This window comes from Eucyclogobius newberryi, unplaced genomic scaffold (genome assembly GCF_026437365.1).
Source record: "Eucyclogobius newberryi isolate DKJ021-1_F unplaced genomic scaffold, fEucNew1.0.hap1 SCAF_15, whole genome shotgun sequence".
NCBI lineage: Eukaryota > Metazoa > Chordata > Actinopteri > Gobiiformes > Gobiidae > Eucyclogobius > Eucyclogobius newberryi.
In genome coordinates this window covers 22,186,927-22,469,426 of record NW_027315779.1, presented here as the reverse complement: position 1 = coordinate 22,469,426, position 282,500 = coordinate 22,186,927, and the positions used below count along the sequence as shown (strand labels likewise).

Sequence of the window (282,500 nt, the reverse complement as noted above, 5' to 3'; positions counted from 1 at the left end):
GCTAGTTGGATATAATGTTAATAGATGGATCAATTCATGAATGTATTTGAGGTATTTTGGTCTGTCTGTGATAATCATAATCCTGTGATTATGGTAACTAAACGTATAATAAAAAGTACCGGTATATGAAGTGGTCTTAACACTGTAATGTCAGCCTTATCCACAAGATGGCGCACATTCACTGTTTGATGCAAGAGACGTTCTGTTCCATTCTGTTTGAGGATTTCAAACACAGACTGTGATGTGGAACGTTGTTTTGATTACAACACATAATTATTACATTACCGCAGACTTTTTAATCTTGCAAATACATTTCGTAAGCAAACACAAATAGTAGACATTTTCAGAACTCTATTTTTCTTGCAATGATAAATGAAATAAATGTGATTATGTGAATGTTGTATGTCTGGTAAGTCTAGCTCACCTGCCTCAGCGCTTACCACACAATGCTATCTGTGACCTTTCTTACCTAAGGAGACAGTCAAAAGCACATATGACTTGGTGTCAGCTGCTGGCAAACTGTAGCCTGGCTCTTTCTTCCCCCGTCACTGCCAGTTATGACACCCCTCCTGGTTTCCTTTCACATTGGCCTGTGTGCCTCTGATTCAGCTGTGGGCAGGTGTATTGCTGTAACAGGGATAGCCCTTAAGCACCCACTGACCTGACGGGGCAATTAAATCACTTTCATAGACTCTGCCACATGCCCCCAAAGGCAACGCTTGTCATTTGAGCGTTTAGTGTGAGGGGAGTTTGTGTTCTCGGCTGACAGAGGAGCACTGTTCCAGGCTCTGTGGCTGTGAGTGGCTGAAAACAGTGGATTACAGAAGGGTTGTGGCCTTGCTGGTGGGATTTTTGTGAAAATATAGCCGTACCCGCTGGGGATGTTTGGTATAAAATGGAAATAGTGTTTGACGTTACAAGTGCATTCATTAGAACAAGAGAAGAAGTCATTCAAATGGAAACAGAATCAGAATATTTCCTATAGTGTTGTATTTGTACAAACAGCAAATACCTACACAACAAGGGACAGATCAACGAAAAGAAAAGGCACAGGAATACCTTTGTGTAATCAAACTTTTCCAAATTTGCAGCTACGTCTTGGGGCCTTTTACATGTGACGATGTTGAACAATGAGTGAAGAACATAAACTGTCTGGCCAAACTCATTGCTCCGTTCTCTCACTCTGTCGTTGATCTATGGCAGTCAGCTGGGATAGTCACATGTACTTGTTTCCTCCTTGGTTCTACCTATGTCTCTGATTGGATAAAATGAACTTCCCTGGATATTGCTTTCATATTATTCTCGACCAACAAGTGCATTGTAAAATGTAGGTATTCAGTTTAATTGTTTCTATTCACAAATACCTGTTTATACAATACACCGTATAATACACGTTAGACAAACTTTATTGGTCCAAGTACCAGAAGACGTACAACTACAGAAGACGTACAAGTACAGAAGACGTACAAGTACAGAAGACATACGACTACAGAAGACGTACGACTACAGAAGACGTACTAGTACAGAAGACATACGACTACAGAAGACGTACGACTACAGAAGACGTACGACTACAGAAGACGTACAACTACAGAAGACATACGACTACAGAAGACGTACGACTACAGAAGACGTACTAGTACAGAAGACGTACAACTACAGAAGACGTACAACTAAAGAAGACATACGACTACAGAACACGTACAGCTACAGAAGACGTACAAGTACAGAAGACGTACAAGTACAGAAGAAGTACAACTACAGAAGACATACGACTACAGAAGACGTACAAGTACAGAAGACGTACAACTACAGAAGACGTACAACTACAGAAGACGTACGACTACAGAAGACGTACAACTACAGAAGACGTACAACTACAGAAGACGTACAACTACAGAAGAAGTACAACTACAGAAGACATACGACTACAGAAGACATACGACTACAGAAGACGTACAACTACAGAAGACGTACAACTACAGAAGACGTACGACTACAGAAGACGTACAAGTACAGAAGACGTACAAGTACAGAAGACGTACAAGTACAGAAGACGTACAACTACAGAAGACGTACAACTACAGAAGACGTACAACTACAGAAGACGTACAAGTACAGAAGACGTACAACTACAGAAGACGTACAACTACAGAAGACGTACAACTACAGAAGACGTACTAGTGCAGAAGACGTACAACTACAGAAGACGTACTAGTGCAGAAGACGTACAACTACAGAAGACGTACAAGTACAGAAGACGTACAACTACAGAAGACGTACAACTACAGAAGACGTACAACTACAGAAGACGTACTAGTGCAGAAGACGTACAACTACAGAAGACGTACAAGTACAGAAGACGTACAACTACAGAAGACGTACAACTACAGAAGACGTACTAGTGCAGAAGACGTACAACTACAGAAGACGTACAACTACAGAAGACGTACAACTACAGAAGACGTACAAGTACAGAAGACGTACAACTACAGAAGACGTACAACTACAGAAGACGTACAAGTACAGAAGACGTACAACTACAGAAGACGTACAACTACAGAAGACGTACAACTACAGAAGACGTACAAGTACAGAAGACGTACAACTACAGAAGACGTACAACTACAGAAGACGTACAACTACAGAAGACGTACTAGTGCAGAAGACGTACAACTACAGAAGACGTACTAGTGCAGAAGACGTACAACTACAGAAGACGTACAACTACAGAAGACGTACTAGTGCAGAAGACGTACAACTACAGAAGACGTACAACTACAGAAGACGTACTAGTGCAGAAGACGTACAACTACAGTAGATGGCGGTAAATGCACCTTTTCAGTTGGCTGCCAAATCCCATGAAAAGCAACACAACAACAACATAAATATTATATGGATGACACAATATCCATTTTTAGTCTTACGATTATTGTGAGAATTAATATAATAATTTAATGATTATTGACACCATCACCAAACAACAGTGAGATACTAAATATATATATATACATGGATATATGGATATGTGTATATATATATATCCATCTGTCGTCCCTGGCAGGTCAGGACAAGAAACAACATATAGCACATACACAGTGCACACGTTCAATACAAATAACAACATTAGTGTTAAACAATACTTCAGAATCAATCATTACAGTCCTGGTTCCTCTTGAGCCAACGTTTGTCTTTAATGTGTTTAATGTCGGACCGTCTCTGAGAGCGGCTGATGCCTTTGACTGACAGCACTTGTAGACTGAAGGCTGAAGGAACAGCACAATCCCCTCGAGTAGAAGCTCTGGTTTCACTTGTTCCAGATCTGAATTTAATAAACTCATTAAGGATGTGGCACAGAAAGAGTATATACTTTTATAAATTGAGCAAGCAAATTTATTTCTTTTTTTCTTCTTTTTTTTTTAAGTGATCAAAACCTAGTTAGTTTGGCAATGATTGTCACAATTTTAGCCGGGCTTTAGTTGTTTCTCATTGGTCAATCCCCTTCAGTGCCATTCCAACCAATCAGAGAGCAGACTGTGCCACCCTCTCCTGCTCTCCACTAAAAACTCATCACGTTCACCTGGCCTGTCCCACCTCAGTATAAGGACCGGTCCATTTCCCTCTGTTATCTGCCAGATTGTCTTGTGTGTTACCGTAGCAACCTATTATCCTGAGTCTTATCCTGCCTGTTCCTGTTTTGACCTGCCTTTTTGGACTTTGGACCATCTCTTTTGCCTGCCCCATTCTGGATTTGTTACGACCTTGTTTTCTTCTCTGCTGGTAATAAATACCCTAAACTTGAACTGTTTCCTGTGTCGTGCATTTTGGCTCTTGCCTGTCGTTTTGTGACTCCTGACAATGATATGAGTAAGATTGTTAGCTAATATTTTTAAAGCTCTTTTGTTTAGCAATGGTTTGTCACTGACCAATATGATAAGATAAGATATTCCTTTATTGTCCCACATGGGGAAATTTCATTGGTGCTACGCAGGAAGATACAGAGGTAGATACAGAAGAACAGATCACTTATAGGAAGTCTGAAAAACACTTTCAGTAGAAGATCTCCTATAAATAAATAAAAACTCCCATAGACAAATAAATAAATAAATACATAAATACCATTGCATGTGATCACGACAGTAATTGCACATGAATATGTGTCACGACAGCACATAGATTGCACATGAATTTCACAGTAATTGCACATGAATTGCACTTTTGTTCTGTCAGAGTTTGAATACTGCAGGTTTTTCACTGCTACTCTGTCAAACAGACACTGACTGGTTGTTTATATCCATAAACATGTGCATTATTCTAATTAGTTTTCATTTGAGTGGAAGTTTTTATTTCTTTTGTATTTGATGGAAAGACCTGCGAAATCTTTCCTTCACACAGCGAGGGTGGATCAGTCTCTCACTGAAGCTGCATATGAAGCTGAATATGCAATCCAATATTCAATGTGTGAAATATTTTAGCAGCAGTTTCTGGCAATAATGATCTAATATGTTTAAAATTAAGAATATTGAAATGTACGATTTTTTTACAAAGTGTTTTTTGTAGTCTAAAGTCACACCAAGATATTTAAATTAATCTACAATTTGAATCTCCTGTCCTTTTAAAAATACATCTGAGGGTGGCTTTACTGTTGGCCGTTTTGAAAATACCTTATAAACTGTCTTTAGAGTTGAACAGAAGACGTGACTTTCTGAGTCAATACAAGCCACAGCTGCCTCAGTTCAGGAAGTTCAACATGAGACTTTGCCTTTATAAAAAGTACAGCATCGTCTGCATATAGCTGAGTATTCATGTGTGGGCATTTGACAAGTCATTAATATACAAGTACCCTTAGGGTACTCCAACTTGACATCCTAGATATGGAGATTTAATATCGCTGATTGACACACAAAGGGTTCGGTCTGATAAGTCTGTTTTCATCCAAAAGAAAAATTTAATTTAGTTAGCCTACACACCCCAAAAGGGAACAAGCGGTAGAAAATGGATGGATGGATGGATAGCCTACATAATATTCAGTGAGCAACCGTATCAAATTCTTGTTTTAAGTCCAGTAAAACTACACCAACAAGAGGGCAACTATCCAAATGTTTTACTAAAATATATTTATTGCTGAGTGGTGTGGAAACCAAACTACATTGGGTGCAGTTGTACAACCCTTTTTTAAATGGTTTGTCAATTATTTATTGTAACCTAATAATTACAGATTTATTCGAATGGCATCAGGAAGATTTCACCACAAAACCTTCACAGTGCTCAGTCTTCCTCGATCATGGTGCTGGAACAATACAAATCTTATATGACAACACCTATGCTTTGAAAACTGCGGTCATAAAGCCTCTCCTAAAGAAGAGCAGTCTTGATGCCGCAGTACTGAGTCATTACTGGCCCATCTCTAATCTACCATTTTGGGGCAAAGTCCTTGAAAAGGTTGTTTACCAACAGCTCACAGATTTCCTCTTAATAAACAACTCATTTGATGTTTTTCAGTCAGGTTTTAGACCTCATCACAGCACTGAGACTGCTCTTGTCAAGGTGACAAATGACATCCGCCTGAACACTGACACGGGCAAAGCCTCAGTCTTAATTCTGTTAGATCTGAGTGCTGCTTTTGACACTGTCGATCATGGGATCCTCTTACAGAGACTAGAGGACTGGGTGGGCATCACTGGCACTGCCCTAAACTGGTTAAGGTCCTATCTGGAAGACAGGAAGTACTTTGTTGAAATTGGTAGCTGTGTCTCAGACCACATGACCCTGACCTGTGGAGTGCCCCAAGGGTCAGTCCTGGGTCCCCTTCTGTTCAACCTCTACATGCTGCCGTTGGGTCAGTTGATACGCAGTGAAAATGTGTCCTATCACAATTATGCAGACGACACTCAGATCTATGTTTCACTATCGGCAGGTGAATATGGACCAGTAGATTCACTCTGTCACTGCATCCAACAGATCAGTTTGTGGATGCAAAACAACTTTCTCCAGCTGAACTCAGACAAGACTGAAATAATCGTTTTTGGCCCACAGAAACAAAGAGAAAGTGTTAGTGGTCACCTCCAGAGTCTCGCTCTAAAACCTACAAACCAAATTAGAAATCTGGTAATAATGGACTCAGACTTGAACTTTAATAGCCACGTCAAATCAATAACATCAGCAGCTTTTTACCATCTAAAAAACATTGCCAAAATCAAAAATATACTGTCAAAACCAGATTTAGAGAGACTTATCCACGCGTTTGTCTCCAGTAGATTAGACTACTGTAACGGCCTGCTCACTGGCCTCTCCAAACGAGCTGTAAAACAGCTGCAGTACATCCAGAACGCTGCTGCTCGGGTCCTGACCAGAACCAGGAAGTATGAGCACATTAGTCCTGTTCTCAGGTCTCTGCACTGGCTCCTGTGGCTCAGAGAAGATACTTTAAAGCAGCTCTGCTTGTGTACAAGTCTCTCCATGGCCTAGCACCAAAGTACATCTTGGATATGTTAGTGCCATATGAACTATCTCGGACTCTGAGGACCTCAGGGACCGGCCTCCTGCTGGTGCCCAGAGTCAGGACAAAACATGGGGAATCTGCGTTTCAGTTTTATGCAGCTAAAATCTGGAACAGTCTTCCTGAAGATGTGAGACAGGTTCTACTCTGACAATGTTCAAATCTAAGCTAAAAACAGTTTTGTTTAGCTGCGCATATGACTGAAAGGATTTTTTCTTTGCACTCTTCTCTTTTGTTTGTGATTTTATTAGTTTAGAAAATCAGTTGGATTGATAATTTTTAATTTAGTTAATTTTATTGTATTTCTGTAATTTCTTTGTGATTTGAATGCATTTTTCCTGCTGTGTGAAGCACTACAAATAAACTTGCCTTGCCTATGCTGAAGAAAAACATTGTTCTTCAAACAAATTAAAATAAATAACCTAATACCTCTGAAATAAGTAAGGTAATTTATCATGAATATCAACAATATGTTGCCTATGAATATATATATACCTGTTGAACCCTGCTAAAACCAAAAATGCAGTGTTAAGGTGTTTGCAGAGCTTCTGTCCAAATTGTTTCTGGAGCAAAAAGTGCATTAAAATCCTCCGAACATCCCGAGTGGAGCCTGGACCCTGCATTCCTCTGTAATCTGGAGCTCGCACACCCTTAACATTTGTTACACATGTAGTGTTTGGGCTTCAGGCACTGCTATGCTAAAGGTTATGGCGGTGTTATAATAGATGTTCATGCTTGATATTTTGCTAATGTTGCTGACAGAGGAACAAACTAACATAGATGTTCTGCAGGCCCGGCTCGAGCTATGACTTCTAGCTTGTTAGATTGCTAACACCAGTCAAATGTTTAAACGTGGGATTTTAAGAGTATTAAAGAGTATTAAGCCAGGTGTCTGTAAATATTACAATATTACACCACATACCACCCATAGATTGTGTACATCACAGTCTATGGTACCAGCAAGGAAACATTTGGCCTTGCGAGTTCAGATATATCAGATATAACCCAGGTCTATATTAGTACTATTCCAGGTCCAAACTGAAGCTAAGCCTGCTCTAATTATGGACCACATTATTGCCAAGGTGGCTCCAAATAAGCACTAACCAAATAAAGGACAAAAGTGTGAATAATATTTACTCTAAATATAAAATAAACTAGAACAAAAATCCATGTATCAGCAGAAGGAGCTCACGCAAGACTTGTGATACTACATAGTTTGAGAACCACTGCCATTTTAAGCAGAATTCACTGTCTACTTGATATTTTGCTTTATATTTTAAGAACTTAAGGGACATAGTGTCTGATAGTGTTGATAAATAGGCGACAGAAATTGCTGTACCATATAAACTTTTTTATTAATAACACAATAACAAGCTATGGTTCCATGATTAAAGGCTAACGAGTTAGCATTATTCAAACAAACATGGCTGTGAGTGAATGCATTAGCCTCATTGCGTTGATCACACCTGGTTGTGTAATGCACGTGTTACAGGTTGGACAGTGAACTGAAGAGCAGCGTTTGTTTGGACTGAAGCGCTTCCCAACGGAGAGCCTCATATTCCATGCAGAGCGGACATTCCAATATTCCAAACAGCTAATGAGCAGTGAGAGTCGAGATGATGGATTCTACCAAACCAGCACTAACAAGCTTAGGTGTAGAAGTCTTCACCGGCTTATTTATAAGATGGGACAAATATCTCACTTTAACTTGTATCGTAGTAGGTGCTCTCTCTAAATTATCCCTCAGGAGGTACTAGAATCGATGTGTATCCAGAAATGTCATCGTGAAGCTAATTAGGAATATAGAAATCAATGCAAATGTTATATTTCATGCTCACCTTAGTCTGTGGTGACTTGAGAATTACATAATAACTACCGTAGTATGGATAGAAGTGCTACATTTCTATATTTTGATGCGATTATTTCTCCTCGTGTTTACAAAGGCTGGAAAAAGAGGAAGCGATAGACCGGCCTCTGTATTACAGACTGTATCCTGGTGAAGCCATGCCTTGCATTTATGGCCTTCCAAAAATACCCAAAAAGGATGTTCCACTCAGACCCATAGTGTGCAGCACAGATTCCATCACTTACAATGTGGCCAAGCATTTAACAACTATATTGCTCCGCTTGTGGGGAATTCGGTACATCATGTGGAAAACACGCACAACTTTGTGGATAAAGTGAAACAGCTCCAACTGGACCCAGATGACCTCATGGTTTCATATGATGTTGTGTCCCTGTTCACCTGCATCCCGACCTCTGATGCAGTAGCAGCAGTGAGGATCAGACTGCAGGAAGACACCACCCTACAGGAAAGGACCAAACTGACACCTGAACACATATGCAAACTGTTGGACATCTGTCTGAACACCACTTACTTTCAATTCCGGGGACAATTTTACAGACAGATTCATGGCTGTGCCATGGGCTCGCCCGTCTCTCCCATAGTGGCCAACCTGTACATGGAGCACTTTGAGAAGAAGGCACTGTCCTCATTCTCAGGCATAGCCCCAAAACTGTGGCTTCGCTATGTCGATGATACTTTTGTAACAATTAAGAAACAAGAGCTGGAAACCTTCTCTGATCACATCAATGCTGTGGACCCACATATCAGGTTTACAAGAGAAGACGCTAAGGAGAATCGCTTGGCCTTTCTTGATTGTTCCACGATCAGAGGAGAGGACGGGAAACTCCAAATAGAAGTATATAGGAAACCTACACACACGGACCAGTATCTGCTCTTTGGTTCCAACCACCCACTACAGCACAAGCTGGGAGTGATCAGAACCTTACAACACAGAGCTCAAGGTGTGCCCACCAGCTCAGAGGGCAAGAAGAAAGAGGAAAAACATGTCCGAAATGCCCTCTCAGCCTGTGGTTACCCCGCTTGGGCTCTCAACAGAGTGAAGAGAACCAAGAAGCAGGACAAAAGGGAAACTGAACAGAGAAGGAAGGGTGTTTCTATCCCTTATGTGTCTGGCCTGTCTGAAGAACTGCAGAGAATTTTTAGACAACACGAAGTCCCTGTTTATTTTAAACCAGGAAACACTTTAAGACAAAAACTGGTTCACCCAAAGGACAAGTTGCCGACTCAAAAACAGAGCAATGTAGTTTATTCGATCCAATGCAGTGAAGAAAGCTGTAAAGAACGTTACATAGGTGAGACGAAACAGCCTCTACACAAGAGGCTCTATCAGCACAGAAGAAATACAAGTTCAGGACCTCAGAGCGCCGTGCATCTCCATCTTGAAGCCTCTAATCACTCGTTTGAAGACGGTGAGGTGAAGGTTTTAAGCAGGGAGAAAAGATGGTTTGAAAGAGGAGTCAAGGAAGCTATTTTTGTTAAAAAAGAAAGACCTTCTTTAAACAGAAATGGAGGGCTAAGATTCAATCTTCCTGGTATCTATAATGGTTTACTGAACCCCTGGAAAGGTAGAGGACCAGGACCAGGGCATTTAGATGCTAATCAGGTACTCAGGGTGGTTGAGCCAGGGTCTCACAAAGACAAAGAGGATTCTAATAGCCCATTAAAATTCTGAATAGGCTAGCTCGGTAGATACAAGGGGGGAGTTTCTGTTGAAACAAACAACTCTTTCTACTTCAGGAAGGCTCCGCCCAATGGGCGGGTCTTACCACAGAACAGTATTAATATCGGAGTTCTCGATCTAAATTCTTTTATTGACAATGACTCTTGGATGAGAGTCGAAACGTCTATTTTTTCAAACTGAGTCCAGATGACTACAACTGAAGCTTTTTTCTACTGCCCTTGTAGATGTACTTACAGTAAAAAAGAGTAATACAAATTCAAGTACGAGTAATGCTACCCTGTAAATTATATTTTTACTCAAGTAGGAGTAACAATATGATGAAAAGTACTCAGAGAAGTACTTAAAAACGTTAGGACTTAACGACTCCTTCAGCCTGATTCATGTAGAATTGTGGTTTTGAACACAAAGGGAAAATATATTTGTCAAATAAAGACATTATAAGATATGGGAATCTCCAGAATACTGAATTCAACTTGTTCCTCCCAAAACATGCACCCCGTTGACCTTCAAACTGTTTTCCTGACATTTCCTCCTCAGACAAGGCGTGTACCATATCATTCTCCATGCAACTGTCTCGTGCGTTTCCCTCTTCTTTCTTGGTGGTTTATGTGAGCCAGAGATGCAGAGGAGAATCTTCCAGGCTTTAATGAAAAGCATATGTAAGATTGAGGTGGGAGCGAGAGCTTTGACGTGCAGTTCTGAAGATGCTATGATGAAAATTAAATGATATTAATGTCAAAATACACACAGTTGCACTCTTGACCCTATTCATCGTTACCAAAATGACATTAATTTTATGTTCTTTTAACTGTCGCATTAGGTAATATATATACTTCAGTTTTGGAGTATTAATTACAACAGACAGGACGGAGAATGAGAGAGTGACTTTAAGGGCAGAGACCCCCAAACAATTCTAGCCTAATAGTTCACTAATTCAAAAAAATATTTGCAAATCAAGTTCTGTGAGATGATAATAATATACAAATGTTGTTGATCATGACAATAATTGTTACATTCATATTGTAGTATCTCAGTATCTCAATAATGATATGATGTCTTTAAAAAAAATGTTGATGTTTAATCATCAGACAAATATGAACTGAATGAACTAAACGAGATACTCGATATTTAAGAACCGCCTATCTTCAAACGTTCTTGATATTATCCAAATGTTGATATTTTTCCTATGTCTACAATAAATCACATATGATTTATTAAAAATATTCTGGGTTAATGGGTTGAATCCCATAAGCACAGTGTTTTATTTTAATAGAGCCCAGAATTCTTGGCGCCTCCACTGTACTGGCTGTTCATTATATGTTCAGTTAATTATGAACCTCATGAAATTCAATCATCCAGCATCTTAATTATATATATTAAATCAAGTTTGGAAGATCTCCAGGGCAACCCAATCCTGCGGTGGTTCAACTGTACAGAACTGAACATGGCTATTCCTCTTTGTTAGTTTGTCTTCAGTTGTTTTGGGGAATCTTCACGGCTCGTGTCTTGGATCAGTCCATCTTCTAATTCAAAGGCCATTGCCAGTTTTCATTAGACACAGTCACGTCCTATGTTTACTGATGAACTGGAGAAAACGCCCGTCCTTCCTCTCACTTCACATCAGTATCGTGTAGCGATGGTGGAGACACCTCAAAGCCTTATCGGAGCAGATCACCTTGGTGGAGGAGGAGGTGAGCGTGCTTAATAGAATGCGAGGCGGCAGATGTGTTGCAGTTTGAGTCGGTGTTAATTAGCGTTAGCCCTGTGAGCCCTGTGGCCTCGACAGGGCCGTGCAGGGGGGGAGGGTTGGTGAACAGGGGGCCGGGGGCTCTGATACTGAGCCCAAACATGCAATGGCAAAGCATCTGGACCTATGGCACCAGGCCAGTGACACTTTCTCAGATTCTCATGTTTGGAGCTGATTCATGAGCTGCTCCAGCTGTTGGCACCGCACACATCAATATGCATGTTCTATTTCTGGAACATCACGGACACAGAAGTTCATCGGGCACATATCAAAGGTCTTAATACAGGTGTATTTTAACAAATGGAAAGGTATTAATCAACTGTAGACCTTTTTAGGTCTATTTTTTAGGTTTAGATGATTTTAGGGACTATGGGTTGAACAAAGTTACAAAGAGCAGCATTAAACAAACCTCTCAAAAGGCTAATATTAATACTGCATATGATATTGTATTATGTTCAGGTGGCTCAGAGGCCAGAACTGGACCATAGCTTTTTTTTATATATCTTTATATTTACATTTTTTGTCCCATCCCCAGACTATTCTTAATAAAACAAGATTGCAATAGTTACAAAACTTTATGGAAATGAGTGTCACTGCCCACGTGTTTATTTTGTTGTTTTGTTTCTTTTCCGATGATACGGCCATTGCATTTCTTTATTTTAGTAGAATTAATGGAAATCTATAATGTAACTTTTATGCTTAGTAATCAAACGGAACCATTTGCCGTTTGTGAACTGGTGCAGAGTCAGAACCAGTTTTCAGCACCAAGAGTTAACTTTTTGACAAGGAAATAATTGATTAGCCTTGATCCAGACATATTGTTATCCATCCATCCATCCATCCATCTTCTGCCGCTTTATCCGGGGCCGGGTCGCGGAGGCAGCAGTCTGAGCAGGGACTCCCAGACTTCCTCTCCCCAGACACTTCCTCTAACTCCTCCGGGGGGATCCCGAGGCGTTCCCAGGCCAGCCGAGAGACATAGACCCTCCAGCGTGTCCTGGGTCTTCCCCGGGGCCTCTTCCCGGTGGGACATGCCTGAAACACCTCCCGAGGGAGGCGCCCAGGAGGCATCCGGAACAGATGCCCGAGCCACCTCAGCTGGCTCCTCTCGACGTGGAGGAGCAGCGGCTCTACTCCGAGCTCCCCCCCGTGTGGCCGAGCTCCTCACCTTATCTCTAAGGGAGCGCCCAGCCACACGGCGGAGGAAACTCATTTAGACCGCTTGTATCCGCGATCTTGTTCTTTCGGTCACTACCCAAAGCTCATGACCATAGGTGAGGGTAGGAACGTAGACCGACCGGTAAATTGAGAGCTTTGCCTTTCGGCTCAGCTCCCTCTTTACCACAACGGTCCGATGCAGCGACTGCATCACTGCAGCCGCTGCACCGATCCGCCTGTCGATCTCACGCTCCATCCTTCCCTCACTTGTGAACAAGACCCCGAGATATTTGAACTCCTCCACTTGGGGCAAGGACACCCCACCCACCTGGAGAGGGCAAGCCACCTTTTTCCGGTCGAGAACCATGGCCTCGGATTTGGAGGTGCTGATTCTCATCCCAGCCGCTTCACACTCGGCTGCAAACCGTCCCAGTGCATGTTGCAGGTCCGGGTTTGATGGAGCCATCAGGACAACATCGTCTGCAAACAGCAGAGATGGAATCCTGTGGTCCCCAAACCGGACACCCTCTGACCCCCGACTGCGCCTAGAAATTCTGTCCATAAAAATTATGAACAGAACCGGTGACAAAGGGCAGCCCTGGCGGAGTCCAACATGCACTGGGAACAGGTCTGACTTACTGCCGGCGATGCGAACACAGCTCCTGCTCCGGTCATACAGCCCTGAGCAAAGGGCCCCGGACCCCGTACTCCCGGAGCACCCCCCAAAGGACACCCCGAGGGACACGGTCGAAAGCCTTCTCCAGATCCACAAAGCACATGTGGACTGGTTGGGCAAACTCCCATGAACCCTCGAGCACCCGATGGAGGGTATAGAGCTGGTCCAGTGTTCCACGACCGGGACGAAAACCACTCTGCTCCTCCTGAATCCGAGGTTCGACTATCGGTCGGATTCTCCTCTCCAGTACCTTGGAATAGACCTTACCCGGGAGGCTGAGGAGTGTGATCCCTCTGTAGTTGGAACACACCCTCTGGTCCCCCTTCTTGAACAGAGGGACCACCACCCCGGTCTGCCAGTCCAGAGGCACGGTCCCCGAACGCCACGCGATGTTGCAGAGACGTGTCAACCAAGACAGTCCTACAACATCCAGATACTTTAGGTACTCAGGGCGGATCTCATCCACCCCCGGAGCCCTGCCACCGAGGAGTTTGCGAACAACCTCAGTGACTTCAGCTTGGGTGATGGATGAGCCAGCCTCCGAGTCCCCGGTCTCTACTTCCTCTTCGGAAGACGTGACTGAGGGATTAAGGAGATCCTCAAAGTATTCCTTCCACCGTCCGACGACATCCCCAGTCGAGGTCAGCAGGCCTCCACCCGCACCGTAAACGGTGTTGGTGAGACACTGCTTCCCCCTCCTGAGGCGCCGGACGGTTTGCCAGAATTTCTTTGGTGCTGACCGATAGTCCTCCTCCATGGCCTCCTCGAACTCCTCCCAGGCCCGGGTTTTTGCCTCTGCGACAGCACGAGCCGCGGCTCGCTTGGCCTGCCGATACCCGTCGATGACCTTCGGAGACCTACAAGCCAGAGTGGCCTGATAGGCCTCCTTCTTCAGTCTGACAGCATCCCTTACTTCCGGTGTCCACCACTGGGTTCGGGGGTTGCCGCCACGACAGGCACCGGAGACCTTGCGACCACAGCTCTGAGCAGCCGCATCGACAATGGAGGCGGAGAACATGGTCCACTCGGACTCAATGTCCCCAGCCTCCCCCGGGACAGGGGAGAAGCTCTCCCGGAGGTGCGAGTTGAATACCCTACTGACAGAGGGCTCCACTAGACGTTCCCAACAGACCCTCACAAAGCGCTTGGGTCTGCCAAGTCTGTCCGGCTTCCTCCTCCGCCAGCGGATCCAACTCACCACCAGGTGGTGATCGGTTGGCAACTCTGCCCCTCTCTTCACCCGAGTGTCCAAGACACGCGGCCGGAGGTCTGATGACACGACAACAAAGTCGATCATTGACCTCCGGCCTAGGGTGTCCTGGTGCCATGTGCACTGATGAACACCCTTGTGCTTGAACATGGTGTTCGTTGTGAACAATCCGTGGCTAGCACAGAAGTCCAATAACTGAACACCACTCGGGTTCAGATTGGGGAAGCTGTTCTTCCCGATCACCCCTCTCCAGGTGTCACTGTCATTGCCCACGTGGGCGTTGAAGTCCCCCAGTAGAACAACGGAGTCCCCGGTCGGTGCACTGTCCAGTACCCCTCCCAAGGACTCCAAGAAGGCCGGGTACTCTGCACTGCTGTTCGGCCCGTAGGCCGCCACAACAGTGAGAGACCTGTCCCCTACCCGAAGGCGGAGGGACGCGACTCTCTCGTTCACCGGGGTAAACTCCAACACGTGGCGGCTGAGCTGAGGGGCTATAAGCAAGCCCACACCAGCCCGCCGCCTCTCCCCGCGGGCAACACCAGAGAAGTGGAGCGTCCAGCCCCTCTCGAGGAGATGGGTTCCAGAGCCCAAACTCTGCGTGGAGGTGAGGCCGACTATATCTAGTCAGTATCGCTCAACCTCCCGCACAAGCTCAGGCTCTTTCCCCCCCAGCGAGGTGACGTTCCATGTCCCCAGAGTTAGTCTCTGTGTCTGGAGATCTGGTCGCCAAGGCCCCTGCCGTCGACTGCCGCCCAGATCTCTCTGCACCGGCCCCTTATGGATCCTCCTGCGGGTGGTGGGCCCACGGGAGGGCGGCCCCACGTCGCTCTTTCGGACTGTGCCCGGCCGGGCCCCGTGGGGTAAGGCCCGGCCACTAGGCGCTCGCCATGGAGCACCCATCCCAGGCCTGGCTCCAGGATGGGGCCCCGGTGACGCCGATCCGGGCGACGTAAACTGCCTTGTTCTTGTAGTCGTCATAGAGGGCTTCTGAACCGATCTTTGTCTGACCCGTCACCTTGGACCTGTTTGCCTTGGGAGGCCCTACCAGGGGCATGAAGCCCCCGACAACATAGCTCCCGGGATCATTCGGGCACTCAAACCCCTCCACCACGTTAAGGTGTCGGTTCAAGGAGAGGACATATTGTTATATAATTTTATAACAATATGTCCATATGGTATTTACGTTATAAAATTAAGAAATTGAAATTATACAAAAATCTGTACATGTTGTATCTAGTGTTTTAAACATGCATCTTTAGCTATAAGGCCCAGAGTTCAGTCTGAATGTTACAGCACAAGTGTAGCCGTAGTAACCGTACCAGGTTGTTTAAAGGCTCTCGCCTTCTCTTTCTTTCTCGCCTTCTCTCTCTCTTTCTCTCTCTCCCTTTTTTCTTCTCTTTTTTATGGTAACACAACAACAAGGTTGTTTAAAGGCACCACTAATAGTAGGGTGATGAGCAACATGTCTCCCTGTCTGTATCATATGCTGGGTATGCTGGGCTGCATGACAGCTGTGGGCAGTGGGTAGAGACGCCTGGTGTTGGCCTCTGGAGAGAGAGAGAGAGAGAGAGAGAGAGTGAGAGAGAGAGACAGGTGGGGCAGAGCTCATCCGATCACGTGCACGACGGGAGGGAATATATTATCATCCTAATGCACTAAATCAGCTCATGACCCCAGTGAAAGCTGCAACATGAAGCCTGAAAAGAGTGACTACTCAGATACTACTACTAATACTACTACTCTGATAGGTCAGTGACTACTGACCTATCAGAACAGATCACATGACCACTAACGCCACTAATTCCTCAGTGGATTGGTTTCTTCATTATTTAAATGGAAGAGCTGCACCATATGAGCCAAAGAGGTTTAAACAAACAAGAGGAAACATTAGTATTCTAGCTTAGTGGACTGAGTTAAGTTATGTGGCATGGCAAAGAAAAGGGATAATATCAGTATCATTGATATCAGGGGAATAACAAGTTAGCCTACGTGTCTGTGCATCAGATGTGGCTGTTTTTTTTTTATTTGTGAGCCTTGTTATGGATCGGTAAATATCAGTTATCAGCCACAACAGCTGCACAATTATGAGATATTGTTATCGGCTGAAAAAATGAGCACACATTTCATTGATCAAAGCAAAAGTTGCACAACACACTATACAACCCTTACGCTAATTTATTCATGAAGTTGTGGATCTGTATTGTCCAATTAGCTGGAAAAATGCTGTTTTGAATGCGTGTTCTTGATGGATGTGCGTATAATGGCAAATGCTATATTTCTGTTGGTACACAGCCCACTATAATCCACACAAACCAAACTAATTCTTTGTTTCTGATAGACACAGGTCAAATAAGGTCAAAATGCAACAGATGTTCAAAGGCAAAGTTGCTTTACAGATAGTCAGGTTATATCTCTCTATAAATACTAGGGCTGGATGCGAGATTACTAAAAAAATAAGAACAATTTTAAAATAAGAAGAAGAATATGCTCTCCTAAGCTATATAAAATTATGTCAATATTTGAAATGTTTCCTTCCCCGGACAAACATGCCTCCATCCCTAATTATCTGCCCAGACAGTTTACAGAGTTGGAAAGAGTTAAAGTGTCTCTACTGTACTCACTATATGTTACATATACAGGACGCATTGTATTTGACTTGTACTGCACATAATTAAGCCTGACCTTGGGTACAGATTCAAAGTATTTAATGAATCCCTTTGACTAACCCTCTTGGCGCCGTGCTCAGGGAAGAGGCGGAGAAATCCTTACTCTTCAAACATCTTTCCCACACTGTGTTTGACAACTAAATGAGCAGAACATTTGTGCAAAATAAATTAACCCCAAGTGATTTATTAATACATAAACTATTTATTATGGGTTGTTGTTTTCAAGCTTAAACATTTGTGGAACATTTTTGAGGTCCAGTGATTTGTGCTTGCGATGTCTTAAAGATGGAGTATACAATTTATTCAGCATTGGTCCAGCAGCATAGTGCACCTCCGTTATGTTCTTTATTATTGCTAGAACAGCAGTCAGACGGAAAGAGAACCTTTAAAATAACGTCCACTTGAATGTGCAATATTTTCCAGCCTTGGTTTCCTCTGCAGAGGCAATACAATAGTGTTCTTGTGTCTTGCTTTGTTTTTTTGCATTTTCTTTGGCGTATTAGTGGTTATGTCTTTTGACTATTACCATTATTATTGTACCATGTGGTCAATCAGAGCAGGGCTGCTTCTGTTTTTTTATGTGTAGTGGAGACTGTCTCCCATCCAAGTTCTAACCAGGCCCTGTCCTCCTCAGTTTCCGAGAGCTGACGAGATCAGGCTTTGGGAAGCAGGTCTGGCCACAGAATTTAGTCGACCACTTTAAAAATTATTTCCATGTATAAACGATTTAGTCAAAATATTAAGTAAAAAAACAGCATCATGTTATTTTGAATTGTTTTAATTTTGTTTTATATTGCTTAAAATAAACTGAACAAGAACAAGTCAAATCCTTGACAGTTGTTTCTGTCTCTGCCATTTTCATGTTATTGCTTACATTCCACAGGTATCCATCATTATTATCTTTTGGTAGTGTTTTGTGTCCTAGAAACATAGTTTATAGTAGTTAGTAGTTTAAGTTTACTCCTCTGGGTGGAGTCTGCATGTCCTCTCTGTGTTACCGTGGGTTCTCTCTGGGTTCTGTAGCTTCCTCCCATCGTCCAAACAAATGCACGCGTTATATAAATTGGCAAATGTAAATTGGCCCTAGTAAATGAATGTGAGAGTGAAAGATTGTCTGTGTGTCCATGTGAACCCTGTGACGAGCTGGCCCCTGTCCAGGGTGTGCCCCGCCTAAGGCCCAAAGTCACTAATTTAGGCATACAAGCTGTAGTAAATGGATGAGAAAAGGAATGTTTTACGTGTGCCCACATTCAAGAAATAAATATTTACTGTAAACTAATATATTACTGCCATTTTTCCATTTGAGTAATTTATGTTAAATGTATATATTTAAAAAAGATGATCTTGAAACCCAGATAAATTTGTTGGAAAGGTGAACATCATTTGTCAAAGCCTCACTATAGGCCTATATTTCTATTCTTTCTGCTACTACTTGTTGACAACAAAAACACAGAATTGTATTGTATTTTTTCATTTAATAATCCATCCGGTAATCTAGCAGTAATGTCTGATGCAAAACTACGACATGATTCAAAAGTACAGCGCTGGAATCATGTTGAATAAGACTTGGGGATGACAGATGTGCAAAAGCCTGAATAACTTCAATTATGGGCAGATTAACAGAGTTCTTTCAGTCTGTTTGTGCCCAATCAGAGCGGGCAGATTGGGAGAGGGGCTGTGGCTGTGTCAGACGGTCACTCCTTTATCTTTACTACAAATAATAGTGTGGAAGTGTTTTTAAAGCCTGCATATTTCTGGCACATTTGCAAAATATGACGACATCTTTATTTACACTGTTTCAAATGAATGAAACCAATTTACACTTCTAGACATTTTTATCTTAGCTCTTTATGCATGACATTTTTGTTATAGAATGCAACCGAGTGTAGTTTTATTTCTACTTGTACAGTATAAAATGTACATTATCAGATTTAAAGGTGCACTATGTAACTTTTCTGGTGGATGATCTGCAACCCGTTTGTCTTCTCTATGTTGCTGATTTGTCTAGAATGTTCCAGATTATTGAATACTAAACCATTGTAGTATCTCCATGTGAAAAGACAAGGCCACGCACAGTATTTAAAGGTATTTCTTTGCATCAAAACACCTGTAGTAAAGAAATGCAAGATAGATATGTTTAAGACAATCCAGCCAAAGCAACATCTCCATGGAGACAACAATCATGTGTTGGACCCTCCACTAGAAATTTGAGTGCAGATTTAAATTGATTTGACACTAGACATATTGTGTGCAAAAGACAACCATAACATCCTTATGTATTGTTGATATGGTTTTGTATGGATGAAACTGTAGTGCCCCTTCTGTCTTCACACGCTAAATGTGAACTGATATTTGCTTTTCCCTGGTTACTGACCTTTTGGTGTGCTCCATATTCTTTGATACTTTGATCAGACTCCTGTGCAGCCCTCCAAAATAACAAAGCCTTGTGACAGTTGGTTGTACAGAGCAGATTGAATTATTTTGGACAGAAAAAGGCCTCAATCCTTTTTGCCTCCTCATGCCCAAATCCCCTTCTTGTCTTCTCGTCCTCTCATCTTTCTTTTCTCTTGACTGGGCTCACCACTATTAATTTTTGATTGCTGTGTAACCACCTGACCTCACCCACCCGGGACCCCAGGTCAAGGAGCCTTTAAAATGCAGCTTGTAAAGACCTGATCCACGGCTCCTCTCCGCTTCTCTCCACATCCCTGCAGCCTCATGCCTGCTGTCAGGTCCCATTACCTAATTGGAATTGAGATGCATCTGGCTGCATTTCCGTCCGCACTGCACTCCTGGTGGAGTCGCTTCAAATGGCACCATCAAAATCATTGCATTAATGGTTAATAAATCCAGTGTGCTACTTTCATGTCCATATACACCATTTAAATGCATGGAATACTCAACAAGTGGCATAGTCCGACCGCATATTTATCATTATGGGAACTAAAATATAAATGAGAGTTAATTGAATACCATAGTCTGTCTTGTCTAGTCTAGTCTTGTGCTTGGCGCCACAAGAGTCGCTGTTGCAAATGTTCCCAATGTCAATATAATTTATCAGCTTATTTATGCTGCTCATATCAGCATTGTAGTAGTTAACATCTTCAATTGTTCAGTTGAAATATTTATTTATTGAAACCAATACACAAATTATTTATTTAGGCTGTTTTTTTCACTCTTTATTGCAATTTTCTGTGTGTTAGCTGATCTTATTCTAATCCTGCTAAAACTGAAGATCATTCTAAAACTGTTCAGGAAAGGTCGCATTTTGGGCTGTTAATTTGATTATTTTTAGTATCAATACATTTTCAAATGATTAGTTTCGATACTTTTTAGAATCAATTAGAATCTGCTTAGACCATGACCAAACTAGTACTAGAAAAGGATCAAGCCACGTCCACATCAAGAATACACCAGAACATTATAGTACATTTTTTAGGTCCAGAGATGCATTTTCTATAGAAAGTAATGTAATGTAATGTAATGTAATAATACTTTCCGGTGTTTCCGGGAGGTTTAGAAAAATAATGCAAGTAATAGTAAGTCTTGTAAAAATCAGCATACGCAGATATAATACAATAGTAGATGAACATTTTACAGCTTTTTCAACTACTTGAGATTAGGTCAGATGTGTTAATGAGACTGACACTTTCCCTTGACTTGACTGAGTGTGAGTCGACGCTGAACTGATCACAGCCCATCGGAGTTAATAAGGGCACTGATTAATTCATGAAATCTGTCATGCTACAGTGGCTCCTTCTTCTTCTTCTTCTTCTTCTTCTTCTTCTTCTTCTTCTTCTTCTTCTTCTTCTTCTTCTTCTTCTTCTTCTTCTTCTTCTTCTTCTTCTTCTTCTTCTTCTTCTTCTTCTTCTTCTTCTTCTTCTTCTTCTTCTTCTTCTTCTTCTTCTTCTTCTTCTTCTTCTTCTTCTTCTTCTTCTTCAGATCCCTGACCTTAACATGCACAGGTCTGGAGACGTTTCTTTTCTGCACCCATCCAAACAGCACTTATCAACCACATTACAAAGCGTCATTATCGATACTGATTGCCTATTCATCGTAGTGCAAGAAGAATGGCCCCGCTCATGTTCTGGTGGGAAATAGAAAGTAGGCTGTCACATCAAATGGATTATAGCTCATTAATACCTATTAACTTGGCAGAGAATGCGTTTGCAAATGACCCAAATATTAGGCGTTTGAATTCCGCTTTTTGTGTGTGAAATGAGAGCTCCAGAACAAAAGGAAATGTTAATTGTAAGCGATAACTTTGTTCCACTTTTGGCTTCTATTATTTAGTGTTATCTAGTGACCAAGATGCAAATCTTTTCTTTCACCCTAAGGTTACTAAGTTGGTTCCTCTTTGGTGAATCTACTGAAAGGAAAGGTGATGCTCTTGCAGATTTCTTCCCTATCTCTTAGCCAGCTGTTTTAGCCAGTTATCGTAACATAAAGGAGACTAAAATAGCTTGACAATAGACAAGCGTAATTCGAAGGCTTTGGTGAGATTTACAGCCTTGCCTTGAACACTGAAAGGGCCAGGGTTTCTGTGGTGATGGGACGGAGAAACGCAGGCAGGGAGCTGTTATCTGAATTTCATTTTACCGGGGAACAAATGTGTAAGTGGCCACAGATGAAAGTAAAAGTATAAATCATCCAGCTCCTTTCACAGGTTCACACAGAGAGCAGAGGATAGTTGGACATTAATAAGTCCTTGTGAAGCAAAAAGGTGAATACATTTACGTAAGTCTAAATACCACTTGGCATCAGTAGATCGAGATCCAATCATTTAAAAATAATCAATGATGAATGCTTGTGCTTATGAAGGTGGTTTGGAGACTAAATGTCAAAACTTTTTTTTTTTTTTACTGAAAAATAATTATAACTTTTAAAATAATAATGGATCCATATGTGGAATATCATAACCTCTCCCACCCCTTTAAACCCCCCTGTGTTCTTCTTCTTTGTGGCTGTCTTATTGCACTGAAAAGCATAGAAATAACTGTGTCCTAACAGTGTGCAAGCTTGCATCCCCACAAACCTGACTCGTACTTGGGCTGGATGAGCCTCTTGCTGCTTGTTTCCATGGAAATGTTTTTCCTTTGGCTAGAATAGAAGAATTTCACAGTATGGCATGAACCCTACCCTGAACTTTATTTAACCAGGAAAGCCCCGTGAGATTTTGAATCTCATTTCCAGGGAGTTCTGGCCTCAGGAAGGAGCAATTTGTGCATATTTTTATTGGTCGGTGGAAAATGAGCACCAAGAGGAAACCTACACGGGGAGAACATGCAAACCTATCTCTATCTCCATGAATAATGTTCTAAAGCATGGTTTTAACTTTCTATTTCCATGGAATCATGCAGGTGACCTCCACACCTAGTAAGTTACATACTGTTGTACTCCTTTTAACCGTTTATTTATGAAAGTGGGTCTGTCTAATGCAAAGGAAGGCATGTGAGTTAAACTTTGAGCAGCTGGGTTTGACTTGGCCTGGTTATTTTGGGACTCCATTCACCTCTGCTTTCTGTCACTGAAATCCATTTATACTGAGGCCCCGGCCACACTTTCCATTTTCTCACTGGGGCAGGGACAGAGCAGCACATCTTTCTCAACTCCTGCCTAACGTTTCAATATGAGTTTTTACTGTGTGCTACAGTGCATTTGGATTCATAGCGCTTCACTTTTTCCTCATTTTGTTACGTGACAGTCCAAAAAGGATTCAATTAATTGTTTACCTCAAAATTCTACAAACCATATCCCATAATAGAAAAAGCTTCAGTTGTAGTCATCTGGACTCAGTTAGAAAAAATATATTTTTTCTAACTGAGTCCAGATGACTACAACTGAAGCTTTTTCTACTATGGAACACGCCTGGACGAATGAGGGATTACACCGACATATCCCATAATGACAATGTGAAAGAAGGTTGTTAGAATTCTTAGCAAATATATATTATATTTAAAAAGCCCATGTACATAAGTATTCACAGCGTTTGTACTTCTGGTACATCGTTTTTCCACTGATCATCCTTGAGATGCTTCTAAAACTTGATTAGAGTCGACCTGTGGTAAATTCAGTTGATTGGACATGATTTGGAAAAGCACACACCTGTCTATATAAAGTCCCACATTAACAGTGATGTCAGAGCACAAACCAAACCATGAAGTCCAAGGAAATGTCTGTAAATCTCTGAGACAGGATTGTATCAAGGCACAGATCTGGGGAAGAGTACAAAAACATTTCTGCAGCATTGGAGATTCCTATGAGCACATTGCTCATCATCCTCACCTCCTCCTCACCGTGTGGTACGCTGGAGCCACAGCCAGGGACAAACAGAGACTACAGTGCATTGTGTGCTCTGCTGAGAAGGTGATCAGCTGCAGACTTCCATCTCTGCAGGACCTGTACGTCTCCAGGACTCTGGGACGTGCAGGTCGAATCACAGCCGACACTTCTCACCCTGAACATGGACTATCTGAGCCACTCCCCTCAGGCAGGAGGCCACTCCCCTCAGGCAGGAGGCCACTCCCCTCAGGTAGAAGGCCACTCCCCTCAGGCAGGAGGAAGAACAGTTTCTTTCCCTCTGCTGTTGGACTCATGAACACTTAATACCTGCCATTTTAAATTCAAACCAATAACCATTCATATCATTACTAATTTTTTACACTATTCTGACCAACTGTAAAATGTGTATGTATTCAGACAAAGTTTATTTTATTTTACTTGTATATTTTGAATTTTATGCATGCCTTTTTATTTATTTTGATACTATTATTATACATTGTTTTATGTTGCACCTTAATGTCGAAGCAAGTTCCTAGTTTGTGAATTCTGTTCACTGATAATGGCAATAAACCCTTTCTGATTCTGATTCTGATTCTGAAATAGAAAAAGTTTGGAACCACCAAGCCTCTTCCTAGAGCTGGTCGGCCGACCAAGAACCCAGTGGTGATTCTGGCAGATCTCCAGCAGCTTGTCTCTGTGGAGAGAGGAGAACCATCCAGAAGAACAAACATCTCTGCAGCACTCCACCAATCAGGCCTGCTCCCTAGAGTGGACTGATGGAAGTCTCAGTAAAAGCACATGTCAGTCCGTCTGGAGTTTGCAAAGAGGCACCTGAAGGACTCTCAGACCATGAGAAAAGAAATCTCCGGTCTGAATAGTAAGCGTCGTGTCTGGAGGAAACCAAGCCCCTCTTAGCATCAGTACCATCCCTGCAGTGAAGTAAGTACACAGCCAGGATAACAAAGGAGGGGCTAAAGGACAACTGTGCGAATGTCCTTGAGTCGCCCTGAGCCAAGACTTGAATCCAAATGAACATCTCTAGAGAGATCTGAAAATGAAAATTTCTACAAAGAAGTTCTGCAAAGGGTGGAACTGCACATAAAAAGGTGTTGCAAGCTTGTGATGTTATACTCAGACAGACTTGAGGCTGTAATCACGCCGAAAGTGCTTCAACAAAGTTTTGAGCAAAGGCTGTGAAAACATATGTACTTATAATACATCTGGAAAATAATTCCAACACCTCCTTCTTGCCATTATGGGGTGGGGTACAATTATATTAATCAAGTGACACGCGGTGAATACTTTCCAGATGCACTTTACATTTCCGTGATATAGTTAGAAGTGTGAGGCCTGTGAAGCAGAACTGAACATGTATTACAACTAAACCAAGTCACTGGTGATGATAATGGTGAAGAAGTGTTTTCTCTTCCATGTACGTCAAGAACTTTGGGTCATGGCCAAAAGAAAGGCTAATTATATGAGAAGCTCAGTGCAGAGACGCTGCTCCATCACATTGGCATGCACCTGTAACAAGTAATGTATTAATAGGTTAATAGGAATTTGCCCATTTTTCCCTCTTCCATGACGTGATGAACATTGTCCACATGTGTCATATTTGTGGCACCATCAAGTGACTGACATTTCCATTAAGGACTGAACAAAAGGGATTACAGTGTGAAATAACAGACATCAGACCTGACCAGTAACAAACATATGGCTGTATAGAGTCAAATACAGCTTATCCTCTTGCTGGTTCTGCTGTGAAATCCAAAAGTATGTTTTCTTAGTTGGATTCTACAAAACTTTACATATAAAACTGACGAGAATTACAATTTCACCGCTTGTTTTCAGATATAAGATGAAGTAAACCAAATTGAATATGAAACGTTTTCTACGTAACTTTTCTGGTGGTGCGTGTTTCCATTTTTGAGATGTCAAAAATATTAAAAAAATAAAATAAAAATGACAATGGCAAATTAATTCAACATCAACCAAATAGAAGCATACAGTCTGTGATGTGTCAATTTAATATAGTGGTATCAAAAAGCTTTGTAAAGTTGTTTTTTCTAGCTCTGTAATTCCTTGTCACAGTAAACCCGGCTTATAAGAACATGTCATAGTATTCCTCTTACAACTCTTCTTTCCCCGTGTATTATTTAGTGCAACAGTGCAAGCAGATTAACTTTTTTGGCTGACTCGGGGTTGCGCCTATTGCTGACTCACTGGAAGCCCTCTTGGACAATAAAACATGATTTAAACAGCCCGGCTCTCCTCCGAAGGCTCCACTTCCTCCTCCTCCTCTCTTTGAGCTGTAACGACTTGTTTGAGCATGCACGGCTCATCTCACGTAAGCTCACTAAGGGGGCTTGGGCCTCCTCATGCTCGCTGACCACCTCCCAGAGTGCCATCTGCCACCCTGTGTGGGTCTTAGGTCGACCCGGGACGCCTGGATCTGCTGCTTAGCTTAGATAAGTGCACTGGACCAAGCTGCTCTAAACATGTAAACAAGCCAGGGTTGATTTTATCCACTGTAATGTTTCATAATCATTTATTGTCGATGTATTGTAATCGTCATCTCTAAAACTATGAAAATGAATAGAAGAAACAACTGCAGGCAAGCTCCCAATTTAACGTTGATGTTTATACTTTCTGATTCATTTATATATTAAAGAAATATTCTGGATCTATTTTTCCTTTTCAATTACAGAGGCCATATGCAACCGCAATGTCCAAGTAACAATAATGCTACGAGATATTACAATAGTACACGATACTATTTGGCTTTATATACAGTTGTTTACGAGCAGTGAAAAACAGATCTAGTTCATTTAAAAAACGTTTGCAGCTTTTACTATTGAAACAAATTCTCCACAAGATTCTCCACATCTGCTATTGACACATTGGTTGATCCACTTTGACAGATAAAAATACTCATACTTCATTTGTGGACAAGGTGGATTCTGTCAGCATTATGGATACAGATGTGCCTTACTAAATCTTTCTAATGCTTTCTATAAATATTTATCGATGATTATCTTAGATTACCTCTTGATGATGAATTAGGAGCTGTCCCATCTGTGGTTGTATTGTGATAAATATTTGAAGCCTGTATGTGCTTCTCCAGCTTGTATAGGCGCAGCTTCTACTCCATGAAAATAACCTTTACACAATGGAGTCGCACTTGTTTTCTTGGGGTCGTCTGCTTCGCACTCCATTTGCAGGTCTAATTTTAGCTGCGACTTGCTTATTTTTCACTCCTTTGAGGATCAAGGTTTGCCGCGGGGGCCATGCTTCCATAAACACTGATAAATACTGGTAGCGTATATGGAGTTAAGCTACAGCGCACACAGCAAGGCCCCATCACTCTCCACGTCACCATGACAGATTTGCCGAGCATGAGAAATGATTACTCCAGACATATTGTGTCCCCCTGAGAAATAATGTCCCATTTCTTTGATCTGAATATATACTATACTTTCTATTTATTTTCCTGTGACTTGGATGCCATCCCGTAAGCCTTAAGACTGAGGAATTACTGAAACTGGAATGAAAATATGAACTGACAAAAGGGCAAGAGTCCTCCCCGTGCAGTAGATTATGTTTGGGTTTGGAGTTGGGGGGAATGGGGGCAGCCATGGAGGATTTGGTGTGACAGAAGCGTTCAGTTTGCCTGTCTATCACTGGGATAGATGTGAGGAGTGGTGGTTATAAATACCCCGCCCTGATACCCTTGTCTCCACCCCGGTCAGTGTCTCTCTCCCTTGGGTGCCCTGATTGCCTCCCCCAGCCCATCGCCGTGGCTGGGCGTCCGTCTGAGGGCGCCATGTGCTGGGGCCCTTCATCACGCTATATGCACGATAAGGGCCTCAAAAATAGCATACATCCTTTGCAAATTGATGTAATAAGCAGAACTGGTTCAGAGGCAGGTGCACAAAGATGACTTGGACGGGTATTTTTGATACTAGAGCAAGACCAATTCTGGTCTTACATCAGCATGCTTCACTGAAATGTAATTAATGTGCAGAAAAACAAGGTATAAGTAGAGTAATAAGTGCATGTTTGGACAAGATGTGAGTGAATCAGTGCTTTTAAAGTTAGAAAATATCTAGCAAAATTGACCTTAATGGATGTGTCTTTAGGCTAGGTCTTTATGTCTTTTCTTCAGCTTGGCTAGTGACAGGTTTGGCTTGAAGCTGAACTCACTGCTTTGGCGCTTGGCTTCATGTAAACTGGTTAGCACCGTTCATTGTATAAGTCGTGTCTTTTTGTCTACAGCTGTCAGGGGAAATGGAAGGGAATCAAACAATACAATACTGAAACCTTTTTTTAATTAGTAGGTTTAAGATGTTTTATATTAAAGAGGTTTTCTGGTGGGGGGTTTACCACCTGTTTGTCTCCATGGAGATGTGCCAGAAATGTTCCAAATTTGTCATTAAACTAATCAATCTTGTATTTATTCAATGTCAGGTGTTTTTACAACTAAAAAATAAACCCACAAACCTTGAAAAACATGGGCTCAACTTTCCACAGATCTGACCCAAAGCTTGACCTGACAAGTTTAATGCCATATGGTGGAACATTCTTGGCAAAGCAATGAAATGTTCTTGGAGAATAGCAGGTGGGGGCAGTAGTGCAAGCCTTTTATTTTTTTTTCCATATAACTCAATATCTTAAACTCAAATGTGTGGTCCTTTTCCAAACTAGCTCTGACTTTGAGACAAATAAAAAATGGCACACCAAGATTTTGAAATATCAAAAAATGCATTCATAATTTGTCGTAAGAACGTAAACCAGTCCAAGAACTCAAAGCACTACTATTGCATTACATTTCTCACTCTCCATTATGTTGACGGACGTACGCTCAGAGAATATGATGTATGGGAAATATAATCAGCCCGGGGACGCGGCGCTGAATTAGCCTGATGGATGATTGTAGCCATGAGTTTTCCCAGAAAGAGGTGACCTTGCAGTTATTCAGTTTGTCCATGCACCTGTGTGGAGTTTACTGGTCAAACAAATGTCTTGGCTGCACCGATGAGGCGCACACATCAGCGCACTGACCCAAATCTGACACCTGAGGCCACAGCAGACGGACCGCACTCACATGAGGCGAGCGGGTCAAGAGCGCAGGGCATGTTGTGCTTTTCTGTCTCCATGGCACGAGTGCAACGAGTCACAGATGCTTGTAGTGATCGTATTTATTCATTTATTTGTTGAATTGTTGCAAGATGTGTGCAAAAGTAAAGATATTCTTGAATTTTGGTAAAATACAAAAAACACTTATTTTGGTAACACTAAATAGGCTCAATACATAGGCTACATTAGGATTTGGTTTGGTCCTGATTTGAGCCCAGTTTAGAAATGAGTTTGGGTCTGGTTCCACTCCTGGTCTAGTCTGGGTTTAGTTCAAGGTTAGTCCCAGTGTATTCCTAAATTTCCAAAATATTCACCAAATACTTTCCTTGCAGTTGGTGGAACAGCATCAGTTCACAATTCAGTTTAAACATGTTGTTTTTGGAAAATGTTCCCTGTCACTAATGATTATGTTTCAACTAGTCACACAATTGTTTGTATCTTCCAAACTTTTTTAAAATACATTATCAACAAAATAAAGGTTGAAATATGGTGACTGAAGGTTTCTACTCAGATAATATATACAAATAAAGTGTATTATTATGGTAATTAAAATGTTAAATTGTTTATTCTTTTTGACATTTTAATTTAATATTGCCACTGACATTTTTTATGTGTTTTAGAGTCTGTATATTCTAACAATTATGATGAGCAAAATATGATTATTTTTATTGTCAACTAGTCCTGATTAATCGATTAAACAGAGCTCTACAACACGATTTATCAGATTTTTTAAGACTGTGTTTATATCATTAGGTTGTTGTAGAAAGTGAATGTTTTTTAGGCTAAGTATTAAGAACTGTCATACATTGCCTTCATTAAAAAAAATAAAAATAATTACAAATATATCCTAGCACCAGAGACTTCTTGGATGCCTTCTCGGGGACAGTTATCCGTTTCTCTGTTATTGATCGTGCCGCTGTGAGTCCAGTGCAGCGCTAATAAAAGAGCAGCACACACAGGCCGTTTGCTGATCCAGCTCCTCAGCCGCTCCACCTGATTGATACAGATTCAGCCTCTTGGTGATTCACTCACATTTTAACTGTCACTGACAAGCACATTCACACCGCTCCGTCTCAACAAGCCAAATGGCCGACAGTCAGGCTCACTACACTGACTGAAAGCGTGCCGTCATCTTAACAGCCACATATGAATTCTTCACCACTTTTCCTGCTCTTAGCCAGCACATTTTGGTGAAAAATGAAACCCCTCCGTCGCACTCGCGGGATTGAAGTTTGTCAGGTTTCTAGTCGTGTCCTGCCAGCTCTCAATTTCATTTAACGTATTGCTTTGCGTTTGTGGCTCTTTGGGGACTTTGTTGAAAATGTGTTGTGTTCAATTTTTCAACAGTTTTTTTCTTTTTTTTTAACCATTGTGTCATGATGTTTTGGCGTAACTTGATTAAAAGCAGGAGGGAGGGTGAATAGTGTGCCAGAAGGAAGTTAGTCATGATGTTTTGATTCACTTGGTAACATAAAATAGGCTCCGCATGTGAAATGATTGCTCTTCCACAGTTAAAATGCCCAAGTTTTGTTATGCTTCACCTGGGCTGCAGACCGGAGCAGAAATAGAAAAGAGGAGGTGGTAAGAATATGCAAAGAGACCCACTAATTTTTTTTGCAAAGTCCAGAGCCAAGCATTAAAGATCGTGTCTGCATAATTTTTCCATTCCCCGGTGTCAGAACTGTATTGTATACGAGTCCATCATTAGCTGTTTGTTCAGCTAAAACGCTCTCATTTTACACACTGTTGCTGCGGCAATGGAGTGGGAAAGATCCATTAGGGGATCTGGGCGCGACATTATGCACTTTGGTCTTATGAGGAGAGGGAAAGTGTTGAAAAACTCTCTCAAAATGCTAATCCAGCTAGCAAATTCAACAGACGCCGCACTTTTTTCTTGTTTAAAAGCCCCACAAGAGACATTGTGGTTTGGGTCCAGGTCCCTAAGACTTTGTGGTCCCGTTCGAAACAAAGTCCAAATGTTTTTATTGGCTAAAATTAGGTGCACAAGTGCCTACTGCATTTAAAAAAAAGTGCACTAAGTAACTTTTTTGGAGGTGAGTGCGTCAACTGCTGTGTCCATGGAGATGTAGTTGCTTTGGCTGGAATGTTCTACAGTATAGCAATAAACTTAAAGTAATAAGTTAGCAATAAACTGATCTAGCTCCATGGAGACAAGCGGGTGACGTCATCATGTCAAGTTACAGGTCAGATCTGTGGAAAGGCGACCCTTGCACACAGTAAGAGTGCATACAAGCAACAATAACACCTATTATTGGATAAAAAGATTTAATGGTTGCAACCACTCCACCAGAAAAGTTGCATAGTACCTTTAACTATTGTATTAGTTGTTGTAGTATTTTTCCAAAGACAATAATCCCATTATATTTTAGCAATGAATGATTGAGGTTCAAATACAACAAAAAAAGTGAGTGGATTGTAAAATTAATCTTTCGTTTGTTTTATTTGTAATCGGCCTTTTGCAAAAAAAAATTCTAACCTGTTTTTCTGACCCCAGGTTTTGACATCTTGGCATCAACAATGTTTTGAAAAGACATTTTGAAATAGAGAAATAGCAGAATATCATTAGCTGCGAGCACAACATGACACGGATCTTAAGAATAGTCAGTCAGCATTTGGTTTACACTCACCAGTCCGTGATCTTATCTAGTCGGAGTAAAACAAAAATGCATTAAAGCTGCCAAAATGACTGCAGATGAAAGTCAAGGGGATTTACTGGCTCTGGCTGGAGCTCACCTTCTCAACACAAGCTGGACCAGATGCTGCATGGAATTCCTGCTTTCAAATTCTGCCATTAAAACAACACTGCAAAACTCAACTAAAGCTTACTTTCATGAATCAATAATATACAGAGATATTATTCTGAAGCACCCAAGGGTCTGCTGAGGTGAAGGGGGCTTGGTTGGACGTAGCAGAAAGCATTCTAAATTCACCTGTTGGCTATATTACAGAATATAAGATAATTATATATATCTTTTAAAATAGTGTGACTTTTTACTAATAAAAGGAAGTTGCAGTTTCATATTGTTGTTCATTGGGATTGGTGTGTGTGCTGTTTCTAATATGGAGATAAATATCTTAGTAAGTATCAAGATTGACATTATTGACATTGAATTCAATAAAAAATACAATTGGGCAATATTGACAATACATTTATTTTTTGGAGTATCTTGATATAACAGTATAGTCAGACTATACTGTGTCGATCAAACAATGTAATAAAACATGTCTTTGATTGTAATGGTTGAGGTTATCAGACAAATGTGAAATGTCGATCAAATGAATCACAAAAATGCAGGAATATCACATCCACCCTTATTTAAGACTTTACAACAGGACTTACTTTTACTTACCTATTTTCTTTTCTGGAGCATTTCTTACTCAATATACTCGGTGTTCACAATTTGCATCACTTCAAAACAACGTTCACGATATTATTTAAATAATAATTGAAACGACTGCCGCCTCGTCAATTTGCGTGACATCTCCAACCGTCGCTATGGGAGTCGAGCTCGGGATTGTGACGTCACACATCATAGAACTGTCACTTACCCCAAGGTTAAACCAATGGAGACTTTAAGATGCCAAATACTAGACTTAGCGTTCATTCAAAAGTATTCTGACGGTATAAACTTGTAATAAAAAACCTTATTGGGCTGTTACAGGGTTCTTTTGTTCATTTTTTGTTAAATGTTTTGGTTAATGCATGTCTCTGGATGTTTAAAACCTGCAACAAAAAATGGTGGTAACAGTAGTTTTTTTGCCATTCAATCCTGAGCTCTACTGTATATCAAACAGTATAATTATTTAGGTGAATCCATTTTTCTAACACCCCTAACTGGGAATCCAATCAAATGCAAGCTACAGTGAGGCCAGCATACAACCCATATACAATATATTGCGTAATATGGTGCCACAGCAGGAATAGCGATTGTTGTATCCATCTTTTAATTTGAAACGTGCATGTTTTTGTTTTGTGTTAAGAATATTTTTTGTATGTGCTTAAAGCCATTTGTATTCCACATGGATTGGACATACATAAAGTCCATCTCATGCTATACAGAGATTGTTGCAATATTCAGCTGGACTAGACTAAATGTGTTGGAGGTGGAGAGGAGAGCAAAGGTCAACAGTCATGTCATCGAAAATAGACCATGTTATGTGGAGAAGCTGGTGCATTAATAAATCGTGGTCAAGGAATGGCTTTGGATTGGGGTAAAAATGAAGGAGGAATTCATGAGTGTCAGCTGTAGTCATAATGATCAGAAGATAAGGAGACATGGAAGTAATAACCATAAACACAATGATAATAGTGGCAAATAATAAAATAAAATCCCCCCTGCTGACCAGGTAATACAAATATCCATGTACCGTACATGAGTCTCACCATTTTTCATAGTTTTGCCGGGGTGCGACTTATACTCCAGAGCGACTTATATGTGATAAAACCGCAAGAGGGCGCTCTAGGCTCTAAGCAACACAGAAGAAGAATCTGCACTTCCTCTACCTCCAGAGTTGGCGGAGTTATAGAAAGAAGAATTCAATGGATTTAGTGATTTGTGGTAATACTGATGCTTTGGTAAACTTGCATGTTCTTTATGCTATAGTTAACGTACCAGACACTTACGACAGTTCCTTGTCTGTGCGTCATGTAGCTGAAGGTGTTAGCGTTAGCATACGTACACCTATTCACCATGTTCTTTAACCTGTTATTATTTCAAATTGTGGTTCAAGATGAAATGTCGGTTCTTGGTCTTGGATTTTATTAAATCAATTCCCCCAAAAATGCGACTTATACTCCAGTGAGACTTATATATGTTTTTTTCTTCTCTATTATGCATTTCTTTGGCTGGTGCGACTTATACTCCGGTGCATCTTGTGTATAGATACATGCATTTACATTCCCAGCACACATACTGTTTATGCACACACATATGTAGCTACAGTTATTTAGACTGAGCTCATTTCCTCCGTCATTGACATCAATAGAAAAAGCAAAATGTACATGTTATTATGTTGTTTCATACAGTTAATAAAGTTGAATAGAGGACAGTATACATACATCTATTTATAATAAGATAGCGGAAATACAAAAAATAAAAAACCTTTTTGAGTTGAATTGAAATGAATCGAGTTGTGACCAGTAATTTACATTTTCAATCTTTATGAATATGAGCTGCTGAGAGCTGTGATGAGAGCCGCTCCCCCACACTCAGAGGTTGTTCTGATTTCCATCGACACGCTATCATTTTTTTGGCCGCAGTGAGCCCAGCAAATAGTAGACGGCGCTCATTAATCGTTAGGATCATGTCAGAAGTATCATGCTTAATTATAAGTAACCTCGGAGTGTGGGGTACAGCCCGGCCTATGATTCTCGACGGATGTATTGATTGATGTATTCTCGGGGCGTTGCCAAATCATATGGAGAAAGGTTCCAGTGGTATTGACTGCGCAGTGCTCACAATATGGTTTATCCTTAATCTTAATTTTACATAGTCCCCTGGGGTGTAAATAAGACCTGTGAATAAATGTATTATGAATCATTTGGTGATTTGGATTTCTTGATGTTGAGGATATATTTGACCAAATTTTGCTCCGGTCGCACTCAGCGTGGTCCTTAAGATGTGTTTTCCACAGCGGCTCAATGGGCTTATGTGAGGATTCTACTACACATTTATACAGGTCAGAGACAATACCACTGCTTCTGCCTTTGCCCAGGATCGAATGAAGCGGTTGAAGTTAAAAAAATAAAAAAAAGAGCCTTGTAGATCCATCCTGCCCTATGATGTCACTAAAAAACCTTTTGGATTCCCATGGAGTAAAATAAATCTTTTTGTCTATAAGTAGTGAATGATTATAGAGGATTGGTGACTGTGAATAGAATGTTTCCCTTTTTTCATAAATTGATTGATTCTTTTCCAAATAGACATAAGGTGAGTGATGATACGGACATGTTTCTGTTTGGTCGTCTTGAGTGGGATATTAGACTAGATAGAGCTGGACAGAGTTTATGGTTAAAATGAACTCTGTTTCGATGGGATCCATGATACTGCGCTGTCAGATCTGATCCATGAGACAAGCGACCGGAGTGTGACGCACCATGGATACCACTTGGAAGGCTAACGCACCTGATGATACCTGTATATTGTGGAAGCGTTTAATTTGGGCTTCAATAAATAAGAGAGTGGAGTTCATTTTGATAATAGATAGACGAGCATGAAATGAGGTGGGAAGAATACTCCATCTCCTTAAGTCATCAGTTATGGAGTGCATAATTATCATTGATCACAGTGTTTAATTTAGAACGTGTATAGACACTCAGGTATTTCATATTTTGAACAACAGGGATATTGAAAGAGCTCTGTCATTTCATTTAGTGGCATCAAAGCCGATTTCTTTCAGTTTACTTTATAGCCAGATATTGTTCTGAGGTATTAAGAAGAAAAGGGATGGATTTAGTTGGATTGTAAAGAAATCACTGCATTTCTTATCATTGAAAGTGACTTCTGATTCATAATGTTTTGGATTGAATTTTTTAAAACTTGCATTAATGTGTGCGGAGTCAGAGGTTACTATGCCCTCCTCTGTTGTTAGGGCTGGATGCCGGATGTTTTCAGAGCTTGTGAGCGACTTGCACTTGCACTTGTTTGTAGTGTTGTTTTCGGCTGTGGTGGATCTCTCACAGCAGGTGGATAAAACAAGTTTATCTAAATGTTTGTTCCAACTTGTTTGGTGAAATTCTGTGTACTTTTCCTTGCTTTTTTGTTTTGTTTAAAAAAATAAAATTGTATTGCATCTAATAAAGGTGTACTATGTAACTTTTCTGCTGGAGGAATATTCCACAGTATGACATTAAACTGATTTATCTAGAATGTCTTTATTTATCTAGCACATCTAGTAACACAAATAAACATAAAACAACAAAAAACAGAACTGACAGAGAGAACATAAGATAAGTAAAGAATACATTTATAAAATACGGGGTTGACATCCAAAGAAAAGAAGGCTTAAGGCATATTAGTCAGTCCTTAATCGTCGCCGCAGTTCATGTCCTCCATTTTTTTCTAAGTGTCTTCTTCCCAGCTGCCAGGAGTATGTTCCAAAGATATCCATCCCTTGTGTCCACGGTGAGGGTTTTGAGGCCCAAACACATTGTGCTGAAATTGAGTAGGATGAAGGTGTCGATAATAGTCTGCTGTGCCTTGTTAATTTCTGTCCAATATTTTAGTGGAACAGGACCAGACACATGGTAATGGTTTGCCTCCTGGCACCCACAGTTTGTGCAGCATTCAGCCCCTCCCTGTGAATGATGAGCACTCTGACAAAAACGGGTCACATTCTTCCAACAGAATTCCCTGTGAGACTTTGTGGTCCTCCACTGTGAAGTGCACACATTTTCCCACTTCTTGTCTGTCAAAACAAAATTGCCCTCTTTTCCCCAAATATTTGTTAGATTGGCTGTCCAAGTCATTAATGCATTGATGTAGTTTAGATATTATTCCCATTGAAAGTTCTGATTTATACTCCTTAATAAAGATTTCAATCAGAGGGTTATAATTGTCGATTTTAATAACTCCTTGTCTACTAATACCTACAAGATAAGATAAGATAATCCTTTATTGTCCACACATGGGGAAATTTCATTGTTGCAACGCAGGTAGATACAGAGGAAAAGAGCAGATAACTTAAGTTTGAAAAACACTCTCAGTAGAAGAACTCTTATAAACAAAAACTCCTATAGACAAAACCTCCCATTTCCCAACAAGGGATGGAGGGGAAAAATAATAAAGATAAAATAAATAAATGAATACCATTGCATGTGATGTCACGACAGTAATTGCACATGAATATGTGTCACGGCAGTAATTGCACATGAATATGTGTCACGACAGTAATTGCACATGAATATGTCACGACAGTAATTGCACATGAATATGTGTCACGACAGTAATTGCACATGAATATGTGTCACGACAGTAATTGCACATGAATATGTGTCACGACAGTAATTGCACATGAATATGTGTCACGACAGTAATTGCACATGAATATGTGTCACGACAGTAATTGCAAGACTAAACAAGAAACAAGACAAAAGTCTTGTTTCTCCAAGCCAAAGTGTTCTTTTCATTTAATTTTCTTTTACAATCTGGTAAAAAGATCAAGTATGTTTCCCTGGTAACAGGTGAAAAATAGTACATGATAACACTGATTTCATTAAATGATGGCGCAAACATTGACACTGTCATAGCAACAGCATGCAACCTGTCAATCATTTCTGTGCTTCTATTTTTAACATATTATCTCCATGCCATTTGCACTCGGTTTTCTCAATTTGAAGCAGAAATGGTAGCGCACTATTTAAATACTTACGCCAATTAAACTGTGGGTGTATACAGTATGTTGACTCTTGGACGCATCTTTATTGCAATGTTGCCAACGTTTCCATCTGATGCCCACAAACATATCCTAGAACAATATTGTGGCGTGAATGGGCAGTTGGGATGGTGCAGGCTGGAGATGTAGGCTGGTGTGAGCAGTGAAACTAATGGCTTGCCCGGGGTGAGCGTGGCGCGGCAGAAGGCAGAGCTTGTGAGCGGTCTGGTGGGCCACGTGTCCAGCTTTGGCTGCCAACGAGGACACCACACTCACAGTTTGTGCAGTGTTTACGGACGGGTGCACCGCAGGGTCAAACGGGGCGAAACACAAAAACTGAGACTAAAATAAATATAGCGATAGACGGAACATGCTGGCTTCTGAGGGGACGAATATGGGGTGTAGGCGTGGTTATTTAGGTCTTTAAAGGGAAGTTTAAATTAGAGGGATATTTGTGCATGCTATACGGAATGAAAAACATTTTAGCATAGGATAAGTATTGGATAGTTTGTCAAATGGTGAATGATGATTGATCTAAACATTTTACATTTGATGAATTTAATTATTAACTTAAATAACTTCAAGGTGCTGGAGAGTCAAATGCAAACAAAAATATTGAACTACAAGTGATATTTGTCAAATGTCTATGAAAGTTAGAGCGCTCCGTTATTTTCAAGTAACACCCTCATAGATTAGCTGATAGACACAGCACAAAACATTTTAACCCAAAACATATGGGCACAAACGGTAAAACTTATATTAGTTATATTTGACTATTTTCTGCTGTGAGACAAAAACAAAAACAATGTAGCCATCTAAAAACACTGTATACTTGCAGTCATCTTTGGGGACACCATTTCCCCCTGGGAATGCAGACGATAGCTTCAGATGCAGTAACTCACCTTGCCTCACCTGGTGGTGTGTGCCACATCAAGAGGGTGTCCCACTTTCAAGCTCCAGCTTGAACATGTTTGTCACTTCTCATTCTCTCTGCTTTATTTTAAGACTATATTTTTGTTAAAAGTGAAATAGTAGTTCTGTTTCATAGTTTTCTCTACTTGCCATCTCAACATTATCTTAACACTCCCATAATGACATAGTGTCAGAGAAACCTATGTATCCTCTATGCCTGGAGTGATGTATCCTCAGCAGGGGCACAGACGAGTGTTAGCTGCTCATCACTCTCTGCTTATCATAGCAAAACAATATGGCAGCTTTGGCATCTAATTAATTTGATTAGCAATGGCATGTCATTTCCCCTTATTAGAATTCCCTACTGTTTACTGCCCAAACGCTAATGTGAACATTTACCTTTTTAACTTAAGGTATTAAAACAATATACTACCGTATTTACTACTAGAATTTAAGACAAATAGTATATTTGAACTCTTATGTAAAATATGAAATTTAAATGGCAGTTTATTCTGCATAGAATTACAATACATGATCAAATAGAATGTAATTATTGCACACTTAACAAGCCCATCTATTTTTCCTTTCCAGCAGAGCTCTTAAAATCACTTACCAGTCATGCGAGAAGCATCTAAACCACATCCACATTATCTTTGCAGTAAGATAAGGCTAATGGTTACAGTCGCTTAAAAGGTATGTATTGATTTCCAAATGTTTAAATCCTCTTTACCTACTTAGTATACAAGGGCAAAAAACATTCTTGAGCTTCTCTCATGTGGCGTTCATCATGAACACCAAATGTACACAACTCAAGTCTAGAGTTATTTCCACTATGCAAAATTAGTCAATAATAGACACTGCAACTCTTATCGTATCTCATTTTCAATCTGACAGCTACACTATTAATTCAGTTTCGCTCACACCTACTGGATGTCAGAGTTTCTACGAGCATTGAACTGCAGCCTCTCAGCAGCTAGTTTAATCCATACTTGTACCTCAAACAAGACACCTTTTCTCCAATATTAAAATGTTTTCTTTCCATTGCTATTTCTTCTATATTGCAACAAATTAGCATCCAAACATATCATTCAACTGTAAATTTGTGTACATAGTAAGCCTATTGTTATTCTTATTTCTTTTATCTTATAGCCTATTGTTATTTATATCCCATAGCAGATTAAAAAATGTCCTCTTTTTGACTTATATAGGTTGTTTTATCATTGTTCATTGTATTATGTTGCACCGAATCACCAAAACAAGCTCCTATGTCTGTGAATTCTGTTCATTGACAATGGTAATAAACTTTCTCTGATTCTGATCCATCTTCCTAAAATATCTTGACACATTTGCCCTATGTCCATTTACTTCTTGGGAGAGCTTGGAAATGCCAGACGAAGAGAGATTTGCGAGACAATGCGGGCTCAGTGCCAGCAGCAGCAGCAGCAGCAGCAGCAGCAGCATCAGCATCAGCAGCTCGGCTTTGGAGTGAATGGAGAAGAGAACCAGTGTTGTCCTAAGTGCTGGAAGTGAATCTGAGAATTCAATAAGTCTCCAGACACGTGTATAATTCAGGAGATACCAGGAACACAATAAAAACAAAAGAGGCAGTGAGTTGGAAGTGCAGGGGAGTACTATCGGCAGAGGAAAGCTACGCCTTAGCTGTATAATTGAGTAGTGTTGTATCCGTGGGCTACACGTCATTGTTCTATGGAGACAAGTGAACGTTAAGAGGGACGTTGGCACTTGTGTAGAGCACCACCTGTTCAGTAAACTACAAGGATTAAAGTCAAAGTAAAAGGAAGTAGTTCTGGTTGTAGATGTGTAAGTATGGGAGACAATACTGCGGAGTAATGCTATCTGGGTGGTGAGTCTATAGAATGATCTGATGAAAATAGAGCGTTTATTTTACCATTATTATTATTAGTAGTATTATCTTGTCTTACGCTAGCTGTTTTTATTTTATTATTTTATTTTATCTTTATTTTTTCCCTCCATTCCTTATTAGGAAATGAGAAGTTTTGTCTATAGGAGTTTTTGTTTATAAGAGTTTTGTTTATAAGAGTTCTTCTATTAAGAACTTCCTATAAGTTATCTGTCCTTTTCCTCAGTATCTATCTGCGTTGCAACAATGAAATTTCCCCATGTGTGGACAATAAAGGATCTTATCTTATCTTATAGTACTGAAATTGAAAGTGTGAAGCAATTTCTATCAACTTTAGGCACAAAATTCTTGTTGCATCATGAATTGCTTCAGACGCTGAAATTAATTGAGAAATAGTAACCCAGTGATTTCTGTGTCAGTGAATATAAAGGGCCGTTTCCAGCTGTTCCACAGACAAAATACAGAGGCAGTGCTTGATTGTGATATTATATGCGATGTGTGATTATATGTAACTCTAATCTCAAGTTTGATTGTAATCTTTTATTTTCAAGGTTCAATACATTAAAGTATTATTTGCAGCCATACCACCTTGAGAATTCCCAATCTTTTCAGATCTCGGAAGCTAAATATGCTAAACACAGAGACCATGGGTACACCAGGGGCCACAGTGGGACGGCAGTGTTGTCCCTAGAGGAGACACCTCACCCATCTTGTCCAGCCAGTGTCTATGTATGTCTGTGCATGAATAATAGTGTGTGTGAATGTGGACTAACTGATATAAATGAGCCCATGCGTCCTGCAATATGTCATGTTTACAGTATGTATATATATATGTTCATTAAAGTTACCTGGTTTGTCATTTTAGTCTGTGTAGCTCATCCCTATCCCTTTGGCACCCCTTTCAGACGGTGAAGTGAAACTAGGATGGACCTACCCAAGGGCAGCCAATCAGTGCGCTGCTTTTTGCTCTTACTTCCAGGTTGACAAGACATAAAATACTTTATTATTAGTTGCAGACAGCGCACAACAGTCTCAATTTGGTTACAAAGTGCTGCTTTTACAAGATACTTTTTGGTGGAAAACACAAATTTTACACATTTGCAAACAGAAAAGTCAGGCACCCCAGCTTCAAATGATCAAACAAATAATAATAATAAATTGAAAGGACAGCTTGAAATGGGAGGATATTCAGCAAATTATCACAACCAAGAATCAATGCTGAGGTTGCTACAAAACTGGGCATATGTGCTGCAGATTCAACCACTCTTAATGATTCTTTAACTATCATCTACTGTAACTTCATAGGCATCCAATATCTTCCTTATACTGTATATAAAGTTAAAAAAAAACGTTGCTAATTGTGCAGGAAGTTGATCCAATTTACTTGATGAGACCTTCTTTCTGTCCATCTTTTATTAAAACATTTGAATCAACAACAAAAAACTAAAAAAAAACTAAAAACTAAAGCAGTTATTTCAATTGAACTGTAAACTTTGCACAAGAGCCACCTAAATATACAGTCAAGTCATTTTTTTGAACACAAGATCATCTTTAACGAGACATTTGTAGAAACCGGTAGAGCGTGCATCTGCCGTGGGGCCAGCTCTTTCTGCCTCTGGCCATTGTGAACGCAGCCATTGTGAATCGCTTTAGTTTTACTCCTCTTCCATTTCCACAACAATTACCGGAATGAGAATGCACTGTGTTAATAGAAAACCTTTGTCTCACGAGGGTAAACAAACAAACATTTGCATTTGCATGTGCTTGACCTGCACAAACGTATGGGCACTTCTCCGCTCCGAGCTCATGGCGGCGTTTTAATGCATCGAGAATAGTTTTTATTGTTTTTCTGAAGGTACACAGCCATGATTTGTACATAGAGAGGATTAACAGGACATGACAGCAATAAAAGACTGAGGCTGGAGTTTCGGGTCCGCTGGGATGCCATCCGATATTACCATCTGGCTGCTTGATCCATGATGATTTTTTATTTGTGTGTAGAACGCGGGATACAAACTATGGACCGTCCCAGACCTTCTGCCGCTTCTGATCCGGCTGTTAACATCATGAGATAAAGATTATTTGCATTTATGTCTTCCTGTGTGAAATTTTAACACAAATACTAACTTGGTGATTGCATGAATACACAAAGAACAAATTGAAGTGAATTCCATTGAATATACATTAAGATGCAGTATTTTCACAGATATTGGACGGATACTTTGATTTACAGGATATGTTTACTCGTTATGCTTTTTGTGCGGTTTAGTTGACAGCTACACAACATTTGCAACATGGATTCTGGTGTATGCAGTTTTTAACACGTGCAATACTGATTTAACCATGTGCAATACTGTCATATTCATGTGCAATACTGAATTAACCATGTGCAATACCGTCATATTCATGTGCAATACTGAATTAACCATGTGCAATACCGTCATATTCATGTGCAATACTGAATTAACCATGTGCAATACTGTCATATTCATGTGCAATACTGAATTAACCATGTGCAATACCGTCATATTCATGTGCAATACTGATTTAACCATGTGCAATACTGTCATATTCATGTGCAATACTGAATTAACCATGTGCAATACTGTCATATTCATGTGCAATACTGATTTAACCATGTGCAATACCGTCATATTCATGTGCAATTACTGTCGTACTCACAAGCAATTGCTAGCTATTTTTTATTTTATTTTATTTTAATATTCTTATTATTATTAGTATTTTATTATCTTATTTTTATCTTTATCTTTTTTATTTTATTTATCTATTTTATTTTATTTCCCCCCCTCCATTCCCTATTAAGATATCAGAGGAGTTTTGTTAATAAGAGTTTTTTGTTTTGTTCATAAGAGTTCTTCTATTAAGAGTGTTTTTTTTTTAAACTTCCTACAATCTGTCCTTTTCCCCTGTATCTACTGCGTTGTAACAACGAAATGTCCCCATGTGTGGACATTAAAGGATTATCTTATCTTATCTTATTCTCTATGTTCTTGTTTAGAAATAGTTTGTGAGTACTCCAGTAAAGGATCTGCAAGTACATTTAAATTTGTTCCCATGGACTATATTGTGTGACTTTGTTCGCTGCGTGCATCCAATTGTAAAACGTTATATCAATCGCCCTATCCCTCGCTAAAACATGTTTTGGGATGAGAGCACGTTAGAGTTGACGCGAAGTGAAAGGTCAAAAAAGGTTAAAAAAATGACCAAACAACTGTTCACTGTAGAGACTGCCAAATACAACGAATAACACACTATGCAAAAGTAACTAAACGTTAGAAAACATGCCCCTTAGAGATATTAGTCACAGCTCACAGTAATATCCCGATAGCCATGGCAACGTGCCTCTAATTCACTCTTATTGCCAATGCTTTTTGTTGCTTTTGAATGTATTTTTAGCATTTCTAGAAAGACCTCTGTGATAATGTTTAATGTGACAAATGCCAGCTGCGCACTGCTAACAAGATAAATATTCATGAGAAAAAATGTCATTAGTGGCCAATACAGGTAAATGGCACGTTAGCATCATTATGGAAAAGGGCAAACAGCTCAATAGGAGTGAAAGGCTTTTGAATCTGCTTCCTTTTCCCCCCCAACACATTAGAAGACTATAGAACACAATCACGGCTTACACATCCATGCTCATACGAGGTTATTTTTAAGTCCCTTTGCATGCAGCAGCTGTGAGCACGCTACAAAGGACAAGATGTGACAAACATGCGAGTTTACAAGGCACGCAGACAAGGGCTGAGACGTTGGGTGTCAGTATTAAACCCACCTGCTCCCTGACAAACAAAGGCAGCCAGAGGAAGAGCGTAGGACGACAATGGTGAGCGAGCTTTAGATCCGACAGTGACATTTCTCAGTGTGACATGGTTCTGAGACCTGATGCAAGGTTGCAACAGCATCAACTGACGGTGATGTTTTGAGGACCAGAGGAGGTGTAGGCGACTTTTGTGCCACTGTTCAACATGTGTTAGATTGAGGTATTTCAAACAGAAAGAATTGTATTAATAGAAGTAACGTGGCTGTACCAGAGTTTTACTGTGTTAAAAATGTGGGAAAAAGAAACAACACATTTGTCACTTTCCTAAAGTATTCCTTGCATCCTAATTATAAACCACAATGAGTTTCGAGAGACATTTCCACTAGTTTGCTAACACAAAAGTCAGGTTAGTTTCAAAGACAATACATTAGGAGAGGGTTATAGTGACTAGGTAATTACATATTCTAATTTTGTTAGCTTTGAATGTTGTTGGAGTAGTTTGTTAACGGACTTCCAAGTTTGCAATTGAAAAGAACCCTTTATTATTGGATACATACAGCTAACAGCAGGCTGATTTTAACCATGAGAGCTGCTTTTACACTATTTCTGTTTGTTCTGGGGCAAAACAGCCTAATACCACGAAAAAATAATATTGGAATTTGAATACAAAAATGAGATCGCTTCTCCACAACAAGGCCAATAACACACAAACTATTTCTGCGAGAGTTGTGAAGTGTCTTGCTCAAGAACTCAGATACACTTTTAGAGTAAACCAATCCATTTTACTGTATAATCTGCTGACTTTCAGGTGGACAAGTAAATAAAAATATACATTGCTTATGGAGTCATAATCATTTGAACTGTGAATGAAAAGAGTGATCATTGTTATTATAAAAACACTAGACAATATGAGTACACCTATAAATAATCCATATACAGCCACATATTCTACCAGCAGTTTTTCATTCAGAGCCACATAATCATTCCTTTCTAATATTTACCATTAATCCCAGATTTAGCAGTACATATCTGAAGATAAACACACCGGCTCCCACTCTATAGAGCGCAAGTGAATTGAGCTTTTCTATAATTTGCAGCAAAACCCTTTTAATACTGTTGACATAATCTCCTTTTTTCACTATCACAAAGACTTTGAGTGTTAATGCAAATGAGAAGCTTTAGACTGAATTATGGCACAAACCCCTCAAAAGAAGCTCTGGAGCAAAAATAATTACACCTGCTTCAAGTGCGGCTCTCACTTCAATTGCACATGTCGCAACAGTAAGGGTGAATTCCAAATTTAGACATCAATACTACAGGGATTATTGATTTTACATTGACAGCACGTAACAGTAAATCTATTGTTTCATTGAAAGACACTCACATCCAGCCAGGTTGTTAGATTCACCTGTTACAGCACCTGATTTAAACAAATAACAAGAGCAGTGCATTTAGCCAACAAAACAATCGTGTCCAGGAATCAAAATGCGATTTACTTGTATAAAGTATAAATATTGATCTAATAATACTGTTTTTGTTTGTATTTTGGAAGCAAATGCCTCTAATGTTTAACAGAGAATTGATCTGACAAATAAGAATGTCAAGCTGACTCCGAGGAGAATGCTTAGAAAGGTAAGAGACGACGGAATGGCAACACTCACTCTTTTTGCAGTCAGTCATCATCAAATATGCATTTCTGTTTTCTCATTCTTTTTTTTTTTAGATGATCTGCTCAAAGGCTTTTATCTGACAAGACAGATATAGCATGAAATGGGTTGAGAGAGTGAAGAGACATTCACCAAACAGTATGCAACGCCTCAAACAGTCAGAGATAGTGTTATTCCTCAAATGGTGGTACTGATTATCTGAATTTAGATAGCTATTATTATTATTATTATTATTTTACTACACCAAGGCACAAGCAACAAGCACGGGTAATTCTTTATCTGGTTACATTAGCTTGCAAATAAGATAAGATAAGATATTCCTTTATTGTCCGCACATGGGGAAATTTCATTGTTGCAACGCAAGTAGATACAGAGGAAAAAAGAGATGACTTATAGGACGTTTAAAAAACACTCTCAATAGAAGAACTCTTATAAACACAAACTCTTATAAACAAAAACAAGGGATGGAGGGGAAAATAAATAAAGATAAAAATAGAATAAAAATAAAATAAAAAGATAAAAATAAAAATAAAAAACAGCTAGCGTAAGACAAGATAATACTAATAATAATAATGGAAAAATAAACATTCTATTCTCATTTAACTTAAAAATATTTAACTTCAACAAGTGTGACCGCTCAGTGTTTGTTAAAAAACAAAATCAATAAACTTTGTTCTTGTAGCACAGGCACACACAGAGCAGCACCTCTGTAATGTACCAGGAGCGAGGAGGCTGTGTCGGTGACAGTGGAGAGGTGGGAGAGCTCAGGGCTGATGCGCCTCCTCTCCTGTCTCTCCTGTCACTGGCTTTAGAGATATGAGCCCCACCTCCCACGCCGTCCACGACAGCGCTCTGATTTAGACCCCCGGAAAAATGGGAAGTGAATATTTTATTGAAAGCCTGCCGCGCTACGCTGTTGGGTAATGTAGTGACAGGAAGCCGAGCTTAACTTTTAATAAAGCATAGATTTCAATTCAACTTCAAATAGAACTGAGAGGAGGATGACGGAGGAGGTACAAGAGTGTGTTCATATTTGTATCATATGGCCAGGGCTATATTTAAAGTCACCAGTGCAATGTTATTTCAAAGAACAGCAGCAATTAGGGTTACATTTCAATCTGGATTGTATGAAGTCCACTGAAGTTTAGACTTCTTTGAATGCATATTTAAGTGCCAAGGCCCTAAAGTCATTCACATTTACACTTAAATAGATGATGAATCCACCTGTAAATATATGTTTGCCTATATTACGTTCCACAACAATCATTCAGCTATGCAAGTCCATGTATAGTTCAATTAGTATTGGCAAAAATAAACAGTTTTCATTAAAGGACGTTTCTTTCCCCATGTTGTTTGCATTCTTATTGGGACATAAAATGTACTTTAATTTCCTGTACGTTAGTTTAGTTTTTATTTGGGACAATGTAAAGAGACTTTAAGCTTGTAAAAAACAAAGATGTTCCGCACCAGATTGTAGCTGAATATGTTATAGCTGCAGACCCGACCACAGTCACTACTTTTCTAATCTTATCTCAACAACCCTGCACAAGATTAACTTCTTTTAACGCATAGCTGAATTTTAAACCATGTTGTTGATCCAAGATGAAGAAAATACTTCAATGGAACCTGATTTTTTTTTGACTCCATGAAGGAAAAAACTGGGACCAAACCCAAGACTAAATCTGGACTAGAGCTGGACAAGCGTTAACATAATACCTTAATTCAGCAAAGGCTTTTCAAAGACAGACATTCAAATATGGTTTTATGCAACTTGATCCAAAACACATCTACACTGCTTATTTATTTTAATCTGATCTGAATTTATCATTAGTGTTAAAGCCCCTCCATGTAGCTTTTTAGCCAAAAAAATCTACTCAAATTATTTTTGCTTTGTTTTTGATGTTTTTATTGCACTGGAAAATATAGAAAAACGAGCGCCCTCACAAACCTGACTCATCTTCTTCTTCTTCTATGGTGTTGTTGTTGTTGTTGTTTTATGGCGGTTGGCATCCAATTGTTGTTGTTGTTGTTGTTGTTGTTGTTGTTGTTTTATGGCGGTTGGCATCCGAGTGTTGCATTACCGCCAGACTTTATTCCTCAGATGTTTCGTAGTCCTCAGACTCTGTCGTAGTCCGTAAAAGTACACCTTCCATTGCTTTGGCGTACAAAGCCCATGAGGTCATGATGTGTTTTTGTGACTAGAATAGTTGTTGTGTCAGAGGCATCCAATTGTTGCATTACCGCCAGACTTTATTCCTCAGACTTTTCGTAGTCCTCAGACTGTCGTAGTCCGTAAAAGTACTCCTTCCATTGCTTTGGTGTTACAAAGCCCATGAGGTCATGATATGTCTTTGTGACTAGAATAGTTGTTGTTGTTGTTGTTGTTGTTGTTGTTGTTGTTTTATGGCGGTTGGCATCCGAGTGTTGCATTACCGCCAGACTTTATTCCTCAGACGTTTCGTAGTCCTCAGACTCTGTCGTAGTCCGTAAAAGTACTCCTCCCATCGCTTTGGCGTTACAAAGCCCATGAGGTCATGATGTGTTTTTGTGACTAGAATAGTTGTTGTGTCAGAGACCAACCGGCTTTATTCCAGGGAGACTCTTCTTCACCTTCCTCGCCCTCTTTGACGTTCGGTGCTTTGGAAGTACAAAGCCCATGAGATCATGGGACGTCTTTGTTGTTTTACAAAGCCCATGAGGTCATGGGACGTCTTTGTCGTTTTATCCTTTAGAAGTCCTTCTTCCATCACTTTGGCGTTTCTAGGCCCATGAAGTCCAAGCGCGTTAGAACATCCTCTTGCTCCTCATCCTCGGCTCAGTCTCCACCACCCCCCACCTCTATAAACGTTTACCCAGCCCTGTGCTACATAAGTAAGCAACCACAGCCTGACACAAACCCTGTGACTGGATCGCCAGAACGTTCCGCAGATTGAACTCCCGCCCATTATTCCGAAACCACAAGGCCAACCCGGCCCTTTCCCTATCATAAGCCTCACAGCAAATCAGCACATGCTCGACAGTCTCTGGCACCCGACAGTGACCACACAGACCGGTCGGATGTTTGCCTATCCTACTCAGTGACCAATTGAGTCCAGTATGGCCAATCCTCATGCGGGCGAAGGCCCTTTCCTCCCACGCGTTCCTGCCCATAGACCCGCAAGGACCCACACTACCCTGTATGTGATAGAGATGCCGTCCAGTAACACAGTGGCTCCAAAATTCCTGCCAAAGGCCGACCACATGACTCTTGATAACAGGCTTGATTTCAGATTTGCTTAACTCAACCGCCACATCAATTGATGGCCGCCGAAGGGAACGTTTAGCCAGTGCATCAGCCATTTCGTTACCATCCACCCCCACATGCGCAGGGACCCAAATGAAGGAAACCCTCACATCCTTCCTGGACAGGGAGAGCATCAGACAGAAGATGCCATTCAACACATCCTGTCTGCAATCCGATTTCCCAGATTTAATGCTTTGCAATGCAGAAAGGCTGTCAGAGGCCACCACAATGCCGCAACACTGCAAAGCAGATTCCGCCCATTCCAACGCCAACCGTATCGCTATAAGTTCCAACGTGAAAACAGAAAGGCGATCTGTCAACCTCTTCTTGACCGCTAGCCCCAGGTCAGGCACAAAATAAGCGGCGCCAGTACGCCCACTCTCAGGATCCCTAGACCCGTCGGTATAAATAAACACATCACCTGAGTGCTTATCGATGAGCGCTTGAACGGCAAACTGCGGTGCCCTCCCAGCGACTCCTCTAAGCTTGCCATGCAAGCTAACATCAACAGGAGCCGGGACAAACTTCCACGGAGCTATAGCAGACAAAGCCACCGACGGGCTCACACGCAGATCACCAACCCCCGCAAGCCGCGCCTTCGCATTTCCTACCTGGCTGAAAATCATACCGCCAGCCTCACTCTGCCCCCCATCAACCCTGAGAAAGTCCCTCACCGGGTGAGAGCTCGTATGACCTTGCACATTCACCCAGTAAGCCAACAGAAGTTCTAGCCTCCGGAGCCGTAACGGCAATTCCCCCAACTCAACCTGCAGCGCCGAGACAGGGGAGGTCCTAAAAGCCCTACAGCAGATGCGCAAGGCCTGGGCTTGCTCCACATCAAGCTTCTTTAAGTTAGTTTCAGCCGCAGACATGTAGGCTATACAGCCATAATCAATAGCCGCCCTCATGACGGCCCGATAAATACCCAGGAGCGACCTTCTGCTGGCCCCCCAGTCCTGGCCGGATAGACAACGAAGCAAGTTATTCACCCTTTTGCATTTACCACTGACCTCATCAATGTGCCGACGCCAACTAAGCCTCTCGTCAAAGGTGACCCCCAAGAACCTCACCTCCCTGACCTGTTCGAGCACCTGCCCATGCAGTCGAAGGGAGACGTCCCTATGTCCATTGAAGAAACAGATCACTTGAGACTTCCGTACGGACAGTTTAAACCCCCACTTCAGGGTCCACTGCTCCACCTGCTGTATTGCCCTTTGCAGTTTCGCCTCGTAAAACCGGAGATTCCTCCCTCTCACCCATAGAGCGCCATCGTCAGCATAAAGGCTCCTCCCAACAGACCCATCCACGTCGTCAAAGATGTCCTTAATCATAACATTGAACAAGATAGGGCTACACACACTCCCCTGCGGGATCCCATTCTCCACCCCATAGACCCCAGAGTAAGCAGCGCCCACTCTGGTTTGGATACGCCGGCCAGACAGAAAGCTCCGGACCCAGTTAAACAGTTTACCCTTCACACCACACTTCCGCAGCTTAATGAGGAGCCCATCCTTCCAAACCATATCGTACGCCTTCTCCACATCAAAGAGCACCGCAATAACCTTTTCTTTCTGAGCCCTGGCCAGCTGGATATCAGATTCCAAACACAACACGGAATCCATGGTGTTCCTGCCCCTACGGAAACCACTCTGGTGCGCGGGAAGCAAACCCTGACTCTCCAAGAAGTAATCCAACCGCTCGGTAACCATGCGCTCCATCGTTTTCCCGAGCTGCGACGTCAAGGCAATCGGCCTATAACTTGAAGGGTCAGACGCTGGCCTACCCGGCTTCAGAACCGGCACCACCGTAGACTGTTTCCACGCAGATGGAACACAACCTGAATCCCAAACACGGTTGAAAAGACCCAGGACTAGCCCAAGCGTGTCATCAGTCAAATGAGAGAGCATGTCATAGCACACCTCATCTTTACCCGGGGCTGTCTGTTTCGCCTTAGAAAGTGCTCTCCTTAGCTCAAACAAACTAAACGGAAGGTCAAGGTCATCTTGAGTCGAAGGCTGGTGCCCAATCAGCTCAGAATTCTGGGCCAAAGTACTCTCCCTGTAGTGCCTTTCCGCAGGTGAGAGATTGTCAGAGCTGTGCACCGACACAAAGGTGCTGGCCAACAGTTCAGCTTTGTCAACGTCGCTGACTGCTTCAACACCATTCAGTATTAGGACCGGGGTCCCACGACGGCGCTCAACCCCATGCATCCGCTTAATCATCCCCCAAACATCCCCGAGACGCGTTTCTCTCCCAATTTTGGAACAATACCGCCTCCAATAGGCACTCTTGGCCGTTCTCACAGTTTTCCGCACAACAGCGCGGGCCCTCTTGTAGTCAATGAGGGCACCCTCAGTGTGGGCAACCCTTAGCCGGCGAAACGCCGCATTTCTCGCCCTAACAGCATGACCACATGCTTCAGTCCACCACGGCACCCGCTTCCTATGTCCACTACCACCACTCTTAGGAATCGTGCCTACCGCTGACTGCGTGATGAGCGAGACAATTGCACTATTGAGATCATCCACCTGAGTCAATCCTCCTTCCTGCAGAACCCTAGAACCATCATCAGCTTTCCTCAGGAAAGCCCCCCAGTTCGCCCTTGCCAACTGCCACCTCTGGATCCTCGTCCCCCTGACCACACAGCTCCCAAAGCCAATCACGGTGCGGACTAGATAGTGATCGCTACCAAAAGAAAGATTACCAAGAACCTCCCAACTACAAACACCAGCTAACTCCTTGGACACAAGTGTAAGATCTATTGCACTTTCCGCACCGGTCCCCATATCATAGCGGGTCCCACCCCCATCATTCAGACAAACCAACTCCCTTTGATTGATAAAACCCTCTACCACCTGCCCATACCTATCGGTACCACTACCGCCCCACAAAGCGCTATGCGCATTAAAATCCCCACACCACACGGCCTTTCCCCGAACATCCTTACCGATACTATGTAAGGACTCTAACGTTAACTCACCACACGGATTATAAAGGTTAACCACAGTAACAGCTTCACCACCCAGCCAGACCCTCACCGCCAGGGCCTCCGGCGCTTTACTCACACTGACAACAACGTAATTTAGGTCATCTCGGACAAACACAGCCACACCTCCGCCTCTACCCTGCTCCCTATCATTCCTAACACACACATACCCTTGTATCCCAAAACCCCACCTAGGTCGTAACCAAGTCTCCTGCACGCACATAACGTGAGGCTTGTTCAACAAGGTAGAGACAAAATGCTTAAATTCCTGGCCATTAGCACGAAGACTACGCGCATTCCATTGCAAGACAACCACCGCCATTATGAGCCCCCGGAACCTGACGGCGCATCGGGAGCCCCCCCACTCCCACTGCCAGAATGGGGCAGGGCGCCCTCCCGCAGCGCATCCTCTATCTCCGTCCACTCGGGGCCCCCAGCTCCAAAGTACTTCCCTGCAGCCTTAGCGATGATCTTAGTCTTTTCGGATCTCTTCTTGGTTTGCCCAGTACAGTTAATCACTTCCACTATAAAGAGGAAGAAATCTTTCCTCTTCACAACCAGTACATCCTCCGCACCCACAGGGCCTCTGCCCGTGGAAGCCACACTCACGGGCATCCCAGTGGGGACCTCCCCCTGGCTGCGGGCAACGCTGCCCCCTCCCCTGTCGCCTAGGACACCAGCAGCACTGGCAGCCCCCACTGCATCCACCGTCACCTGACTACCAGACACCTTCTTGACCGCATCCGCGTAGGATATGCCTTGAGAGGCTCTAACTTTTTGCACCTCCGCAGCCCTCTTGCTGAACACGCATCCCCCGTAGGCAGAGCTATGCTCTCCCCCACAGTTACAGCACTTGAGTTTTGCTCCGTCGTCACACTTCCCATACTCGTGGTCTCCTGCACATTTACCACACTTCTGCTTCCCTCTACAGACCGCTGCAATATGCCCAAAGCGCTGGCACTTGAAGCAACGCAGGGGCGGCAGAACATATGGGCGTACGCCATAGCGCATGTACCCAACGCACACCACACGAGGCAGGATCCCACCTTCAAATCTAATCATTATCGACAGGCTGTCACACCTTACCCCATCCCGGGTCATCTTCAACCGCCTAGCATCCACCACCTTAGCTCCAGTCAAATTCTCCTTTATGTCATCCACAGATGTCGTCGTAGGGACGCCTACTATAACTCCCCTGACCGTGCCTCTTACAGCATCAGACACAAGAATGTCCTTCCCACCCAGACACTTAGCTTCAATCGCCTTCCTTTGCTGAGCCACGTCCTTGCACACAACCAGCAGCGAGCCATCCCTAAGGACACTCGCATGCTTGACCACTCCCACAGCTACAGTCAGGCTCCTTGTCAACGCCATCGGATCCCACCCCTTAAAGGACGCATTATCCTGCGCGAGCTTTATGAACACCTTACACTCTGAACTCACATCCCCGACATCTGCAACCCCCCCGCCCTGCTCCTCACTGAGAGAGCCCTCCATAGACGAGCAAGAAGACGCCCTACGCTGCACAGGATCAGTGGCTCCAGGGGAGTCCTCCCCGCTGTTCATATCGTCACCGACCAGGTCACGCTTCCTCTTCTTCTTCCCCATCATACGGACCGAGGCGTTCCTCTATGTTGCCGTAATATCCAAACTGTTGTCGTTGTAGTTTTTTATGGCAGTTGGCATCCAAGTGCACGAGGTATTGTTCGTTGTTGTGTCGTAGTCCTCAGACTCTGTTGCATTACCGCCAGACTTTATTCCTCAGATGTGCTTTTCGGTAGCTTTATTAATGCTCACAAGTACACGCACACACAGACTTCATAGACACAGATATAGATCGTTCAGAGACCGACCGGCTTTATTCCAGGGAGACTCTTCTTCATCTTCCTCTCCTTCTTTGACGTTCGGTGCTTCCACCGTACAGCTTTATTCTTCAGGCTTCATTCTATAGGCTTTAATATTTCCACTGATGTCGCTGCTTGGTAGCCGTGCGTCTACGAGACTGGGCGAGGACAGGAGACCACCCCCACCCCCATCTCGTCACTCTGATCACTCTGACTCCCCACAAGCAGACCCCCATCACTCCGACTCCCATTTAGGGCCTTTAGCCTGTTTTCTATATCTGCCCAATCAAGCTCCTTTGTTCCAAGGAATCTCCCTGCAGCTTTAGCAATGATCCTGATCCTTTCAGTTCTGCTTTGAGTCTGAGCAGCACAGTTTACAACATCCACCATAAAGAGTACAAAATCCTCTCTATCCACAACCAGGGTATTCTCATTAATTCTGGAACCTGCACACTTGGGACCTCCACTCTTGAAACCTTCACACTTCTTGGGAGCCACGCTGGCCTTTCTCATTTCGCCCTGGCTGGGAGCAGCGCTGGCTCCTCTCTCTGTATTTACTCTAAACTCGTTACTTGAAACTTTCTTGACTGCATCTGCATAGGATATACCTTGAGAGACCTTTATTTTCTGCACCTCAGCAGCTCTTTTGCTAAACCTGCATCCCCCGTAGGCAGAGCTATGTTCTTCCCCACAGTTACAGCACTTCAGTTTTGCTCCCACGTCACACTTCCCATATCGTGATCTCCTGCACATTTACCACATCTTTGCCTCCCTCTACAGACCGCTGCAATATGCCCAAAGCGCTGGCACTTAAAGCAACGCAGGGGCGGCGGAACATATGGCCTAACGTCATGGCACATGTACCCAATGAACACCTTACTAGGCAGGCACCTCCCTTCAAGTGTTACCATTACCGACAAGCTGTCACATCTTACCCCAAACCGGGTCACCTTCAAACGCCTAGCGTCCACCACCGTAACTCCAGTCAAATTCTCCTTAACTTCCTCCACAGACGTCGCCGTAGGGACGCCTACGATAACTCCTCTGACCATGTTTCTTTCAGCATTAGACACAAGAATGTCCTTTCCACCCAGACGTTTAGTTCCAATCGCCGTCCTTGCACACGACCAGCAGCAAGCCATCTCTAAGGACACTCGCACTCTTGATCACTCCCATAGCTACAGTTAGGCTCTTTGACAATGCCACTGAATTCCACTCCTTAAAGGATGCACTATCCTGTGCAAGCTTTATGATCACCTTACAGTCTCTGCTCTCACCCCGGACATCAATAGCTTCAGCCTCATCCCTGCTGCTCATTCCCAGAACCCTCGGACGAGCTAAGGGACTTTTTACGTTTCCGGGTACGTGCAGGCAGAAAAGGCTGCTCCTCCACGCCGTCCAGAACGTCTTCGACCACCGATCCACTCTCCTCCGCCATCTCCCGTCTCTCCAGACTGGAGACTTTTCGTTCTTCTATGGTGTTGTTGTGGCGGCTGGTATCCATGCGTTACATTACCGCCAGACTTTATTCCTTAGGCTGGTATCCATGCGTTACATTACCGCCAGACTTTATTCTTTAGACTCTATTCTTTAGACTTTATTCTTTAGACTTTATTCTTTAGACTTCATTCTTCAGTTCAAAGCCCAAGAGTTCAAAGCCCATGAATTCCAAGCACATGAGATCCTCTTCTTCTTCCTCCTCCCCATCTTCTTCCTCTTCTTCTTTGGTGTTTTGTCTTCTCCACTTCCTCTTGTCCCTCTTCTTCTTCCTCTTCCTCTTCCTCCTTCCCAGCGCTCCACGGCGGCCAGCATCCAACTTCGCCTGGAACAGCATCCTCCTGCTTGTTTCCATGGAAATGCTCCTTTGGCTTTATATAATATTCCACAGTATGGCACACAACGTATCTATCTCCATAGATAGAACGTTCTGGAGAATGCTTAAATCTGTTTCAGAATCAGGAGTTTTTTCCACCTCAGGAAGAAAGTTTTTTTTTTTTTTTTCTACTAATATTATTAATTTTCATTTCAACAAGACACATAATCTGCTTCACACCACATTTTCTGACATCACCCCCAGACCCCGGGGCAGGTGCTCCCTCTCTGCGCTCGCATGGCCGATACCAGTAGTAAAAATCCTCCCACATCGTGTCAGCCATAAATCCAGCTCTGTGTGAGTGATGCTTTCGGTCTCTATGGAAACCTAATATAATAGACACCCCTCCCTCCTCTTCCCGCTGTGGGCCGCTCTTTCTCCCTCTCTCCCTCTCTCTCTCCCCCCGCTTGGGTCCCTCTGCCCCGCTCCATCCGCGGCTCTTTCCAGCACTACTTTGCGCATGTACGACGGGGCCAGTCACTCACAGCGGGCGTTGCATCGACTCCAAGATGGCGATAACACGGCTGGCTTGCCTCCTGACTCTGCTCTCAACTCACTGTAAGTACAGACGCGCTCCCCGCGACGGCCGGACGAGACCCGCGGCCCGCTCCCGGTGCGAAGAGACGCGGATTGTGCGGAGTTCGGCGCGGGGTTCGGACGCGATCCGCGAGCGCGTTAACGGCGTTAGAAGCGCGTCGAGTAAAAGTAACGGTGAAGTCAAAAGTGGACTACAATCTAATTCCCCGGAGCTTTGAATTGTAGCGAGGAGGATCACGTTGTGGCAAAGTTAGACAACGACGGACATGTGGCACTTTTTTAAGTTTTATTGCAAAAATGGCTCAGCGTTTTTTGTCTAAAGGATACGCGTTCAAGTCAATTTTGTGATTTCGGTTCTCAAATGGAGCTTTTGTGTGGTTGAATGTGATTTTTGAATACAACACGACTAGTTTTGATTTAAAAAAGTGAGCGCGCGTCTTCTTTTTAGCGCACCTCATAACGGTAATTCTGGCCCCGCGTCCCGTTATTCGTCGCGCTCCACTAAAGCCCCCACCTCCTCCTTCATCTCTTAACTTTTCTACTACTTAGTGAGTTCTTGGGTGAATTAAACATGACCCAGACCAGCAGCCTGCTTTGTGGCTCGTACTGTTAACTATTTAGAACGCGATCGAGCGCTGATGCGATGCGGGGAGCGGGAGAAGTGATGCGAGTTAACGGTTCTGCTGCTGCGGAATAACGGGACTGACCGCGGGAGGAGTCAGGCCAGGCGCTGTCCTCTACACCAGCCTATCCCCCCCCTGTCCCCGTCCCTCCCAGCCGTGCCTCACTGTAGGGACTCTTTCAAATGGCACCAGAGCAGAGCTGGTAAACAAAACAGCCGTCAGACAATCGATTCTGTTCGGTCACTAACCCGGTTAAAGCCAAATTATTTCATTTAATCCCATTTAAATGCAGCGAGCGAACACCTGTAAGAACGCTGGGAATCAAGAAATCAAATGGAATCATCAATTTATCAAGGCAAGATGTGTAATTTAGGAAGTTCACAATGTGTACGCTACAAGTTGCTGTATTTTTTCTTTTTTCTAAGAATGATACATGCCACTTGTTGCTGTGCTGCAGAGCTAGTTAAGAATTCCCTGTTCCCCACATGAGCCTCTCTTCTGTGGCTCAACAGTCATAAATTAGAGCCTACAGAGAGCTATAAAACCCGTACAAAACACTCACAGAAAATGAGAAAGCGATTTAATGTAGACATGCTTATATTTGAAAACGCTTTAATTCAGCACAGGCCAAGAAAAAAGAAAAAGAAAAAAAAAACGATAGACCAGTTAATCCCTCATTTTGTAAAGGCTAATTACAGCTTTGAAAGTATCTCTCCGATTAATTTCAGTATAATACCTCTATTCCTTCTATCCTGGAGGACATTCGCAACTTAGTATTCACTCTCTGCTTCTGCATGAATAACCACTGTATTATTAATTCCAGCGTGAGAGCATGGCATAAAAATGTGGCGCATGTTGTTCTCAGCGGACACGAATGAAGCAAGGTGTGAGAGGACAGATTGTGATCAAAGAAACGCACAGACATGAGAAACCCCTGTGATCTATCATGTGTGTGAATGGGCCTTTTCCGCTCGGCTTTAATTAGGAATTGCACCGGGGCTTGTTTGATATCTGCTACTGTATTCTCAACAGTGTGTCTCTTTCTTGACATACCTTGAGGCGGTGTTTTGACTTTTTTTCCCCCTTCTGCTACGTTTCTTTCCTTTAATGATGTTTCCTTTAAGCAAATGTGTGACGGGGCGTGGGAGCAGCACAATTGACATTTTCAGAAGGGCAGCGAAGTGGCAAAGATTTAAAGAAGTTCTTTTGTCTTGGCCGGACAGGGCTTAACCATGTGGCTAAGTGGCTCAGGGCCAGGCCGACGCCGTCTTCGGAAAGCAAGACAAATCTGGCTAGACTGGAGCTGGACACAAGCAGGTTATGAATAGCTAATTGGTGCTTTTAGACACATGCTAATGTATGCAGATTGTAAATAGAGGGTGCGCTGTATTTGGAAATGTTCTTTTTTTTTAATTGGATGTGTCACAAAATGTATAATTCAGAGCGATGACATTGTGGTTTGCCTCTTGTAGGTCACGCTTTGTTATTTTTGTGTCTGTGAGATGTGCTTGTGAGGCTGTTATCATCTTTATGGTGACCCGGTTCCGTATAGCTTTCCAAGTGGCAGCCTACGCCAGCACTGTACGCATTTGTCAGCGGAGCGACACAAAAGAAAAGACATGGCCTATTGTTATTTTAAGTAGATGTGCGTTCCAGCGTTCCAATATGATCTAATGGAATGCTTTGACATTTTCCATTGTTGCCTTTACCTGCGTCTTTCCCTTGAAATATTCCTGAAAGTGGTCTGCACTTGGAGCGGACATCTGCCAGAACACTTCTGCCAAGAGCACAGCCAAGTTATGTGAGATCCTGGAAGATGCTCAACACGGATAAGGGCAGAGCTAATATAAACTTTGAGATCACACTTATGAGAAACACCTGCGGACACACGATTTGCTGCTTCATGAGTGTTCGGAAATAAAAACCTGTCTCAAGTGTCAAAAAGTTACAGCAATAGCTTCATCGTTGCATGCGCCGTTACATTTACTCGAAGGCCAAAATGGATTTCCCTTCATTCCGAGTTGACGTTTTTATGACTTGCCTTTATCAGGATTTTCACTCCTGCCTGCCAACCTAATCCAATTTGACTTTATCTGAATGTATGAGATAAGAGAGAATGCGGTCACTGGATTGTTGTTGAACCGCCCTGAGTGTGATAAGCCTGCCGATAAGCGACGTCACCCAGGCGAGCTTCGAATACATTACAGACGGCTGCTTATTGGGTGACAGCCGACACTTCAAAACATTTGCCAAAACTACAGCCAAATGTCAGTGGTTCTCATATATTATTTGGCATGCGCGCCACTGGGCCTGGCGGCGTCGCCCCCAGATAAGTGCCCAGAGTGGGTCCCAGAGGAGGCGCAGGCTGTCAGATGTTGCGCGACCCACCCAAAGATTGTGAGCAAATGTTTGGTGTGCTCTCTGAATGGCATCTACTATGGTCCCTGTGGGTAACTTACAAACGGACTGACATTTTACGGCTGAGGCAGTAAATGGCAGAGCAAAAAGGGACACAAGACATGACAGACCGAGACCTGGGCTGAACTGCATTTGTTTGAGCCGAGAGATGTGTCCAGAGTGAGGCCTGTCTTGTAACGTGGCTGTTTGGTCAGTTAGATTCTATATACATTCTCCAAACCTAAAATCGTGTTGTTTTTTAATTGTTAATATAAATGTTTGATGAGGTAAAAAAAAAAAAAAAAGAAAATCCATCAAATTTGATTTTCAGTATGAGACTTTTCATTTTCAAAACAAATAAAAAGCTTTAAATATCGCTTTTATGAACATGAACAAGACTTTTAATCACTGTCATTTGACTCAAATACTGTATTTTTTCATTTCTAATGTCTGAATTCTACTCCAAACCCACACATTGTGCTTACAGAGAGTTGACTGTAGATTTGTCGAAGATTATTTGAAATATTGGATCTAGATTAGATTAAAATTGGACAATTCTCCACAAATTTTAAAACATTGCTTGATTTTTGAAAGTGATTGAATGTCTGTGAATGTATTGAAATCTAGACAATGCATTTCAATGTAAGACAAATAAGAGCGACTTAAATGTAACAAGATGTTATTTCTGTTGTTTTGACAACTCTTGCCGACTTAATTAGGATTTCTTGTCTTAATTTAAAAAAAACAAACATTTGATACTAGATAATCTTATGAGTCATTGGTGTGGGAGTAACAGGAAGTGTGACTAAGCTGCGTAAAAACATGTAACTTTTCTTTTCAAACTCTTCTAAATTCCACTTTTGCCAGCCACGTAGATCTCTGTACAAACAGCCTGTCCAGCCGTATAGTTGCACAGGCTCCTCGCTGTGGAATGACCCTAAACAGCTGAGGAGGAGGCGGGTGGAGGTGTTTTCAGTCGCGTCGTAACCCGAAATATCCGTCCCTCCCAAAAACCTGAGCGTGCGTGCGTGTGTGTGTGTGTGCGTGTGTGTTAGCAAATGCAGCATTCCAAACGAAAACCACATGGAGCGCCTCGTAGTATGTGCACTGACTAACAATCACAACCACCTGTTTTCCCTATAGCAGATAAAAGCCGCCCTGTGGAAGAGCGGGCCGGGGTCAGAGCAGAGAGGCGTGGAGAGGAGCGGCAGAGGGCCTGGCACAGTCCAAGGCAAAACAATCTTAAGGGTGTGACGCTACAGCCCCAAGAGACACAGATCCATTTTATCTTGTTTTTTATGTGTCTCTTTTGCAGTAAGCCAGAGCAGATGCTGAGGTTGAAAAGGCAAAAACAGTAACACACTCACGTTCCACAAGAGGCGATGGCATGTGCGCGCTGTAAATGTCAATAAGACCGCCATCGCTCATAAACTAGATCCAGGCTCCTAGCAACACACTGACCGCAACAGCACATAAAAGTGTAAAGATGCGCTCGGCTATGGGGCTGTACTTGAAACTGAGCGTTTAATGAGGGCTTTTCAGCAGTCCATAAAAACAATTGAATCCTATCAACAAAGCCACATTTGTGTTTTAATGTCGGTGGTATATAGAAAACAAATAATAATAAGAGAAACTTGATGGGCGTAAGGATATAAAGGATATAGTTTGTAAGGTTGTAGTCGATTTTTCTTGGTTGACAAAAAATGTGCCCTGATGATCGATTGGTCGACTGAAAGGGGGCGTGGCAAAGCTTTTTAAAATATCTCTGATTTGACTAACTGCACTCACAAGATTACAACTGCACAGAAGTTCATGCAAAACAAGTCAATTCAAACGAAAAATGTACTTGGATATCGTGTATTTATGTGTAAAAACTCAAAATCCTTACAATTTGATTAAAATAATTAGTCGACAAATGACCAAAACTCCATTGACAATAATCGACTAAGAGACGAATCACATTCGTGCAATACTTGAACCTCAATCAAAGCTTTTACATTTCAAAATATGATCTGATCACTAATTGTGATGACTCAAGATAACAAGACATAGTTTTTTTGTCAATATCGTCCACCTCCGTACAAGCAGGTCCATTCGTTAAGCTCATGTTAGGAGGCATTTCTGAAAGTAATTGCTATCCTCTTTAAGGTAATTGGCTTCAGGAACTTCCTCAATAGTGACCCTAAAGTGGTTGTTTGTTTGGACAGGGCACTATTATTCCCTAGATCAACAGGATGATCTGTAAGATGCCTGAGCGCGGGTCGCCCTGTCTTAGAGCAGCATTAGCCTGCTTCCTGTTGGTGGTCACATGGTCCCTGGAGGGTGGAAGAGCTCCCCGTGTGCGCGTGTGCGTGTTTGTGTGTGTGGATACTGACAGCCAGCGTCAATAGGTCAAAAGAGATCGGCATTGATCACACGTCCAAGTACTGTCAGCTCGGTAATAATTAGGCGTTTCATTATTGACACGACGGCAGCGATGAACTATGCTCCAGGCTGCGCTTCTGCTCTGACTCCTAACCTAATAATGATATTGGTTTTATCTTTTGTTTACCACACATAAACAAAAGGACAATTACGTCTAAAAATAGCCGTAAGGCATCAGATGACCTCAGGGTTTTGATCAGAAATGTAGCAGTGAATGTACGGCATGTTAACTCAAATATGTCATTATGATCTGGGAGAAATACTGTGGCTACATGGGAAGAAATAGGGCAAAAGTCATTCTGCAAAATGTCCTGTCAGTCAGACCAGGAAAACATGTGACAAAAGCATTTTATGAAAGCTATTTACACTATGCTAGAACCGAAAAGCCTATGTTTAAACGTTAGTAAAATATTAAAATAAGCTCGTCTGGGCCGAATGGACATTAAGACTGATGTTTCTCCCTATAAGGTTAGATTCAGGCAGCGTTTCAAATATAGTTTATCCAAGCCTGGCTGTTTAGAGTGCCTTGAAGTTGACGGACATACGTTATATAAGTAATAAACCAGGACTGAGATGCCGCGAAATGAAATATATTTCAGGGAAGCCAAGAGTTATGGTCGCAGATATGTGGTATTGGGGAAATATATCAAAGTTATATTCTTCTGTTTGATGAGACATCCTAAAATTATGTGGCTGTGGTTATGTTACTGTGGGAGACAGGAGTGCTACGTAGTGGAACATTTAGACGATTAAAAACAAAAGAAACAATAAACAAAATCTAAATAATTTAAAGGAACTATATATATATGCTGGGTTTTTATTGAGCATTTTGTGCAGGTTTTGATAAATCTTTAGTAAATGTTGTGCAGAGGTCATGGGGGAAGTCAGTCGTGATGTCCTTAACTTAAAAATAAAAAAGCATATTATTGATTACATCCTGGAAGCTGGAAAATAATTAAATTAGAAACAGCCACTTACGCATGTTGTAATTTAAGCTTAATGTGGCATAGAAAAGACATTGCACAGAATATATGGCGCTCATCCAAATGACTTCTTAGTGAGAATTAATCCCTTTAGTTTGTGTATAAATGTCTGTGTGACTATAATGAACATTTATCATTGTTTCTACATTAGCTTTGACAAATTCAATATGCAGTCTTCTCATTTATTGTAGCGCTGCCGCCGGCTACTTACGTTACAACAAATGGCACTCATTACGTTGAGTGTCACAGGATAGTGAATCTCTAGAGAACCACAAGGATCGGTGAGATGTTTTTCTTTGATATTTTTGGACGGGTGCAGGAGAGGATCAGTGGCTGCTGTGGTAACCGACCAGTGGCCTCAGGGATCCAGCACGCATTCAGCTGACTGGACAGATTGCAAGCAAACCATGTGGCTGTAAGGCAAGGGCCAGGCTTTCTGAGCTGCATTGTGGGAAATATGTTCAGATAAAAGCTCATTTATTCACATTTGATTCACAGTTGGATTGGTGTGGAATTCTCAAACTCTGCTGTCCTTGTGACCCGATTGTTCTTGATCTTTCTTTTTTTACCAGCTTTTGACGGAACTTGCTGAAATTGTCTGGACAAAGCAGACTAGTTAAAGCCCAGACACTAGTGCTAAATGAAACGGCTGTATGAGATGTGTAAAAGGTGGAAATAATAGCTATGAACAGTGAAGAAGGTCTCAAATGGAGTTTCCTGGTCCTGTCAGCTCTCCCATGCTCACTGTGAACCATGGGAGTGTGAAAGCGCAGCCGCAGGGCTGTTACCACATGTGTGTGAGGGCATACTTTGGCTAAGTGAGTGCCGAGGATATTTGTCAGGATGCCAGGCATACACAGCGAGTTTATAACATGGTGGCTAGCCCCCGTCTGAGCTCCAATCGAGGGGGACTTTACATGTGCTCTGGTCAGCTGTGGCGTCACAACAGTAAATAAGCAGCAGTGAGAGCAGTTTGGGTGGATTTCAGTGTGACTCAGGGGTTTGTCAGCCATTTGTCATCTTTAGATTGGTGACTCAAAAGGACCTGCAGTGGGCTAAAGCCGATCAGGGTCTTAAGTGTAAAATAAGACTGTAACTTCAACTAGAGTCCAGCCATAGTGAGCAGAGCAGGCACTGTAAAGTCTATTTCAGTAGCCTTTCGATTTGTTTAAAGCACAAATATCCGCACTGAAGAAGAGCTGGTCAACACCCTGTTGGACTTCCTGACTTTCCACTGCTAAAGTTCAGATTGAACTAAATTGTCAGTTTACAAAACTAAAGAGCACATTCACACATTAGACAAGGTCATTTTCAGAATGGCTCAATATTGAGTCATTATGTTAAAATATTGAGTTTGGTTGATATTTATTCAAGTGTCAGTCCTTGTTATCTCCTTTTCCAACAGAGGGCTTAAAATATTTGTTCACCCGTCTTTCCGTTTGAGGCTATACTTTCCATAAGTGACACAATGTTATATTTGAGTAAATCCTTGGAAACTAATACTAAAAGCACATATGTGCGTTTCCTGAAATATTCAACATTCAAAAAGAAAGACTCAACTATGAATTTATTGAGGAAATAAGAAACAGCAGCAGCAGTTGACCTGGAATAAATCTGCTGCTCTTTTTGTTTCTGTTCAACAAGAGTAAAATCACTTCTCAAACAGCCCCCACCCACTGCACCGCACCCAAAAGTCCAACCCGAAGCTGTGCCTCAAACCGGGACTGATCTATTTTCATTTCCAACAATGATCTTATGGGTTTGGAAATGTTGTTTCAGAGATTTCAGTGCCATGACGGTGTCTAAGTGGCCTGTCAGGGCTAAATGTAATAACTCCCCTCCTTTCCTTCTCCTCAATCACTCGACTTTTATCTGCGCTCATCGTCAACAGTCAGGATGATTAGAGCTCTCATCTGTGGGCGGCTTCCTTTGAGCCAATTGTGAATGTGGTAATGATCAGTGAGAAGTTTTTTCTGCACATTGGGATAAAGCATTCACTACAACAATCCTTACAAACAAAAGTGTAGTATTTTTGACCCGGTGCTTCATACTCTCTTCATTCCACTGCGGAGATGGATGCATTTAAGCAGATTGCGACTGGCATTTTGCCAATGAGTGCTAGTCATCGCTTATCAGGGCTGGGCCTGCTCAGCACACTTCAGGCTATGCACGGGAGATGGGGTTGTTATGAAAGGCAGAGATGTCTAATTATTGTCTGGAACAGATTATTTATTGGACACAAAATGGTAGAACTCTGTCTTTTTAATTAATAACCTCAATAATACAATTTTTAACTAACAAAATCCAAGCTATATTATTTATAAGAGCGAAACAAATTCTCTGAATGGAGATTTGTCCGAGCAAAATACCAGCTGTGAGCAGGTTCTGTCACTGTTATTTGTACATAAACAGCAGGTTGTGCTTTTAATCTGCTCACTAAGGCACTCATTTGTCAGCTTTGGACTCGGGAACACTTAATGGAGCTTTTCCCGTTGTTTACATTTGCATTGCTCTCTGCTGATGCTGTGTCACCGACATGATTTGTGGTGTGTAACGGAGCAGATATTGAACATGGCAGCGTGAGTAAGCTTGGGTAAGCCACAGCACACAGGATAACCCAGCGAAATGATGTTTGACGCAAGCACAGACAGCAGGTGACTGGGGTCGCCAGCTGTCCTTCTGACTAAAAAAGCACACTGGAACCTTGCCATTGTTTTCCTGATAGCAGTCTGTTGTGCTGTAACGGTGCACATTCATGCAGGGCTCCATCATGCATAACCTGAAACACAGCTGACCAGTTTCAGTCATGTCAATGTCATGGAAAATAGGACAGAGAGGTAATGATGATGCCTAAATGTTAAAGAATAGTTGGATGCCCTTGTTACAGAGATTCGCTTTGACGTTTGTTTCCTTTACAAACTTTATACAAGCCTTTTGATGTTGCTTTGTTTCTTACATTTCCTTTGATCTTGTTTCCATGTGTTTTTTCCTCTGCAAACTTGTTCCTTTCCACTTTTAATACTATTTATTAGCAAAATAAAATGTAATTATGTCAACTGGACAAAAGTTGTGAAGAGTGAAGACTCATCCAGCTTCTTCAGTTCATCTGACAGAGAAGTGGAGAGTCACAGCCTTATGTCTGTCTGAAAAGAGGAGCTAACTACACGAAAACTAACTTATTAGTCTATTGAAGGTCATTTTTTATTAAGGTATTCAGCATAATTGTTCGTGCTCCTTCGCTTAAAACGTTTGTCCAGTTGACAGAATTCCATCTTCTTTTGCTCTGGAATCAACCTGGGCGACTGAGACACCTATTTCCTACATTTTAACTGTAGCTCTTAAGTCTTCAGAACACAGTGGCCGTTTAGAGCCTGGAAACCACACGATGATGCCTGCGAGTGGTATTTCCCACGGAAGCCCATCACAGATTCCTCCCCGAGCAGGTGATGGTAGTGCGTTCCTTTGGTAGGTGGGGGCCAGTGGCACATGCGGCCCCTCCCCAGCTGCTGTCCCTCGACCCGGACAGCCTATGCTAACTATTTGAGTCCGGAGTGTGCACCAGTTCCCATTTGTTGTCTAGAGGGGCTGCTTGTTGATAAATTCTTCCTGGGGAATTTACACTTTGATGTCTTAATATGTCTTAGTGTGTTTTTAAGACTCGCTTATGAAGAAAACAATATAAATGAAAGCAGATGGTTTATTCGTCCTTTTATGTCTTGCAATAGAAAGTTTGAAGTAAGTATTTGACAGCAGACGTCCCCACCCTCTTAAATTACTTTGATACACTCTGGATTCAACTAAATAAGAGGCAGGCTTTAGTCTCGCTTGCATCGTTCACAATTCAAAATAGTTATCTTTTGTTAAACTTAAAAAATGTTTAAAGATCTATATTTTCATAATTGAAATGGCCAAAAACAGTTAAAATTGTAGCTTTTGTTTTCCAGTCATTTAAGTTCAATACAGTTTGTTAAGAATGTTTCAAAAGATTTATTTTTGATAGAGAAAGAATCTGTAAAATCTCGGACCTGTCGTAGTTGGTTGGATTTATTAGCAGTTAAATGCTGTGTTTTCACAAACGTTGAACTCATATTTAACTTAAAATATACATGATATACATACATACAAGATAAAAAATGGTGTATAGCGTGTTAGATGTAGTTTGTCTATGTACATGTTGTAAGAGACCAACGTTTGTGCGCTTGGATTTATCTATCATTTATTTTGTTGCTAGTGTTTTTAATGTTCAATAATAACTTGGTCTGGTAGTGCTGCCTTCTCATCTCCATGATAGTTACCATACTGTGGAATATTCTTGGCAGCACAATAATATATCCAAGGAAACAAGGATGTGGCATTCCCTATGTAAGAAAAGTTACACAATGCACTTCAGTGAACTTTGTCAAACACTTATTTCACCTGTGACCACTCAACCCCACGCAGCACAGGCTTTTGGTGACCTGTAAACCTGCACGCCTCCACTCGCACTTGCCTTTAGTGCTTATAATGCACAATGGCACAGTCAGAAATGCTTCTCGCAGCACTATACAGCACCCATCTAGTCGAAAAAGGGGCTGATCTAAACGCAATCTTTGTGTAAAAGCCTACATCGTTGTGGGGAAACCAACTGGCATCTTGCGAATGTAATACATCTACCACATAAGCTACTTCAAGCAACAATTATGAAAAAAAAATGTACGTTCACATTGGAAAAGTTAAAACCCATGTCAAAGTGCACATTATTCACAGGAGAGTGTGGTTGTCAAGTGGCTCATCACTATCATGTGTTATGGAACTGGTCAATTCTTCATAAATACTGGACTGACACTATTGAGGCAACACATTTGAACATATTTGACTTTAAAACAGTATTTCGGATATAAAACTCCAACAAAAGAAGCGACTGATGGATACTCGTCGAATGTACTTTTGACTGCAGCAAAAAAAAGTAATAATAACAAGAACATGGATGAAAGGAATGTTACCAACTGTCAAGGACTGGACTGAAATAACTTTACAAAATGGAAAATGTAACTTTACCTTTGAACTTAAACACAGACAAATGTATCAGAAACAGGACAGGATGGGTACATTTGCCTGACATTTTATATTGCATTTCTTTTTAATTTTGTCTTTTCAATCTCTGATCTTGTTCTGTTTATTGTGTTCTTTTTCATGATATTGAATTAAATTAAGTTATTAAGTTACCTCTTCCTTGGTCTAGTCAATAACCACTTAACAGCTAATAAATCTATCATAACTATCGTTACTGAGGAACCTATTGTCCACAGCTTCCTGCACTGGCTGTGAATGTGTAAAGATATAGCCCAGTCTGTCTCCAAACACAACGAATGCTTTTGTTTCCACGCGGAAACAAAGGCCGTGTAATGGACAGAGTTGGAACAAGCCGTGTTGTAAGAGCACACAGTGGACCTAGTAGGATTCACACAAACCCTGCTGTTTCAGGCCTGATAGCATCTTGATGGCTGAGACAAATACTGCTGAAGTGGGGCTATTATGAAGACGTTATAGGATTTTCAACGTCGACTCACTAATAACGCTTCTGAATGCCCAAAATGTACACGCCGACGTTAGTGCTATGGCCAGCAGGGGTGTTTCAAAGGGGCTGAAACACTTGTCAGTTGACTTTTGGCATCATTTATGAAATACCTCCCAGGAAAAGTACTTTGAAAAACGATATTACTTGGGCAAATGAAACATACTGTACATGTTTTCCATAAAAGACTATTTGATGTTCTATTTGGATTACCTCAGTCATTTTTACTTTTATCTAACCACATCCGATCAGTGGCCTGCGGTCAGGGCAATCAAGTTACGCAGTGATTGACTGATACGTTCTGAAATTACAGTGTGTCACTACTATATTTAAATTGTTCCGAAATATATCCAGAACGTAATCTTCTCCAACTATTCATTTCACTATACTTTTAGCATAATAATTGTCTATTTAATTAATACAGTTATATTTTCAGTAAATGTAAAGAGAGTGTATGTAATGCATTCACCTTGCAATGTTAATCTGGGGTTTAAATATTATACAGTGGCCTAGCTTAGTTTTTCACACAACCCCGACATTCTCATTGTCTGTTGTTTCATGGCTTTTACAATGTCCGGAAAATACTCAAAATAGAGTAATAAAATTGCATGAAATCAGTTTGTCCTGTAATGAAAACTATGCCAGAAGTTGTTCTATTTATATGTATTAATTAATATTTGGAGAATATGAATTTCTCTTTGTTCTTTTGGCTTGCTTTGGTGCTTATGTCCATCACTTTGTTGCATTAAACATTCGGGTCTTTTAGAGTGTCGGAAACTGGTTCAGCTCTCCTGACAGTTTTGTTGGGATTTTTGCAACCCAGAAAACATTTCTTTTCTTCAAATCAACTCAAATGAACACTTTACAAAACAATTGTTGTTTTTTGCCGACATCGTCAAATGGAAACAGTAGACACAATACATTTGTTTAAGTCGACATTTGTGTTACGCAGTTATGACGAAGCTGTGATGAAAATATAGAAGGATGCAAACACGTTTAAAATGTATGTGAAAAAGTTCTCTTTGTAGGGCCAGTGGACATCCTTGGAGCGCAGGAAGTGGGGCAGCTTAAACCTTTTGGTGCTGCTAAGTCAACATGTCTGTGGTGCGCAGCGTTGGGTCATTGTTCGCTGAGCTCACCGACCAGCCACTCCACAAAGAGCGCTTATCTGGGCGAGCCATGGCACCGTGCTCAGCTGCCCTCTGTCTCCCTTTCAAAACACCAGCCAAATGGGGCATTATTAGGTAAAAGAACTGCTGGCTGCTCAAAAAAGCTGCCATGTTCATATCCCCACACATCCAGATTAGCCCGATGTCTGCAGTCAGACTCCCAGATTTTTGTACATGTATGGGGAAGAGGAATTATTGGTTAATCCCTCATGACGTTCCCATGGATCATTTCAGGGTGATTGTTTGTATTGAGCATTGAGACAGAAGTGGAGGAGGGGAGGATGTGCTGTGTGTGTCAGGGATTTTATTATTATCTGACCACTGTTGACTTCAGTTAGTGTATGGATTAATATATGGTCGCATCATTATCATAGAGGTCATTTATAAAGCCTGGATTTGAAAATACATCATAGTGGGGCATGTTTTTTCCCCTCCATATTATTTCTAGAATTATGGACACGACTGCTGAATTATTTATTTTCCACTGTTAAAATAATGTATGTGGAACCGGATAGTTAGTTAATTTTAACGTATGTGAATGCACAATCTAAAATATGTATGAAAATTAAAATTATTATGGCTCACATAAAACTAAAAGCAGTGTCTATCCAGGGACTGCGTTTTTGGAATGTTACATAATCAAAGTGATTAAATTGAAGCTGTTTATTTTCACCGTGCTAGGAAAAAGCTTTGGTGAAAATTGCATTCCTAATTAGGATTAAGGAAAGGGTCGGGCACGGCTGGACTAGAATGTGAGGCATTTGCAATGAGCGCCGTCGATGCCATCTGTGCAGAATGCGGTTAGGGGCTAAATCTGGCTCAGAGTGTGGTGTTATTTAACAAAAGTTTGTGTGGTAGCTCCTCTGATTCATACACGGAATCCGACTGATGCCCAAAAATTGGAGTGGCACGCTGAATTAGCCAGTGCTTCATTCCTCTTAGGTCTTCTTTGAGCCCAAGCCACGGAGTCCCCCAATTCATGTGGACTTCCAACATGTGTTTTGTGTCAGATTGTTCGCCTAACAGAAATGCTGCGCCAGAGGAGGCCAGGCTGCTCACCCTTTTGGCCTTATGCTTCGATCTGTTTTGACAGGGACTTCTAAATGTCTCTCCATGGAGCCTGACCTCGGCCAGAGAAATGAACAGCCAATTATTTCATGCTGAAGACCGGTCACAGTGGCCTGCGTCTGCTACGAGGCAGGCTCAGCCACCACTCCTCATGCTTACCTGGGACAGACTCTAATTAGCAGACTGAGGGGGAGTGTGTGCTGCTGACAGGGCACTATAAATAGTGCTGGGCCATTTGAATGCCTACTGTGATCTCACGTCAGTATATGATATTACCTGTGATTTCACATCATTGTGCTCTAATGGCACGTCACAAGAGGTTACGCAACAGACTCTGAAGCCGACAGAGACTCAAAACATTTTAAAGCCTGTTTGTGGCTGACATTACCTTTAACAGTGGATAATAGATCAGCTAAAACATAATCAGAGCATCTGTATAAATCTGTGTTTTATTTATGATTCTATTTGAGTCAACTTGCACTAGTTGATCCATTTCAAATGGTGCATTATATGGTGTAGACTAGAGTCTCAGAGATAGACAGGACATGACTTGTTGTTAGTGATCAGTGCTACAAACCAATTCATCCCATTTGCGGGAGAGACCTCCTCAGCCTCAGCTTTCAGGTTTCATCCTCTTAGAGTTAAGATTATGTGTATTGCCTGTTCTCCTCAACGTGAGCCACGCTCCAGCCTGGTGTCATGACACTTTCTGAATGCAAGTTTTGAAAATGATTAACAGTATATTGACAGTACTGTAAATACTTTTCCCTAAAAAATATTGATACAAAGAAGTTAGCAGTTAAAGTAGAGAAGGGGTGCCATGTTTCAACAGTCAGAGCAATACTTGGATTACCCTTCCTCTCAAATATAACTCTGTGGCATGCAGTTTATGGCATATCCAGTGACCGTCTTTCAATGCCATTCCATGTTAATACATGACATGAGACGTTCTCCTCTGCGTCACAATGCCCATTGACCATTGTTCTGTTTAATTGGGCATCCATTCACTCCTGCAGCCCCAAACTGTGTCACCAAAACAAAGGTCTCCATTGGAATGTGTGTCTGTTAGAAGCATGTGAAGAGGCAGTGTGACACCAAACAACAGCACTATTTTTATACAGCAGCCAGCATCTGATTGTCTCTGAGCCAAGATGCTTCACATGACTTCATGAATGACTAATGTTATCATTTAAGAGCCTTCACTGAATATCATAGCCCATTAAGAGCCTGGTTGCGCAATTTTATGGCAGTCAACATAATTTGAGTCATAAATACCCTAGAAGAATTGTGATAATACAATGTAATGATAGCAGGAGCTGTACAGTTAGTCACAGTGAGGAAGATATGCAATCCCAGCATGAGTGTATTATATACGACTTAAAGCTCAAATCCATGTTTACAAAAGGAATAAAACGGGCGTTAATCCTGGAGTATATTTGTAGTGTAAAGTAACTCACTACTTTCTGCCAAATACAGTACCTATATGTCAAACATAATACTGTACATTTAAATCAGTTTGCAATGAGCAAGTTTTAAATCACTAATATAGTCATTAGTTTAGGCATAAAGCAACCAATTGAAAGAGATTGTCAGTGCCACAGGGTGGAGAATGTTAGCAAAGTGTAATATAATATTTAAAATGTATGTAAAACGAATTACTTTTCTTGAATTCACTTGACCTAATATAGTAGAGATGTAACAATTGGTATGCTAATTTTGAACTTTATTTTAATAAACAACCTTTGATCTGATACCTGCTACATTATTGAAATTAGGGATGTCAATATCATCAGCTTAATCAATAATTGCTCTAAAGTTAAGAACTTTTTTATCTGGTTGTTTATGTGACATCATTATTTTTTTATTCAGAAAGATCGGTTTCATAAATCTTGACTTAGGAAAGCAAATCAATGTTTCTTCTCACAATAATCGTAACTTTCATATCGTGAGATCCTTAAATACTTGTAGAAAACCAGAAAGAGCCAATTGAATTACCTTACAAGCTAATAACCATGACCTCTTCTTTGATCAGAAAACAGAACTATTGTTAGGTCTCTGTCTTGAGTGTTTCCTCCTGAGCCGAAGAACACCTACGAGCACTGATATGTGAGTATTTTTAGACTTGCAGATTCTCTAAAACAGCCTCATAGTGATTGTGTGTTCGATTCCCCTGATCTGAAGTAACGTCCTGCTTTAAGAACTAGAAGAAGAAGAAGTGCGAGAGGGCGTCCTGGCTCATCCTGGCTCATCCTGGCTCATCCTGGCTCATCCTGGCTCATAAGGTGGACCAGGAGTTCTTTCTACCATTTTGAGCTTGCCGCCACGCTTAGCTGCAGGTTAAAGTTAGCATAGGGTGAGATGCAGACGTTTACAGACGTTTACTCATAGTGACAGGTTCCCAGGCATGCAGTGACACCATTGGGCCCTCCCTCGCGCTGCGTCCGGGCCTGTGCTATTTGACCCTGGCAGGATCACAGGGCGCACCGGCAGTAAGGCACGAGATCTGGGTCTGGTCTGAGTCGGGCCCTCAGCAGCCAGCAGCCTCGCATGAGAAAGCAGAATAAATGAATGCTCAAGTGGGCCCGGGGGGAGAAAAGCAGTGGCATGTTGGAGTTCACCTGCAAAAGAGAGAGGATTCCTGCATTTGAATCCAGAATACTGATGCCAACGCTTCAGACAGGATTAGATTGTTTGGAAGATATATGAAAGTAAAGGATGGGCTCTAGGAAATGTACAAAGCAGACGTGTGTTAGAATGTTTGCAACAGGTGTGGAAATGTATTTATGTATTGGTTTAGTTGAGAGGGACATTGTATGACCTGTAAAAATGAAATGAGCTGATGATTTGTCACGGGACTACGAGTGATGAAATGTAATGCTTCACAATTCCGGAAAAAATGTCTGTTCAGTTCAATAAATGTCAGTTCAATTTAAATAAAACAATTGAGATAAATTGATGTATTAGTTGACTGAACTGTGAGACAATTTTTTGCATATCAGGGGCAGTACAAAATGTTTTACTGTCTTAAAAATGTGAAAAACAGAACTAGTTCATTTTAAACTGTATTGCTCACTTACCTAAGCATTTGAGGAGTTTATAAGCACTTTTCATAACACTTTGAGGCCAGAGCAAGTTTTGGCGTCATGGTAAAGCTAACATCAACTAGCATGCTAACCGCGCACTTCTGGCTACTTCGGGGAGAATAAAACGCTCTATAACGAGATGCAAATAGCGCACAATTGACCAATTTTCACCCAAATAGATGCTTTTACAATACACCTGTCCCATGGCAAAACAGATTGTATTTATTAGTTTGGGTCAACCAGCTACCAAAAGAACATGCTTATAGCTTTATTTGAACACTTTAAGACTATACGGCTCTCTTATCCAGTTTGTACTAAAACAGAGCTGTGGAAGAGTTGGTAGTCAATTCAAATTATATAATATAGAGAAAATAATTCAAATCGGCCCCAAAATATAATTCTTAACAACCAGGTTGTGCATTGGCTATGACAAAAAAACAACAACATATCAGTCAAATCTCTGCTCAAAATCAAAGAAAATCGGGCATAATAGAATATCAGTAGCTCAAAGCAACTCAACAGGTCACATCCGATTACCACTGTTGCATTGTCTGTCATTCCGACTTAAATACACTCGTTGGGGTGTATGGAAACTAACTCTGAGGGCAACATCAGCATGCGCCACATGGTAAAACCTTACTTTGGTTCAACCCTTCTGGCCAATAGGTTTAATATAGCTGCATATTTTGAATGCACCCAAAGTTTGTCAGTGATGAGCTGCAGTGGGGCCGGGCCATCCCTGAGATCCCATGTGGTGACATTTTCTCAGCAGCTGAAGGAGCATGTGAGTCATTTATATTGCATGGTCCCTTTTCTCTCAACCTCATCCGCACTTTATAAGACTTGATCGATCTGACACTTTGTAAAGCTTTCTTTATGTTCACTGACAGTCAGGAAATCAGTAAAGTCAAACTTGATGGTCACTACAAACAGCGAGAGAAAAGACCTTTGCATCGCTCAAGCTTAGAGAAAACCTATTATTGACAGCACTGGAGAGAAATGAATAAACTTAGGTGGTTTCCCCCGTCGATCTATGAGGTATTCTTACTGTAAATAGCTGTGGGCACATGCATGGAGGTGACAGTGGATCTTGTGAGCACGGAGGTGAGAAGTTAAATGCAGATACGAGAAAAGGGTGACCACAGCTGCGACAATGCAACCTCGGGTCACTATCCCACCAGCTCAGCTCTAAAAGACTGGTTGTCATCACATTTTCCGTTTTTATTTGCATTTGAGGAAAGGTCGGTTTGGTCACTTTCGCTCCACAAAACAGGTTGAATACTCTCTCGAGGGATTTGCGGTGCGGGGGTGACTGGAGAGCATCAAAAGCAGTAAAGCCAATGCTGTTACCGGTTCTGTGGAAATGATGCCAGTATTGCTATGGGAACAGGAGCAGTGATTTGTCAGGGCTGGAGCAGTAATCGTCTCTCAGAAAGGAGCTTATGATAATATATGATGCTCTTGTGAATTAATTTGTCAGGTTTTGTGTCCCCACTGACATGATAGACTTTTGTCAAATGGAAATGAGCAGTCTCTTCAGGCAAAGACATGTAAGACATGAGAGCGCCGGAACACTCTTCAACTTTTTCCTTGCCTCCAGTCTCTGAATGAATGAATGGGTCATTTCTCGACTAATTCTAATCATACGCACACATTTACAGCCGCGAACAAGTGAGCCATAAATTATGTCGGATTTGACCCTTTGAGATGTTGAGGGTTTTTTTTGTCCTGTGAAAGAAGATTATGTAAACATGATGTATTAGCCAGTTTGATTAAATTGTTTTTACACCATTCTTCTGGTGGATTTCTCGAAGCTTATCCGCTGTTCTCATTGGCTTTAAAACAAGGACTGTTTTTGTCTAAGCAGAGTGATTTGTGTGGTCACACAATTAAAATCTTCCACCTCCAGGTGCTGCACAAGACTGGACCTTCAAATAATGTATTTATTTAATAGTGGCAAAAGAAGACCTCATAGCAAAAAAGACGGAATTGAAAAACATTAAAGATATAGTAATATATCTTATATACAATACAGAGGCACAAGAGTGTTTATCTGAACAGTTATCCTATTGCTTGTATCACCATGATATCTTTTACTTATCTTTTCATCTCAGAGCCGTAACAGCCCAGTCAGTGGCATAGTTTACATTTTGTCTTTGAACACAAACTACCCACTGGGCAGTGGAGCTGTGTTGAGCTGGAGGCTCCTAATGAAATAAGATGCTGTGACCTGAAAGCTAAGCATTAATTGTGCAGTGCCAAAAAGTGTAGCCTAGTTTGTGTGAGAAAACATAAACATTTACAGGCCTTTAGTGCTGGGCCCCACAGGAACTTTTTACAGCGACCCGTGACAGCTCCAGCAGCCTCTTTACACCACACTGTGTGAGACAGCTGGCACCAAAATGGATACGTCTCCATCCTTCTCTTGGGTAGTCATCGCCGTGACTCGAGCTTATTGTAAAATATGACCATCTTTGACAAGTCAGACACTGAGAATGTCGGAGCAGTGTCTGATCACAATGCTGTGATCTGTGTTGTGAAACTCAAAACCATCAGCTATAGACATGTTAGCTGCAATGTATTATAGCGGCTGTACATTTGACTGTAAGCAACAGTATTTACAGTACCCTTGAAATATTAGAAAAAACAAGTATTTTTTTTAAATGTTTTGATCATCTTGGGTATTATGAAGCACAAACCTTTACATGTAATCTAGCCAGGTCCAGTTTAGCCTTGCACTGCAACTGACCTGAGCACAGCATGTGAAATGTCCGTCTATTTTAGAAGCAAGACAAGCCGTTCAAAGCGATACTTGTGCACCCGGGACCCGCTTGATCATTTGATTGCCGTTTCACCTTCTGTATTGTTGTTCCCATCCCTCATTCACCTGCAGTATATTTGAAGTAAGAATGGCAGTTATGTAGGCCGTGCTTTTCATGTAACATTAGCTCTGCCACTTGGGTGCACGGTGGCAAAGGCGGATAGCGCTCTTGCCTCCCAAGAAGGAGGGTTCTCCGGCTTCCCCCCACCATCCAAAGACATGCATTTGTTAGGTAAAATTGGTGACTCTAAATTGGCCCTAGTGAATGAATGTGAGAGTGAACTGTCTGTAATGTCTATGTCTCTGTGTTGGCCCTGCGACAAGTTGGCCACTGTCCAGGGTGTACCCCGCCTAAGGCCCGAAGTCACTGGGATAGGCTCCAGTCACCCGCGACCCCGAAAGGGAACAAGCGGTAGAAAATGGATGGATGGATGGATAGCTCTGCCATCAATAAGCTCTAAGCATGCGTTCATACAGTATGTGTCCACGTGTGTTCGGATGCACATGCTCGTTCGGACCTCCAGCATCGCCTGTGGTGGTCCTCCTCTCTCATACTTACAACTGATAATGAAACTCCCCCTCCCACATGAATTTCTAATGTAGGCTAGTCATTTTAAAGTGTTAAAATATATCCATCATGGGAGGACATGACCTTGCTGATGTCCGTTGATGTAATGGTCACAGGGGATGGTCATTTATGTTGAAGGCCGTGGTGCACCAGGGAGGATCGTTAAGTGAAATTGTGAATAAATACATTGATATTAAAACAGAGCTAAATTGCCGGTGGTGATGGGTACTCAGCGGTGCAGCTACATGAAGCTCAGGCAGTGCATTAAGGAACAGCAACTGGTGGATAAGAAAAAGTAGATTTTTGCACTTTGATGTGGGGGCGTGGGAATATTCTCCACAGGCGGCACGTGAAGGCCCCCCATGGGGAACAGCTCGCGGTTTCCTAATTGAACCTTTCTATTTATGATATCGCCTCACCTCTTTGGATTTGCAGAGGAGGCAGTGCAGGAAACAAGCGGCTTCCCAGGAGGCCCAACAGAAAAGTAGGAGGGATTCATTACACAGCACCAGGCATCAAGAAATTTCCAGCTCCTGTGGGCTTTTTGTATTATTCAGTGCTGTAAAACCTGAGGGGTTTACGAGGGCATTACACCAAGATTACAAAGAGCACCCTGATGCCCAATGTGGGGGCGGAACGAAAGATAAAGGGGAAAAAAAAGGTGCAGATTTGACTTGTTCTTGCGGTTCTGTCCATCCATTGAGAAGAGTACAAGAACAAAGTAGAGGCTAAAAAACATGAACTAGGTCACCGAGCAGCCACTGTTTAATGCTAATTGTTGACATAACGCGTTTGCAATGTTTTCCTCACCTGGGACCAAACAGAACAATAGATGAATATATCTGAGGAGAAAATTGCTACGTTATTGAGAGACCACTGATTATATTTTGCAGCGTTGGAAAACACATGCTTTTGTACTAACCTCTTTATGCCCCCTACCGTGCTGCACTGAAATCAAAATCACAATGCTAATCTTAAATAGAAACTTATTTGAGAGGATAACAATGCAATGCTAAATATTATTTTGTTTGGGGGGAAAAAAACAAAAAAAAACAACAACAGCGTGATCTGGGAAACACCATAGTTTCAACATTACTACAATTATTCACATTCACAAGACGACAATTTGGCAAAATTTTGACTTGGGGAATGTTTTTTACTTATTTTGTACTGGCTATAATAGAGGAATTTCCCATAAATGTTCGGCTGAAAAACAAGAAATGTGACAGGATGAACCTGTATGACCAGGGAAGGATGTGTCAGAGATGGAAACAGCAGTCTCAAAACACCTACTCAGCACTTCCCCCATCATCAGATTTGTTAGCGACCTGTCCAGCGTTATGTCAAATGTTCACACCAAAAAACGATGCAGCGCTTGCAGAGTTGCGAACATTATGTGAATATTTATGAGGCTATTGGATTCCTAATGAAGAGGGGAGTCCCATAAATCCCAGGTCCTACGTGGTGCTCGACTTGAGCTCTTTAAATCCCCATGGAGTTCTTTCCTGTTTGCTGTTTATCGTCTCAGAGTATTACGGAGATGATCGTTTTTGAGTGGGGCCTTCTCAGCCGTTTCCATTTCAGACCTCTCAAGCTTTTTTCCTCGTACGTCAAGCGCACTTAGTCAGATTATCCGTGCTAATAATTTAAGAAAGACCTATATACAGAGAGTTAACGCCATTGACCCTAGCAGACCAGACATGAAACTGAATAATGCATCAAACTCAAATTCACAATGCTATATTAATCACTCCAAATAATTTACCGCCAGACAAAGATTCTATTTCAACACAGGACATCCTGATATTTTGGACCCTTCACATACTTGGCCTGGTTACAGCTGGTATTTGGTAGTTCGGTACATGAGGTTCATTTGAAACATAACTCCCGAAGTTAGCAATGACTTGTCTATCAAACACTAGCTTTGTCGCTACGTTTATAGCTGTACAGACACGCTGCACATAACTGCCATCGTGCAAAGCTTGAATGTAAAATAGATCCACTTTCCATGGCACTTTATCAAAAAACGTCCTACATACAGCTGCAAAGTGAAAGTCAAAACTGTGTTCTTCTCTCAGAAATGTGCACTTTTGTTTGTAGCAGTGGAAGGCGGCAGCAACGGGAAATCGAGAGCAGGATTCAGCTGAATGGGTTTTGTTTTGATTGTCACGTTTCTTAAGAAAGTGCGGTCCCTCTTTTTTCTTGCTCTCTGAAAAAGTTCTTCCTGTGCATCTGTGTTCGAAAAGTAAACCTAGGCTGGTCCTCAAGGGAGAGAAACGAAGCAGGACGGTTTGTTGAAATTGGCTCCAGAAACTTAAACAAGTGAAGTTTTAGTATCCTAATACCACTTTTATTGTAGATTCAACTTCCGTCTGAAGCCAAGGTCATCTCTGGAGTAGCACCATAACACTTGTCTTAATACATGACTTATTTAGTAGGGCTATTGATGCTAAAGGGAGCATACTTAAAGACACATCCGTCATCCAAAGGGCTATCTCACCGAACGTAATCATCAAAATTGCATATGTGGTTTCATGTAATATAGATAGCCGTGAACATGTGGGCGTGCAAGTGTTAACAGCTGATCCCGGATAGTGTTAGAACAGTGCACAAAACGACGTGGGTGTTATTGTCAAGCTAAAGTGCGACCTACTTTTGACCTCTGCGTAGCATAATTACCGACAGGAGTGGCTAAAAACAAGCTGTTGTCTTGTCATGATCTCCAGAAACGGCCGTGGGCTAATCAGCTTAGCCTGTCTGTCTGTGGGAGCAGGTGACCCAAGACGCTGCTCGACAGTTGGCGGAGGTCGGACTGCTAGTCTCCAAAAGAATAAAACTCTACTAATTAGCTCCAAACAACACCTACACATTTTTTTTACACACTACTTTAATCCACGTCGTAATCCTCTGAGTAAAGGCACTTCCTTATTCGGTAGCAGATTTGAAACCCTTCTATATTTGGTTCCGTGCTATTAGTATTAGGCTACAAGTGAATTATTATGTGAAGTATTTTATTGTCAAAAGTAACTCATTAGTAGTACAAGTATCGATGCTAAAAAAAAAGACTGGACAAAAGTTGATCTTTCCTCAACACTTTTAGAATTATTTCAAGCTTTATTAGAACAAGTATAAGGCTACACAAAGAAAGTACAGTTATTTTATGTTGAAAATTATGCTCTATTTTCTATTAACATTTCTGAAAATGGTATCGAGCCTTTTCATTAGTGTCCTTATATCACTAGTATTTAATAAACATTATTATGAGCACTATTATATGGTATGAATTACGTAAAACCGTTTAGACTGAATTAATAACTCCTGTTTGAGATAGAAACAATTCCATCTTGTTTTATATCACTTTACTTCCTTTATAATTGGTCTGTTCTTCCGACTGTAGAAGTGAGCGGCGTCTCGTCAGCATCCAGCTATAGAACAGCAAAGTTTGAGGAAGACGCAACTAAATAACACTTTATTCTGGGATGGCTTTGTATATGTATAGTCACCGCACTAATTTAAGTGTGCACGCTCTAACATTCATGTGGAAATGACTTTGCGTTCTTCACGTTGACCATGGGCTGTAGGGATGATTCAGCAGTGCCCCCTCCCAAGGCTCTATCCCCCTTCTCCCACATACCAACACCCATCTTTCTGGGGTGCTCTTGCAACATTAGTCCCACATGGACTCAAGCACGAGGCCCAGAGACAGAGACAGCCAGGGGAGAGAGAGAGTGCTTGAACTCCTGGCATGGCGAGCTTGCCCTGAAAAGGCCACATGCCTCCCTGCGCAATTATGCACTGTGCATAGAAACAGCTCTCCCCCACCCTTCACACATACACACACAATGCTTTGACCAACTAAAAATGGAAGACGGATGATTGCTGAACAAGGGCAAAGTGCAGCAGATTGCTCACATTATTCGGCTAATGTAGGATGACGTGACACTGGGGCATTTTGACGGAAAAATTCTGTGTTTTCTAATTGACTTTGTGAAATATTGAATTAGTGATGAGTTACGGACATGCCAAAGAACATAAGTGGGTGTCTACTAATAGTGTTGTGTCATAGCATGAGATTTTTATTAAAACATAATATTAAATTTGCATTGCCTTTTCTGTCTGTCTTTGCAGGCTATTTCAACGTGTTAGCGGTAGTTCTAAGAACGAACAACGAATCCCCCTGGACCGACGAATTTGACAGTAAGTGCTAATAACCAAATGGCCTTATATTTTAAATGTCAAATCATACTGCTTCTATGCAGGCTCCTGACCTGATATCAAACACGCCTCTTCACATCCACCCAGAACTAATTTGCTGCTTCTTTGTCCTGCAGAAATCGAATTATCTTGTTTGATTGAGTCCATTTCAACACTAAATCCCAGGATAGAATGGAAGAAGATCAAGAACGAAGGCCCCAGTTACGTGTACTTTGACAAGAAAGTATCAGGTAAAGCAAATTAATGTCAATAAATGTCAATCTTTCACGTTTTGAAGATTCTATCAATGACACATGCTTGTCTTGCAGGGGAATTGGAGAACAGAGCAGTTATTAGAGAACCAGCCACATTAGTGATCACCAATGCAACCAGGTTGGATACGGCAAAATACCGATGTGAAGTGACTGCTCCTGACGACCTGAAGTCCTTTGATGAGATTGTGATTGACCTTACTGTAAGAGGTACGGTTGGCCCTAAAATGATGAAATATCCATTCTATGTAAATATACTTGAGAACATCAAATATACTAGAGGATATCACAGAAAAAGAGACGCAGTAAAAATACGTTGGAATGAATTGACTCACTGTGTTATAATCATATAGGAGTTTTCAGGAGCAGCAAACCATGACATATTGTACTTTTGGTAGCGCAGAACAGAACATTCACATCGAGATAACTGAGCTCTAAATTGATTTTTATGACACTTGTCTAGAAGACTTCCTCTTTTGAAAATGCTGTTTAATCTTTTCACAAATACCCGTTCCCGAGCTGAAACACTTCCTCTGTGAGTCTATGGATGCTGTAAGCTGAAACCACATTGTAGGTCGCTGCCACCCTGTGGCGTACAGTACATGTGAGGATGTGGCTCAGACCTACCCAGCTGCAAAGACGTGTTCAGGGCTATAAGAGGAGCGCTCCGAAACTTGTCTCTGGTATTGCCAATCTAAAGAAAGCCCACTGCGTGTTTTAGTCTTTGGCACGGTCTGAAAACTATGAACCCTTCTAACCAGAACTGTCAGTCCAGTGAAAGAGAAAGGGTCGGACTGACATTGTTACATGAGAGCGTCATTAGCCCAGCAGCGATGACACGCTAATGTTTCCCAATGACTGCATGGACGTCACAGAGATATTCACATATTATTACTAATGTTCTATTTGCTCCTCAGTGAAACCTGTAATGCCCAAATGCAGTGTCCCAAAATCGGTGCCCGTTGGCAAGTCGGCTGAACTGAGCTGTTTGGAAGAAGAAGGTTTCCCCAAGTCTCAGTACCAGTGGTTCAAAAACAGGGAGGAGATCCCAGACGACCCCAAAGCCAGTCTCAAGTTCTTCAACTCCTCGTACACGCTCAATGTCGACTCAGGAACGATGGTCAGTAACATGTGTTGGAGGGCATGCATGATGTGAGGGTGGGGCTGTGGGGATGGTGGTCTGGCGCCCAGGGGTGGGGACAGATATTTTGGGGAGACAGATGATGGTGCGAGATGGCTTAAGCCCACAAGGGGAATCTGCTGCACCCGTCTGCACATTCCTCAATTCCATGAATCCATCCTTCGACTCCTTGAATAGTCTTAAATGTAAAATAGTAAATTCCCTCTGGCCTAAGATGTTACACATCACACACTTGGAAGAGAGAAATCAGGTTTAGAGTTTAAACAGACAATGCAAATATAATAACTCAAAGATGATCTTTCTACTCCACTCTCTACGCCTCACGTTATTTTTAGGCGCTCCACGGAAAACATAGTTATCACTCCTCTTGGTTACTCCCATGAGGGAATATGATGCCAGCCACAGCCCATTGGAATGTGGCAAATTAATTTAAATCGTTGGCCTGATTTTCTTCTTCGTTTTACTACCAAACAACACAAATCTATTCAAGATTATTCGTTACATCAATGACCAGTGCACATAGTGGATACATTCTGCGACATGTTTAGCATTAATAGTATTATTAATTATTTAAAAAAATAAATGTGTTCATATATCATTTCAGAATTTTATTGCAGTCAGAAAAGAAGATGCAGGTGAATACTTTTGCAGAGCAAAGAATGATGCCGGTTATGCAGAGTGTCCAGCTCAAACGATGGAAGTCTGTAAGTACTTTACTAAAACTAGAGTCAAAATACAGAACTTTGTTTAAACTGATATGGTCATGTTAGTAGAATAAAAATAATACTACTAAAATGTGTAGGTATCTGTACTTTACTTTCCAGTACTGTTAAGGGCAGCTGTCCTTACGTTCTACTCTACTACATACAACTGAATTGAGTAGAAAGTAGAAAGTAGAAAGTACACGTTCATGGTGACATTCTGTCTTAAAGTTTTGGGTTGAAGCCCCAACTTTGAGCAAACACAAATAAATGTAAATCCATTTAACTTAAAACGTTATGAAATGGATTCAAATTGCTACTGTTGAACAAAGATCAGCTAAATTATTGACTAAAATCACCAAATTAAAAGCTCGAACACTTCTCAAAAGTGTGTTTTTACCCTTTTTTAAATGGGTAATTCAAAAATGTTTCTTGTATGTGACTATTTCTTGGAACATGTATCAGTACTTTCACTTAAGCAACATCACTGACTACTTCCTCCATCAGTGGTTCACGTCCATGTTTATGTTCCGTCCCGTTTCAGATGACATTGATATTTTGGGCATTATCCTGGGCGTGTTAGTGGTGGTGGTGGTGCTCCTGTGCATAACAGTCGGAATCTGCTGTGCATACAAAAAAGGCTATTTCTCTGGTGAGAAACAGCCTGGAAACAAGTAAGACTTTTTGTTTCATACTTTATTACCAAACTTTTTAACAAACACTTTGAAGTAACTGACTTAACATGTGATTTTTTTATGTATCATTCAGTTACAAAGTCCCATCAAAAGGAGACGGCGTGGACTATGTCAGGACAGACGATGAGGTAAATCTCTCTAAATCTCTCAGTACAATTGTGAAGTTTCTATATGTTAGTTCCATGTCATCTTATTCTGTGATTGCCATTGTTTTCACAGGGCGATTTCCGACACAAGTCCTCGTTTGTGATTTGAAAAGGGAGAAGTGAATCAGGGCAATGTGCCGAGCGAGAGACATGACAAGTGCGAGCGGCGGACGGAGCCGACACACTTCATGCTGCCGGCGCCGCGGAAACACAACCACTCAAGTTTGCCGAAGGTGACCAGATTTCACGGGACAACGACAAAGAAGAAGCTGAACAGGAAAATGGGGACTGTTTTATTTGTTATCATTTTAAGTTAAGTTTTTTTTTTTCTTTGCATGTTTTTCAATGGTTCTACAATAATCTGCCAAGTTTGAAAAAGGACAACTCAACCTATCATTTCTACTTTTGCCGTTTGTGTAACATTTCTTTTCTACTGTTGAAAATTTGTCAGACTATTTTTGATGGAATATATTTTAAAATGCCTATAGATAAAGGTTTACTTTTTTAAATATTTGTAAATTACTAACATGTGTTTTACTTTTTTTCTTTTGGTTGTAGGTAAAATGTGTTACACTTTAACCACTTTGGTGAGGATTTACACTTTTGTCATGGATTTAAAGAAAGGTTCGCCAAATGAAATGGGACTTGTATTAGCATATCAAGACGCGGTTCTTGATGGGCGGTCTTACATATAGTATTACATATAATTTCTGAGCCGGGTGGGAGACGCCCGGTTCCATGGCGCGAGAGACTTCCATGTCAATGTTTGTAGATAGTCTTAGTACGAGGCTTTGATGAGTGCCAGTCAAATGCTGTGAAACACTGTACACAATGAGTGCTGCGTTTTCTTGATTTACGCAAGTGTCCTTCTTTGCTTGCTGTTGATCTTGTATATATTGAAGTTACTGTCCAGAAGAATAGAGTTGTGCTGGTATACATAATGTTCAGTATTACACTCGTGAGATATTAATACAGGGTTTGGAAGTTAACCCTCCAGATCAGAGTATTTCTAGAGTCTGGACTCTTCATTCAAAATGTTTGAATCGTGCGTTTTATTTCAAAGGGCAAAGGTTTCGTAGACGATTTTAAACTCCAGCCTCAAAGGGTCAGCGCAGCAAACGAACACTGTGAGATACACGGTCTCTGTTCCTCAATGGATAGAGCATTTACCCCAGAATTAGTACAGGTCTGGATGCTATTGACACATAGATACAGCTTTAGTCCCAACAAGGGTAAGGATACTGCCAAACTACTGCAGGTGCCCACCGAACTGAACTTATATTTATTTTCTACTTTTAAAAGTTTAAAAGCTGGTTGTTTTGTTGTCTGTTTACATGCATTTGCTTTCACTTGCTTATACTAAATCTAGCGTAGCTTTCTTTTAGTGTTGTGGTTTGACTGAAGCTTCTAATGCCCTCATTCCTCCAGGCAAACCAACAGTTTCCAATAAGCTGGTGTGAATTTAGAAGACAGCTGCATATAGCGGGGTCTGGAGGGTTAACACTTGTACTGATTGTATATAGACTTTCTTTGAAGATTATGTAAACTTGTGAGAAATTGTACAATTTTGTGTTTTGAGGCGAAATGAAACTCTTTCCATTTGACTGAATAGAGGAGGGAACATTTTAGATTTTACAATGGCGGTCACGACAAAAAATCTGTGATGACCTTTCGAAGGCTGGTAAGGTTGAAATGTCGCCCGACGTCAGCGGTGGTAGAGACGATCTGCCCAACATTTGCACATAGGAAGTTTTACACAAAGCAGTTTTACTCAGACAGAACCAAGCGTTGTATTCAAAAGTGCTAAAAATGTGTGTGTGTTTTGGAGAGTAAAAATACAAGTCACGTCGCATTATTTGCCCTTTCAATTGTCCAAATCTCGTTCCTCTTAAGTGCCTTCTGCCTCGGATTTATCATCGACCATATTTTCCTGCGGTTCCCTCCCCATATGTATAAAAGGCTCCTAGTTTGCATTAATCTAAACCACAAGCTCGGCGTTTGAGAGGAATGATGTCACCGCAAGCTTCCACTTCCCTCCTTTACATATCTGCAAACTTGTAAATAATTGTTTTTCATAGATTTGACCATGTAGACATATTTAAGTCGTAGAGGTTTATTAGTGCCTAAACATAGTGGGGGATATTTTTGGTAAAGACACATAGCACTATTAGGCATAAAGGTGTACACGAACACGGCAGGCAAGCCTTAATGTCTGGTTCATAAAAATAAGACAAATGATGATAAATAGTGCAGATTTATGAACCAGAATTGAAGCTTGTTTGTGTTTTTCCTCATTCACTCCAGCAGCGTGTTTGCAATTGAGCGTGATACAGCAGCGGTGGTGATGGAGTGCTTCACAGCCCTAGTTTAAATACAAACAAAAGAAGTGATAAATAGTTTCTGGTGTGGATTGTTGCTCTGCGAGGAGTGCACAGCTGAGATAATACGCCACTGCTTTTTTAACGAGAGATTTTCTGAACCAAACTCACAGTAGAATGTCTGTTTAGGGCCTTTTTTAAAAAAAAATGGTTAATTCTTGAATCATTCTCTTTGTGATTAATAAAGTTCACTTCTAATCTAATCTAATCTTCTTTCTTGTTTTTCCAGGTAGAAAAAACATAAAAGGTATAAATACAGGTCCAACAGTTATTGTAATTAGTTACTCGCTAAGCCCATCTCTGCCAGCACAGCGCCAAATGGCTACACACAACCAGTGGTAGCACTTTTTAAGAAATTACCTTTTACTTGGTTTACTTGCTTATCTGGGGCAAATATCATTGAAAATACACCACCTCAATAGCATACTTATCAAGATGTTCCTCCAGCTTTTATGAGGGCTGCCAGTTCAATTACTTTGCGAGTTCAAATATGTATTGTTTCTTCCCCCCCCCATCTTTTTCTTTGATCTGTTATATCTCACATGATCCTCTCTGTCAAATCTTCCTGGAGTACTAGGGCGTTCCACTAATCTCCAAAATCCTTTTCTCCATTATAGTCCATCAAATTTCCCACTGGCAGCATCTTCGCTCATCTCAAGCCATAATCTATTACAGGAGTTTAAGCCATTTCAAGGCACAAAACAGCTTTCTTGTTGCCTTGTGGTCAGCGTGCCAACTGGCAGCGAGCTCCTGGATAAAGAGCCTTATAATCAGGCAGCGCTGCAGGGAGAATTTATAGTAGTGTGCGGCAGTGCCACCGAACACTTTTATTGAATTATTAGAAAAATCAATTAAAGCATGAGGCTTGATTCCGCCAAACTCGGAGAGCGAAGTGTGTTTTTTTTCTAATTAAGGGGATTGCATATCGGGGAAACGGTCTCAGATTATTATGAGGGAAATGTTTGTAATTTAACACTCATTAAATTTACCGTCACAGCACAAGGTTTAAAGGGCTGACTCATTATAGCTCCTGCGGCTGCCCTTTTAGGCCTGCATTGTGTTACACGTCTGTCAGAAGGCAAATGAAGAAAGTTACTGAAGGGGAATAACTGTACTCTGTAAGTGTTACTTCTAAACAATAATCATTAAGCCAAAGTAAGAGCCTTTATATTGCTGTAGTACACGTTCATTTTGTGTGCAAACATCATAACTTCAATGATCATATAACTGCTAAAGGGTTCTTAGTATAACTGTTTACCGTATACATATTATTATATTAAAATGGTATTAATTGATTAATTTGATTTGATTTCAAAACATACAAGCTTGTAATTACTTCTGTGATTAAGCTCTGCGTTCAGCTTTTCCGTGACAGTCCTGGTCACAAGTATGGTGAAGTTTAATGCCATGCTGTGGGACATTCAAAAAAAGCAATAACATTTCCCCGGAGACAAGAAGGTAGCAGACCCTCCACCAGAAATGTTCTATAGTACACATTTAAGAATCAATCTGGTAGCAGGGATTATGCTTGTACTTGAGTACATTTTAAGCCATGTAACTGTACTTTTACTACACATTTTCAGTACTCTTTCCATCACTGCCAGATACTAACCGATATTAAAACCGATATTTGAACAAATACAGACACTGAAACGAGTTGGTGTAATCCCTCATGTGTGCACAAGAAGTCAAAAATAGTGTAGTAGAAGTAGTGAAGCAAATGGGAGCCAATCTTATCTGACAGACGGATGTAGCCTGTTTAGAAAATATCACAGAACAAAGTGATGAACTGACAGTGTCTCACATGAGCCGGGTACAGCAGCCTGCCATCCTCTCCACAGGTTAGGCCACTTTTGGACAATCCCCCATAACTTGACTGGATGAATAAAATAATAATAATAAACTTTTCTTATCAATCAGCGATGCCCTAGCTCTTTTAGTCATACATTTGCTATCATCTGAAAAAGCTTGGGCATTGTAATACTGTATTTACTTAGTGTGAGCTATTGTAAAATCTTTCATAACGAGATATTAGAAAAATATATCAGGCGATTACAATGAAGAAACAAAAAGAACATTGCTATTAAATTGAATCTATGTCCTGTAGTGGTTACGCAGCTCCCTCTTGTGGTCTAAAACTGAACTCACATTTGACAAGTGAATTATTTTACACGTTTTAGAAATAATATTTGTTTTAATTAAAGGCTCAAAACATCATAAAATCATATTAACGTGATACAATTTGATAAATATGAGTATCTATCTGATCTACCTCTAGATAAGTGGAACCAGGAGGTGGAAATAACTTCCCTTTTTGAGTTGATCAAACATACATACAAGTCACACCCTAAACTGTATAAACCATGAAAGATGTGCGTATTTACGTGCACATTTCAGTTTAAAGAAAGTTGAAACATATTCTGGATTATACTTCCACGCGTCTGATCTGATCCTGCTTTTGATTCACATGACTCCCCCGCGCATGCGCAGTCGCCTGGCTCAGTCTGCTGTGGGAAGCTGTGTGCGCCGCGATCACTGTTTGGGGAAAGATTTGTTCTTACAAACTGTGCATTTCCAAACGGAGAATACTCAAAACCAGCTCTGCCCGAGTCGTCGCGATGAGCTTCTTTGGTTTTGGTCAAAGTGCGGACATTGACATAGTTCTGAACGACGCCGAAACCAGAAAGAAAGCGGAGCACAAGACGGAAGATGGCAGGAAGGACAAATATTTCCTTTTCTACGACGGCGAAACTGTGTCGGGGAAAGTCAACGTCAACCTCAAGTACCCGGGGAAGAGACTGGAGCACAACGGCATCAAGATCGAGTTCGTCGGGCAGATCGGTAAGCTTACACCCGGGGCCTGCGCCTCTCCCGTTTAGCCGCACGCTGTGTGTCTGGCGCCCGCCAAGAGAAACAGCACGCGCCGCCAAAGTCACACGCGCGGCCCGAACCGGAAGCAGTGTTTTCCATGTGTTTGCGCGTTATTACATTCACGGTAACTGCGTGAAAGTCGCGTCTTTAACTTTTGTTTGGGGTGCTAATGGTGAAAGGCTTCGGCGCTAACAAGTGTCAGAGAGAAGTGTCAGGTCCCGTGACAAACAGGGTGCACGCCGGGACATCAGCTGACAGAAGGGCCATTCACACTGTTCCTCACACATGGCCCTGCAGCCTGCACGTCATCTACTCCCCCAAACAACGCTTTACTCTTCTAATTGTGTGGGATTTTATATAACTATGTCTTTTCAGCACAGATGTTTCATTATGGGGACAAATGGTGTTCTCTTCGTGGTAAATACAAGTTAAAAATCAATTAGAGATGTCAAGCATATTCGGTTCATCAACAATCGTGATTATTTAGGTCACTATATTAGAGAATTAAAAAAAAAAAACATTAGTCATGACTATTCTAGAATCAAAATGAGGTTGTTTTGATTAAATCTAAATGGCAAATAAAAGTTAAAAATCAATTAGGGATGTCAAGAATATTTGGTTCATCAATAATCGTGATTATTTAGGTCACTATCTAATAAGAATTAAAAAAAAAAAACGTTAATCATGACTATTCTAGAATCAAAATGAGGTAGTTTTAATTAAATCTAAAGTGAAAATCATTGTCATTCAAGCACACAGTCTCAGTAATAATTGTTATGTTGTGATGTGTTTTTCTCACAATAATCGTTACACTAAAAACAGACCTATGAGTAACCCAAACTTGTATTTCTCCACTGTGAAGAGGAGTGAATGACATTCTAACTCTTCTACTTAACCATTGGAAAGCGCGAAGGCAGTTATTTATTTACAGTGTTTGTTATGAACATATCACAGTTGGCAATGTCAAGATGATTACTGATTACGTTAATCAGTAAATGTGATTATTCAAGTCACAGTATAGTTGGAACAATAAAAAAAAGTAGAAACGTTATTGACATCTCTAACCACAACGCCACATACCAAACCGTATACTTTGTTAAAATTGTTTGCAAATCTAAGAGTAAAAAAAGTGAATGACACAATGACAATCGGCACAATAAAGTAGAACATGTAAAATTTGGTTGAAATATAAAATGTTGAAACCAGCCTCACAGTATGTCAGGTTCTGTGATCCACGTCCTTCACTCCCAATATATAATATATATAGAATATCCAATAATAAAGCTTTTACATCCTGTTGTTGCAGCTGGAAACCCGGCTCTCTGTGGCTCCTAACTCCTTGAATGTGCTTTAATGTGTGTGTTTGTAGAGCTGTACTACGACAGAGGAAACCACCATGAGTTTGTGTCTCTGGTGAAAGACCTGGCCCGTCCCGGAGAGCTCACACAGTCACAATCATTTGACTTTGAGTTCACGCATGTGGAGAAGCCCTACGAATCCTACACGGGACAGAATGTCAAACTACGGTAGCTCCCTCTTTTATGGAGAGAAATTGAGTTTGAAAATCAGTTTGTTTAGAGCTATTGCATCAGCTCATGTTTCTCACACAATACTATCTCCCTAGCTATTTTCTCAGGGCGACAGTGAGCCGAAGACTGAACGACGTCAGCAAAGAACTGGACATTGTCGTGCACACGCTCAGCAGCTATCCTGAACTCAACTCCTCTATCAAGATGGAAGTTGGAATCGAAGACTGCCTACATATAGAGTTTGAGTACAACAAATCAAAGTAGGTCTCATTTCTCACTTCCTCCGAGCTGTATGTTGTATTTGTGAATGCTGATGTATGCGGCGCTTCTCTTGCAGGTATCACTTAAAAGATGTGATAGTAGGGAAGATTTATTTCTTGCTGGTTAGAATTAAGATCAAACACATGGAAATAGACATCATTAAACGGGAAACGACTGGCACTGGGCCAAATGTGTACCACGAGAACGACACCATCGCCAAGTATGAAATTATGGATGGTGCACCGGTCAGGGGTAAGAATTAAAACGCCTTTTAATATCGGGGATGTAAAGGATATCTATCATTGATTAAAGTGGGAAATAAGTTGGATATATATGTTATTCTCACGTAAATGTCCAACAATAATAGTAAATTGCTCTTGCTTGTTGAGTGATGGTTTTCAGACTAAATGAGTGTTATAAATACATAGATGGTTTTTCCCCACTCAAATGTTTTCACGTCCATCTTTCCACAGGAGAGTCCATCCCTATCAGGTTGTTCCTTGCAGGGTATGAGTTGACTCCCACCATGAGGGACATAAACAAGAAGTTCTCTGTGCGCTACTACCTCAACCTGGTCCTTATAGATGAGGAGGAGAGGCGCTACTTCAAACAACAGGTACTTTAAATGCTCAGTTATGGAAGATGTTTGGTGGACGACTTCATCTGGAATGACGTCATTGTTTTTGCAGGAGATAACTCTGTGGAGAAAAGGCGACATTGTCAGGAAGAGTATGTCCCATCAAGCAGCCATCGCCTCTCAGAGATTTGAAGGGTCCTCCAATCCGGTGAAGTCTCCCACACAAGACAGTGAAGAAAACAGCTAAACCACCACTGCATCCATGTGCGAGTATGTTAGCATGTGTGTACGAGTGAATGACTGCCCTACAGATGCTGAATGTGAAGATGTGTGCATGTTGGAAATGCAGCAGTTTGAAACAGGGAACAAAATAGGACTCCTGTGAGTTTGTCAGACTGATCACAGAACAGGCGCAAATTAGAATGACTTTCATATTTCAGACTTTCTTCCACAGGTCATTTACATTGAAACAAACTTTTGTTGAATGCTGTCATAATAGAAATATGTAATAAGGAATTGTTTCTGGTGTATTTTTACTTGCCATTTTGACTCGAGTGTAGCTCAGTGCATTAACTGTATTAGATACAGTTTGCCTATGGGTGAAATGGATCATTAAAATGTGGTAAATCACTGCCATGCCCCCCTGCTAACAAACAGTCTTATTCCACAGCTTTGGCTTTATTAACAAGCAAAAGGACATGGGTAAAGATGGATAAAATATTTTCATACATTCCAAGAACTAGCTTTTAACTGAATCCATTCAAACAGCTGTCGTGCGTTGGATCGTAGGTGATTGAGGATAATGGACTTCTTATCACAGGCTGCTACTGCTGCTAAAACGAAAGTGGCACTTGTGAATGCTGTGGGATTTATGATGGCCTCCAAGCACACTTATTTGCACTATACTCCATTTTAGCCCTTCTCTATTTGTTCTGTGTGTGACTTATGGTAGTAGTGGAAGCCGTGCCACAGTATTACATATACTTTTATGTAACTGAGCCCACACCATTGCTGATGAATGAACTGCTGGCTGCTTGCACTTCCACTGACTGTAGTGGAGGGCAGGTAGCATTGTGCCTAAAAGGTTTTTTGCCAAAATATTCAGTGCTATAAGCAGCAGTTTAGCCTTTACCTTCATCTGAGCTCGGAAGCCTTTTTAAGAAAACCGCTGTTGGAAAAAAAAGAAAAGAATGTACTGTATAATTGAGCACTTGAAATTTGAAGTGGCATCTTCAGTCAACATATAAATGCCACTGTTATTTCTTACTTACTAAATTATAAGTTAGAACACACTATAACTGTCCTACCATTCTGAAGCTTGATTTGTAAACACCCATTGCCTAAGCTTGCAACCTGTTTGTGGATAGGCTTATGCTTTGCTAAAGTAAATCACTGTGTATGACATTAAAGACACATTTTGTATTTTATATATAATTTTGCTAATGTGTCATGTTGACAAGCTGCTGTTTTGGTAACTGCAAGTATAATACACCAGCAGCTCTGTGACAATGTCGTTTACATTCAATTGATCCAGAACAAACAGAGAATTGCATTTAGAAACCTCCCTCCATCATGTCGACAAGTTAATTTGCAAACACATTAACACACGATTGTTTCCTTACTTTGCAACAGTTAATGCACTAATACAAGCCCATTTCTTCATGACGTGACTATGCTGTTCATTTTGTCAATGGTACAAATATAGTAGCTAAACTAATTGACTTTGTATTACAGATCTAACAGAGATTTTATGTGTACAGTAAATGCACAATGTAAATTCAAGCCTTTTGTTTGTGTCCATGTTTATTAGCTCCAAATGTTAAATCATTTTATATTATGTTTTATTTTGAATTAAAAGGGAGTTACAAGTGTATAGCCTACTTTCTTTAGTGGTATCTGCAGAGTAAATATGTTGTCCCTTTAACGTCCACTTGAGGGCGCATATAACCTACATGAAATACACAAGAGAAGGAAGACTGCATAGTTATACTAGCTCCAAGAAATCTTCAAATGCACTTTTCCCCCACACAATAATGTTTGAGTAACATATACACCATTGTCTATACGTGTCTATCCTTGTACTGTACACATCTCTAGCTATATGAAGATGGCACTGACCTCAAAATGTATAAACATGAGCATGGTAATTCCTCCCCATTTGGTGTATGGTGTACCAAGCGTTTTGCATATGCTGTATCTAAACTATAGAGCCAGAATAGTTTTTTCTGCAGGCTATAAAAGAGAACACATGGACTGAAATACAAGTGTGACCTTTATAGCACCAACAGGCCATGAAGCGCAGGAGAGAGCATAAGCGCCCACATCTCAACTGAGCATTAAAGGTCAAAAGGATATGTTATATAGTTGGATTGGTCCTTTTCAGAAAATATTTTTTATTGTGGAAAATATCCCCACTTTGGCCAATAATCCTCACTTTAATTCTACCTATGATCTCTATACTCTTCATGGTCCTGATTGGCAATATTGGTGAAAAGACAAAGCGGATTGTTTATGATGAATTTGTTGTAAGATGTAATATACTCCATATATTATTTCTGTATTTAGACCTCTATATTATGCATCATAAACATATCCATGGGACTAAAGATTGAATCCTTTGAATGGGCAAAAGTGCTCGTATTTCCAACAGGAAACTGAAACCCATGAATGAGCATTATTCATTTAACCCAGTCGTTTCAGCTTCATGTTTATTGCAAGTAAGTGATATTTTGCTAAATCACGAACTAAACAAACAAACAAATAAATAGATGGATAACTTAATAACTATTACTAACCATAATAAATAGTAGTTACTGTTATCCACCGTCTCTTTCTGTTCCGTACTTGTCCCACTTTCCGGACATATTGAGGTTTCCGAGCGGCCGTGAAGGCGTCACAGACAGCGCCGCTCGTGCTCCGCCAGGCTGCACTCCGCGGTGAGCTCGTGCCCCGTCTCACACCGAAGAGCAGCTCCACGCAACTTTACCGCGGGATTACAAACGCGGGACTCCGGGGGGAAAAGGGAACGACTCTTCAACACTTGACTGCGGAAAGTGCGGGACATTTACGTTTCTCCGGCGGGACGGTTTAGTGAGCACTCCCCGGCCGCGCGCGCCTCGTTTTCCCCCGGGGGGAGCTCTCTTTTTGTTGTTTGGGGTTGCGCGACATGTGAACGCGTGTCTGCCGCGGCGGGCGTAGAAAGTGGGCGCAAATACGCGAATTAGTTGGTCATTGACGGGCTGGGGAAAGCGTCCCGGTGTCGGCTGGGATGAGCAGACCGTTTAATCGCGGAGAAGCGCCAGACGGAGACAGCGAAAGCTAGACTTATCCCACCAGCGGCTCCAGTCAGCGGCGGGACACGACCACCACCACCGCCCCGGAGCGAGCCCACGAGGTAAAGTCCGCCAAAGTATCCACGACATAAAGCATCAGTGTATGTCGTAGTTATCTGATGACTCAAATGTGCAGGGAAGAAGCAGCTGCAGGTTTGTGGTCAGATCATGGGTCAGACATAGAAATGTGCCTGTGTGTGAGTAATTGATGGGGATTGGCTTAAAAGGGACTAATGCTCAGTCCTCATTCAGTCATTATAAGGGTTGACATATGGACCAGTCCGTGTCCAGTCCGTGTCCAGTCCGTGTCCAGTCCGTGTCCAGTCCGTGTCCAGTCCGTGTCCAGTCCGTCTCCAGTCTGTCTCCAGTCCGTGCCCAGTCCGTGTCCAGTCTGTCTCCAGTCTGTCTCCAGTCCGTGCCCAGTCCGTGTCCAGTCCGTGTCCAGTCCGTGTCCAGTCCGTGTCCAGTCCGTGTCCAGTCCGTGTCCAGTCCGTGCCCAGTCCGTGCCCAGTCCGTGCCCAGTCCGTGCCCAGTCCGTGCCCAGTCCGTGCCCAGTCCGTGTAAATGCTGTTTCCAAGTGTTAGTTTACAGTTGAAAACAAAGGTGTCTCAAATAGCACTGTAATAACTGCCATGGATCGTGTTTGAATTGCTATTGCTTAACTGTTCACATTTAGAACCTTTACAGGTGGAGATCATGTTTTGTCTCATGTTCATAATGCGAGGCATCTGACTCACAGGCGTTGTCAGTTTGACTTTTTTCACTAAAGCCACATGTGAATAATTGATTGCCTCTTTTGTGCAGATCTATTGTAACATATATGAAACGTAAAAGAGTGAAGGCATGAGATGACACGATGACAGTAAGTGCAGCCAGGAAAGCCACTTGAGAAGTACATTCATTGTCTAAACAGATTTAAAGTCTGTAAGCACATGTTTTGTGTACTTGTATCTAAAACTCTCATCATTTATATTTCAAACATACTTTATTGTACTGTACTTGTCATAGCCTGGCTCGGGTCATGTGGCTTATGTAAGATTACCAGAGAGTAGCCAATGGGACACTGCTCTATGGTAGCATTGGGGTCGACCAAAACCATCCAAAATGTTGAAACATTTAGATTTTTAAATATAAACTTGAATACATCAACATTTTAAAGGGCACCATTAACTTATATACATATATTCTGTTAGATTGAGCCTGAGAAGTTTTTTGGGACGGGGTGGTATGTGAAGGGGTCATATATTTTTAACTAAAATAGCCACAATTTACATGGCCACCGCTCATTTTTATGACATTCAAACAAAAACATCATTAAGTTTGATTAAAGACTATAATTTTTTAGTCCTAAAACCAAAATTGCCCACATCTAATTTCAGACATGGCAAAATATGCAATTTTAATACAAAAATATACAAAAAGTACATTTTATGCTAAGAAGTTCAAATGCAAAGTATGATAAATGATTTAAGAACACTACAAATAAATAACTCTTAAACTTTAAAACCAATATTTTGACCGGTAACTGTTATTAGTTCTGCCTCCATCAAAGTCTGAGGCCTCAAAAGGCAGCGTTTTGCCCTGTGTGGACTCGACAATGTCCTAAAACGTGTAATAATGTAATATGATCAGGGCTGTCATCGTCCCACACGCTGTTATTTGATCCGCAGCTCTAATGGCCGTCTGATGCTTCACTATTGAATTATCATGTGATGTGATATCCGTGCAGGCTGTTACCAGTAATCGGTGTTTAACAAGGCAGTTCAACCAGAAGGGATGAAAAAGCCATGGACATCTCTCAGCAGCGAACTACACCTCCAATGAACCCGTCTTTATTGGACCTGTTTGCCCGTAAACCGTCCTGCGCGTTCTACCGCCCTTTGAGCTACCGTTTTCTCCGGCGAGTTCGTCCCTTCTCAATCTTCTCCCTCGTGAAACATTTCCCGGTCACCATGTCTAATTATCTGAAGCGCACGCCTGGCCCTCCCATGAAAATGCTTCGCGAGGTGGAACAGTTTACAAGTCACGCTTCATTACCTATGTGGACCCGCTGTGGTCACGGATCACTTTGGTTTCAGCCGAGTGAAAAACAAACTGGATTTTGAGCTGCACATGTCACGTTTTTGTGCCTGACCCTGATCTAAGTCACTGAATACAGTCTCTTTTCACCAGTTAATGTCATTGAAAAACATTTGACCACTTCATATTGCCCACCTCTATTTGCAATGAGCGTAACCCACAAGCATATTAAGATCTAATATTGATATTCCGTCCGTGTCATGGTGTATTTCAATATCGCTGCGTATCTTCTGAGATGCTTGGAATTGATTCTTCTGGCAGATTGACTTACAGAAGCGGCTTTTACTGCTATTTATGGTAACGCTGGTGTATCAAATGCCATTGTTATCTGGACTGGAGGGTGTCTTGTCTTTGTACTGTGCCAAATATTTACAAAGCATCATCTACATTTTATTGCAGAAGTTACTTTTAATTTTCTTTAACTAACTTGCTTGTATTAAAACAGCATCATTTGAAACCAAGAGCTTGTGTGTTGCAGTAATTGCTCTTGTAGGTGCCGTGCTCTGAGCTGACAGGTCATTAAAGCTGTGTGATTAATTTTATTGGTCTTGACTTTTCTGCCTCAGTTGAATTTTTGTAGCAGCGAAGGAGGAGACCCTGTGGCTAAATAAATACAAATGCTATTAACTATAAATTACTCATTTAATGACGTGTCACAACTAAACACTGTTATTTGTCTGATACAGAGTACCGTACTTTTCAGACTTTAAGCCCCTACTATTTTCCCACGCTTTGAAACCTGCGGCCCATAAAACGGTGCGGTTAATTTATAGATTTTTACTGGCTAAAGGCCACCAGGGGGCACTCTAGGAAGCGCAAGCATTTGACACACTGTAGAAGAAGAGGTGCGTTTTGAAGCTTAAAATACTGTGACCAAACGTTTTATTACAATCGGACTCATATTCACGGATAAATTACCGTAGTCTAATGAAGAAGTGAATCTAGACGCGGCGAAACACAACGACACACGTGGAGCGGTCTGCGGTTTAGAACCTGCCGCATTGGAATGAAACTTTCTTTGCCAGACCTGAACAAAGCATCACTACCGTGGACCATATTTTTGTGTAAATATCTCATGTTACAACATAACACTCACTCGCCAAGCACAAGCTCAGGAGCAGATTCATTTTCATTCGTTCACTTCATTTATTTATATTGGGAAAACCCAATGAGAAAAGGACTCTTTCATGGGACCCTGTTAAAACACTACACAAAATAAACACAGAATACTAAAACGCAAATAAAACATTCAGTAAAATGAACCAATTTCACAAAAACACACAATACATACAATGACATAAAATTAGTGCTTTTAAATAATTAAAAGGCGTAAAATGATAGACATTTAGTACCGGTAGTCAATAATCGGTTAACCTGTTACTTCAAACCTGTTTTTACTGTTCGAGTCATAATCGGACCACATTGCGTTACAAGAGTAAATGCAAAGCGGCGACAGTGACAGGTCTTTGAACAGTGCACGACACGGCTTAGAAGCTCTCTGTTTTGAATCTCTGTTGTAGTGATTATGAATAAAACACTCTTTAATCAAGAGTCACATTGTAAAGTTGCTAATGTTGGCGGCTTACCTTCGCTTAAAAGATTCAATTTAATGCAAAAGGCCAAAAAAAAAAATCCAGTCCGTTTTCTTTGCTAATTTGAAATCCACGTTAGATAATCCATGTGTGATTAAGATTAGTCCATAAATACTGCAGTGTCAAGCCGGGTTGGTCCCATTTGTTATAGGATTGCATGTGGGCTCCATCTGGTTGTGCAGTGTAATTACAAGTTGAAGACAAAGCAAAAGGAAACACTCTAGTTAACCAGTTAACTTAGTGAGGGTTAATCTGTTAAGCATACACCCCTAGTATCACTACAAAACTACCAAATACTGCCGGGGCTGTTAAGTGCAGGAGCGGCAAGATAGTTTGTTGTCTGTACCTGTGAAAGACCTAGAACAAAAGTGCAAGTTTGAACTTCAATCTGCAGCTGAAACAACACAATACACCCTTTGATGCTACAGATAATCAAACCAGAAGATTCAGGCTTTTGTTTCTGACAAAGGTAGAGTGAGATAAAGCTCATTACCAGATAGCTGAATTCACAATGTTGCTTTTTACTTTGTCATTGCGGTAGCCTTGATGAAAGTTTAGTTTTCATGTGCTCTATTGTGGATAGAAATGCTGGCTTCGTCGAGAGCAACAATTTCCTCACTGTGTTAAGTCTGCTTGTTTGTGCTTTTATGTTTTTATACTACGCCCTCTGCCTAATGCTGCTCATTGCCACAACGCTCATTGTTGGTACACTTGTTTTTAGTCTAGAATGAACACATATAGGGTCCCTGTGGATAGTTGAATTGTTTTAGGATAATTCAGCTAACTTTTGGTGTCATATTATGCAACAGTATTCATTGTTTTGTTTGCTTCTTATGTCCGCGTCACGCTCTCAAAGCGCCCCTTGTTTGTCCCAGCCTTTAGCAGCCACGCACAAAGCCAGACGCGACCTCTGACCCCAGCCCTAGATACTGCCTCGTTGTGTGGGGCCGGGCAGTTATTGTCATGGCTTTCTGCCCATTCATTAATTATGCATAACACACATACGTCCATGGAACTCTTGTTCGTTCCCAGTGACAAAGAGCCTCATGCTCCAAGCTTCTTACACTGCGGCCGAGCTGTGAGGAGAGGATGACACTACATTCCCAAAGGAGATTCCATTCCCCCATAAACGGGCACTGGCATCGACGCAAGTGTTGATTAGCGGGTTGCTAAGATGCTCCTACAATGGCTAACCCTCTGTATATAAAGAGGGCGCTCTGACAAAGATGAGCTCCCATTCATGACAGCACTTGGCAGGAGGTCGTGTCCAAGTACTGTGAAGCATTTAAGTAATGCAAAGCCCAGAAGGTTTGTCTGAGGTACTGTCCTTCAAAAAAAAACCTCAACAAATTGATCTGATCGTGCTGAAAAGGTCCAGGGTTTTCTGTCGGTGTTGGAGTACAGTTCATGGTCACCCATAGCCTCTTGCTGCATATGCACATTTGTTTAGTAAAAAATGAGATTGAATGGAATTGGATGCAACAGATTAAACAATCCTTTTAATTGTCTCAAAATGCTGCATAGAAATACCCCCCACTAGCACACCTCAACTCGCCTTTTAGGCTTTTCCCTCTGGGCTGGCACCTTGGATCCTACCTGATCCCAACCGTGCCAAGCGGGTACTAAAATGTGATGTCAAGACATGACACTTATATTGATTAATGTGTGGTTGTAGATGTAATTTGAGATCTCCTTGTGTTTAAGTAAAATGCTTAAATGATGAACATTATTATTGCAGCATGTTAGCTTCAGAGTTAAACTTAATACAGTCAAACATGTTGTTTGGTGCTTTTTATGTGGTGGGGTCATATCTTATGACGTAGTGACAAGCCTTGACTCTAATTCAGAGGCATTGCAACCACTTAAACCAGGGGTGGGCAAACTACGGCCCGCAGGCCGCCAAGCTTGTTGCTGACAAACTTTTTTTCTTTTTTTTTTGTGTCCTTTTTTGCCCTCAGGCATCTGTCTGCCCGTGTATCCTTAATACCTATGACGTGAAATAAATTAAATAATAGATTCAATAGCCTATATTTGACAGAAAAGTGATATTTTATTTGATATTTAATTGTTTGGATTTTTTTTTTCACACCAATGATGGCGGGCCGGCCCTCCGCCACTTGCCTGGATTCGAATATAAATATTCGCATTTTGAAACTTATTCGGAGTAGAGGGCCACAAACAATCTGAAAATCTTGAATTTGTCGAATGACAAAGTTAATCATTCTAAATTTTGCATTCGACATAGTTTCGATGAGCCTTTTAATAAGAGTTGGAAAATTAATATTAGGTTGGTATAACATCAAAATGCTTTAATTTGTCCCATTTTACAGCAAAATGTACTACTTTTTCTTGTTTGGACCGACTTAACAGGAAGCCAGAGGGCCAACAAAAATTGGTCTGAGGGCCGCATTTGGCCCCCAGGACCTAGTTTGGACATGCCTGACTTAAACACTTACCATACTTCTCGGACTTTAAGCAACCACTTTTTCCCATGCTTTGAACCCTGCGGTCATTATAACGACACGTTGCGTCTAATTTATAGATTTTACTGGCTAATGGCCACCGGGGGACAATCTAGCAGGAAGCGCAGGCGTTTGACACACGTCAAGAAGAAGACGTCAGGAGACGCATTGTGTTTTCTATATTTTAAGCTTCAAAACGCTGTTTTTGTTACAATCAGTCCCATTAAATTAACCTGATGAGGAAGTGAATCCGGACGCGGCAGAATACAAAGACACACGTTTTTCTTACATTTCATGTGCGCTGCTTTTATTCAGGAGTGTTGTATTGCACGAAAAGTACGGTAAATAAAATAGCTAAATGTCACTTGACATTGTGAGTGCAGACCTCAGCCCTGACCTCTTCCCCATTCTGTTGCTGTCTGACTTTTAGGCCGCTCTGAAGCCTGGGGGCATCAGACACCAAAAGCCTACTGAGGCTGATCACAATCTACCCCACAGTGTCTTCTGGGTCACTAGGACCCTCCATTGGACCCTCCATTGGACCCTCCATTGGACCACCCATTCACCCTCGGCCCTTCCCCAGCTGCCATTCAACTAATTAGGTTGATGGGTGTCATGTTGTCTGGGCGCATTATGGTCAAATTCACCTACTGTTTAGTTATAAGATGACTCCCACCTCCTTATTTAGAAAGCAACTACTGTAGGAAAGTAACTCTGTTTGCTAAAGTTTGAGTCTGCTGGAGCATAGTCTGGCTGACAATAATACTTTTTTAATGCAGCTTTTGCTGAATCAAATTTAGTTTTTTGTGGATTTTGAGGGATTTCAGAGGAGCAAAAAAAGCTTGTGTAATAATCTGATCTGAAAGGACTACAGTAGAATAGAATTACGGTACGTTATTAATCCCGAAGCGAATTCAGTATAATACTGCTGTTCTTTGTCTTGTGGGGCAAACTCCCTTCCACACTAGTGATTTACTAATAATCAAAGATCAATGAGTAAAGTGTACCACAAATTTTACCTCATCGACTTTTTGAGATTCATTTTTGTGTCCCACTGTTGTTTGACCTTTGTTGTTCCTAAACAGCTTTGAATGTTACTATCAAACCAGATTTATCTAGCATTATAGGATGAGTAAAATGCAGAGGACAAATGTCATTACGGACTGCTTTCTTGTAAAAATATTCCCTCTGTTATACTTTCAAGCTCGATCAGACACACCACTGCCTGCAGTCCAGCTCATGGGATGTGTTGGCAGTCGGGGCCACCCTTTCTCTCATCTGAGGACAGGCGGCATCAAACCGACCATTAACCATTGATTATTGAAGCGTCTGCCTCAGTAGGAAGTAGTATTTGTGGCCTTTTGAAAGCTTTTCACAATCCAATCACATTTGTGTCACGTTTTTGGGGGCTACATGTGATGATGTATGTTCTTATGGAAAACGTTCATCTTACAAATCCATATGCTTAAGAATCCACGATTGATTGCATGCACACAATGTTTTTAAGATGGTCAAAGTGTCATTTCTTTGCCTCCACTTGTAATCATTTGAAAGCAGTTACGCTTGTCCTGTCTGTCTTGACTGAACTGTGGATTCACCCTGAACTAGAAACCCAAGAGCCTTTTTGATTCATAAAATCCTTTTGTAACCTTTTATGTATTGCATAGAGCTATGAAGCCCTAATACCAAATCCCTGCACTAACTGACTCTACTTTTGCTGAATGGAATAAACTAGGGTAAAAATATTCAACATAGTTAGTTTAATGAACTAAGCTGGTGTCAGTTATGCAAATTGACTTTGATATTACATCCCAATTAATTAATATAATGTATTGTTTGCCACAATCTCCAGCCACGCTTTTTACTCTCGTTCAGCATCATCAGCTGGTCATTTTAATAGCCAGCATCTTCCCTTGTTGCATGCTTACAATCATTGTTGTTGAATGTGTTGGGAGGATTATATTTGCTACAGAAATACAGTTACTGTTACATGTGCGTGGATCTTACCAGATGTCAAGAAACGATGATTCAGAGCAGTTTTATGTCCTTGTCTTCTTTTTTATTTTTTATTTAAGTTAAACATAAACAGAAGTTAAGTTTTGGTTATTGTAAAAAATATGGCCGTGCTTTACATTTAGAGTTTTTTCTTTTTCTTTGTTGATTACAGACCCGTGTGTCATGTCAAACACTGTAAGGAATGACTAAAACACAATCTATGCAAGGCTTATTTAGCATTAAAGGCTGAACCTAATAAAATAAGAGTTGTTCAAGGCTGAATGAGGATTTGCCTTGTGGGAATTGTCCATAAGTGAGACTGACAGATAAACAAGCAGACATAATTCTTCTGTCCATGGCTGTCATTCTGCTAAACAGCTGTAGAAGTGAAAGCGTCCTGCAGCACCTGTCGTGTTTCCATGTCTGAAGTTAAACTTTGACCTCTAACCCTTTTGAAGAGACTTGTCCCACCCTGATTTTAATGAAAATCAGGATCATCTTATATATATGGTATATTTCCCCCCAGTTTCTTATTCACTTATCCCAATAGTGCTATAAATAAAGGTAGCTTACTGTATAAAAAGTTTCAGACCTGGTCTTGGATCGTTGTGGAGTGAACCCTCCTAGATTTTTTTCCTCCTTAGATATCTTTTGCTGAACAAAGTTGTGCTATGTCATTAATAAGGCCAGGGAGGAGACTAATGATGACTCGATATGCAGGGACTGAGCCACCGGCACTATAGGCAGCTCCTGCAAGTCCTGTTGTTGCAAACACCGTCAAAGATAATTGGCAGGCTAGATGTCCCACTCAGACCGAGGATTAGTTTCAACTGAAATTGCAAGTGCTTCCCAGAGATGTGTGTCTTCCTGTCCTTGATAAATGCCTTATTTATTTGTCACAGTGACTCAGCATGGCAGGTTTGAGGCAGGTTTGAGGCAGGTTAGAGGCAGGTTAGAGGCAGGTTAGAGGCAGGTTAGAGGCAGGTTAGAGGCAGGTTAGAGGCAGGTTAGAGGCAGGTTAGAGGCAGGTTAGAGGCAGGTTAGAGGCAGGTTAGAGGCAGGTTAGAGGCAGGTTAGAGGCAGGTTTGAGGCAGGTTAGAGGCAGTTGCTCAGTGGTGCTATGTACGTAGAACTGGGCGGGGTGTATGTGTGCTACACTAAAGGGTCTGCTCAACAGACCCCATAACACAAGTTAAACTACATGGTTCTCATTCATGTCCTTTTTTTCTCAGTCACACAATCCACTAAACATAGCTATTAATACAGTTTGAAACGTTCTTTCCAAAAAAGAAAATATGCAAAATGACTAAAGTAGATCTTCACGCGTCTGCCTCTGCAGAGGCCCTATTATGTGGTCGCTTTATCTACCGGTGCTTGGATTTGAACAGATGCATGATTAGAAGTACAGCAACATTATCATATGATTATTTATGATTTCATTGCAATATGATGCAGATCTATAAGAATGTATTGTGTCGCGGTATTTTGATCATAGCAATATGCATGTAATTTCAGAGGTGGTTTTTGATTATTTTACTAAAATTATTATATACAAAGTATCGCTTTTTACAATCTACGATGTTTTATGATTTACTGTGATAAACAGATTTCATGTGTCAGAGTGGCTATGAAAACGTACTAGCCTGCAACATGTAAAACAATCAGCTCACACTTTATGTCTTGATGTTTTTGTTCAGGTGTCAGTGAGCACAAGTTAAGTTTTTAATAATAATCATAAAAATGAATCCAGAATTCTTTCTTTCCTCTGAAGCCTGTCCTGCTCAATTTTTGATGTGCTTCTTTGGATTCTCTATTTTCTTGTGTGGTAATTATATCCAAACTAATTATCTAAACCAGTTTGATTCTCCAAGTTGGCACTAAGGGCTTCCTCCTCTGTGTTGAGGTCATCCATCTCTTGAATTACTTACAGTCTGTTTATTGCTGTGTTTTGATAGGCTAATCCCCCTATCTTACATTCTTTTATTGTGGATTTTGGGATGCTTCTGTTAATTGCTGCCAAGATTATTTTCTTGGTATTGAGTGTTTTCGTGGGTGGAGGGTTAACTGAGTTATGAAGAACTGTTTAAAGTGGAGTCAGATGATTCACACTGGTAAAATAATGTCTTAGACCATATGACCTTACTTAATCTTTAGCATTTCAGACGTATTGCATGTCAGTCAGAATGCATCCCCAAACAAAAAACTTTGGGGCTGCTGGCAGAAACTGTTCACACTCCGTTTTCTGTTGGCAGCCCCACCGTTCTGCTGCCTGTAAGATTACCATTCATCATTCTAGCCAAAATGTATTCGAGTTTATCCAATCCCCCACTCAATCTCCCGGGACCTAACCACATGGCAGTGCATTAAACAGGCCTTGCTGACTAACCAGGCTTAGCTACTGAACTCACAAGTATGGCACGGCACATGCGACGTACAGGCCTTTCATTTAGTTTAGAATGTGCTTTCACACAGCTGCATAATGTCACTGTGGCACAAAGACGCTATTCTAGGGTTTGCAGGCACGTTTTGTTCACTATTATTGACGCAAACATCTACTATCAAGGGTGGAACTTGGGTCTTGTCACAGGGGGCGGAGCATTCTCAGTCAGCCCTAAATATTTATGTTGTGTTGTTTTTTATTGCAACCGTAATCCATTATATTTTATAATATATTATATTAGCTTATATAGTTCATTTTGATTTCATAATTTTGGATGAATTGATGTTAAATAAGAGCAAGGTTTGATTTAAAAATGCTTAGTGCACAGATAATCTGGTCTGTCCTTATCCTTCTTATTTTTTTTTTATTATGAATGAAGCCTGTTCCCCTAAAGTACAGTGGTGTAGATGAGTCTCACCAGACCAAGCGCAGCTTCACTTTCCCCTGGAACAAGTCGTGCACTACCACACGTGAAGGGCTGACCGTACTGGGACATCGCATAACATGTGACCAGTAGCATATTGTGCACGCACTGAGCAAAAATCTACACTTTTCCAGAGAAAGAACTCGTTTATGGGCACTACACTAATGTGACACTACACACACCAGGTTTGGCTATTTTGCCTATGTGTGCACTTGTATGCGAGAGACCCAGCTTGGGCCAGAACAAATTTACCTTTCTGGGTCACGAGTGGGCCCTGGGGTGGCTGCCCGCATGCCACATATTTTGTTCTGAATGATATAAAAATTTTATTTGAGAGGAAATGTCTTCCGCTTTTGAGAGACACGTGCTACAAATTAGCGGCTGTGGTTGTTTGACATGATTTTTCGGTCTGATTCTAGAGCCTCCTGCATTCAAACAGAAGGTAGTTCACTCTGCAATAGGGTTTTTGAAAGTAACGAAAATCTGAAACTAATCCATAGTAAAACTAGATACTCATTTGAACAGGACAAAATTAGACAATGATGGCTAATCATGAATAAATTTTAATATTGTGGGCTCCGGCATCAGGCAAAAATTCAATCCAACGGAAAGAATCCGCCACGCCCCTTCTGCCGGCACCACCACACTGCATTTCGCGCGGTCTAAGCCCCTCTTTTACTTTGAATGCTACCGAATGGTTAGCGGTTAGAGCTGCAGCTTGTGTAATGTGAGCCTGCCGTTACTTTAGTTCACTCCTCTGGACCGTCTGTGCATCATGACACAGTTGAGTTGATAGTCAGAAGAATCTTTCCAGCTCCACACTCTCCAGATTGGTCCATAATCCCTCTAAATCCACATGTTAAAAAGTGTTTTTGTTTTTTTAGGACCGCATGTTTGAACCAGCAGTAGTTTGACAGGCCACAGAAAGAGATGATTTCAGGTGCCTAACCTTACATGCAGGTTTTCTGCTTTTTGTTGTGGATTAGGTACTTAGAAAATAAGCCATTTTAACAACAAGTTAAAGTCTGAATATCTGCTAAGTGGAGGAGAATATACATCTACGTGTACTATAGGTAAATGTATGACTGCAGTGTTGAATTCAAACTTTGCCCACTCTAGAGGAGGGAATTTAAAGTTAAAATAAAAAAAACACTGGTCATGACAGCGCTAATCCCTGTTGTCCCTCTGAGTTTGCTGAGCTAGGATTTACTACCTCCATGTTTCATGGTTTCAGTGATGGTTTGTTGCATGTACAAATAAACATGAGTAACATTATGACGCACCCGCAGATGAGATCAGCTCTTTTTGCCAAGAAGGGCAATTAACAAGTACCAAAAAATCCCTGAAAGAAAACGTCTTATTCAACATATTTTGACATTATTGATGGTTGGCATTGACAGAGCAGGTGCCGAGTTGAGGACAAAAGTCTTTTCAGTGCAGTGCTTGATTTGATAATTCTCAGCATTCCTTAATCTAAGAAGGACATTTCTTTCCATCCGGCCCAGCACACAGAGGAATTCAAAGGTGCAGAAAATGTTGATGAAACTGCAGCATATGTGGTCGGCCACAAAAAGAGGAATGTTGAGTGTGAGGCTGTGCTAGCTAGCCTTATTTAACAGTGCGACTCACTAAGTAAGAACTCACAAAATGTGTATCAAGGACTAGGCCATCCTGGATGTGTTGTAGATGAAGTGGTAAGACATTCAGCAAACTTGTGTAAATGTTTTAAGTACAAATGATGTGTATTAATAAGTTAAAGCTAATTGCTTCTGTGTTCACTCCTTCTCCCTTTCCTTGGGTGCTTTCTAGCACTCTCAGGCCAACATTATTTATACATGTTATAGGAATTTGTTCTTAAGGTTTTGTCTGGTAAAATTAAAATAGTTTGAGCTTGGAATCAATGTCATGGCACTTAGGTCGGAATAGAGCCCTGCACTATGGCAGAAAATCAGATTTTTAAGTTTAGGTAAAAAAAATGCTGGTTTCTCATTAAGGAAGATGCATGTTTCTTTGCTTTACTTAGACATCAGTAATCTTTCGTATATTTCCCCTTAAAGAGGCCTAACGAGATTCTTTCTCTCATTTAATTATGTAAAATTAGTTTAAACCAGTTCAGATATGTTGTAAAAGCAACTCTTCAGGTCAAAATCAGATTGCTTTATGCTGTCTACATCTTGTCTACTGTCTGCAAACGGAAGTATCCTGGTGGGCTGTTACCATATTTGTTGTTGATGGCATTTGAAAGTTGTAAAGCCTGCTTTTAAACTCATTGCGGTGAATCATTTGGATGCGGGGAATGCATTAACCAAGTGAGGGATACTTTAGGACCGCTGCAAACTGCTTAAATGTTTCTCACTGTAGAAATCGGTCACCAAAACTTTTTTTTACACCAAAAACTTTTGAGTCAAGTTGGCTGAACTAAAAAATACATGCGGCCCAATGTTGGAAGTGAAATGTATTAAACTAAATTCAGAGTAAAGGCTTGGCTGAAACTGTTGCTCTGTTTCTCTGTGAACAGCCAACAAGTGGCTCCTGACGTCAGCTTCTTATTTGCATGTCAATGACTTTGAATGGGACTTGCTTCTAAATGCATGTGTGATCCTACAAAGGATCCTGGGATTAGTTTCCCAGGTCCAGCACATATTTTTTTCTTTAAACTACTTTAAACTAATCTGGCTCTGTAGTATATCAACAGATATTCTACAGCAAATGAGGACAGAAATAAAACAAATGTAGGACCGCTGGAGTGTCATGATGATACAACAATATCACTATTTACTTTTGAAGTAGGTCAGGTAATGTTGACAGCCAGCCTTGCAGTGAAAAGTTGAACTACACTTGGATCAAAAGGAGGCAGTTGCATACATGAAGTTCCTATCTGCACTGCCGTACTCTAAAGATGATGCAAAGGAGTTTTATGCTACAAGAAGACCGACTCTGATTGGCTGTATGAGGAAAAACATGCTATTTGACATTCTTAAAATGTTTGGTATTTGGTTTTGTATCTGTTAAAGGAGTGAGCCCTTTCTCTGGGGATTCCATTATAAACCATGTAAAGGCATTAAGCGAGCTGAGCCCGCTCATGATAACACATCTGTTTGGGTCGAGCGTCTCAGATTACTTTATTTAAAGGTTGAATGGACGATTTTTTTTGGCCCAAATCTAAGTCTTATTTCCTCGTGGCGTGGACGGCCGATTAGTCCTGCCACGTACCAATCATAAAACGCACCTATCGCTCACCTGCAGCCGCATCAGGCTCGTCCCCACGTTTCCGCGCGTCTAAGCGCATTGATCTATCATAATACAGTTCCCTCAGTGTACGGGGCAAAATGAAGACGGAGAAAGACTGTTCGAGCTGACTCAGAGGAGACGGAAATCTGCGGGAGACGAGAGATGTGATGCGATCCGTCGCCCTAATAAACAAACGCACGTGTGTGTTGTATCAGTCCGCACGGGGGAGTGCGCATGCGCACTTCCGCCTGAGTTCGCAAATCGCCGAAAAATCGTCCATTGCGCCTTTAATAAGAGATTTAACCATGAAGTGAGTAATAACCTACATTTATGGGGAAACAAGTGCACATTTAAGAAATGTTATTTTAAATAGCCATTACGCAAAAAGATTGTAAATGTGTTTTATATAAAATGCTCTAGTCGATCACTCCTCGGGCATCAGTTCTGGACGAATGAGGTGTTATGTCAACTATTTTAATATAAAACATGCTGCACGAACTTTGATTTTCCTTTATTGATTTTCCTATGCTTCATTGGGTAAAAGCAATTTATGAAAAAGGCATAACCTATGCTTTGGATTATTAAAACTACTGATGCACTGATATGGAAATGTTTGGCCAATATTGATTGAAAAGTTTGGGCTGATGACTGCTGTTGGGCTGATATTTTTTGGGTTATTTTAAACATCTGTGTATATTAATAAAATGGTATATTGTAGACAAAGAAATATTGCTGTAAATTACAATTCCTTAAAGGCGGAAGTGCGCATGCGCACTCCCCCGTGTGGACCGATACAACACACACGTGCGTTTGTTTATTAGCGCAACGGAGCGCATCGCATCTCTCGTCTCCCGTAGATTTCTGTCCACTTCTTTCTCCGTCTTCATTTTGCCCCGTACACTGAGGGAACTATATTATGATAGATCCATGCGCTTAGGCACGCGGAAACGTGGGGACGAACCGCACACGGCTGCAGGTGAGCGATAGGTGCGTTTTATGATTGATACGTGGCAGGACTAATGATTTATCCACGCCACGAGGAAATATAAAAAAATTGCTGAAAAAAATCGTCCATTCCACCTTTAATGTTAACCAGGGAGGCTGTAAGTAGGCATATCATTATTCAGGTAATCGACAATATACAGTAAGTGTAAGAAAACATGAGTAATTTACAATAATAAGTTTAATTTAAAGTGCTGTTTTATCGTCCTGTTTAGGTCGCATTAGCTTTAGAAGGTTTATTTAATCCAATCACATAATAGACGAATATTTGACGATAAATAAACTAATAAAAGAAAGTTAAGATTTTCACTGTTTGATCTTGGTGTCAATAATTAGTAATATTTGCAAAACCGTTTCTTCCCTCAATAATTGTAATACTAAAATAAAATGTGATATTGTGACATTCCATGCTGTAAGTTTTGTGTAGGAATGTAACAATGTATCTTCTTTCAGTCGTGTCAGAGCTGACGTGTTGTCTTCTCAAGGTCGGCCATTTTATGTTTTTTCTGCTGCATCAGGTATTTGTTGTAAGCGCCAATCCGCCCGCACGCTTGGCTCTTACAAAGTCTTCCAACTAATGGAAAGCTTCATTCCTCTACAATCCAGCAGAGTTAATGAATGTGTTTCTGACAGTGTTCCACTGTCGTGCACGTGGCTCTATGATTACACTAGGAGCAGCAAAAAAAGCCAAAGTTTTCACTTTCACTTTCTGGGCACTACAAACTGCATTGTCGGAAGGTTTGAGTTTCCTAACTGGAGAATCTTATATGGCACATAGCTGAAGATATAGATTTAGTTTGCTACTGTGTAAAAGTGTTTGTGTGAGCGAGTGATGGCTGGTAAATACTGATTTGTATAATGATGCATTTGCCACAGACATTGCTTTACTTTGTGCTAAGGCTCCGTGTTCAGGGCGTCTGCAGCAGCACAGGTCACAACAAGGTGACGCATTAGTGTCTGATTAGTCCAGTGGGAGGCTTTATCATACTCATACTGATGCCTTGGATATTTTTAGAACATTGATCCATAAATCCTGTCAATTTTAAAGACACGAGTCATTATTTTCATTTTCTGCGTAATTTTAATTTCATCCTGAGACGTTGTAAGGGTGATGTAATGCAAATTGAAATTCCAATTTTGGAATAATGGATAGTGCCATTACGATACATATAGACTTTGGGTGGCATCTCAAAACACAAGATTTGTGGATTGAGGGATAAAATATCATCATGTCATGAATGTTTTTTAACTGTAATATTGTGACAGAAATTCTGTGACAAATTCCTTTCATCCTTTCTTCGCAGAATTCATGTTATGTATTTTTGACAAAGTGCACATCAGTAAGCCCTGGAGATGCCAGCCAGCCTCCTCAGATATAGGAGCAGCTGCTTTGACTGTAGCCTCCTCCTACGCTTCTCTAGCCAGCTCCGCTGTCCTACTCTTGGGATTACTGCACACAGCCATTGACTGTTGTCTGAGAGATTTTGCTCTCTTTGTTCCCCCCTACAGGTCATCCTTAATGTCCCACCATCTATTTCAGTCTTCTCATGTTTGGACTTAACATTTAACTTTGCAATCCCAAAGAAGGATCCCTGTAAAATGTACCGTGCATGTGCGAGTAAATTCAATTCTGTCCACTGGACAAAAGTTTTATGGGCTCAATCCACGGGAGGGGACAAACGACAGTAAGCTGCGTCACTCATTGCAGCTTCAGAAGTTGTGCTCGGTTCCAGGGGAGGTCATGATCTCCCACACATTTGATATAAAGGACCCAGCACAGCTATAGATCAGGGGTACCCAAAGTGGGGCCTGCAAGCCAAACCTGGCCCTCCATGGGGTCTAATTTGGCCCGCGAAGAGGTGCTGAGATTTATTCAGAATATCTATTTGAGTACAGTTTGTGCTTTAAATACTGTCAGTAGACCACATCAAGTTTATTCTCCTAAAAACTTAATAAAGGTTAAAAACAAGGTTAATAGATAATCATGATTATTCAGGTCACAATATAATCGTATAATCGTAAAATAAAAAGTATTTTTGTTCAATATATATAGTCCAAAAAATAGACCTAAATGTAAAGACCTTCTTTTATCTGGCTGTTTTTGTCAAATGTATCTTTATTTTGTCTTTCAGAAAGTTAAATTTTATAAAGCCGGTCACAAACTTGATGAACAGTAACATGTTCAACCACAAGAAGTTTTGTCACAGTCTCAATAATCATGAATAATAGTTAAATTGTGATGTTTTTTCACACAATAATGGTAACATTAACATTTGATCTTGTGACGTCCCTACTTGCAAATAAACATTGTAAATTTAACACAAAACTAAGCCCTCGGCATGCTAATGTGTAGTAATTTTGGCCCACTGAGGGAAAACGTTTGAGCACCGCTGCTTAAGATGTATAAAAAAAAATTCTCATCATTTATTTTTTGTCATGCAAGCTGTGAAAGTATGGTCGGTGGCAACTGATATTGGATTGTCTTTGATAATTGTTTACTTGTTTGGCCACACCAGTGGTGTAGAAGATTGTGAGAACTGTACATTTGAACCAGTGTGAGGTAAGAGTTACCCTTTAGCCCGTACGGGGAATAGAGCTGCTGCTGCTGTTGCTGTTTGACTCTTGATTCACAGAAGTGTGAGCCAAAAGCTCCATGTTTCAACATAGAAGTGAAATGCTGCTTTGCAAAACTCCACCAGCATGGCTTATTTGAATTAGAGTACACACATAATTAACAATTTGCCTCTCTCTCCCTCCCCTCCCTCTCCTTCTGCCTTCTCTCTCTCTCTCTTTCTCTCTCTCTCTCTCTTTCTCTCTCTCTTTCTCTCTCTCACTCTCACTCTCACTCTCACTCTCACTCTCACTCTCTCACTTACTTTTGTGTTTTCACTCTCTCCTATCTTTCTCCTCATCATTCTCCTGTTCGGCTCTACATGTGATTTCTTTCATCTCTTTCGCCTTGCTCCCTCCTGATCTACCTCTTCACATCCTCCCCCTCCCTCTCGGCTTCTCTGGCAGGCTGCACATTGCAGTGAGTCAGTATCATGGAGGCAGGCAGCGGGGCTGCCGCAGCGGTGGGGAGTGCAGCACTAGGACTGCTGGGAGCCACTGCTACGTCCAGTCATGACATTTTAGACAGGTAAGAGCCCACACTCACTCAGCCATGGGCTCCCTGCACTGAAAGGACTTTAGCAGGCAGCTAGGAGCACTTGGTGAGCGTATGGAGAAGAACATGATGGACCACACCTAAACTGCTGTTAGTACGCATGCTAGTTTGTTTATAGTCAGAGTAGTGCTGTCAAGTGTGTGTGAATGTGCAACTGTGCAGACTTGCCCGTGTACAGGAAATCACTCTGCATATGTTTCTCCGTCATTACTCTGAGTGCATCAAACCGTCACGTGTGACAAGCAGGGAATGTGGCTGTCTTCTTGTCATACCTCTGTGTGCACGTGTGCGCATGCATGTGCTGATGATGCTTGGGGGTGTTACTTGGCTTCCTCTATGCCTCAAGGAGAAATGACACCGGGGTTTGCGCATGCAGGGGAGGGGGCATCCTCCGTAACTGTGCCGGAGTGCTAGAGCTCTGCCGATAGGATCGCTTTGCATAGTCACCTCCCCACCCCCGTCCAACCCCCTACTTACCCCCCGACGACCATAGCAACCAGGCTCTAGCCATCAGCATTGCTGCTGCCGGAAACCCTCATTCACGTTTCTGCTTCAAGCTCCGCGACCACTGCCTCCAGTAAAAGGCTGAATGAATGTGCTTTGGGCCAGTGACGTCAGTGCTACAGCTGTGTCCGCGCCTGCATGTCCGTGTACCAGCATCATCCAACACTCCTTGCAGTAGCACTGCAGATTTTCCCAAGCACCCATATGAGTCACGAGATGTTTTGGGACAAACGCATCCATCACATCATGAGCAGGTGACGAACAACCAGAGCACACGGGTCGCTCCCACTGTTGGGGTTTCTCTGCGAGCTTCCCCAGGCATGACAGACTTCGTCATGAGCTCCTTCATATTCCTCTTTGCCCATGAGCTCTAACTACTCTCCACACCATATTCAGGGGATCTCCTCTGACACATTGTACAATCAGAAATGGAAATGAAGGCTGACACTCTGACTCACTGTGCTGTCATTCCCTTACTATAGTTAGTCACAGCTTTTTATCAGTGTGGAGGAGATGTTTTTCCATCTTCTCCTGGCCTCTTCCTTCCAATTATCAGGACTCAACTATTAACGATTAGCATCACCTGTTATTAAATAGCCACTTTGGATGTTCGCCTTTTTTTTTGTTAATGTATCATACTTCCTTTGCACTATGCCCATCTCTGTCTAAATCCTGCACCAGGTTACCATGGCAGCAGCAGCTTAGCATACATTAGACTGCGGTCCAACATCACAATTGAAGAAGTGGAAAATAGAATAATCCAATGAGAGAGAAGAGTAAATTGTAAAGCAAATTTACTTTTTTTAAATTTTGCTGGGTAGGTATAGGCTTTTTATATATGTGTGTGTGTATATATGTATATGTATATATATATCTATATCTATCTATCTATATATCATAATCTGCAGTGGCAACTAGAGTAGAGCTAGAGAAACTAGATTGAATATCTATCAATAAGAAAAAAATGACATAGTACAAAGTGGGACCTTTAAAATTACATTCTATTGTATTGAATATAGGATGTGCAATTTATCAGTGTTAATGTTGGTATCAAGCATAGACTGAAGAACAGCTTTGTACTTGAGCTGTTATTGAACTGACCAGAACTTACAGAAATAAATGACTCTTTGCCTGATAAAATGCGCTGTGTGATGAGAGTATGTCTTTTTTATCATGGATGCACAAACTAATTTCATTGTACTTGTACAATGACAATACAGGTGGATTGAATTGTACTACTGATGTTTACTACAGATATTTCTTATTAAAATAGAAGCGCAATGACACTAAAGACGTGGCTGCATTGTTACACAATGGCAAGGCAAGTTTATTTGTAGAGCACAATTCATACACGTGACAATTCAAAGTGCTTGACACAACGGGAAAAGCATTCAAATCACAAAACAATTCAAAATCCTTTCAGTCATTTGCATAGCTAAACAAAATAGTTTTTAGCTTGGATTTGAACATTGTCAGAGTAGAAGCCTGTCTCACATCTTCAGGAAGACGAAGATTTTAGCTGCAGAAAACTGACACACAGATTCCCCATGTTTAGTCCTGACTCTGGCACCAGCAGGAGGCCGGTCCATGTTTAGTCCTGACTCTGGCACCAGCAGGAGGCCGGTCCATGTTTAGTCCTGACTCTGGCACCAGCAGGAGACCGGTCCATGTTTAGTCCTGACTCTGGCACCAGCAGGAGACCGGTCCATGTTTAGTCCTGACTCTGGCACCAGCAGGAGGCCGGCCCATGTTTAGTCCTGACTGGGCACCAGCAGGAGGCCGGTCCATGTTTAGTCCTGACTGGGCACCAGCAGGAGGCCGGTCCATGTTTAGTCCTGACTCTGGGCACACCAGCAGGCGGCCGGTCCATGTTTAGTCCTGACTGGGCACCAGCAAGAGGCCGGTCCATGTTTAGTCCCGACTCTGGCACCAGCAGGAGGCGGTCCATGTTTTGTCCCGACTCTGGCACCAGCAGGAGGCCGGTCCATGTTTAGTCCTGACTCTGGCACCAGCAGGAGGCCGGTCCATGTTTAGTCCTGACTCTGGCACCAGCAGGAGGCCGGTCCATGTTTAGTCCTGACTGGCACCAGCAGGAGACCGGTTCCTGAGGTCCTAAGAATGCGAGATTGTTCATATGGCACTAACATGTCCAAGATGTACTTTGTTGCTAGGCCATGGAGAGACTTGTACACAAGCAGAGCTGCTTTAAAGTCTATTCTCTGAGCCACAGGGGGCAGTGCAGAGACCTGACGATCATCATAAAAATAATTTAATTTGACAAATAAGTTAATTTGTGAACTTGACTAAAACTTGACTTCAAATGGTGGGTTCTGCCATTGAGCTTAAAATATTGATATTGATGCTGGCAGTGCTGCCCTTGGCCAAGTGGTTAAAGCTGTAGCTCATATACCAGACTCTGTGTGGCTGGTCTCAAGATTGATTCCTGCCTCAAACAATTTGTAAATGTCCTCCCTTCTCTCCCCCCCATTTTCCCCTACACTGTCCTGTCTAAAACAGACTATGAACCAAAAAATCTGATTGACATTTAATAAGAAAATAATACTTTAATCACAAATATCTGTTTTAGGGCTGCAATGATTACTCGAGTAAATCGAGTAATTCAATTAGAAAAAAGCTTTGATTATTATTTTATTGCCTTGAGTCATTTAATTTACATATTTAATTAAAAACACATTCACGGAACAACTTGTTTCACACAGTGCTTGTTCCATGTGGTCTTGTCACATTTTGAGCACAACGAGACAGTGGCGTACTTTAAACTGGGAAGAGTTTTGTTGTGAAAGAGCACAGTGTTTTAAGCTGTAACTCGAAAGTCCTTTAGTAGCATTAGCTGCGTGTGCCGTTCACTTTAGCCTCTGTGTCTTCACCCTGTCGTCTGTTTCATACTCACGGTCTGTGCTCTTTCACACAACTAAACTCTGCTTCCCAGTCACACTCATGAGTTTAGAATATGCCACTCTCTCATTTTCTTGTGCTTTGAAACCGCCAATACATCCATGAAACAGCACAGAGGACCACAATTATGAAGCAGAAAGTCTGCGATGACCAGGTGAAGACACTGAGGCTAAAGTGAACGGCACACGGAGCAAATGTTGCAACATGGCAAAATACAAAATGCAGAGTTACAGCTCAAAACACCAGGGATCACTGGTCTCACTCAACAAAGTTTTACAAACAAGTTTCTTATTTCAAGTTATGTGACATTTCATATATTCTTTATACCAGTATACAAACGGAACAGTTTGGACAGGTGAAGTTAAATGTTGCTGTTTTGGGGACATACTTGTGTTATTTTAAGCAGAAACTCTGTATTTTGTTATTTGTTTTTTACTATGAACTATTACATTTGTTTAAAAAACTGTTTAATATGCTTTTTAATGGTTTACGGAATGTACAAAATATTTTACAGATTACTCAATCGAAGAAAAGAATCGATGGATTACTCGATTACTTAAATAATGGATAGGTGTAGCCCTATTCTGTTTTGACCAAACACCCTCTGAGAAAGTTAGGCTGGGGCTGGGAGCCTTCCCTTGCATGAGCTGAGCTGATATTAAGCTGTTTAATCTGCACACTTATCTCAAGTGTATGGGTAATGCGTACATGTTTTTGTAACATGCACATAGCCCTATCAAGACTTTAATTATAGCCAGTGGGGCTTTTAAATATTTTATTTAGATTTGTGAAATAATTAAATTATTTACCTTTTTTAAAGAAAATTTGCAAAAATGCTCCACATTAGTTTAAATAATTGCATAATAATACTCCAATACTCCAATCGATTAATCCAATTTCAAAAGTGTGATTCATCTTTTTTTTGTCTAAACTAGAGGCAGCACTGTAAGTATGTGATTAGTTTGGGCATTAGAAAAGTTGCCCCGATGAATCCTAGAGCTTTGTGGATAAAGAGATCATCTGCCGCGGTGGGTGAGGGCGGATTGGGGACAAAAAGGCGCCGGGAGGTGAAACCGCTGCAGAACAGCGCAGCATTTGTGAGTCTCTAATCCAGAGATGGACGGCAATGCGCTAAGGCCTCCAATTCTCTAACTGAGCAGATCTTACAGCCTCTAATGCATAGCTCCGGCTAGTAAGAGCAGCTTTCCTTTTGCTGCTCAAAAGGCACTTAATATGAGCATTGTATTGTTTTCATAATGCGAATTGAGGTTTCACTTAAAGGTGGTATGGACGATTTTTTTCAGCAATTTTTTATATTTCCTCGTGGCGTGGATAAATCATTAGTCCTGCCACGTATCAATCATAAAACGCACCTATCGCTCACCTGCAGCCGTGTCAGGCTCTTCCCCACGTTTCCGAGTCCCTAAGCGCATGGATCTATCATAATATAGTTCCCTCAGTGTACGGGGCAAAATGAAGACGGAGAAAGACAGTTCGAGCTGACGCAGAAGTGGACAGAAATCTACGGGAGACGAGCGATGCGATGCGCTCCGTTGCGCTAATAAACAAACGCACGTGTGTGTTGTATCGGTCCGCACGGGGGAGTGCGCATGCGCACTTCCGCCTGCGTTCTCAAATCGCCGAAAAATCGTCCATACCGCCTTTAAGGTTAGACTGTTGGGAGTTGAATTGTAACTCTGTTGTTCAGACTCTGGGCTCAATGATTACACTCTCATGATTGTGTGTTTGGCTGAATCTCCCTCTGACATAATTGCGACTAAGGTCAATGATGACATTTGTTCTCATCTCATCTGATGGTTTAGGTGTAAATCCTCTTTGTAAGGCTCTCAATATTATTTTTCATCCCTTTCATCTTTTCTGTTTTACAACTGCTTTTGCCTTTGCCAGTACAGTTGACTGAAAAAGGACTGAAGGATTTAAAATGTTTTGTCAACATTTGAATTACATTTTAGGTAAAGATGTGTATTATATCTTTTGGTCAGAATGGACCAGACAACAGAATGTTTAGACAACATCAAGTCCCGGTTTATTTTAAACCAGGAAACACTTTAAGACAAAAACTGGTTCATCCTAAGGACAAGATGCCGACCCAAAAACAGTGCAATGTAGTTTATTCGATCCAATGCAGTGAAGAAAGTTGTAAAGAACGTTACATAGGTGAGACTAAACAGCCTCTGCACAAGAGGCTCTATCAGCACAGAAGAAATACAAGTTCAGGACCACAGAGCGCCGTGCATCTGCATCTTGAAGCCTCCAATCACTCGTTTGAAGACGGTGAGGTGAAGATTTTAAGCAGGGAGAAAAGATGGTTTGAAAGAGGAGTCAAGGAAGCTGTTTCTGTTAAAAAAAAAAAGAGAGATCTTCTTTAAACAGGAATGGAGGGTTAAGATTCAACCTTCCTGTAGTCTATAATGGAATATTGACACCCTGGAGAGGTAGAGGACCAGGACATTCGGATGCTAATCAGGTCCTCAGGGTGAGTGAGCCAGGGACCCACAAAGACAAAGGTGAGTCTAATAGCCCATTAAAGGACTGTGCGTAAACAAATAGGCTAGATCGTTAAAAACAAAGGGGGTAAGTTTCTGTTGAAACAAACAACTCTTTCCACTTCAGGTAGGCCCGCCCAATGGGCTGGACCACAGAATAGTATATCTGAGTTCCCGGCCTAAATTCGCTTGTTGACAATGACTCTTGGATGAGAGTCGAAATGTCTATTTTTTCTAAACTGAGTCCAGATGACTACAACTGAAGCTTTTTCTACAATGGAACACTCCTGGACAAATGAGGGATTACACAGACTCGTGATGGACTACTTTTCCTTTTGTTGTTGTTGCTGCCCATAGGCTTGGACAGGAGAGGAGTAGTAAAGAAATGGGGGACGAGAGAAGGGTGGACATGCAGTAAATAATCAGAGTCAGGATTCAAACTCATGACACTGCGGTCGACTGCACAGGGCCTCATTTTACAATATAAAGACGGAGCGCTGGTTTTATTTATTTCCCAGTGTTTTTACTAATACCCCTCTATCTATGGCTGTTGTTTTTTGATCCCGATACTGATCAGTCGTGTTTTGGAGACACTGTGGTCTCATTTCCGTGGGGGTGGTACAGGCATGGATGTATTAGGTACAGGGCAGAGCTGTACAGTTTAGTTGTACTTCCATTGTGCAAAGTGACCTGCTCCATTTCAGCAGTCCTGCCTCCCAAAGGGTTCTTTTTGGCTCCAGGTCAGCTTTAGCTAAGGAGGAGCTACACACCACAGCAAGTATTAGAGATGAAAGAGAACACAGACACCTGAGGGGGAAAAAGGAAATGATCATTTCTCACCAAATGCTGACATGATCTTAAATGTTGAGCCGACATGGTTAACAAAACAAAGTGAGTGCACATTAGCAACAGCCTTTTCCTGTTTGTCATTGCACAGCACTCATGAGTGAGGGTGAATCAATGAGTGTTGAATGTGTAAATCTGCACCGATGGATTTATAAAGTACTTAATTTACTTCTACAAATGTAATTGATGGCAGTTTTACTCTGCATACATAATGCAACATTTAAAATGTAATGAACTTCCCATGTTTGAATTTTTTAATCAAATTGCAATTATCCAAAGTGTGCCATTATTGACTATATTGTCCAGCCCTATGCTCCCTGCTGCTTAGAGGTGGGATCTGGCACAGTTTGAGTGTCAGGCTGAAACAAGTCAATTGGTTAATCGTAAATAATCAAATTGTATTGATATGATGAACTAATTTAGTCATTGTTAACTGATCTAGTTTGCACGGACTCCAAATACTTCCAAGTGGTTAAAGAAAAGGTTTTATGACTTTTACAGATCTGTAATTAATAATTATGCCGCCGAAAGCATGGACATTTAGTGTTTTTGTTAAAGAATGCATTTTCTCAGTTAAAAACAATAAAAAAAAAAAAGTACTTCATTCGGATTTCCTCAGGTACCATAACTTTAACTTAATTAACAATTTAAAATCAAGGAAAAATCGAATTAATCGGCGTTTCACTAGCTAAATAATTAATTGAAAGACTAATTGCTAATTAATCTAGTAGAATATTCGATAGTTTCAGATCTATTTGAGTGAATGATCACAGTAAACCACTAAACACAAAGAACACCATTTGAAAGATAGTTGCAAAAAGCTTCAGTTGTAGTCATCTGGACTCAGTTAGAAAAAATATTTTTATATATATTATATATTTTTTATATTTTTTCTAACTGAGTCCAGATGACTACAACTGAAGCTTTTTCTACTATAGAACACTCCTGGACGAATGAGGGATTACACCGACATTTGAAAGATGCTAATTGATTGACTGTAACTGAAGTGGAGGAGGCAAGGATTTGTGTGTTTGTTTGTTTTGATTTTAATGGGCCTTAAATAACCCTTTATTTTCCCTCATTAGTCATGAAATGGTAAGAATACAAAAGTTCAGAGACCTCTTTGAGCTGCCTAGTGTAAAACCCGCCCTCTCTGTCACTGATTGTCTCCAGTGAACCCGACAGCAGTTTTCAATTTCACCATTAAAATGCTGCTGTCATGCTTTCACTTGAAATAAGTTTTTGTGGTTATTCAAATGACATTGGATATCCTGCCCTAGTTTCACTATACCCAAATATGCTGTAATACCTATTTCTCCAACATAAATAGCCTATCAAAAGCTTTTCATTCCTTTTGGTGTAAGGTTGATGTAAGGTTGCAGCATTAACATAAAATGTATATCTATATTTAAAGTCACAGCCTTAGGTTGCTGTATCGAGGCACCTATTCACAATAATGGAAGGTACATTACTATCCCATTTGGGTTGGAGACAAAATAGTGGTTCCCTTCCATCCAGATTGATTTTGAGATCCCTTTTATCTCTATGTATTTCAAAGCAACAGGCGGCTCTCGCTCCATGTGGGAATAAATGACTCAAAGCCTAATACTTTCTAAACCTAAACACAGGAACGGTCCGGTTGAGCAGAGGAGCCTGGGACCACCGCTCATTCACCACCAGTGCAATGATATTCTCCAGACAGTATTATTGGCAGGTCTAAAAGTGGCATGTATCCATATGTGTGTCGGCCCAGGATGAATAACACACAACACACTTAACATTTGCTCTGATAAAAACTGGTCAAACTTCGCCCGTTTACAACGGTAAAGTTCCATTTTCCTACTACTAATTAATATGCACGGGGCGTGCGTGAGTGAAGGAGTGCGTTAGTGAGTGTTTGGAAGTGGGCGAGGGCTTCGCGCTCGATTTCGTGCGCACTACGTGCGCACTTTCGCAGCCGTGCTTCGCACGGCCTTACGAGATTAATAGGCCTCTCGCCAGCTTGTGGCGCTCGGGCCTAAAAAATAAAATAAAATCATTGTAATTTGCAGCGGAGATGGACAATACGCTTATCATTGTGCAAATGTTTTTTTTTGTTGCTTGTTTTAAATGCTTGAATTTGAATGAAATTAATAAGATTATGAGCATTTGGCAGCACAACTTATCTAAGGCAGTAAAAACAAATAAATGAATAAATACATGCTTTCTCATTTCTGAAAACCTTGAGTCTTTGCGGCACTCATCTGACATATTTAATAAGTATAATAAGTTCTTTGTTGTTGTTTTGGTCCTGTTCAAGACGTGTTCTTAACAGACGTGTACGGTAGTTGGACTTTTGATCTGCTCACTTTGGGGCTGCAATATTTTACATTATTTTATTTTTACACATTTATCATATTGTATTTGGAAGTTCAATCATTTCACTTTTATTTCCTTGCAATTGGATTAAACCTGGTTTTCTTCACAATTCTCTGAACCTTATAAAACCTCATGACTCACTCTGGTATAGAAGAACAGTCCTTTTTATTCACTTGTCTTGTTCTGTCTGGGTTTGAAGGGAGGAGAATAGCCAGCTGCAGTGAAAGTGCTGCTTAACACTATTCTAAAGGCAAGTTTTCTGGCTGAGTTGATGGTAAGAGTAAGCTCAGAAGGAGGCTGTCCCTTTCCCCTCTGATGCCTTTTTGTGTTGGAATGCTGGGAATGCCGGGAGTGCACCGCTCTTCAAAACGGGGAAGGTGAAATGTGGTCGATGAGTGAAAGGCGTTGTCATGTCTTGAGGGCTTCACACTGCGTCAGAATGGGCTTCGGGCCTGTTGTGTGGTGCTTTAGGCATGTCATTAGGGTCACTGGCTGAAGGATGTACGTTTGGGAGCGGCCACTGAAAAGTCAGCAAGACATCTGGGACTTTCACCTGCCACAGGTAGGAATGGCCTTTCGTATCCTGTAAGATGATCGATGTCTTCAGTGAGGACAACTGATGGGAACTGGGAAACACTTCTATGGACACGCATTGACCACCAGTGAAGGCAATTTGCTTTTGAGCTTCAGATGATGTGACAAAATTATTTTAAAAGTTCCGCATTTCCGTTGTAATGGTACTTCCGGTCGAGCGTTCATTTAAGTGGAGAAGGAGGGGGAAATCACGCAGCTAAAACGCTATAAAGTAGATTGATTTGTGTAAAATGTCCATTCTTCATGTGACCAACAAGTCAGATGGCAACAAGTCAACAAGTCAGATGGCAGCACTCAGGCCACCCGGAATAGAGTCTTGAGTAGTTACAGGAGACATATTATGCTTTTTCAGGTCACAGACTTGTAATAGAAATGTTCAAAATTGTAAAACCGCATTTCACCGTTCCAAGCAGCTGGTTGTAATTTACATGTTTTTATATTTGAAGTGTCTACGTGACATTTTAGAACCTTACAAGCATCACTCTTCTTCATTTTTGTGATAGGGGGTAGGTGAAAACAGGAATTTTCTGTGCACTAGGATTACTCAAGCATGCATTAATCAATCAAAATACAATTTCACATTCCAAATGCAGCCATTTGTTAAGCTGTAAACCCTCAAAAAGCACATTTTCTCAGCAAAGTAAGACAAATACTTTTACAGGCCCATAACTCTTTTTACATTTAAGGCATGCATGAAATGATTGCTATTTAATGCGTAAATCATCAGCGTGTGCGTACCTGTAAAGAAGTGCGTTCTGTCATAACTTAAAGATCATTTCTCGAGGTAGATGTGATCGATGCATGTAAAGTGTTATTGGTGTATCTGATCGGCCCATTTTGCAGATCACATGATTTTTACCGGTGATTGGAGCACTAATGTGGCGCTAATGTGGAGCTAACAACAACAAAACAAACTTCTGTGAGGAAAACATCTAAACAAGTGCAAACCTGGACAGGTCAGAGTATAATAAAGTAAGAACATGACAGTCTGTGTCCACACTAGACTGAAGAGCTGGACACTGTGAATACAATCAGAATGCACTCATTTGATTCTCTACAAGTTTATTCTCACTGAGCTTAAACTAGAAAAGAGTGAGCTCATGATGAGTTTGAGCAGCAACAGCAAACTGGTCTGTGATGGTAACATCAGAAATCATATTACAAGTCCATGTTCCTGTAGCAGCTGCTAATGCATGAATATGGACTCAAAGTATTTCTCTTCAGATTTGTGCAATAGCCCAAATAACTATTATTAGTTAATTATTGCTTTATAAAGCACTTTATTTGTATGTTTTTATTTGTTTGGGGCCGTAGGCTTTATTAGACAGTACAGCTTAGTGTGAAATGGGGATGAGAGAGAATTGTTTTATGTTATGTTTGGCCCAAAGCCCAAAATGAGTTTCACACCCCTGCTTTTAACATAACATTTCCAGACCTCTCAAAATCAGGAGACATTAAGTGAAGATCATAATTTCAAATAAACTACCTTATTAGTCTCCTTTTTTCACCAGAGCCATTGTTGTTGAGTTGCAAGAGTATTTTTTTATCCAGCAACACACACAGTTGTATTTTCCGTCTGCAGAGTACAAGAATAGCGCTGGAACAGAGCTGCTGTTTCTGAAAGGTGTTCCTGTCACAGCCCTTGTTTCAAACGCTGATGTGATCCTTGTCTAACCTTGTCTATTTTCTGACAATTAGACGACTTTTCAGATCGAGGTGACGTCTTTTGACCTTTTTAGCCGCAAAACTTTGAAGCGGGTACTCTTACGTGAAGTACACAAGTGATCTTTTCTGGGCCTCGCCAGTTTTAATGAGGCCCACTGGGAGGCTACATAACTATAAGTGTCGACCCTTGGAGAATCAGGTATTTTGGGTTGGATGATTTTACATTTTCTTGCCTTTTTTCTAATACCGCTATTTTTGTAAGGCTGACTGTGTTTCTTGTCTGACTTAACAGGGTGATTTGAGTTCACCAAGGATCACTTTAAAAGGTTTGCCCAAAAGAACTGCTCTCTCCAAGGCCCCTGCGTCTTTCAGTGTTTCAAAGTTATTGGCATTGTTTGTTTGCAAGATGTTGTCACCCTCGTGCTGCATACTCTTCATCTTCTCCAAAACAGGCCATGCTTTTACGGCTTCCTTTTCTATAAATTGACTGTGGAACTGAAGCTCAGAAGTCATGTGTTGTGTTGCCTGCCACATGTTTTATGAATGCGTCTCACTTGTGGCTGCTGTTTTTGTGCAGAATGTGTCTGATTCAGAGCAGCCCCAGTTCTCTGCTTCACTCAGACTCTGAAGAAACAAGGCCAGAGCTTTGAAGTGAGGCGACTACGGCGGCTTCACGCTAACATAGATTTTCCTTTTCACAAATTGAACTGGTTCACCCCATTTACTTTATATTTTGCCTCTCTGTTTTGCAGGTGAAACCTTTAATTGCACCATACTCATTCCGTAACCATTCAATAGATTTGGCGCTTATGAATATTAAGCCCATGTTGCAATATTTCTATTATGTTCTTTTTAGATGTTGATCAAGTTTTGGAAGACATAATGCAATAAGCTCTACTACTGTAGCTGCAGACATGGGATTTATGATTATATAGTCTATCTTTGCCTGTCTGTGATAGAAATTAAAATGTTAAAAATAATTGCCTCAACAAATCCCAAAATCAATATTGTCAATATTTTAATGATGTGGTGGTTGGAAACAGCGGCTGGTCACGCTTTAGTCCTACGCTTAGCCATTGCTTTGTTCATTAAGTCCCCAGTGTCATTCTAGTTTAGACCTGTTTATTCCTTGTACAGTCTTTATTCTTTTATTGATTTTAGCCCCAGCTTTGACCAGTGCACGTTATTTCAGAGCCCAGTATTTCCTTGTAAATCAATAGCTTTCTCTCCAGCAGCATTCAAATATTACAGCTCAAGTCTTTACTATGTCATTTGAAAGTGTAATTTTGTGGTGTGGTGTGTCCTAGTCCACCTCTAATTCAGCCCATGCTTTGTGTCCACAGGGGCCTGAGGACTGGCCATCACCTGGACGACGACGATTTTGTGCCTGAGCTGGCTCACATCCATCCCCGAGAACGCCCAGACTGGGAAGAGACAATCAGTGCCATGGTGAGAAGTGCACAGCGCTGGTCTAAATGCTGTCATGCCGCAGGAACAAGGACATTTTATTTCCAACTATACTATTTTGACCAACCATAATTAGTATGCATAATATCTCTCTTTGAGTATTAAGCAGGTTGGTCGAGATTGGTTAACCCTTACTAATGATCTGACGGGGCTAGTCTTATGGCAGGTGTGCAGTGATCACATGATGTTGTGTCCTCTCTTTTGGCTACTGTCTTGCTCTATTGAAACCGTGTCCCTCTTTCCCTGGAACACAATCACACATTCATGACTAATGCAGACGTTTGTTGTCACCCTGATGCGGGCCTCTTCCTCACACTTTGCATAGATATCCATCCGCCTCCAGCTGCAGCTCAACTGTCATCTGTTTACTGTCCACATTGGGTTTCATTCACTCCGATGCGTCATTCCTTATTGCCCCCTTCCTGTCATCTTTGGCCAGAGTCTGGCAACTAGCATCAACAGTACGGTAAAAATGAGGCCGTCTCCATGGTAACATGCCGAGCCACCCATGGTCGACGCGTGGTTGGAGCCTAGTGGCAAGTGCTCACTTCGATCAGGCAACGGAGAGGAAGAGAAACTACAGTCTCACCGGGCTGATGAATATTGATCAGAGGCGGAGTCTAAACGCTGCATGTCTGCCCTTATTTGTTCAATATTTGATTGGAGCTGCACTGGAGGGACTGATGCATTATGGATGTATGTGATGGTTGCTGGAGCTGATGGCTTTTATTGCTCTGAGCAACTTTTGCTGGTCGACGCACGGACACCCTGTTGCTCTTCAGAGGATGAATGACATGGCTTCACATCACACCCTTGGCTTTGGCCTAAAATTGGTCTAAATTCGGGTTTTCCCAAAAAATTAAGCAGCACTATACCTGGTTAAAAAGTGTTTAAATTTTTCATGTGATCATATTCAAGATGACAGGACCTGGAGAGTTTTGACAAAAGTATCAATAGCCAGATGCTAATTCGTACTAAAACTAGTACCAATACTCATTTGAACAATATTATAGAAACCACCTTTAAACATTTTTTTTAATTATTAAGATATAGTCATTGCCTTTTCATTAGTAGCTAAATTGAGTTGACACTTTCCTTTCAAGACAGCCCTACTTTTGGGTTATATGACTATTTAAGTATCCTAAATAATTCTTTGTAAACTTTGTGAATAGAGCTTTGAGGAGTCCGGTGTGTTCAGGGTCCACCTCGTCACTGCCACCAGGCGTGAATCTTCTGAGCCGCCTCATAAAGTCTGACCTCATCTGCATAGCACCTTTCCTGTCACGGAGTACACAGCAAACTCTCACACTTCATATTATTTACACCTCATCTCCCACAGCTCCTAAGTTTACTTTTGTTTTCAGCTCCTTTCATGCCCACCTTTAAATACATTTTTACAGTATAAGATAAGATAATCCTTTATTGTCCCACATGGGGAAATTCCATTGATGCAACGCAGGTAGATAGGATTTACTGCAATAATGCATCTTGTTTTTCATCTATAGTCTCCTGATTATTTGAATGTTTATGGACCACTGCTGCATTCAACTTTCAAAACTATTTAACCTAAATAAAGCTTGTGAGTAATTTCCTTGAGGAATTCACAACCCCTCATTACAGTGAGCAAATGTCTTTTAGTTGCTGTTTGGATTTTAGATGCTGTAAAACTGTAATGGTTTTGGCAAAAATTTAACAAGGAATAGATTTTTCGGCATCTAAAGGTTAATGCTCACTTTATACCCGGATAGTTTTTGGTACTTCTCAGCTGGTTGTAATTTTCCTAAATACTGTAAACTTGAGATATGTGTATGTGTCCTGACTAGTTTCAAGTTCTTTTACAAGGTAATCATTATTGTAGTATGTCATCACTACAAAGGGAAATTGGCTTAGAGTTTAAACAACGAGACCAAGTACGGTTTTAAACCAAATCTGATTTAATTCTAAATGGTATATGGATTATACATGTGGTCACAAGTGCACAGCTCCTGCTCAATCTTCCACATATTCCTCCTCTGATCTGTCCTGTAAACCACGCAACACATTTTACAGGAATAGAAAACAGTCGGGTGCAGCTTTTTCAGGTGTAAACATTACTTTGAGTTTAGCTGGCAGGGGCCAGAGGGCCAGATCATTAGAGTAGAAGTCAGCACTCCTACTGTTGTGCTGGGCTCGTAAAAGAGCCAAGAAGTTAAACATACACTTGTGCCTCGCTGCACCTAGGAAATAATGAAACACCATTGGAGGTTGCCTTCTCATTTGCACTTTACATTGCAGATGTACTACACAAACCACCTCGCATCCCCGCTCTGCTCATGCACCATTTACAAGGCCTTATAATAAGCACTACAACAGAGCCACAAAATTACCAAACATGACCCGTTATAAAATGGACTTAAGTCTAATGGTTTTGCAATGTTGTTTTTACCGACTTTAATTAGAAAAGTGTCACTGTGGAAGATGTGCACTGTAATTGAGAACCTCATTACTTTTGTTTGTTTTTAAGGCGCGGAGTGCAGAGATTCCCGAGCTGCGGTCCGAGCCCCTCATGCGCTCGTGCAGCAGCAGCACGGCCAGCATGAAGGTCAAAAATGTCAAGAAGTGAGTACCCATCTGTTTTATTGCTGTTAACACACAGTTTTACGCCAGAGTCCTGCTTCCGTTCCTCTCATTCTTTCAGTCTATTTCTGTGTCTTCCTCCATCTCTTGCTCCCTCTGCTTACACTGCACTCTGCCTCCTCGCCTAGTCATCCTCACTTGGAGGTGTTATCTTGAGCGGAACATAAGGTGATAACCAAACTGTGTGCCTTGTGTCTTATGTTTCAGGCTCAATTTTACCAAGGGACACTTTCCCAAACTGGCAGAGTGCGCCCACTTCCACTACGAAAATGTGGACTTTGGCACAATCCAGGTAAAGACCTTTTCTCAGCCCATATCTGTTCTTGTCCTTGTAACAAGTGCTTTTTAGACACACTGTTTGGAAAAATGAGAGTGCTTTTATGTCTTGTCATGGTTCTAAGGGCCTTGTACACCAAACCTGAGTTTGGAACACTGTTTGGGCTGGTGTGACAGCAGACCAGTGGTTTAGGTCCAGAAGAAATAAACGTACAAAGTGGCTCTCGTGCTTGCTCTTAAAAAGCTTCCATTCAATTCACAACCGAGATAAACCCAAGAGTGACAATCAAAATGCAAAAAACCAACTGCAATGTATAATGAGGAGGAAATTAATCATCTGTATACCACAGCTTGAGTTTACAGGCTAATCACGGTGTAAGGGCTCATAAAGTAAAAAGCTGAGGGCAATCTTCAAAACATGTACCTGGATATATTCTAGTATAATGGTCTGGCAGCCTGTACAGTCATGACTTAACTTAACTTAACTTAACACATCTCCTGAAGCAAATGTTCTCCTGCTCTGACGCCTATGACCCAATGTGAACTGACTGATCAGGTGGGGGAGTTTCCCTGATCAATAGGTGAACGCGGTTTCCAGTTTGTTGTTTCCCGCACTTGTACTATTTGCAATGCAGTGCCACCTCAGGCAAGGGGGATATTCTATTTTATTTTGGTTCATTTAGTTTGACCTCAAATCTGGTGAACGTGATCCGCACCATATGAACATGGCATCATTTCGTTGACCTTGATGTCTATGATCCAAAGTTCTATAAAAACGTCTCTCTGCAAGTGCGTCACTATTAACATGTTTGCGGTTTTCCCCAGCTTGATTTCCATTACTCTATTCATGGCTGAAATAAATATTCTCAAAGACACAAACATTGACGTCAAACAGGCTCCCTTGCTGATGGAAATGGCTGGTGATTAGCATTTGTTTGATAGTGTGATCCTGGTACTGTGCAGCCTGACCATTCATGCTTTGAATTAAACGAGCTTTGACACAGCCGTCTTTGAAACGACATGATTGCATTACTCCTGTCAGGAACACGCTGTATAAAAGCAATCTAAGTGTTTTAAAATTACACCTCCACTTTGGAATTTGTCATTATGGTAAGAAACCAGCAGGGGTCAGCATGCATCTAGGTTTATCATCATGAGGACCCTGGCCTTTTCTGGCCTTATACCTATCAATTTTTCAATTTTCTATTCAATTAAGTAACTCAGGTTTCACTTACAAACCCCAATACTGTCTCAAATGATTTGCTTCTCTTCATTATGCTCGCTGCACAGTGTTTTTCTCAAGCTTTGCAAATAGCAGTGACTTTTTGTTTTGCTCGGATATCGACTCATGTCTGGCTTTAGCATTCATCATGGATCTTCTCAAATGAACACAGGCCCAAAGCTTAAACTCGCATCTACTTTGTTCTTCGAGGTATTAATTATTCAGTATTTGTTCCTCGTGTCACTCAGTATATTTCACTCTAATCTTCTGTCAACCTGAACATGTTTACTTGTCTAATGAATTGGTTCAGTGTTGGATTTTGATGATGTGTAGTGAGTTGACCAGTTCTATTCAACATACGATCAGTTAGAGATGATGGTATCTGCTCAGAAAAATTTAAGAGTGCCGGTAAGTTAGTTTGGCGCTCGGGTACATCCTGGCACACAGCTTTCCGCTGGAAGCAAAGTAACATATTCTTTCATTTCCACAATAAAAGCCCTGCCAGAGGAGACTGTGAGTCAGCTCAAGGTTTTGTTATGGAAACATTAGTTCCTCATTGTCACAAAATACCATAGAGAAATGTTGAATTGTATTTGCAAGGTAGTTATTTTTCTGTGAAGTGTCCCCCACTAGAAGCTTTTTATTCTTATTGAAAGATTTGTCAAAATGTATCTATGGCATAAGCCCAGCCCTCCATGACTCGGCCTTTGGAAGAGTCTTAAAGTCTATACAGACACAGATAATATGATAAATGGAGTGTTTTTAATGTATTCTAATGAGGGACAAGTAAGCAAATGTAATTCCATGACTAAAAGCTGTTTTTTTTTTTTTTTTTTTTTTTCTTGTGTCATATCTAAAAAACTCTCTGGACCTTTAAAAGTCTGTTCTTAAATCAAGTGGTTATAAACAAATCCATGAGTTTTTCCTAAAGAAAGAAAATTACATCTGGAAGGCCAGAATGGCCCTTGCTCTAGTGAATCGCAATTGCAGAATTAAAAATTGTCCTGTCATGTTGAACAACATACTGGTAATTTATTGAGCTGGAAAGTTTATATTTAGTGATGATTCAGACACTGGCTTTGGTTAGCACTAGTCCTGACGGAAAAAGGGAAAGTCTTGCTTCTATTCAACTGTTTATATCCATGTCAGGTCACTCAACATTTCTGGCTCTTTCATTTGAAAATGCTGTACTGACAATAGCTCTCAGGCCTGTAATTCAAGTTCTCCACCACCGCACATTTGAAAAGAACTATGGAAAGAATAAGGCTTAATGATGAGCTGTGCCATCACACACAATCAGCCTGTCAGTACATTCCTCTGCCTAGAGCCAACAATTTGAATATAAAAGCGTTTGAAATAAATGTATCCGGTGCAGAACATTTTTATCACAACACAATAAAGCAGGTAATTGCACAAACCTATTCTTCTATTCATAACGAGAAATTATTCTTCGTACTGAAAACCTGAAACCCTCTTCATGGAACATCACCTGATTGCTGTTAATCGTGCTATTATTAACACCAGCACGCACTCAAACTGACAAAACATTTCATTTTTTAGTTTTGTGGTAGTTCAACCATCAGTGGATGAGGATATCAGGAATGGGGATTCATCAATCTTCTCTTTGAACTGGAATCCAGAAAATGTTTGGAACACCTGAGAATTCTGACATGGTTGTTGCACTTTCACCGCTTTGTGCAAAAAGATTGATGTTTTGGGGTATAGTTTTTCTTGATTGATGCTGTTCGTGATGGGTGACGTGCTGTAAACATGTTGAACCCATTTGCTTTAAGCCTACAAGCAGTAAAATGTTCTACCCCCTGTGCTACTCTTATCTTACCTTCAGATGTGAAGATTGGTACATGTACATGTTTTAAACTAGTCACCCAGGAATATTTGTTACATTTTTTGAATATGTTCAGTCTCACAGTTTGAAGCCACTCGGCCTTCGGACTCTGCTCTGCGTGGTGCCACTTGAATAGCCTCCATTTTTGCTTATACTAACACTTTCCACAGGCCACTGACTACTTGACAGACCCGCTGGGCTCATGCCACCAAAACAACTTTATTTTGACTTCACTGCTACTGTCCAGCTGATCCTATTAGGCTGCTTTTTGAATGGTTTAACCACTCTCAGCCATTTTGTCTCACTCTCTCATAATACGTTTGAAAGAGGTTTGTTAATGGGAAAGAACAAATCTGTTTAAAATCTGTCACAATCAATCATACTGACAGCAGAATGTGGACTTTTATACCTCAGATTGATTTCGTCTTATAATGGAGAAAAAGAAGTGAAACATACCAAAATATTGAGAGACTGCACTCGGCTCAGAGGCAAGTTCAAACATGAATGTTCCAACTGTATGTCACTTTATCCTTGACCTTGTTTAAAGTGGAGTGTTTCAGCAGGGCATGCACAGCCAAACTAACTGGTTGTACTAAAAATGCATCAGGACGGTGCACCTCTCCACAGACAATAGCCTTTGTGTGTTAACAGCTGTGTTGGAGTGCCACTGCTCTGCATCGCTCGACGGCGGTGCACTTTTAATGGCTGAGATTCTTGAATTGGAGCAGAGTTTTGCATCCATGCATGCGATGAAGAGTGACGGCTCCTCCTTGACCATTCTCCAAGCAACTCACTGTGAGCTTGAGCCTCGGAAGATGGCCAAAGTATGTTGTGTTTGGGCACCTCTCATACACCCACTCTTCCATCGCTTTGTCTTTCTCTCATCACGGCCTTTACCTCCGCCTCGTGAGCTGAGCATCGTGAAACAATATGCTCCGGCGGCCCACTCACCCCTCAGCGCACACAAAGGACCAGGGGAGAAGCAGGGAGATGAATTCCCTCCCCCGGCAGGACCCAATCCATCAAATGCAGCATTACGCCACAGACACATCTAGCCAGACACAAAGCATTTGATATTACACATTTGCTCCCACTAAACAACAACATTGTCCACTGCTGCGAAAATAAGACGTAACATTTTGATGATGCGATTGAGGAACTATTGTCACATGGTCGCTCTGAAAACCTTGTGAGCCAGCAATGATGTAACGGCTTGATTCATTCGCCCTTGTTAAACAAAAACAAAAGACAAGCCAAAGCAAAGGAAAAGAACCCACACTCTGTCCTTTAATTGTGTTAATTTAGACAGCCCGGAAAGATTAGAGGATCTTTGTTACACATTTTACTCAATTTACCTTTGTATGTATGCATTGGGAAATGTGCCGAGATGGGATAGTTAAAATGTGTTTGTGATACTATTACATTAGATACATTCAATACAGAAGCTTTTTTTATTTGCCCTTTAGGCCCAGAGACCATGATTATACTCTTGATTGCTAATGGATTATTCTTAGCATCATCATTTTGACCTTGCATTTGAGGAATATATTGCATCCTTTGTAATATGGTTATTGTTTTTGGTAAAAAACAAAAAGATTTGAGTAGTTCTGAACAATAACGTTTAAAAGTACATGATCAAAGTTTGATCTAAATCAAACAGCCATATGCTCAGTTTCAGTCCGCTTTAAAACCAGGAGAATTTCTGTCTGGACTAGAAATGGTTGTCATTTGTCATGTATTTTTACAACACTGATTTACGTCCTCTCCTGGTCCTCCACACATGATGGACTTTCTCTTCCTCTTCCTGCTCACCTGAGGGTTGTTGGGTAAAAGCATTTCGTGGGAACGTTGTTACTGCAGTGAAGCGCTGAAAGCTGGTTCTAAAAACTTGCCCTTCTGGCCTCTATAAACAGAACTAGGTCATTTTTGTTTGTTTTTTTCCGCCCAGAATTTTTCTTGTTAAAAAAATCCTGGACATTTACTGAATTCTGAAATGAAGTTGTTCAACTCTTGTGAGACTGACCACACACTGATGGTCCACAGTCCCAATAACCAGTTTTGCATTCATTGATAATTCTTTGCCCTTTGTTAGAAATCAATATGAGCTTCTCTCTCCACCCTCAGGCAGTGATGCATTGTCAGGCCACTCCCACCAAAACCACACCACTCGCCAATGCGTGGAGGCACCTCAACCCTACAGGAAGCAAATCTTAGCCTGTAATTGGATTTGTTTTGTGAACCTGCTCCAAGTCATGATCTCACCCCTTTACAACGGTCTGTCTGCGCGCTTAAATCCCATTGCTGCCCTCACTTCCCAGAGATCCATTTTTATAGCTTTAGTAATGATTTTAGAGAACTTCCTCCTTCAGCAGCTCCGGCTCTGCAGCAAAGCCCTGCAGGCATCCGCACACTCCAAGCACCTCTGGCTCGACAGAAAGACCAAAATATCAGCGAGAGCGCCATGTTACGGAAGAGCAACTTAACACACATTATCACCCAAGTGCTTTTCATTTCACTCAAGTGCAGTGTAAGTAGATGCGTGGTATTGATGCTCCTGATACGTTAATGTATCATTCAAATGCCTCGCTGGGAATGGAAATGGAGTCGAAAGTTCATATTGGTTCTGATGGGATCTTTAAATACAGTATAAATTGATTGTGTACTAAAGTTAATGGGCCTTTTTAATACTATCCTGTCGAAGATGAATCTACCAAGCTTCGATGTATAATAATGAGAGGTATTGCAACTCAAGGTAAACAAAATATTAAGTTCAATATTATTATTATTTTTTTAATACAAATCAGATTAATCTTCATGAGATAGAAACAAATTGATAGCAGCTTTGACAATTCTTTGCTATGACAACTGCCCTAAGAATGCTCTCTGGTCTTTAAAGAAGCAGCCATTGCCCAATGTTGGTGTGTGGTTAAGCCTCGGCCCCGCTGTAGAAGTCCTGTATTATGCAGCTCCGGTAAAGTCCAACTTGTTCCCGGAGACTGCTGCCACCGGTGTGACAAGTGTGTGAATGGGAGGAACAAGGCACATTGTGAAGCACTTTCGAGACTTAATAAGCTCAAAAAGCCAGTCCTTTCTCCATTTAGTTGATTTACTACCCTCCTATTGCACCTGAATGGTCTCCAGTGAATTGTAAGCGGTACTAAGCAGAAATCTACTACTATTGTAGATATAGTCAAAGCATTTTCTTTATCATTTCATATAACGGTTTTGTTTTCCACCTCAGCCTTATTCCATTCGATGAAAGGAAAATCTTCATGTGTTTTTTGGATGAAAAATACTATCCATAAATACTAGGGCTTCATGCCGGGTCCCATTTCCTGGACATCTCTTGACCTTCCCAGATGCGGTTTGCGATAAATCGGTCTGACCTGTGGGGGCCATAGCCGAGCGCAGAGCTGAATGAACTGGGTCATCATTAGATTACCATTTCATATTCATAAGCAGACCAGCAGCAGCATATGATTTGATGTCATCTTTTATTCAGTGTGATGATCAGATGTCCCAGCAAACCACAAAAGCCTTAGACATTCTGTAGAAAATACAAATGGTAAAATGTTTTGCTGTTGCATTAAAAGTAAAAATGTGTAAAGTGTCGTTAACCTCCACAGTAACGGGAGGAATTAAGTAACTGCAGCAGGTCACATTGCGGCCTCTCTGCTTCCCTTGGGTCACGCTGGCTGTTTGCTTTACCTTCCAAGCTCATCGCAAGGCTATTTAATACAACTTGTGTGGATGGTTCATGAAGTCATTACAGCTGATGCAACAGTTTAGGGTCTACAGTTTACTTTCCATTCATTTTTTTTTCATTTGAGGTATTTGGCTGCAACCTGAGAGCACTAGCTGTAGAGGAGAGGTTACTTATATTTTGGGGGACTGTATTTCTACTTTGCAAATGTGGTAGACAGGGCCAAATATCACTTCTCATTGAAGCATGTCAGAGTGAATCTTATGACTAATTTTAGGCAAGCATAGGGCTTCATTTGTCCATGTGAGGAAATTAATATTAAAGAGTTGTTTTGATTCTAGTTTTACACCAAACTGAAGAAGTATTCAAAATCTGCAATCATTTCATATTGATTTATCTTTTTTTCCCAAATGCAACGGGACACTGCCGTAAGCTTCAATAGGAGATCACGTGCAGAGTAAGCAAGTACTCAAAATCTCTGTCAGATCACTCTCAATTTTTCATTGTACATCAAATAACTAATTAGAGTTTCCAGGAGTGGACCTAATGCTGATTGATCTAGATTATTTTATAATAATAATTCTATATTCCACACGACCCATACGGCATCTTGTATAAAAAAAAAACATGTAAATTTTATTTTGAAAATGTTACCTTCTATAAAAGCAAAGCTCCAGCTCCTGGTAGAAAAATACATTGTGCTGTTGCCTGTTGATCAATATGAAACAAAAGACCAAAGACCAAAACAAACCACAGCTTTAAGATGTAAAAGTTGACGCACAACAGTGATTGTGAAATACTAACTAAAGTATTTCACAATCACTGTTATGCAGCAGAGCGATGATTCAATATTTAATATAAGTAACTGTCCATTTTAATGGTCATCTGTCATTCTGTCACCGTAGCTAAAGTGCTCATCATCCAACTTAAAGGTCATTCTGTAGTTGTGTCCTTGGACAAGACACTTTGCCTAATATGACTGTGGTGTCTCAGTGGTAAGTGGTGCTTAGAGAGGCCAATGGCATAGATTGGCATACTTTGTCTACCCCAGGGCAGCTGTGGCTACTGAAGTATGGGATGTGGGCATTTTGATCTGTTTAATATGAAATAATATCTGATCTGATTTATTATCAAATCTGATTAATTCATTGTGTAGTAACCAGATTTGTCCTTTGACTTAAGTCTTGCCTGCATATTAGCTCTACTGTCCCATAAACTGCTGCTCTCAGACTATATTGCCGCTTAGGAGCACCGCCCTTTCACATGGAAGCTAAATTAAACCCTCTCCCTCACTTTATTATATGTTTCTGATACCTCCTGCCCTTTCCCTCTGTTCCCTCTCACTCTGTCCATCCCTGCTCTTTGTCCCGAGAACGTACCAAACTGGAGAAATGGGGGGTAGAGGAGGAGAGAGGGGGGAGGGGTGGAACCAGCAGCCTGTCAGACAGTGGAGAGGAAGAAAAAAAGGGGTGAGAGAATAGCATGTGGCGGAAAGCAGACGCTAAGGTCGGTAAAGAAAGTGGTCTACAAGAGGAAAGGTCGTTAAGAGATTATTTGGATTTGTTCTGGATTTTAAAGGTACTTCTAAAAACAAGAAAACTCTGATGCAATTGAGCAAAATGGAGCAACGTGGAAGCTGTCCCATTGAGAAATCCTCCAATCCTGCACTTCTCATCTGCTAATGCTGCTGCTTCTGCTGATTTTGTCGTCCTATCACTTTGCCACTGGGAGGACCGTATGCTGTATACATGAAAAGAAAGTGGAGAGCTGACATTTCCATCCAGAGAGCAGATTGTGTCCCGGGTTGGCGGTTGAAGGAAACTGGACTCTGCGAGATGGGCTGTACGCTTTCACACTCGAGATAGCTCCTAAGGACAGGTGCTGAGGGGGCAAGGAGGGGGCAAAGCTTAGCCTTTTGCAAAGTGTACAAGCTATACCAAGCAGCCAGACTAAACTTTGCTGTAAGTATGAAGCACGTTTCTTTCTTTGTCATTCTGCAAAACGCACATGCACAATGCAGAGATTATCTTCCTGTAAGATTTATTTCATTCAGCAGACATGCAGCTATGGAATTCCCTCTTCAGTACATTGCTTTTTTCAGAGCAACTTAACATCTGTCTACGTCTGACTTCTAAACCACCATGAATGAGCTTTGGGTTTTAGTTTGGGATAGGGTTATCAGTGTAAACAAAATACTCCCAGACCACCCAGTTATATTCATATAATATTGCCAAAACGGACGGATAAGATTTAGTTTAGATGCACCTCTCAGAACATAACATTTAGAATTTTATTTTTCTTTCTTTTGCATTGCCTTCCCATTACCATTGTGTTTCTGCTACACTGCAGCGTTCTCTGTCTCTGCCTTTAGCTGTGTCCAGTGAAGCCGTAGTGGGCACATGATGAGTACTGCATGTTATAGTACACACACTGGGATGGAAAGTATATCTGGTATGCCACTAAGTTGAAGGTTACACAGCATGATTTCTTTATAAGTTGTAATTTGGTAAAACTACAGGCTAAAAACAGAAATGCTTGTGTTTGTCTTTCCATGTGCTGAAATAGTCGTCGGTCATGTATTTACCTTATGCAGCTGCCCGCCATAATAAAAGCATGAGATGTAGCTGCTGTAGCTAGTGTGGCATGGTGTGTGCCTATACTTCCATTGTCCCTTATATAATACTGTCTCTCGCTCCCACTTGCACCAGCTAAACCATTCAGCAGAGGTTTTGACACTCTTAAGTGCTTTTAAATTTTGGCATAAAATATTTCCACAAGGTTTTGAGGTTGGAGAACTGTTAATGAATAATGCAGTAAGGGTGTAATCCATCATTGCTTTGCATTAGATAGTATCTTCAGTGCTTCTGCCGTTTCATAAAAATGTACTGTATTTTCTTCCTCCTTCCCTACTGGCAGCAGCCCGAGCGTGAGCGAGGCATTAGGGAGATAAAGCTGACTTGGAGACATTACTCTGTCTGAAACTGTCACTCAAGTGGGACTTTAATCTTAAGTTTTTTTTAACACAATCTGACTATAAAAAACAACTGAATTGGTTATAACAACAACTTGTGAGCCAATTTGTACAGTTAAACAACACTGTGCACACACACACACACACACACACACTGATGTCCCTGCAAAGTTTCACCTGGATCCTTTAGTGCACTGTAGAGTGACAAAGGGAACTACTTTTACTGTAAACCAGACAAATAGTATGATACGTAGAGAAAAGGATCTACCTACTTTTCCGCTTCATCAAGCCATCTGCATTGCCTTTGTCAATACGTTTTCGGTGGGGAAAAAGTAGTTTGAGGTTTCTTGACATATCATTTGGCTGGTTGGAATTCTCAGATTTCCAAAAGCACCTGCCACCTGTGCCTTTTTCCATCAAGAAGTCAATTCTTCTCAGATCTGTTTAGAAGCAGGTGCGAGTTGTGCCAGTGTTTCCAGCTCCATCCTCGTTTCCTCATCTATATTTCATCCACATGTGGGCGGTCAGCAGTGCTCTTCTTGGAACTCCAATCCTACAATTTTTAAGTTTCTCTTTCTTTACTAATGAGACTAACTTGAAAAGTCAAGTTTTGTAAACCCACACAGTTCACATGTCCTCATGTCTTTGCAATAACACACAGGAAAGGGGTTTTGTATTTCCTTAATAAAGAAATAAGCCGTGCAAGAGGAACTGTTATAATTAGATGTTCTTTTTTTTTCTTCTCGAAAATTAAAACATGTTCTTTTATTATGAATCTAACCCTTGTATTGTTTGTTTTTTGCAGTTGACCCTTGGGGATGAACAGTGCGAAGTGACCCGTAACAGCCATGAATCCAAGGAGCTGGTCTACCTAGTTCATATTTACTGCCAGGTAAAATAGATTTTCTAGCACAAAAGTATATGTGCTAGAAAAATGTACATAAACGTGCATCCAACATCCCACTCATCTCATTGTTTTAACATTCCCAGAAATTCATTCTACTCATCCACTAAGGTAGTTGCTGTGCAAACTGTTTAGATATGCAGTGTTGTGTGCGGACTCAACTTTCAAACACCTTGCTACATTATTACTTATTACAAAAATCCAAGTTATGTGGCTATTTGGGACTGAAGTTAATAGTCATGGATGATTGCCAGGACGGTGTGGTGCTGAATGGAAAAAGAAAAGGAATTAGTTTGAGACTTTATAATTAAGGCTTCCTACAAAATATTTAGTTGAATATTTTTCATACACGTTATGCTCCACTGACGAGAAGTTATTTGTTTCTGTGATTATGTAATGTGATATATTAAAGCTGTTTGGATAAAATGGTGTATATATACTGGATATTTACATGTTGTCCATAGATTTGTCAAGTTTTCCGTAACCTCAGATCGTACATGCACCTCAGCTGGTGAAGCACTGAGTCTAATCTCCCCTAGTGGCATTTTTGATCAGGGTTTCATGCATTCCATTGCACCGATCATGTTTCCTTTGAGTGACTTTGGCAATGCCACAGTCGTCTCCCTCTCCACACTTGGCAGCACCTCTGTCTTGCAACCACTGGAAAATTGCTTAATGCAAACAGTCTCTTTTTAACCAGTCCAAAAAAACTGGCTTCGAGAAGGGAGATTTTGAGTATTAAACACAGAAAGTAGCACAGAAAGATTGAATCATTTCCACAGGCTCGGAGGGCCTAACTTGAGGCATCGTCTTAAAGTGGGACAGGGAGGCAGAGAAAGTTCCCCGTGACCACAGAGACCTCCCAGCGCTGTCTTCAGCCGCCGCGCTGATGGAACACTGCAGTACTACTCCAACACGTAGGCTTGTCACCATTGTACTTTTTTTTTATTTTTTATTATGTTATTGCTGCAGTAAAATATTCCGATCAACGTAAATCCTTTTTTAATGTACAATATTATTTTAAACAATAATAAACTTGAAGTCTGACTAATACATTTCAGAATAAATGCTGGGATATCTGACTTTATTATTGGAAACTAGTAAATGTATTTATCTTCCCTTCGAGCGAATACTGTAGACGCAGCATTTGCTTTTGGTTTTACTAGAGATTTAACATTGTATTATTAGATGTAAACTGGGCACAACGGTCTCATTTTGTCACAGTGCTCTAACTGAACTTTGGCAGCTCACTTATGTATACAGCGTCGGGGTTCACATCCAGGCCTTGACAGTTTGCAGAATGTCTCTACACTCTCCTCTGTTCATGTGGCAGGGGGCATGTGTCCTGTCAATTCAAGCTTTCATTCTTCGGGCCAGAACATCTTTAAAAGAAAACATTTTTTAGGTTTAATTTCTTGTCTTGCTGCACATGGAAAAAAGTTGCATTTGGATTTACCTTTTCATTAGGGGGCACCAGAGAACAATTCAAGCTCTAAATGAATTCAGAGAATTCTGTCTTTTTGGAAATGTGTTCATAGAGAGCCTGTAGTTTGTATTTATGTCATAATAAATCATTCTGTAATGACTGTTGCTTGGAAGGATAACGGTATTAATACTTGTCTGGTGAGACATTTCTTTAGAGGTGCTGTGGATCGGTTCGCCCAAATCCACTAGATGCATGTCGTTCAACTTCTAGTCTGTATTTAGATGTCACATCAATATGACTGAAGCTGGACAAACGTAGCTGGACAAACATTACTGCATGAACTACAGAACAGTCCTACATGTTCTCAGCTCACGTGTACCAACGTACACTTAAATTTCACATTTGTTTTCTTCTTTTATGGGGAAATGCAGCTCAGCTCGAGTTGAGACTTTAGCTTTTAATAAACGTTTATATTATATCATATTATGTTATATATCCATGGCCTATACAATGAACTCACCAGTTGGGATCGATTGCATGTAAACTCAGACAGTACTGGTCTTTTTAAGCGCAGTCCAATTTCTCTGCGTGTAAAGGTGTAGTGTCTTACAAGAATACAACTTCATTGTGAAATTCTAGCTGCACGTGACTGCCGCACGGAACAATCAGAAGCCGTTTCATTCATCCATCCTCTGTCATGTTTGTAGGGTCGAAGCTGGATTGTGAAGCGCAGCTATGAGGATTTCCGAGTCCTGGACAAACACCTGCACCTCTGCATCTACGACCGCCGCTTCTCACAGCTGCCCGAGTTACCACGACTGGAAAGCCTGACAGAGCAGTCAGAAGTAAGCAGTCCATCAAGATCATCATACAAGAGCAATTGTATTATGTAATATTAGATTTAATACAATGAATACACATCTGTTTATTATCACTCTCTGATTACCTCAGATCAATTTACACACTTTCTGTAAATGGCCTTTGTAGAATGCAACACTTGAACTTGTTTTTCAGTGTGTGAGATGAACACTGAAGTGGCCCAAACCTTTGTCCAAATGAGATCAAACAAATGTAGAGGTATAAAGTAAACTGGAAAAACCTGTTTGTCTCTGGGGACAATTGTGTGTGGAGAATAAAGCTTCACCAACTGCTTTAGCTCTAATGTAATCTGAGCTCAAATATGCCTGGCATCACCATTCCCCCTGGTTATTGACAGTTTGGAATAATCTGTCAACAAGACTGCATGAGGAGGATTGTAAAAACTGTGTGCTATACGGCTCATGACTTGGCTGGATGCAAAGACCCTATGTGCTGTCTTCTCTCTAGTCGGTTTCCCAGATGTTGTTGGCGTATCTCTCCCGGCTCTCAGCCATCGCTGACAACAAAATCAACTGTGGGCCAGCGCTCACATGGATGGAGGTGAGGCTTGGATTTAGAATAGTCCTATAGTTCACTAAATGACCTCATTATTATTTTTTTTTATCATTTTTATGTTAGAATAATATGTAATGACAGCAAGATAGTGAAATATGTTTATTGGTCTGTTTCCCAGGTCGACAATAAAGGGAACCACCTATTGGTCCATGAAGAGTCGTCTATCAACGTTCCAGCTATAGCCGCTGCTCACGTCATCAAGAGATACATCGCACAAGCCTCTGACGAGCTGTCTTTTGAGGTCAGAAAGCTCACATCACACAATCACATTGTTTGTTGTTTGTTCTCTTGTGCAAAGTACTAAAGAATTTAAGGGATTGAGGAGCTCAAGGCTCTGATAAGTGAAGATGGAAATGCTGAGATCTGGTTTTCCCATACAAATGTTGACTGTGAACTCAGCAGCCGAATAGGGTTACAGAAGAACTCTATGCAAATCACTTTGACTGCCAATCCTTACTAGAAAATGCTCCAGTTTCTGCAATCGGTGCTCCCAATAGATCATGTAGCATTTGTTAACTTGTGCTCTCTCCTCCCCGTGTTGCACGCTACAGGTGGGTGACATTGTGTCAGTGATTGACATGCCTCCTAAGGAAGACACCACATGGTGGAGGGGAAAACATGGATTTCAGGTGTGCATTTTGAAAAACTTCAATGAAAGAGAATAAACAAGGCTACCTAGTGTGGAAGAAGTTTTATTGTTTCTGATAGCAAAAGAGAAAGTCTTTATTGTAACAGAATTGCTTCTGTCATCTTTGAGGATTCCAATGGGGGCTATATTTATAGCTCATTAGACATTCTCTCTTCTGCCATTAAATGGGATCCTACTCAAATATTAAGACAAATCTTACTAGACAGGCAGACAATTGAGCTGAAATAGTGTGAACCCCATGTGACCTCTGGTGAGTTACAGCCCCAGCAGTTCTGTGTTTGTTTTGGCTTGTTGCCTACGCACAGCATTGCATGCTGGTAGTAACACTGCTCTTTCTGTGCCCGTCTGTTTCACACCAGTAATAGGTGTCCCTTTAAACCTCCTTCATTGAGACATTACATGCAAACACATGATATGTTCTTGATTGTATTAATTGCACTATTGTTTGGAAATCTGCAGTACCACTGCAGTCCAGTTGGGGGTGGTATCTAAGTGTTGGTGTGGACTCTGCAACATCTGGCTGCAGTTACTGTCAGCAGTACACTATCAAGTTTAAGTGTATGTTAAAATGTATAGGGAGCTACAGCGAGTTTCAACAGGAGGCGTGCAATGTTTAGTTGAAATAAATTCTTAATCATGTAGTTAAAAAATACATTAAATACTTTTGTCAAATGTCTGAGCTGTGGTCAATTCATCAAAGCATCCAAAATGTTATTGTGGAAGTCTGATTCCTCCTTCCCCGGTCCCTCCTTGTCTACTGTTGCAGGTCGGCTTCTTTCCCAGCGAGTGTGTGGAGCTCATAAATGACAAAGTGCCACAGTCCATGACCAACTCTGTGCCAAAACCAGGTATGGCGGCTCCTCAATCAGGACCAGGAAGTGTGTTTGACCTGATCGCTGATGGTGGTTGTGGATTTTATCTGTTGTGGTCAAAACATTAGATAAGAGTTTGAAAATGACTCCTGCTTTTATGTAGAGACTTTACAAGTGGTACTAGCTTTGCGTTTCTGTTTATCATCCCTTAATCGGCAGGTATTTACACGTGCAAGTTATGAATACACAAGTGATGTTCAATCCTTAACTGGCCTACAACACAAATGGTAGCAAATGAGTTTACTACGCCAAACCAACCGATGCGTGTATAGTTAAATATTTGTGCAGCTTATATGACTATGAGGTAAGAATGAGGTGTGCTTGAACTTTGAACTGACACTGAACCAGATGAAATTCCACTTCTATAGAAATAACTCGTCAAGTCATATTCTTTCACATACAAAACGTGATTCATACATTCTGACTCACTTTATAATGCGCACTTTTAACCAAAGAAATGTGTTTTGTAGTGGAGAAAATGATGAAAAGAAAGACTGTGACGCCAGATTAATAAGAGTTTGTTGTTGTTTGTTGGATGCCTGTAACTTTGGGTTCCCTCTGTGTGGCTCGCAGCACGTAACTTAACACAACAAAGCACTCTCCTGACCAAGGCCATGTGTCATTGTGCCCCGCTGCTGTCCATACATATGTTTTGCTATTACTGCTTTGTTTTGCCACTTTTTCTTGCATGCTATACAATTATATAGAATGAAAGCTGTTTGAGTATGTCTTAGTGTAATTATATTGTGTTAACTTGAAATGTACTTGCCTAAGTGTTTCAGATGCTCTGTTGCCTTTATCTCTATTACTAACGTTCTCTAGTAAAACTGTATTGTCTACAAAAGTGCACTGGTAAATGAAATGTGGTGCTAGTGTCCAGTGCCTCTGCATGTTTAACACCGCACGCACACAGTTTTCACATGTCTTTGATGGTTGCATCTGACTGTGACTCCTCTGCCTCAGCCAACCCCTGCTCTGGCCTGCAGCCTGCTTCTTGGAGTCTCTTCCCTCCCTGTGCGTGTTGGTATTACACACTTCATCCACCCACCCACTAACACATATACACTTTGCTACCTTGCTTCAACTTTTGAGTTACTGTATTAAGCTTTGAAGACACATCTGGCATAAACAAAATTGTGGTTTTATGAACGTATACATTTTGTGTTTGTAATTTCAAATGTTTTTCTCTTGGTTTTCCATGTGTTCCATCCATCTTCATTCATCCCTCCATCCATGTCCATTTTCCATGGTGCTGCATGCAGACTTGGAGATGGAGAGTGTTACACAGGACAGTACATGGGTGGCCGACCCATTAAACCACTACAGCATAAGTTCAGGTAGAGCAAAATAAACATTGTGGTGTCATATGCGCTAACCAAAACTTACTGTAACTTACTGAGTTTTTGTGACTGAGGCTTCAAACTTACTGAATGCATCGCAGCTCCAGCTCAGGGAGGGGTGGAGCCGCATCATCCAGGTGTGAGGGGGATCACACCGGCAAAGTGTCAGATCTGACAAGCAGCTGTCAACAAAAAGACATTACCATATTTTCCGGACTATAAGTCGCACCAGCCAAAACATGCATAATAGAGAAGAAAAAAACATATATGCGTCGCATTTTTTGGGGGGGGAATTTATTTGATAAAATCCAAGACCAAGAATAGACGTTTCATCTTGAAATGCAATTTAAAATAACAGATTAGAGAACATGGTGAATAGGTTTACGTATGCTAACTCCGGACGTAGAGGAAGTGCTGATTCCTCTTCTGCGTCGCTCGGAGCCTAGAGCGCCCTCTTGTGGTTGTCAGTGTGAAAATAATCAACATGTGAAATTTGAATTTGTTGACAGAGTGAAAATAACAATAATTAAAGGCGGTATGGACGATTTTTCTGCGATTTGAGAACTCAGGCGGAAGTGCGCATGCGCACTCCCCCGTGTGGACTGATACAACACACACGTGCGTTTGTTTATTAGCGCAACGGAGTGCATCGCATCTCTCGTCTCCCGTAGATTTCTGTCCACTTCTGCGTCAGCTCGAAATGCCTTTCTCCGTCTTCATTTTGCCCCGTACACTGAGGGAACTATATTATGATAGATCCATGCGCTTAGGCACACGGAAACGTGGGGACGAGCCTGACGCGGCTGCAGGTGAGCGATAGGTGCGTTTTATGACTGATACGTGGCAGGACAAATGATTTATCCACGCCACAAGGAAATATGATAAAAAATTTGCTGAAAAAAATCGTCCATACCACCTTTAATAATATCGCATACAAGTCGCTCCGGGGTATAAGTCGCCAAACTATGAAAAAAGGTGCAACTTATAGTCCAGAAAATACGGTATGTATTTTGAATTGACACAGAAATCATGCCACTAATAATCCTGAAGCCTCTGTGTGATGCATCCAGTGTTTGAGGTCTAACTTGTAAATACCTAGATATACATATTTATTTATTTATATAACATGTCTTTAGGTAGCAGCACTAATACGCTTTTTACATGTAAATAATGTAGTCAAGTATGTAATTGTTTGTATTTGTTATCCAACGTGTATTGACCAGTAATGTGTACAATATAAGAATGCCAGTCCCAAGTCTTCATTTGAAACTTACCCTAACAGCAAAGTCATCTGAAACTCTAATATGCAGATTAGACTGGCCCTGGAGGCAGAAGGGGAAAGTGGCAATGGGAGAGAAAATACAGAAAACACAAAAAATTTGATTAAGAAGGGGTGGGTCCAGTACTGTAAAGTGCATGGCACATCTGTTCGGCCCCTCCTGAAGGTGTATGCTAATGACTCGGGGTGACTTGGGTTCTTCCAGTGGCTCTCAAAGGAGCTGAATGCGGTGTCTGGTCCAGGGGCCGCTGTGTTTGTATGTGTCTGTTTGGGCCCCGCTCAAAGGCCACTGCAGGGGTGCTAGTGCTAGGTCCCCACTGCCCTTGATTTATTTAATCCTTCTACAATGAGGGGCCTGTAAACCCATCCATTGAGCGTTAAGCTTTGTCCTGCAACAGTAAGAATCTCTGTCTCCCTCTCCATGGCGACTGAAAGAGCACATTCCTGCAGGGAGCCACACAGCATTGGAAAAATCTGCCTTCTCTGCTCAGATCCACTCTTCTTACCACTGACCGCTTCACGGATAACTGATGGAAAGTGTTAGCATGCTGCAGTCAATGTTCCAGTCAAAATTTTAAAGAAGGCCAAGAAGAACCAGGGATAGAGCCTCACTCCGTGGACTAGTTAGCATTGTGTTGATTGCTGGTGCCAGGAGAATCAGGCCTTGTTAACATCAAATTGAAAATATTGTTTTGACATTTGGATTAAGTGTTTGCTCACTGTCCTCTTCAGTTATTGAGCCACCAGATGTATAGAGCCCTCCCCAGTCTCTGAGCGGAGCAGGCCCGCGTCATGTCTGGGGACCAGTCATTTGGGCAGCTGCGCATGTATACGAGCCAAGACAGCTGGTTATGTGTGCGAGAGGAAGGGAAATGGTGAGAGAATGAGACGGTGAAGATTTTACTTTTTTTCCCGACGTTCTCTGATAATATCCTGATGCAGTGAAACTATGCAAGGCCCCTGTGTAATGCTCAAGGGCTTCACTTCAGACTGTTGTTATAGACCACACCTTTGTTTGGGGGACACTGCCATTTGACAACAACGTACTCTCAAGGCTACAAGATTATTCAAGGCATCTCCTCCCCTAAATGTAATTTGGACAGTGAAACATCTGTTAATGTGTATTTGCACTTACATTTACCTAGATTGTGTAGTGATTCAAGTTCATCTGACTGGTGCCTCTTTACTTAAACATATTACAGCTGTGTTATTGTAGCGTCTCAAAACCTGGAGCCTCAAGCAGCTCAAGGTGAAAGTTCAAATGTAAGGTTTTCACACGTAACTTGTTATTTGTAACTTTTTACAACAACCACTACCAGCATTCCTCTTGGATGTTTTTCATAGTTTGTGGACTTGTGAGGTATCAAGGACAAGGACAAGTGTATTCCTCCTTTTATGGTTGTTAACAAAGTAATACAGCACATGTCAGTTGAAGCAGTCACATGCAGTTGAAAAGTCATGACTTTAGTCTTGTGATTCTGGACTTTCAATTAGTTTGACTTTATTTTGAGTCACTGCGTGTACTCGGGGCCAAAGCTTGTTACAGAATTAATGAGATAATGCTTTCAGGGGGCCAAGGGGCCCTTCTGAGAGAGTTAAATGCATTTCGTTCTCGTCCCAGGGCAACGGTACATTTATGCTTGTAAAAGTAATGTGTAGGTATTGGTTATTGTACAACTATACAATGTTATAATGTCATTAATGCAAGTGCTGTCTTGACAAAATAATTTAACCACACGTAGGGTGAGTGGTGTAATGCTGCTCCACCACCAGCTCATCTAATAAGATAAGATAACCTTTGTTTGTCCCACAATGGGGAAATTCCAGTGTTGCAACACAGAGTAGGTACAAAAGTATAATAATAAAAACGGATAACTTAACGGATAAAAAAAACACTTGTAGAAAAACTCTTATACCTCCTATACTCTTAATAATAATAAGAATTGCGCATGATGAGTTTATAGGCAAATTGTGGCAATGCAAACGGAGAGATTAGGTGTTATTAGTATAAAGCGCTCAATTAGCTGCTATCAGCCGTTTCTATTTGCGTTGAGCAAACTTCCCGCTTCGGTTCGCTTTTATTGTGCTAACTCGTGGTGGAGTGACACGTTTCCGGGAGCACCTGAAGGAGGCAGAGGCGAGCGGAGCGGCGAGTGTGGAGCTGAGTCCGAGCAGAGGCAGCGCGCTCCGGCTACACTTTTACTAAACTCTGTCGATATATCATCATTTCTTGTTTCTTGTCTGAAGTCAGATCCGACTTTTTATCGCTAACCTCGCCGCTTGTGCCTCGTGGACTTGAAGTGAGCTGCACTTTGGACTTTTTGGACTTTTTCAAAATCTCATTGAGCCTTGTGTGTGGCGTTATGGACCCGAGGTAAGAGGCATGAGCTGGGGAATTAAGATGCTCATTATTACTTTAAATAGCACTGTTTACATTGTGGATTCAGTTACCTTTTCTGAATTGAACTTTGATCTAAAGAAGTCTGTTCCCTGTCTGTATGACATTATTCCAATGACTAGTTTCTGTCCACATCATGATATATTTGTGAATGTGATGTCAGCTTGATCCATGTCTTATAGTCTATAAATACAGATTGAAATACTTCTGCGGGACAACTGCTATGATTTAGCCTATTATTATTCCAAAAGTTTGATTAGTAATGCTTACATTTTAGTGTGGTTGGTGTGTTGATAGTTTGTGTTGCAGCCTGGTATAACAAAAATATATGTATTTTAATTATTTAAAGTCAGCTCATTTTTTTGCTTCCCCTGTGCTATAGCTGTGGTCAGTAACAGTCAGACGTGGAACAATAAGGCATTTTGTTCCTCTTATCTAAAGACACACGTCGGCTATGAACAGAGGTCACGGTCTCTCATGACTTCTGTTTGTCACACGGGGGTCTGAAGTTTACTTGACAAACAAAAAACATCAAAGGCCGCGCCAGGAGGAGTTGCCTTCATGTCAGTGCAGCTACATGCTATTAATGTTAAGCTTGTACAATATGGCCTTGTTTTTTTCCCCTCCGTCAAAGATTTCCTTAGAGCTAAGAAATATGTGGTTGTGGTAACTGTATCCTGGCCATTTACAGGACAATTTTGTGGTTTCGCTTCAACCCAGGGAAGGGTATTTTATACATCCCGCCCCTTCGCCTTCCCTACTCGGTGAAGGGTCTACTGAGGCTCGGGGGGATGCTGGTTGAGCAGGATGGAGCTGAGGCTATTGTCATGCCCAGATGAGGTTTGGTCTGGTCTGGTCTTCTGAGGATGAACCATTTAAATGATAAACAGCACTTTTATCAAATAGGTATCAGCCAGCAGCCTTTGGGACGCTGGATCACTCACTCACTGCTGATGATGTTTGGAACTCACTTTGGCTTTGGGACCTGTCTCACTAATTGAATAGAAGTGCAGGGCTGGAGCGCGGAGGATAGAGCATGATGTTTCCAATTATGCCTGTAATTGTTCCTTGCTTGTTTGGCCCTGTGTCTCGTCACTACCTGGCTCCATTTCACAGATGGAAAAGCCTTGTCAAGCACTGAATGTCTTGAAAGTTTGCTTATTTAGAGACTATTGTGCCATGGCAACCAAAGTCTATTTCATGTATTTTACTCATCCGTCGTTTTATTTTCCCTTTACAATATCAAAATCCCTGAAATGTGCGGTTCTATTGTGAAACAGAGGTTTCTGTGAATTTATAGGACATGGAAAAAAACATTGCACACGTTGTACTTACTGTGTTACTGGCTGGACATTGTATTGCCAGTTAAGCATACATTGTACTGTACACCAAGATATATTATGTGGCCTTCAATAAGGTGTTTGCAGCCCGACTTCAGGCCCCTATTGTTAAGAATCACAGTTGTTCATGGCTTTGCACTGCAGATGGTTAAAGTATTGCACATCACAATAAATACATAGCTTGGATCTTTATTTGTTTCCATGTCCAGCTGCGTACAAAACCGAACTAATGACACACAATTCTGTCCGTCAAACACGACCACACTCTGCTGCCTAAATGATGGCCGGTCGTGTAGCTTTGAGCACTGCCGCTGTCAGATGGCACAGCCTGATGAAATGGCCTGTCTGCAGCAGGATTACAGTGGCTGGTAGAGAGGCACACTCTTCTGGCTCTGTGTGACGCTGTGCACTGTTAACAGGCCCCGAGCCATCACAGTGACAGTGAGCAGATGGGAGCGTGTGTCCACCCTGCCCACCACCACGCCGCTCTTCCTCACTTCCTCCAGTCAGCCTCGCTTACTAAATAAAAGCAATGTGTCACAGCGGCTAGCACTACTATTGCACAGTCAGCCGCCCCTCCAGCCCTTACACGAGGGCTCCATCTAATGCCTACACAGTGAGTAAACAAAGCTGCCTCAGCACATTTGTCTGTGGGCACAGCAGCACCGAAGGAATTTCTGCCTCAGGGTTGACCGCTATCTGCTTTTACTCTGAAATGCTACGATGGGTCTTGTTTACAGATACTTGTACTTGTGGGTTTCAGGCCGACAGGCTTTACTCGACAGTACAGAGGAGCGTGAAATGGGAGAGGACAGAGAGGGCATTGAGCAAATTGTCAGAGCTGGGAATCAATCTCATGACACTTGAGGCGTATGTGCTGCTGCTTAGAGTAATCGTGGGCAGCATTGACACAAATGTTTATCTCAATAATATTTTGTGTTATCGCTATAAGTATATTCAAACCATATTTTCACAAAGCGGCAGGAATGTGCTAAATTGTGCCTGTAAATGTCTTGGTTGAGATTCAAGTAGAAATAGAAATATCACTTTAAATCCTTGTTTGGAAGAGAACTATTTTACGATATATATGTCCAACCTCTACTAGTGAGCAGCACCACCATTTCAGGGACTAGTTAAAGACCTATCTATCACTACCATTCTAGCATCAAACTGTCTTGTACTAAGATCATTTCAATCCTGCCAAGGATTTGTTTATCTTCAGAGTTTATCATATAAACAAGACTCATTCTTTCCACATGGACTGAGCTCAAATCAGAGCTGCTAAATTCATGCTGCCACTAGAATACAATATTTTCTGGAACATGCATGAAATTTGAATCCTTCTAAGCAGCAGCACTCCGATATGAACATTAAAGAGACTTGCTTATTCGTTGTGTGTCACCCTGGAAGCAACAGAGAGCTTAATAAGTTTCTCACCAGCCCATGCGTTTAGACCCAACCCCCTTGTCCACGTGCAAAAGCCTTATTGCACTGTCGATTAAATCTGCCAATAATTTTCCCCCACGATGTGTTTTTGTAAACTAGGCAGCGGCAGTAATTTGACCTCCACGAAGAAACAATACATTTTCTCCTGATTCACTTTGTTTCCCTTTATTCTGGGTTCTTGAGATAGTTGAAACATTAAAATATAAGAGGAGAAAAACGATATGGTTTCTGGTCAAAAATCGCTTTGCCTGATTTGTGTGAGATGGGCTAAAGTTTTGTGATTGTAAAGTTATCATATTGTCAGTCTTGCAGTTACTAAATTACAGGTGTTTTATCTCTCAACGATATCTTGAAAAACCGTGAGCTGCGTCGTCTCTACACAGATCTGACCTGTAACTCGGCCTGGTGGCGCAACACGTTTGTCTCGCTGATACTTTTATTGTCTTCCAAAACACTTGTCATTTGAATGTGCTAGTTTACTATGCGGCAGCCTACTTTCATTTCTGTTGTGTTAGAAGTAACTTGGCAAAGCAAAACTTCCCCTCTCCAGAATTGTGTCAGTCACTCGAAAATGATTGTCCTAGATTTGAATTGGCGGCTGAATGTTTTGCAGAGCTGAAAATGAATATGATGTCAGTAAATCAGCGAAAGACGTGAACGGGAAGTCTTGGAATCCGAACTGTTTATAATCAGTCAGAAGAATTCGCTTGCAACAGTAGTTTTTTCACTCGAGGGACAACTTGCCGAGGACCCGTTGCTTTGATATAGATAACTGAAGTTGCATGTATTTGTTTAGTTCAAAAGCCTCAAAACAGCTGTATCAGACCACATCAGTGTAGAAAAGCTCACGATATATTATTGTATCATGTTGGTACAATTATTACACGAGTTAAGTGAGATAATTTTCAATGTATTTATCGAGAGCATAGGAGATATTGCATTGTCGTAAATACTGTGACTTCCGTAGTCATTTTGCTGTACTTAATTTAAAGTGAATCCATTTCAAACACAAACGTCAATTCAAAGGGAAACCTGCTACCGTCGTTCAACCGGCAAGTCGAACCAGTTTGATGCCCGGACTGTGTAGATTTTTGTGCAAATGTTTGTTGTCTAGGCCTTCTCAATTGTCCCGTTCCCTGAAAACGCAAGATCCATTAGATAGTCCTAGAAAAACAAGTATAGTAAAGAGCTTATGCGCCTTTCCCAGACCCGCTATCTGATTAAAGTGGTTTGGGTTTTAAGTCACTCTTTTTTTTTTTTGTCTTGTTTTGAAGCGGGGCAAAGGATACTGGTATTGGATGTGGTGGATTCCTTTGTAGTTGCCTGGGAGGTGGTATTTAAGAGGCAGCCTTTCGCTTCAAGGAAACTACACATGCATAAAGGAGAGGGTTTGCATTAGAATAAAGCTGCGATACACAATGGGACAAACCGGTCTGAGGTTACAGAGCAGTGCATGCGTGGTCTGACCGTGTAAGACCGGAGGTAGTGAGTAACCCAACATCTGTGGAAAGTATACCCCAACATGCGACCCACCCGCCCTCTTTCCTTCCTCCCTCAGTGTCTAAGAAGCACGGAAAGCTGATCACCTTCCTGCGCTCCTTCATGAAGTCCAGACCCACCAAGCAGAAGCTGAAGCAGAGGGGCATCCTGAGGGAGCGGGTGTTTGGCTGTGACCTGGGCGAACACCTCCTCAACTCAGGACACGATGGTGAGAGCAAGCACACGCACGCACACACACGCACACACACACGCACACACACACATACACACACAGGAGATGAGATGACAAAGCTGGCTTAAAGGAGACATATTATGCAATATCAACTTGGATAAGCGTTTAAGCTTGTTACAACCGTGTTTCCGCATCACTAATGTACTCAAAGTTCTATATTAATTGATTCGTGGATGTTTTGAGTAATCCTGTAATGTCCCGCAACTGAGACGGCGCCCCCTATCTCCCACATCTATGTACTTGTGATTATTTGGAAAAACGTTCACGTAGGTACTCTTTGCAAATAAAAAAAAACATGGAAATGACAATCCGTTACTTGTTGCTGTGAAATGTCACTATGAAGAGGCGGGGTTTATCAGTTCTGCAGTTTTAAACAGGAAGTCAATGAACCCGTTTCTATTGTTGAGCCGTTTTTAGATCAGTATTGCAGTGTACAAATGAACAAAATGTAAAATGATTATCTGCTTATGTTATAATTCAATACTAACTACAATGGCTTGTTACTATCATGAGTTCTTCAACTGCAAACCACTGCATGTACTAATTTGTTTTACTTGTTGCTCTACATGTATTTATAGTTTACATTTTCTATTTCATAAGTGTGACCTTTTATTACTTGAAACACCCGTCCGTCTGTCCATTCCTTCCGTCTTCTGAATTATGGTCTTCCTCAGAACAAACACTCGAGTGATGAACAAACACCAGTCTTTCTTCTTGTACTTTATTGGGGCCAAAGTCCAAACCTTAATTAAAGCTCAGGAATACTTATTGATTTTTTTTTCCACACCACCTGCAGCCCTGAACTATTACAAGCCAGATAAGGCTGTTTCATTAGAGCGCGACCAGATAAACGATATATTCTCCTTTTGTTAGTCTTCATCGATTAGAGCCCGAATCACAACATCCGCTTTCAAAATACTTTTAGTTTACTCGACCAGCTCATTTGTTGCACCATGTTCCATGAAGGAGCCATTTTATTACCCTTAAATGCCAAAAATGAAATGCTCCAATCTTTACTAAATCCAGAAATGTTTTGAGCCAATGCTGTAGCCAATGCCGTTGAGCAGCAAAACGTTTTCAATCTTTCAAATTCAAAACAAACTATTACGTCGTCTTTATTCCTAGTTCATATTTTATTACCCTTTCTTAACCAAACAGCCAAATATGCTCTTATCAACAGTGTTAGTTGAACCATAATCTCCTCCATTGGCCTTGTCTGTTGTTCAAGTTGACAACTATGACATATTTTGACTAGACTCTGTAAGGACACATTCTTCAACCCCGAAAAAAAAACATGCGTTAGAGATAAGACCATCTCAAAACACAGGCTCCAGTCTGAGGAGCGTTGAGTAGGAGTAGATCGCCTCGGCCACAGAGAGAGGCCCACGACTTTTCTCCAATCTGCCCTTGTTTTGTACATTCAGAATGTGTAGAATCCATCCAAGCAGCTGCTCCGGTGGCCGTCCTGCTCTCCGTCCTGCTCAAAGTGATGTGTGAGAGGCCTGGGAGCCACCACAGACACGTATCTGCCACACACATGCACACTCTGATAAGTTACACCGTCGATGTGATTCATGCTCACCCAAAGAGACCATTTCACTGGGTTTGCTCCCAGCTGTGTTGACAAGTGCTGCAGAAATGATTGACTGCTTAAGCAAACTCACCTACAACTCAATTTGAAGGATTTCTTTTGTATTGCTATGCCAAATATATGCAACAAACTGTCATGGATAGACGTTGAATAAACCATACATTTTATCTTTTATTTAAAGAAAACCAAACAGGTCATTGTTGGGGGTTTTTCTTCACTTGACTTTCTCCATCAGCTCAAAAACACAGTTCTGCCCAAACCTCAAAAGTCTGTAATTTCCATAGAGCCTGGTGTCTCTCTCTCTCAGCCCTTTCTTGATCTCCTTGAACACTCCCTTAAAAAAAAAACACAAGTCCTTTTTCCTGTTCTTGACCTTACTGCTAAAGACAAATGGACATGCACTGACAAAGTGAGTGTTGTATGATGAGACAAACTCTCTCTTCACAGTTCCCCAAGTTCTCAAGAGTTGCACAGAGTTCATTGAGAAACATGGCGTGGTGGATGGAATGTACCGGCTCTCTGGAATCGCTTCAAATATCCAGAAATTGCGGTATGTTAATGCTCACTACAATGTGTGTATTTATAATATAGATTTTGGTACTTTGTGTTCTAGTTTTAAAGCTGTTCATAACCTTCAGGTTCATCCTCTGGCTGTAGCAGACGCTCATAAAACTAATCCAAACATAAACATTTCAAGCAAATAAATAATTTTGTCATTTTGTGTGACATTTAGAGCAAATACACAGGCTAAAACAAAATGTGTTTTCCTCATTCTAAGTGCAACTGAAAACTGTAAAATAAGTTGTAAAATAAATTAAACAAATTGTTAAAAATCAATAGGGGTCCCACAAGATACTCTCACCTCTCAAGTTGAAGTTCTTTGTCATTTTTAAGTAGTAAATTATGAATCTATGTTTGGATTATTTATCAATTTAAAATGTTAGTACTTACGTTTAAATGACAAATGCTATGTTTCGGAGTCTACTTGTCAGTTTGTTTAAAATTGTCCCACAACCATTGTAATTTTCTCCTCAGACATGAGTTTGACTCGGAACAGATCCCCGACTTGACCAAAGACATTTACATCCAGGACATCCACTGTGTGGGTTCTCTGTGTAAGCTCTACTTCAGAGAGCTACCCAACCCCCTCCTCACCTACCAGCTCTATGAGAAATTCTCCGTAAGTCACTCTGCCTCGCACTCTCGTAAAACACTCCACTACTAACACTGGAACCAACAATTTTTGATTTTGCAATTCTCATTTGTCTTCCTTGAACACTACTTTGTCGTCAACAAAAATAGTGGTCATGCAAATTCTCCAAAGTTATCTACTAACTTAAAGCACACAAACGGATAACGTAATAAAGTATAGCTCACCACACCCTGACATTACAATGCAACAAACCACTTTCTCTGTAATATCAAACACAACTGACTGGTCTCTGGTGCAAAGTAAATGTTTGCTGGTTGTTATGGCAGCGGAGAAGGCGGTGGGCTGCGGTTGTGGTCATAGACAGATGTACGCTCCGTGATCCATTAAGCTGCCCGACAAGTGAACTAACTGACCAATGTTTATCTGCTATTTTTTACCAAACCATCTACCAATTTCCTTTCACCCTGAAGGACGCTGTATCAGCAGCAACTGATGAGGAAAGACTCATCAAGATCCATGATGTCATCCAGCAGCTTCCTCCTCCGCATTACAGGTACCAGATGTGCGCCACACTGCCCTCATTTGGTCATTAAAAGAACTGCTGCCATTATGGGTTTTGATGCTGAATTTTTGTGTTGCGTTTGCCAGAATATTCTGCATTTCTCATTAATTAACAAATACAATTGTCAGTGTGCTTAAAACAGACAAACATTGATTTTAAGTGTATGCTCCATGTGTGTTAAGTTGTTAAACAAATGCTTTTGTAATGTTTGATTTCTAGAACCTTGGAGTTCCTGATGAGACACCTTTCTCAACTGGCAACATTCAGCTATATCACTAACATGCACAGCAAAAACTTGGCCATCGTCTGGGCACCAAATCTGCTCAGGTACAATGTTGTGTGTTTTTTTTCTCTCATAGATTGAAAGCTTGAAATCAAACGTAACAAAAATCTTTGCACAAAAAAACAGTTGTCTATTCAGGTATAAATTGTAGCGAAATATATATGCGTTTTCCCAAAGACGAGAAAGACCAAGGCACTCTGTTGATTTACAAAAAAAAAATTAAAAGCCTTTATTGAAGCATGGCTGATATGAGAAACATTTAAAACTGAATATTTTCAATACGTTCTGAATAGTAATTTATGTAAGTACACTTACTTGACAATAATACAATCATGAAAAATACAATGTAATACAGTCTCTCAAATGGGTGTCCCCTACATGTGGGCATCCTCTTACACAGAGAAATTAGTTTGTGTTCATCAGGAGAGGAGTCTGTCATCATTTAGACCTGGAAATTCAGTCGCTTTTAAGTTCACAATCCAAAATGTTTTACGTTGGAGTAAGTGAGAAAGCCCATCTCCTCCTCGCACTGGTTTTGGAACAGATTCAATTATCATGACTCAATTTGTTGCCGTTTGTGAGACCTGCAAATTGGAAGTGAACGGCCTTGGGGTACTGGGGGTCACTTTTCCGTATGGCACGTTTGAATCGCCCCTTCTCTCCAATTGAGCACCTGTTTTAATGTTACTGTTTTTTTGGACATTCACGCAGCGCTCCTTATTTAAAAATCTACATGTGACATTTGTGGTTGTGCTCAGGTCTAAACAAATCGAATCGGCCTGCTTCAGTGGCACTGCTGCTTTCATGGAGGTCCGAATCCAGTCGGTGGTGGTAGAGTTCATTCTTAATCATGTGGATGTTCTCTTCAGCCCCAAACTCAGCTCGCTCATACGAGAAGGCGCAGGTACACACTCTTAGCTCATGGTGGTTCTCTGTGGCGCTCTGTGCCCTTTGCACTGATAATCTTTTGTGCCTTATCAGGTCATAACTCTCTGTCACGCCCAAAGTCCCTGCTGGTCTCTTCACCTTCCACTAAACTGCTGAGCCTGGAGGAGGCGCAGGCACGGACCCAGGCCCAGATCAACTCTCCTGTCACAGAAGACAGCAAGTACATAGAGGTGGGCGAAGGTCCTGCTGCCCTGCAGGGCAAGTTCCACACCGTCATCGAGTTCCCAACTGAAAGGTTTGTACAATCCCTGTTTTTGGAAAGACAAGATTTTACCCTCTTCAACCTTTAATGAATCGCTTAAAGGCGTAATGGACGATTTTTTGGGCCCAAATATGAGTCTTTATTTCCTCGTGGCGTGGGCTGCCGATTAGTCCTGCCATGTATCAATCATAGAACTCACCTACCGCTCACCTGCAGCTGCGTGCGGCTCGTCCCCAGGAGAGCAGCACGTTTCCGCGTGTCTAAGCGCATGGATCTATCATAATATAGTTCCCTCAGTGTAAGGGACAAAATTAGGACGGAGAAAGACAGTTCGAGCTGTCTCTGAAGAGACGGAAATCTACGGGAGACGAGAGATGCGATGCGATCCGCTAATAAACAAACGCACGTGTGTGTTGTATCAGTCCGCACGGGGGAGTGCGCATGCGCACTTACGCCTTAGTTCTCAAATCGCCGAAAAATCGTCCATAACGCCTTTAACTAATCTACTACCATTTCATGCAACAGGAAAAGACCCCCTAACAAGACTAAAAAGTCACCAGTAGGGAGCTGGCGTTCTTTCTTCAACCTGGGCAAATCGTCCTCCATGTCAAAGCGCAAGTTGCATCGCAATCCCAGTGAGCCCAATGAGCTGAAGGCCATGGCACTTGCTGGTAAGACATAAGGCCGAAATGAGACAAAAACGTGAATTTTAAGATGATCATCCTGTACATTTTACATTTTTTTCAGGAGGTAGAGGAGATACAGCCACTTTAAGATCAGCCAAAAGTGAAGAATCTTTGAGTTCTTTGCATAATGTTGAAGGTAATTATTGTCTTTTCCAGTGTTCTGTAAATGTTCCAGAAACATGTATACAAATCTTATTATAAATGTCTGATCTGTGCTTGAAGGAGAGTCCAAGGTGTACCGTCCCAGGCGGCCCCGCTCCAGCAGTGATGCCCTGTCAGGCTCCTTTAATGGAGAACTGCTGGACAGCCGGCAGCACTGCAACTCCTACGACAACCTGGACGGCACAGAGGACAGCGACGGGGACGACGGGCCCATCTGTGTGCCTGCCCTCATCTCACCTCCGCGCTCGGCCGGAGAGGACGTGGACCTCAGCCCTCCGGACATTGGCATGGCCTCTCTGGACTTTGACCCCATGTCTTTCCAGTGCAGCCTGCCTGACACGTCCTATGCGTTTCCTTTAGAGGAGTCACCTATGGGAGCAGAGGCCTCCACACTGAAGAGGAGCAAAACCAATGTCTCTGAAGTGCTATCTGCCTCCTTTTTGGGGAATACGAGCACTCCTGTTGTTGACTACAGGGAAAAGCGTGAAAAGAAGAAAATGACCATTTCCTATTCATACATGGACAAACCAACACAAGCTGTGTCACCTATCAAAAGTGGAAAGAGCACAAGTATGACAGGCATTGTCACTACAGAGATTTTCTCTGCTCAGGCGTCTGACAAAAATGCATCTGGACACTGTGTCTCTGCTCAGCCATTATCCCCTCCGTCACTGCCCAAAGACTCGTCTCCACTTATGGGCAGTATGCTCCTGAAGCCAGTGGAGCCTTTGCTGAGTGAAGCTTTCCAAATGGAGCTGCAGTCCAAACTGGCAGCCTTTGAGAGTGAAGAGCGAGGAGATTTGAAGGGAGAGAGCAGCCCACAGCTGGCAACTCCTGTCTGTACCAAAGAAGGTATGATACTGTCAATTATTTTCTTATCTTCTTGGATTTTTTTTGGCCTGTAGGCTAAAAGAGCAAATTGTCAGAGCCGAGATTCAAACCCACGACACTGCGGCCAGCTGCACGTGGAGCCTGGCATATTTGCTGCCGCCTAAACCACTCGACCAACGGGCAGCGCACTGTGTATTATTTTGTTCATGTATTTATTTAAAAAGTCCTGTGTTGTAAATGATAGGATTATATTGCGTAATCAAATAATCAATAAAAATAATAATCCCTTTACCTTAAACTTCGGTGCTTTCCTGCCTATAGTCACCTATTGTCTTTTGTGTACTAATTGAATTTCTCTTTTTTTTTTGTGCGTTCCTTCCAGGAGTTGTATCGTCGGACTGTTCAAAGGAGCTCCCCCAATGCTCCCTCAGCACTGCAGCCCCTGTGGCTGCCCCACCTCCTCCTCCCAAAAACCCAGCCCGCATGTTGAGCCTGGCTCTATCTGAACCAGTCTCTGTTCAGTCCCACTCAGAGCCTCTAACACCAGTGACGCCAATAACACCAGTAACGCCAATGACCCCTTTGTCACAGGATTGTCCTGCTCTGGTTCAGCCGCCACAACCTGCTTCAGAGAGAAAGCAACAGGATAGCTCTCCACTGATAAACAGTGCTGCTTTGACAACCACAGTCTCATCGTCTCAACCCCGTATGTCTACTCCTGTCAGAGAAAAGTCTGGAGCCAGCAGCACCATCACAGAGGCTTTCAGTAATGCCACATTCTCCACCACACCTCCCCAAATGGACACGAGTCCCCCGGATACACCTGTGTACAAATGTGCTCCTCTGGTGCTTGAAATCTCTCCCCACAAGAAGAGTCCAGAGGGGCTGGAGTCAGCTCAAGTTTCCACATTGTCCAGTACCACTCCAGTCACGACACCCAGTGGCAGCTTTAAGGCGGTGCAACCACAGTCCACTACTGAGGTCAAGGTAACTACTACACTGCAACTTGTTAAACTAATTATTTAAGTAATATTTACTTCTAACCCAGTATTTAATTTTCAGGTTAAACTAGAGCCTGTACCACCACCAACACTTCCAAAGCCAACAGAAGTTCGGCCCTCTCCTGCTCCACTCCTCAAAAAACCACCTGTGTCACTTCCACAACCACACATCTCCACCCCGAGTCAAAGCCAGCATTCAACGCAGCCTCAGACAAAGCCCACCCCTCTAGCACAATCTGAGAAGGCCTCAGCACCTCAAATACTACCAGAGAGTCTGCCCCACCAACCAGGGCCCCAGGCTGTGCCCCAACCTCAGCTTATCTCCAAGACCAGTTTCCGCGTGGCCCCCACGGGCCCCACAGTGCCTGAGCCAGTGGAAAAGCCTTGGGAGGCTATCAAACCAGTTCAGCCCAGCACTGAGTCGCATGCACCTAAACCTCCAGCTCCTCCAGTCCGCACCATGGAGAGCAAATTAGCAACAGCTGCACTTAGCCAAAGCGAAGCCCCATTTCATGTTGTTGGTGAGGGTCACCCAGAGGAACCTGTGCCACACCATCCTCTTTCTCCGCGTAAATCGTCCACGCATCAGCCTCCCTACATGTATCACACTAAAGCAGAACCACTAATGGAGCCGACTGCTTCTGCTTACTACCACCAGAGGCCAGCTCCTATGGGCCCACAGCCCGTGCCTCACCACTACCGACCAGACAACATGTCACCTCACGCCTCTTTTGTATCCAAGTCTGAGCCTCAGATACCATACAGTGCCCGACTAGACAACAGATACAGCACTTTAGGCCCCCGCTCCTACCATCACTCCATAAAGTCCAGAGGGAATCCCAGGAATGTGTACATGGCATCGGGTCATCAGGTTTACAGCCATGACCGCACCCACGGCTACGCCACCATCCGCAGAGTGCACTCCATGCATGTTCCCTCCACAATCCGTTCTGTGCCCATTCAGAGAACCGAAGTCCCTCCAGATGACGAGCTGTTCTTTTGCCAGCGCCCCGTGTATCCATGTAAAGCCTTCCCGCAGCCACAGCAGCAGCCGCCGCAGCAGCAGTCGCAGCAGCAGTCGTCATCCCAATCAGACTACCATGTCACACAGCTGCAGCCGTACTTTGAGAATGGCCGGGTACAGTACCGTTATAGTCCATACTCCGGCTCAGGCCCTGTTGAGGCTCCCTTCTATGACATAGACCCTTATGGCACTATTCGTGTGCGGCACTGTCACTCCTACAGGGAGCCAGGGCCAGGATCCGGGCACCCGAGAGCCAAGACTACTGGCTACCACTACCTCTCCCATCACGCTGGCCCACCTGCCAAAGAGCACAGCTTTGTTAGCAGGGACATTCCGCCAAATCATGGGGCCAAGGAGTCTGCTTATCACACATGGGACGCAGAGGAGTCCGAGCGCTACCGCATGCACTCCATACGGCGAGAGAGCAGGGCACGCCAGAAGATTAAAGGCCCTGTACTCTCACAGTACGATAACGTCGGCCTCTTCACCCCCTCAGACGTATCGGGCTATGAAACCCTCCACCTGCGCAGCAAGTCTGACCCAGGGAAGGCGGTCCTGGTTACAGCTGAGAGCAAAGATGGACATTACCTCCCGAGACACGTCCTGTCAGATCCTGAAGCACTCATGTATATGGAGACTGACAAACAGGTCCAGGGAAGCCATGTTGGGGAAAAGTCAGATGGGCTTGCCAAGTCAAATGGGGCCAAGAAAGGCCAGTCCCCTCATTCACAGTCTGCTACTCTGAGCCACAGTGTTTCATATCAGCAGGAGAGCTCGCGTCACACAGAGAACAAGCTTCAAGCAGAGCGGTCCAAACACTGGCAGCAAGAGTATCCCAACAAACGGAGCTTACAGCCTCGCTTTGACTGCCCTGATCCAGATTACCTGCAGAGCAAAGGTCAAACAGCCAGTGGCTACCACAGCTCAGAAGATCCGCTGCCTCGAGAACCCCGCAAACCTGAGCGCTCACACAGTGTCCGAGAACACTATAGCCAGGGCCAGCCTGACCTGGACCGTGAATATGCGTATCAGAAACTCAGTGCGAAACCTACGCAATCCCATTATGACAACCTGGACGATTATCACCCAGCACCTCAGGCCCCTGCTCCCAAATGTGGGACCCCCGGCCCCTACCCCGGTCCAGGCTTTACAGTGAGCCTCAACAGAGCCTACTCCACAGCACTGGGTCAGGGCGCTTTTATTCAGACTGAGCTGGGCCTGCAGAGGCAAGAGGCTGAGATCAGAACAGAATGAAGTGTTTGAGAGCAGTTTGATGTGTGTGGTGTTTTTCTGTGTAAAAGGACTGTGGGTGATCAGCCTCTGCAGGACAGTGGACTGTTATATCACCATACTTTTTGTCCAGCTGTATTTTTAATAAATTGTACAGAACATTGTAAGGCTTTTTACAGAGTCCTGGGTGTACCTGAATTTATTGTGATTTATTGAGACATGTCATAATTGTATATGAACAATGTATGGTACAGTGAATAGGCACTACAGAAATGTAAAATATAAATATACTATATACTATACATTTGTATATGGCTAGTAAAAGGAGATGGATGGTTTGTTTGAATGGTGTGGAGATGGGGCTGAATATCATCTGGGATTACAGTTTGCATTTTAGAAATGCATGCACTCTTACAGAAAAGTTCTGTGGACTTCACTATCTATTGCATTTTTGCTGGATGTTAGAGCACAACTTATTGAAGGAGCAAACGTACATGAATTATATTTCACCTTGACAGAACGTACACAATGAAGCAGTAAAGTGTGTACTTGTTTCTCTTCAAGTATCCAGGTTTAGAGATTATTTTATCTCGGTTGACTTGTTTTTTTTCTGTGACTGTGCCATTTATGTACCTGTATTTGTGCGATAAAATGATTTGTTTCTTAAGGGATGTTTAGGTGCTTGTCTGTTCTTCTTTAGAAGAGGGACCAAATTATTTGGCTCAGTCTCAGCTCGACTTGCACAGCAGTACAGGAGGGAGTTTGATTATGTGGCACTTTTAAACGTGCAAGATGTCATTTGTTTTTTTTCACTAAACCTATGGTACGTTCGTAGCCTGGACTAAGATGAGAATAAATCTTAAATGTTTATCCTTACACTGTAAGGTAAACGATGATGATGATGATGATGATGATGATGATGATGATGAGTCCATCAAACAACTCGGTGAGCCTTAAATATTTTTCTTGGGAAGTACGTTGACTGCTGTTAACTTTTTGTTCCAATGCACAAACATTAAAATATTTGTGTTGCTTCCTGAATTGGGGGTGTCACGTGGTATACTAACTCACTATTCCATTATAAAGTATGTAGACATAGCTCTTAACTTGTGTTTAGTACTAAAATGTATACTACATTCCTTATGGCGGATCATACTACAACTACAATAGAATATGTAATTATCCAGGTTATGACTGTCCCTGACCTCTTGCCTTATTTCCAGCCTCAAATGGGGCATGGACTTAAAGTTCGATCATGTACTTGAATGTGAAAAATCTGACTCATAGTATCAACGGTCACATTGAAAATAAAGCAATCTGTTCAGAAGCAAAATTGACTTTCAGTCTTTTATGGACTGTTTTTTTACCTCAATGATCTATTAAAAAGTTATTCCTCTCCCACTTTTAAATGGTGTAGTGGTGGAAGTTGCATTAATGGGACAGTATGCAAGATTTAGATTTCAAATTTCATAAAATGTAAGCATAATTTACATGTCCCCACATACAAGGTAGATCTGTTCAAATAATTTTACTGAGAATTTTTTTTTTTAATTATAAAAACATTGGTCATGACATTTATCCAGTCAGATATACTAGATAATCAATATAATGGCCTGTCCATGTACTGAGAATAAAAAATGTGTTTTCTATGCAGGTCAAGGCACTGGAAGCCCAGGTTCTGTAGTGAATGTGTTTGGGTTTTTTACTGAAGAGCCTTGGCTATAAACTTAACCTTTAAACCCATATGTTGCTTTCAGATCAATCACTTCTATAAATGACCAATGCATGATATGGTCATGTGTATGGGGGGAAACATGCACTACCAGGGGGGATATTACAGACTAGAGGTGAACTGAAATCGTTTTGAACATCATACATTTACAAAACATACAAATAATTACTAACACATCAGAGGCTATTATTGACTCTTTAAGAAACAGTAGCACACTTAATACATATAATTTGAGTTTCGATTGTGTCTCTCCTTATGTACATTTATTAATTAAACACGGAAGAGATTTCTCAAGAGTGGGACCAAACCATTAAGTTTGCTAAGTTAGGCCCTTGCATTGTGGAGAAATTAATGAATTACCGGTAAATGATAAATTGCTCGTGAAATTCCAACTAAAATGTCCTTGAGACTTTAAAATAATTACAAAAATAAAATATTCTTCATGTTTCAAAATGTCTGCCGTTCGTAAAAGTCATTTTAATCATGTGAAAAGTTGAACTCTACAATGTTTACAAAAGTTGCATTGTGGGAGACGAGATGATTGACACAGCCGCCATTTTGCTCCAGCGCCGCTCCATTGTGTGAGAGATAGTTAAATATCTGACACTGCCAGACAACCACAACACACCGGGAACGCTTCGACAAAAACACGCAAATCACCCTCGGTAAGTCACATTTTTTGTCATAATAGTTCAGCTCAATTACTCTTGTCGCCGTTTTGTAAAGAAATAGTCGGAATCTGTGCGTTTTTAGTGTTAAAATAGCGTGTTTTCCGACGCCAGAGACAGAAGAAAAGCAGTTGCTTCGATGCACAGGCAGAGAACCGCGGCTCGCCACTTCCACTGCCGAAATATCTGCTCCACTTTCAATGCTCGTCTTTACCGCGCTGGTTCGCTTTCATCTGACGCTTTTCTAAACGGCCGTGAAGCTTAATCGATAGTGGCACTTGTTCGCTATTCGCCGCGACAGTTTTTCGCCTTTAACGAGTTGTAATTTAACAGATAAATATCAAAGTTTACGTCCTGGTCTCAGCCTGTTTTTCGGTAGATTCAATTTGGGTCCGCGGCCATAATCCTTGCGGTAATGGGCGGGAGGAGTGCGTCAGTCCCGCCCACAAATGGTACTAGACGCGCTCTGATTGGTGGACTACTCCGTTCCGTCTTGATCCCGTGAATGTGATTGGTGCTGCTGAGGGCCACAGCGCATTGGCGCGACCTGTTTAGCGCAGCAACTGCCAGACGGAGATAAAAGTTTTCAGAAATGTTTAAGATGTTCAGTTATTACAAAGCCCCAAAATGTCCTTGTTTTCTAATTGAACTCCTCTGTCTATAAACAAGGAATACAAACATGCATTTTGACCGTTTTCACCGCGCAAGATAAACATCCACTCGACGTTATTTTCCTTTATATTATTATGTAGCTGATGGTAACAAAAAGAAAATTACTCTTTGACAATTTTTCTAAACGCAAACATCTGTTTTTGTGATTCACATATTGCCATCCAAGTATTTCGAATAGTTGAACGCATTTATGTGTTTGTTGGTTTTAAACAGCTTACGGTTCTTGAGTTGAAAAAGTTGTGTGATGTTACTTGATGACTGTTTTCTTGATGACTGTTTTCTTGTGGTGCAGTGATCCTCTGTCGACATGGCTCGTACCAAGCAGACCGCTCGTAAGTCCACTGGAGGAAAGGCTCCTCGTAAGCAGCTGGCCACAAAGGCTGCCAGGAAGAGTGCTCCCTCAACTGGTGGTGTGAAGAAGCCTCATCGTTACAGGTAAACCACACACTTAACACTCACAAAATAATCTATTACCATAGGTAACACCACCTCTTATCTTGGTGGAAGAATGAATAGTTGTCTTTGTTAACACGATTTCACTGTTTCAGGCCCGGGACTGTTGCTCTGAGAGAGATCCGTCGGTACCAGAAGTCCACTGAGTTGCTGATTCGCAAGCTGCCCTTCCAGCGCCTGGTCAGGGAGATCGCTCAGGACTTCAAGACTGACCTGCGTTTCCAGAGCGCTGCCATCGGCGCCTTGCAGGTGTGTACATTGTCTTGTGCTGCATTAGAGGAGACATGTTATGCCTTATCCCAGGTACTTTGTATTGAACTATAACATGTAACTCATCTAAAACAGCCTAGTAATAGAAACAGTCCACTGACTTTCTGTTTTGAAAGTCAGGTGGATTGAAAAGGGGATGGATGGAGCAATGCTTATACATTTCCTAACACATCCATTGTCTATAATGTTTATGTTATGTGTGAGCTATATGTGCAGGTTTGAAATAATTATTCTAAAATGGCAGAAATGTTTACATTTCAATGTAAAAAGCAGCGGATTGTCATTGACCTTTGTCACTTACAACAAAGCACAGGGATGTGGGGGGGGTAGGGGGTAGGTGAAACCAAGAATGTTCTGAGCACTCATGCCTCAGTTCCTGGACAACCCAGGTTTGTTCAAACATGCAGGAATGAATCAAACTATAACTTTGAGTAAGTTTGTGATGAGGAAGCACAGTTTTAACAAGGTTAAAAGCTCATAATGTTGATTTAGCATATAATATGTTCCCTTTAAATAATTCTAATGTTTTGTTCTGTGTCGTTCATCTGCAGGAGGCTAGCGAGGCATACCTGGTGGGTCTCTTTGAGGACACCAACTTGTGTGCCATCCATGCCAAGCGCGTCACCATCATGCCCAAAGACATCCAGCTGGCACGCCGCATCCGCGGAGAGCGCGCTTAGACGTCTCTCTGTTTTTCTTGACCTCCCCCTGCCCGTGCTCCTGTGTTCTGCTCCTCACCCCTTCACCCCGTCCCTCTCTCAGACCTCCCCAAACCGCCTAGCTTCTTTGTAGTCATTAGAGTAATCACGATGAAGAGTCTAGTCTCTGCTAGTTTGGTTGTCTTCACCAAATGTTTTAGGTTATCTTCTTTGTGCATGTTAAAGTTTTTTCATCTTAAACTCACATGTGCACGGCAAAATGTGCATCTTAGTGGTTCAAAGAGTCCGACTGTTTGAGGTCGATTATTAAGAGCCGTTTGTGTGAGAAACAGTCCAGACTGAGATGTTGCTGAGGGACTAGTCTGCTTAAGGGGAGCTGCAACTTCCACAGCAGGGTGCTATTAAAACTAGTCCTGAGGCCTCAGACTGGCTGAACCCTCCTCCCACACTCGTCCCACCTCACCCTGACTCCCCTCTCTCACTGCTCACCTCGGACAAGGAGCAGAGGGTTCGCTTTTTCCACTCGTGAACATGTGAGCTTTGATTTGTGTAACTGCTTGTACTCAACAAAAATGAATCTCTTGTTTGCTCGAGACTTGATAATTGTTGTGGATATGGTGATTATTTTATTTACTTTTTACTTCTTACACTTAATGACAAACATTTATTTTCTTCTGAGACAACAACAAGGGCAAAATAATTGGGAACGTGAAGGCTGGCTTGCTTTCTATGTAAGGAAGAGCTTTGCATTTTCTTAAGGCAAATTCCATTCATGGCCACACAGGGGCGCTATATAACTTTATCTTTCAACAAAAATGCTCCATCAATAATCTATTTGCCTACTTCCCAATCTTCTTATACTTCGTCGTACTTCTCCAATAATTCTTGCATTCATATTGAAATAACGGCACATACTTTGCATGTGGGTTTGTTTGTCTCTGGCATTTCTCTGTAGATCTGAGGATATAATATGTCCCATCAAAGTTGTGGTACACAATTTAACCTCATTTTATTTCTTCTATATTTTTACATCCTCCAGAAAATTCAGACATTTAAAAGCTGATCTTTGTATTTTCCAAATTTCTCATATGACAGTGGTAATAAATAAATAGATGTTAAAACAAAGTGTTTTCTTTTCTAAGTATTGTACTGCAGAGTCCAGCCTTAATGAAGAGATACATGGTGAAGCTGATGCTGAACAATCACAAAGGTCATTGGTTGTAATATAGAAAAGGAAATAATGTGAATAGTTTGAAGATTGGAAGAATTCATCTTATTACTGATAACGTAGTTTACTGACTCCCCCTAGTGGTCCTTGTCTATACTACTAGAATGGACACTACTACTATACTATGACTATGATATAGGCCAACTGTTAAAACATCAATGATTCTGTTACTTATCAATCCAATTCAGAACTAAAATTCATCCTAAATGTGTGTACCCTTCAAATCAGAAGTAGACATGTATTACTACTGCAGCACAGAAATACTATCTTTGATCTTGGTGTAAAAAGTTTGAGACCAACCGGCCTAGAATATCTGTAGGCCAGGGGCCTATGATTTGTTGAATTTATAAATAATTGTATTCTAAGTTACACATGCCATAGTCACATGCCATATTGACCATAATAATGTGAATAATTGTTGTTGTTTTTAATCTCATTTTATTAATTTCATTAATTTATTCATACTCTTCCCTCTTCACCACCTGGGCCTGTTCTTGCCACATTCTACAGGTGCTTGTTTTCTGGTTCACCTTCTTCAAGGTCTGCTGGTCCTGTCCATCCCCCATCACATCTGCTGCTGCCTGGGATTACCACCCAAATGTCTGAAACTGTCTGTGCTCGGGGAGATTACACTGCTGTGCTCCCTCCAGGAGAGGTTAACCAATCACCAAACACAGAGACAAGGATTAACCAATCATACTGCAGAGAGGGAGGGTTTCTGAGGGATTAAACACAGCAGGATTAGACCTGTGATGAGTGTGGAAAGCTTTGAAATGTCTACCCTTCCACTATGCACTACATCTTAACATTATGACAGCAAGAGAAAATAGCACTGACGTTTATTATTACTTATCAATATTACATATGAAACACCACCGTGCTCATTTATTTTAAATTAGAGAACATAAATGAGTTTGTGATGCAACGCTGACCTTCTAAACAAACATGACTGGTTCTACAATTAAATCATCTATAATGGCAAACATAAACTATTGAACGTGCCTCATATACGATCCAAAATAGCTCTAGTCTTAATGGTTTCACAACAAATAAAACACATTTTTTCACATTTTCATGCCAAGTTTCTGTTGCAGTAATAGGGTCACATTAGGATTAGAGACTGAGAAACTGTTTGGAGAAGCTGGGTAGATTTATACGGAGGGAGAGAATCAGGGGATATTGATATCTGCAATATTATACAGCAGAGAAGCCTGGTGGATACAACACATTAAGTACACGTCAAATGAAGCAAAAGGCAACCAAAATTATATTAGAAGCAGAAAAAGGTAGAGGTAGGAAAAGAGAATACTGCAATAAATAAATATATAGATGGATAGATAAAGCATAAAAAGAAAACAGTGAAGATATGAGGTCTTGGAAGAAGAGATGGGTGCGAGGCATAGAGACATAGGGAAGAGGGCAATAATCCTAACTAATTTACTTAGTGCATTGCAGAAGTGAGGCTAAGAGGATTGGGACACTCCCAGAATCAGGTAAACTAAAATAACCAAGATGGACCAGTGAGTGTGTTTGTGTGACGGACATGAGGGTCCGGGCGTGACAGGAGCAGGGCCACCTCACAGCCACACGGTGACACGTTTAGACTTACACAGCCATGTTCACACAACTAACTACCCAATGATTACATCAATACACAAGAGTGAAACAAGAGACTATCAACTACACATTTAATTGCATAGAAGGATTAAAGATGTATACTTACTAACTGTTAAAGAAACACAAATCACTTTCGTAATCAATATGACCAAGTGAAAAACAAAGTGAAGTTAACACAAATAATAACACATATCTAATGAAAAAGGAAAAAGAGGAGGCTAATGGAATGTCAGGGCTCCTTCCTGTTAAAGCAGCGCTCCTTAGAGACAAAGAGTTTTAAAAGAATATTATGAAGTACACTGGTATATTATGTCAGAGTCAAAGAAGGGATGTTTCCATAGTCTTTACAAACTGGTTGAAGGCGTTTGTTTCTATAATACAAAGGGTTAGGATTTAGGCAGTCATTGGTCCCTTCCATCTTCAAAACGATTTGAACTGATTGCATTTCTACAGAGGAACAAGTAGAAAAACAAATAAACCTACGACATGAAAATGATAATGCAAGATCACAAGTCTGCTGGCAAAGGGCTCGTTCAGAAAAATGTTGACACTTGATTTTTGGCTCTTTACAGGACTTGGAACTTCCAGGAGTTCTGGTCTTTGTGGTCCAGACAGTCCATGGTGGTGAAGCCCAGTTTCCAGGCCTGCTGGTCTTTGTAGTCCAGGCAGTCGACAGAGGTGAAGCCCAGAGAGGAGGCGGTGCTGTAGCCCTGCGAGGACAGAGAGGCAGGGGACTGGCTCAGAGAGCCCCCCATGGAGGGCACAGTGATGGGACTGAGGGCCCCACCGTTGCCCGACAGCTGCGAGTGCATGGGTGACAGGTAGGCACTGCAGTCCAGGCCTGTGAAGTAGGAGGTGGTGCTGGCATAGCCCTGGCTGTAGGCAGATGGCTGGCCGTAGCTCATGGGGTAAGGAGAGGGCCGCTGCATGCACTGGGCAGAGGAGGCCAGGGGGTCTGGGAGGGGCGAGATGGCTGGGCTCCAAATGGACACTGAATTGTTTACAGTGCTGGAGCTCGGGACCAAGGTGGGCCCCGAATGGACAGATGATGGGCTGTAGGAGCCAATCGGGTTTTGGAGGGGCTCAGGGCCACTAGGCTCCTGAGGCGGAGAGGACTTCTTTTTAGGGGGACGGGGCTTGGACTGTCCCGTGCTCTGCTGCAGCTGCTGACGGCACTTGGCCCGGCGGTTTTTGAACCACACCTGAGATCAGAAAAATATAAATATCAGTCACCAAGAGCAACAGTGAGATTGATAATAACAAGGTTTCAAAGGAATCAAAGGTAATCCAAGAGAGCAAATTACACTGATAAAACAATGGGTGAAATGCTCATGTTTGGCTAAAAGCTCATGGTCACACTAAGAAATAATAATGTGCATCTGTCAGCAAGAGAGCTGTGATTCTAATGTAATATGTGACAGTGCAGTACCTGCACACGTGACTCAGGCAGGTTGATCTTGAGTGCCACCTCCTCCCTCATGAAGATGTCTGGGTAGCGGGTTTTGGAGAAGAGAGCCTCCAGGATGTCCAGCTGAGTTCTGGTGAAGGTGGTGCGCTCCCTCCGCTGCTTCCGTGGAGTCGCTGCACAGCCACAAACAAAAGTGTTTTATGGTTATGCCCTTTAACACTTTTGGGATGACAAAACTGTATAGATCATTAAAGATCTGAGATAAAGATTAACTCTTCACAAACAACACAATATTTGCTTCTCCAAACCATTGTTGAAATTCTGTGGCCTTTATTTTGTTTGTATAAACAATATATATTTAACTTTGAAGGCAGCAATTTGGATAAATGTGTGAAGATGTGGTATGTGCCCCTCATAGTGTAGAATTCACCATTGTATAGTTATAATAAATCTTTACACATACATTCTACTAAATTAAACAAAAGCAAAGTTACATTAATATGCATTATACTAATCATATGAGATACATTTATATTTGATTCATGTAAAAAAATACGTGAATGTGAAACAGCGACTGATGCACGAAAAAGTCATATGTTTTTTTTTTTTTTTTTTTTAGAGGAAAGTTCTACTTTGATTTGAATATAGCCTATGTCTATATTTAGGACAGCGATTGCGCAACCTTTGTTTCAAACAAAATACAGGCAACACATAAATGTTGTACAGCCGTGATAATATAAAGCATGCTGAAGAAAGCTCTTATTTCTCACACGCAAAAGCCTCGTTGTTTACGTCATTACAGTCTCACTCAGGGCATAAACATCTCTAAACATTAACATTGCAAAGTTCGTTTTAACAATATAAAGTGTATTTTCTATTGGTACTTACAGGGATAAGCGACGGTCGTGTGCAGCACATCCATCCCGGGCGCAGGCAAATTTAACCCGTTCATGGTGTAATGTGGTTGCTTTATATAGGACATCATCCTTACAGCGGCTGTTAAGTCCTGTCCCAGACTTGTTCCTGCCGGACGCACCACGCACCAGCCGCGCGCCCCCAAACTGGAGAGGCAACAAGTCCAGCCCTGCACTAACCTCTGGAGTTTGTTCCAAAAGTGCAATTAGAGCTTTTACTGAGGATCAACTCAGCACCAGCATCAGCATCAGCACCAGCACCAATACGCTGTGTGTCTCTCTCTTTTAACTCATGCCACAGGTGAAGGCAGTGGGACGTCTGTGTGGCGCCTGTCTTAAGTCACCTCTGAGTTCCTTCACCGGCACGCTGCTAATTAGAGGAGCAAGTGGCCCCACAAACCCCTCCCACCACGCACACACAGCCTACAGGAGCCTACAGGAGCCTACAGGAGCCTACAGGAGCCTACACCAGCCTACAGCCGCACCAGAGCCAAGAGAGAGAAACAAGCTGCGCAGTGGTCAACTCAATCAACTACAAGTTTATTACTGTCCGAGGTATAAAGGAAAATACTGGGCAAAGGGTTCACAGGTTACTCTAAATGACCTTAAAGCTGCTCTTATTTGCTTGGAGGGAGACTAAAGTCACAATAGTCCCAGTTGGGTTTAGTGGTGTTTTTAATGCTGAAATGCCTTTGTAAAACGTGTTCTCTTTTCAGTAAATGGTCTGTAAATCTTGGTATAAGTCACAACTTTTACTTTCTTTGCCTGGCCCAAAGCCCCTGATGTCATCCTCATAAAGGACAGAGCTGACCAGTTTAGCTCCAAAACAGCTTTGTTCACACAAGCGCACACTCAAACACCCAGATGCACCAAACCGACAAGCTCATTTGATTTATCATAATATGCTTTATCTGAAAAGTAAGTATCTTATCTCCAGATAAAGGGAGGAAAGACTGAGCAATCCGTTCAGTGGTGCATCAGAAGAGGCGGCTGTGGACGTGAGGGCAGGAGACTTCTGCAGCAGGACCAAAGGGGTAAAGGGGATGAAACTAATGATGTTTATGAGAGAAGAGCGGTGTAGATGGAGGACAGCTTCAGCTCCTGGACTCTGCGGGACACTAACCTAAATCACTTAAACTACAAAGCAATGAGGAATATTGGAGACATTTTTTTTGGATTACGGCTGTTTGACCTAAAAGAGGAAAGGTTTATTTGTGTGTTAATGACTTCATCTATACGTGAATGGTTGACAAATGAGATGTTGACTTAAAATAGTGCGACAGCTCGTCCTGCTGCTGCACCAGCAAATGGTGGAAGTAGGCAAGAGGACTGAGCTGGCATAATCCCCTGTCCAGATGCCCTTCCCCCTGTGGACATGATGGGGCAAGTGCTTTTTATTCCAACTTCTCTTGGCTGCAAACTGAATAGCAAATAAAGTGCGTGACACAGCAAAGTATATATATATATGTGTTGGGGAGTAATTGTGTGTTTTCATAATGAGAGGAGGAACAGGTGATGGGGCAGAGTGTGTGTGTGTGTGTGTGTGTGTGTGTGTGTGTGTGTGTGTGTGTGTGTGTGTGTGTGTGCTGTTGATAATCCAGATTAGAATGTCTAAAACAGGTCGACTAAATCTGCAGGACAGCCAGCAATACAGAGGCTGCTGTCAGGCCCAATCACTCAACACACACACACACACACACACACACTCACACACACACTCACACTCACACTCACACTCACACACACACACACTCACACACACACTCACACTCACACTCACACTCACACTCACACACACACACACTCACACACACACTCACACTCACACTCACACTCACACACACACACACACACAGAATAATGAATGCACTGAAAACTAATATATTAATAACTAATATTACATAATTGTTGATTTTACACAGATACATTGATAAATACTAAAAGGGGGCGATTATATTAGACGACTAGTCAAACTATTATTCCTGTCGTATGCTGACACTTTAAATACATTATCAGCCAAATAAAGCGGGAAATATTCTGACCGAAGGCACAGAGAATATTTGTGAATAAAGTGCTTTTTTTTTCTTCCCATTTACATTTCATCATGTCACTGTCTTTGTTATAAATGTTTTTTTTTGGTATGTATTTTAGAGTCTGTACATTCCAGACAAAGAATATGATTATCCAAACTAAACTATGATTAATTATATAAATGAAATAGTTTTTTACACAGAATTCAGCCTGGTTTGCTCAGTTGGTGGAGATATGGAGCAGCTAAAGCTCATCTCTGCATAAAATATAATCAATAAAAACATTTTTAAAAGTTTATATTTTTATTTAAAGTGTGGTCCCACTATCCCACTCATTTTCAGGGACAGTAGTGTTGTGGTAGAAGAAAAAGAAGAACCCAGTGGTCACAGACACAGTAAGAATATGCAAACTCCACATAGAAAAACCCTGTTCCATTCAGGAATCAAATCCAGGATCTTCTTGTTGTGAGACTGAAGTGCTAACTGCAATATTACTGTGTCAGCCAAAGAATCAGCGCATAAGAGTCACTTCAGCAGTTTGTCTGTGCTGCCATTAAGTCACTTTGACCACTACAAATGAACAGTTAGGCAACAGTTAGGGCAACTGCAGTGCATGATGGGGAAAACTGAAGTACCTGGAGGAAGAACCTGCATATTCCACAGCTCAGGAACTTGCTGTGAGGCCATTCATTTGGCTAAAGACAAGGAGCAAGTCAACAAGGCCAATACAAAACACCAACACATATTGAGACAGATCTTCCACCTGGAAACAACTTGCACAGCTTCATATGCGTGTGTGAGTCAGGAGTTTGTGTGAGTCGAGGTAAGGTGTGTCACAGTGAAGGATGAGTGATTACACTGGACACTAATCCTGCAAATGGATTAGCAGGTGGGATTAGGAGAAGTGGGGGTGTACACAAGGCCACCTCTGAACTCTTACAATATGGAGTGGTACAGGACCTCTCACACACTCAAGGGTCAAACTCCTGACACCGGGGTTAGGGTTTGGGCAGGTCATGCATGTTCTCGGTGTGTAATTTAAGGAAACTTTATTTGCCGTGTAGGTTTCACACTTATTACAGGAGGAGGTGCCAACATTAAAACAACAAACAGACTGCTGCTCCACATTAGTATCCGTTTTAGAAGAAAGTCGGAGATGTGAACTTGCAAGTCTCAACTTGGCCTTGAGTCTGTCTCGAGTCACTATTTTGATGACTCAAGAATTTTCTTGATAAAATAGACCAAGACTTGGGACTTGGACTCAAAGGCCAGTGACTCAGGACTTGACTTGGACTTGGGGCCTTGTGACTTGAGAAAACGTCTCTGCTTCTCCTCAATAAAATAAACATGTTTCTCTTCTCTAACAATTGTAAATGTACTTTCAGTCCTTACTGGAACTGGAACATGACTCTTTCACTAATCCATTTGTGAACAGAACTATTAACACAGTTCATATAAATTGCAAAAATTACAACTGTATTCTGTAGTTGTTATAAAGACTTGAATGGACTTGAAGCATAGGACCATAGGATTTGGGACTTGTCTTGACATATGATTGCGTTTGACACCAGTGTGTTTATTTAGCTCTGTTTGTCCTAAACTACAGGTTCTTCTCACCATTACGCCACCACAAGAGAACGTTTTTCCTGACATCTGGTGGATAAATATCTTCATTACAACCAGTGTCCAATCACAATTAGTCCAGCAAGCCATTCATCCCGGATCAGAACTAAAGATTAGGTTTCCGTTTTATCAGTCTAATATTTCCGTGTCAATGTCAATTTATTATCAAAACGAATCTATTTGAATAGATTCATGATGTAAACCTGTTGGATTATTGCAGTTTGATAGTCTGCCAGTGGGTGGCAGACTTGTCCTCGCAGTGCGCTGTAACTGCAGCCAAATGAACACGAAATAGAAATGACCTGGTGCTGCGTTTGGGGGCGTTACTATTTACAGAGCTTACTTCAACTTAATCAATCTACTCCTTTATTTATTTATTTAGAATTGGCTTCAGATGAAAGGTGATACAGTACGATTGTATAAAGAGTTGTTGTATTCAAAATATGTCCGTCTCAATATTTTTGGTCTATTTCACAATGTTCATACTCGGAATGACAGAAATTCCGATTGTACAGTGAACGCAGCACTGCCCAAAGCGGATGTTGTGTTTCTGTTGTGAATGGGGAACACCGACGCTCGCAGTCGCATGGATTTGTTAATGGAAACTTTTCGCTTAAGTTCACAATGAATCAAAAACTCAAACCATGCACTATTTTATAACTGTTAATAAGACGTTTTTAACCCCCGGTTGACATTTCCAGCCACGTGGTCCTGGAGTTGCGGTGAAAAGACGGAGCAGATGCGTTTCTTGCCCTGATCCGGTGTGTTTTCTTCTGCCAGCATGTCCCGAGAACCGTATCCGTTCGTAGAGGACAGCTTCAGCCGGTTCCCGTCGCAGAGTAACATGTACGGGTTGTGTCAGGCCGGGGAGCAGGAACTTTTGGCCGCGACGCTCAAGGGGAAGGTGGTGTGCTTCAGGTACCAGGAGCTGCAGCAGAAAGTGCGCCCAGTGGCCAAAGAAGTGCAGTTCACCTACATCCCAGGTGCGCCACTCCATCATCTCCAGCATCCCCAGAATCCCCATCATCCCCTGCATCCCCATCATCCCCTGCATCCCCAGAATCCCCATCATCCCCATCATCCCCAGCATCCCCATCATCCCCTGCATCCCCTGCATCCCCAGAATCCCCGGCATCCTCATCATCCCCAGAATCCCCATCATCCCCTGCATCCCCAGAATCCCCAGCATCCCCATCATCCCCTGCATCCCCAGAATCCCCATCATCCCCATCATCCCCTGCATCCCCAGCATCCCCAGAATCCCCAGAATCCCCAGCATCCCCAGCATCCCCTGCATCCCCAGCATCCCCAGAATCCCCATCATCCCCATCATCCCCATCATCCCCTGCATCCCCATCATCCCCATCATCCCCTGCATCCCCATCATCCCCATCATCCCCAGCATCCCCAGCATCCCCTGCATCCCCATCATCCCCATCATCCCCAGCATCCCCAGCATCCCCTGCATCCCCATCATCCCCAGAATCCCCAGCATCCCCAGCATCCCCAGCATCCCCAGCATCCCCATCATCCCCTGCATCCCCAGAATCCCCAGCATCCCCATCATCCCCAGAATCCCCAGCATCCCCAGCATCCCCAGCATCCCCATCATCCCCTGCATCCCCAGAATCCCCAGCATCCCCAGCATCCCCATCATCCCCTGCATCCCCAGAATCCCCATCGTTCCCAGAATCCCCATCATCCCCAGCATCCCCATCATCCCCAGCATCCCCAGCACCCCCAGCATCCCCAGCACCCCAGCATCCCCAGCATCCCCAGCATCCCCTGCATCCCCATCATTCCCAGCATCCCCATCATCCCAGCATCCCCTGCATCCCCAGCATCCTCAGCATCAGGCCAGTCATTAGTTCAAAACAGAGACGCATTACAGTTAGTTAGTTAGTTAGTTAGTTTACACATATTTATTATTGCTTACAGTTTCTTCTACATAAACTCACTTTGGGAAAAGATGATTATAAATTAGCAGTTATTGTACTACACATCCTTCTTGACATTCACTCTTGCAATTCATTTTTGTTTCCATAAAATTAACAAAAATATTAAAACAAAAATATTGAAACAACTACATGCACAGACGTAATCTGATTATTTTCAGAGACTAGGAGTTAGATTATTAATCTTCTTATTTATACTTTTCTTATTTTAATATAAAAAAAAAAAACACACAAAAATGTAGAACAAGACCGTAGTAGAGCAATAGACTAAATAAGAAGAACACAAGTAACATAGACCACTTACAGAAACCAAATCACAAAATGTGTTGAATTTGACCAGTTCCAAATTGAGTTACATTTTATTATTTTCCATCTTCTGTATGTCCACTATAATGCCCGTCCAGTCCTTGATTGTAGATGCAGTTTGTGGCATTCATTTTTTTATGAGGGTCCTTTTCCCTGGAGGAGTATGTGCTAAGGATATCCATTAATTGTGTCCATGGCAGGAGTTTCAAGGCCCAAATACATAGTTCTGAAATCAAATGGAATGGCAATGTCAAAAATTTGTTCATTTCAGTATTATATTTCTGAGCAGCAGGACAGTCCCAAAAAACATGGAAATAGTGGCCCTACATTTTAATTTATCTCTGATTATGGTCCCTTTGATTAATCACACTGTACAGTTGGCATGGAAGGCCAGAAATGAGATAATAATTAGATTTAGACATAACAATAAGCCAAAAATCACATTCAACCGTATTCCAAAAGAATAATATTGTACAAATCACAAGATGTTAATGGTAAATAAAGAGAATGAAAAGCTTCAGTAATTAGTTAGTTTAATTTAGTCAAGCTTCTTCATATGACATTTTAATTAACTTTTTAAAGTAGAGAAATAATGCATAATGCAATAAAAAGACACACTGTAATACATATTGAGCCCCAAAGGTATTGCTCCAACAGCTTTCATTTGTTGCAATAAATCAATAGTAATTATAGTGACGGGCCTATCCATTCTTCACGGCCTCCAGACATTTTTTTTCTAAATTAAAAACAAAGACAAGGCCAGAGAGAAACTATGTAATTAGGTAAAATTTAAAATTAAAACGTTTCTTAATCAACTTGCCGCACACATCTATTTATCGATATAATAGTTAACTTGCTTGTAACTTAGTAGTTAACACATTGTTTTAATGATTAACATGCATTACACTAATTATGCCATGAATTAAAAAATACAATTTTACCAAATTTCTTTTTCCAGAACTCATTCTTACCATAAAAATACACAAACATATACGTATACTTTCATACACATCTAAAAAAATTAAACATAGGTAATAAAAACCTGCATGTGAACATAGATTACAAAAAGATGTTGTGATATTATGATATTATTGATTTGTTACGCCTCATAATATTAACAATGTCCCCGTTATCTTGGTTCAGAAAATAAATTGGCTCTAAACTTTTCTAAAAACTTCTCAATGAATAAAAGCAAAAATGATTATATTCTAATTATTCACTAGTCTATGGTGCATTTTGTTTGTTATGTGTGATGACAAAATAACAAGCCAATGATAAAACTAATAGGCTGTAAAAATGGAATGCGTTCTCCCTCTCTTGAACTTTAATTAATGTGTTTGAATAAGCGCTGTGATATCAACTGTGTGAGCGAGGAAATGAAGCGGAGGATTACACACCCACAAACTGCCAGGAGGCGGTATTGTGTGTTCTGTGCGGCCATATGCTGACATACACCGCTATAACATACATTTATTACACCGTGTTAAGGTTTTTATAGACACATTTTTATCATTTATGTCTCCAGAGTAATAACAATAGACTAAGCAGCTGATGCAGATTGGTTTTATGTTGAAATGGTGTTTGCAAGTGCAGGTCACATAACATAATAATCATACTTTCTGTCCTTAGTTGATGCTGAAATCGTATCAATTGATGCCTTCAACAAGTCTCCTCCAAAAAGAGGTCTGGTGGTCGGGATCACATTCATAAAGGTTTGTAGTAGTGTTGTCACGATAGTTACATTTTAAACTTGTTTTTGATATTTTCTCATTATTGTTCTCGATTCATGGCAATTTAAAAAAGGCTCTTTTTGTGGGTCAAGGTTTTAGGCATTTGACTGACATTTTCAACACAAAATAATTAAACCCTGTGGTTTTATACTAGTTCTGAGAATATTCTTCTTCTAAAATTGTTCAGGAAAGTTCACATCTTGTCCTTACAGTACAAGAGTACAATAAGAATACAAAATCCATTAGAAATCATGTTAAATCATATTATTTTACATGTTTTAATCTGATCACAGGACTCCGGCGACAAAGCCACTCCGTTCCTGAACATTTACTGTGACTATGAGCCTGGGTCGGAGTTCAACCTGGAGTCTATAGCACGTGAGTGAGAGGATGCACCCCGAGTGGGGCAGCTGTGTGGGCTCTAACAGATGCTTCTGCTCACGATGCTATGTTTGTGTGAACAGAGAGCTGCCTCAATCTGGAGCTGCAGTTCACACCCTTCCAGCTTTACCACACCGAGTGAGTGAATGAGCCGCTAAAAGCCTGTGTGTGTGAACCAGTCATTAAACATGTCACAGACTCTCATCTAGTGTGACAGAATACACCAGTGTGGCTTTCTGAATACTAAATGTTTCTTGTCTCTCTCAGGGTGCAGTGTGATGACGGAGCCAAAGAGACCGTGTTTCTGCTCAGCGGCCACGACCAGAGGATTCATCTGTACAAAGAGGTTACAGAAAGCTTTTGGGAATTCTGTTAACGTTCGATCAAAACTGAAGCTTATGCCGCGATTTCATTTTACGTTTTCATCTTTCATAATTATTCGCACACATCTTTCCGTTTGGGAGAAAAGCCGTGTGTATTCGGGGCCATTATACTGTAGCAGATGCCTCAAACAAACAGTCCGTATAAAGAAAGGCTTTTTCTTTCATCTGTCCTCCTGTGTATCGACAGAACGCCTCCCTGCACCAGTTTGAGGAGCAGCCAGTCGAGAAGCTTTTCCCTGAACTGGAACAGCTGCCCAGCAAGTCAGTGCAAGCCAAATACACTGATCAAAAGCTTGTTTGCAATTCATTTTTAACTCAATTTCAGAAAATAAAGCAAAATTTCGATTCCAACTTACAAAACGAATACAAATGGGTATCAATCTATTTAGTAATCTTCTGTGAAAACCATAGAAACAACTGTACATTGAGTTTGAGGTTTTATTAAGTATGGCACTACTACTCAACATCCATCCATTTTCTACCGCTTGTTCCCTTTCGGGGTCGCGGGTGACTGGAGCCTATCCCAGTGACTTTGGGCCTTAGGCGGGGTACACCCTGGACAGTGGCCAACTCGTCGCAGGGCCAACACAGAGACATAGACCTCACAGACAATTATTCACTCTCACATTCATTCACTAGGGCCAATTTTAGAGTAAAATTACCTAACACATGCATGTCTTTGGACTACTCAACATAATCACTTTAAATCAATACAACCATTTGATTCTGAAATGTTCCTTCTCAGTGTTTTGTGGCTGGACATGCTGAGTTTAGACCGGGGCTGGCGGCTCTCTGCTTTCGGCTGTCAGAGCGGCTGTGTCGGGCTGGCTCTGGTCAACCAGGCCGGACCAGGTAAGGCTAATCTGTCTTTCTATTGTATTTTGTGTCTTTTTCTCTGCGCATTTTGTTTACTACTTTTCGCACTGCAAAGTAAACTCATCACTAGAAGATGTATTGCATAACGTTGCATTGTGGTTTGTTTGTGCCAGAGATTTTGCAGAGCTGGCGCGTCCAGTTTGACAGTCCAATTTCTACAGTGCTGCTCTTTCCACTCAGCTGTAAAAACGAACCCAGTGAGATAACTGAAGGTTTGGAGCCGGTCTTTTACTGTGTAATACATCAAATTCTGTGAGCTCATTTCTCATATAATATACTCTTGCATCTTGCGTTCATTTTTGTAGGACAGGAAATGGGTGGGTGCAACCTCTTGGTGACCAGTACTATAGAGATGGCAGTTATCTACAGGTATTGCATATTAAGATAAGATAAGATATTCCTTTATTGTTTACACATGGGGAAATTTCATTGTTGCAACGCAGGTAGATACAGAGGAAAAGGACAGATAACTTATAGGAAGTTTCAAAAACACTCTTAATAGAAGAACTCTTATAAACAAAAACTCCTATAGACAAACCCTCTCATTTCTTAATAAGGAATGGAGGGGAAAAATAAAGATAAAATAGAAATAAATAAAAACAGCTAGCGTAAGACAAGATAATACTAATAATAATGGTAAAATAAACACTCTTTTAACACTTTTTTAAGCAGACACATTTATTTTTCTTAAATGATTGTTTAAACTGTCAGAAAAATGTTTCAGTTGCGTTTAAATTGTCCCTACATTTTGGATGGCACCCATGACACAGGCACTCAGCACTACTACTACTTTTATTTTTCAACTTTTCTTCACAAACTGTGACTTGACAGATAAAGACTATGATAAATAAAAAAATTACCAAAGGGACTATCCCACCCAGCTAAAGCTCTATTGAAGTCTGTGTTTTCACTGTATCCAGAGATGTTCAGGAGCACGGCCTGGCCCACTCCATGTGTCTCCATGAGAGCGATCAGTGGGACGCTGTGCTGAGTGCTCTGGTTATTGACCTGGATTTTGATGGCCAAAAAGAAGTGCTTCTGGGAACATATGGACAGGTATTGAATTTCTATACATACTTTTTTATATATTACTTATAATTTAGTGCTCAGTCTATTAGTGTGCCTCTTCCTCACATTAAAGTCATTATTTGTTTTGTTACTGACCCCTTGTGGCTACAATTGGGACACTGTAAAATGGTTTTCCTGTCTACATTTTAATTGGATTTGGGTTGATTTAAAAGCATTTTGCATTTTTGCATTTGTTCGCTCATGTCATATAATCTGACCTGTACTTCTCCCATTGCAGTTCTTTCTGGTGTGTTACAAAAACTGACTATCCCCCTCCTTCTCCGCAGGAACTTCTTTGTTACAAATACCAGGCAGCAGTGAGCGGGGGGGACGGGCAGTTTCAGCTGCAGTGGAGGCGGAGCTTTAAGAGTCCTCTACTGTCCATCATCTACTTAGATCTAACAGGAGACGGGATGAAAGAACTGGCTGTCCTTACGCTCAAGGGCCTGAACGTTTTACAGGTACAAAACAGGAGTGTATTTCATTACAGTCGTGCCAGCGTGTTATTTTCATTTCACTCTTCTGGGTTGAAACATTGGTGCTACTGGACATAACGAAGGACTTGCTCATGAGCTAAAAATGCTTGAATTCAGCCACACATTTAAAGGGGTCATGTAGCTGCTGACCTCTACTGGCTCGAGGCAGAAATGCAAGGCCTGTGTTCACTTTTATTCTTGTGGTTCACGTTGTTTTATGGTTAACCCTATTTTGGCAGTTAAATGGAACTGATGTAATTACACGCATTACTAGAAATTAGCAGACTAAATGGGGGATTTTACAGTAAAATAAAACATTTGGAAACGATTACAAGAGGAAATATCGAGCACAATGGAGAGCAAATAATAACAATGATTGTACTTTACTGTTTTTGTTGCGTTCAGGAACATGGAGAGAAGTTTAAAAGGGAAACCAGACTTTTACAAGCTTTTAACCATCTTATAACTGTGTTCCCTCATCATTAGCGCGCACGCAGTTGTATTTTGAAGGATTTGTGCTTGTTTAAGTAATCCTGTATTGTCCTGTATTTTAGGCTTGGATCCTCAGAAAATGTCTGTTTTCACCTTCTCCCTATCACCGCCCAGTGCTCTGTACCTCTTATTTTGTAAGATTCAGACTCCGTGTCATACATAAAGGGTTTGGTGGTTGCCATGGTGAATTGCCAAAGATTTAGATTGTGGTTTTACAATCAACAAAATGCAAAATCAGCATCTACGTATGTTATAGTTTAATATGAATATACAAAAACAAATCCATCACACATCTTCTTTAGGTAACTTAAAACATACATTTGATGGTTTTAAGTATATAGCTGTGGTTATCTGGCAGTGTTAGTCAGTTGCATGTCCTTTTAGTTGTTTTACTTCTTCTATATGGACCCCTTTTTGTCCGAAATAAGGTTTTGAAATAGCTTGATAAGTTGTTTCTATTATCACTTGCTAACTAAAAAGGCTGTATGCTGTAATTGTCCTCTTCCTACCCTAACTTGAAATGAGCAATGTCCCATGTTGCTCCTTCTAAGAGGACAAAAGGGAAGCTGTCACAAACAAATTGACTGTTTGATACCTTGGCCCTTTCAACTCGTTTCTCAGCTGAGTTGTCCGGATACTGCACGACCGCACATCCGTCCACACCAAGTCAAATGTCACTCCTGCCCCGCGGCCGAGAGACACATCTGACATAACGCTCCCCGCTCCTCTCTCCACAGCACAGTCTCACCTGCACCGCGGCTCTGGTGCTGGAGCGGCTCTCCCAGCGGGTGTCAGAGCGGGCCCAGGCTGGAGTCGCAGAGGAAGAAGAGCACACTGCTGCTGAGGAGGAGGAGGAGGAGGTGGAGGAGGAGGAGGAGGGCGCGCTCCAGACCACTTCCCATTAGGACAAAGTTCATTTGGTTTATCTGTGTGAGTCAGCCAGCACACAGGCCTTATAAAAATGCCCCAATGTGAAGCATTCGATTAGAGCGTCGTTTAATTAAGTGTCGTTACGATAAACACACTGGTTAGAAAATAAAACCACGCCTGCCACATAAAAGACTGAAAGGCCTGATTCGTCGTGGTGGTAAACATAACTCATGAACGCGCTCATTAGGCTAATAAATGCGCTGACAAATGCTGTTATCCTCAGTTAATTTGAAAATTCTTCACCTGTAATGAGCGCTTTGCACACTGGGATTTGTGTAATTATAAAACGGGCAGAGCTGATGTGCTGTAAATAGTGTACGGTGATTTGCAGATAATAAATAACAACTTTGGGTCAAAGTGTCGCCTGTTGCTTCGTGTCGGCTCAAACTGTTTCATTGCCAGTTGAATATTTTGAACAATTTGATATAAGTGTGAAATACTGTTACTATTTTATTACGCCTTCTTGTAGGACAGGGACAACAGAGAATCTCCAAAGAGCATGATGTAGAGGTCAGGAATAAGCAGAAGTAGGCCCACATTGAAATATTGACCCCATATTGATGTATACATTTTAATATGCTTTAATTACACTATTGCTAATTCTTTCAGATTGTCACAACTCCAGGAACAGCTTCAAAAGTCCGTTTTAAGTCCACGTTTGCTTGTGATCTGCTTAGGCATGACGGGAGGCTGGTCTTTTCTCCTGCTGGCCCCGTCTTTTGGCCGGTCAGTGGCACTGTAGTCCTCTGCGCTGCTCCAAACTCTATTTCGCTCCTCTGGAACTACAAAAGGCAACAATAACAACAGCTGCACTTATCAGACTTCCACGGCGCAAAGATGACTTGAGCAAACCTTTCGTCCCCCAGGCTCTCTTCGACCCGGAGCTCATTTGCACTTGTTTCATGGCCAATCGTCTCCCGGATCGTTCCGCTTCGCGCCGCGCGTCAACAATACGGAGCATGCTGCTGGAGCGACGGCGAGCGCGTTAAAGCGGCGCGTTTCACTCAATGGGCTTTTTTATATTTAGCTCTGTGAGGGACGCGGATCAGTAGAAAGAAGAGACCCCGGCGTTGTCTGGCATTTTGATCCCTTGGAGATCGTCTCAAGAGCGAAACAAACCTCGGCAAACTTGGCTCGGCGGCGCGCGCTATCGGGGCTTATGTGGTGCTGAAGGCGGCGTGCGTGTGTGTGCGTGTGTGTGCGTGTATTCGTGTGTGTGTGCGTGTTCAGGCGCGTTGGACGGAGACAAATAGCGCATTTTTATTTCGAGCTTGGCGTAGGGAAAGATGATGATGGCCGGTGGTGGCGGAGCAGCCGTGGACCATAACGGAATATACTCCAACACGAGCCTCCACAGCCTGCAGCCGCCGCACATGGAGGCGGACAACGCGGACTCCCGCAAGCGGCCCCTGGAAACTCCGGCGGAGGAGGCCGGCTGTACCAAGCGCACCAACACTGGAGGTAAGAGGACACAAGTCGCAGGCGCCTCCACTGCAACTCGTTTCACTCTTTCATTGGCAGAGGAGCGCGTAAAAGCGCACCAGAGCCGTAAGTCCTGGACCCCGGGTGTAGAAAAAGACATTTCTGAGATGAAAGCAGGTCCGTGGTTGCGATAATAACACGAGGCTTTGACGTTCTGCACCTGTGCTCTGGGCGCTTCCAAAAAACGGCCGTGGTTTACAAGGCAGTGACTTCATCCTCGGCACATCCAAGTGGGCTTGAGACAGGTCTGCTTCGAGTTGAACCCGGTCACCTTGCTCCACATCTGGAGCGTCTCTTTAACGATATCCCTCATTTGGTGTTTGCGTAGCAACGACAATGCTTGAAATGGTGAAAACATTCATGCCATTAGTGATTAGTCTACCATTTGACACGCTGGGTCAGAGAGGAGGGGTCCATCTCTCTCACATGGAGGCCAGAGATAAATCTACACATTTTCCATCACAGAGGCATATGTGATGGAGATTTCACAGGAGAAATGGGAAACATATGAGAGAAAGTCCCTCACATTGGAAGATGGAGGACTCCTGTTTGGTACCACTCAGCTGGTAGAGGACAAAACCATGAATCACTGGCATTGTGTGTCTGTGAAACATCCACTTGGCTCTACAATACCTCAATGGCCCTAAAATCCCATTGTCTGACTCAGTCGGCCTGGGCTGGTCTGAACTGGAGTTTTCCTGTAGAAAAGCTGCATCCCCTTAATAACAGCCTTAGTGTCTGTGCCATCAGAGTCTTCCACTTGGACATGGACACTGGTTCATGACGAGGGTCACTTGTAAAATCTGAAACTGGTGAAGTGTTGCCAACTAAAGCTATTTGTGTGCAAACGTGGAGGCAAAGCAAACGGGTTGAATATTCGAGCAATTACTCTAAATTAGGACCTTCTGCTGTAAGCTGCATTTATTCTATTAGGCTTTAGAAACCAATGTCGCGCTGTCTAAGAGCACAGGGGGGAAAAGACTAAATATTTTGACATTAAGATTGAATTTATAGAACGATTACTGGTTACTGGCTTCCATGTCTCATCACAACAATTCAGCCCCTTTTCCTTTTAGCAACTTCTTCAAAATTCAGGGGGGCTAAATGGCAGTGGCCTGTCACATAGCGAGAGAGAAGAGTTTGCACACATGCTTATTACTCAAGCGTTCGATGTCAGTGCAGAAGATGACGGCTGAATCACTAGTTGCTGTACATCTTTTTTTTGAGCCCCTGATTGTAATGCACTGCAACTCTCAGGGACCACTTAATAACAACCTAATGTTAATTGCCAATCCACAGAGAGTTGACAGTCTCCGCACCATATGCTGTTGCAGTTTGCTTTGTCTGCCTCCACAGCCACATTCTGCCGTACAGTGATAGCAGCATACATCCATTTTCTAAAAGGGAAGGGTGTGCTGCATCTTTGCCGCACCTCCCAAATGTAGTTTTGGAGGAGCACAAATATACCCCTTTATGCCATCGCTTCAAAGAAGAAGTGCGTATCCCCATTAGCACCCAGATAAAATAGTGAAATGACAAGCCACTATTCCAGGTAATACAAAGGGCTGAGGGATGTGAAAATTACATTTGGAGAATCTTAATGATTAATGTAAGTTTATAATCCTCTGTGAGAATTAACCCACTTTATACCCCACTGTTACTTTTATAATAGCATTACATACAGCTTTTCCACCAGACGTCCTATTAATTTCAAGCATCTCTTCATCATTGCTGCATCCAAACTTCAGTTCAGAGATACCTGTTTAATTGGTTGTTGATGAGAAAAGTACCTTTTTGAAAGCAGCAGTGCCCTGCTCTCAGGAGGCTGCAGAGGGAAGGTCCAGGTGGCTCTTCAAATCCTGACTGCCATACCTGACCTATTCATTATGTATTTAACTGCCCCTAGCTGGGAATTATCTTGTCTTTTTCAGTAAGTAGCGTTACTTAATTGAGAACCTTTATCATTCAAAATGGCAACGGCATAATGCACAACATGCTCTGTAGCACAGCAACCATGTGGACTAACGCCTACATAAGGCAGATGTGTTCCCCACGCACTTTATGCAGTGTGTTGTCTGCTAACTTCACCTCTCGTTTCATATGAACGATGTATAACATGTAACATAGCAGGCTCACAGCATGCCTGGCACTAGTGTTAGACAAGCTGATAATCTTCAGCCCTCCCTGTAATCACCGACCTTCGACTGTGGTTGATATTGATCACATTATTCCCACCAAACTCATCATTAACATGACTGACAGTTACAACAAAGAGAAGAAAGCCTCTGTGCTTTCAAATCTCAGTCCCTTATTCTACATTTATAGCTGCGGACAATTCAGCTGCACTGAACGAGTACAATTACTCTTCTTTTATCAGAATTGCCCTTCTCTCCTCAAAAAGAACATCCTTCATTAATTTATCTTTCTAATTACTCATACTCTGATCCTATGTTGCCAGAAAGCAAGTGCCATCTAAAAGGTTATGTAGCAGAGGGATTAGGTATGATCTCGTAATGTTGCTAATGGAAAGGTTGGCACAGGAATGTGGGCAGTATTTTCCTTTTATTTTTTATTTTTGGTGGGAAGGACACAGGTGCCCTTGCAGAGCGATGTGACGTGAGCGGACTGTGAATTTGCCAGGTGGCAGTGAAAGAGAGACTGAGAGAGGCTGATAGAAATAAGACCGAGCAAAGCGAGAGAAAGGAGAGATAGACCATGAGAGTCTACGGGGAGGCTACGTCTATACCAGCATCTCACAATCAATGTGAATGCTCTGAATTTTCTGGAACCCTTCGCTACGGCACTAAATGGAACACTAGCTTTTGATTTGAGGATGAAAGTAATCAGCGGACCACTAGAATAATGAGTGCTTCTAAAGGTTCCCTGAAAAGAATGATTGATCCAGTTTCGCCGGACTCGACCGGTGTCCATACACGGACACTCTACACAAGCACATTACGCCGGTCCACTCACATAAGATACCTCTCGGTGTTGGATTTATAGACGTAGTGATTGGCTTCATCACCCCCCTCCACCATTCTGCGGCACTGCCATTTGCAATGGTTGATGAGCCCCTCCGCCCTCTCAAACATGGCCGTCTAAGGGATTGGGGGTGGGGGATAGGAGGAGAGGAAGGTGGGTGGCGTAAGGCACGCTGTCTCCGATCACTCCTCCTCCACCTCCTTCATCATCTGCTTATGTTATCCATACACCTCTTCAACCACCGTTGAAGGTCACTTTACCGGCTCCGCGCTCGGCGCCCAAGTCCGCTCTCCCAGCCACTTCACCTTTGTCACTTTCTACTAAAACCCTGACTGAATGGGCTGCCGTATTTTATAGTGCTGCGTCAAAAGAGGCGGGGTAGGAAAGAAAATTCAATTTTTTGGGACCAGTATCGGGGGGTGGGGACATGACGTTCTGCAGGGGGGCGGCCAGCGATTGGCCGAGCGAAGTGTCAGTTCTGCGTGCTACTGCAGACGGACAGGCCACTCGATGAATATGGATGAGAGCAGTGAAAAGGGTGATGCGGCAGGGAAGACCCCCCCCTTCAAACCGATGCAGGCTTGAACAATGCGTGCCGTCTTTCACTGAAAACACTGAGAGCCCGCATTAGCATTTTCTCAGACAATTGAGGCTCTGGCCAGCTGCAGGCATGGCTCGGATGCTGCGGTGAAATCTCTTTTACTGCACTCACTGATGAATTAGACTCGGTGAAAAAGGTCGACTGGCCGCATTCCTCAGCACTACGGTTGCACCTATGCCTTGCCTAATGTTAAGATCCCCTTTAGAGATTGCGCCCCGGCATTGATGGCGATCTGACAGAGGACTTGAGAAGCAGCAGATCTCAGAATGGGTAAGCGGCCAACTCTTTTGTGTGACTTGTTGAGTTTATCTTTAGCGTACATGCCATTTCATTATCCCGCACTTCATTTGACCATTGTTACTCATTTCTGTTGTAGCTTCCTCGCTGGTTGACAGCAGCAGGTTAGTCCATTGAAATGCAGAATCGGTAGTGGGAAGGAGGAGGACGGTCACAAGGCATTTCCTCCTGACCCACCCCCCTTGAGTGACTTAACTAAACACATTTGGCTCAGTGTCCATGTCTCTGCTCCAAGCCATCCTTCCAGTACTGGAAGCCGGGGTTTGAACTGACACCCCACTGGCTCACGTTCCCAGTGTGCCCCACTGCTCCCGTTCCCTGGCGGATTGCAGCAACAGATTGCTATGTTTACTCTACCACATGACGCCATTAAAACCTGTTACTGTGATCTCAGACACTAGGACAGAATTAATTATTGACTAATGACAGCAAACGTGGCTTTGAGGGCGATAGAGAGTCTTGGTTCCTCCCCTGCTGGCTCCACTCAGGTGGAAGATGAGCAGAAAGTTACGCAGTGGATTTGGGCTTGTCTATTAACAACAGGTCTTTTGACATTTCATCAGTTTCATACTCACATTTTATGTCCCCTATGACTTTAAATATTTTGCAATTGCTGCAAGTTTTTAAAAGCTTTATAAAGACTGTCGGTCATGAATGATCTTTATTTTCCCACCAAGGTCATTTTATTGTTATCCGCTGAGAAGAAACGGGGGGATTGCGAGAACAGATAGAAATTCAAGAGTCAGAGGAGCTGTAAAAAGAAACAAAGCTTGTTTTGTAACCCCAACATTACAATTACAAACCCACATCTAGTTTTTACTACGACGCCATTAAAATTACATATCTCATTAAATAATATATCAAGTGGATCTGATTTTTGTTGAAAGTGAAGTCTTGTCATGTCTTTTCTCTGTTTCATTATGAGACTTGGGATGGTCCTGAACAACCATTGTGCATAATTTCTCCTGACGTAATTTGAAATTTGGGTAAAAAACATGTCATTGCATGTACATGTGTCAGCGCCATTGGTTCTGGATGATTTGAACAAACAGCAGCCTGTGTCCGAATGGAACATGAGAGGCATATTAATGCAATAAGCAGAAGATCTAACATGTAGGCTGTGAAATTTCTTAATGTCACACTGTCCATTTCCATCAGAGTCTAATGAATGCATTACTCAGGCAACAGGTTGGCTCCAGTGCCCTGACGATCCGCCTCTATTTGTCCTATTTTGCTGTTTATCATGCTGGACAAGTCACTACGCACTTTGCTCTGTAGGATGCTCTGACATATCGGAACAACGTGCATTTAGTGAATACTGTTGCTAAAGGACATACACGTATTACCAGTGTGGTCAGTGTATTTTCCATCTCTAGAGTGACGTCACCCCAGAGGCTGCTGAAGAGGATTGGACAGTGACGTCATTGCATCGATATCAGTATGCAGAGCAGAGTTTTCTTATCAGTGCATCAGTACAAGCACCTGTACGCAGAGTTTACCCCGACGTGATGCAATATTTGGAATTCACTGGGGAATCACAGCCTATAAATACAGCATCTTCATCTTACTCCTCGCAAGTGCCTTAATGATAATCAGGTCAACAATGTCCAGGCTCCCTATGTGGCTGATTGTTTTATATGCAGATCGAGGCACTTCATTTGATAATGTGTATCCTTGAGTCTGATTAATTCTTGATTAGCTATAACAAAGTTTCTCTGTCACTTTACCTGGAGAAGCACTGCAGATTCTTCTAAACGATGAGCCGTCAATCAGAATAGTAGAAGCCACTGTAAGCCACCAGAGCTCTTCCCAAAATGGAGGAGATTTAGGCTTGGCAGTGAATCCCTTGTACAAATCGGTGGGATTGGTTCCCATATGCTTTCCACACTTCTCAAGATTAAGCATTAAGTGTCTTTCTGCGTTTATGGATTGCACTGGTAATTACTTCAGGTCCTGTCATTTATTTTACAATTAAAAATTCACATGATGCACATGTTATATTGTTTTTCATCTCAAATAGGTGACACCTGGCCCATCTCTGTATTTAGACAGAGGTGGTGAAAACTCCTTGAAAACAGTTAAAATTAGACCACTGCGAGCTGAAAAGGAGGTCATCATTTACTCTACTAAAAACTGGGACAGGACACAGAATATGTCACCAGTCTGTGTTTAAATGTGATTGCTCTGAATGCTACCAACAGGAATCTAAAAAAAAAAAAAGTGTTCCTCCATAAAAAAATCCTAATTATACTATATTTTTGCATTGCGTAAAAATATAAAGAGTTGTATATTCCCTTGGGGGGTATGCGCTTGTTCGGGTCAGGAGAGAGGGGCGGCTAACATGTGGCGTGCATGATGTGCCGAGCTACTATATAAGATGTAACTCTTTCCCACTTTGTGTGTCTGTCCCCCAGAGGAGGGTGAGTACTTCTTGAAGGTGCTGATCCCCAGCTATGCAGCCGGCTCTATAATTGGCAAGGGCGGCCAGACCATCGTACAACTGCAGAAGGAGACGGGTGCCACCATTAAGCTGTCCAAATCCAAAGACTTCTACCCAGGTGAGAGAGCCGTAATTAAAATCGATGAACACATACCAGTATAGATGAGGGGCGTTGTCTGACTGAATCATAGAGAAAGACTTTTCCACTCAATTGATTTCTATGAATAATGTTCACTTTCCATCGCACACCACTAATAATAAACACTCCAAACTTCATTATCCGTGAGTCCTTGAGGAGCATACTTCAATCTCTGCTGGTACGGCTGTCAGTTGCTGCATTCAGCTCTGTAGGTAATGGCAGTGGCTTCATTGTTTGTTTTGTCCTTGCTTACATTCTTTACCACTGCAATCAGTGCTGCATATATTCTTTGAGCTGTTTTAATTGAGTGGGTGCCATTTTATTGCTGGTGGGAGAATACATTGAAATGCACAGACTGAAAGCATATGCAGCAGCAGCAGAGAGGATGCCAGTGCAGTTCAGTGACCCCTATCACATGGAGGTCAAAGCCAGAGCGCCTTATCCCGACAACACAACTGGCCAGAGCGTGGCAGCGGTGTCTGGCTGTTTGTCCTTCATGCCTCAGAGGAGGCGCCGACATGCTGCAAAAAACAGGTGCTCAGCTTCTTGTCCTTTATTACCTCCAGATGTTTTCTGTGATAACTGATTCACCCAATATCCACTACGTCTACTTTGACTTTCTGTTCACCGTCAGCAGTTAGAAGAATACTTGACCTGTGGGTGTGGAAAAGCTGAGAATGTATGTGATCATATCGTCCCGTATCATTCAGCTTGTCTGGAAATATGCATCTGTTCTTTTCACAATGCTCCGCTGCAGAATGATCTGGAATCACATGGCAGAGTCCTTAGACAAATTACAATTCTGACATATTCTTTCACTCTCTATCGATATTAAATATAGTTATAATTTTGATTAATCAGTTATTTCCTTTTTAGGTGGGTGGGATTAATCGGTTAATCAACTAATCACCATTGTGGGCTCAATAGGTTGAAGAAATTAACAAATAAATGTCAAGATGTATGAATGTATCTCAAGCTAAAGTCCCAAGTAGCCCAGTCATAGAAATGTTTGGATAAAGCAAAGAAAACTGTCCAGCTAATTATTTTGTGCTTTTGCTTTAAGTTTGCCTTATTCTTATGAGTTTATATCAATAAAGCTCATCTATAGTTCAGTCAGGCTGCTGAAAATGACTTCAATGAACAATTATCCAAATCCACGTGTCCTTGTTGGGAACATGCAGGAGTCTTTTTGTCCACGAGAGGCACAGTCACATCACACCATGGGCAGATTACGTGGACACGAGTATGAGTATGCTATGTACATACAAACATAACATTAACACATGATCAAATCTGACTTAACATTAGCATTCACTATTGTTCAGGATTTCTCTCTATGTCAGTGGAACCTTCAACTCTGCTAACAACTGCTTATTTTCTTTCTTTCTTTCGCTCTTTTTTTTTTTTTAAATCAATACTACAGTAAAGAATTATCTATTTAAATTGAACAAAATGTATGAAATTGCTTTTAATTTCATTCTGCAAATCCATCATATATACATGTATTGCAATGAACAACTCGCATTTGTTTGCATTAAATGTTGATTATCAGAAAGAAGTTCGTGAAAGCAGAATGAGCCTCGAATCAAGCTTTTTTGAGGCTTTAACCTACATTCCAGTTCAGTACATTAAGACGTAGTTAAACATGGGTCCTGCTCATTGCCAGTTTTCCTCGTGTTGTGCAGGCCTGGTCGTAAATCTGCACAATTAGTTCCAGAGCCTGTTTAATCTGTGTCCAATGGCACTGCTTTTTCCAATGCAACTGCAATCCACAGAGACCAGGCTAATTCTTTGTACAGAATAATTTTAGGCCAGGCTATCTTACTGTTTTGACTCCGCCTGACGTGACCTCTGTCGAATCAGTTCCACAAAGACAAAGTTTCCTTTCGCTTTTTGAGAACATTGCAGCCCTTTTACAAGCGAAATGAATAAGCTCGGCGTGTTCATTTGGGAGTAACGCGTGATATATGGGAGTGAGCGAAACATGCCAAAGAATGACAGAGGGGAGAGGAAACTATTTTCTTCAATTTTACATCCATTGCGTTTCTATTATCCCCCATGACGTGTGCTTTCGGGCTCACTCGATTAGATGTTTTTCCACACAAAAAACCTACTGGGTGCTTTTTTTAAGGCGGTCATTTGTATGCGGCTCACTGACACACGGGAGTATAGCGGTGATTCTTATTTCTCTATTTGGATGGTTGATGCGTTCATAGGCCAGCACCTGCTCAGCCCAGCCCCCTCCTCATTACGGTGATGAGTGAGGAGAGGAGTTCTGGGAGAGGGTTGCTGCTGGCGGAGCGGTGATTGGTGGGCTTGTTTTGGCCCACTCTACAGTTCGAAGAGCAGCGCTGTACGACGGTAGTAGTTTTGGAGAGGTTTCGGAGGAGCACTAAAACTTGTCAGGTGTCTACATTAAATTGGTTGGAAAGGATGAGCTGTAACTAACTGTCTTAAACAAAAACGACAACACAAAAACAGTTGGTGAGTTGTTTTATTAAGAGCAGTTTCGGAGGTGTATTTTCGAGCCGCTGTGTAAAGCTCATTTAAGTGTCTCCAGTCTCTGTAGTCGACCTTTTCTTCAACCCAGTGCTGGCAGATCTGATTGGCTTTCTGTCTTCGATTTCTGCACAGCAAACTGTCTGCCCAAAAGTTAGTTATTGATTTTTCTCTGCAAAATGGTACAATAAAAAATCCTTTTCCATAAACTTGTGTTTGTATTACAAGCAAAGAGACTCAGATGGTACTTTCACAATGTAATGAACAGAAATACATTTCATACAAACAACAAATCAACACAAAACAATTATGAACTAGTTTCTAGTTTCTGTTATCCAAATGAAACAGAGCTGCAAGATCGAATGGTTGCAAATCGCAAGGACTGCAAAAACGTAACAACCAAATATTGTAGTTTAGACCTCTGCAAACGTGTTCAGAAATGCATTGGATTCTTGTATTAGTTTAACAGTCCAGATTTCAGTCTCACTCAAATGTTAACGCTCCTGGAATTTGAACAGAATCCTATCAAAATCTAAATTGTACATCGAATCACAATAGTAGTGTTTGTCAGAAAAAATACAATCAGATATTTTTCGGTCTTACACCTACGTTAGTATTAATAATAGCAGCATTCTAGTTACGTTACTCATGTCATAATATTCAACTTTAAAAGGTTTAAATACTGGTGGTTTATTAAGTTATATGATTTTAATATGTGGTAAATCTTCCTTTAGCATTAGGTATACGACTTCCTTTTAAATAAGGTTATGTTAACTTGTGTCTTGATGAGACATAGTCATTTATTGTATTACTAACAATAGTCAGTGATTTTGCTGCGGTAGTAGTGACTTATGAGTGTCAATTCTTTTAACAATATTTTTGAAAAGCCATGCTGTTACAGAATTGAACACAGTGAGTGAAAATGCATGATATACATACTTTTTCTTTTGAGCTAATTGCATGCTGCAAGTAAGGATGTCAATATTATTCAGTTTATCAATAATCATAATTATTCAGGTAACAATGATAATATTTAAAAGTAAAAAGTAATATTTGTGACTATTTTAGAAACAGAATTGAGTCCTTTTAATTCAGTCGCTACACCTAAATGTATAGTGCTTTTTATGTGACTGTTTATATCACAATATCTTTCATTTTCTGAACGTTTGATTTCATAAAGCTGGTCAGAGTCTATTAGAACAGCAATGTGTATGACGCACACAAACAAAAGGGAAATCCTTCTTTCAATGTGTCAATAAACGTGAATAATTGTCATACCGTGATGTTTCTTCTCACAATAAATCTGATTTCCGATATAGGGACTTCCCTAGCGGCAAGTTTGATAGTGATTCAAGAGCACATTGAACACGGGGCACATCAGGATGGCTTGTACGTGCTTTCACAGCACACACGACAATACAGTTCACCAACACAACCCGGACACAACCCTGATTCAGCCATTTTCTCTGCGCCTTCCACACTGTCACAGCTCAATCTCCCCGGAACCTGCTCCATCATACGAAACTCTGAATTCAGCAATACTGACGGGACGTTTGTGCGCGCGTGTCCCTCCCGCTGCCCCGAGATGGATGAGCGTGGATAGTGAGAGGTGTGTGCGGATGATCCATGATTGTGCGTGATCCACGGGGACATGGGGGCAGGCCCAGAAATAGCCCCGTTTCAATCTTTCCCTCTGTGGACGTGACCCCTCACTCCCAGCTGTACTCAAGCTGCTCCGCCACAAGCCAAGTTTCCTCTGTCTCCCTCCCCAGCCCTGTACTCTTTCTGTCAGATTTGGGAACCAGTGGGAGCGGACCGGCCAGATAAGATGACATCATAGCTCTCCGAAAATGTTGTTTTCACTTCGCAGCAGAGTTTTTGTGATCGGAGTTGCTCAAAATGCTGCATGACTAAACGTCTTTAGCCTCATACTGCGCACTGACCGTACACCTACTGCACACACTTACACGCTCCCGCTGTAAACGCTCCGTGGGAGTTCATGATCCAAGAGCAACTTCCAAGAGTGACTTTTGGTGCAGTTGGCTCGCAGTTCAATGCATGTATTAGGTTACTTATTCAGCATGTTATGATGTCATAGTAACCAGTCTTGTGTTTTTAATTATCCTATTGTTAAAAATGGGAGTCCAGAGTGACATTACGTAACATGGCATTGGAAAACAGCATTACTCCATCAGGGATTTCCTTTAAAACAAAACAGTCTCAAAGCTCTCGAACCCCTCTGTGCCTCTACTAATGTTCTCTTTTCGACTCGTTTTTCTCTCAGTGACATCATGGGTGCGGTCAGCGGACAAAAGAGAAAGGCAAAAAACATTACCAGCAGGAATTGTTAGAGTCGCTTTCAAATTTGCTTCTGAATTTCCTGGCTCGTGGACATTGCTTAATTTATCTCCAAGGTAATATGGCATCTATCAAAACAACATGCTTAAAAAAAAAGAATTGTCAGTTTATTGCCCAACCCCTCACTGCTATAGCTGTATACAGAGAGTGAATAATCCATGCTTTTAAATTTAGCCCAAACAACCACTATGCGTCTTCTGGTGCCAGAGTCTGACTGGTATTGAATTGCGAGATTAAAGCTGTGGTCGTCAGGAAACGCTCGAAGCCTCTCCCCAGTATATTCCAGCCATTGATTGTATTCTCTCAATATTTTCAGTTTACTGAACAAAATGTGAATGATTTCTGACTTTTATTTTTATTTATCAATGTTGCATGCTTAAACTTGTGATAGATGCCTGAATATTAGCCACCATTTATTATTTTGCACTTATTATGTATACATTTTTTCAAGGCCATTTTACAATGAATACAATATTTTGTTGTGTTTTCTATACTAGTCCTACATTGTAAAACTATATGAAAGTCACTGTTGCATACATACAGTATAAGACTGGGCCATATTGACAAAAAAATGGCTGATATTATAAAATATAACGATATTCAAGCGATATTATGTCAAACCAACCGAAATGTGTTAAAACATTTCTATAAAGGTGGTTGAGGTTTAAAAATCAGACAAAGGTGAAATGTTAGTTAATCACGAGCAGAAGAAGAGCATTACCTTATTCCTTTATTTAAAAGTTAACCATGTATCTTTTTTCTTTTTTTTACTCCTTTTTTAAAGGACTTTTTGGCCCGTAGGCTTTACTAAACAGGACAGTATTGTGTGTAAAATGGGGATGAGACTGGGGAAGGACGTGCAGCAAATTGTCGGAGTCTGATCAAAACTCACATGGAGGGTACATGTGCTATCCACTCAGCCACCGAGTAGCATAACATATCTTTTTTCAATTTTATTTTTAATCAACTCTTCCTATATATAAGTGTGAAACAATATTTATTCAATATTTACATTGTTGATACCAATTTTGCTTTAACGTTTCTTTACACAGGCCTGGGACTGGCAGGAATAATGTCCTTTTACCAGGAGTGTAACTCTCAGTAGTCTTAATGGATCTACGTTGCTCTTTTTCACTGACCATGTGCCAAATAGTTGCTAGCACTCTATACAGTTACTGTCAAATATATAGTTTCATGAATGAAAGTGCGTGCCGTTTGCTGCTGTGCTGCAGCACAATGTGCAGAGAAACATGACACAAGCCTAAAGACATGAGCAGCTGCTGAACAGAATACTACAAATGACAAAGGCTTTTTACAAAGTAAGTGGCTGTATTGTCATTATTATACAATGTAAAATGAAGTGTATGAAACCATCAAAAATATTTGAACACTATTTTTAGCGCGTCATCTTATCCCTTGTGGGAGTGAGATGGTAGTATACAGCCAAAGTAAACTTGAAGAAATGATTGCACAGCTTTATGCCCGGGCTCCGTATCGTCAGTGCAATTAGTCAACAGTATCAAGCGCGAGCTCACTTCCCTCAGGCTGTTTGTTTTTTTGGCAGCAATTTAGTGACATTTTATTTACCCAATTCTCTACCACAGTCATGACACAAACATTCTCTTTCAGTTTGAAGCCATGTAGTAAAATCGGTTTTATTTTAATGCATTGCCGATATTGAAATGGCACTTTACACTGGCTCCACATCCTGCAGTTCTCTTTTCTGTTTCTGAGCGCACTGTAAGGAGTACGTCTAGTGTCTTAGTGCAAACAGCTATGTGAGTTTTAATAGTTGTTTGTCTCGGCCTAAACTCCAGGAGCCGTTTTTGATGAATGGTGTTGTGCTGAGTGTGTCGTGTCTGCTCTGGGGTGGTGGCTTTGTGCTCAGACCAGTGATAATAGTAATGTCGACCTACTCCAAATGACTGATTTACTGACGATAAATTACACATTACATTCAAACATAAATGGCACATGGCAACGAGGTGAATTAATGAATATAATCAGTACAGATAATTCCTACAAAAACGAATCAACTATTATCGATTTAGAGTGTTGAGCGGAATTACTGTGAAATATAATGGCACGTATTTAATGAGGGTTGTATATGGGGCAAAGGAACAGCTACTGAACAAGGAAGCGTATAAGTTTCATGCTCTTTGTTGCTAATTTCCCTTAAAATATCTTCCTTAAAATACAGTTTGTATGTCAAATAATATGACTGATACATGTATTCCACTGTAAATAAATAAGGTCAACATGTTTGGATATTGAGTTTTTCCGAATCGAAGGCTATAGACGGTTGTAGTGTGAAATGTGAAGTGGGGAGAGAGAGGTTATAGACATTCAGCAAATGGATGGAGGCTGGAATCGAAACCATGGCACCACACATGTGCAATGCCCTTAACTCCTGCACCACCAACAAGCACTGAATAATACGTTTTTAGAGTTAGAAACACATAAAGATGCATGCATACACCAACACACCGGCAACACACGCACACACACACACATACACACACACACGTGGTATTTGTCCTTGGTCCACTATGTAAGCTCTGTTATTAAGTACTAATGTACTATGCTGTTAACAATTGAAGATTTATTTATATTTATGACCTTATAGTCCTGGTTTAAATTCTGTGTCTAGTTCTGTTCAAGATGTTGTTTAAACCTGATGTGACCTACAATATATTTGGTCTTTGTTCAGGACTAGGTCTTGTTCTAGATCTGCTGCTCTGATCTGCTCCAGTTCAAGGTCTTTGCTTCCTCCTGTTTTTATGTGACAGAGCAACATTGTTTGTTTTTTTCAGTGAAAAAAATAGATTTCTGTTGAATAGTATCATTGCAAGTTGTTTGTGGGAATTTGATATAAATTATGAATATAATTGTAAAAGAATATGATTGAATAGCCCTGGTGTAGAGCAGTGGTTCCAAAAGTAGCGAAGCATGCGCTGGGGGTCGCAAGATGATTTCAAGATATATTTTTAACATAATGACACTGTATTATTATTATTATTATTACTCAAATTAGCATGCTTTTGTGAAATTGTGTCTGATAACACAATAAACCATTAAAATAAATATAAATTAACCTAATTTTAAAACTTGAAATTATTGCAGACATCAATTCAATTTTACTGTGGGGGTCCCGGTTATTTCAGTGGCCTGGCATGAAAAGTGTGGGAACCCCTGGTGTAGAGAATACCATAAAAATTGAAAACGATTTAAACTAAATCATGTAATTTAATGATTGGAATAAACATTCTAAGTCTTGAACTATGTTCCATATATTAAAGTCAATTAAGGGACCCAAAGTGATTAGGAAAGTTACACACTTATTTTGTTGTTATTTGAGTTACATTAAATATAGTTGTTTTTATCATTGTTCATTGTTTTATGTTGCACCAAATCACCAAAGCAACTTCCTACGTTTGTGAATTCTGTTAGTTGACAATGGCAATAAACCTTTTCTGATTCTGAAAGTACAAATGAAATATTTGTAATATATTTTTATAGCTAGTAACCTTGCCAACGTTTGAAGCAGGAAAAGAGTTGGAACAGATTGTCTCCTCCAGAAGAGCGTGTGTAACTAGATGGTGCTGGTAAAACTTTGTTGCTGCAGATCAAGATGGAAGGCACAGCACTAACCTGAGACTTATTGGTCTCTGGGGAAGGAGATGTGCGCTCTCTGCGGCTCTGACACATTTCCTTACCCCTCTGCATCACCAAGACACAAGCTCGCTTCCACTCCCCCAAGCCCCACAGCACTTATTATGAAATGCTTCATCTACAAAGACAGACAGAAAGGCAAAAACTGATGCAAGCGTTTCCAGAAGTGAATAGTTTGGTGAATTAAAATGAAGCATTCAGACTCTTTGAAATGCTTTTTACGAGGAGTTATAGTTTTGCAGTAGTAGCTGTGGCTAGCTAGTAGCTGTTTGACTTTGGATAAAGAACTAAAATGATCTGCGAGCAGCAAAGTCATATGCTCCACAACTCTTCCAACTATATGCAACTAGTAAGGTGGACTAGTGAAAAAGAAAGAGCTTTCCTTGGGTGGTGTGTGCGAATGGATGAGTAAATGTGTGTGTGTGTGTGAGTGTGTGAGTGAGTGTGTGTGAGTGAGTGAATGTGAATGTGTGCCTTGAAGGTAGAACAGAGGTTTATATATTTTGATTTACATGTAAATTCTGTCAATGTCAGGGAATGATTACAAATGTTTTATTGCATTCTGCCAAATGATGAATAATAAATACATGTACTTGTTGTACATCTGTTGAGACCAAGGACACATGTCCTTACATATCTAGCCCTGTCAAATGTTCACTGATTGTAATAAAATATTTACGTTGTTTTAAAGGGCTCAGCTGCGCGATGATGATCTCTTTAGACCCTCTGCTCTCCCTCGTCCCTCAGAGATTGATGTGTGCAGTGATATAGAAGTCCAGAGCAGGTCAACCCAAGCTTCTGTCTGTCACTTTGTCACTCAAAGAATGAGCGGCAGCCAGGGTCCCCTGACAGCACGCAGTGCCAACTGTGTCTCTGTGGGGTCCAAGAAATTACTTTTCCTGCCTGTTTGTTTGTCTTTCACTGGGAATCACCTTCTGATTTATTTTGCCAACTGTCTGTAAAAATACCCAACAGTAAAATGTGCTCTAAATGATAAATCACCCTGATGGCGATGACATTATGAAAATGTAAGGACGAGTGCCTTTTCACTTTTACCACATGCAAATACAGAGACGCCATATCGAATCATTTTCTGTTGACATCAAAACGGTCTAATATTGGGATTGAATTAATGTATATTATGAATTATTATTATTATATAATTATTATTATTTATTTAATTTTTTTTGTTTATGGGTTCACCACAGCAATTCTGGTCACCCAGATTTTTTAAAAATCACAATCGACCTTAATGGGCCTTTTTCTCAATAGCGCCCAGCTGATTCAAGTCACCCATAAAGTGCAGAGTTCACTTCTTGTTCCATTCATTATCTTCCTCAAATAAATGAAAATAAAAATATCTGACAGCAGAGAGCGAGTTACAGATGGATAATGACTGGCAGCAAGTCTTTTACGTACGATGCAAATATGTCATCGGAGGAACCCTATGTGTTTATAAAAGTGTTTTTGTCTCAAAGCTAAAGGCTAACATACATTAAGTTAAATATAAATCAGACAAACTTAATTAAAGTTCATAAAATGCAAAGTCGAGTGTTTTTGTAAAGCGGTTTCTTCAGTTTTGGAGGTTATTTTAACATTATTGATTACATTTATGGTATGTTAGCGTTAGCTTGGCGACAAAACCACTCACTTTTATATGTCCCCGTGTGAAGTGTTTACATTGGACGTAAAGGTCTTAACATGGTGTGATTATCCATCTGTAACTCGCTCTCAGCTTTGTGTTCTATCTATTATTCTCTAGCTATTATTGATTTATTTTAGGGAGACTCGGCTAATCCCCATAAAGATTGAATGGAACAGGAAGTGGAGCTCTGCATTTTTAAGGCAATCGGAACTAGCTGGTCTATAATATAATTTATATGACGAGTCAGCAGCGGCAGCACAAGCTCTCCCTGCTTTTATTTTTTTTCCCCTTTCTTTCTCTCTCTCTTTCTCTCTCTCACTTTCTCGCGCTCCTTTAAAAAAATAATATTTTTTACTGTATAGCGTAGAACACATATTTTGAAGATGTACAACTACAGTAGGTGGTTGTAATTTAACACCTTATGGATACCAACTGCCATAAAAGATCAAAGAACAAGAAAATGTTTTTACACTTTTTTCTTTCAGATGGATTGGACTTTTCATAACATTGCTTTAAAATAGCTTTTTATAGAATATTTTCCTCATCGGAAAATGATGAGTCTTTTTGTCTAAGAAATTAAATGAAGAGTAAAGAAATAGTTGTGCAGCCTAGAATGACTTGGCCCCTTTGCCATGGCAACGGAATGCCGGTATGGTTGACAGAGTTGGTGTGAAAAGGAGCCTCGAGGAGAAACAAATGTGTGTCTAGTCTAATAGCGCTGCGAGGCTGGAGCGCCACAGAACTATAGCACTGAAAGAGTTACATCATTGAGGAGGAATCCTTGTCCCCCCTGTGGCTCGCTACCCAAGCAGAGCTCTTTCTTTCAGCTGTTTCTCTGTTGATTGTGTAAAAAGAGAAGACAAAGAATAGCTTAGTAATTGGGTCGCTTTTTGAAATGCCAAGGAACATTTTTCACTGCAAGGATGTCTTCATGTAAATGTGTGTTTTTGTCACTTTGTCCAAGAACATTAGAGTAACCTAGCCCTTCTTTTCTCCGAACAGGAACAACAGAACGAGTCTGTCTGATCCAGGGTACAGTCGAAGCCCTCAATGGCGTTCACAACTTCATTGCAGAGAAAGTGCGGGAGATGCCCCAGAGTGCCCAGAAACCTGAGCCAGTCAGTATACTCCAGCCCCAAACTACAGTCAACCCCGATCGCGTCAAGCAGGTGAGATTTTATGGTCATCAAAGCAAGCTGAACCAAACGCTAATGAGTTTAAGGAGTAGTTAACCTCGGGTCAGACATGTGGGTGGTCACTGTGCCTACCGGATCAGTGCACTTCCAGCACACCTTGTTTATTAGTTGCCAGTCGCTCTTGTTCTTTAGGCCATGACCCTCAGGCTGGTAGGGTCGGGAAAATGTGAGGGTATGTGGTTATTTATACATGCAGTCTTATAGGGAGACAGAGCGTTGTGGCAGCTGCAGTCTAAACCCTTGGGATTAACAAATCGCTGAGTAAAGGGGGGTTGCTGTACTTCTCTGACTCAGTCAGAGATATGTCTCCTTGTGTCAGCCATTTATACAGTTAAATCTTCCTCTTATTAGCATTTAGTGCCACTTTAATCTCTTTGTTTTTCCACAGGCTAAATTGATAGTGCCCAACAGCACTGCTGGGCTCATCATTGGCAAAGGGGGTGCTACAGTCAAGGCAGTGATGGAGCAGTCTGGAGCCTGGGTGCAGCTCTCTCAGAAGCCCGAGGGTATTAACCTTCAGGAACGAGTGGTGACCATCAGTGGGGAGCCCGAGCAGAACCGTAAAGCTGTGGAAATCATTGTGCAGAAGATCCAAGAAGACCCACAGAGCAGTAGCTGCCTCAACATCAGTTATTCCAATGTGTCCGGTCCCGTGGCCAATTCCAACCCCACAGGTTCCCCTTACGCCAACACGGCCGAGGTTCTGCCCAATGCTGCCGCGGCAGCCGCCACTGCCTCCAGTTTGTTGGGCCAGGCCGGTTTGACCGGAATGGGCGCCTTCCCTGCCACTATGTCCAGTTTCTCTGGTAATGACCTGCTGGCCATCACGTCGGCCCTCAACACCCTGGCCAGCTATGGCTACAACACCAACACCCTGGGTCTCGGCCTCAACCCTGCCGCTGCTTCAGGCGTCCTGGCGGCGGTAGCAGCCAGCGCTAACCCTGCAGCTGCTGCAGCGGCTAATCTGTTAGCTTCCTATGCTAGTGACGCGTCCGGCAGCGCAGGCCACCCAACAGGCCTAGGGGGCTTCTCCCTAGGCTCTCTTGCTGCTGCTACTGGGGCTTCCAACGGGTATCTCAACGCCTCGTCACCACTGATGGCCTCATCCCTGCTGGCCACAGAGAAGCTTGGTGACGGGGCCAAGGACGTGGTAGAGATTGCTGTGCCCGAAAATCTAGTCGGTGCCATTTTAGGAAAAGGAGGGAAAACGCTAGTTGAGTACCAAGAGCTTACAGGAGCTCGCATCCAGATCTCCAAAAAAGGGGAATTCATTCCTGGTACTCGGAACCGTAAAGTTACCATTACAGGGTCACCTGCGGCTACACAAGCAGCGCAGTATCTGATCAGCCAGAGGATCACGTACGAGCAGGGCGTACGCGCTACCAACCCACAGAAGGTGGGCTAAAGATACAGAAGAGGAAAGAAGGAAAGGATGAAGACAGAGACAGAGGGGAAATGAGAGGGTCACAATGAATAGAAAAAGAATCGTCCAATTATCTGTTTAATATTTCAGTATCAAATGAGAGAATCACTAAGGAGGAGGTGGGGGAGACAACCAAGATAAGTGTGTGTGATATGTGAATGTGCTTTTAGGACTGACGTCCTGCTGTTTTTTAAAAGTTTGTGTCGAGTCTTTTTGACGATGGAGATCAGAGTAAGCTGAACTGGTCCACTGCCAAGCTGCAGAATTAAGGGTGAGGCGGCAGCCTCTCACCCCGCTCCAAACCTCATAGCTCTTTGATTTTCTTTGACTTTTATTGGTTTTGTTGACTTGGGTTCTACATTTTGGTTACAAACCTCAGCTCCCGGTGAGTTGAGCTGGTCGAGCTGTTTATCAAACCTGGCTCTCTGTGTACAATGCACTGCATTGGAGACAGGAGAGAGGTTTTTCAACAAGCACCTGAGGTCACCTCAGTCTGTGGGAGCAATCTGAGTTCAATTCTTTACTCCAACCATATGTTTTCAATTCTGGATCATATCATGATTGACTTTTCTAAATTATGCTATTTTATATTTCCATCCATTATTTATTATTGACATGGTCTCATTCAAACACACATAGATTATTTAAACCTGTGAAAGCAGGTTGATCTGAATGTAAAAACAATGTTAGCCTATTGCTATTTTTTATTTACAGGGATCAAATATTGTGTTGCAGTGAAAGAAATGTATAATTCTAACCCAGTCTGAACACCCTAGTTGTAGTTCAGGGGTTTAATAATCAATGTGAGAGGATAGAGGAGACACACAGGAATGTATAAATATACTCTACATAAACATGGATAGCACTCCCACAAACGCACAAACTGTCAAACATGAATGCATTTTCAATCACAGCTATGGAACATAGAACTGTTGTTGTGGAACCCTTATTGGTGCTATAGAATTAGGTTTTATCCCTTTTACCGTCAAATCTTTCTGGACACTTTTCTCTCACCCTCGAGAAGTGCAGTTCAGTCATAAGTAGCTCATTGGATTTGACCCAGCCTCTCACTTGAAGATCAGGATTGATTTCAGCATTTCTGATGAAAAACGATCCACTTTTAGCTTATCCAACACAGCATCCTTGTCTACCTAAAAATATACATAAATTCGATTATATCTTCATTTTATAAACAACAGCTTTGCCTTAAAATCTTGTGTGTGTAACTCCCAAGTTTAACTACCTTTCTCCTAAAGCAATGTCACCAGTTCAGATTGCAAAGAGAATAAAGCATCACAAAGATATTTTGATAAGAAAAGCTGTTTGAACCAATATCTGTGAACAAAGAAACTCTTGCCTTTACATTAAAGGTACCAAATAGTCAGGAGACATACACTAATGAGCGAGAACTTGAATAGAAGGCTTGGACTCAGAGCCATCCTTCCCTATTTGCATCTAAAATGGCAACTCTACTCTGCTGTCCATTCAGCCAGTCCCGAAAACACATCAACGCTCACTAACTTCAGGTGGTAAGAATAAAACATTGCTAAAATGCAGAGGCTTTGTTGTCTTTTTATGGGCAATTGTTTGTTAAATGCAGGGAGGCTAATTGTATAGAGCATTTCCAAGCACTCAAAGATTACCTTGGCTTCCTTTTGTGCTGCTATCCATGGAGTACACTGGGTCTCTAAAGACTGCACTGTGAGACATTAGGACACAAAATGTAAAGTGTCTGTCCCTGCTGGGATGTGAGTATCTATATTTTAATGTGCACATCTATGTCACATAATACACAAGACCTACCAGTACATGGAAGACAGAGCTCTTCTGATGTCTTGTGATGTTTCTGTTTACCAATGCACTGCACTTCAATTAGTGAGCATTTTTCAAATATTCTCCCGCCACATTCATTTACTACGCTGTCCGGATTCCAGTTTTCTAAACAAGACAGTTTTCAATTGTCTTTCATCAACCCAAGCTCTATGATCAGCGTCCTTGGTGCACAGCTGTGAGGGTTGGTGCTGAGTAGTGTCTAAGAAAATGTCCCAAAACTGCTCCTGCGTTTTGGAAATCTGTCATTGTCATCATTCATGTTTATTGGATAACTTTGTGTGTGAGCATTACCTATGGGAAATGCAACAGCGAGCCAAACTGAAATCTTTCCTTTCACTACACGTGCAGTAGGCTTCACAGTCATTCATAATCTGGCCACTTGTAAAACCATCCAACCTTTTACTGCCCAGGACTTTAGCTTCTAATAATAATAATAATAATAATGTTAATAACAATAATAATAATAAGATACAAGCACAAAACAAAGGGATGTTTATCAATGCAACTGGACTGCTTGACTGCAGGGAGCTGTCCTTCTCCACGCTCTCTGATCGATACATTGTGCCAAATCTGCTCTCTCCTGGCCCTCATAGCCTTTCCTCTTTCTCGTAACATGCTAGTGCCCTGCATGTGTCTGTCTGTGCCCTCGGCGTCCCTACACTGTGCTCTCCCCCTCTTTCTCCTTCCTCCTGTCTCGTCTTCTCATGGCCGGTGTGTCAGTGGTGTGCTGCCGGGAGCAGGAGTTATGCACTATAGGTCAAAAGGGTTACCATAATGTTTAACCCGGGGCGTAGAGTTCACCAGGCTAAAATGCACAGAAGGATTTTTTCAAAAATAAAACACCTGCCTCCGATACTGTGACGCGCACATGACCTACCAGCAATGTTTGTTAGTATCAAATTCCCTCCAGAAAAAGGATTTAGAAAGACGTCATGGCATTTTTAGGGAAGTGTAAGCTATTTTCCTAAAGACTGACCGATTGAAAACATAAACAAAGCATAGTACAGACAGGATGCATTCAGAGAGTAAAGTGGAACTTGTTTGTGACCTCAAACTGAAACAATGACATCCTTTATGCATATCCTCTTATCTGAAAATGACTAGACTTCATTTATGTGGAATACAATATGTCACGTCATATGATCTATATGTACTTTATTGTAGCTATTCTAGTTTGTAGTCCAAATGCAGTCCAGCGTTGTCAATACAATGTGAACTATGTTATCTTTGTGTGGATGATGAGAGTGCCAACTAAAGCCTGATTAAGATTAGCTTCGCTAAATTTGTTTGTGCATTATGATGACTCATCATCAGCCAGTGGTGTCCATATTTCTGTCATTGATGATTTAGTTTGACAGTAAGAAAATGTAAAGAATATTGGAAGCAATATAGTAGCATGTCGTCCTGTTTTGTGTTTTATGTCTGTTGTATGAAACCTTTGAAATTACTAAGATTTTGAATGAATAGGTTTACATGTACTTTTTGTAAGTTATGAAAATGCTGCTATTTGATAAGTAAACTATAAAAAATATTTTAGTTGAAAAGATGTCTGGTCTGTTGATTAGAAACATGCTCTTGAGGCTGGAGCATAACATGAGGTGTATAGAATACTATACAGTATTGGTAAGATAGAAAAAGTAATAATAGACTCCATAGTACAACATGTGCCAAACTAGACCTCTGCAGCTTCTGAAATTGTAGATGTGCGATCAAATGTTAGATATCAATAACCTGTTTAGAAGTGCTGATCAAGTGCCAATCAAACACTGTCTTTTAAGTTAAGAAAATATAATCACTTAAAAAACAAAGGACAAAGACCTTCTTGTGCATTGTTTATCTCATAGGTACATACAGTAGAGTAAGAGTTAATGATTGTGATTTTTATGGTTCCATGTTGTTTTACACTCCATGCATCCCTTGTGTGTTCGTTTGACCTGTGGCTTTAGTACTGCTGTTTTCTCACAAATGTCTCTATAGGCCAGCATGGACTAAGCATAACATGTTATAAGCATTCATAACATAGTCATTAACAATCAAAATGTGTTTGTGGAGTTAGGTGTTATCTTTTTGCACGTCTTCTATTGCATGGTATCAACAAGTGAATTATGGAGGAAAAAAAGCAAAAAATATAACAAATAATTTTGCGAGCAATTGTCTCGTGAGAAAAAAAAACAACATTCAAAGACATAACGCTGCATGCAGTCAGATATAAAGCACTTAAGTTTACTCGCCTCATGTTTTTAAAAAAAGTTTTGTTGACGTCGTGAGATGGGAGGGAGCTCATTTATTGTCATGTTGGCCCGAAAAAAGACACACATTTATATAGTATATACTATAAAAATATCTATCAACTTGTCATCATCTCGTCATATCTTGACATGTCATCAGAGAAATATTTAGATATCTAGGTGCAGTGAGGAGTGTTACAAATGTGAAACAAGCAAACGTGAAAATGTTACTCAGTGCATTGGCTCTTTCTGCGGATATTATCAAACATGCTTTTTGTTGAACAGGTTGAACCTCATATAACCTGTCATACTTTTGTTTTCGTCACACAGCTCCAAAAGCCCAGATCTAATACGTATATGAATGTACCCATTTTCTCTTTTGTATGATTTCTGTCGAATGTTGGTATTTAATGTAAATTCAGGGCAGAATGTCAAACTACATGTAGAGTTAATAACTATGTCAATAACAGATTTTCAGATATAGTCAGGTATAGGCCTCTCTCGGCCGCAGTCATGATCCAGATGTTTTATCCACACTACTTCCGATACGCTGTCAACATTATCTTGTTTGTTTGGTGTTGCATAAATGCACTTTACTGATCAGTGGGTCACGTTGGGTGTGAACTGAAGCAAACCGTGTTGGCTTTCAACAGATGTTTTTTGTAATGTTTTGCTATTGTTTTGCTCTGCTGTTGTGTTTTGACTTTTCCCTGATTGTGCCGGTCTCATGAATGACGGAAAGGGCTGGAGTCTCAGACGTCCACTGGAAGAGTAGCACCTGTCCCCCTCGCTTCAACGCTGCTCCTTTACATTCCCTTCAGCCGTGCTTTGTGTTAACGCAATGAGGGAGATTTCTTTGTCCTTATGCATCCTGCTTTTCTTTCTATAACAGTTCAGACAAAGACGTTCTTCTCCAAATTGGACAAAAACATGAACCATTTGAATGTCTCGAAATAAAATGAGACAAAATCGGCACCAGCAAAATAAAATATCTGCCACCTTTTGAGAATAATGAGTGTGTACAAGCCCCTGTTGTTATCCAAATGCCCAAAAAGTTATCGTCATTCCAAGTTTGTTTTCAAAATGGTTTCTGGACATTCACGTGGCCCACATAGCCCTGTCGCGAAGGCTACGACTGGTTTTGAAACTGGCTGAGGCTGCTTGCTCCTTAACCTCAAGTGTCACTTTTTCAGCCTACATGACATCACTGTTTGTTTCCTCAATGCTGTGTTTGCCCTTTAAACGGATGAAGGTATTCCTGAGCCCCTTCGTCTGAAGGAAAAAAGTCAAAATATATATAAAAAAAGGATTCTTGCCAACCAGACATGAGGCCATCTCTGTTCTTTTCTCCTGTCTTTGACTCTCTGAACCTCCCATGAACTTAGTTGACCTTCTCCATCCACAAGAACTCATTTATGTGTTAGATATTTGAATTTTAATGTCAACTTCTGCCAGACTGTTCTTTCTGTTGCTCTGTTTATTGGGACTATTGTGCAGGGTTGTGCACTTGCTTTGGTGTAAACTCAAGAAAGCATGCCTTGCAATCATTGTCATTGTTGTAAACGATATGTTTCAGCTGTTTATTTACACTTTTCAAAATGGACTGACAGCATAAGACAAGTATTCTGATCCAAACTAAAGTGATGATCTGTTGTTTGGGTGTGTTCTCTTTGATATTAACCACAATGGTTGTGTGTCTGAGACAAAGAGAATGTCAAAGTCCAGTGTCAATTACTAAAGGGCTTTCTAGGACAGCATTTATGAGTCGTATGAGAAGATCGAATTTTGAAATCAAACAAATGCCTTTTTTGTGCCATTTTAAACTAAAGTGTGAAAGCTTTTTATGGCAAATACTTGTCAAAGATTGTGCCAAATAAATCCATACTGAGCCAAAAGGCAGCCAGCCTTCATAAGTCAATGTTAGATCACTGGAAGGGTCTGTCCCAGTTCCACTCCTCCTGAAAAACTCTCCCTAATTGTACCACATTCGAGATCACGTGCCATATTGTTATGCTGCCAGTCTGTTTTCAGTCTGCTCTTGTCAGAGGGACTTCTTGAGGCAGTCTATTTTCTAGATGATACACTGTTGATGAGAGACAACAGCTTACATGGTGAGGGGAAGAGAGGGTTTTACAAGTGTCGTTTGTGTTCCTTTTCTTCTGGGTTTCTTTGACCATTCTTCATGATTAGATTTAAGGGTAATGACTATTTAATGTAACTGTAGTACTGTGTTTGTAAAAGAAATTCAGTGAGTTGTGTTTTATGACTCGTGGACAACCAGTGAAGTCAGCATTTCAGTGTTAATAATTGAATTGTTTTTTAAAGATTATTTTTGCGACGGCAACAAAGAGTCATTATAAATGTTCATTTTAACATCACTTGTGTCGTGTGGCTTTTGTTCCCTCTGCTTCCCCTTGACACTGCTTCTGTCTGCGCGAAAGGTCGAGAGCTGAGATAATTGCAATCAGCACTTTTCACAGGCAGATCACTGTCAAGAGCACATTTTAAATGCAAATAATGGGTGTGTTTACATGGACATCGTGTCCCAGCAGGGTGAAATCACATGGTTAAGGTGCAGCAATTAGAAAGTAGCACAAGCCACTGGAGAGCGAGGAGCTGAGCGTGTTTACATGAGCTGAAGAGCAGTGACCGACAAATAAGAGGCAGAGAGTAAAGATGGAAAAATAAATAAAAGGATTAGGGTTTTTAGGGGGCCTCCAAACAGGTGTTCCTTCATTCAGTCTGATTAAACATCTGCTCAGTTCACCTCAGGCCGCAGACCTCAGCCGTGTGTTACTCACAACACAACAAGAAACATCCCATCGACCAGTGGTTCTCAACTGGGGGTCCAGATGAAAGGAGGGGACATAAAAAAAAAAGCTTGACACCCTTCAAATGCAGTGGTAAATTTTGATTATTTGCAGTTGGCTTATCAAAGTAATTATATATCAAAATAAAATCAGACTTAAGTTATGTATTTTTATAATTTGTCATTATTACTATTATAGCGTGTAGCCTAATTTTTATGCGCGTGGGTCGAAAATGCTTACAATTGTTATTTTGGGGGACTGAACAACTGCCATAGACAATATTATTTCACATAATGCCATCGCACCCAACAGACACATGTTTCATTTAGACAAATAATGGGGAAAATGCATATGCTTAATGAATAAGTAAACTGTAGATTCTATATTTTATTTAATGCTAATACGGTATTATCCACCAGTTTTATTATTTTATTTAAGTAATAAACAATTACAGCCGTCACCTAAAGAAACATATATTTGAAGTTATACTCTTAAGGGTTTTTTAAAAAGCAGATCTAATACAAAATTGTAATGTGTTTCGTGTTTATTTTTTAACTGAAGACAAACATGCAAATTGCTTATCCATGGGTTTATGAATTATGAGCAATCAGGACTGTTGCCATAGCAATTTAAATGTATAATTAAAATGGGAAGTCCTCAGAATAGCCGGAAGCTGCCATGAACAGGTTTGCAGATGAATACAAAAAGGGTAAAGCAACATAACTCTTCATTGAGACTTTTTGTTCTTCAACATGACATTAAACATTAAAGTGCAGATGACAGGTTTTCATGTTATACTAATTATGACTTAGTTTAGTGGGATAAAACCTGTGTGATAAATATGCAGTATAGTTTGCATCAGTCAAGTGACAGTTTGTGAAGTAAATTTGAAAAATCAAAGTTGGAAATTACAGGAAGTAGAGTTGACTTCTAAAATGTAATCCCTCTGTGATGTCATCAATAAGCGACATTCCATTAAAAATGCACAAACAATTTAAACACAACTGATGCATCTTTCGGACAGATTAAACAATCATTTAACAAAATCACTAGTCCAATCATAACTATTGTGTAATGTATGTGGATTTTGGACCTTGTTTACAGTATAGTTGCTAGGTAACTGTCCATTTTTGTTTATTTTTTACTAAATATTTGTCCAAAATCAGAGGGTTGGGGGCTTAGGTTAAGGAACAGATCATTTGGTTAATGTTAGGGTTTTGGGACAGGTTTGCGACCCGGGTCTACTACTCAACTTGCCTAAACTGGTTTATGTGAGATAAGGCCGACATGTACTTAAAATGCACACATTTCCCTAACCCAACCCTTTATCTAAACCTTACAAATTACACTAAACTTTCACCAAAATGGTCAAACTTAAAGTGCATATAACAGATTAGACATTTCACTAAAACGTGGTGAACGTGATTATATTTAAAGTTTTACCAAAGATTTATCTTATTTTTCCACAATTGGAAAATGTTGGTGAAGTTTATGATTACTTCTGGTTATTTCACAACTGTTACCAAGCAACCATACTCCAAAATTCATATAAATTATACAATAGTTACGATTTGACAAATAAAAATACACAACATTTTGTTAACTTGTCTCTGCATTGTGTAAATTGTCTCTACATTTTGGGTGGAACATCACTTACTTTCATTTATTGTTTTGTTTTATATTTTACACCATGAACTGGAACTTGACTGAGGTAAAACAATCATGTTCACTACGTTTTTGTGACATTAGTAGTCACTATCTAATTGGTCACATACTCGTATATGTTTTTGTACAAAGCATAGATCCTTGAGTGTTCGATGCTTGTATTACTTCACAGTGACTCATCCATTCTGGGAGTCAGTTCCGAGTTTGGACCAACTCCCAAAATCCAGGAATCTCTGATCGAAAACACCTGTGAGTGACCGAAAGCGATTCCAAAATAAAGCATCATCCTGTGTTATTTTTCCAGTTGTTGGGGCAACATTTAGTTTACAGTCTCCAGCAAACGTCTGCAGCAAAATGAACGGAATTTATGAAGCGAGAAGACTTTCTGGTTTGACTCATTTGCCTCTGTCACACAGCCACACACATTAACCCTGTACGACTTTTGATCAAGTTGAATCAGCTCATTTAATGTCAGGAATTGCAGTGGCCATGATCAGCCTGTACTTCCATTATGTCAGAGGTAAGTAATGCGAAACAAACAATCGTAAACCAAACAGAGTGTGTCTTGAATTATAATCCCCATTGCCAATATTGGGGCTACATACAGTATTGTACGCCACGACTTGAGTCTAATGTCGTCCATGAGGCAGCCGGCACAGCACACTCGTACACGCTGTGACCTTGTTCATTATTCACCTAATAACATCACTAATCTGCAGGGCCCAGAGGAGCTGACATCACAACATGCATCACACACGGCTTTTTAACAACAGCATTCTTAAGCACGCCGTTCCTCCCATGAATAGGTCTTGTTAATGTGTGAAAAATCTGGCTTTGCAGAAGTTTTATTTGGAAAACGTGCACAAAAACAGTCTCTTTGATTTACAACCTGGGCTGTTTGAGACCAGAGTCATGGTTCTTAACAGGAGCCAGATCTTACAGCTCGAAAAAAAGATGCATGCAATATATTATTATGCTAAATGAAACAAGGGCAACTAACAATTATTTTAGTATTCGATTGGTCAATTACTACTATTACTATTACAGGGAGACTTTTAAAGCTATTATCAACCATATAAAGAGTGACATAAGGCTTCTAGATAGAGAATATCTATGAATAAAGTGTATTACTAAGGAAAATCTGATATTGTTCATTATCATTTTTGATTTATATTTGATACTATTTCAAGTCCGTATAGGGACAATAAAGGAATATCTTATCTTATCTTATCTTATAGTCCAGATGACGATTATGATCATCAGAATGTAACTACTCTTCTCTTTTATAGTCGACCAGCCAAGATGAGTCCATTCATCGTTGTAGCTGTCTTTCCAGAGCACATTCTTTTTCGTTTTATATCAAGAAAATGATTGAATATAAAAATTGAATATAAAAATACATCAATAGTGAGACAAATTCTGTGAAAAGTAATGAATGGTTTTGCAGTTACATGGTTACGGGAGCATGGTTACAATGACAAACTTTGGAATGTTGTTTTTGTTTTTTCGAATCCAAAACTAGCAGCAGATGAGAAAAAGAATACATAACTCAAGCAGAGCGAGGCCACCCAAAAGTCTGCTGCAGTATGGTGAATATGAACGCTGGAGCTTAATCATCAAACGTGATACATCGACTGATATAAATGCAGTCAACAATATGTGAAATGTGAACGCTGCTGTTCATTCCTCTTCACATTTTAGTCACATTTTAGGTATCTGTACTTATACTATACTATGGATACGTTTTACTTGTACTACATTTGAGAACATGTATCTGCGCTTTCTGCGACAAAGTAGGAAGAGGGTTTTATTTTTAGCACGTTCGTGGGGACATGCTGCATAAAGGTTTGGAGTTCAAGCCCAAATATACAATAATATACAAGAGAAAAATGAAGAAATTGATTGTAATTGCCACTGCAGTGTTGACCGACGCTCAGCACAAACCTTTACATTGTGACTTGAATAATCACAATTACCTAAATCATTTTGACCTCTGTCGTTGGCATTTTACCCACATTCATTATTCCATATCTTTTACACTATGATAGAACTCTTCTAACATTGAACGAAACATTAAATTAGCAAACAGAAATAACAATATCACTGCTGCAAAGACGGACGGCATGACAGCACAACAGGGGCTGTGGAACAATTAGATATCAGAACAATGATGAGTGAATGGAAACAGTCCCACCAACGTCATGGTGTTGCCACTTTCAATTTAAGAACTAACTTGTGCCATCTCTAGCTCTGCGCTGCACGGACGGAAATAAGATTTGAATCATTTTGCCATCCTGAAACCTCATCACCCTGCTATCACCAGTCTGCGGCACTCGCCTTCAAAAGCACCTCGCTTATTGTTAGTCACAAATCTTTCCCTCAATTTTCTCTGATGGACCTGAAATCCCAAATTTTCTGCACTGCTCATTCTGTGTCATTTTACGCCTTGGATCGAGGCGTAAAAGCCTGCACCGATATACATTTAAGGTGCATTCGATTCCTGCTGTGAGAGTAGGTAGGACTGGGCTTGAATGATAAAATTGCGTTGTCAAGGTAACAGGTTGTTCTGAAGACTGTAGATATGTCGTATTGAGGATGCTCCGATTCTATGTTTTCACCTAAAGAGCGCTATGGCAACTCCAGCCTCTGCACAAACCATGCAACATCACAAAATGAGAAATGTGGCTTTGGTTTTTCAGTGTACAATGAAAAGAGTCAATGCAATTGGAAAGCAAGTCAGAAAAACCTTGAAATGTTACTGTGATGAGAAAGAAAAGGAGTGTGTGGAGAATGGAGATGCGCCGAGGCACCCTTTAACATGGCTTCTGGTGTAACCATGGATACCTGTATTTCATGGGTGAAGTAATTTTAGCTGGAGTGGGATCATATCAGAGTATCTATGCTGCACACGCCTTATCTTATAACCCGCAACTTCCAGTGTACAAGAAGAAGTACGAGCGGATCAAATATAATGATGGCGCACGACTAAATAAAGAGAGTTTTGTTTTTGGACATTGGTGTATTTAGATGACCTTGTGTTTATAAAAGCAAAGTTCAATGCATTTGTCACACTGGCACAGAGAGGTATAACACGGTACTGTGGTCGAATGGCACTGGGAATTAAGATTCTGTGGCTGAAACTTGGCAACAGGGAGATAACAAAAATAGTGCAATTAAATGGCTGAAGAGACAGAATATAAACGAATCCGCTGAATAAAATATGTCTGCTTTGTGGGTGATTTGGTCTTTGTTGCAGTAAGAGTGAATGTGTCTATCAGTCAGGGAGAGAAGGAGAAGTGTCTGCACTGTCAAGGCAACCATAGCACTGGCCACTGGGGATTATGGGAGATGTGGAGATGATAAAAACAGAGCAACTCTCTCCGAAGCAGAGGCAGGATTGACATAGTGTCAAACCACCTACTCTCCAACTCCAGCGTGTCACTTCTGTCACATCTGCCAAAATCTAAATCTGTCATTACATTGGATACATGCACTGCCATTTGATTGACTTAAAAATAGATGACCAACGCAATATTGGGGTCTATCTTTATTTATTATGCAGCAGTGCAGATTAGTCACACATGAGGAAATATCAAAGGGCCCCTGGTCACAAAGGCTGTCGCACTGAGTCAAGTCTAAATTTAAAAGAATGACTTAAGGGTTAAATGTGGGCAAACTACAATTAGCTTTCTATAGAGTGTGGTCTCTATAAGGCGCAGTGTGGCGGTCCGCCTAAGGTCAGGACACTGTTCTCTGGCTCCCTCTGCTGGAGAACTACTGCATGTGCTGCCACAGACACTTTCTCAAGTATAGATAAAAGGTGCACAATGAAACTTTTCTGATGCAGGGTAAGCCACCTGCAGGTATGTTTATGCCTTTGCCTGGAATGTTCCACAGTATTAGCCTAATTGGCCTTTCAGGATTCCATTTAACATTGCACCACAGTCCGACTTGTTTTTTGTGTACAGAACTTGAAGAAACTTATTTTTATTTATTGCATAGAAAACTTTCTGGAGACATGTCACCTCCAGCATCTGGAACTTCAGACTTTGGAGTCGCACTGGGGCCCCAGGCGCTGAGGGGCCCATGCAGCCTCTTGATCCTCCCCACAGGGTTAATGTTCTGTTTATCTTACTATTGCTCACATTGCTACAACTATTTACGCTGTGGAGGACCTCATTGTAAGTATATTGGTCCCACCGTCTAATGTTTAAGTGCTTGTTTGTGTGTGCATGTTGTTGTTGTTGTTGTTGTTGTTGTTGTTTTATGGCGGTTGGCATCCGAGTGTTGCATTACCGCCAGACTTTAGTCCATAAAAGTTCTTGCATGTGAAAAGAGAAAGCTAAAGCCATACTTCGGAACATTCTACATGCCGAAGAATACGTTTCATGCCATACTGTGGAATATCATAGCTAAAGGAACAGCATTTCCATGGAAACAAGCCGGAGAATTCGATCTTGCGTCCGTCTGAATTGAATTTTATACATTTAAAGTGGAATAAAAAAATGTTTTAAATGCTTTGAGTTTCGACAAAAAGTAACAAGTCTGATTCTGGTGGGGGCTTCAATTGTCCGTGCTACCAATTTTTAAATGTATGTATGTATGTATGTATCTATGTATGTATCTATGTATGTATGCATGTATAAGATAAGATAAGATAAGATACAAGATAAGATAAGATATTCCTTTAATGTCCACACATGGGGAAATTTTGGTGTTACAACGCAGGTAGATACAGGGGGAAAGGACAGACAAGTATGTATGTATGTATGTATGTATGTATGCATGTGTGTGTATGTATTATTACTATTCATTTTACAGTAAATTTTACACATAGGCCTAATTATTTGAAATCATAGGGTTAATATTTACGAATTGCCTGCAGCAACTAACAACAGCAAAGTGAAAAACCTACACTTCCTCTCTCCCTCCACCATGCACTCTCCTCTGTCCCGTTTGTTCACAATTTTCACTCCAATCCACAAGATGGCGTTTGTTAGAATAATAAACAGCACCGTACAATACATGCCACTACACCACTATATTTGAAACTAAAAGAAAATAGAATTAAAAACTTTAAAGACAAATTTTATCTCACAAATAAAAGTATGTTGTGCACAATTCTCTTGACGCACTAACGCTCTCTGTACGTCTTTACGTCATTACGTCAGCGCGTCTCTGGGCTCTGGGCTGTGCGCGGGGCGTGTTCACGGACGCATTCCTCTCTGTAGAATTGTTCTTACACAAACTGAAAGGCAACCGATCGATCTGTTCAAAGCGCTAAAGAGCTCGTGCTGTGAGTATGATTCGACCTTTAGAGAGATGTGTTCATGTTGTTTAGTCTTTGCTGTGTTTTCGTGTGTAACTCTTGAACAGCTGGATAATGTCCTCTCGCTGGTTGTTTCTGTCGATGTCCGTCATCTAGCGACCCGCACGCGAGCGCTGTTTACTTCACCATGGAGTCGTGGATTCAACATTTCACAATTCTAAAGCCAAACAACACGTATAACTTTTAATGTTTGTGAATATTTAGCTCTTTGTTTAATCAAATACTATTAGTGCATCGTATGTTTGTGTTGACAGCTTACATATTGTGATGTATTTATAGTCCTAAGCTCACAGTTTATGCTTGTACTTCAGGAAAAAGCTTGTACATCAGAGGAGAACTATATTTACTGAAGGTTTTAGGTTATTTGCATTTGGGCGTGGTTTTGATTTAGTTTTAGATGGCACAGGAAGTGTTTGTGGGAAGGGTGTGCCATATGTTGAAGACCTGATCTGTGCCTGGACTGGAGAGTATTGTTTTTAAAATGTGTTTACAGTGATATAATTAATGAGTGCCAACAGGCACATTGCTGTTTGGGTGTAATTATTGGTGTGGCTAGTTTGTTGTGACTTGTGTGATTGACTTGTGTAACTTTTGCAGGATTCTTTGTATACTATTTACTTTAATTATGACCATACACTGTAAAATGTGCATTGATGACACTCACAGCTCTTACTTATTTGTGCATGTTTGTTCACAGAAATTCAAGATGTTTCTTGCCAAGCAGTTCCTTGGAGGTCTTATAAATGTTGTCAGGTGAGAGTTTGTCAGCATTTGATATTTCTCTTGACTAATCAAAGAATTAATAAATGTCTAGATTCCTAACTCATTTGTTTTATTTCTAGCAACATTGATCCAGCACAGTTCGTGCCCTCTGACCCTGTGAGTGATTTAAATGTTTTGTCTGAATCTAATTTTGGACACAGACTCATTCTTACATTTGTGTGTGTCCTCAAAGCCTCCACCGCGCAGGCCTACGGTCTACGCAGAGCAGAATGAAAGTAATGAAGAGAAGCAGTTTCGCAAGGTTTTCCAACAGCTTGCTGGTGAAGTGAGTGACATGTTCACCGTGTCTTTTTTATTGAGATGGATTGCATCTTCTCATGTTGTTTCATTTAGGACATGGAAGTGAGCCCCAGTGAGTTGATGGACATTCTGAACAGAATTATTTCAAAGCGTGAGTTTTATTTGTTATAAAGCCAAGTTGGTCAACATGGATTATTGATTTATTACTCCGGTATTTTCTGTTTAGATGGGGACTTGAAGACTGATGGCTTTAGCATTGAGAGCTGTAGGAGCATGGTGGCCGTCATGGATGTATCCTTTCTGTCACTTGTAGGCGTGTATGTTGTGGAAACATGGCGACAGTGAGGATAAGGAACTAAGCATTGGCATTAACGAGTTAATGCAGACAATTGCCCCACCAAATCTATCAGTGACAGACACACCGGAAAAGACAAAAATAGGCTCTTCCTTTATTAGGCATCAAATCTGCCTCTGACAAATACTGTGACTGTGGTGTTTGTCTAGGATGGAGTAGCTATAGTTTGTTTTCTTAACCACTATTTCAGAGCGACAGCACTGGGAAACTTGGATTCCATGAATTTAAACACCTGTGGAACAATATTAAAAAATGGCAGGTAGGTGAATTGCAGCTAAACACTTTCTAGGATTGCTAAATTATTGTAGATTGTGTTGTGTGGTTAATTTTGCTTTCTAGGTTGATGCTTCACCCATGGGTTGTAGTACACGCCTTTAACACTTTGATTTTCTTGTTTAGGGAGTGTACAAGTCCTATGACCAAGATGGATCCGGGCTCATTGGAGCGGATGAGCTGCCTGGGGCATTCACTGCGGCTGGTGAGATTACATTGTTTTATTACTTTTTCAAATTAGATACGTTTGTATCCTGAAAATTACCAAATCAGATAACTGGAGCGTTCAGATAAGGGTTTCCTGTATACTGCACTTTTTTGTGGTATTTGTACGTCTGATTGCACGCCAACATCTCCATTGTGCTGTGCTCGGTGACTGCACAATCGAGGGGCTTTGAGGCCCAGCTTTCATCTGTTGGCCTCTTCTAGCTTCACTATGGTTTATATTCTTTAGTAATTATAGTGCTTTCAGTAGGACTGCAAAGATTCACCTAATAGTGACCAGCAAATTGTCAAAAGCGGAGTCAAACTCACAGCTCTGCGCAGCCTGCTCACATGACAATGAGTCTTGTGTATGTGTAAATATTCTCCATCTAGAAGCCTTCAGTTGGTTAAAATGTGTTTTTGTACAGTCAGAAATAATCAAATGACTATTAGACTAATCAAAAAAACATCCCAACTATTAAATAATGGTTACTGACAGCCCTGGCTTTCAGCACAGTGAAGAGAGAAAATGACACAAACCCAAATAGCACCGACCTGAGAGTCAAGGTCTGGATAGCAAAAGCTATAAAGGTTTCCACCTTTTTGTAAAAGAAAATACATTTAAAATCTTTAGAGCATACTCCTGGGAAAGGGGCCCTGACAAAAAATGGAAGGCACACTGCACCTACAATCAAGAACATTATAATGGACGTACAGAAGATGGAAAAATAATCACATTCGGTTTAATTTGGAACAGGTTAAATTTAAGACTTTGGACTCGATTGAACCTCTTTTCTGAGTTTAATGTGTCGTGATTTTGTTTCTGTAGATGTTCTGTGCTACTTGTGTTATTTTTATTTTGTTTATTGCTCTCTGGTCATTTTCTACTTTCTGTGTTAATGTGTTGTTGTTGTTGTTGTTTTTAATATAACAATAAATGACAAAATTACAAACTGGTGCTGAGGTAGATTTGCCAGATCCTCAAAATTGTATTGTACATTGAGAGTTATATTTTGGCCTTAATTATGGTACATTATAAAACAATCCACAATAATGCCCTAAACATGTGTGCAATGTCTAAACTATAAAGAATACAACAAACATTAGAGTCCCACACGCTCTAGAAGGACTATTTATACCTATTAAGAATAAGTTTACAGCAAATATACATGCAGCCGCGCACACACACACACGCACTCTTAGTCTGCGCTGCCCCTGACAACAGCCACCTGTAGCACTGAGCTCAAACATGCTATTTGTTCAACATTGTGTGTCTAACAACATGCATAATATAAATAATGGCTCACATGACACTTACTGCATTCTTAGTTTTCCTGGTCTTGGAGTGTTTCAGTTGCTCCTCTGAGTCAGGGCACCAGCTTGTTCCACAAATACAATCCACAGAACATGTATTTTAACATTTTAACTCTTTCCCAACTTCTACTTCCCCATTTAGATAATTATAAATGATATACACATGGGCTACAGTACATTTCTGTCACATGGGAAATGTGGACTGTTAGTGTGGAGATTCAGCCTGACTCCAGATCAGTCAAATAGCAACTGTTGAGCAATAACCTGCACACCAGTCTCCACATTGTATCCACCTCCCAACTCATTATGTCATATGTTTTCATCTTTTAATTTTGTTTTTCCTAATTAACATATATACACAGTCATATAAACAATCAAATTAAAGTGTATATCGGGCAAAGGCCATAAAATGCTGAATACATGTCATTTAAAAAATCTGAAATATCCAGAATTAGCCAATGTAATGAATAATGTCTTTATTTCCAGGTGTTTATTTCAGTACTCTTAAGTAACAATAAGACTCACAATAAATGCGACATAATAAACATATTTAATTTATTAAACACACATATTAAATCCACAGTACAATTATATAATGTAAACCCTGAATGCTCCTTTGCATTTCTTTCTACAGTGAATGATGTGATCCCTTCTTTCCCCCAGGCTTCCCTCTTGACAAGCAGCTGTTTAACATGATAATACGACGATACTGTGATGAAAATGGAAACATGGATTTTGACAACTACATCGGCTGTCTTGTGAGGCTGGACGCCATGTGCCGTAAGTCAGATTTATCCAATAGACAAGAATTATTATGTTTTTCTAAATGACTGTAAAACTTATCTGTCAAATCAGGTGCCTTTAAGACCCTGGATAAATCTAACAATGGAACCATCAAAGTCAATGTTCAAGAGGTGAGTCTCGTATTTACCATGTTATTGTAGAGAAAAGACAGTTTTCCTAATGTTCTCGTAAATGCACTTGCAGTGGCTCCAGTTGACCATGTACTCTTGAACGCTGCTGAGGCCTCTTCATTTTGTTACAGTGTCACTTTTGTCTACTCGGTTCAGCATGATTATTCTTTCACTTTTACTAAAACATATGTTTTTATGCAGGCCTATATAATGTGTGCAGTTTGACATTTGTATGCTGTAATTATATTGTTTACTTAAAAATGACATATTAACAGATTCTGCACTTACAACAATAATAAGTATAACAATGGAGTATAAATTAAAGAGTATATTACTCCTGTTTTAGGACATGCACAAAGACTAAATTGCCAATATTATTGACAGCATGGCATTTATATTTGCATTTTGGGAGATGTTCAGTAAATCCTCTGATTTTAATAAATCTTAAATTCAGATTATCTGAAACGATAATCAAATTGAATTTATTTGAGGAATTACTTCCTGTTATGTAGCTGCTCTTTTGACCCTCAGATTTGTTTCTGCCAGTGGCGCCTTTATGTTGAGTACTGATATGTTTAATCTCTTTTTTATTTTACTATGTTAGCACCTAACTAGAGAAAGGCAAACTCAGTTCAGATTAAATATTGCATTTATTACACAAAACAGAGTGGATAAAGAAAAGGTGATCTGTGCTGGAGAGGTGGTGAAGGTGATGCCACTAAGGAGAACACAACATATGCACAGTGAGATATGTTAAAGCCTTTCAATTGTGCTTCTGCCTATGGTTGACACATCTGCAGAGTTCCTCTTGTTAAACCTGTTTGTGGGCGGTACTCTTTATGTTATTGTGTGTGGCTTTGCTTCTTGTTCAGTCACAATCAGTTATTACAGCATTCAAAGGAAAGTGTAATTTCATTCTGAGAAGAAGGTATTATTTTAATCACTGTAGAGCCTAAAAATGTGTGTGGTTTGTCTCCAGTCTTGGAAAAAGCCTTCTGAGTGACACGCAGCAGACACCCAGTAGTTCCAAATGTGACTAACCAGTATTACAGCTATTTGGGTGTAGTTTATTTAGAAGAAAAGCCAGAGATATTGGAACTCCAAAAGCTCCCACAGCTACTCTTTGTATATCCACTGACGAGAGCCGTGACCTTATAAAGAAATGTGCATGTTTAAAATGGCCAAAAGCTACATCCAATTAAAGTTAGTTGTTGAAGATACTGTCTAGGTGTTTATAAATTGCCTCCTGGATGAATAAATTGTGCCATATTTGGACTAAAACACTTAATTTTTCATTTTTTATGTGGATAAAGATGTACACTTGTTATATACAATCATGTTTTTACCGGCATAATTTAGTTTCAGAACATGGTATTGAGTTTCTATTAATATTCTATTCTATTAATTTATATATTAAGAGTTTCTATTAATAATTGTATTTTGTGCATTTCTATTATTAAACATCACCTTTGTATTTGGTATTTTTTTAAACGGGTCATTTACTTGGCTACGAGGCTACATTAAGTATAAAATTAGTTAAAGAAGACCAAATTAATATTTTTCAACTAAAATGTACAATTGTTCATACCAATTTATTCCTCAGGTCTGATCATTATCTGATTTTTGGAGTTATAAGATGTAATTATTGATGTAAACAGTTATATATGTGAGTTATCTGATTTCTTTCTGATTGTTCACACACACACGTGCAGGTTTTGACATGGGAAGGGAAACTAATTTGGCTAAAACAAAAAAGAGGTATTTATGCATTTATTTAATTATGCTATGCTCTTTTTAATTGCGCAAGAGGTACTGTAAAATTCCATTGATAAACTGCTGGCCTACATGATGTAATTAGGTGTTTTTCATCATATATATCTTGTGTTCGTGAACCATTGACTATATAGTAAACAACACACCAAAAATCATCTAATTGTTGACTTGCTGATTATCTCATTTCTACTGTCCGTGTAAATATACGTTCCTCGTGCTACTCAAAATATTGTTGATCAACTTGGAACACATAAATATCGTATTCAACTCAAAAGTCAGTTAATGTTACTGTTGATTACAATAGTTACCAATAGGAACGTTCACATTCTTCACAACTACTACTTCCGTGTTTCTGATATTTTGTGTTTTTCAAAATAAAATGTTTCGCGCCCATATTGCGTTTTTCCGCTGTAACCTTTTAAGCAGATAAACAACTAGGCGGATTCATGAAGAAGAAGAAAACATTGTGCTTGTATGTTCTGCCTTTAGTCCGCGGAGGACTTTTGTTTGTGCTAAACGCACTCTTACCCGGATACAATGCTGTGTGTGACAAGTCTACATCTGTTTAGCTTGACGTTGTGTTTCCATGCAGAAAATTTCAAGAAAATTATTCACTCTGGATCTATGTTGCTTTATTTAGCTTTGCAGGTATGTTCAGTGTCCCAATATCTACAATGCACGTGTTCTTAGCTGTGGACATATTTGACCTGCATCTAAAGGTGTAGTGAGATTGAATGCACCGCTACGTGATAGCTTAGCCTGTTAGCTGTCATGCATGTTAGCAATCATGTGAGTAGTATATGCGTAATAGATAAATATTATGAGATGTTTACAGCAGCACTAGCACCTGGCGTTGACCAGTTTGTGTCCTGCCTCTTGAGTCAGTTTGTACATCTTCTATTATTGGCGCTAGTGTGGAGAGAAGCCTGTGCTAAGCTACATAAGCTACAAGCTGTGACTAGCCTCCATTGTCCACCCTTTGCCTGTGTGTTTATGACTGCTACATGCTGCAGGGCTTTGGTGTGTGGACATCAAACTCTTTGCACAACCTAGAGATTTAATATGTGGCTTTACAAGTACAACCAGAGTTAATCTAGGCTTATAACAGGACTGCACAAGGTCTAAACCAACTCTGGACCAGGTTTAAAATATGACTATACCACGACTGATGTAGTTCTGAACCAGAGCTTACCCAAAGAGGATAACCTGGATCAAATTGTCTAGAAATTAAACAAGCACCCACAAAAGACCTCGTGTACCTCGAGAGCCACTGAATTCTTGAACATGTAGCTCTAAATATTAGTAATAATAATGTGGTGTTCCATTTGTAAGGAACTACAATTTGGGCAAGTTCTGTGTGATTTAAGATTCCATTAACAATCCAATCTTTTGTATTTTCTATTTTGATACAACCCTCAATATAGAATATCCACATCTGAACAGCTGAATACAGAGAATCTCCAAGTTGGACTTAAGGATGTCTTCTTCTCCATTGTTCTACAACCACAGCCGTGACCGCTTCAAAAAGAGAAAGGCTCGTTTCTCTTTTAGCGAAGTCCACATATTGTTAGACGAAGTACGGAAAAACCGTAAAATAATTGTGGGTATGTACAACAGCACACACATGTAATATGACAATTCTATGCTCTAATCTAAACACGTTTTTATACTTAAGGTAAATTCAACCGTGGCGTGCCAACAGATGCTAAAAAACGCACATGGGCAGAAATTACAGCTCGTGTGAATGAAATAGGAGAGTGTCAACGAGAGATCATCGAGGTCATTAAGAAATGGTCTGACCTTAAGTGTGACACTAAGCGTAAAATCGCTGCCATGCAGACAGGAACAGTGCCAAGCAGAGGACTAAACTCGCGCATGTCTAAGGACCTCAATCCCACAGAAAAAATTGTGGCTCAAATTCTGGAGATGTCAGATGATGACGATGGCACATTTAATTTTGGTCCATTGGGTGACGATGACGAGGTGGCCGATGAAGAAGAAATGGAGGAGGAGGACATGATGGGATTTCAGAGTTCTCCAAATGGATTAGAGACGCCTATGCCCCCACCACCCCCGTTCTTATCTAGTGGCAGTGCACAACCAGGTATTCAAAACATTCCTGTGTATAAATGATACAATAGTAAACCAATAATAATTCCCTTCTTTTCCCAGCAGATCTGCAGTTTGATCTACCAGAAGGTAAGTTGTGCATTTTGTCTTAATAAGGAAACATTGTGCCAAGGTTAAAAGCATAGAAAAAATAGCTAAATATGTCTCCTTTTAAAAATATGGCCACAGAATACATATTACTTTTTCTTCTCATGTAGAAACTGATTTTTTTTTTTTTGCAGAATCAGAAGATGACCAAAAAGAAGAAGCGCCACTGCCCAGCCTACGCCCCAGACCATCTCAAGATCACCAAGAAAACAATGGCATCAGGAAACCAAGTCCAGCAAGATCTGAACCCTCTACTTCAGCGGCTGAAACCCTCCCTGTCGCTCATCCACCCTCCAAGATATCAAAGGAAAACCTAATGGACAGCGTGTCACAGAGCCTCCGTGAGCAGCATGCCACCAACACGTTGTTAGAAACTGTGTCGCGGTCGCTGGAGCTGTTAGCCGAGTCGGTGCAGCAGCTAGCAGAGACGCAGCAGGAGTTTGTGCGCGAGTCCTTACAGCTGCAAAGGGAGACAGTTCAGGTGCTCAGAGACTTCACAGGTGGAGCTATTGCACTCATCCACGATAAGCTAAACGGACGGCCAGCGTTATAGCGGGCAAGCGTGCGTATTTGTATGTTGAGACACTGACTCTTTAGAGGACTTCTGGCACGCAAAACCTAATGTTCTGGACTTCCACGATGGTTACTGGTCCTTTTTAATAGTACGCTGGCATTTGATCTTGATCTGAAATGAATTGTGGATAGCGTCCGTGTTATCCAGACCAGACAAAAGAAAGTCTCTATAGACATGTTTTGAGCTACTGAAACTGTACAGTATACTTTAATTTAGTGTTCCAGAACTATTATTTCAGTCAAATCGTTGTGTATATAACTAAAAGTAATGATGTTAGGTCTTGTGTGTGTCTGAGGCGTTTTAACATGTCTGTTTTTTTTACATCAACACGTGAATACTATACCAATAATTTAATTTCAGAGTAAATAAATCTCATTTGTGGGTACGAGTCTTGCTTCTCAGTGTCGTGCACCTTTAACAGTAACATGTATTACATTAAAGGGGATGAAGACAAGCTGGAAGCTGCCAATGTAGACATTGAGTGTAAATCTTGTTCACTTCCCACGCTGTCGTTCTATTGTTTGGGTTGTTATAGCAATGAATGCCCAAAAGATGGCGTTGTTGGGTCTATAAAATGTTCTATGCGGAGCGACTGGTTTCCACACTGTCAGTGGTTATTTTTTTTATTATTGCTCTGAAACCTTTTACATCTTCACACAGATTTTCTACTTTTGTGCTATAAAAAGCAAGACACGTCGGAATGAAATGGAAAGATTTGTCCCTGAACTAAATAGATAAGATGGTTTATTTTATGCTATGTTGCAACTGACCAACTTTACAGAGGAATTCCCATTTCACTTCAGTTATATTACTAAATTACAACATTTAGGGTTACAAAGGCAGTCAATGGGAGCAAGCTTTTTAGACTTCTCTACACACTCTTATATACTTCGTCCTTGGCCATGCATTACCCCAACATTATAAATGCCACAATTAGATAAAGAAAAGAAAAAACAATACGTTTGAAAAACCTGGAGGATAAACATGTACTGTTTCTGCATCACTTCTGACAGTATTCTGTATTGTGTTAAACAGCTGCAGTGGTCCTGAGCTGGGGAGGTCAGCTCCATGCAGGGGGCTCACCATTCTGCTGCACCCCAGACCTTAAGCTGCAGTTGGGGGGGTAGCGTTTACTCAGCCCAATACAATAGACAGCCGTATACCTATTGTGAGACAACCATTTACCTTTAGCTGTCTTTACTGGACCCGCAAAGCTGAGACTTAAGCCTTTTTCAATAGCTTTTATTCACTTTTGAGTGTTTATAATAGTGCATTGTACCCCATTCAGCTTCATGGCCTCACTTAAGTTACATACAACTTCCTCTTTTTGCTAATAAGTTGTTTTAAGAACTTTTTCTATGGATGTAGATCAGATTGAGGCCAAAAGTAATTCTGAAATTGTAGAACGTATAGAAGTCACATGACACTGTGGTGGAGTAATAGTTGGCATTTTATGTTTAAATGACATATTATACAGATGCAAATGTACAATGTAGAAAAAGCTTCAGTTGTCATCTGGAGGTTTTAGAAAATCAAGACGTTTCAACTCTCATGCGAGATTGTCCAGATGACTGCAACTGAAACTTTTTCTACAATGGATCACTCGGGGACAAATGAGGGATTACAGCAGTAAGTGACTTATTTAGTGCGACATTTTTATTAAATAAAAGAATTCCAATCTGAATTACATTTGGTTGTAATGTTTCAGAAGGATCGTGTGGGAAACACTGTAACAAAGCACCTGTTTCTGTCTCACTTACATCCAACCGCTGAAGCAGCTGAACTATATTACTGCTGCTTCCTCTCAAGACATCTTTAGTAAGTTGCATCTTAAATACACATTTTTGTTCTTCTGAGGCCTACAACGTATCAAAATCATATTTATATTGTGACCCTTGTATTGAGATATATATCAAATCACGAGAAACCTGTGTGGTTGCCTAGTTTAACGTAACTCAACCAGTTCCTTTGTTTGGAAGAAGTTGGATAAAAATATCACTGTTGCCGCTGATACTTCGGTGTCAACTGTTGAGTTGCTGAACTGTAAGAAATGGCTGTACCTGCCATACAGCCTGAGCAGTGCAGCACTACTACTTCAAACAATGTTTTTAGAATGGTTCCGAACCCTAAAAATCTTTTGGGACTGTAAAAGAATTTATAATCAGAATATAAGAATTATTGCACCGTGAACACTGCTATATTTAATTAAGAAAACAGTATTTTTGATACCTTTTTCACACCTCAATTAGTCATACGTCTGGATAGTATCTGGAGGCAGACAAAAACATTCTTGAAGCTCATTTATCTAAACAAAAAGATTCAATTTTTTTGCGAATTAGCTTGGCAACCCAAAATGACCAGATGGAAACATTTACAATGAACTCTCAATGGTCATCACATGGATGTATTATTGCAGTGAGGAATTGTTTCATAAAATTGGTTTAGGATAGAAAGCAATATGTAGGAATGTGTCACAAAAACACATTTTATTTCTCCAGATGTGAAACAAATATTGTCATGTAAAAAATTGACTTTACTGATAAGATTTGGAAAAGGAACCATGTTTCCTTTGCATATAGACATGCCTCGTCTGTACCTGTCACTTCTTGATGCACTTGTTAAGATTTTATTTTATTTCAATCTGTTTTTAATTGTGTGTTTTAATATTGTTTCACTTTGTTCAACCTTATTGTTTTTATAAGGCAGTTTAAGTACAGTTGCAGCTGATTTATTCACAATTTGAAAAGGACCTGGAAGTTTACATTTTTTGTTTTATTTTTAAAGCTGTTTCATGTGGAATGAAATAACTCCACAAAAATCTGAAGACATTTGCAACAATCTGAGGATGGTTTGTGTAAAAAGAATGTGTAAAAAGTGTACTTCCATCAAAGGTCCCTAAAGTATTGTTCTGCTTGAAACGTCTGTAATGATATAGTTCTTTGTCACTATCTGTACATGTATCTGTGTCGTCCTGTGCTGTGGCCGTTTCTCTCTGGAGCATAATATAGAGTTGGCTGACATCTGCTGTGGGTGACATTGATTTGGGGTGGCCCGTTGAAAGAACACTAAACTTTGTATCGATCGGCCTGTATGCGTCCGTATGTATGACCTCCCCCTTCTGAATACCACAATTGACCCCTGTGGCCTTTGCTTTTTCTTCAGTTTTCACCCCCACCTGTTCTGTCCCCCTCGCTCGCCTTTCATGTCCCATCTGCCACCGGGATGACCCAGCCGCCGAGCAAAGGTACAGGCCCGAGGAAGGCTAGCACGCTCAGCACGCTCAGTTTGGGCCTGGATTAAATCATTATATAGGGGCTCCTTTGTCAAATGACAATGAAGCAATTATACAGCTGCCCACGAGCCAAAGAAATCACTTTGATTTAGCTCATCGGACGTTCTGAAGAAGTGGACAGTAGCTTTCACAGTTTGTTTCTTCCATATGGTGCAACAGTATTAGACAATAAAAGATCATAAGATTGTATTACAAATACTTTTGCAGAGGTTTGAATAGAGGATTAAGTTGACCAAAAGAGAGTTCTTCATAGGCTGGTCCCAGGTGTAGTGCAGAAAGAGCCCTTTGCCAAACTTTATCAGTACATATGGTAATTGTACATTAACGATGAACCATTATGTAGTTATGTACAGTACTATGCAAGTATTTACTGAGAAAAACAAAACAATTTCATGAATAAATTGTGTTATATTTGTTATGTTTCGTTATAAAGTCTTGAATTATATACCCTTCATATCAGACAATTGTGCAAAATTCTTCCTCATCAAAATAGTCAATGTATGCTCTGAGTATTGCAATCAGCTGTACATTTTTATTAAAAGCTGTTTAGTTTGTTTATGTGAGCAATGGCATTCTTCTCATGGACTGAAGTTGTCGCAGTGACCATTGCTCCAGCCAGGTTGCCCTAGCAGCAGTGAAGGATGGATCAAAGGCAGAGGTCAAATATACCTATGGAGAACAAAGTGTATAAACAAAGTACCATCAGAGGACCACATTTGTTTATATCAGCACTGTCTGTTAAAGGTCCTCATTAAAGGACAGTATGATGAGTGAATCCCAGAAGACCCTGAAAATGCTCAGAGAACCTCAACTTCTAAATGGCTTAATTTTGTTTCCTTGTTTGTTAGGAAAGAATCTCAACACAAAATGAACACGATGATGGCCGCAGAGTGGCAAGCACTCTCGCCTCACAACTTCTGAGCGAGGTTTGCATGTTTCTACCCGTGTCTGGGGGCTCCTGTTTCCCTCCTCAACCCAAAACATGCACATCCTCATGGTATACTAGTCCTGACCAAGCCTAGCACAAAGATCTGAATTGGGCCCCAAAGCGCTGCACTGCAGTGACCACAGCTCCTGACGGGTTGTCCCAGCGGCATTGATGATGTCTCAAATGCAGACGACAACCAGGAGATATTGCAGGGGTGCAGGTGATTTTGACCTGTAATTTCTAAATCAGGCTCTGCTACAGAAATCTAGATACATATGCACATGTGCACGAGAGTTTTTGCACAGAATATAAACGTTTGCACAATGCCTTTATGGCAGCTTTAAGGGTAGCTACCCCCTGCCCTTTGCACATAACAATGGCCAAAATGGCCTTAGTGCAATAAGTATTGCTCTATAAACAATAAATCTATGATCTCTGATTCTATGATTGATGATGAGTTGAGCATTTCTTTGGCTATGGCTCTGTAAAATTATCCTCTCAAGCGCCACTGCAATTTTTTAAAATCCCTGGTCTGTAGACATTTGATAAAAGAGTTTCTGTGCAATATCATCCCAAAAACAATATCAATGGAAATGGCTGAATTAGTCAAAGCGAATGATGATAAATAATACATGTTACCACACAGTGCACAACCATAGTTACCACAGTTAATGTAAGTCAGCAATCTAATAATACCCCAGACACTCCAAGCTGCCTTTGATTCTTTGATTCGAGCCATAAATTTGCTTAATGTGGGGGAGGAGGCCCTGTTTGCATTTTTTAGGACCTTTATTGCTTCCTTATTCAGCACGTAATGAGATCAGCCAATCAGCTAAATGACGTGCATAAAAATGAGCCCTGGTATACAACACACATGAACGGAGCAGTGCGACCCACCAGACGCTCATTGTCCCGCGTTCAGACAGCAGGCCCCCTGGAGCTCCCCTGAGGCCTGGCTTGGATCTCGGACTCCCTATCCCCATCCTCCTCCTCCTTCCACACTTCATCCTCCTCCACCACTGGTCCTGAGGGAGAAGCACGGCCAAGCTGTGCACGGAGGCAGATGCTGGCCACTTGCCCTAATAGAGTTGGCCCAGCGGAGGGTGAGGGGTATGACTCCAGTGAGGTTCCCATGGTCTGCGGTCACACCCCTGAGTATTACAGCGGCCAGGGTGCACTGTCCATCTGCTCCTGGGACACAAAGCCACAGCTCCACAGGGAGAAAGGGGCGGAGAGTGAGCAGGTAGAGGAGAGGGACACTCGCATGCATCAATATTCCCGGGCATAGACAATGAGAAATGAGAAATGTATATGTGGAATGCCTCAAACACAACTGTTAGGTGCAAGTGTCAAGTGACTGCAGCACTGTAAAACGTTACAACTTCAGACAAGTCAAATTGCAAGTTGTAGTGTATTTAACTAGAACTGGCAACACTGGCGAATCACTCAACTACCCACAATGTGAACAATATTGAAGTATTAGTTACTTTACTAGAAGTGAAACATTCAAATACAGAAGGTGTGAAAGACGAGCTAAAGCTCAGAAAGTACTTTCATCACATATAGTTGAAGCAATATGCAACAGTTTGTAATATAATTATACAACTACTTACAAAGGCAACTCAAAATGCAAACTATAACTTGTGTGTTTCTGATGTTTAACAGTCATTTAACATAAGATACGATAAGATAAGCCTTTATTTGTCCCACAATGGGGAAATTCCAGTGTTGCAACACAAAGTAGGTACAGAAGTAAACAACAAAGAACAGATAACTTATAAAAAACTTAAAAAAAACACTCTTAATAGAAAAGCTCTTATAAACATGACGAAGGAGAGGGTTCCTGAAGCACCAAAGATGTATATATCACTTGGAACTAAAAGTGGAGGAATAGAACAATATTGGTGTAGCTGACACAATAGCTTTCAAGTTTAGATCATTTATTTTATTTGGGACAAGGATCGGCCCACAATATACATTGTCCTTACCAGGAGAGATGCATTGTTGTAGGGGAGGAGCCTGTTGTACATGCTTTAGTGGTAGGATAAACCGAAATACCCAGGGTAAACCGATATCCGGAAGAGTCGGTGATTTAGGCATCAAATATAGATCTGAGTTGATCGATCTCCACTTTTCTAAATATTGACCTTGTTTAGCTCATCCAAGGAGTTTGTGGAATCTGAAAGCACTGGGGACTCCATAATTTACGTTTGAGATCACTTTCTACACTCTATCAGTGCAAAGGAAAACAACAAGGGGCGGACAATATGGCGGCACAGTATGCGATCACGTGGTTTTGTGACGTCGGTGAATGAGCTCTATACAGACACGGGGAGAACATGCAAACTCCACAAAGAAAGGCCCTGCTCCACCCAGGAATTGACCTTCTTGCTGTGAAGCGAGAGCAGTAAAATGTATAGAAATATTATGCAAAATTAACTTTAACCTTGTATAACAGTTCCTCTTCACAATTAGGTAACTACGGGTTGTTATGTTGATTGATTCTGCATTTTTGAGTAATCCCGTATTGTCCTTAAATGAGGCTCGTGTGATCTGAAAAGTCCAAGCCCCTCTTTCAGTCCCTGTGCTTAGTCTGAATTATTTGGAAAAATGAAGACTCTGAGTGATATATATAGAGTCTGAGGGGAAAGTCATGAAGAGAGGGGATATCAGTTAGAAACAGGACATCGATGGACCTGTTCGTATTACTAGCCCATTTTAGATCAATAATGCGGTTTACAATGAACAAAATGTAAAATGATGATCTACTTGTGATATTATATTAACTGTAACTGCATAGTTCACTTTCTGCACTACATCTGTAAATTCAACTGTAAATGTTGTGTACATAGAAAGCCTGTTTTTTTCATAGCAGATATAAATTGTTTTTCTTTTTGATTTTATATAGGTTGTTTTATCATTGTTTATTGTTTTATGTTGCACCGAATTGCCAAAGCAAGTTCCTATGTTTGTGAATTGTGTTCATTGGCAATGGCGATAAACCTTTTCTGTTTCTGATTCTAATGTGCCAGAGTTGTCCAGGAGACTAGTTTTCATGTGCTGTTCATTGCCTGGTAAACCGAGGGAAAGCTGTAGAAATGCAACAAATTAAACATATATCCATAAAATCAATAAACATATTCATTACATTAAAATCGAAAAGGTATTAAAAGTAGAAATTGGTCATATTATGCTGTACAGTAAAGTAATTGTTTGCATTGTCCCCTAAATGTAAATGAACTTGAACACCGTTCTAAGCCAATTCCAGACTTTAGTCATGTTAAAACAATCATTTGGTTTCTAAATAGTTACGCTATAATAGCATGATCATGTATAAATAATAACTCACTGACAACAGCATAATGCAAAGAAAGAGGAACGTTATAATGGACTTCAGAAAGGAAACAAAGCATTGGTGGTTTAACAAATTGATTAGGGACATTCAAGAAAAGCAATTAAGCAACCAACGTGTTAATGCTGCACGAGGCCTGAAATAATGTCAAATGCACTTTACACTTGAACACCACCTTATCCTTGTGTCTTGTAAATATTTGCAGTTATTGTATTGTGTGTTTACGGTGTGAAATTTCAAACTCTGAGAGATATCTATCTTTACAAATCACACAATGTGTATTTACACTGGACAGTCCGTGTCATCCCTCATTCACCCAGAAAATGTCCATAGAAAGTGTTACAATTCGTACAACATTTTTTGAATAAAAAAGGTTGAGTCATTTTCAATCTATATCATAAAAGCGTTCATTGTGTTTATATGAACCAGAAGTTTCATAAACCCTGGACCCCACATTGAAGACTGAGGGACACAGACAGTCTTCTGAACGGCACAGTCGCATATACTTTTGTCCCAAAAGCTGATCATTATCTGATTTCTGCAGTTATCGGATTATTGACATACAGTAATTAAAAGATTTTAGATCCCCCAGATCATTAACACCTGCTTGCAATGTAGTGAAAAAAAATACAGACACGTTTGAAACATTCAGTGTTAAAAATAATGATAGCCTATTTTGACTGTATGCTAAAGACCACTGTTCCATTCATGAAATCACACATGCCACCAGGTCATTTGGTTTAGCAGATTTTGCTATACATGTAAACACTTGCCATGCCAATAATCAGATCTAATGATTATTGGGTTAACTGCATTGTATTTTAATATATTCCCTCTCCCAGGGTGCCTTCTGTGCATCTATACAAGGACTACAGATGGAAACTAGCCTCTTGGCTATTATACGGTTGCATTGTTGGTCAATAATTACTGCCCTTATAATTAAATAAATAAATCTGATTGCGTGAGGTATCTTATTTTAGTGCCATATAAATGTTGCCCATGATTACAACAGCCAAAAATAAAAGAAATTGGACTACGGGTTCCTGCATAATTCAATTTAAAACTGGAGTAAACAATATTCACAAAATGTACTCACTTGGTCTGGAGGAGCCTCCTGCCGCCTGTTGCTTCTTTATCTATAATATTCCACAATGTGCCATAAAACTTATCTATCTGCATATAGAATGTTCTGAAGTACGGTTTTAACTTGGATTTCTTTATAATTTCTCATTGAATATGCAGGTGACTCTTCACCTCCAGAAAGTTCCATATTGTGCCTTCAACTAAACTTTTACTTTATTGTCTACAATAGTAGAAATGTGTCTTTGTTTCACCGTCACATAACACAACAGTCAGTCCATCAAGATTTACAATCAATAAATAGAGCTGAATCTCTTGGCAGAAAAACAAAATGTCTGGTGCAAGCAGAAGTCAGAATCAGCATTACATTTATACATCCAGTGAATATTCTGGTCCAAAGATATGGATACAGAACTAAACTGGAGTCGTTTATCTTTAATGTTAAGAATAACACATGTTCTGAATGCTCCCACCAGGTTCTTCTGGTTTGGTTTAAAGCCGGAGGACAGATCCCCACATGTCTGTCTTCACACTGGACGCAAGTCCAGCTTAACTATGGTAAAAACATCTGCTTTTTAGTAGTTCATTGTCCTGACCAAAGAAGGTGACATCATTCATTTTTATTGGTGAAACTTAGACTTAGAGCAAAACACCCAGTCAGAGCTTTACACAACAGATTTGACTGAAGTTATTTGCCCCACACTGAAGGGCTGAGCAGTAAAGGGTTAAGAGTTAACATGACTGTAAGTGCAACACAACTTTGCTGCCTGCTGTTCGTGCCACTGTTCACTCTTGACGAGTCTTTTGTTCTTGTTGAGAGAAGTGTGCCAAGATATGCATGGCCACCACTTCAGGCACGCGTCCTGTCCCTCATTTACATATGAATGGATCCTCCCCCCACACCAAGCTTCAGCGGCTGCATGGACCACTTCCACAGCAGGAGACATGTTTGTGCACTGAGACAACCACTCGAGACATGAGTCTGCATCTGTGAGACAACATTCTCTGCTCCACATCTTAAGACTAAAATATGTTTAAGGCTAGTGGACTTTGTTAAACTTAGTTTAACTTTAAGCAGTCAGAAATTAAGTTACGAGATGATAATAAAAATGGCACGGGTAATATTCACTTTTTATAATCACTGGAATCTTTTAACATATCACTTTAAATCTTGCTCTGCTCCATCAGGCCAGTTTTGACTCATCGCCTTAACAACACTTGTGTACTTGGCTTTATCTCCATGCCAGTGACAGGTGTTCCTTCCTAAATCAATACTCGCACTCCAGAGCTTATAGCAGTGTGTGCGTGTGCGCGCGTGGACGCCTCAGGGAGACAATGAAGGGGCTGGGGGCCCCCCCGGGAACCCCCCACACACAGCCGACCATGTGCCGTTGATTACCATACAGCTGTTCGGATAAGGCCATAACAAAGGCAACATGATAGTCCGAACTCTCGAAGACCCCTCCACCCAGGCAGCCCCCACCACACTTACACACACACACTCGTTTGGACCACAACCGCAGAGGGCCAGGCACACGCACAATGGACTGGGACCTGCCCCCGAGCATTCACTCCACACGCGTCAGGGCAATTAGGAGGCTGCACGTAAAGAAAGAAAAGCTCTGTGCTATTCTTTACAGCTTCCTTACATTTGTGAACAATAGCCTACCGGCCTGGGCAAAAATGAAAGAAAAAAAACATACTTTGCGAAACCATAGTTAGAAACGTGTTGTTTGTTTGGTAAAATATGAATTCCACTTATGTTACGTACTTTTCAGGTTCATATAATCTGTTGCGCACGTCATATCAATTCCCGTGAATGGGACAACATATTTAGTTCTAATGTGCATTTTTGAATCCAGAAAAAAACACAACCATTACAACCAGTCACAGTTTTCATTATATTTTCTGGACAGTTGCCAGCGCCGTCACATCCTCCATCAGCACATTTCCAGGGCTGATTAAAATGCATGCGCTGAGGTTAAACATATCTGCCTCGCGCCAGCTTCTAATGCATATTCCAATGTGTCTCTGGTCCAGATGTAGTGTGGGCTGTGCAAACCTCCATGCAGACCCCCATGTGTCAGCAGGCTGCTCCCCTGAGGTGTCCCCCCTGCCCCGCCTCGTGCCAGTGACGCGCGCCTTGGGTATAAAAGCGCTCCGCGTCTTTACGCAGCAGAACACAAACAAGACAAGTGGCGTTAGGATAGGACCACAAAGGAGAAGAAGGACGTAATCAAAGAAGCAATCACAAGGATTTTATACGTTACTGGGATGACGCGTTTTTTTTGAAAGCGTTAAAACATTTTTTTTTTCTACTACAACTTGGGGAACTAACTCTCTTAACGAATGCGGACTACCATCTAGCTTTGAAAAAACACATTTTGAAAAATGGCTCACCTTTATCTGAGATACTTCTTGGCTCTTGTGCTAGTCAACAGTGTAAGTAAAAAAATACCCAAGTTGGAACGTTATCTTATCACATCATTTTACGCACAACTTTACGCACAGTTACGCACGAGACATAGAACACTTCCTCACGCAATCCACTTGTTTATTACCACAGGTTTTGTCCTCTGGAGTCTTCGAGCTCAAGATCCACTCCTTCCACACCGCGAACCGCATCTGCAGAAAGCACCGGGACTGTCACATTTTCTTCCGGATCTGCCTGAAGCACCCAGAGGACGTGATCTCTGCAGAGCCGCCCTGCACCTTTGGGACCGGACACACCAACGTCATCCGCGCTGACCACACGTCCATCTCCAGCAGCGCACCCATTAGAGTGCCTTTTCATTTCAAGTGGCCGGTAAGTCAACTTTAACAACTTTAAGCTTTGGGGAACTTACTGCATAAACAATGTACCACAGTTATACTAACATGTATTCATTTTAAATTTTAGGGAACTTTTTCACTGATCATTGAAGCTTGGAATGCGGAATCTCAGACTGAATACACAGGTATGGTTATCCACAAATGATGATGATATTAGTCCACTCAATATTAAGTTGTTTAGTTGTTTATATATATATATATATATATATATATATATATATATATATATATATATATATATATATATATATATATATATATATATATATATAGCATTAACATATTCTACTATTGTGATATCCAGAAAACCAGAACAACTTGGTGAGCCGCCTTGCCACCAGAAGGAGACTGGCCATTGGAGAGGACTGGTCCCAAGATGTGCACTTTGGGGAGCAGAGCGAGCTGCGTTACTCCTACCACGTGTTCTGCGATGAGTACTACTTTGGAGATGGGTGTGCTGACTACTGCAGGCCCCGGGATGACACACTGGGGCACTACACCTGCGATGAGGAGGGAAACCGCATTTGTCTCGATGGATGGAAGGGAAACTACTGCTCTGAACGTAAGTTGGAAACATCAGAATGAGCGTAAACTAAATAGCACTAACTTATCATTTAAACTTATGGGCAAACAAAAAGGGCTTTAATGCCTTTTTCTAAACTTGTTTAAATTGGCACATTATGACTAATACATAACCAAAATCACAGAACACATTGCAAATCCAAAGGGAAACTAAAGCAGTTTAAACTTAATAAAAAGTACACAAGTACAAAGTTCAGATCACTGGGGCAAAGGCATGCACAAAAACATTTTATCACAGCTCCTGTCCAGCTAATGACAGTGAATTATTTGAAGTGGGCAGATTAGCCAGAAGTCTATTCACATCACATAAAGTATATCCTTTATCTTTGTGACACCCGAAAGAAATGTCTATTAGGATGAGGCAGTGAAGTCTGTGTGTTCCATCTGCCTTTTGTTCTCTGTAACAATGAGAGAAAGAGCGGGACCTCATTAGACACACATATTTCAAGGTGATGTGTTTGTGTACGCTTGTGTGTGTGTGTGTGTGTGTGTGTGTGTGTGCGTGCGATGGGGGAGATAAAAAAGAAAGCGCTTTCCTTGGGCGGTGTGTCTACCAGCTGCTTGGCTTAATGCTTAACCAACAGTGAAGTCTGGGCAGGGGAGGGGTCAGGCCTATACCAGTGTGTGATGTTTGAGAAGGCGTGCCCATTGTAATCACACACTTCCCCTCCCTCTTTTCTTCAGCCATCTGCTCAGCGGACTGCAGTGAGAGGCACGGCTACTGTGAGGCCCCTGGGGGCTGTACATGTCGTATGGGCTGGCAGGGCCCCTCCTGCAATGAGTGTGTCCGCTACCCAGGATGCCTGCATGGGACCTGCAGCCAGCCATGGCAGTGCAACTGCCAGGAGGGATGGGGCGGCCTCTTCTGTGACCAGGACCTCAACTACTGCACAAACCACAAACCCTGTGCAAATGGAGCCACCTGCACTAACACAGGACAGGGCAGCTACACCTGCACCTGCCGCCCTGGCTATGGAGGAACAAACTGTGAGCTGGAGACTAACGAGTGTGACAGCAACCCCTGCAAGAACGGAGGCAGCTGCAATGTAAGCATGATTATGCACTTTGGAGAACAAAAATACAACTCAATAAAATGTATCTTTTACAATCATACACAATCTTAAGTACATGATATTGACATTAATATTGATTTTTATTCTCTGCAGGATTTGGAGAATGATTACTCTTGCACCTGCCCTCAAGGTTTCTATGGTAAAAACTGTGAGATCATTGCAATGACCTGTGCTGATGGCCCCTGCTTTAATGGTGGCACCTGTGTGGAAACTATGACCGGAGGATACACATGCAGCTGCCCTTCCAGCTACACCGGCTCCAACTGTGAGAAGAAGTTAGACCGCTGCAGCAACAAGCCCTGCATGAACGGTAAATGCCTTACTAACCTCTGGTGGCTGATTTTCACTATTACAATTACTGTCAGTTGTCTGTGTTGGTTTGATCCTGAAACAGGCTATTCTTATGTCCTCATTCAGGCGGTGAGTGCTTAGACCTTGGTCAGAGCATATTGTGCCGTTGCCAGGCTGGTTTCACCGGTGCCAACTGTCAGGTGAACATCGACGATTGTGCCTCATACCCGTGCGAAAATGCCGGCACATGCCAGGACGGCGTGAACGACTACACCTGCTCCTGCACCTTGGGCTACACCGGCAAGAATTGCAGTGTCCGCTCTGATGCCTGCGGGGAACGGCCCTGCCAGAACGGAGGCACCTGTTTCACTCACTTCTCTGGACCAGTGTGCCAGTGTCCCAAAGGCTTCATGGGTCCAAGCTGCGAGTTCACGCTGCAACCACCTTTCAAACCAGCACTTCTGCAAACCACCCAGCCCTCTTCTGCCACAGTCACCGTCTCCTGCATCCTGTCCATCCTGGTCCTTGTGCTAGTGGTTGGCATCATCTTCTTGAGAAGACGTCGGAGACTGCAGGGAAGGAAACCACTGAGCGACATTGCAGTTTACAATGACTTTGAGAGCGCCAACAACCAGACGAGTGAGAGAGACGCTTTTTTGGGACCTAATGGTTTGTTTAAGATCAGCAACAGCACAGCCCGTCTCAGCCTCTCCTTATGCCCAGATGGGAGGCCCGGATACAGGCACAGCCCAGCAGAGAGTGGCCTGTCCAGAGGAGAACGGCAAGACTTTGTGTGGAGGGATGAGTCTGCTTTGGGTCATGCACAAGGGCTCAGATGAATGTCTGGGACAACAGGGATATCTGTATAGAAAATGTATTATAGCACTTGTTGCTCCTTGTCTTCATGTGCAGTGAAGAGAGGGACATATTCATGAGCGCCAATGGACTTGTGTTGAAGATAGTATACCAATAAAATGTAAGCAGAATGAGCTAATATTGAACTAAAGATGTTTATGGGCCAGAGCTCTTCCAGTAATATCCAAAGAGATAAATAATACACTTGTTTATGGACCTACAAATTTCAAACCAAACTGCTGAAAGTCACAAACATGCCCAAGACATGTGTTTTTTATTGGATTATTATCTTTGTTACGTTCACTTTGTTTTCTTTTATTTGACACAGTACTTTTGATTTGCTATTCAATCTTTCTTTGTGCGTACCATCATTTTTTAATTCTTATTCTATTATTTATTTATTCTAAAATTTAGTTTATGGCTTCACGATGATTGTCACAGATGTAGAGATTTATTTATATGATACTGAATGCTGACTAACGCTCCATATAATGGGATTTCCATGGCTGAAAAATCCCAAATATTTCAAAGGTAGGGATATGAGGAAATGTGCTTTATCACACTAGTCAGCCATTTTTGTAACATTATATTTATATTTATATACTACTGATGTTGTGCTTGCTTTTGTGCCATTTTGCGTTTATGCCAAAGTTTGTGTTGAGTTGTTGTTTTCATGTTTTGGTTTGTCATGTTGTGGTTGTGGTTGTGGTTGTGACGTGAAATAAAAAGGTTGATTTGAATACAACTCGCTCTTTTCTTGTAAGTTTAAACTTCTCATATAGGCAATCTTTTAGTAGTCTATGTTGTATATATACTATTATTATTTTCATGATCATGATACTATATTTTTGAAGTACTTTCACTGGGCATTTCATTAAGCCACAATCAGAGAATCCTACTCAAATGAGCCAGCCATAAGTAGCAGAGCATTTACCCAATAGCCTTGCACTGCCCCCTAGTGGACAGAAATTGGAAGCAGGAAAAAGTTCTGCACAGTGCATCATTCTGAAAAGAAAACATTCGTAAATAAACTTAGTACGAATCACAAGTCTCATCTCATAATTTAACATCAATTACAGTTAGGTTTGCTCATGTTTACTCAGAGAAAGTGCAGAGTGGTGTGACTCGTATCTCCCGTCCCTCTCTCCTGCAGTGCGCGCGTGGGATCCGGTCAGAGCATGGATCAGCATCAGCCTCAGCCTCAGCCTCAGACTCAGACTCAGACTCAGACTCAGACTCAGGATGGCTGCAGACCGGAGCGGCGGCAGTCCGCTGGACAGCAGCACAGACGACACCCAGGCTCCAGAGTTTGACCCGGAGTTCAACGAGCTGCACGGAGGCAACGCACCCAAGAGACACGCACGAGTCACGGTCAAGTACAACCGAAAAGAGCTGCAGAGGAGACTTGACGTGGAGAAGTGGATCGACGAGTGTCTGGACCAGCTGTACTCCGGACAGGTGAGAGGTCAATGCTGTCATCTAAAGCTACAGAAGGCAGTATTGTACCATATATCTATATCTATATCTATATCTATATCTATATCTATATCTATATCTATTTCTATTTCTATTTCTATTTCTATTTCTATTTCTATTTCTATTTCTATTTCTATATCTATATCTATCTATCTATCTATCTATATTTGTAGTGAACAAGTCATGTTTACTAGGCCTTTACACAGTACCAACACCTACAAATTATTAGTTGGCTTTTAATGTCCTCAAAATGGCCCACATGATGAATGGCATGTTTAGGAGAGGAGACGTGGTGTTGTCTGCCTGTCCTTACAAGGCCACCTCTAATACTCAGAGATGTGTCTGTCCCATCTCACAGCCTTACATGGGCAGTGTTGTTACAGTAGAAAAGAATGAATATGAGAAAAGGGATGGAGTTGTAGGTCCCCAGAGGTAAACAATGCATCAGCTGCATTCACAGGCCATGGCCCAGTATTTCAAACCAAGAAGGAAATGCCAGAAGTGGAGCAGAACATGTCGGGAGAAGCAAGAATGTTGTTTACACTAGATAGCTAGATGAAGTCAGTGTTATCACATCAATAAATTGGTCGGTAAAATATAAAGGAAGTCAAAAGAGTCTCTTGCTTTGGTAATAACTTCCCAGACTACTGTGCACTGAAAACTCTGGTTATTACATTTGGTTGACAATTGTAGTAATAACCATTGCCCTCTCTGGTCCTATGTTTGGCCTGTTTCCAGTCCCGGCAGAATGTGATGTATGGGACGGTACAAAAGCTGTTTGTTCAGACTGAGCAGCCTCTGTTCCACTGTAGAGTGCATGAATATTACTGCTTCCATTGTTCCAGCGTTTAACAGCTTACACATGGGGACAAGATGCCTGGTGTAGGGTTACTCAGAGTAATATTTGTAATTGTTGTTTTTTCCCTTAAATCTTAATATATAATCTCTGTTCTCCAGGAGAGTGACATGCCCGAGGAGGTGAACATTGATGAACTTATTGAGATGCCCAATGATGAGGAAAGGACCAAAAAGTTACAGGTATGTGCTTAACTGTTTTAAATGTCGTAATATGATCACCACTTTTTTAAAAACATTATATTTAAAGTGAAACTGCTTTATTTTTTGACAGGAAGTTTTTAAAAAGTGCCATAACAACACAGAGGTATGTTTGTTGCATTTCCTGCACTGCAGCTTGCACATCTTTCCCAGTGTCACTCCGCTCAACAATGGCTTTCTATCCTCTTCTTTTCTTCCAATTTGATCTGTAAAAACAATGACTCTTTCTGGACGTAGTCACTTGCCCTTTTCAAAGATGCAAATGTAAGCAAATCAGCAGGGAGTGTCTGTACTAGGCTATCCTATCTTACTATTTCAAACATAGAACTACAGTATCAATCTATCAATCTATTTATCAATCTGTATGGCTTTGATTTATTCAGATGACAGTCAGTGACAAAAACGTTTATTTTGTCACTGATGTAAACATAATTTCTATTGATATGGGGAAGTTGTCTTGCATTCTGATCGAGCTCACAAACAGTCAGGAGTCTTTGGGAGGACAAGGGTGTGTCCTAAGACGACTTTGTAAGCAAATCAGCTGTCATGGCCAAGACTGCATTAAGCCTTCTGAGAGTTTAGTAATGGTTATGAATAAGAAAAGTAAACTTAAGGTCGAACAAATCCAGTCAGTAGGAATCAAACAAACAATAATTCAACAAAATGTGGTGACCTATAACTACCTCTATATATAAACATTTAGTCTCTGCTAGTTTGATGTTTATTTGTATGCACCTATTACTCTTAGTAATGGATTGATTCAAAGTTATATGGTAGATTTAGGGCAGGGCAATATAGTGACAATTGTCATCTCATTTCTCTGACAATATGCTATGTTGCTGTCTTTTTTCTATTTTTAATGCAGCTCTACGTTCAAACACGTTTTCTCACAACACAACATCTTTGGGTCAGCTTTAGCAAGAAAGCCAGAGTGAGTGACAGGTAGAATTTACCCATATTAATAAAGCGTAAACCTTCAGAAGAAGAAGAAGGTTACTTTAGTTACCTCTTCAAGGCCATTTAATAGCACTTATTAAGATATTGAGTTTAGGTTCGAAATCATGAATCGAGTATATCGAGTAATTTGATTTTTTTTAAAAGCTTTGATTGTTATTATTATTTGATTGTCTCGATGATTAGTTCAATTTACATATTCAATTAAAACTGCATGAATCTGTGGCGCGCAAAGTGCGTTTCACACAGAGCTTGTTCCGTGCAGACCTGCAGCAGCTACAGCACAAGAAAATGAGAGAGTGGCATATTCTAAACTCATGAGTGGGACTGGGAAGCAGAGTTTAGTTGTGTGAAAGAGCACAGACCGTGAGTATGAAACAGACGACAGGGTGAAGACACAGAGGCTAAAGTGAACGGCACACGCAGCTAATGCTACTAAAGGACTCCAGAGTTACAGATCAACACACACTAACATAACGTTTAACAAACACGGTTCTTATTTAAAGTTATGTGACATAAAATGCAAAGTAATTCATGTAACTCTTTATAAACACTGTGACTCTTTATAAACACTGTGACAAGTTAATTAGTCCTTTGTATATATTCTAACTGAACAATTTGGACTGGTGAAGAGAAATGTTGCTGTTTTGGGGACAATTTGGAGAGAATAAAGAATAAAATGTGTTATTTAAAATTTTTATATATAATGTATAATATCTAAGGTGCACCCATTCACCATTTTAAACCTCCTCCAAACAACCAGAGTTTGGTAACAGTTGTGTTTCAGTGTAGTTAGCGCCTCCCCTCAGACAGATATAAAGCATACGAGTATGATCTGATTTAACATATTTCTTCCAAGTTAATCTGTTTTATTTAACTTTTACAGTTAACATGGCCATTAAATACAGATACATTGTTTACAAAATACAAATTGCGTGTGTCAATTAATCAGTGAATTTTAATCAGTGAGAAAACAAAGTGAAATGGATTTGAAATAACTCTGTCTGTGCCAGTTTAGTAGGGCCTTATTTTGTATACTTTTCCTTTTCAAAACAGGCAAACCTGATCCGAATGAATCAGAGCACTCACATCCGATGTGAGCTGGTAAATTCAGATCTGAGATAATGATCAGATTGTTGGTGTACATGTAAACACTGGGGGTGTAAGCTGCATTGTGACACCTGTGTTTTCCCCTTCAGAGCTTCATCAGCGAGTTAGTGGTGAGGCTGGATGGTCTGCACAAACAGGAGGAGCTGCAGACTATAGGCATCGAGCATCCTGTCATCTCCCACAGCCACTACCGCCACGAGCCGTACCACTTCAACCAAACCCACGACCGACAGCAGCACACACGGGGCCCCAACAAGACCCTTTAGGACTAAAAACATACACTGAGGATGCTACACTGGACTGTGAGCCGATGAAGTCCCACACAGTCTTAACTGAACACCTATTTATTATAGTATAACAGCAAGAACTTAAAGATACACTTGTAAATGAACTATCCCGGCAAATGACAACTGTTTTAGTCTTAAAATATATAACAAATTGTCCACAAATCGATGCTTTGTGCCATTTCCATAATCAAACAAAGCACAAAAATACTGATTTGTGGATAATGTTGTTTTTAAAAATAGTAATAATAAAACGCACATTGTCGATCAGTCATTAACACTGTAGATTCTGCTAACTATACAACATTAATTAATTTGACATAAAAATATGTAACCATAAACACTCTTCCTAATATTCTTTACTTCAATACACAGAATTGTTGATGGATCTAAATCTGCACAAACCCAATCATTAATGCACAGAGACGAAACAGCAAGTTGAATTATCCGGAGAGAAGAATGGATCAGAGGAGAAAGAACCAGTTACAACAGTTCAGCTGCATTCTCAGCTGAGCCACACTCTGGTCCCTCTGATCATTCTTCCCCTATTTATTGAAGGAAACGCCCTATATACATGGTCTGGACCGCCTCTAAGGGGATGGGGTCAAAGGCAGTTCAGACGAGACACAGTAAATAACATGTTCATATGGCTGATGCGGACTGTCATCGGAGGCATTTCTGCTTTTCTCAGGGCCTCTCGCCGTCTCCCTGGAAAGGAGAAGGTGCTTATCCTTTCCAGGGAGATATGATACTTCAACACTCAGCATACTCAGGCTTACACACACATCGCGAAACTTCCCCTTAGCCTCCCTCCTTTTCATTGACAGCAACCTGTCGAGGTTAAGAGCATAACACATTATTACATTAGTTTAAGATGACATTTTTGATAAATCCAACAATTGTTTTATTTAGTAATAGTTCATACACATGCAATTTACCAGCATATTTTAAATTTCAGATTGATAAGCCCTATGTATGTATGTTTTCAAGCCACAAAAGGTCATTAAAGCTTAAACAATGTGTTGTTGTATTTTTGATTTTTTTAAAAATCTAATTTCTACTGAGTTTTTAGGATTAGGCCTGAACTAGTTCCTGTTAGTAACTGACTAGTTGGTTTGGCTCTATTTTGGGATTATATTGCTATTTTGCTCTCCTTAGTGGTATTCAGTCTTATCGATAGACACAAGATTAGTGTGATTAAACTTAGCCCAAATGCTTTCTAGAGACAAAACCAGAAGACTACATTTCTAAAGGCAACATTCACTCAAATAAATGTTTCTTTTGGGTGACATTTCCGGACAGCTGAGGGGGTTCTTGTCCCTGAGCTCAGTAGTAAGTTTAAATAGGCTCCTACTCCGGTATGTTATGTTACTGATTGATATTGGGTAGAAAGAAAGATCATGGTGTATGGTGGTGCCCCTACAACACATAATCAACCTGTGAATACTGAGCTTGAGAGACATTTCCCTTCTAATATGGGCACGTGCATTGTCAGAGATACTATTCAAGGTTGTGGTCAACGGCTTTATTTGCAATGACTAGCAGTAAATGTTAATTGTTCTTACTGAAACATACTGGTTGTATTTTATAGTAATTGTTTTATAACACGTTGCCTCGGTGAACACAAGGGGGCAGAGCAGGACCAACCAAATCCCTTGTGAAGAGGAGCCTCCCCTTAGTTATTCTCCTGGACAGTACATCTCTGAGGCAGGTACATGCACATCCCTCTCATGATGAATCCATTGTGTTGTATGTGTACTTTATGTGACACCAGATTCCTGCCTTGACTACACTGACCTTGACAGCCTGTAATAAAACCAGCTATAGCATCAGCAGCAGCGTTCACAGTCACAGTAGTGTCCACTTAAAGACTTCCGCTGAGGACAGACGCCTCATGAAAGATGAATGGAATTTGGATTCAAGGCCATGGCCACTGAGTCATCTTCAGTGTTTATGTTGCAATTGTAAGTAAAGTAAAAGGTAATATTGAACACTCATGGATGTGTAAGTGAAGCCTCAAACAGTAGACCTACCATATGTCATACAATGTGTTATTTAATGTACAGTTAATGTAGTTCTAGTAATTGGCCAGGTCTCTGGGGGAAAGAGGGGGACAGCAGCATAGGAGGAGGCAGAGAGAACAGGACGGGCCTTTCCTCAGGAAAACATATCACCTTCCACCACAATAGAGCGCATCAGGAAGCCACAGGCAGCCACAGTGCTCTCTGGACTTGCTTTGAGACACTCAGAGTCAGTGGTCAGCAGCACACACCGTCCACAGCCCAGCAGCCCTCACTGACGGCACACTCCAGGATGACCCAGTGCTGAGGAGACACAACATTAACAGGTACGACTTATGCTCTCTCAATTATGTACTGTTTTCTGACTAATGCCAGGGGGTTTTGGTCTAAGTTAAAATTGTTATTTAATTTTTGTGTTTAGAAGTAATATTCGCGTGGATATTTGTAAGTGGTATTTGTACAAGCCTGTTGCATTACAAATCTGGGCTGTATTATTCATGGAAGAATACTATACCACTATCTGCTTTCAAAAGATCACTCTGTGGAATTAACCTATTTATACATCTAACATCATAAAAATATATTAGAGACATCCTTTTACATATGACTACTGTTATTAACATACAACATTATTTACTATACATACATGTGAGCAAACCTTTGAGAGGGGCAAAGAGCCAACCAGTTTGTGGAAGTAATGGGGCAAAATTAATGTTCAGTAATAAATGGTTGGCAATGTGTCTTTTGAATAGAAAAATATCAACATTTTGCATGTTCCTGTTGACAAGAATTGCTTTTCATATTTTCTAATATGCCAATAATATACCGCTGTAAATTTACGTCAGGCAAATCCAACAAACTAAATAATACTAAATAGATGGAATAAGCTGTTTTGTTTTCATTTGACAACTTCAAATAAGAATTAATCCAGCCAATGAGTAATTTATGTGTGCAGTATTAAAATATTAATATTATCTTTATTAACTATCTCATTTGTAATTTGACTCTTTTAGAATATTGTGAGTTTCTGTAAATTACTATTTATTGTTGAAAAAATATCTTGCAAGCTGCTCTGCAATAATTGTGCGCACTTAAACCTCTATTGATTATTCAGTATTCGCAACCAAATTTAAAAACAAAAGTTGGCCCAGACATTTCATAACATTTTAGATTATAGATGTTCATTTTACACTTTGACCTTCCTAATATTATTATTTCTGTAGATGCACTGACTTTTGAATCAGAGGTCAAAATTGTTTATTGTTTCACGGTACAATATTACTGAAAGACTGTAGCTGGGCACGTGTAAATGGGCCAATATTTTGAATAGATGTTTCCTATTTGCTACATGAAGTACGTTATATAAGCACCAAGGGAAAGGATGTTTTGAAGCCGGATAAACACTTACCACTTTTCATATTTCAGTGCCAAGTAGTAAATAAAAATACACAAATTGTAAATGTTTTCGTCTCTCTGTTCCAGATTGTTGAAATAGTACTTGCAAGCATGCCCATTTTGAAAAAGCTCCCAGGGAGGTCCAAGAGCTGCCACGACTTTCCCAGAGTGAACGGAGAGCTGATTCTGCCACGGCTGGACTTGGACTGGAGAGACTTGAACGATCTCAATGAACTCAAAGATTTCAACGACTTAAAAGACATCAACAAGAACTTAAACCCTTTCGAAGACATTGATTTGGATGAAGACGGCAAAAACGCAGACATGGGCCTTATCATGGGAGACCGCCAGTTCAAAAGCAGACGTGATGGAGAGGTGGAGGAGAACGAGGTGAACACAGAGCGGCACGGCGCAGGCAACCCCAAGTCCAGGCCTCTCAAGGGGACGCTGGAGAGGATCTGTGGAGTGTCCCCCCTCAAAACACTTGGGAAATTGGGGAAGGGGCTGCGGATATCAGGGCGCAATGTGTGGAGCAACAACACAGCCCATTACAGCCCGGGTGATTCCAACTCTTTGCCCACAGAGAGGGACAAGAGGAAGGGAGTCCGCAGAGGCTCCGAAGGCAAGATTATGACGCTGTTACGGTGAGGATGGACCTTAAATGTTCAAATGTGTATAAGAAACACAGGGCAAATACAATCAAAAGTTCAAACCAATTTGATTAAACAAAGGAAAAACAAAGAAGCCTAATATTGTCAGCATCTTATAGTTTATATATAAATTGCCATTTCAGAGTAATGTTAAAAGTATTTTTGAATTACACAGTAGCCTCGTACATATAGACCATATAATGTTACACACGTTTCTGCATCAATACCAGTAAATTTAAGTCTATACTTTCCCTTGACACAACAGAATTACATGTTGCATTTAGCGCCTTTATTGTGCTTATTTCCTGTGAACTTATATAATGCACTATAACCACTTGTTTATCTTCTGAACAGCTTTTGCTGCTTGTGGCTTGTTTACTGACTGTGCTAAGTGAATGGGACTATTTATAACCAAGCCAGCCATCATGGTTAGCTGCTGCATTGGTTTAGCAGATGTTTTAATATGCAGCATTCCATACATTCCACTAATCAGTGCACTGTTGTGGATGTTCTTCAATGTATTGTCTGAATGTATTGTGGAGTGTAGTGAGTGGTGTTATTTATTGCTGCCCAGGTTTACAGGGCGGCGTAGAGACGAGCGCAGAGAGAGCCTGCCCTGTGGGGACTTGAGCAGAAACACTGAGGCGGAGGCGTGCAGGCGGCCATCCTTCCTCAGGATAGTCAGTCTGGGCAAGTTGAAGAGAGAATCCATGTCGGACAAGGGCTCTCAGGAGAGCTCTGAGGAAACGGTGGAGGAGGAGCCAGTGGTTAAAACTAGAGAGCCCCTTTCAGGTAATAAACAATATCTTTCCATACCAAGCATCCTACAAAGATCCACATCATTTTTTGCTTTAGGAAACATCCTTGTTTTGCCTAATCAAGGCCTCCTCCTGCTCCTAGACATCTCTAATGAGTAAAAGATTCCCAGATTCCTGAGTCACTGGGTTCAATCACCATCAGGCTGTGAAATCAGGAAATGACTGTACTTCCTCCGCCCCAGGTTCTCTGAGATAGATTTTCAACTGAGCTACTGTTTAGACTCACTACAGGGGGCCCAGATACATATATACAACACAAGTGTGCAACTACAGCAAGAAATAGCTCTTTTTGTCAGCCAGACACATGTCCAACAGTAATAATCATAATAACACACACAGGCTCGCTGTGATCTTCTGCAGCTCATTATGTGCTTCGTCCTTTCCAGTCCTGGAGATATTACACTTGGTGAACCATCGAGACTTGCTCCTCGCTGACACTCACATGCAGGAGCTTGAACGGGAGTGTGAGCTCTTGTCACAGCTTCCAGCCTCAACCAGTCCAACTCTTACACCCACTACATGTCCCAGCACTCCGTCCAGCCTGTTCCCATTATCAGCCCAATCTTTGGAAGAATCACTCAGCTCCAATGCCACTCTGGACTCCAGTCGGCGCAAAGTTAAAGATGTGGAGCTGCTGTATGAAGCTCTCCAGAACGAGATGTGGGATGTGGTTCGAGAGTCCCTCCGTCAGCCAAGCGCTGGTCCCAATCTTGGCCTTGTGGTGCTGGTGATCCAACAAGAAGAGCATGCTGATGCTACCTGGGTCTTCAGAGAGGAGACCAAACCAGAGAGAGAGAAATCCCAGTCACAGCCAAGCTACCGGCCACGACGCTTCAAGATGAAGTGGAAGCATGCTGTGGCAGAGGCGGCAGACTGGAGTCTGCCCCTCCAGGTGGACACCCAGGCCGGGCAGCTGGCTTACTACCTGGAGCGCCTCCGCAGTCGCATGGTGGATGACTTGGATGCAGCCAGGAGGAACGCTGTGGCCATTTATCCCGAGGAGTTTTCTGCCTTCCAAGTTTATGTGGAGAGTTACCACAAAGCAGTTGCCAAACGCCTGCGCACCATCACCAGTGGACCGCTGCAAATCACTGATGTCTACTCGCTGCTGGATTGGTTCTACAACATCTACAACAGGTGCTTCATTTTAAACTGCTAATTGTATGACACTAGACACTAATTCATAATTCACTCTATCTATGTAATATGATAACCATTTAATTTGTTTTGAACAGAGATGTGCTGGGATACATTGGTTCTAAAACACCTATCAACTATTCATCACTGGAAGCCATTCTGGCTCAAGATACAGTAGATCGGCTTGAACAAGACTGCCTCAACATTGTCAAGGTAAGTGAAATATTGTATACAAGTGTTTTTTTTTTTTTTTTACATAATTCAATTAGTCTTAGTCCTTGTGTTTTATGTCATCCCAAGGACAATGTGACTACTGAGCTTATCCACATTTTGGATGAAGAAGAAAGGAGGTGGGCCCAGACTCTGCACATAGAGGAGTATCAGTGCCAGCTGGCACGATCTGTCATACAGGTAATGATGAGTGAGATATATATATACTCATATATATATATACAGTGCTGTTTAACCAACTGCCTCATTATTATTATAGAGGTTAAAGGTGGACCTAGACAGATCAACATCGGTCAACCAGTTTTTGGGCGCTAAAGTTGCTCGCTGTAGTCTGATTGGATTGGCTGACTTTCTCTATAAGTAAGTAAAAGTTTAAATACACTTAAAGGTTGAATGGACGATTTTTTGGCCCAAATCTGAGTCTCATTTCCTCGTGGCGTGCACTGCCGATTAGTCCTGCTTACGTATCAATCATAGAACTCACCTACCGCTCACCTGCAGCCGCGTCGGCTCGTCCGCATGAGCAGCATGTTTCCCCGTGGCTGAGCGCATGGATCTATCATAATATAGTTCCCTCAGTGTACGGGACAAAATTAAGACGGAGAAAGACAGTTCGAGCTGACTCAGAAGAGACGGAAATCTACGGGAGACGAAAGATGCGATGTGATCCGTTGCGCTGATAAACAAACGCACGTGTGTTTTTTATGCATCCGCACGGGGTGAGTGCGACCTTCCGCTTGAGTTCTCAAATCGGCGAAAAATCATCCATTACGTCTTTAAACTATCTTAGTCGAGAGGAAAGATGTATGGTGGAAGGTGGTATCACTTTATTATATTAAATAATCAAATAAATGTTATTAGTTGTTAGAGAACAGATCCAAGACATACCAGACTAAACATTAAATACTAAAACTGTTTCCTTGAATGGCGTAAAAATGGCTCTAAACAGTCATCTGATTCGGTACTTTCCATGAATTATTTCACTTAAAGACCTTCACATGACCAGCAAAATAAGACAAATGTAACATGTAAATTATGACGAAGTCATATATTTAGTTTTCAGAGAAAGGTGGAGATGTTCCATGACACTCAGGCAGAGTTTGGAGACAGAGGAGATGGATACGTTTCCAGGACTATTGCTCTAGTAAACTGCTGCCCTCCTCTTAGGTACTGTTCTTCACTTATCCATGTGTATTTTTCAAAGTAGAATTAGCACATTTTCTACAATGTTTCTGTCTCATTATAGGTCTTTTGTGGAGCGCTGCTGGCAGTGTGACCCACAGGGCAGCGAGGACACAGCCCAGAGAGCTAACTCTTCTATGGACAGGATCATCAACCAGTCAGTGAGAGTTCTGTCTGACAGGCTGTTTGAGAACATCAGGGTATGGCACATATATATAAACAGATTCTGACATACATTGTGGTTAAACTGTGCTCTTGATATCCTTAACACATATGGTCTTGTTACAGCCTTTCTTTGAGAAGCTCATAAAGAGAAAGTGGTTAAACAACACAGAGGCTTTTGAAGCCATTGAGGCCTGCATTAAACAGCACTTCAAGAAGTTCAGAAGGATGGACCCACCACCGTATCAGGTGACATTTGATTATTGAGGCTAATTTGACATTAATGCGTGTTTCCATATGGTTTGATTTGATTGTAAATACATTACATTTTTATGATTTGATTGACAGACTCTGGTGGGTGAGGTGCACCGGCGCGTTATGGTAGAGTATGTCCGTGCTATTATGCGAGGGCGAGTCATCTGCACATCGGCTAAGATGAGGAAGAGAATGGCTTTTCGTCTACAGGATGAGGCCAAACAGCTGAAAGGACTCTTTAAGGACCTGGTGAGTTCAACATAGTGATCACTAAATGTTTATTCTATATATATATAATGTACTGTTTGCTGGTGCTTATCAGTGATGGAAGACTGACCTGCAAACTTCCAAAGTTAGGAATAACAATCTCTATGTTAACAAGGGCTAATCCTTGAAAAATGGCTGCTGTCAGTGAGATGGAGATAGATGAATGGGACTTACGTTGGAGGTTGCCAGAGAGGGGAAGTGGGTTTAGAGAAACGAGGCCTGACAGCATGGCATTTGCCCTCGTTCTGTGCACGAGTTCAAACAAGTGTCCGTCACCTCGGCTGACAACAGGAAGTTGCTGTGTGCAGAAGGAACTTCCTGTTCCTGTCAGCTGGCCAGCTTTGATGTGGCTCTGGGCTGGCCTTGATGTCCTCTTTCACTGGAGGAGCTGCTCAAGTGTCTGTGGAAACTGGCAACTTGGGAACAAGGATATGGTTTAATGGCTCTCTAAAATAAAAATGTTATTTTTAGTGAATGCCAAGCCAAGAATTCAGTTTTTTATTTTCCGGAGTGTAAGGAAAAACAGGTCTAGGAAAAAACACTGGATCGGATGTGGATTTGTAACTTATTAATCATATTATTCCTCCATTTTCAAAGATTTGTCATCATTGACTTTAACACTGTGTACCTCAATAACCACAATTTGATAGGCAATATAAAAAAAAACAATGCATTTTTATTATCGCCAAACAACCTGCATCAACATACAGACCGAGGCGCACACAAACACACACAAAATGAGACAAAATGTTGGTGTCCACTGCAACATCAGATTGTTTCCATTTGTGTCTTTTTGAGCCAATAATTTAGCAAAACCAAGTGCTTTAGAAAGTTTTATGTTTGGAGGGTCTGGTCACGTACTTGTCTGAGAGATTAAAAACATTCCCCTCAAAATGACATGGAACAGGCCCAGATGTGAGTGTCCAATGTCTACTGAATGAATTTTATAGAATTTTGCTATTAACTTTTTTGATCTGACAAATCATGGTCGTAATGTATTACGGAACGTACGTAACTATTTGTCCCACAATTTAAAAAAATAATTATAAATACATTTTGCTTTTTGCCCGTAGGCTATAATAAGGGTTGGAACATTAATTTGAAGTCATTATCATAGTGCAATGTGATGTTATTATGGTTATAGTAGAACTACTTAAAGTACTGTAATTTGGGCCAATTCAGCAGGACGCCTGAGAGCCATCTGAAGTCTGAGGGCCGGACCACTGGTATAGGGTAGGGTGAAGGAGTGAAGAGCAGTGAGGACATTCAGCAAATCATCAGAACTTGAACTCGATGTCACACTGCTCAGAGCCTGGCATTTGTACTGCCCCTTGAACCACACGATTGCCTGGCAGCACTTGTTGCTTTAAAATAAATTGCTAAAACATACTTGACAATTGTTAGAATAGAGTGTGCGTGTCCATCTTTATGTCCATCTTTAGCTTGAAGGGGAAAAAAGAAGATTTAGGTTGGGCAAATGGCTTGTGAACTTCTGTTGTCCTTTTCATTTACATGCCTAATTTTTTCCTTTAGGGGTCGACTGCTTCTTGGTTAGACAGCATCCTCTGTCACCTGGCAGATATCATTCTCTTGGAGGACACTCCGTCCATTCAAGTGGAGGTTGCAGTGTTGGTGAAAGAGTTTCCAGATATACGGTGAGACTTTAACACCGATACACGCATAAGCTGTTTTGCAATATTTCAGTTGTCACAAGGAAGCATCTATAAAAACACACAGTTCTGTGCATAACCAAAGCCCCTATATTCATTTATGCTTAGTGCTACACATTGACTTTGCTATTTTTGGCCCAGAGCCATGCAAGAAATCCATGGATGAGGTTTTCCCTTTTCTGTTGTCACTATGGATCAAAACAAGGAAAAGAAACACGGAAACATATCTACATTAACCTAGCTATTTTTGGAGCATACAGAGGCCCTGTTTTGAGAATAGATGAGGCTGAAGGCCTCAGAGGGAGCTGTTTGTGTGCAGGTTAACACTCAGGTGACAGTTGGTAAACTACCGCCACGACGCAGAACCCTCAACGGAGCAGACAGGAAGCTGCTGCCGAGTACTTCCTGTTCCTGCCACCCGGCTGGAGACAGACTGGTGCCACATTATGGATTTAAAGAGAGAGAGGTGTGGAGGAAAAGAGCAAATGTAGTAGCTGGGCCAAAAACTCCACTCTCTGCTTTTTTTTCACAGTTTGGTATTCCCCGCTGGTATTTTAGGAGCTTAAAGTCTGTTACCTTTGTTGAGTTAGTTTCACTTTTAATTCCATTCCATTCCACTTTAAGTCCATTCATGACAGAAGGACAGCCAAGCTTGATGTCCTGTGTGACCATAAGAATAATTCTTCAGAAAATATATATATTGTATATATTTGGTCCTGGGTAACAGTTAGTATTCACATTTAGAGTATTTATTGCAGACTGTTGCATCACTGGTGGATGTGAAAAACGGACTGTCAATTAAATGTTAGTGGTTAAATTCTATTGTCAATAGTCCACGCACATGCCGCAGGTTTAAGATTTTCATTGTGAACTCTGATGAAGACCAGCGTGTCAAAACATTTTGGCTTGGCCTCTTAAATAAAGGATTTTTATTATACTTCCATTGTGCAGCTCATTCGTTTTGGGAGTGCCTGGATGTGTGTTAAGTTTTATCGTTGTTCAAGAGCACCGTCTACCATTTTCACTGATTGGAACACCTGTAGCAAATAGCCACATTCTTGTTTATTCAACTCAGTGTTATTCTTTGACATTGAGTCTACGTCTTTAACTCTTCCTGTCTGTCTCCTCTCTTCCCACAGGAAGAGGCATGTGTCGACGCTGTTAAATGTTCGTGGCATGATGCGGCAGGCAGAGCGCCAGGGGATTCTCAACATTGTGAAAGACTTTGAGTGCACCAACAGTAGCCTTCTGTCCCGGGACCACGCCTTGTTCTCTGACATCCCCATCACCTCAGAGGTGCACTGCATCAGCCTGGGCCTGCTGCGCCTGGCCATGACTGTCTCTAATTGGTTTTCAGAGCAGCGGATGAGGCGCAGCCACAGGGCAAGTGTCCGTAACACTCCTCCTCAACCCCACGAGGCCCACCACATGGAGGATATGAACAGAGGCCATAGAGATGATTAACAATGGTGACAAATACAGACATTGAAGAACTATGAGAAACAATAAGAAGTACATGCACCTTGACCCAAGAACAGTCTGAACCACATAATGTTACTCACCATTAAAACTTGACCTTAGGTACTCTTGTACTGTACACACTGATGTTATCTACTGTATCTATCACTGGAAACATAATGTGAAGCAGAACACGCATCAATTGAAATGAATTTGAACTCAAATTAAAGTAAATTTAATCAACCAAATAGTTGCACATGCTTGGAAATGTAATGGTTCATTCTATGGTGCCAATGCTGCTGATATTGTACTGTCAGTGGATGTCTAATGTATGTGAGTATATATTGAATGGAAAAAGAAGTGTTGAACAATCACTGTGAATGAAAAGGATCTGTTGCTGGAAACATAATAAAAGCCCATTGACTGGGTCGATAAATCAGTCTGGATTCTGCTGTCATTTAGAAGTAAATGTCTTTGTATGTGTTGTGATTAAATATGCTTTTGTCAAATATGATGTGCTGGGAAGTCCAGTGCTATTTCTAATTTTAGATGTTGGCATTCTTTATCATGGGAGTGTCAGACAGTGCCTCTAACTTAAACAATACATGCCAAAGGACACTTTGAAAAACAGGTCTAAGTTTGAAGGTCTGACGTAGGAGGGATGCTGGCAGGACATATACATCCATACTTTATGCCACGGTTGTTTATCTTTAGGATATGGTAGCTTTGTTCACAAAAGGACCCTTTTGCAAAGTGGTGGTTCCAAAGAGGCGGTGCACTGCTGTCCAACAAGAAGGGTCATGCACCCCGAGGCCAACAACGGGATGTTTTTTGGTAAATAAAGATTTCCTGTTGTCCACTAAGGTGGCAACGGATGCTTTTATTGGAGCCAAGTTTACATTGTGCACAAGGAGGGAACTTCCCTTCTGCTCACCGTGAAGATGCACTGACAGAGCTGCTCCTGGTCCACTTCAAAGGCCACACTGCACATGGGGTCCCCTGCACACGGGGTCCCACACAGACAAGCAGAGATGTGTCACTCAGCTGGTGATTTTCCACTATCACTCACGTCCGGAAGTCTTATTATTAACTGTCCTGGTGCCACACAGTCGACACAGTTTAAAGTCATGAAATAAATATTACAATATATATCACTATGTAAGTCAATAATCCCACCTGGGACCTCCTACTGCTGGCATGACACTGACAAAATAAAGTAAAATCTCTAAATCCTCAATATGTATTCATACTAATATATGGTAATAATATCATGTCATTTCTACTGCTTTAGGCCCTGCATTAGAATGTTCTTCTAGGCCCGGGCCAAGAGTCGTATTAGCAGCTCCTCTATCTACTCCAAACAGGCCAAACATGAGGCTTTGCATGGTCAAATGTTCCAGTTTGGGAACAGCGTCTCTACTCTAAGCACGTTTTGGGTGAGGAGCAGGCTACTCTTACTGTATCTTCAAATGTTGGAAATTGGAAAGCAAAAATGTTCCTCAAGTTCACAAGGGAAGTAGGAAGATGGTGGCAAGTCTGGTGAGGACCCAGTTGGAATGAAATCTCAGATATGATCCTCTAACTGATAAATGTTGAAATGAATCACTAGGAAAAACAAACAGGGGGCCGCGAGTTTGCACGTCTGGAATAAATGTTCTAACTTCCTGTAATATGTCTCTAAACTGTTTACTATTTCCCACAATAGGCTACACATATCAGGGATCTTGACTGGCCCTTTGCTCTTTTATTTTTCAATACAAATTTCCATGAATCCATTACCCAGAACAGGATGAACATAAAGTGAGCAACAGGTGAAGTTGGCACGGTACTTCTCATTCTGAAGCATATCTTGAAGTATGACCAGATATCCTCACAGGCTCCTTTGGCTACTGCTGTGTTTTCCAGATATCCATATGGGGATCACCATTTACACTAAGCAACTCAGTGACAAGGGCCAAACTAAGAGGTTTCCCTCGATCAAACTGCTGTAGGTGAAAGAGTGGACAGTATCACAATGCAATCCCTGAGAAGCACTCCCCTGCTTCCTCTCATTAAAGCAGCGCTGCAATGGAAAACCCATCTGTCTCTATTCACCGTTTGTTTTCGGAAACTTGCCTTGCCCTGTCTTTGTTCACACTGTCATGCACTTTTCATGGCTCCCCAATTTTTATCTGTTTATCTTAAGGCACTTATTTTTTTGTCTTGAAAAACTGAAATTGTGAATTGTTTCATTGGAGCTGTCCAAACTTATTCCACACTTTGTTAAGGCCTTTCTAGTATTCTAATGCTACTCTGTGAGGAATTTGTTTTTTACAAGCAGGCCCTGGCCTACAGGATTGTCAAATAAGTTTAAGGCACATTAAATAACACTGTAACAGTATCGTATTTTTCCCCTTTAAACACGGCTGCACCCTCAGTCCGTTAGTTTGGTCTGGACCTGCCACTGTTCACAAGTTTCAAAGGTTAGCTGTGGTGTTTTGCCAAAACACCATAGCTAATAAAAACTAGCCTGACAGCCCACAAGCATTATACATTTTTTAAATAATTATATGCAGCCAGCACACCTAACCTGCTTTAACAATAAATCCACTGGTGCCAAACTAATTTTACTGCTTCCATGGTGTGGGAACACATTTTATTTTAGTAGGTTTTACACATAAAACTATGACAAACCTAATACACATAGACAGAGCGCCTGCTTGTCTCCATAGAGGTGTTAGCCTATTGCTTTGCCTGGAATGTTCCACAGTGTGACATTAAACATCTATCTTTATTTTTCAATTACAGGTGTTTTATTATAAAACAATAACAATTAAAATGTGCATTCCTATTGTGAGTGGAGTCATCTCTCCACAGATTTGGCCAGATTTTTTTAAAAAACTTTTTTTTTTGCACTTGTAACCTTAATAAAGATGACGTGAAATTGAATAAATAATAGATTCAATATTCTATATTTGACAGAAAAGTGATATTTTATTTGATATTTATTTATTATATTTTTTTTACACCAATGATTGTGGGTCGGCCCTCCGCTACTTGCCTGGATTCGAATATGGCCCTCTGGTATAGAGACTACATTCCTGCTTGAGCATGGCTAAATTGTCAATGTCATGTATAGTGGCCTCTAGCCTACAATAGGTTCCATTTAGTAGCCACTGATATGTGTGCAATATGTTCAAGAGCTTGACTGTAATCATGTTTGAACATTCTTTTAACTCTTTGTTGCTGTGATGTCCATGAATGCAGCACCAAGCCAAATGAAAGGGTTCACGCGTCATCACGCTGGAGCTGGACTTACTTATGGCTCACCGCCAGAAATACTTGGTGTGCTTTCATTTCATCAGGTTCATTACCGTTCAGTGTTACAATCACGTAACCCATTTATTCACTTCATAGAAAGTAACAGAACACTTTCAAAGAATAAACTTTAGACCATTATAGCTAACACATTTAAGGGAGCACATGTTCACAAGCTCAAAGTGGCTGTACAACACCAAGACATCTCAGACTTATTTGTTAAAAAATATAAATAATAATGTTTTTGGATCAGCAGAGCAAAAGTATTATAGATAAGATAAGATATGCCTTTATTTGTCCACACAATGGGTAAATTTCGGTATTGCAACGAAATTAGATACAGAAGAAAAGAACAGATAGAAAGTTTAAAAAACACTCATAATAGAAAAACTCTTATAAACAAAACTCCTATATAGAGAACCTCTAAAGATAAAATTAAATAAAAAAAGACACAATAATGCTAATAATAGTGGTAAAGTAAACACTCTTATTTACAGTAGTTATATGACAGTAATTGCACATGAATATGACAGTATTGCACATGATTATATTTCATTGAATAACCGAGGTTAAACTACTTGAAAAATAAAATAAATAATAATACATTGGTATCAGTCAGGCTATTCTAAGCTATAACCCTAACCCTTGGATGTGGGGTCTATTTTGAAGCACCTTATCAAAAGCAGCAGACTTGTATAGTCTTTAGGGTTTAGGTGTGGCCGATAACTGTCACATTGCATAACTTATAAACAAAGCTTAGCTCTTGTTACATGACACATCGGTCTGGAGCGGTCAGAGGACCTCCTGTCCCCTCCCATGGCCAGCACACACTGTCAGGATGTGTCAGGACGTCTGTCAGGATGGCTGCCCACTTGAACCAAAACAATGGCGCACTTGTGATAGGACATCCTGATATATGTTCTTTTTTCTCACTAGTGTATCTTTATTTAGTAATTAGATGGCACATGCCCCTGCTGCTGGTGCCCACTCAGTCACTTGGATCCGACACGCCGACCTGCATTTAATCATCTTTATTGTTCCTTAACCTCTAGATAAGCAATGGATGGGCTGAGACCTTAAATAAACTCTGTCTATCTTACACCATCCGTCTCGCCTTGTAAAAACATGATTTTTTTACATTTTTAAACGGAAAACATGCTGCTTCACATTACAACTCCACAACTTGGTCAAAATGCTCAAAAGTCATCTTCAGTCATCTTGGGTGGACTCATGGACACATTTAGCTCAGGTCTGCGCTGGCCCGATGCCACTCAGTCTGTAAACATCCCAACCTGCACAGTTATTTGTTTTCCTTTGTTTAAACTATCTTGACGTCCATATAATAGTGAGAAAAAAACAGGAGGAGTTTTTGTTGCTCCTGAATGTCTGTATTTATGAAAGCACATCCCCTGTCCTCCCAGTGCTGGCCTCATTACAGCAGCTCTTCAGCATCCAGCCAATCAACCAATCACAAGGTAGTATCGGAGCAACAAAGACACTTGAACCCAGAAGAAGACGTTTCAGTTATCTACAGTAACAACAGGACGTGTTCTGTGGAAAGTTACTGAACAATTGTACATATTAAAAAAAATGATCGAATCGACTAATGTTTACCTATACACTGAATCTAAACTAAAGCATGTCAAAGTCTGTATGTTTTTTTCCCTCCAAAACAGAACAGAAACTATTGCTGGGTATTTTTGGAAAACTAAAACTAGTGTCAGGTGCGAACAAAAATGAAGGTACTACTATTACTGCGAAATATACCAAATGTTGCATCAAATATACACATTACATACAATTAAAAAGAAAAGAGAGACTCAAGAGAAATAATTACTCATTTTAAGTTCAAAGAATTCAATGCAATGCAAGTATGTCTTTCATAAATGCTCACATTGTGCAGATTGAAATGTAGAGATGAGGTAGAACAGCTAAAAGTAAAGTCTGTCTTTAGCCTGTATCTTTCACTGTCCTGCACGTCGCATTTTAATAAAGCAATGTTTTAGTTGTATTCAGAAGCCTCCTCCTTAGATAAAATTTAACATGCAACTGCAGTTATGATTGTGTAACTGAAGCAGTTCAAACTCCTCACCACTGTCTGTTAGAGCACCCTTGCTGCATTAGTGATACTAATTTGTTGTTGTTGTTCTTCACAGAGATGAAAGACAGCGTGGGAGGACGTGGCTGGTGCCTGGCCCCTCACACTGACTTCACACAAACAAGACTCTTCCAAGAATAGGTACGATGCCAAAAACACAGCGGTGGAGCGGGAGATTGACAGTGAGTGAAGGAGCTGTCAGAGTGTTTCATGGGAACAGTGTAGACAGCGGACTTCCTTCAGGGCCAAGTATTTGTGAGGGAAGTTCACGTCCCTGAAGACTGTAGCCTCAACTTTGCACTCTAAAAGCAATCAGTGTAGGCTTATTATAAAAACACCCATCTCAGATTCAGTGATACAACCAAATCCTTCAAAGGACAGTCTCGTACGGCTTATCTTTTAGATACAACTAGTCTGGTATTAAACTAGCTGTGCAGCCCAGATACCATTTAGCAGCCACAATAATGACTATACCGACTTATCATTCAATAAATAATAGTTGGAACTATATTTTTTTGGGCTCAGTGTTAATTATAATCATTTGTTAAATTGATTATTATATTTGGTAAAATAGAATCTGACCTGAAAGGAAAATTCTTTAGAATTCTTTAGAAAGTGTTTCATTCAACTTTGTATTTTTTGCAACTCACTCATGTTTTATTCTACATTTAGAAAAGGGTTTTCTGCATCTTAAGAGTTATTTTGTCAGTGGTATAATGTACTTATTATTGCATATGGCAATTGTTTGATGCATTAATACAATATGTTATTGTGACAGGCCTCAGTGGCTTTCGTTGTTTGGATTTGAGCAAATTCTATGGATGCCGGGATATTCAGCATAGCAAACAACAAAGTCATAGGCAATAGATGACTTGATAGAAAAATAAAATGACAAAATGAGCGAGCAGTAAAATATTTTTTTATTGAAATTGTGTGTTTTTTACACACGATGTACTTTTGTTCCGACACTTTGCAGCTCAAGTGTTTTGCTGTGGCTAAACTTATATGTTCAATTGGATGTCACATGATACATTTTGTGTTATGATTATTGTGAGAAGAAATGTCACAATTTCACGATTATTCACAATTACATGACCAAAAAACTGTAAAATCCTTTTTTTTCTTTTTTAAATCGTCTAACAGATCACGATTCTTCAATTGAGACCAGCTTCATGAAATGAGAAATTAATATATAAGTTAACAATATAGTTAACAATTATTTTCCTCCGAGGGCCATATTCGAATCCAGGCAAGTAGCGGAGTAACTTTTCTGTCAAATATAGGCTATTGAATATATTATTTAATTCATTTCATGTCATTTTTATTAAGGATACAAGTGCAGACAGACGTTGTTAAGATGATCTTTCTAGGGGCCGGATTAAAACATACCGAGGGCCACATCTTGCCCCTGGGGCCACAAATGCCCACGTCTGGTATAGACGGAACTGAAATAACAAACAAAATAATTTTTGCTTCCAAAATGGTCACGGCCATTATTTTGTAGTTCGATTATATTAGACTTTAATAATCATGATTATTGATAAAATAAATAATCTTGACATCTATATATGTATATATATGATCAAACTATTTTATTTATGATTGTGTTGATTTTGCATTCTTAATGATAATGTATTATAACACTACACAAGACAACATAACTGATCCACATATATTTACCATAGTTCCATATAATGTGATGCATTGTTTGTCTTTTTTAAGCACACAAAACTCTTGTGCGTAAATTCCCCTTGTTCAGATTGTTTTTGTTCACCTGCCACTGACTCGTCGGCTCCTACTGTTGACAACAAATTTACTGGCTCTGGACGTTTAGCTATGCGGAAAGTACTTTGCATGGCAAGGAGTGAGCCCTGGGCTGAACAATAGTTCTCCATGTGAAATATTGCAGCAGGGGCTCACCTTTGGCTCTTTGTGCCGTCTCCCCCGGCTTATTTACGTAAGCAGGTTGTGTTCGGTACCCCATTAGGAAGAGGTGTTCCAGGAAACTCAAACCAATATGTTGGATTTCAACAAAAGTTTTAACATTAAAACCCAAAATGTAATCTATAAACAAGAGGTGACCTTTGTTCTAAAAAACTCCAGGGAGTCAGAGCGTGTGCTTGGAGGCTGCAGCATTTCCACATTGCTGCGAGGTTACACTGACCATGAACACAAACTGTCTATTGTGTTCACTCACTATTTACTTCTGTTGATGTGATGTCCTTTCATGAACTACTGCGGTAAATATGCTGCACCCCCAATCCTTTCCATCTGTGTATTTTTATGCAGAATTTATGTAGCAATACTAAGAAATGTTGAATGCTTAAAAACCATGAATGTAAATGTGTAGTTATTGTATACTGTATACCTCTTAGCAATATCAAGGAAGGAGACGTACAGTATGCAGTGTCTGTGTCCATCACTCAAAGTCAAAGCCATAGAGTAAACCATCAACTAAACCAGTGGTTTTCAACCTGGGGGTCGAGACCCCGGGGGTCCCAACATGTTTTCAAGGGTCCTCAGATGATATAGGGATTTTTTATTCCCTCCCCCATAGTCTTAAGCTTGAAATGCAGTGGTAAAAGTAAATACCTTTTCCTTGGCCAACCAAATTATTATCTAGGCGTATGTTCTGTACATAAAAGTAAGCATTAAAAATAACAATACTACCATTTTGCGGGTAGCACATTTTTGTGTTTGGGGGTCGCAAAGGCCAAAGTTTGCTATTATACAGGTTGTGACTACAAAAGGTTGAGAAGCACTGGCCCAAACAATCAATTGAAAACAATACGTATTCTGCAGACCAACAACCACAAAACGATTTTTCAATTTAAGGAGAAGAAAAGCACTTTAGGCCTGTCACAATTATTACTATATTGACTTTAATTTCATACATGGCATATAAGTAAGATTTGTTTTTCTTATTGGGATCAGTCTGCATTAGGGTTATCGTGTCAGTGGATCTTCAACAGTATTATCTGTGTAATCCCTCTGTCGTCCAGGTCGGGTAGGGTCCATTGTAAAAGAATGTTGAACCTTACTAGATTTGTTTATTTACTCTATTTAGTTTAGTTAATGTTGAATTTAGATTTCAAGGTAAGCTATGACAAGTACATGTTTTTTACTGACATTTGACTGACATCTAAAGGCAAGAATGGGCAGATCACTTTTAATTTTAACCAATTTTGTCCCATACTCTTTCTGCTTATAGCATGCTGATATTTTAAACAACAATGTAATTTTCTTTGCTAGAAATGTCCCAATTGGAAAATAAATGACAGACTTAACATTTATTGAATTAAGCCTTTGATGTGGCAGTGACACTCTGACTTACATCTATATTCTTTCAGCAGTTGAGTGAGTGCAGAGTGCTCTGTGGATCACCCCAGCATGAACCCACAAGCATCTGTCATCTGCCGAGTGCTGCTGCTAAGACTAATGAGCCCACATCCTCCTGGCCTCCTGCTGACAGTGCGCGGAGAACTCGGCCCTTCGGACTTAACAATTGGTTCGTTTGACCCCTCAGCCCTGACTCCTGACACTGGCTCATCTCTTTCCTCCGTCCATGTCTCCCCATGAACATGCCGCTCTGCTCCGTCTGCAGTGAGTTACACAACTGGGCGACGGGAGGAACTTGTGTAAATCATGTTAACCCAACAAGGGTCATTTCCCTAAATACAGCACACAATGGGTAGTTGTGTTAATTACGCTTATGGAACCTTTTTTTCCTCAAACCTGACCAATATGAGCCTCAAGTAAAACTCAAGATGTCCCTGAACCCTTTGGAGCGCTGCAAAGAGGAATTCAGATTATAAATTCTGCCTAGATTTTCTTTGTTAAATACATGGATGAATAAAGCTGGTTTATGGGCGGATGGTCTGACTGACACTAGTTTGAGCATTTGTTGGGTTTTGACAATTCTTTTTTAAAAGCTGAAGGTAAATTCACAAAAAAATAGTTTTTGGGTCTTAAATAAATAAAAAAGCAAAAAATGTCCAGGCAGAATCCATTTGAAAGTTTTTCCACCCCTTTTTTTCAGTTAAAAAAATAAATTGTGGGTTTGGAGCACAAATTGACCCTGATTCTTCCCAGAATCATGGATTTCACTGGAAATAAGTGGGTTACAGCTTTAAGTACAACATATCAAGCAGCTTGAGGCAACTTCTAAAGTATAAAATCACTCAATAGTAGTTTAATAACTCAACATGCTATTGTGTACTGAGTGACCTCCATCTATATGTTACAGTGGATCTAATGTTTATATTTAATCCTGGCAAATCATCCCTTTAAAATAATTACAAATTCAATATATGTCAGATAATTCCTAAATCATTTTTTAAATAAAGTAAAACCTTGAAAAGGCCTAAAATACCATATTATAATAGTTCCATGTAAAATACCCACAGCTTTTCTGTGCTTTACTGTGTTGTAGTTGTTGGAGTCTGCCATCATGTGGGGACTTTTAAGCATTACACATTGGATTCTCTGTAGGCCTTCATCTTTGGTTCCTCCACTACCAGGAAACTACCCTCACTGTGGACCTGCCTGGATTGATAGATTAATTAAAACAATGATTTACCAACCACTATGGGAAGACCAATTAAGTTAACTTCCCACAAACGTCTCTAAATTACAAATATAATACTATAGCCTACTTATATTATAATATAATATCATAGCCATAGTTCACCATTTGTTTGTGTTTGTGTTTGTGTTTGTTGGAGGATGTCAATGTATCATTTTGTAAGAATGTATTTGTATATGTTTGTTTGTAGTTTTATTCCTCGCTCTATAAAACAGAACAGTATGTGCTCGAGTCTATAATCTGTGGGACTCTTTTACATCCCTCATACGCGCAGTTATTTTATTAGTTCTTCTTAATATTGCATTAATTCATCTGAAAAAGTATCCTTCGTTTCCTTGGAATGTATGTGGTCTGTAGGACAAGCCTCACCCGGTCTGCACCAGCTGCATTACACCACAACAACTGTAATCATGAGCAAAAATCCAAAACAACCCAAGGAAGTAAACAAAACTGTCCTCTACATCAGCCATGTTTGGACTGTTTATGCTCATTTACGCACACATCTACATCCACACTGGCACCGGCGGAGGATGAGCCGAGCCGGAGCCGCACATCTGATGTGGCGCATCTCAGGAACATCAAGCGCCGCTGTTTTACAGAGACTCCAAGAAACTATATCCGGGTTTCAAAATAAATCAGTCAAAATATATGGGAACGCATTGTTGACAGTATTCATTTCAGTTGACTACTTAGAGGCCATGTCTTATCTTGGCCAAAGCTACGGAGTCATTTAAAACTAACCAAATGTTTCCCAAATGCAGGACACGGTGAAGTATCTGCTTTTTCGCCAGACAAGATACTTCAACGGGACACACACAAAGTAGCTGAAGAAGAGATTACAGATATAACCTAATAGTTTATACATCTACTCATTCATTATAACAAACATAAATTCATTCGACACATTGCGGTCAAGCATAAAACACCTTTCCCCGCACGTCGACAGTTGCGCGTTTGAACCGGGGACGTGCGCGCGCGGCTTTAACTTTGTAGCGCGCGCGCGCGACCGGAACACCACACCGCGCTCCACTTTCCTGGGCTTTTACCGGTCGTGCGCATCTCACCGACCGGGAATACCGATCTGCGAGCAACGGGGCCCCCCTCACCGCTGCACCGAGAGAGCCGTGTTCTGCTGCGCTGCTGCTGCAACGGAGCGGGCGGCGGCGTCGTGTGTCGGCGCGTGTGCGTGGCCTGCAGCTCGCGCGTCCCGTCGCTCAGTATTATGACAGTGGGAGCAGCTGACACGCATCCAGCCCGAGCCCTGTTTGTTTTGCGCGGCGATATGAGGCAGGGGCTGGACAGTCGCCACAGAGACACTGGGCTTCGGCCAAACACCTCTGCGTTCTAGCGCGTTCCCCCATCACCATTGCATCGCATCCACCCTATCGCTGCACGGACGCCTCTTTTTGTCCCGTGCATCCCTGGGAAAATGCAGCTCGTTTGAGGACGCCCCCCACTCCGCTGATAGTCACTGGTGCCATGACAGGCAGAGGACTCGGGCCGCTTCAACAAGAGCCACATTGATCTGGGACAGTGGATGTTATTCGCGTTGTGCCGCGGGGGGAGAGAGCCGTTATACAGCAGCCGCGCGATTCCGCCGTGATTCTCGCTCAGGGGGAAAAACCGAGGGGATCATTTGAAACATGTCTTCGCGATCTGCATTACCGTCTGGGAACGACAGGAGCACTGGAGATCATGTAAGTGCTGCCCGGTCTTGCACAGCCCGCATCTGTGTGCATGCGATGTGAATTCATGCATCCAACGGAGCACAAAGCTCTCCTCTCTCCCGTGTCACTTCACAGGGGCATTATTGTGCAGTTTGCCCCCTGTAGGTGCCGCTCGCAGGCGCTGTGAACACGGGCTAACCTTGAGTGTGTGCGCGCAGTGAAAGAGCTGATGGCAGGACTGAGCCCGTCCGCATACACTCCACCAATATGCGCAGGGAGCCCTGAAAAGCACCCGTCACCTGACATTAAAAGGCTGTGGAGGAATAATGATGTCACATTATGCTCCTCGCCGCCGCTGCCACCGCTTGTTTCGTGCCTGGCTGTGAAATGTGGGTGGGAACAGAGCGCACCGAGGGCCACAATAAACGCGCAGACAGGTTGAGGTTGTTCGTATGTGGCGAGAGGATTACTGCGTAAAATGATGTGCGGTCCGTTGCTGCGCAGCGCACAAAGCGCCCAGCCCCAGTCAGTGGGTGTCAGACAGCGCCATACATTCAGTGTCAAGCATTAGGGGTCTGTGCACACACGGGCTGTTGGCTTTATGCACTGGAAACCACACCACCATCTTTCCATAGCCACTGCCTTATGGATTTACGGGCTCAAAATGGTGACATGTCTGATTGACGTAGCGTTATGCGTGCTCTGGACACTTTACTGACTGGCAACACTCTCGCCCCATCTGTTTGCGAGCAGAGCTTTGCACAGAGGGACGGTTAAGCCAGCAGTAGATGCATGTGAAGTGTGTGTTAGGAGGTTGAATGATTGATTACCAATGCAGATCCCGTTCATTTCTCTTAAAATTATCGGATCCCCTTCTACAACCGTTAGGCAACAGTGACAAATGAATTGAAGGAGTTCAACTGTTGGCACAGGTGAGACTGTGATGGTTTGAGGAGGAGTAGGGGCCAAGGGTGGTTCTCCAAGGCACTGGAAGGAGGGAGCGTCTAAAGACTGAAGGTGGGGCCAGAGGGTGCATGCTTGGTTTGTGTGTGGCTGGGAGCAGGGTGGCACTGGGGGGTGGAAGTGTGATGCCTCCCGGATCAGGACTGCCATGGACCACTGTGCCAGCATCTGCTCTAGTTTTTAGTAAACCTCCATTCTCTTTGCCATTTATTTACCACTGTGTTATAGCCCCATAACTCGGATTGTTCCCATCTTGTTGATGTGCAGATAGTTTTAATAACTAGAGACTTGTGCATGTCTCAACAGCATACAGGCCTGCACACTAATCTGTGTCTGCACTGCAAAACTGTCAATGCAATGTCACATTTGTTAAAGCAACATGTGGTTTTCAATAGGAACACGGTGCTGTACAGCTGCACCATATACATTTTTAGTTACTGGTATATAACAGAATCAGAAATGGGTGAGAGAAACTCACTCCAAGTCTTCTGTCAAGGATTGTTATTCTCTTTCATCTGCACCCCCCTCTTTACTCCACTAATCACTAAACTTTCACACAAATATATTAAAATATTAGAATATGCTGTACATTGTTCAGAAAATTATACTTTTTACAATAATTTCTTGACATCGACAAGAACAAAATGGAGACATCATGGTCCAAAGTTCTCATCTCCCGGAGAGCAGCTGTTAACCCACAAATGAAGGACGTGTATTCACATTAAGTTCAACTTGACTGGTCTTACTCACATCTGCTCACTCACACACACACACACACACACACACACACTAGATCGAACAAAATAAAGTCCGGATATATAGTTGTGAATATTAGCAGACGGTACATTATTATATTTTCATCATATTTCATAGTATTTCTAAATCCATAGCATCTTTATCACCAACATTTTTTAGTTGTTACAAGTCAAGTACCACTGAAATTATACCAGTTCTGTGTAAAAAGCTAGCTTCTCATAGCAGTTAGTTTGAAGTGTGATCTCCCATCCATTTCGACTTTCATTTTCACAGTTACATGAAGATTGATGAAACTGAAGATTCACAAAAATGCTGCTAAAATGGAACTCACAAGATATTACATAACATGGTGTTATCTAGAGTTTACTCTAGTAGACCATTGCCACCCCGTCGCTCTCTACCTCATTCAGCCTTGTTGGTTGACTGTTTCATCTCATTTCTGTGTTTGATTCTCTTCCACTTTGTCTTGCAGCATGTGTCTCTGGGGGCCAGTCGCTCGGATAAGTCCACGAGCCAGTCCAGCCGCTCACTGGGCGCCCGCTGCAGGAACTCCATCGCCTCCTGCTCCGATGAGCAGCCGCACATCGGCAACTATCGCCTGCTCAAGACCATCGGCAAGGGCAACTTTGCCAAGGTCAAGCTAGCCCGTCACATCCCGACGGGCAGAGAGGTGAGACCTGGGATACTTAAGGGTCAGGAGGGGATTAGGGTTAAGTGTTAGAGTTAGGGGTCAACTTTTGTGAGTATTGAGTCAACAATCTGCTGATACTACATGACACATCTAAGGAATTACAGTGTTATATATAAATACATTATATACTTTTATTTGCATATTTATCATTTGCTTATGTACTGATGTGCAATTAATCAGATTTTGAATAAATTGATTGCATATCAAAATGATTGGCTTGGGGCTTTTCAATCGACAGGTTTGACCCTGTGCCAATGAAAGCCTGTTATTTGGAGTTTAGATTTTGGACAAATAAATTGGATATTTTTGTGGAAAGCATTCAACATTTTGTGTTACCTTAATACCTTTAACAGCCACATTAATCAATAAATATAAATAATAAATAACATTTGCATGACTTTTTTTTGCCACATCTACCCTATGTTTATGGCTGTAAATGTGTTTCTGCATTTGTACTTTGAGGACCCTGGGCTCTAGTTTACTGGACAGATTAGACACTCATTTCACCAGGGGGAACCTAAAATGAATAATATTAATTTATAGATAAAATGCATTTTTTTTGTATAATACAAGAAGTTGGTAAGCCTAGTCAGTACGTAATAGAAATCATTACATCAAGCATTTATGAATTTAACATTTAGAAATTTCATGGCAAAGTACAATTCTGGCTCTTGCCCTCATCTGTTATGACATCATCACATATTTGCCAATTTTTATGAAGTTTCTCCCTGGCTGGACATGGGCAGCATATGTGGCAATTCCATAACTGTTACCTAGCAACCATACTGTAAACATCTGATTAAGGCCTACACAGTAGTAGTAAAATTATTCTCCATGGCGTGAATTGTTCCTGCATTTTGGATGGGATTTTGTGTGTTGATGAACTGAAGGGTTTCCCCGTTAGAACTTTTTTACTTTTCCTCACAGACGGCCACTTGTCTAATGCAAAACTCATTTGAATATTTGAATCCAGGCAAGTAGCGGAGGGCCGGCCCGCGATCATTGGTGGGAAAAATAAATAAATAATTAAATATCAGAGATATATAAAATATCTCACCATGTCATCTTTATTAAGGATACAAGTGCAGACAGATGTTTCAGACAGTTAAAGAATAGAAACTAAAATCTTTATAGGGGCCGGATTAAAACATGCCGAGGGCTACATCTGCCCAGATCTGGCCAGATTATAAAGACAAACGGGCTGTTTGTGGCCCGCGGGCCGTAGTTTGCCACCCCTGGTTTGAAAGATAAATGGATTGAGTCCACTTTGTGTCACATTAAGTCATTAAGTGTACTTGTGATTTAACATTATTTAATGTTTATAAAAATACATAAAAGTCTGTTTTGTCTAATTAGCACTGGCATCAATGGTTTATTCAACACAATTTTAAAAAGATTGCCAATTTTTTCTTAAGTTATACTGCAATGGAAAATAATACCCCTAATCCTATAATATGTGCTTGAACCACCTGATGCACAATTTTGGTCCATAAAATATTATATTTTGAGGGGGGAATGTGCTCATGATGACACATTTTGTTTAGTGTAAAATCTGGAGTCCAGTCTGTGTGGGTTATTCTAGTGCCACTCTCAGGACTAATCCCACTCCTTTGACTAGTCAATAGTCTGCTGGAGCATGTTAGCCCTGACCCCACTCCACAGTTACTCTTTGAAATGGCTGAAAATTATATTGCTGTCACTGTGGATTTATTACGATTAAAATGTTGACATTTGAAGGGAATCTTGGACAGAGATCTATTCAATCAGCAGAACATAGACTCAAGTGTTATGTATTTAGAGCTCAGTTGTAGCCCATGGCTTTAGTAATGTAAGCTCAAAAGGGGAAAAAATAATTTTCTTTTTTTTTTGCAGGTTGCAATAAAAATCATTGACAAAACTCAGTTGAATCCTACCAGCTTACAGAAGGTGAGTGCATTTTCTGCATTGGCCTCTTCACATACCATTATCATGTTATCAGTCTGTTATTTTATCTAAATCAAACCCAGCTGCAAAACTGTAAGTCAACAAAGTGCTGAGATGGGTGTTTTGAAGACAAGATAACCCCTGCTGCGGGGGCAATGAAACATCAGATTTTTTTCCAATATCCTCAGATATCACTGATGCCGATATGAGCACCAATATATTGTCCATCCCTATTTTTCAGGTGGATGTGTTGTTTATAATTATTTGATACAAGTTTTGTTTTTGGCAAAAAAAACACACCATGCATTTATAATCGGTGTAGACATCAGGAGCATGGATGAGATGGTGTGGAGACACAACATGTTGGCATGAAAGACATGCTCAGATGTGTTATGACTTATACATTACCTTTTGCTGCTTGTCTTGAGCTGTTGGATCACATAGTTATAGGCCTACACTCTACAACATGCATGGGATGAATGCACCGGGGAATACTGGGACCTTTTTAAATATCACTGGGACCTTTTTAAATATGAGGTACTGTAGTTCTTCCGTTCATAGAAAGGGGGGCAACAAAGGTACCGGGAACATATATACCGGGGAATATAGGTACATATGCACCCATAAACATCACACCCTGCTAGCTCCTTGGTCCGTGGGAAAGAAAAGAACATATGGTAGGAATATGGCCATGTGATGATTCATCAAAGTATAATGTTTTTCTAAATGTAGCTGTTTTTACAGTATTCAAAGCACACTAGAAAGCATATAACTTGGTTTATATTTTATTATTAGCCAATTAAATATCAGAAGCACTATCAGGCTATAAGAGTTCAACTGAGCTTCTTTCTATTTTTAGCCATAAACTACACAATTGAATTGTGATGGCCTTGAAGTTTGAGCGGTTGAACAAAAACACAAGTTAAAAAAATGATTGTAAACTAGAATGTTAGCAGTGACCTTGATGTGTAAAAACAGTGCTCTTTTGTTCCTTCCCTATTAGCAGAAGCTCTTGTTGTAGCTACATGTAATATTATACTCATAGTTGCAGAATAGTAGCACTACCTTGTGCGGATGTCTTGCCGAACCTAAATCTGACATCTGGACTGGACCTGCTGCTGTGAGAGACAATGGTGATACATTTAGGACTAGATATGACGAGAAAGGCGCTGGATCAACCCCTGATTGGAGAGAATATTCTACAATTGGCCAGTGATGATAGCAGCCTTCTTTACATTCCCGCAGGCTACAGAAAATCCTTCGTACTGAAGACATGAAAGAGCTCATATTAGCATAATCTGGATGGTTATGTGTGTAGAATGTAGAAAAAATGGCCGTGCCGTGCCGTGCCGTACAGAAAGAGGGAAATGATAATATAACCCGGTGAGGAAGACATGTAATACAATATTTGTTTATTTATATTACAATATATATGTTTATAACAAGGTTATATATAGTCTATTGTAGCTTTATTGGTTACCCTGTGTCTAGTGCTTGGGGCCTTGTTGCCTAATTGTACTGTATGTTTGCCTTATACGGAGATTCAGGTCGGACATGTTGCCCGGGGACTGTTTATTGTTGTGACCAATCTGTGTACTCGCGTGGAATTAAAAAGGAAAAGCCACCCCGGATGCGACCAATCTGCACTACATATCCCAAGATTCCATTCTGGCACAGCTGGAGAAAGCCGGAAAAAATAGGCCCGGTCTTAATACCTGGGTCACTATGGCAACAGTGACGTTGGGGGCACTAGACAGCAAGAGGAATTGAATGAAGGAGGAGGCAATGGTGGAAATGGGGAGAGAGGGGGAGGATTGAGAAGAGAAAATCTTATCGCACCATCTTTTTCGTTTTCCAATTGGGATTGAAGACACAGAGGGTTAGTTTTCTGGCAGTGATGGGCTTTTGTAAAAGGGCTGCACAGCTCCGTATGTGAACATATTAGAGCTGGTGCAGATTAATCCTCTCTCCACTTCGACAAACACATATCACATGCTGCGAGAAGTGCTCACACACTCCTCACACTCTTTAGCATTGATGCGTGGGCTATTTGTTGTCATTTAGATGTTTTAATCAAGCAGAGTTTGTCTGTCGAGGACACCTTTGCAGCTTGTACCTTTTCTACACCATAATTGTAAGTTTTATATTGGAAAACATGACTTTTCTCTTGTGCTCTTCATGTACGACTGTAGACTTAAGCAAGAATGGGCCAAAAAAATAAATATATACCTTTACAAAATAAGCAGAACCTACAGAAATGTCACAGGTTTACATCCTTCATTGAATGACATCGTGTTTATCTTTGCAGCTCTTTCGGGAGGTCCGAATAATGAAAGGCTTAAATCATCCAAACATTGGTAAGCCAAAGACTACTACAAACCATAATATCTATTCTGTTTGTCTCTGGAAGCATGTGGCGGGTATTTATCACATTGTGGGAACTAAAATCTGTATAATTTGCGGGGACCTTCGTTCTAAAATCAGGTCTGTTGATGATTTAAAGCTAAGATGTAGTTGAAAGTAGGTTTTAGGACAGCGGCGCCATCGTTGCATCCAAGCATGTGGCGGAGGGCTGGACCGCGATGCGTGCGTCTGTGTGTGTGCCTGCATGTGTGTGTGTGTGTTATAATATTGTTCATGTGTGACCAGACAGATATAATACTCTGAATAGGTTTTTGAGCAGCCATTGACAGCATCAGCACGCCTCATCTCAGGCTTCGTATAGAGGTCACAAGGTTGGATTTTCTAAAGCTGAATCGTCATGTGGCTCAAAAACGCACAGCATTAGCTCCAGGTTCCTCTATATTAAGACCAAGAGGCAGGCAGCTGTGTTGTTATTTACTATGTCAAGAGGATCTGTTTGCACATATACACAGTAATGTTAATCTGATTCTCTTTCGGCCCACAGTGCAGCTGTTTGAGGTGATCGAGACGGATAAGACCCTTTACCTTGTCATGGAGTACGCCAGTGGAGGTAGGTGCATGGTCTGTCATGTTCACTCAAATGTTAGGAGGGCAAGTCATCCAATAGGTTACATACTGGGCCTGGTAGTGCATTCACTTATTTTATGTTGATATTTTCTGCTCTTACGCTCTCTCTTAGATTTTTTCACAATTGATACTAATTCTTCACAATCTTGAGAAACCAGAGGCTACTTCCCTCCGAAAAACATTATTTGCTATAATAATAATGATGATGATGATGATGATGATGATGATGATGATTAATAATATAATAATGATTTAAAAGACTGCCCTTCCTCCTCTTCTAGGTTCTATTGTACAATACTCTAATGATGGTATCACAGATTTCAGAAGTTGTCTTCTGGACTATGAATTTAGACATTTCCACTCCTCAGGCAGTCAATTTGAAAATATGTAGGTTTAAGCACAATGATCATATTTGGATTGTATTGGGCTGCATTGTATGATGAAATGTATTTGAAACAGCTCTGCATTGCTTATCACACTCTAGTTGATGATGTTTTGCTGTTTGTACTGTGTTTTGGTGGACTATAGCCTTAAACATATTGATCCTTTACTGAGGATGGCCATTAAAGTGGCTCTCAAATGTAGCATTTGTCAAAATGCTACATACGTGGTGGGCAGTACAGTGGCTGAGTTTGCTAGCACTCACTTCAAGAAGGTTCCATGTTTGACTCCCAGGCCGCCCTGACTTTTCTGTGTGGCGTTTGTACGTTTCTCCCCATGTCTGGGTGGATTTCCTCGGAGCATTCCAGTTTCCTAACAATCCAAACATGCACCATAGGTAAAATCCTCCAGGTAGAGTCTTGACCAAGCCAAACTCAAATCTGGGGATGGACTTCCAGCAGCTCACGGTTCCTGACAGATTATCCCAGAGGCACTAGTTGAAGGATGGGTCAAATGCAGACAATGAATTCCCTCACAAGCAATTCATAAAATACACTTTATTTGATGTCTCTGAAACTGTCCACTGTGGTGTTCTGCAAGATCACACATCAAGTGTTTATTGGCATTTGCAAGTATGTCTATCAAGCCTGTTCTGCCAGACTCGCCATGTTAGTGTGCAATCTGAGAGTGAATCTACTTCATTTTGGCATCAAATAATTCTTGATTCTTTGATACATAAGTGAGGAAGATAATAAGTTTATATTTAGCTGAAATAAACTTGTTGGTTGTCTTGCCTTGATTGTTATGATGAGTAAGAGACATTGGCCAATAGGAACAGCTGCTTCAACGTGACATATTGTGGAAACCATTCTTCCCTGCAGATAAACTGGACTGCAAAACTCCACTCTTCACTACTAGTACTATGATAGCAGGAGTAGTCCATGTATATACCGGTACCTTTTTGTATGTCTTCAGGTGAAGTGTTTGACTACCTCGTGTCTCATGGGAGAATGAAGGAAGTTGAAGCCAGAGCTAAATTTCGTCAGGTAACAAAGCAAAGTCCCAGTCTTGATGCATTTTATTTATCAATGTCTTCACGTAGTCTTTGTGTTTATTTTTCCTTCTGCTGACAGATTGTTTCAGCCGTCCACTACTGCCACACAAAGAACATTGTCCACAGAGACCTGAAGGTGAAGAAACTCTTTCACTACTTGGGTCTGTTTCAGAAGTGCAGGATTAAGGCTAGTCCAAAGCTAGCAAATATCTTTTTCTGGCAGATTAGTCACTACTTACTAAACTGAAAATTACTAATCTGGGACTTGTTTTAATCTGGGTCTATGAAGGGCCTTGAGTTGTATGATGAGAGGGGATGGTGAATGCAGAGCTTGGCTCCTGTTCAAACACACTATAACATTGCTGCCCCAACATACAGAATGAGTCATGTCCAGTATCTCTGTTGGACAACACAAGCTCCACCCCTCTTCCCATCTGTCGCTCTTTTGTTTTCTCTTCACCACAATCACCACTCTTGTGTCCTCCTACTTTCCCTCATGTCTGTGTCTCCTCCCCCACGCGACTATTTGACCCCTCCCATATACCCCGATGTCCTGTTTCTGTACACAATTACCCCCCTCCCTGTGACGGTCTGCTCACTACTTCCATATACTGTATATTTGTCTAACTCAGGCAGAGAACCTTCTGCTGGATGCCGACTCCAACATCAAGATAGCTGATTTTGGCTTTAGCAATGAGTTCACGCTGGGCAATAAACTGGACACGTTCTGCGGCTCACCCCCCTACGCCGCCCCAGAACTCTTCCAGGGCAAGAAGTACGATGGGCCTGAGGTGGATGTGTGGAGTTTGGGGGTTATCCTGTATACACTGGTCAGCGGCTCGTTGCCCTTCGATGGACAGAATCTGAAGGCAAGTGCATTGCACCAGTAAGAGTGTGGAGCAGATGGGGGTGTGGTTTGGCACTTGGGTTTAAAATGAGTGAGCACTTTTCAGTAATTACAGCATCAATGTGCATTTCCTGTTGACCCCTTTACTTACCCTGTCTGTAACTCGCTCTCACACTACTCTTTAGCAACTTGTCCTGACTTGTACTCTCTGCGAACTCCTCCATGGAATCAACAACACTTTTTTTAACTGTCATGACAGCGTCCTATTCTTCTGAAAGTTGCACATCCATGGTCATATTGTACATATTTATGATCTGCTAGAAAGAAGTAGTCAATATCTATCTATCTAAGTTCATGGGACTTTAAATGTAATTGGTATGCATATACAAAAAGGCATAAACTAAAAGCGCACAATGTAAATCCTGGACATTTCCTATGGTATATGCTGTCACTATAGTAGCTAGATTTTTGACATTGGGAGCTAGACCACAATGTAGATTGGTGCTCTTATTCAAATAAAAACTCAATGTTTTGTGAATCTTATTTTTAAAGCAGCATACTTTTTGTATAAACAATTGTACAACAGATAAAAATAAAGTTCTCAAAAATCCAGCAGATGGCATTGAATGCCCCCCCAGGGATATACCAGAGGGTGAAGACAAATGTGTATTTAACCTCCATTTAATTTGACTGCTGCAGACTGTACCATCTGAAATATTCAGCATCTGTGTTTTAAACTCCTGCAGGAGCTAAGGGAGCGCGTGCTGAGGGGGAAGTACCGCGTGCCCTTCTACATGTCCACAGACTGTGAGGGGATTCTGCGTAGGTTCTTGGTGCTCAACCCGACCAAACGCTGTACACTGGAGGTGAGACGCCTCAGCAACATAAACAGAAATAAATACAAAGTAGAATGAATAGTATATATAACCACAGTAACGGTGTTTCTGTTAAAACAGCAAGTCATGAAAGACAAGTGGATAAACTGTGGGTATGAGGGCGAGGACCTTAAGCCCCATATAGAGCCTGTGGAAGACTTCAGCGATCCGAAGCGCATTGGTGAGATTGTTAATGATGCTGGTTATGCTATTGACTGGCAAAGTTCATGTGTGTTATTCTTTTGTTGATCATTGTCAAGGGTGAGTGCTTAGCTATAAAGAAGACACAGCCAGGTCCTCTTCAAGTATCCCGATTAATACTTTGGGGTTTGGTTTTCAGAGATGATGGTTGGAATGGGCTTCACTTCAGAGGAAATCAAGGACTCTCTTCTAAATAAGAAATACAATGAGGTGACCGCCACCTACTTACTCTTGGGTCGAAAGGGCGAGGTAAGCTTTGCTTCCTTTTACCACCATTAAATTAGATATGTGAATGCACTTATGTGTACAGCTATAAATTAATATACTATATACATGTAGGAAAAATAAACCCATGACATTGGTCTGATTTCTTTTCCAAACCAATACAAAATCCAGCATGTTATTCACAACCCATTTCCCCCTTTCTTCACAATATAGTTTAACATTTACAAAATAAAAACAACAATGTGTAGCTTTTACATATTGGTGGTGTAGAGATGTCAGATTTGGCACATGGCCTGTTTCTTGGGTTCAGGACGGTGAGGCCCGCAGTGCCAGTAGCTTGTCCCTGGCGAGGGTACGGCCCAGCCCCATCACCAACGGAACCAATAAGCACTCTTCCGCGACAGGCTCCTCCTCCTCCACCTCGTCCTCCCACAGCAAGACACAGCGTAGCGCCTCCACCTATCACAGGCAGCGACGGCACAGTGACTTCTGTAAGTATCTATTCTCACATGAAAGACCCGAGGGCAGCAATTGCACACGCACCGATAAGTTCTGTTCAAATTGGGATTGCAGTTTTTGGCTGTAATGCTTCAGACTCATTTAACATACGTTGCATAGTCTTCTGCTGTCCGTTGCTGCAGAGTCATACTTGTTTTGTACATAAAGAACATAAAGAAACTTGTAACAAGGTTAGATGTTTTTTATCCTTTATGTTTTATATTGATATAAAATATTTTTGCACACACACATTTAACAGAAAGCTTTTTGTCATTACTCCTGGTTGGCTGTTTTTTCACAGACTGTACCTTATATTCGACTTTGCCTTTCTTTGCCCTGTTGTCCTCCACAACAAAGGCGGGCCGTCCATGCCGGTCATGCACCCAAAGAGGAGCCCGACCAGCACGGGCGAGCGGGAGCTGCGGGAGGGACGCATGCCCTCGCGCAAGGCCAGCTGCAGTGTAATGGGCAGCCACAGCCTCCCTCCCTCCAGCCCTATGGTCAGCAGTGCCAACAACCCCAACAAGTCTGAGATCCCTGACCGTCGCAAAGACATGACTGCCACAACGGTTGGTGACACATCCAATATAATGTAGATTCATCTATAACAAATTCATGACACCTGAAGTTTATTTTGTTTACAGAATAACATCCCAGGAAGCGCCATGACACGT

General features: G+C 41.2%; 13 protein-coding genes across 20 annotated transcripts in view; 12 read left to right on the top strand and 1 right to left on the bottom strand.

The window, feature by feature from the left end:
* Window positions 1-56,001: 56,001 nt before the first annotated feature.
* On the top strand, window positions 56,002-86,504 carry LOC140361147 (junctional adhesion molecule 3B-like). The gene is made up of 9 exons (XM_072446782.1): window positions 56,002-56,105; window positions 80,903-80,971; window positions 81,106-81,219; window positions 81,298-81,450; window positions 82,158-82,360; window positions 82,986-83,085; window positions 83,627-83,756; window positions 83,851-83,905; window positions 83,997-86,504. The coding sequence occupies exons 1-9, from the start codon at window positions 56,057-56,059 to the stop codon at window positions 84,030-84,032; spliced, it is 909 nt and encodes a 302-aa protein (XP_072302883.1). The 5' UTR covers window positions 56,002-56,056; the 3' UTR covers window positions 84,033-86,504.
* Window positions 86,505-88,793: 2,289 nt separating this feature from the next.
* On the top strand, window positions 88,794-93,410 carry LOC140361145 (vacuolar protein sorting-associated protein 26B-like). The gene is made up of 6 exons (XM_072446781.1): window positions 88,794-89,142; window positions 90,542-90,698; window positions 90,797-90,961; window positions 91,039-91,214; window positions 91,436-91,578; window positions 91,652-93,410. Exons 1-6 carry the CDS (start codon window positions 88,920-88,922, stop codon window positions 91,784-91,786), a joined length of 999 nt encoding a protein of 332 aa, XP_072302882.1. The 5' UTR covers window positions 88,794-88,919; the 3' UTR covers window positions 91,787-93,410.
* A 1,349-nt stretch (window positions 93,411-94,759) lies between these two features.
* Window positions 94,760-164,287, top strand: arhgap32b (Rho GTPase activating protein 32b). The gene is made up of 25 exons (XM_072446780.1): window positions 94,760-94,933; window positions 113,115-113,235; window positions 125,996-126,101; window positions 128,623-128,717; window positions 128,943-129,027; window positions 139,559-139,645; window positions 141,791-141,928; window positions 142,410-142,502; window positions 142,636-142,758; window positions 143,069-143,146; window positions 143,933-144,014; window positions 145,002-145,052; window positions 145,301-145,375; window positions 153,400-153,549; window positions 155,612-155,714; window positions 156,200-156,344; window positions 156,788-156,870; window positions 157,099-157,206; window positions 157,921-158,066; window positions 158,144-158,345; window positions 158,838-158,983; window positions 159,060-159,134; window positions 159,221-160,012; window positions 160,374-160,978; window positions 161,054-164,287. The coding sequence occupies exons 2-25, from the start codon at window positions 113,141-113,143 to the stop codon at window positions 163,268-163,270; spliced, it is 5,880 nt and encodes a 1,959-aa protein (XP_072302881.1). The 5' UTR covers window positions 94,760-94,933; window positions 113,115-113,140; the 3' UTR covers window positions 163,271-164,287.
* Window positions 164,288-165,507: 1,220 nt separating this feature from the next.
* Window positions 165,508-168,825, top strand: h3f3c (H3 histone, family 3C). Its single transcript, XM_072446779.1, has 4 exons — window positions 165,508-165,643; window positions 166,611-166,753; window positions 166,867-167,020; window positions 167,593-168,825. Exons 2-4 carry the CDS (start codon window positions 166,626-166,628, stop codon window positions 167,719-167,721), a joined length of 411 nt encoding a protein of 136 aa, XP_072302880.1. The 5' UTR covers window positions 165,508-165,643; window positions 166,611-166,625; the 3' UTR covers window positions 167,722-168,825.
* Window positions 168,826-170,559: 1,734 nt separating this feature from the next.
* Window positions 170,560-173,120, bottom strand: crx (cone-rod homeobox). Its single transcript, XM_072446786.1, has 3 exons — window positions 172,842-173,120; window positions 171,975-172,126; window positions 170,560-171,747 (listed from the first exon to the last, which is right to left on the bottom strand). The coding sequence occupies exons 1-3, from the start codon at window positions 172,936-172,938 to the stop codon at window positions 171,112-171,114; spliced, it is 885 nt and encodes a 294-aa protein (XP_072302887.1). The 5' UTR covers window positions 172,939-173,120; the 3' UTR covers window positions 170,560-171,111.
* Window positions 173,121-177,049: 3,929 nt separating this feature from the next.
* On the top strand, window positions 177,050-185,474 carry kptn (kaptin (actin binding protein)). The gene is made up of 12 exons (XM_072446778.1): window positions 177,050-177,503; window positions 180,411-180,493; window positions 180,805-180,889; window positions 180,976-181,030; window positions 181,160-181,238; window positions 181,463-181,536; window positions 182,021-182,127; window positions 182,265-182,363; window positions 182,457-182,520; window positions 183,072-183,207; window positions 183,507-183,680; window positions 184,925-185,474. The coding sequence occupies exons 1-12, from the start codon at window positions 177,302-177,304 to the stop codon at window positions 185,090-185,092; spliced, it is 1,326 nt and encodes a 441-aa protein (XP_072302879.1). The 5' UTR covers window positions 177,050-177,301; the 3' UTR covers window positions 185,093-185,474.
* Window positions 185,475-186,367: 893 nt separating this feature from the next.
* LOC140361141 (RNA-binding protein Nova-1-like) lies at window positions 186,368-212,290 on the top strand. 2 transcript variants are annotated; one of them, XM_072446776.1, is made up of 4 exons: window positions 186,368-186,578; window positions 192,894-193,037; window positions 204,235-204,401; window positions 204,817-212,290. In XM_072446776.1, exons 1-4 carry the CDS (start codon window positions 186,404-186,406, stop codon window positions 205,831-205,833), a joined length of 1,503 nt encoding a protein of 500 aa, XP_072302877.1. In that variant the 5' UTR covers window positions 186,368-186,403; the 3' UTR covers window positions 205,834-212,290. The 2 variants fall into 2 exon arrangements, with proteins under 2 accessions (XP_072302877.1, XP_072302878.1); XM_072446777.1 differs by lacking the exon at window positions 186,368-186,578 and adding an exon at window positions 190,107-190,452.
* A 7,301-nt stretch (window positions 212,291-219,591) lies between these two features.
* Window positions 219,592-224,934, top strand: capns1a (calpain, small subunit 1 a). Its single transcript, XM_072446775.1, has 11 exons — window positions 219,592-219,683; window positions 220,414-220,469; window positions 220,559-220,595; window positions 220,672-220,764; window positions 220,833-220,890; window positions 220,966-221,030; window positions 221,285-221,353; window positions 221,494-221,572; window positions 223,549-223,665; window positions 223,741-223,799; window positions 223,873-224,934. The coding sequence occupies exons 2-11, from the start codon at window positions 220,423-220,425 to the stop codon at window positions 223,897-223,899; spliced, it is 651 nt and encodes a 216-aa protein (XP_072302876.1). The 5' UTR covers window positions 219,592-219,683; window positions 220,414-220,422; the 3' UTR covers window positions 223,900-224,934.
* A 1,035-nt stretch (window positions 224,935-225,969) lies between these two features.
* On the top strand, window positions 225,970-228,751 carry LOC140361138 (uncharacterized). The gene is made up of 5 exons (XM_072446774.1): window positions 225,970-226,220; window positions 226,997-227,176; window positions 227,248-227,676; window positions 227,745-227,771; window positions 227,924-228,751. The coding sequence occupies exons 2-5, from the start codon at window positions 227,050-227,052 to the stop codon at window positions 228,340-228,342; spliced, it is 1,002 nt and encodes a 333-aa protein (XP_072302875.1). The 5' UTR covers window positions 225,970-226,220; window positions 226,997-227,049; the 3' UTR covers window positions 228,343-228,751.
* A 10,448-nt stretch (window positions 228,752-239,199) lies between these two features.
* On the top strand, window positions 239,200-243,393 carry dlb (deltaB). Its single transcript, XM_072446773.1, has 7 exons — window positions 239,200-239,457; window positions 239,582-239,821; window positions 239,915-239,972; window positions 240,152-240,409; window positions 241,114-241,475; window positions 241,596-241,812; window positions 241,920-243,393. Exons 1-7 carry the CDS (start codon window positions 239,407-239,409, stop codon window positions 242,630-242,632), a joined length of 1,899 nt encoding a protein of 632 aa, XP_072302874.1. The 5' UTR covers window positions 239,200-239,406; the 3' UTR covers window positions 242,633-243,393.
* A 441-nt stretch (window positions 243,394-243,834) lies between these two features.
* Window positions 243,835-248,548, top strand: ppp1r14aa (protein phosphatase 1, regulatory (inhibitor) subunit 14Aa). 2 transcript variants are annotated; one of them, XR_011926951.1, is made up of 4 exons: window positions 243,835-244,106; window positions 245,082-245,162; window positions 245,254-245,444; window positions 247,334-248,548. XR_011926951.1 is itself a non-coding variant. In XM_072446772.1 (4 exons), the coding sequence occupies exons 1-4, from the start codon at window positions 243,891-243,893 to the stop codon at window positions 247,508-247,510; spliced, it is 507 nt and encodes a 168-aa protein (XP_072302873.1). In that variant the 5' UTR covers window positions 243,836-243,890; the 3' UTR covers window positions 247,511-248,548. The 2 variants fall into 2 exon arrangements, 1 of the variants encoding a protein (XP_072302873.1); XM_072446772.1 differs by having other exon boundaries at window positions 243,836-244,106; window positions 245,254-245,286.
* Window positions 248,549-249,723: 1,175 nt separating this feature from the next.
* On the top strand, window positions 249,724-259,213 carry exoc3l2a (exocyst complex component 3-like 2a). The gene is made up of 13 exons (XM_072446771.1): window positions 249,724-249,875; window positions 251,032-251,588; window positions 252,169-252,386; window positions 252,799-253,549; window positions 253,648-253,762; window positions 253,850-253,960; window positions 254,040-254,140; window positions 254,837-254,947; window positions 255,027-255,162; window positions 255,251-255,373; window positions 255,473-255,628; window positions 257,180-257,301; window positions 258,456-259,213. The coding sequence occupies exons 2-13, from the start codon at window positions 251,056-251,058 to the stop codon at window positions 258,778-258,780; spliced, it is 2,802 nt and encodes a 933-aa protein (XP_072302872.1). The 5' UTR covers window positions 249,724-249,875; window positions 251,032-251,055; the 3' UTR covers window positions 258,781-259,213.
* Window positions 259,214-270,364: 11,151 nt separating this feature from the next.
* mark4a (MAP/microtubule affinity-regulating kinase 4a) overlaps window positions 270,365-282,500 on the top strand; it is a 15,289-nt gene continuing 3,153 nt past the window's right edge. For 3 of the 6 annotated variants that reach the window (XM_072446763.1, XM_072446768.1, XM_072446766.1), the window contains exons 1-14: window positions 270,365-270,451; window positions 272,613-272,810; window positions 274,704-274,757; window positions 277,063-277,111; window positions 277,663-277,728; window positions 279,102-279,172; window positions 279,260-279,316; window positions 279,813-280,049; window positions 280,774-280,893; window positions 280,984-281,083; window positions 281,243-281,352; window positions 281,639-281,819; window positions 282,169-282,395; window positions 282,471-282,500. The exon at window positions 282,471-282,500 is cut by the window's right edge and continues 74 nt beyond it. In XM_072446763.1, coding sequence (XP_072302864.1) covers window positions 270,398-270,451; window positions 272,613-272,810; window positions 274,704-274,757; window positions 277,063-277,111; window positions 277,663-277,728; window positions 279,102-279,172; window positions 279,260-279,316; window positions 279,813-280,049; window positions 280,774-280,893; window positions 280,984-281,083; window positions 281,243-281,352; window positions 281,639-281,819; window positions 282,169-282,395; window positions 282,471-282,500 — 1,554 coding nt within the window. In that variant the 5' untranslated portion in view covers window positions 270,365-270,397. Of the gene's footprint in view, window positions 270,452-272,612; window positions 272,811-274,703; window positions 274,758-277,062; window positions 277,112-277,662; window positions 277,729-279,101; window positions 279,173-279,259; window positions 279,317-279,812; window positions 280,050-280,773; window positions 280,894-280,983; window positions 281,084-281,242; window positions 281,353-281,638; window positions 281,828-282,168; window positions 282,396-282,470 lie in introns of all 6 variants that reach the window. The other 3 variants (XM_072446765.1, XM_072446769.1, XM_072446764.1) reach the window with 2 other exon arrangements.

Bases quoted from the DNA above. Each gene is read 5' to 3' on its own strand.
- LOC140361145 (XM_072446781.1), top strand. From the start codon at position 88,920: ATGAGCTTCTTTGGTTTTGGTCAAAGTGCGGACATTGACATAGTTCTG. The intron at 90,962-91,038 runs GTAGGTCTCATT...CTTCTCTTGCAG, and splicing joins TTTGAGTACAACAAATCAAA to GTATCACTTAAAAGATGTGA. The intron at 91,215-91,435 runs GTAAGAATTAAA...ATCTTTCCACAG, and splicing joins GGATGGTGCACCGGTCAGGG to GAGAGTCCATCCCTATCAGG.
- ppp1r14aa (XM_072446772.1), top strand. From the start codon at position 243,891: ATGGCTGCAGACCGGAGCGGCGGCAGTCCGCTGGACAGCAGCACAGAC. The intron at 244,107-245,081 runs GTGAGAGGTCAA...TCTGTTCTCCAG, and splicing joins ACCAGCTGTACTCCGGACAG to GAGAGTGACATGCCCGAGGA. The intron at 245,287-247,333 runs GTATGTTTGTTG...TTTCCCCTTCAG, and splicing joins AGTGCCATAACAACACAGAG to AGCTTCATCAGCGAGTTAGT.
- LOC140361147 (XM_072446782.1), top strand. From the start codon at position 56,057: ATGGCGATAACACGGCTGGCTTGCCTCCTGACTCTGCTCTCAACTCAC. The intron at 81,451-82,157 runs GTACGGTTGGCC...TTTGCTCCTCAG, and splicing joins GATTGACCTTACTGTAAGAG to TGAAACCTGTAATGCCCAAA. The intron at 83,086-83,626 runs GTAAGTACTTTA...GTCCCGTTTCAG, and splicing joins AGCTCAAACGATGGAAGTCT to ATGACATTGATATTTTGGGC.
- exoc3l2a (XM_072446771.1), top strand. From the start codon at position 251,056: ATGCCCATTTTGAAAAAGCTCCCAGGGAGGTCCAAGAGCTGCCACGAC. The intron at 254,948-255,026 runs GTACTGTTCTTC...GTCTCATTATAG, and splicing joins AACTGCTGCCCTCCTCTTAG to GTCTTTTGTGGAGCGCTGCT. The intron at 255,374-255,472 runs GTGACATTTGAT...TTTGATTGACAG, and splicing joins TGGACCCACCACCGTATCAG to ACTCTGGTGGGTGAGGTGCA.
- arhgap32b (XM_072446780.1), top strand. From the start codon at position 113,141: ATGGAGGCAGGCAGCGGGGCTGCCGCAGCGGTGGGGAGTGCAGCACTA. The intron at 113,236-125,995 runs GTAAGAGCCCAC...TTGTGTCCACAG, and splicing joins AGTCATGACATTTTAGACAG to GGGCCTGAGGACTGGCCATC. The intron at 158,346-158,837 runs GTTTGTACAATC...TTCATGCAACAG, and splicing joins ATCGAGTTCCCAACTGAAAG to GAAAAGACCCCCTAACAAGA.
- LOC140361138 (XM_072446774.1), top strand. From the start codon at position 227,050: ATGTCTTCTTCTCCATTGTTCTACAACCACAGCCGTGACCGCTTCAAA. The intron at 227,177-227,247 runs GTATGTACAACA...TTTATACTTAAG, and splicing joins AAACCGTAAAATAATTGTGG to GTAAATTCAACCGTGGCGTG. The intron at 227,772-227,923 runs GTAAGTTGTGCA...TTTTTTTTGCAG, and splicing joins GCAGTTTGATCTACCAGAAG to AATCAGAAGATGACCAAAAA.
- dlb (XM_072446773.1), top strand. From the start codon at position 239,407: ATGGCTCACCTTTATCTGAGATACTTCTTGGCTCTTGTGCTAGTCAAC. The intron at 240,410-241,113 runs GTAAGTTGGAAA...TCTTTTCTTCAG, and splicing joins GGGAAACTACTGCTCTGAAC to CCATCTGCTCAGCGGACTGC. The intron at 241,476-241,595 runs GTAAGCATGATT...TATTCTCTGCAG, and splicing joins AGAACGGAGGCAGCTGCAAT to GATTTGGAGAATGATTACTC.
- capns1a (XM_072446775.1), top strand. From the start codon at position 220,423: ATGTTTCTTGCCAAGCAGTTCCTTGGAGGTCTTATAAATGTTGTCAG. The intron at 220,470-220,558 runs GTGAGAGTTTGT...TTTTATTTCTAG, and splicing joins GGTCTTATAAATGTTGTCAG to CAACATTGATCCAGCACAGT. The intron at 223,666-223,740 runs GTAAGTCAGATT...CTGTCAAATCAG, and splicing joins GAGGCTGGACGCCATGTGCC to GTGCCTTTAAGACCCTGGAT.
- h3f3c (XM_072446779.1), top strand. From the start codon at position 166,626: ATGGCTCGTACCAAGCAGACCGCTCGTAAGTCCACTGGAGGAAAGGCT. The intron at 166,754-166,866 runs GTAAACCACACA...TCACTGTTTCAG, and splicing joins AAGAAGCCTCATCGTTACAG to GCCCGGGACTGTTGCTCTGA. The intron at 167,021-167,592 runs GTGTGTACATTG...GTTCATCTGCAG, and splicing joins CTGCCATCGGCGCCTTGCAG to GAGGCTAGCGAGGCATACCT.
- kptn (XM_072446778.1), top strand. From the start codon at position 177,302: ATGTCCCGAGAACCGTATCCGTTCGTAGAGGACAGCTTCAGCCGGTTC. The intron at 181,239-181,462 runs GTTACAGAAAGC...GTGTATCGACAG, and splicing joins GGATTCATCTGTACAAAGAG to AACGCCTCCCTGCACCAGTT. The intron at 181,537-182,020 runs GTCAGTGCAAGC...GTTCCTTCTCAG, and splicing joins CTGGAACAGCTGCCCAGCAA to TGTTTTGTGGCTGGACATGC.
- crx (XM_072446786.1), bottom strand. From the start codon at position 172,938: ATGATGTCCTATATAAAGCAACCACATTACACCATGAACGGGTTAAAT. The intron at 172,127-172,841 runs GTAAGTACCAAT...GTGGCTGTGCAG, and splicing joins CACGACCGTCGCTTATCCCT to CGACTCCACGGAAGCAGCGG. The intron at 171,748-171,974 runs GTACTGCACTGT...TTCTGATCTCAG, and splicing joins TGCCTGAGTCACGTGTGCAG to GTGTGGTTCAAAAACCGCCG.
- LOC140361141 (XM_072446776.1), top strand. From the start codon at position 186,404: ATGATGATGGCCGGTGGTGGCGGAGCAGCCGTGGACCATAACGGAATA. The intron at 193,038-204,234 runs GTGAGAGAGCCG...TTCTCCGAACAG, and splicing joins ATCCAAAGACTTCTACCCAG to GAACAACAGAACGAGTCTGT. The intron at 204,402-204,816 runs GTGAGATTTTAT...GTTTTTCCACAG, and splicing joins ACCCCGATCGCGTCAAGCAG to GCTAAATTGATAGTGCCCAA.